This window comes from Myotis myotis, unplaced genomic scaffold, assembly GCF_014108235.1.
Source record: "Myotis myotis isolate mMyoMyo1 unplaced genomic scaffold, mMyoMyo1.p scaffold_m19_p_8, whole genome shotgun sequence".
In the NCBI taxonomy this organism is placed as follows: Eukaryota; Metazoa; Chordata; class Mammalia; order Chiroptera; family Vespertilionidae; genus Myotis; species Myotis myotis.
Genome location: NW_023416390.1, coordinates 12,914,872 through 13,203,229, shown reverse-complemented (window position 1 = coordinate 13,203,229; position 288,358 = coordinate 12,914,872). Strand labels below are relative to the sequence as shown.

Here is a 288,358-nt window from a genome sequence, read left to right as displayed (position 1 = left end):
GCACCAACCATGTTCCCTTGGAGGTCACCTAAATTCAGTTGCCTACATGCTCTGTCTGGGCTTCCCGTCTTTTCCTGCCTCAGGGCATTCTCTATCCCTGGGGTTTTGTTCAGCCTACAACCAGGCAGCCAGAAATGCTGGGGACTCCACTCCCCAAAAGTGATCCTCAACAGCGAGGAACAGGAGCTGATGTATAAATACCCCAGCTTCTGCTCCCCAGGGGGAGACAACCTGAGGGGTGTCCCACACAGTCTCTCAGAGGGTCCCAATGGGATGGAGCCTCAGTTTCCCACAGCAGTCATGTGGCCACGAGTCTATACTTTCCTCCTTTTCTCTCTCCATCCTCTTCTTCACATTGCTTCCTGGGAATCACCTTCCAAATAAAATGCTTCCTCCCAAATGCTTCATGGCCTACTTTTGGGAGACCTAAGTTAAGACATCCAGTTGGATTCTCACTAGTACCACCGCTAGGGAAAAAATGGTCCTGATAACAGTCCTGTGAGACCATATCCAACGGGGAGGAAATGACTGTCCCAAAAGAATTTTGGTGCCTTTAGGAAGGTGTCTTAGGGGAGACTTCAAAACAAATATCCGCTACACTAGCCCACCGACCTCTTGATTTCATACATGGGAGTATGGAGTGCTTTTTGACATCTGTGTTTATTATAGAGCTTACTAATTTATTTTCAACCTGCCTGATAAATCTCTTGTTTTTGCAGTCCTCACCTGGGCCAGAGCCTATTTATTTTCTGCAGTAGGCCTTGTCTTTCTCTCCCTTGGGTACCTTGAAGTTCATCCAGACAACATGGCCTGCCCAGCTAAAGACATTCCCCACCTTCTTTGCAATTAGATGTGGCCAGGGGACTCTGTTTGAATCAATGGGAGTAAGTTAAAGTGATGATGTGACTTCAAGAGCATTTCCTTTCAAAAGAAATTACATGTCCTTCTTTCTCTCACCATAGGTTCATGTAATTATAGTATTCATAATCCTTCATTGATCCATGCATGGCCATCCATCCAACTATATTCATTATTTTTGTTTTTAATCCTTGGCCAAGGATATGTTTTTATTGATTTTTAGAGAGAGAGGAAAGGAGAGAAAAAGAGAAAAAGACATCGATTGGCTGTCTCCTGTACATGCCCCGACCAGGGATTGAACCTATAACCTAGGTATGTGTCCTGACTGGGAATCGAACCCACAGCCTTTTTGGTGTATGGGATGACACTCCAACCAACTGAGTCACCCAGCTAGAGCTATATTTATTTAATATAGCCAGGCAGCCTTCTCTGATTTCCCTCCCCAAATCTTGATGAATGGTCAGTTCCTCCTATTAGCTACCAAGGATCCTTCATCTCTCTCATCATAACAGTTACTAAGTCATATAGTGATTTATTCCCAACTAGACTGTAAAATCCATCAGGACAAAGACCATATTTGTCTTGTTTACCATTGTATCCTTGGTCCCCAACCCCAGTGTCTGGCACTCGGTAATGTTCAGCAAATACTTGCTGATGGACTAGCTCAGTGGTCGGCAAACTGCAGCTGGCGAGCCACATGCGGCTTTGTGGCCCCTTGAGTGTGGCTCTTCCACAAAATACCACGTGCGGGTACGCACGTACAGTGCGATTGAAACTTCATGGCCCATGCGCAGAAGTCGGTATTTTGTGGAAGAGCCATACTCAAGGGGCCAAAGAGCCGCATGTGGCTTGCGAGCCGCAGTTTGCCGACCACTGGACTAGCTGAATGTATTACCCAATGTTCTATAGGACTTGGAACTCCTTTGCAGGGATGAGCCAGGGGGAAGAATGCGAAGAGCTCTATTTGCGGTCTCTTATTATTTTTAAAGCCCACTTGTGGCCTCTGATTGTTTTTAAGCCCCGGAGCACTGGAATTAATGGACCTCGATGGTTAGCTCCAGATGCGCCCAGACCAAGACATGTGCACATGGGGAACTCCATCAGAATGGGAGGCAGATGGTGCCAGCTGACGGAGGCACAAAGGCAGGAGGGTGGGTGGCAGTGCAGAGGGGTGAGCTGCCCAGAGCGCGGCGGGTTCTGCTCTTGGTTAAAAAAGATTCTAACTTAACTGGGTTGGGTCTCATCTGGGACCACAATAATAGAGTCAGAGAGGTTAGCCGGAAACTCCCCAGTCCTCCTGGAGAGATGTTCTTGGAGTGTGGTCCAGGTTCCCTGGTGGTCCCCAGGCTGCTCTCCTGCGGGGGGAATGCTAATGTGAAGCCTTTGTTGCTGGCGTGAATTAGTCATTACTCATGTTGGTCCTCGCTTGGTGCCTCAGTTGAAGCAGAGCCATTCTTCTCCTGAATTCTGTGTGTGTGTGTTTTTTTCAGGACAGTGAGCAGGTGCTGCTGGGATGTGTCTTTGTCCACTGAAGTGTATTGTGAGTGGGGAATTGGAGAACCGTGGCTCTAAAGGTGACTTAGACAGCAAAAGGACAGACGCCAGGAACCGGCCTCGCGGTCTCTTGGCTGCCCTGCATCATTCTCTGCGGGGCAGCTGCTAGTCTCCAGCTTCGAGCTGCCTGGGGTGAAAATTGTAGGCGGAGAAACGGAATTACCCAGAAAGTGTGTTTTTTCTGAGGCTGCTCCACTGCAGCCAGCATTAGGTCAGCAGGAAGTCGCTGTTGATGATAATGGTGATGATAAGGGTAAATGAATGCTTAGGCCCATTTGAGCAATTGGAGATTAGGCTAATAGCAGCAGCGGCTGAGTTACTGCTTCCCACCCTTTCTGCTCTGGAAAATGCATGCGTTTATTCCTCAGTCACCAACGGCTTTTGAGCAACTTTCCGATGGTAAGCATGGTGCTAGACTCTGAGCTAACACCAGTAAAGGAGAGACATTCGTCCCCTGACTTCATGGAGCTTACAGTCTATCGGGGAAGAGGTACATTTTAAACAGGTGCGCACTTCACTGCTTCATCACAAATTGCGATGTGTGCGATAAAGCGACATACCAGGTGTGTTGAGAGAATATGGGGCAACGTAATTTAGATTGAGGGGCCAGGGAAGGTTTCTCTGAGGAAGGCAAAGAGGGGAGGGAAGAGCATCTCAGGCAGTGAAATGTGCACAGGAAAAAGCTTCAAGGTCACTGAGAAGGTCAATGCAACTGGAAAAAGAGAGCGAGGAAGAGATGTGGAGCGAGATGGTGGTGAAGCAATAGGCGAAGGCCGGTGATCCAGCACCTTGAACAGCGGTTCTCAACCTGTGGGTCACGACCCCTTTGGCGGTCGAACAACCCTTTCACAGGGGTCGCCTAAGACCATCCTGCATATCAGATATTTACATTATGATTCATAACAGTAGCAACGTTACAGTTATGCAGTAGCAACGAAAATAATGTTATGCACAACATGAGGAACTGTATTTAAAGGGCCAGAAGGTTGAGAACCACTGCCGAAGGTCATGTTAAAAAATTTTGTGCTTTGTCCTAAGTACGAAGAACAGACGCTGAGAAGTTTTAAACAAGAGAATACTATGTTTTTAAAAGATTTCTTTGGCATCTTTGTGAAAATCAATAGGAGGCAAGAGTAAAAGCAGTGAGTGAAGTACCAATACATGTGGCAACGTGGATGAACCACGAAGACATTAGCTAAACAAAGGGTCACATATTGTATGATTTCATTTACATGAAATGTCCAGAATAGGTAACTCTATAGACAGAAAACAGATTAAGGGCAGCCTGGGACTTGGGGAAGGGAGGATGAGAGCGACTGCTGAATGGATATAAGGTTTCCTTTTGAGGTGATGAAACTGTTCTGGAACCAGAGAGTGGTGATGGATGCATAACATTGTGAATGCACTAAATTGTACACTTAACCATGGTTAAAATGGTGAATTATGTTATAGGTCCTCTACCACAAAGCAGATAAAAAACAGTGATAGCAAGGAGACCCCTTTGTAATCTATTGCTGTTGTCTTTGTGAGACTAAGGGTGGCCTGGACTGTGGAGTGGACACAGGAGGGAAGTGAGTGGGTTAGGGATATATACTTTACATAGTTCTCTTAGTTAATCTTAACAAGAACTGTGTAACATTCTCACTTACAAATAAGGAAACTGAGGCACAGAGGAGTTGGACTTACCCAAGGCCACACAGCTAGTAAGCAGGTCTCACACCTGCTTCTCACTGGTTCCAGAGCTCTCTCTACACCCAATCACTACCCTTGAAGTCTTGACTCTTGGAACAACAGGTGAGAATGGAGGTGTATTAGAGCTTGTATTGGAGGTTTCATCTTTCCAGTGAATAAAAGCAAGTCTTTGTCTTCCCAATAAATCCCAACCACGCTCTGCCAACCACGAGTCCTGACATTCCAGCTGGGGCAGCAACTTCTCAGCGGGATTCCATAATTTTTCACTCACTTACACTTATTAGAACACTCTCATTCTGGTTGTTGGCATTTACTCTCACTCATTTTGCAATTTCAACTTCAACCTCAGATTCCATCCAACGCTCTGTGTGCCCTCCCCGCACCGGGTGTGTTGATGGCCCCAGTGGCTGGGAGAGGTGGTGAAGCTGCAGCTGGCTTTCTTGTACACCCTCCCTTCCCTGTGCTCTTCCCGTGGTGAGAAGTAGGACTGAAGGGGAGGGCAAAGGCTCTTCCTAGCCGACTGCCAGCCAGGAGCTTGCTTGTTTTCTCTCAGGAGGTCATTACATGGCACAGCTGCTGGACCTAGAGTTTGGTATGGAAAAGTGGGAACCCCAGCAACCTCCCCCCCCACCCCCCCAGGGCCTGTTGAAGGAAACTTGGCAGCTGCTAAGCGTTGTGAGCCTGGACCACATTTTTCAGCAGCTGGTAGCCCAGTGCCACACTCCCCTGAGGTCTCCCCAGTCTGGCCCTGGCCTCTGAGGTGTTGGCTGAGCCTGCAGTGAGTCTCTACACTCCATGGCCTCATTGCTGGGCCTACAGGTAGAAGTAGATCCATCTTTAGTTCCTCTGGAAGCTGGCACTTTCTGGCCTTCTGTCCTCAGTTCTTGCCACCTGGGCTAAGAACTGAACAACCGGAACACCAGCCGCCCTTTCTTACAGATACCCCTGAAGGTGATGGGTGAGTCTGAGGGCTTTTGTCTGTCTTCCTGGCCTTCCTGGCCTGGAGAGGGCACTGTCTCTCTTCTACCAGCACCCTCTCTGTTTCTTATGCCTTCTCTTCCATCTCTTCATGACGACGACCTGCAGGCCACTTCTGTGGCTCTGGCCCCAGCACTGAAGGCTTCTTTGAATCCGGCCCTGGAAGATGAGGAAAGTTCTCTTGCATCAGGGATTGCAAAGTCACATTCTCAATAATCAAACTGGTATTATTTTTCATTTTCTTTTACATCTACTCTGCAGAGTTTCCATCAAAGCTACAAAAAACAAAAACAAAAACAACAACAACAAGATGGAATCTGGCCTCTATTTGCAAAGGGAATTTAATATGTGTAAAATGCTGAACTGTGGAAAAGTCCCAAAGAGTTGCTCAGTAGTAGACTATATAAGGACCTATGGTATTTTTAAAATAAAATATTAATTTTAAAAACTCTCCTGGAAACCTTACACCCATATGATAAAGGTTACAGATGCTAAGGTCATAGAAGCCAGACTGCAATTCAGCCGCCCTGGAAAGGGCTTTAGGACTGGGCCTGAGATGCAATGTTTTCAGTGGAAAGCAGGTAAAGATGAGCCTGCTTTGGTCTGTGGATTACATACCGGAAACATTGCAAGAGAATATCCTTAAAAACTCTTGTATTTGCAGCCCTTCCCCCCCTTCCAGTCTCCCGCCCCCCCTATTTTATTTAAGGCATAGATTGGACTGTTCTATCTCCCTGGTCCTTCCTTTAGAAGTCAGTTTTGTGTGTATACTAGGATGAAATGGAAAGCTTGCCAGAGGAACTACGTGTCAGAATTGTGCCAAGTTCAGCTATATAATCATAAGGACTAGATTCATCAAAACCATAAAGAGCTTCAGCCATGTGCTATCATTTTAGAGATTTTTAAGAGGCACCATCTGTGTGGCTGCATATTTAATCAAAGTTTATTATTCAACCTTGAGCGCACCCTTTTTCTTCAGATTGGTTTAAAATCATTTCCATCTCATAATAGATCTTTCCTTTCCTGAACTCAGAAGGCTTAGCAACAACCTACTTCTAAGTTATACTTTCTACTACTGCAGTGGATCCTAATACCCATAACCACTTCGGCTGTCAGCATCTTCTATTCGGCAACCTTGCTGAACTTGTTATTAGTCTGAATAGTTTTAAATGGATTCTTTGGGCTTTTCAATATACAAGACCATACCAGCTGTAATTAGAGTTTTACTTCTTCCATTCCAACCTGGATGCCTTTAATCCCTTTAATGTCAGCCCTAATTGCTTAGCTAGAACCTCCAGTCTGTTGTTGAATAGTCATGGCAAGATCGGATATTCTTGTTTTGTTCCTAATCCTAATGGGAAAGTATTCAATCTTTTATCATTGAGTATGATGTTAGTTGTAGTTGTTCATAAATACTTTCATCAGGTTGCAGAAGTTCCCTTCTAGTCCTAATATGCTGTGTGTTTTTTAGCATGAAAGGCTCTTGGGTTTTGTCAAATGATTTTTCTGCATCTATTGAGATGATTGTGTGGATTTTGTTTTTTATTCTATTAATATGGTATATCACATTGACTGACTTTCAGATGTTAAATTCCAGTTGGTCATGGTATATAATTATTTTTATATGTTGCTGCATTTGGTGAGGAATTTCGCATCTATAATTATAAGGGATATTGGTTTGTAGTTTTATTTTTTGTGTGATATTTTTGTCTGATTTTGATATCAGGTTAATACTGGCCTCATAGAATGAGTTGGAAAGGGTTCCCTACTTTGATATTTTTTGGAAGCGTTTGTGAAGAATTGCATTAATTATTTAAATGTTTGGTAGAATTCACCAGTAAAGCCATCTAGGCTGGGCTTTCCTTTGTGGACAGTTTTATTTTCTTACTAGAGGCCTGGTGTTCCCTGGGGGATCGGGCCTAAGCTGGCAGTCAGACATCCCTCTGGCAGCCCAGGAGGCCTTGGGGGATGTCCACCAGGGAGCGGGCCTAAGCTGTTAGTTGGACATCCTTAGTGCTGCCGTGGAGGTGGGAGAGGCTCCCGCCACCACTGCTGTGCTGGTCAGCCGTGAGCTGGCTTCTGGCGGAGTGGTGCTCCCCCTATGGAAGCGCACTGACCACCAGGGGGAGGCTCCTGCATTGAGCGCCTGCCCCCTGGTGGTCAGTGTGCATCATAGCGACTGGTCATTCCAGTCTTTCCACCATTAGGGTCAATTTGCATATTACCCTTTTATTATATAGGATCTTCTGGTCTGACATGTAAAGAGCTTGGAAGTCATTACTGACAACCTCACAAAAGCAAACAAGCTGAACAAACTGAAACCAACAACTCCTCTTACATCCATTAGAGAATTGAAGTCATAGGGGAAACCACTGCCTCCCAAAACTGAAGAGAGAGGCAGCAACCAGCAGAAGCAGCCCTGGAGCGGAAGTTAGCTACTGGAGCCCGTGCTGGTAGGAAAAGCTAAACTGTTTGATGAATTGCTGTGGGCGTTGTGTGGACTAGGTTAAGAGTTAAACACTCTGAGGGCCCCATCATAGGGAGATTCCCACACTTTTATGAGTTTGACTGATAGGAACCTTACTAGTTTCTCAAGGTGAATATTGGAGCTTCTCCTTGTGCTTCTAGCTGGGATGGGGCTGTGTGGAGAGGTAAGGTGGGGGATTAACCATTTTGAAATATGCTCAGAGCATTCTATTCTTTTCTCCTTAACAAAAGACTGCCTTACAAAGAAACTTTTTATTTTTTTAAATCTTCACCTGAGAATATGTTTTTATTTATTTTCAGAGACAGAGGAAGGGGGGGGGGGAGAGAGAGAGAGAGAGAGAGAGAGAGAGAGAGAGAGAGAGCAAAACATTGATGTGAGAGTGAAACATTGATTGGTTGCCTCCCGTAAGTGCCCCAATTAGGGATCAAACTCAACCTTTTTGGTGTATGATGCTCCAACCAACTGAGCCACCCAGACAAGGACCAAAGAAACATTCTGCCTTCCTCTCCCCCAGAGTCTAGCAAACCTGGGAAAGGAGGAAAAGCTCAACTCCCTCTAGCCCTCGATGTTGGGAAAGGGCAATGGCTAACTCCAGCCCCACTAGACTGCATGTCCCCTATGGGGGTGGGGGGAATCTGAGATGCTCTTGTGAAGATCACAGACCGGGGCACAGACTCACTAATCATAGGGCTATAAAATGCTTTCCTATACACCACCTCTATATCAATCAGGCTCCTGTATAATAACATTGGATTATAGGTGAAAGAACTGCAAGGCTCAGACTCTATTTAATAAGAAGTATACAGAAAAACCCAAAGACAGAAGGGGAATAAAAACCAGGACACTAAAGAAAATTTTAGACTTTTATAGCAAACAATATACACAGCCTAACTCCTAGCTAGGTAAACCATATAGTTGACACAATATAGTTGAATCTGTTTTTTTTCCAGTCTGACAATCTCACTTAAAAAAAAAAATCTCTGCCTTTTGGATAGATTGCATAGTCTATTCATAGTGTCTCTATAGATATGGTTAGATTTATGTTTAACATTATGTTTTCCCCCCTATAATCACACATCTTTTTCTTCCTCTGTTCCTTCTTTGCTGCTTGCTTTTGCATTAATTGAATATTTTCTAAAGTAACATTTTAATTACTTTAATTATTTTTAACTACAAGTTTTTTGAATTATTTTGTTAGTGGTTGTTCTAGGGCGTACAAGATATAGAGGGTGGGGCAAAAGTAGATTTATAGTTGCGAGTATGCAAAACACAGAGTTCATTCTTATATTTTTATTTATTAATTGTTGTATTATTTTCCCTATGAATAACTATGGACCTACTTTTGCCCCACCATATATATTATCTTATATTAAGATTTAGTAAATTTTCTTAAATAAATGCTTATCCATTTGATGCATGTCCTTAGGAAAAATTTCAAAGACTTTAAAAGGTTGTTCTTTTATAATTTTCAGTAGTTAAATTGTATTCACCTGGAGAGAGGGCCTTTGGCACGCCTCACATTGCCATGCCACATTCAGTCCATATTACTTTTAAAATCTGTTTCATGCAGCAACATCCAAGCTGGGAACATCTTGGGTACAATTTGAACTAATTCATGTCTAGGAAAATACCAGAAAAGTTAAGTCATTTATTGTTGCACACAGCTGAGTCTCTCTTTATCTTGTGCCAGCCACTTCAAACAAAAAGTTTAGAACTACGGCCAAAACGACATGGTGATGGATGGATCTGATGACTCCTTTATGATCACAGCTCTCCAATGGTACCTGTGCTTACATTGAGAGGCTCACTAATTCGGTTCTGCTTTGATCTTTGAAATTCACTTTAAAGAACATTCTGTGTCTACTCCTTGCAGTGTTTAGAGAGCCTTTGTCCAATTGCATTAGAGTTTAGATCCATGGCAAAATTCACATGCAAGGAACAATTAGTGAACAATTAAGAACAAAAGTAGGCTCCCAGCCATTGTGGCTTAGCCTTTGAGCATCAACCTATGAACCAGGAGGTCGCGGTTTAATTCCTGGTCAGGGCACGTGCCCAGGTTGTGGGTTTGATCCCCAGTAGGGGGCGTTCAGGAGTCAGCCAATCAGTGTATCTCTCTCATCATTGATGTTTCTATCTCTTTCTCCATCTCCCTTCCTCTCTGAAATCAATAAAAATATATATATATTTTTAAAAAAGAACAAAAGTAGGCAACCCTGTGTTGAAGTACCATAGAAGTTCAGATAAGAGAGAGGTTAGTGTAGGTTGGAAGATCTGGTTGAGGCTTCAGAGGAACTCAAAGCAGGCATTGAAGGATGAGTTGGAATAGATCAGCAGGGAGCAAGAGGGATAAACATCTACGCCTGAAGGACCACAGATTCTTCTTACTTGGGAAATTCATTTCCAATTAACATTCATTGTTGACTTGATTGAAGAGAAAGCAACTCCCAAAGCCAGTGCCTTACTCAAAGTGTAATCTGGAGACCAACAGCATCAGCATGACACGATAGTCAAAAATACAACTTCTTTTTAGAAGTGCAGATTCCCAAATCTCACCCCAGACTTACTGAATCAGAATCTTCCGGGGTGGGCCTGACCATGTGTGCTTTTATCAAGCTTACCAGATGATCATTATGCATGCTAAAGACCGAGAATGCTGCTTTCAAGTGTTTTTCCTGGCGCTTCTTGGCATCCAGGGCGTATTTGAAATGAAATAGCCAGGGCCAGTGTCTAGGACCTCTAAGCATGGACCAAGGCTGGGCAGGCACGGATGCCCAGTTAGCAGATCATGGAAATGGAAAACTGTGTGTTTGCACCCAGGCCAACAGAGTAGTTAAATAAATAAATAGAAGGCTGCCTGACTCTGGTCTCCCACAGCTGCCTCACATTTTTCAACCCCAGGCACTGGGCAGCAGAAGTAGCGGGGGTGGTGCTGGCTCCCTGGCATGAGGCAGTCTGGCTCTCTGGGGAGAGGGAGCAGCTCACTTAAAGTGCCCTCATGAAAATAACTCACTCTCAGCAAGCTTGTTACTGAGAGCTCGTTCCCATGACAGCAAAGCAGAACTACAACCAAGACTCCCAGTCATCTTGTCAACCTCATTTCATACTTTCCCTCTATTCTTTTCATTAACATTAGTTTGGGGGAAATTTTCCTGATTCATTGAATCTCCAAGCTCACAAATCATTGCGTCTTTGCTCCCACTCTAGACAGGATCTGGAGAGTGTGATGAGAACCACTCATGTATTTTCAAAACAGTCTCTTTTAGCACAATAATGCTAAGAGGGGCTGAGAGGGGAGGGTCTCTAGGGGAGGTCAGAGTCCCTTAGAAAATGGGCTGCCCAGATGGATGGGCTGGCTTTCCAAAGCCCAGCAGTTTGGTTTCCAATGGCGGTTGGATTCAGCTGCCAAGAACCCAAATTAGGGAAGGTTTTGTTGACAGCTCATAAGAGGACACTCTGAAAGACTGATGGAAGGTCATTGCCAACCCTCGACAATAGACATATATACAACCCAGAGAAAGAGCATGTGCAAATATATATGTGTAAATGTATATATGTTGCTGTGTGTTACTAAAATAAATGTGTTTCTCACAGCCTTTGCCATGGATGAAATGATCAAAACCAGCTGCACCGTGCAGTTCTTCCCTGGAAGGAGTAGCGGGGCGGAGCCAGCGGTTCGGGAGATTCTGCAGGCACACTTCAGCATCAGGCTGGCTCGCCACTTCTCTGGAAATGGTTAACGTGCCTGGCTCACACCAGCCATCATGTGAATGTGACGTGCCTCTGAGCAGTTCTGTAGATGACAGGTATTTACTTTACCCCCAAATCTGGGCAGCACAGGGTCACATCACAGGGGAAGGCAGCTTGCTTCTGAGCTAGTTCATTTGCATTTCTCATGATTCCAGGCTAGACCCTGTTGCAAGTCTCTACCATAATCTATTTAAAAACAGTTCAAACATTTTACTTTGTTTTGGTTGAGTTTACTCTAATGTGGTTTCTGCAGAGCTCTCTCTTTTATGGTAATCAAATGTTCTGCCAACATTTCTCCTGCTATGTGCACCAGCTAAGGAAACCAGATGCTTGGGTTGGTCTTTTCAATGCGTCTGAGTGTTGTTTTTGTTTAGAATTTCAGAGGTTTGGCGAAAGAGTGTTGTTTTATAAATCTGACCCTCGATGCACCCCATTTCCCAACCTACTAATAGTTTTGGCTACTGTTCACATCTTGATTTGAAATTGCTCCCCATCACCATGCAGATTAGCATGTGAAAAGACAAGCTCATTTAATTCATCTTGTTTGATTTGCTTAATTTTCCTCTTCATCATTTATTCCATTTTGTAGGTTAAAGAGGATGGGTAGAAGAGCTAAACAGCTAACCCAGAACCACACCCTGCATTGTCTCTCAACCAATCACAGACCCGAGAGGGACTGTTCTTTGATGTGTGGGGTATTTTTCCCCTTCTCACACCATCAGTGTGGGAAGGAAGCAGGCCAGCTCTCATGGGAGTGTTGGCTTATAATGCAGACTGAAAGCGTTTCAGAAAAGTAACTTGGCATTGAATCAAAGTAGTAAGTGGAACTGCTTGTCTGTATGGATTGAAAAGAGACTTTTTAGGGCTTCAAGAGTTTGTGGGAAAGAGAAGAGGAGAGGGCTTAGGTGAACTCTGTCAGAGGGAGATTTCTAAAATATGGGCTGAAGTCACCTTATAAGGAACAGTCCCTTGCAAATGGGGAGACTGAAAAGGAAAACACTCTGGGAATTTTAGCCCTCTCTACCCTCGTTCTACCATCTTGTTTAGTTAATAAGATTCTCTGGTCTGAAGATAGGGGTGGGGAAACTAGGAATTAATGACCAGATTTAGTAATTGAAAAAAACATAAGAGGATCAAGTGGTCCCCCAAGACTGGGCACTGGATACCTGAAAGTATATAGATGGAAGCAGTGTTGGTGGTTAATAGTGGCTGAGCCATGGAGAACAGAAAGGGCAGAGGGCTAGCCTTAGGCTAAACAAAATCAGTGGAATGAGGGGTCCTCTCTTTAAGGATCATCATGTTTGGCCCCAAGGCCTGGACGTTGAGGCTCTAAAAGATGAGAAAAGTGTAAAGGGAACCAAAGTTCCAAAAAAAAGGAACAAAGGCAACTGTTAATGGATTTAAGTTAGTTTAAGGCTATGAATCTAAACGAATTTAAAGAAAAGGCACCAGACATTGGTTTTTCAAGAACAATAGCTGTAACTAACTCATACAAACTACTCATACAAACCCAAACTCTGAAATCTCCAGGGAAAAGTGTTCAGAGTCTTAGCATTTATTCCAGATGTTCGAAAGACTGTAGTTTTCCATTATAAATGTGTGCTTTTGTGAAGTCCACTGACAAAGGGGTAATCCATTTGAAATGGGTCCCATACCACCATAAAGAGTAAGTACTTAAGTTCCAACATGTGCCAATCCATGTGGGGAAGCTTGGCGAAGAGAAGAGTGGTGGGGACCAAGCCTTTGCCCGCTGGAAATGGGCTTAAGAAGAGATAGGATGTTTTTGGCAGAACAGCAAGCAAAGGTTGAGCATAAATGGCAAATTCATTAAAAATGGTTCAATTTTTAGCCCCAAAATAGGACATCGTACATCAACTATAGGTTTTAGTTCTACAAATTATTGACTGAGTTTTGATCTTTTTGTAATTTTCAAACCTACTTTTGAAAATCTATGTACATTTTATTTTACTCATGGGCTCCAATGAATTTAACATAGGGAAAACTATCTTGCTTGAGGAGAGATGATTAATTTTGTCGGTAGCTATATCAAGAAAATCAGGATTCATAAATTTTCCAACAATTATGTATGTTTATTATAAGTAGTCAGAGATGCATATACAACATGAGTGAAAAGATTGAAGATGTTAATATGTCATTTTCAGAGTTTTCCAGGATTTGGCTCAATGAAAAGAAATAGATAAACTGGATTTCAACTATTACATCATTTAATTTTGTTTTTCCCTTTCTTTCTTTTCCATCTAAAAAAAATTCTGCTATTAATTCTCTTCCACTTTTAATGTTTAAGATGGGGTACACCAACCTGTATGTATATGTATGTATCTATATATATGTTTGTGTAGGGACATGATCAGGAGCAGAGATTTTTAAAAAGCCAACAGAATCAAAGTGACACTCACAGAAGGGGAATTTAGGTCTCCATTCAAAATGACTTGTAGAAAGTGATGGGTCCCTAGAAATGTGGAGGTTTGTAAGGGAGTAATTTCAAGAGCCTAGGCAGTATGTGATACAGAGGAAAAAGATTCAGGTACTGCTGAAATTTTGAAGTAGGCTGATGGTTTTAAAGTTCTAAGCTTAGGAAACTTAGTATCTTGAAATGTAGATAGTACTGCCAACAAGGCCAACAGAAATGGCTAGCTTTCTCTTTGCTTGGCCTTAGATGCTGGCAGGACATTTATGCCAAAGTGTTGTGATAGACTGACTGGGAAAATGGCAGATGCATAAACACAGCCAGCTGAGATCAATCAAGTCAGGCCCACATCATAAAACTCCCCAGTGCATTTCATACACTCACAAGCAATAAAAATTGGTGAGTGCTTTAATCCATGAAGTTTTAAGGTGGTTTGTTATGCAATTTTATTGTGACAATGGATAACTGACACATATATCTTGGACAGAATTTGTGCTGGAGGTCATACATACAGTTGATAGGAAAACACATCATTAGAGAAACCACTTATTGGAAATGCTTTATGGAGAAGAATGAGAAGGAATGGTTATTGGACAGGAAAATAAGTAAGAATCTGTCAAGGAGTTATTCAAAAGGCTGTAGGTGATATACTATGTGGATACATCTTTGAGGTTTAGACATAAACTCTCACAACACTAGAGAAAGTGATGAGAAGGACACACATTTGTAAAAGGATTTGTGTATAGGGGAATTTTTTTTTAAATCCTCACTGGAGGATATTTTTCCATTTATTTTTTAGGAGATAGGGGAAGACAGAGAGAAACATCGATGTGAGAGAGACACATCCATTGGCCTCCTGCATGAGCCCCAACCAGGACCTTGGCTGGGGAGGAGCCTGCAACCAAAGTATGTTCCCTTGATGAGAATCGAACCTGGAACCCTCTGGTCCACAGGCTGACACTCTATCCACTGAGCAAAACCAGCCAGGGCTATAGGGAAAATATTAAGTTTGACCCAAAACCATATAGGGTGATGGACAGAAACCAGATTATAAGGTGTTAAGAAGGGAGGAAGGAGAGACAAGTCAAAGTCAACAAAATTTCCTATGTTTTTGAGAGGAAAGATGTAGTAAGGGCTCTACTGGGTGGTGGACAGAGAGACGGCCTTCTAGGAGCAGAGGGATGCATGTGTTCTTAAACACAGAGAGGACAGACCAGGCAGAAGAGAGTGATGGCTCAGGAGAGTGGGTAAGGGTGCCGGGGCTATTAACAGCTTCTCTGTAACGATAATACCCTGAAGTCAACATTCAACCCGGGCCCTTTGCATTAATTCCGTGAAATTCTCTATGAGATTCCGTTACACATTCAAAGTTGGGAGCAGCCCAAGAGCCAAAAATAACAGGGCTCTCATATTGTTTTACTCATGTTACAGATGAGTAACGTTAGATATCAAGTAGTTAAATAACTTGTCCAAAGTCAAACAGGAAGCCGGTTATTGAGTTGCTGAAAGACTCCAGCTCTGCAAATAAACTTCTGGTCCACTAGCTTTTCACCAAGCGAGTTAGTTAGAAGTCAGATTAAGTTCATTTATTTATGGATCCATTGAATTAATGGGGGGAAAAGCATATATATTTCTTATGGGAGGTCCTAAGTATGAGAATTTCCTTGCATCTGATGTGGTGCTTACGTTTCCATCTTTTTATTTAATTTCACTTATTTTTGTACTCTTTACACACCTTTTACCTTTCACACAGACACTTTTGGCTTCTCTTTGTGGTTTAAGATAACACATGCGGTCTGAGTAACAGTAGCCAGCTTTTTTCTGATCTACCTTGATGTTCTATAGGCCACAGAAAACACTTAAGGGCATTTCTTAGGTTCTAGAGTCTAAGATTCTTAACTTTTTTGCGGAAATCTCTTTGATCTGCTGGTGAGTCTAGGATGTGAAAAGATGATCACCCTCTTTGCAAGATACACTTAGGTGAATTCACCTGCGAAGGTTATAATTATGCTTATCACTTTGAGGCTTTCACTGTCTCCCCTAAGATCACTTCTCAGCTTTGTTGATTACCCCTCTCCTGGGTTGGTCCAAGGCAATTATCAACCATCCCAGAGCGTTCCGACCTCCAGGTTCTCTATAGACTGAGAGCTCTTTTTCATTTTTAGAAGGAGAGTTTTAGACTTCAAACGTACAGTCTGCTGATCAACCAGTCTGACACATGAAAAGGTAGCAGGTTTTTTTTTTTTTCTATTTTTACTGGAGATTAAGGAAACTAATGAATATTAATGACCATATGTACTCACCTATGGAATAACATTGCATATGAGATGCATTCCAGTTCCCAAGGCAAATTGGAGAAGTGAGAAACTGAGGAGAGTCAAAATGGCAGAAAAGAGAGAGATGCAAGCTAGGAATGAAAAGTGGACAGGAATTTGGCAAGAGGGAAAAAGCAGGTAGGAAAAAGAGAAGCAATGTGAAGTGTAGAAAGCAAAGGAATGGAGAGAAATGCAAGACATGGAGGAGGTATATTGATTTTCGCATTTCAGAACACTGAAGAAGTTGCATTTCATATGCGAGTGGATGTATATAGGTATATATGTGTATGTACATGCTGTTTTCATTACATTAATAATTAAACTTAACCGCAAAGGTTTAAGATATACCATGAAGATACTAATTCAATTAATTCTTTCCTGCAACTGTGAAACAAATTTGCCAATTTCTGTCCACTGGGGGAAACTGAGGCAGAAGCAGTGCCTCACTTAGGACATGGGTGAAGCTGGCAGGAGCCCTGACAATCGAAATGGTGCCAACCTGCTTTTCCAATCGGATCTGTCCCAATCCGAGGGTAAGGCCACGTGTACTTGGCGTTTTAATAATAATTCACGGTATGTTATTTTCAGTTGCAATGGTTTTATGTATTTTAATTAGTGTTTCCACGTATTTCACTTGTGCCCCAGAGAACATAATTGAGAGAAACAAACACCCCAAACCAGAAATGCACAGAACTGAGTGAATGAACGTGGAAGACAGCTCCTGGGAGTTCCTGGCTTGTGTTCTGACCATTGGCTGCTGCTGCCTTTCTCAAGCTACCCCTCCACAACCTCCCTCCCAGTTCACAGCCTTTCTTTGCCCCGGGCTGCCTGGCGTTCCTCCTGCACTCTGGTTGCTTACACGGTTCCTGTGCCTTCCATCTCAGATACGCCACAGCAAGGAGCAACCGCGTCTTTTCTGTTTCCTTTCTTTGGGAATCTGTTTCAAAGTCCCCCCCACGGCCAACGTGTGTTGCTAGTGTGTTTGTTGTTGGCCTTTGCCACCCCAGCCCGCTCCCCTCTCCACCCCCACAATCTGCTGCTCTTTTCGCTTGTTCGTTGCAGTCCCCAATCCAATTCTTCCCCACAGGCCTCTGTGGCCTCGCCTCCCTTTCAAGTCCAAGTTGGAATCTTTTCATCACACTGCCTTAGCCTGAAAAGGTGCCTATTTTCTTTTTGCTCCTACCATTAGATTTATGGCCCTTGTCAGGCCTTCTCGCCTGGCCTCTGACAGCCCCTGCCTTTCCCAACATCAGATTCATTGCCGTTCCTGAGGTCCTTTAAGATTTTAATGCTAAGTCTATAAATTTCGCTTCCTTTCTGCTTTAACCTTTCTGTAGACCTTCCCATTGTCTGATGGGATGTCCCCCAGGCGTTGATTTGCAGCTCCTTCCTGAACTCCGGGGTGAGCTGGAGGAGGAGGGGGCTGGTTGGAGCCAGAGGAGGGGGACGTGGGGAAACGAACGGATAAATTTAGATTTCCATCAACTCCAACAATTCTTTGGGGTTTGATAGGGATTGACATTTTCCTTCAAAGCTGAGGACTGTGGCTTTTCATTAAAATAGTATCTGAGAGGGGGGAAAAAAAGAAAAAAAGAGGGTTGGCTGAACAGACACCCAACCTTCCCTGACAAATACATCTGAGCTTGCATTTTCCTCTCTGATGTATCAGCTGGGGACGCGCCTCCATCTCCTTCGCACATGGCACCGCTTAAATCACTCTGGTTTTTCTCCCAGGCAGACTTCTGCGGAGGAAACTTTTCTCACCTTAAGATAATAAAGCCCCCAGTCGAGAGAGAGGTGGAAATGGAAACGGGCTTGAAATTTCAGGGGAGAAGACGGGGTCGTTGCGGAGAAAGAGAGCGCCTGCCCGCCCAGCGTCGCACCGTGAGTCCTTCGGAAGGACAAGGACGCTGATTGAACTCAGTTCGGTTTCGGAGGTGTGAACAGCATCGTCGCCCAGCTTTGCCGTCCGCCCTCCCGCTCGGGGCGGCTGCAGTGAGGGAGAGGCCGGCGAGGGAGACGGAGTGAAGGAGAGGAAAGACGTCTGTGTCCAAATCACTTCGATGACATTGCTATTTAGTCTTTAATGTATTCGGCTGATGGTAAAATCTAGGGAGCAAGCGTGAATGGGACAGTGAGACAGGCCACATCCAGCAAGTCTGGTTTCCGCAGGCCGGACTTGAGTGAAGTCCAGGCTTTCGACATTTGCGGGTCCAGGGTCCCCCCGCAATCTGAAAGCAGAGCGGGCCCAATCTTTCGTAAGCTGAAATGGCGCCAAGTGAAGAAGCGGTTGCTCCTGGGGTAGATGGAAACATCCTCGAGTGCTCCAGACCCAAAAGTAACCTGCCTCCCGCCATTCCAAATAACGCATACAACCGGAAGGAGCACCAACACATGCTGAAAGCAGCCACACGCTCGCTCTGTGGGTGTCACTGCAAAACAGATGCTGAACCCACCATTTTTTTTTTTTTTTGTGGTGGTGGTGGTGGTGGTGGGGGGGGAGTTATCTTTTTGTTGTTGTTGTAAAAGTGAAAATACTCTTTGGATTTCTTATGATTAGTAAAAACAGGTAGTACTAATTTGAGTCTTTGGTAAAAGCCAAGCGGTGCTATGTGAGCTTCGGGAAAGCGGAGAGACCTGTATTTGTCTGGAGCGCTCACTCTGTTCACCTTTAAGCTCAGTTGGCAGGATGTCTCTGGCTATTGTCTTCTCTTCCTTCGCACGTGCAGCTTTCTTAGGGCCCAGAACAGAACAAAAGGTGGCGGTGGCAGCCCCTCCGTGAAGGTGGTGACCAGGGGAAGCGTCCCTGGGCGTCTGCATCCACAGCTGAATAAAACCAGGCACGTTTCTTACTCATTCTGCACCCCCGTCTTCTCACCAGTAGAACGGAGACACCAGAACCCACCACAGGGCGTGTTGTGAGGATTTAAGGAGCTGATATTTGAAGCACTTAGAACAGGGCCTGGCACAGAGCAAACCCCAGGTAAATGTTTGTTACCTGAGTTTTTAAACGTCTTGCTTAAGGGGTCCACGGTGTGGAGGTGGCTGGCTTGATTCGGCCTTGCTTCCTGACTCGGTCCTCTTCACTGTTAAGCTGCTTTCATGGCCTTCCTGAGGCTTCCCAGCCCCAGGCGATGTGGGAGCCTGTCTTTTCCTTCCGGCCCTTTTGTGCTGCAGAACAAGTCTTGTGTTATTTTCTTCCTCCTCCAACTCAGCTTGAGTCAAGGTGGTAGGCTCTTCTCTGTGGGTCTTAGTTTCTCCCCACCTCATCCATTATGTAGTCTGTTTAGAGAATTACATGGAAAAAAACAAACGGTTCATCCCCACTTTTCCCATTCATTCCCTTTTAAAAAAATGTCAGTTTAGCCCTGGCCGGTGTGGCTCAGTTGGTTGGAGTGTTGTCCCATTCACTAAAGGGTCTCAGGTTTGATTCCTGGTCAGGGAGCATGTAGGAGACAGCTGATAGCTCTCTCTCTCTCTCTTTTTCTCTCCCTTTCTCCCTCCCTCTCTCTTTCCATCTCTCTCTCTCTTCCTCGCTCTAAAATCAGTAAAAAATTTGTCAAAGTTTAATACAGCTGCTTTACTTTCCTATCAATGTTGGCATCTGATAACGGCACTTTGCCAACTAATTTATGGAAGGTGAGCCTGGAGGTGAATTATTTATTTTCCCCATGTGAAGGATTAACTATTTGTACTTTCTAAGTTTAATGGATTTTGTTGCAGTGTTTAGGTACCTTTAGATGGATTGAAAAGTTCTCTGACCTCTAATATCCTATCACACAAAACTATTTGCAAATCACATTAAAAGTCTGAATTTAAACCATTGAAAGCAAAGAAATGAAGAGTTATAATATCGAGTCTGTGACCCAAGGGATTTTTCTTAATTTATATTATAGTGTCTCAAAAAGAATACATAGATATAAGAACAGGTCCATACCCATTTGTTCATTGAGCAAGCCGATACAGGTGTCCAACTTCCTAGGCAGTTACCCACGTCAAAGGCTGTGTCCTCCCACAGTGGGTTGGGGATTAGCCTGAAGGCTAGGGAACAGATGTACAAGATGCTGAATTGCCAGGGTACCGACTTTACCTATAGAACATGGGCGGGTGAATGTGCTCCTTAGATGGTCATAAGACCAGGTTTTCTTTTAATGTGAAAGAAAGGTGGGTCTATCTCTCTATCTCCCTACCTTGAGTACACAATTACAAGTTTCATAGTAAAACTAGAGGCCCAATGCACGGAATTCATGAAAGAGTAGGCTTTCCTTTCCCCAGCTGCTGGCACCAGCTTCCCTCTAGCACCCGGGACTCGGACTTCCCTCGCAGCCCTGGCTTCGTCCAGAAGGACATCCGGTCTAATTAGCATATTACACTTTTATTATTATAGATGTTTTCAGGCCTTGCCTTCCCTCCTTCATCTGCCTAATTCTCTGTTTCTTGCCTTGGCAATCATTCCTCTTAGTTTCCTCCATATTCTTCCAGAGTTTCTTTTCTTTTTTTTTTTTTTTTTTTTTTTTTTTTTTTAATTTTTTTTTTTTTTATTGATTAAGATATTACATATGTGTCCTTGTCCCCACGTTGCCCTCTACCCCCCACCCCCCCCACCCCCGCTCATGCCCTCACCCCCCCCGTTGTCCATGTCCATTGATTAGGCCTATATGCTTGCATATAAGTCCTTTGGTTGATCTTTCCCCCTTACCCCCACCCTCCCCTACCTTCCCTCCAAGTCCCGACAGTCCAATCAATGCCTCTCCGTCTCTGGATCAGTCCTTGTTCATCAGCTTATGTTGTTCATTATATTCCACAAATGAGTGAAATCCTGTGGTATTTATCCGCTCTCAAGTTCCATCCCTGCTGTGGCAAATGGTAAGAGTTCCTTTTTCTTCTTCCTCTTCTTAAAGAATACCTTTCAGCATTTCATATAATGCTGGTTTGGTGGTGATGAACTCCTTTAGCTTTTTCTTATCCGTGAAGCTCTTTATCTGACCTTCTATTCTGAATGATAGCTTTGCTGGATAAAGTAATCTTGGTTGCAGGTTCTTGCTATTCATCACTTTGAATATTTCTTGCCAGTCTCTTCTGGCCTGCATGGTTTCTGTTGAGAAATCAGCTGACAGTCGTATGGGTACTCCCTTGTAGGTAACTGACTGTCTTTCTCTTGCTGCTTTTAAGATTCTCTCTTTATCTTTTGCTCTTGGCATTTTAATTATGATGTGTCTTGGTGTGGTCCTCCTTGGATTCCTTTTGTTTGGGGTTCTCTGCGCTTCCTGGACTTGTAAGTCCATTTCTTTCACCAGGTGGGGGAAGTTTTCTGTCATTATTTCTTCAAAAAGGTTTTCAATATCTTGCCCTCTCTCTCCTTCTGGTACCCCTATAATTCTGATGTTGGTACGCTTGAAGTTGTCCCAGAGGTTCCTTACACTATCTTCATATTTTTGGAATCTCTTTTCTTTTTTCTTTTTCGGTTGGGTATTTTTTGTTTCTTTGTATTTCAAATCTTTGACTTGATTCTTGGGATCCTCTTTTCTGCTGCTGGATCTCTGTAAATTATTCTTTATTTCAGTCAGTGTATGCTTAATTTCTAGTTGGTCCTTTTTCATGTCCTCCATGGTCTCCCTATACTTATTGAGGGATTCATTAAATTTATCGGCGGTTTCCATAAAATTCTTGAAAAACCTTATAACCGTGGCCTTAAACTCTATATCCAATCGTTTGCTTTCCTCCATTTCTGCCATTTGTGACCTGTTTCTTTGTCTCCGCATTTTGGCAGCTTCCCTGTGTTGATAGAGTGGCCCTGTGCGCCAGGTGTCCTGTAGGGCCCAGTAGCTCAGCCTCCCCAGTTACCTGGGGTGGACACTCTTGGTGCACTCTTGGTGCCTTGGTTGTTGTAGAATCACTGGGAGGAATTGACCTCCAGGCCAATTGGCTGTGAGAATCAGCTGTGTCTAAAGTGGGGGAACTTCTGTGCTGAAGACACCCTTCTGGGGCAAGACTTGCTTCAGTGGGGCTTTGGTGCTCACTGAGTCTGCTCCCTGAGTGTGTCCCTTATGGATCTGAGGAGTTGCAGTCTGGTACCCTCTGACCACTGGGTACAGTGGCTCCTGGTTCTAAGGAGGTGCTAATTCAGCCTCTGCCTGAGGCCACACAGCAGGAGCCACGAAGAGGCTCAGCTGTGAAGCAATGCAAGCCGCTGCGGGGCCTTGAGCCTTCTCTTGGAAGTTCCTGGTCTGCCTGGTTCGGCTGCCGTTAGGTACATTCACATGCAAAAGCCTCTGCCGCAGCCTGGGTGGGGCGGGGTCTCAGGGAGTCAGAGGGCGGAGAAAGCAGCCATGGCCGATTCTCCGCCCGGAGTCCCGCGTCTCAGTGTTCCGGTAACGGCTGCAAGCACCTCTGAGTGAAAGCCGCCCTCAAGTTCGCTCGCTGCCGGACAGACCAGCTTCTCCCCGTATGAGACCTGGGTCCCCAGAGACTTCCCGGAACCGGAGTTCAGAGCAGTCGGGAGTTGGTGATTCAAAAAGTCCGCCGCGTCCTCAGGCACCACCCCCTTTCCGCGCGCGCGAGCCGCCGTACCTCTGCACTTCACCTCCGCAGCGCCTCTGGCTCTCAGCGTGCTTTTCTTTCCTTCTAGTTGTGGAATTTACACTCAGCCAGCCTTTCTGTTGTTCTGGGTGATGTTTGCTCAGTCCTTCGCGGTAATTTTCAATTGTTGTGAGAGGCGGCGAATTCCCGGTGTTTACCTATGCCGCCATCTTAGTTGCTCCTCCTTCTTTTCTTTTTTTTTAAAAAAATATATTTTTATTAATTTCAGAGAGGAAGGAAGAGGGAGAGAGAGACAGAAACATCGATGATAAGAGAGAATCACTGATCGGCTGCCTCCTGCACGCTCCCCACTGGGGATCGAGCCCACAACCTGGGCATGTGCCCTTGACCAGAATCGAACCTGGGACCCTTCAGTCTGCAGGTCGATGTTCTATCCACTGAGCCAAACCGGCTAGGGCTCTTCCAGAGTTTCTTAATGTGAAACAAATGCAAGTGCCTATCCTCATCTCCTGCCACTTGTATGCAAAATTGGAAAAGCCTCTCACACTATTTTTCTGTGCCTTATGTTTTTCAAAGCTTAGCAATATATCTTGGAGATCTTACTGTTAAAGTACCCAGAAAGCTTCCTCATATAAAATTTATTCATTGCTGTATAGTATTCAAATTCAACACGGTATCGAGGTTTATCTGATGGGCTCCCTATCGATGGACACTGGGTTTGTTTTCATTTTCTCCTTTCAAACATCTGCAATGAAATGCCTTATACCTGTTGCATAGCTCATGGGTGAGAATTAATCTGCAGGATAAATTCTCCAGTGTGACCTGCTGGATTGACAGGCATTTGTGTTTGTAATTTTGAAAGCTGTGTCCAGATTGCCCTCTGAAGTTTTTTGTCTGCTGCTTACACGCCCAACAAGAGACCATGTTCTCTAATTGCGTGTGAGAGAGAGGTGTGGCTTACATTGCCTGAAAGGTGTGACAGTATTTAAATAGGAGAGGTGGAGTAAGAGAGGCCTTTCTTGGTTCCTAGAGTATGAATATGAAGCAACAGTGACTCTAGATAATAATACTAACAGCTAATATTTATATTGCACTTACTGTGTGTTTGCACTAAGTGTTTTATCATATTCACTCAGATCACACATGGCTCCTTTTAATTTTCTTTTCTTTCTTTTTAAAAAACAAGTATTGAGTATTTACTAAGTGCCAGACACTCTGCAAATGTTGGCTGATGTAATTTTTGTTGACAGAGGTCCTGCCAAATGTCAACAGAGAGGGAGTTTTGGGGACAAGCTCTTACACCAACCAAGATTCTACAGAAAATACCAACAGCGATCGTGTTTCAGGTGCTATGTAATGGCTCCCGAAGGATGTTTGCTGCAACACTGGAAGCTGCAACAGGAGGCAAAGTGTGTGGCTGGCTCACCTGCTGTGCACTAAACACCCAATAGTTGCTTAACTACACACGTGCACTGATGCTCTGCTTTGGTCCAGGTCTCTGTTTAATGATTACAGTTCGGTCTTGGAGGAGTTGGAAAGAAGGGAGGAAGAATTTGATTGTGTGTGTGTGTGTTGTAATACTAAACTAAGAAACAAATCCACTTCAACTACATATTAGATGTAATCAATAACTGGCAGTTATTATTAGTACATGGAATGTATTTCTGCAGCGGAATACTGAGAAGGAAAAAAAAAATCTGACTGTATATAAATGGAAAATATTTTCCAGACCTGCAGGCATATATACTGGTGCTGGGCGGCAAAAACAAACCAAAAACACTGGGAGCCAGTGCCTTCCATTATTTTCTAGTTTTTCTCACTTTCTTTTTTTCTGCCCTAGGTCATCTTCATGATTACAGCAGTGAACTCTGCTGTCTTCACTCCTGCCACTGACTTCCAAAAACTGTCCCTTCGCCTCAGCTGGCCCACCTCCCTGGTTCCTGACCTCATCTGTGTTACAGTGCTAGAAAGTGGTCAGCCTTTGTTCCTCTGCTAGTTATTCTTACACCACATAATACCAGTGGTGCGGGTATGAATTTGCATAATGGAGGGAGTTTTGGGGTGGTTAGAGTGTTAGACATTTAAAAATGGATTTAGGGACAGTAGTAAAGGTAGGTAAAGTGTTTGGAGTAAAAGAAAGTCTTTTGGAGTATCAATGTTATTTGGAAAGAGAAAAATAGAGGATCTTAATAGGAAAAGGAATTAATAGTACTTGAAGACTGTTTCCAAGTCAGAAGCAGAGAACTGGTTCTGACTCTAGAAATCTCGGTTAAATGCCGTTTCAGTCAAGGTCCGTTAGGTTAATGTAAACCACAGTAGTTATTTCAGATGGTGGGGCATTTAATAGAGGGACATGGATTCGGGTACTGTGTCTGGGGATGACTCGCCTGGGCTTTGAATCACTTGACCCCTTGGGACAGGACCTGGCTCTGCTCTGTGCCACAGCTCCTGCTGGGCACATTGACTGATTAGACTGGCCAGGCCCCTCTCTCTATTGTAGAGGAGGTTGTACCAAGAGAATCAAGACATGTTTCTTGGTTGAAAGCATTTCACCTTGTTGATATTTTATAGGCAGACTCTCACTCCTTTTTTGGTAACCACTGCTGGGTGGCTCCCTGGGTTTTTAGACCTATACTTTACACTCCCTAAGAACAGGTCCAAGGTCCTCTATTATTCTCAGGCCAGATTCTTCCCTAAGACATCCCATCACACAATGATTTCAACTACACAAGAACTACTTCATGCCTCCAGCCCAGGCTTCTATCTTGAGCTCCAGGCCTCATGGATGCCTCAAAGAGACCCCATTTAACACATGTGAGACTGTGATGTCCCTACGAAATCTCATCTGCTCCCAGGGCGACACTACTATCTGTTCAGTGGCTCAAGTCAGGAAGCTGGAAGTCATCTATGACCCTCTGCCCTTTCCTCATATCCAATTCATTGTCAAGCCCTCTTGATTTGACCTCCTAAATACCTCTTGAATCTTTTTGTCTCTGTCACTCTAGTCTAAGCTACCATCAACTCCCTCCCGAATTATCAAAATTGCCTTGTAACTGTTATGTCTGCGTCTATTTTGACTTCCCTCAAGTTCATTTTCCAATGGACTGTAGGGTGCTCTTTTCAAAGGCATATTTCATGCGAACATATTTTTCCTGTGGGAATGCTTTCTCTGCCCTTCACATCACTTATCATGGTGGCAATTTCACAGTTCTGAGTGCGGTTCTTCAATTGCTGTCTGCCTTTCCCTGTAGACTGTCAGCTCTTGGAGGGGGTGGGGATAAAGGCTCTATCTGTTTTTGCTTATTTTTCTCACACCCACAGCCCTCAGGGTGATATATAGCACATAGTAGGCAATTAGAAAATACTTCCAATAATTGCAGTTTTGTACTTAGCCAGTGCTCAATAAAAATGACACATTTTTATTTATTTTTATTTATTTATTTATTTTAAAATATATTTTATTGATTTTTCACAGAGAGGAAGGGAGAGAGATAGAAAGTTAGAAACATCGATGAGAGAGAAACATCGATCAGCTGCCTCCTGCACATCTCCTACTGGGGATGTGCCCGCAACCCAGGTACATGCCCTTGACCGGAATCGAACCTGGGACCTTTCAGCCCGCAGGCCGACGCTCTATCCACTGAGCCAAACCGGTTTCGGCATATTTTTAAATACTACATGCCAATTGAGTAAACTGACATTGAATTTTGAAAATGGATTAATAATCAGTTAATCAACTTATCATAAAGTACAAAAGGAAGTCTGTGAACCTCTGTCTTTCATGGACAATGGAGCAATACCTGCCAGGATTTTTACCTGCAAGCGGCAGCAGCTGAGTCCTACTGATTGTGCAGAGAAGGAGCTTGTTAAAAGGGAATAGAGGAGCTCATGCGGGCATTGAGAGGGCCAAGAACCAGGCTAGAGACTCAGCTGTTAGCGGCACGCCACAACTGTGCTGTCACACTGGTCTGATGGGGGGCCCTACTGCCCCCACCAGGAACTTGACACTAGAATTTGCTCTGCTGCAACTTCTGCATCTGGAACTAGGCTTGCTGCTCCCACCAGTGCATCTGATTGGCAGAGTCCAGGCCACATGTCTGCATTGCAGGTGCAAGGGAGATGCATTAGACGCATAGCTAAAAGATGTCAGGCAGCCACCAACATGACGGATGTCTCTGCACCTGGACAGCCATTTGTAAAGTCTTCACTTGCTCCTAGCTCATAATTGTGCATCTAGATATTAGCATGTACCCATAAGCATAGTTATGTAGATAAATGGTAAGAGCTGGACTCAGAGGACTCTAAACTCCTTTCCTACCTTGGCTGCTGATGTTGCACTTCACCGTTAGATGCTTTAGTTTAACCATCTAGAAAATTAATGTAATGCTAGCTACCAAACGCTGAGAATCAGCAGTAATAGTAATGTGTTTTAAAATCCTTGGATAAAAAGCACTGCGAAGATTTGCTGTATCATTATTTAAAATAGACGATTTCTAATGAAAATGCTAAGTTCAAAGGGCTGGATGGCTTCTCGGGATGCAAAATGGGCAATGCCTGGTATATTAGCTTAATAAACCAGTCCCGAAGATGTTTGCCTAACTCTCCTTCTCACTCCTCTGTGGGCATTAGAAGGCAGAAATATGCAGGAATAGTAATGGGTGTAATCAGTCACAACGTGTGAGCTTATTACTTTGGCTGCTTGCACAGTGGGAGCCTTCTGAAGCTAATCACAGCCCTTTTGCAAAGTTCTTGGGTTGGACTTTCTAATCCATCCTCCTCCCAGGTAGGCTGAGAGGCAGAGAAACTCCTGAGGAGGCCCCTGGGCGCACCATTTACCCACGTGTGTGATTCATTGTGAGAGAATCGCACGTTAAAGACACAAATCTCTTTTCTCTTTTTAGTCGTGGGATCTGTAATCTTTTCCAATAGGGTCATATCAGCAATAGCTTTCCTCTCGCAGGCTCCTCTATTTTCTTTTCTAGTTTTATTTGTTTTTAAGCTTGGTAGTCTTAGCTCCTTTCTGCCCTAAGCCTGCCAGTCAGGTCTATCCCTGATTCTTCTGTGAAGAATGGCAACCGTAGCCTCTTTAAAAAAAAAAAAAATCCCTCTTATTCTCTTGCAGCCTATGTCTTCTTTGGTGCATTGCTCTCCACCCAGAAATGCCTTCACCGATCCTCACTCTTAGCCCTCTTTCCTTCTTTCCCCATTCTTCTGTCCGCCAATTTCCAAGACAAGGATATGAGGCGTCTACATGTCTCTTCTCTTTCCGGTCTGCAGCCAACCCTGGTCATGTTCTTGTTCTCCCTTTCTCTCATCAGCTGGGACAGGAGTGCTGGTTTCTCTGTAGGAGGCCACGGTTCTGCCGGCAAACTGGGTCTCACCGTGTTGCCGCCATGAGGGGCTTTACGTGGACGGTGGCAGGTTCTCGTTGCCTGTCAATAAAATGGGCACCTGGAAGGGCAGGCATATCAGGCTCCCGCATCACATCACCCCAGCCGAGCTGGTCTCAGCCTCGGAAGGAGTTAGATTCTACTCACCCAGGACACTCGAGCTTGTTTGGTGGTAAGTTCATTTGGAGGGAAAAGCATGAGGTTCCTTTCTTGGAGCAGGCCCTAGATGCAGGTGCTGAGAAAGGCCGTTTGAGCTGAATCTGGCCCCGAATCAGTCAGTGATTGACTGTGACAACAGAGGGACAGGCACAAAAGCCTCTGGAGCCGCATACAGATTACAGTGAGGTGGCCTTACACTGAGCGGATGTTGGAGGGAGATGGAGTATTTATTAAAATATCTTTCGTCGGCCAGATTTATTTTCATCTTCCTTCATAAGATGTGATAGTTTTGCATCAGCACATCTAAATGAAATAATTTGCTAAAGGTCAAATGCAATTCCCTCCAGCCAGCTTTCATTTACCTTCTAATTAATAACTAAATGTTCACACATACATTAGCCTAAGGCTCATGTATAAAATAATAACTACCATTTATTGAACACCTATTATGTCCCAGGCGTTTGGAATACATTATTTCTGATTCTCACAAACCCAGAAGGTAGAAATGCCCCTTTAATAGAGGAGGAAAATGATGCCTAGATAGCAAAAGAAATTTGCTGTTGGTCATGCAAATTAGCGTCTGAAGCCAAATGCTCCGTGCATTCTCATACGGTGCCATAGGGCAGCGGCTTCCTGCAAGGGTCTGATGCCTGTGCCATCTGTTGTTACTGAAGAATGGGGAGATGAGAGATGGGTATGAGGACTGACTTTCTGAGTCAAACACATCCCCACTGGAGGAAGTTGCATTGCCCAAAGCTTGCACTCCTTGGGAAACTGAGGTTGGGACGTTGGAGAGGGCTGAATGTCTCTAAGAAAGGATATGTCTTAGGATATCTCGGCTTGTATTACTTCTCTGAGTGAGCGAGTGCCTTGATGGGTTATTTCATACATAGATCTTCTTCTGCAGAACCCAGGTTGGAAGCCATTCTTCCTAGTTTTCTACTGACCTGTGTTAGCACAGGAATGTCACAAAGGGAAAGTACAAAGGTTCCTGGTATAAGGGACACACTGCTACATGGATCTCTCATATGGGAGAGAGAGACAAAGAGAGAGAGAGAGAGAGAGAGAGAGAGAGAGAGAGAGAGAGGGAGAAGGACGCGTGTGCGTATGTGGGAGGGGGTTCAGTGCAGGGTTCCTTTTCATTCAATTCCATTTGCTTCCCAGGTCCTCTAATTGAGGGAGGGCTTGCAATTAAATCAGAAGAACATGCTTTGAACTGGTGAGGCAGACGCGGACATGCCTTACCTGGAGAGGTAAGTGAATTGGGCAAAACGGAGATTTGCAACCAAACAGTGACTTCTTAATGCAGGCATCCGTCAACAAATTAGTTTGAAGTTTGTTAATAGTTCATGAAAAATAGGTAAAACAGGTTTCTGTAGCTCTTCAACCTCCCTCCTGAGTCCTGTGTCCATGGGCCCTGGACTCTGAAACTTTGCAATAAATTAGCCATTATACAAATACACTGCTTCCCCAACCCCCCCAATATTTTTGGTATTGAATTTGTAAAAATTATTCAAACCTCTTTTCATTCACTTAATGTTTTAAACTTGAATAAACCAAGGAAGGTTTGAAACATTTATGGAGTAGTTATTTGACGACATCACATTTACATGACAAAATTGCTACCCTCTGACCTCTCAGAGTTCTCCTTCTCATTATGCCTGTAATTTTGATAAATTTCCATCTGGTGGTAATTCCTTGCTCCAGCTGCACGGATCCAGGACATTACCTGGTACATAAATCATAAGAGTAGCTTCTCAAGAGTGAGATGTGAATTTCTTGCATCAAATTACCCAGGATCTATTACCTTCCCCTTGTTAAAACAGATTCCTGAGCCACAACCCTACATCCACCTAATTAGACTCTTCGGTGATTCTGATGCAGATGAATGTTGAGGATCACTCATTTTGAGAAAAAGAGAAATGAAAATTATAAAATCTAAATATAACTCAAAGTTGTAAGGACAGTATAGAAAGCGATACCTAACTTAGAAAAACATACAAAGACCTACTGTACAAAAATCAATATTCAGGTTGAGTGCTTTGTCCCACTAGGCTTTGGTTATGATAGATCATTGTCCACCCATAATTCTACTTTTCCTTTTTATCCTTTAAGCAGAACATCCTGATTTTCAATTACTCTTAGCATGTTAGACCTACCCCTTGGTCTCTCCTCACAAACTACATTCAGACTTTCTCATTCTGTAGTTTTCACTGGAAACCTGTGGTACCTTTTAAAAAATATATATTTTATTGATTTTTTACAGAGAGGAAGGGAGAGGGATAGAGAGTTAGAAACACCAATGAGAGAGAAACATCGATCAGCTGCCTCCTGCACATCCCCTACTGGGGATGTGCCCGCAACCAAGGTACATGCCCTTGACTAGAATCGAACCTGGGACCCTACAGTCCGCAGGCCGACGCTCTATCCACTGAGCCAAACCAGTTACGGCAGTGGTCGGCAAACTGTGGCTCGCGAGCCACACGTGGCTCTTTGGCCCCTTGAGTGTGGCTCTTCCACAAAATACCGACTTCTGTGCATAGGCCACGAAGTTTCAATCGCACTGTATGTGCGCGCCCGCACGTGGTATTTTATGGAAGAGCCACACTCAAGGGGCCACAGAGCCGCATGTGGCTCGCGAGCCGCAGTTTGCCGACCACTGAGTTAGGGCAACTGTGGTGCTTTGGCCTCCTTGTGCTGTCTCATCACTTGGCCAAGGTCAGCTAGTCTTTTTTCCAAGAAAGCCTGGCTTTATTAGTCTCATAAATGCCCCCAAACCACCTTCTGGCTTCCTGGTGTATCATCAGTCTGAGTCAGAAAATAAAATAAAATACAATAAAAGGGATAAGCCTGCATGGCAGTTTGCAAAAATTAAAAATTTTTTCCAATAAGGAAAATGTCCTTTTGACAACCAAGCCACTCCCCGCTACAACTGCCTCCTCCAGATGTGGCAGAGGAATTATTTTTGCTTAGATGGATGATTATTCAACTCGATTAGCAGCTACATAAACCCCAGCTGTCTTTATTTCCTTCCATACTTCTTTGGGTATTGAACTTATAAAAATCAGCCGACCCTCTTTTCTCTTTCCTAATGTTTTAAATTTGAACAAGCCAAACTAGCTTTAAAGCATTTATTGAGTAGTTACTTGATGGCATCACGCAAATACATTTAGGCATTCAAGGGCAATATGTTAAGCTGATCTGCAAAATGTTCCTCTTTAACTGTGTTCAAGACATTTTGTTTTCACTTTCAAATTCTTGCCAAGGAAATTGGATATTGGTTCTTTTTCATCTCCAGTCTCTGCCTACTGGGAATAGAGTTCTAGCAATTATCTCAAAGTGTCAATAGAATAAGAAACATTTGAATATTTCATGGGGTGACTGCAGGGAGGGGTTAGATTGTCATAATGAGATATTACTTGTATAACATGACCATTAAGGATTATGACAGTAATCAATTGACTCATGAGTCATTCATTCATTCATTCATTCATTATTGCAATAAACATATACCAAGGACCTATCTTGTGCTTTGTCATATTTTAAGTGCTGGGAAAGAAAAATATATCTGAGATTGGCTTTTCCATCAGAGTCACCACAGTTTAGTAGGGGATAAATGCAAGACAGTATAGATGGTACAAATATATATACAGTTCTCTTACGTAGATACATGTGCCTAGTGTCTTAGGCAATTCAGAAGGGGGAAATTTCCCAAGGGAACAATGGGGTTTGGTTCAACCTTCATAGCATTTCTACAGCCCGTTTGAATTGAGTCCTGGAGTCTTCTTTTCCTCAGGTAAGCAATGCCACCATCTACCGCTGATCTTGACCTTCTGTGACTGAATTATTTTGTTGATTTACTTTTACTCTTAGAAGTCATTCCCCATCACTTTCTCAACTGCCTCAACCTCTTACATTATGTGGAAGCTTGGGGTAAGTCTTGAGAGAGTTGTCCACAAGAGTTGTAAAGTTGTCAGATTTAAGAAATGTTTTCAGGGAAAGAGGGTGTGGGGCCAGACTGAACTTAATATTGGCTTCAGACAATGGTGACCCCAGCGTTCACCTGACTTGGTGGAATAAAAGAATTCATAGCCACATCTACCTGAAAAATAGTAGGCAGCCTTGACTTCCCAATGAGCCCTATTGTGTTCTGGATAGAAGAAGATTCTGTTGAGTGGAACAGCTGAGATGATTACATTTTAGTTCGATATTATGTAGATTGTTTACACCAAAATCGGGACCTCCCTCCTCTGTGGTTAATGGTTCAGAGCATGAGTTTTGAAGCCAGGATGTCTTTGCTCCAATCTGGCTTCATCCTTTACTCACAGGATAATGTCTGGAAAGTTACTTTTCCTCTTTGGACTTTAGGTTCCTTATCTCTAGAATGAGAAAAATAGTAGAACCTGCCTTGCGGGAATCATGGGGATCAAATGAATAGTTCAGCTAGCACATTGTAGATACCCAATAGATGCAAGTTGTTATGAGTATTTGTCATTAGGAGCATCTTATGTTCTGCTCCCATTTCTCCGGGATGCATGCCCCCCCCCGCCCCCGCACCCGACACATGAATGTGTCTTTGTAGTTAAACTTGAAACTTCTTGTTATGACTGATTATTACTGTTATTACAGATACATTCACCCAACCTACACATGTAATAAGATTTGGAGTCCCCTTGTTCACAAGTGTAGCACTTATTAACCTACAGAGCAGCCATGAAAGTAGGCACTGGCCCCTGTGCCAGAAACCTGGCAAAGCCCAGAGGTGGAGGAGAACCTTCCAGAGATCACAGCAAGATGACATTTTCAGTTTCATTGGGCTTCCTGGAAATATAAGTCTAGTGGTGAGCAGGTGAGTGTAAGAAAGAGGACATTTGTGGCATTAGTCATTACAGTCTGTTCTCTGAGCTTCTTCCTGCCCCCAGGACCTCCATGTGGTGACATGTAGCCACTGAGAAGTGGGAATGGGAGCCCACGTATTGCTTAGGGTCAACATGGGGTTTTCTAGAGCTCTGAGGATTTTTTCTTAATTATTTTATTTTTTTAAAATTAGGTAACTCACCCACATGGCTCAAACATTAAAAAATATAAATAGGTGTATAGTGGCTATTCTTCTCCCTCCCCTCCTCCTTCCTTTTAGTTCTCACCCCACCCCAAATAGGTAAACCTGACTATTTATTTCCTATTTAACATTTCAGGTTTATGGTATGGCAGCAAACTAGCAGGACTGGCTTTGTGGGTGTCGAAGTACAGTCACACAGAACCCATGTACAGGAGGGCCCTGCACTGGTCTTAATGCTCTGCCATTGCTGTTGTGAAATTCTTAACAACTTTGCCCCCTGCCCCCAATCAATTTTATTCTGTACTAGACCCCACAACTTACACAGCTTGCCATGCATGCCAGACACGGCTCTTCACTTGGCTTTTTTGCTTAGCTCTACATCTTAAAGATCTTTCCATATCCTATATAATAAAAGGCTAATATGCAAATTGACCAAATGGCAGAATGACCGGCCGCTATGATGTACACTGACCACAGGGGGAGCGCTGCTCAGCCAGAAGCCAGGCTCATGGCTGCTGAGCACAGTGGTGGTGGTGGGAGCCTCTCCCATCACCGCGGCAGCACTAAGGATGTCCAACTCCTTGCGGACCTAAATCAATCAGACATCCCCTGAGGGCTCCCAGACTGCGAGAGGGTGCAGGCTGGGCTGAGGGGCTCACCACCCCCGAGTGCATGAATTTCGTGCACCAGGCCTCTAGTATATATAAAAAGAACTTTCTCATTATAGTTTTTACAGCTGCTCCATAGTTTATCTTTGAGGATTTAAAAATCTATATACATAGCTACTTTAGGAGCCCCCTTAGGGACCCCTGTCCCAATTTTCTAGTCCTTCAAAGCTTCCAAACTTGGGAGAGAGAAGAGAAGTTGGAGAGAGAAGCAGCAGAAAATCCTCCTTCTAGTTGAATCCCTCCTTTTGCCTGCCTGGTTTTAGAAGCAACTCTCGTTGCTTCCTGACTCGCAATGTCCCCACTCCCCGTGGCTCATTTCTGCCACCCCACCCTGCTTCACCTTTCAACTCCCCGCTACTGAAATGCTTGACAAGGAACCACCAGGGCTCCATCAGTCACAGGGCAAACTAATTTTGTCTTTGCCTCCGTGTGGAGACAAATACTTTGGGCTGAAGGTCATAGTGGCCACCAGAGACCCACTTTTAAACCTCCCCTTCCATTGCTTCTGTAGTCCCACCAATCATCATTTCTGGATAAATCTATGGTCGTGGCACAGCAGTTTATGTGCGTTTGAGAAGATAGCCTAGGTCCTCCCTCCTCTGGGATCTCCCAAGGTCCTAAAGCCCATAACTCATTTTGAAGCAGCCAGTAGCTCTAACTTCATTACAGACTTATGTCCCTGAAGCCCCCTCTTAGAGTTAGAGCCGACCCCTCACTCAATCAGGGACAGGTCTGCATGGCACTGCATGGTGCACTGTACCGTGGCTGCTCCGACCTTGGAAAGGACAGAGCTTCACACGAAGCCCACATTCCCTGAGAGGCTGGTGCTGTGGGCTTGTCCATGAGCACATGTTCTGCCTGTCACCTCTCCTCTGGCCACGGCTTGAGGACATGGATGTGGATTGTTGGGTTAGACTGACTTGCTCCGCTGTAAATACATGGCGACTGAGATGGCAGCCCTCCAGCCAAACCCAGAGGTGCTGGCAGCCGGAGGCACGTGGCTGCCACTTGGCCTTGGCTGGCCCAGCGACTGGACGGTGCACCCGCTGGCGTGTGTGCGTGCAGTGTAGACACGGACGCGACCAGTGCAGCAGGTGGATGGGAGGACGTCCTCAGCCTTGTTGTGTTACTGCCTCTGCTCCTTACCAGGCAGGAGAAACCACAAACCACTCGATGGCTCACTGCTCCTTCTTTCAATCAAGCCATGCCCTTGGCACCTGCAAGGAAGATTAACTAGAAGCTGGGAGCAAGAGCTTGGCATCCATTCCCACTGCCAGGGAGAGCTTCCAGGTACCTGAGACTCCGCCGGGAGACAGCAAGGCTCCGGTTCCAATTAAACACTGTATTGAGTAGCCTGGTCTCAGTGCACTCTGTTTGTTTAGTTTATTTGACTATTTGATAAGAGAAGTGCTGGGGTGGCAAAAAATTAATTAAAATAAGAAAGAACGATCTTAAGAGAAAAGGGAAAAAATGCTAAGAAGCCAAGAGATGGCTTCTCCCCACACCTGCCAGCAATTAATTAATCACTAATCCGTTTATTATTTCCAACTTATGAATCTGTGTCCCCTGGACAAAACAACAAGGTTATTATTTTTTAAATGTCTAATTAAAACACGCTGAAAGACGTTCTCTAAAATGGGTTTGGCCGGAGCTGATCCCATTGGCGTCGGCAAAGTGGCTGGGAGCTGCCGAAGGGCGGCCAGGGGCTTTCTGGAATGGGAGAAATCTTTCTCATCCAAATGCTAAGCCTTCCTCACAGTCACCACAGTGGGCAAGGACAGGACCAGACTGACAACAATGATCTCCTCCGTCTTCCTGCAGAGGGTGGGGGTGGGGGAGGAGGATTCCCACCGCAGCCGTCATGGGCTGCCGGTTGGAATATATAAAACAGCGTTATTGAGACATAAATCACACACTCTCCAGCTCAGCCAGGATTATGTATATATTTTTCAACCTGGATTATATTTTAACCCAGGAAAGGGCTGTACCTCGCTGGGTGGAGGAGAGATGCCAGGAGTTCTAGGAGGAGTTCTATGCCTGACCATCCAGGGCCGAGGCTACCACCTGGTCCATCGCAGAGCTGGCGGCCCGCACCGCGGTGACCCCACCTCCCCCTTGTTTTTCTGTTACCTACTCGCCCTTCTCCATCGAGCCGCTGAGAATCTTTATGGGAAGTGATGTACGCTGTGCGTGTCAGGGCGGGTCTGACCCTGGCCGAGCCCCTTATCTCCCTCTGTGTTCTCCTGGCCGACAGCCTCCCTCCAGGTATCAGTCAGCGCATCCGCTCCCCACTCCTGGGTGAGCCAGGGGCCGGCAGGGATGCATTCTGACTGTCACCTTCATCTGAACTGCCACTTGCCCCTCATGGCTTCAAAGGTCGTTTTAAGGCTTCCAGAGAAGAGGAGGTCACACTCCATTCCCAGCCAACCTGCCGTGGCTTGGGGAGATGCCATGTGTTTTGGGCAAATTTGGGGGATATGGTTTCTAAAGGCAGCACAAGAGACATTACCTTGCATCAGCTGTTCAATCCCTGGGGGTCATGACAGCTGCATATGGCAACCTCTCTTCCCTCCAGTGAAACTCCACCGGATGTCTTCTTAGCAGGGGCTGCTGAGCTTTGTGAGTTTCTAAGGCTGATGCTTTAGAGAAGGGGTGGGGAACCATTTTTCTGCCAACGGCCATTTGGGCATTTATAACATCATTCGGGGCCATACAAAATTATCAACTTAAAAATTAGCCTGCTCTATTTGGTCCAACATTTAATTAACTCACCCCTAATGCCTTGGCAGGGCCAGACCAAATGGTTTCCCAGGCCTTATATGGCCCGGGGGCCGGACATTCCCCACTCTTGCTTTAGAAGAAGGCAAGTGAGGACCGTACAGCAGAGAGGAGACATAAAGATGCCAGTGAACACGGGGATGGGGGTGGTGGAGGGGCAGCCCCTGAAGACTCCACGGGAGATGAAAACGCCGGGGCTGGGAGCCGGAACACAGCAGCCGCCTAAGCCCGGCTTTTGAATCGGCCCCAAACGCAATGACATTTTCTTTTTTGGCTGCTTTGAAAAAGGAGAGGAGAAAAATGTAGACACTGACATTAAAGATGGATGGGGCTTAGACAAATCGCAGTTTTGAAGGTTTTCCCAGTGCTGGGAAGGCCGAGGGCACGTCTCCATGGTGTGCTTCTGCGGGAGCCGCCCTCTCTCTTCCCCAAGCCCAGAGAAAGCTGCATAATGAGACGGCAGCTCTCAGCCCAGCCGGCTGCTGGGAGGTTTCACATTTAACACCCTATTGGCTTCCATCGAGCTGGGGTTTGCTCATCCACTTTAGGCTGACATTTGCAACAGGAAGTGGACCACAGCCTCTCAGTGGTGAGATGCTGGGCTCAAGGGCGAGGCCAAAGTACTGAGCTTTCCAGTTTCCAGGGGAAGGCACCTGTGGAGAGCCCCTTCTGGGCAGAGCCCTCCTGCCCTGGGCCTGGCTCTGCACCTGACTTTAAAAGCAGATTGGGCTGGCCGGCCCCTGTGCATGTGCATGGCAGCTGGAAGGAGCGGGAATCTCATTAAGGGAAGAACTATTGACCCGTCTGACTGCGTCCTGTTGACTCTGCTAACCTTCCATTTGTGGCCTGTGATTCTTTAATGTGGGGAGTGGTAATTGGAGAAGAGAGATTATAAAGAGGAATGAGACCATGGCTGCATGTCACACTAAATAGCAAGGACCTGAAGCCCACTTGGTCTATACCCGTGGTTGGCAAACTGCAGCTCTCGAGCCACATGCGGCTCTTTGGCTCCTTGAGTGTGGCTCTTCCTAAGCCTTAGGTGTACCCTAATTAAGTTAACACCAATGTACCTACTTATATAGTTTAAGTTTAAAAAATTTGGCTCTCAAAAGAAATTTCAGTCGTTGTACTGTTGATATTTGGCTCTGTTGACTAATGAGTTTGCCGACCACTGGTCTATACCATCCTCCTGGCCACCACAAAATGAGACTTTCTGTTCCTAGCCCCCCAGGGTTTGGTCCAAAGCAGGTCCAAATCCAGCCTGTGTGACTCATCCTAGTGGCTCTGAAGTCTCCAGCACTGGTGCTCTGCTGGCACCTCCTACCTTCACGTCTGTGTCGATGTCAGGAAAGGTTAGAAGTCCAAGGTTAACCTGGGGACTGACAGGGACGAGGGCCACGCACAACTACAGGGAAACACACACACCCAGGATGGAAGGCAAATGACAGGTGGCTTAGAAAGACTCGCCCTGGTTCAATGCCATCGGTAGGTGCTGGACTCCAGGGGCCATGGCTGATGCAAGCGGAGCAGAAAGCATTTCAGGTGGCAGGCGGGTCACGTCTGCTTCCGTGGGTGCTGGCTGCCACGTGACCCTCTTTCTGATGAGTATAGTTGAATTAACTCCCCTCTCCCACCGCCTTTGGGCTTTTGCTCCCACCATGCAACACAAATTGAAGTACAGGGGTGGCAGGCGGTGGCAGTGGGGCTGTGCAGGGGAGGGGACCGCAGAGACCTTCCATCTTGTTAATGTAACGCTTCCTTATGTGATGGGAGCTGAGCACGCCGGTAATGAATTTCTCCCCTGGTAATCCTTCACCAGCGCATTGTGACCTGTGTGTTTTTGCTGTGCTACTCATTTCCAGACTTTCGCTGTGACTTGTCAGCACCCAGTAAAAATGAATTGGACACGACCCATCTCTTCTCGAGAAGCCCTCCCCAGCTGCCTTTCGTCTCGGTTGAGAGAAGGAGTAGGTGGGACCACCTGGAACGGCAGCCACAGACTCCTCGGCTGTGGTCCGATTCCAGGCCCATCGCGCAGGCAGATGGACACAGGCGTGCCAAGTCTGCGGGCGCTCTTGTTACACGGAGCCATGTTCCTTGGTCCAAATGGTTCCAAAGTGGCCTTTGCCTTGTGCACCTGTTGTTTCTTGCTGTACGATGAGCTGTGCAGGCAGTTTCTTTCATGGAGAAGACATGGGTGCACATGGTGGTGCAATTAGGCATCTGGGCACCCCATGGGTTCTTACCAACTCTGGTGTGAAGATGCATTGATGGCGGGCGACGAGGCTATCGTCTGAGTCACACGCATGAGTGTCGCCATCTGCAACTGTAATTCTAGCCACGTGGTCAATTGTAAGAAGGGGTTTATAACCAGCTTTTACTGCATTTGTGGATCGTGATGATTAAACAACAGATGGGAAACCCAACCAAGATTTCTAATCTTTACCTCTTCACTGATAGAGGAAGCGAGGGCTGAGGGATCGCGGTGTGGTCTCTGTCTAGGGTTGAGTCTATAATTAGAGAGGCACCCCCTGATTTTCTGCGTCTGTCTTGTATACTCATTCTTATCAGACAACAAACACTGATTTTTGGCTTTAAAAGGATGGTTCTTGAATCCTGGGAAGGTTCTAAGATTAAGAGAAAGTCCTTAATTTAAGGTTGCCAGATAAAATACAGGATACAATTTCAGATAAACAATAAATAAACCTTAAGTTTAGGTATGTCCTAAGTATTACACAGGACTATATTTTTAAGAAAAAATGCTTAATATTTTTTTCTATCAAAATGCTTTTTAAAATTGTGGTAAAATATACATAACATAAAATTTACCATTTTAACCATTTTTAAGTGTACAATTCAGTGGATCTAAGTTCTTTCACAATGCTGTGCAACCATTACCACTATCAATTTCCAGAACTTTTTCCACAGTGGCTGCATGGGATATTTTTATTTGTTAATTCCAGCAACCCTCAACTTTTCAACAGCTTTTAGATCTGAATATATTTGATCTAAATTATTATATATCATCTATACTAATAAAAGGGTAATATGCAAATTGGTTGGGATGCTCTCACGCAATGACCAAACAGCAGGCTGCATGGGGTGACCAGGCTGGTGGGGGAGTGGGGGGAGAGGACAGTGAGGGGTGACCAAATGATGAAATAGCAGGCTATGTGGGGCAACCAGGCTGGCAGGGGGGGAGCAGTAAGGGGTGACCAGGTTGGCAGGGGGGGATGAGGGGTGACCAGGCCAACGAGAAGGGGCAGTTAGGGGTGACCAGGTTGGCAGGGGGGGGGGCAGTTAGGGGCTATCAGGCCAGCAGGCAGAGGCAGTTAGGGGTGATCAGGCTGGCGGGGGGGGGGGGGGGCAGTTAGGAGGATCAGGCAGGCAGGCAGGTGAGCGGTTAGGAGCCAGTGGTCCCGGATTGTGAGAGCAATGTCTGACTGCTGGTTTAGGCTCGATACCTTGGATCAGGCTTAACCCGGCAGTTGGGCAACCCCTAAGGGGTCCCAGATTGGAGAGGGTGCAGGCTGGGCTGAGGCCTCCCCGCCCTTACTGTGCACGAATTTCATGCACTGTGCTTCTAGTCTCTCTCTCTATATATATACATACATATACATACTAGAGGCCCGGTGCACAAAAATTTGTGCACTGGCGGGGGGTGGGGGTGGGGGTGGTGTCCCTCAGTCCCACTTGTGCCCTCTCACAGTCTGGGACCCCTTGGGAGATAACGACCTGCTGGCTTAGGCCTGCTCCCGGGTGGCAGAGGGCAGGCCCAATCCCTAGGTGCAGCCTCTGGTCGGGCTCAGAGCAGGGTGGATCAGGAGGTTGCGATGCCACCCCCAGTCACTCTCAGGGTAGGGCCGATTGGGGGGTTGGGGCACCACCCCCTGTCACACTCAAGGCAGGGTCGATAGGGAGGTTGCGGCGCCACCCCCGTCACGCACAGAGCAGGGCCAATCAGAGGGTTGGGGTGCTGCCCCCTGTCACGCACAGAGCAGGGCCCATCAGGGGGGTTGGGGCTCCATACCCTGTCACACACAGAGCAGGGCCATTCAGGGGGTTGAGGAGCTCCCCCCTGTCACACACAGAGTAGGGCCGATAGGGGAGTTGGGGCACTGCCCCCTGTCACACACAGAGCAGGGCGGATCAGGGGGTTGGGGCACCTTCCCCTGTCATGAACAGAGCAGGGCCGATAGGGAGGTTGTGGCCCTGCCCCCTGTCACACACAGAGCTGCAGGGTGATCAGGGGGTTTGGGCACTGCCCCCCTGTCACGCTGCTCCAGGGGCCAGGAGGCCTCACGGCTCCACTGATCCCAGTGCTGGGAGGCCTCATGGCTCTGCTTGACACCGGGGCAGTGAGGCCTCGCTGCTTAGCCTTATCCTGGTGCTAGGAGGCCTCGCTGCTCCGCTGATCCCAGTGCTGGGAGGCCTCGCCGCTCCGCTCGACACAGGGGCAGCGAGGCCTCGCTGCTCCATTGATCCCGGTGCTGGGAGGCTCCGCTGATCCTGGTGCTGGGAGGCATATTACCCTTTTACTATATAGGATAGAGGCCTGGTGCACAGGTGGGGGCCGGCTGGTTTGCCCTGAAGGGTGTCCTGGATCAAGATGGGGGTACTGCTTGGGTGCCTGGCCAGCCTGGATGAGGGGATGATGGCTGTTTGCAGCTGGTCACACTCCCTTCAGGGTGGGGGTCCCCACTGGGGTGCCTGGCCAGTCTGGGTGAGGGGCTGAGGGCTGTTTTCAGGCTGGCGGGTGACTGAAGCTCCCAGCCTCTCCTTTTTTTCTTTTTTTTTAATTCTGGGATTTATTTACCTTCTATGGCTGTCACTGGAACTGAGAGCCGGCTTTAGCTCTGAGGTTCAGCTCCAGCTCTGAGACCTCGGCTGCTGAAAGCAATTATCTGGTTTGTTTGGGTTCTATAATTGAAACTCTGTTGCAACTCCAGCTCGGCTGGCTGGCTGAAAGCATGGGGCTTGTTTAGCTTCTATACTTGCAACATTGTTTCTTAGAGTGCAGCTCAGAGGTCAGCAGCTGCAGGCAGGGAACGTTGGCTTCCTCCATCACTGGAGCAAGCAAGCCTCCTGTTCACTTCACTGCCTGGCTGCCGGTCGCCATCTTGGTTGGCAGTTAATTTGCATATCGCCCTGATTAGCCAATGGGAAGCGTGTCGGAGGTACGGTTAATTACCATGTTTGTCTATTATTAGATAGGATATATATATATATATAGCCAGTGACCATAATGGCATCACAACCATAATGAATGTTAGACCAGAACCACCATGGCCCCTGGCTGAGCTGGCCCCACCTTCCAGGGAGCGGTTAGGGGCACTCCTAGGCAACATGATAGGTTTCGAGTTTGATGGGGGAAAATCAAAGAAATAGGGGGGGAAGGTCTTAAGGGTCTGTGGGGTTGGGGTGATCTATCCGGAGTAGGTTTGGAGTGTGCTGGGGAAGGAAGAGAAAGATCTGATTAGACAACGGCATCACTGCCGGTCTCAACCCTGAAATGGCGCTGTTGGCTGAGCACCTGCTGAAGCTGCTGCCCGTGGACAAGCAGATTGACACAGGGCCCTTCCTGAAGGCAATGATCCACCTGCTGCCCTTCTTTTTGTAAATTAATTAATTAATTAATTAATTAATTAAAAAAAATTTATTTATTAATTTATTTTTTAAAATATAGTTTATTGATTTTTTACAGAGAGGAAGGGAGTGGGATAGAGAGTTAGAAACATTGATGAGAGAGAAACATCGATCAGCTGCCTCCTGCATACTCCCCACTGGGGATGTGCCTGCAACCAAGGTACATGCCCTTGACCAGAATTGAACCTGGGACCCTTGAGTCCACAGGCTGACGCTCTATCCACTGAGCCAAACTGGTCAGGGCCTGCCGCCCTTCTTTGATTGCTTTGGGTCCCCAGTGTTTATGCCCATCAAGGCAGACGTAAGTGGTAACATCACGAAAATCAAAGCCGTGTACAACACCCACCCGGCCAAGTTCCGGACCCTGCAGAACATCCTGGAGGCAGAGAAGGAAATGTATGGAGCAGAGTGGTCCAACGTGGGGGCCACACTGGTGCTGATGTGGCTGAAAAAGGGCTTCCACTGCCGGGAGCCGGTCCATCCTTGCTATTTCAAGGGACCTGGCATATATGGCATACTGTTCTTAATATGTTTGCTCACCTTCTTGGCACTATGTGTTTTAACCAAGGTCTCCTCTCTGAGAAAGGTTGTTTCCCCAGGTAGGGATTTTCCCCTGAAGTTAGGGAGGGAATAAAACCCCTCAACTAAGTGCCAGGCGGGTAATTAATCACTTTAACTATGAACAATCATGCTTAAGCTACATAATCTTTACTCCCTGGAATGGAGATAAGAAACGCCCTAACCTTTGTAATAGAGATTGATAGGATTGAATCAACTGGTATAAATACAGATGTAACAAGACAGCGAGAGACAGAACTTACAAGACAGAACCTACACAGCACCTAGAGACAGAAGAACTTCGCTGGAGAGAACATGGCAAAAGATCCTGGACTGAACCTGACTACAGAAATTGGCAAGAGAACCTGACTAGAACCTGGTGACTGAACCTGGCTGGAGAACCTGGACAGAACCTGGCTGGAGAACCTAGCGAGGGAACATGGCTACAGAACCTGGCTGGAGATCCTAACCAGAACTTCGCTGGAGATCCAGAGCAGAACCTCTCTGGAGATCCAGACCAGAACTTGGCTGGAGAACCTGGCTGGAGAACCTAGCAAGAGAACATGGACACAGAACTTCGCTGGAGATCCAGACCAGAACTTGGCTGGAGATCCTGGTTAGAGATCCTGGCTAGGCTGCTGATCAACTGAACGCTGTCTCTGCGTCATTCCTTCTTCGCCGACTCCATCCACACCTTTGGGGACCCCTGGACCCGCTGGGGTTGGACCCCAGCATTCCACTTCATCTAGGTCTTCCTGTAGAGCATCTGCGATGGGGAGTGGGATGAGAGCCACCCCAACCTCATGCGTGTCAACGCCACCGAGGCCTACGGGATGGTGCTCAAGAAGTACCACAGCTGGATCGTGCAGAAGATCTTCCAGGCAGCGCTCTATGCTGCGCCCTACAAGTCTGACTTCCTGAAAGCACTCTCTAAGGGCCAGAACATGATGGAGGGGGAGTGCCTGAAGAAGGTCCGCCAGTTACTGGTCAACTACACGGCCACCATTGACGTCATCTAGGAGATGTACACCAAGATGAGCACCGAGCTCAACTACAAGGTGTAGGCATGCCCAGTGGCCGGCACTCCCAGAAACAGACAAGCCAGAATCACTGCGAAGCAAGCTGGCAGGCCGCCTTGGCCTGCGTCCCCCAGAGCAGTCCAGAGTCTGGCTGGGGTTGCAGGGGACAGCCCTGGCTTCTGAAAAGTCATTTTTGGGGTCTATCCTAACAGAGCAATAAATAACCACCCTACTTCTCAATCACCTTTTAATTTCATGGCAGCACAGACTGACTGCCTTCATTTCAGTGTGATAAAAATCAGTTAATGTTGCTAATAAGTCAAGTCCTAGGGTTTTCTGTCCTTATCCCCCCACGTGGTATGTGATCCTGGGGAAGTCCTGTCATACACCTCATTTTAAAAATGAGGATCTGTGCAGTGATGTTTCAGGTTGTGTACAGACCATGAGGAGTCTGATTTGAAATTATACAGGATTTTTTTAAAAGCAGACTGCTGTGTGCTCTCCTGTGGTTGCACAGCCCAGCGTCACAGTGCTGTCATTATAGACCCCGCTCTTTCCTTCTGTCTTTTTCCAGACAGTTTTTTATAGTTGAAAACAACCAGCAAGCCTTTGATGACCTTGACCAAGGGGACTTTATTTTAAAGCTGTCAGGTATGAGTAACTGACCACAGATGATTGAATTTGCATTCTTCTGCATAAGTATTTTCTTTAGGGACAGCCTACACCACCTAAGAAACTACCTACATGTGTATTCTCTCAGAGGGGAGACCACAAGCCCTCCAGATGCTGAGACCCAAGGAAACACCTCGCTGCCTTAACTGTCCCTCCTGGCACTAACAAGAGCTGTATTTTTTAAAATATATTTTTATTGATTTCAGAGAGGTAGGAAGAGGGAGAGAGAGATAGAAATACCAATGATGAGAGAGAATCATTGATCAACTGCCTCTTGCATGCCTCCCACTGGGGATTGAGCCTGCAACCCAGGCATGTGCCCTTGACCAGAATCAAACCTGGGACCCTTCAAGAGCTGTATTTTGAAAGTGTTGGGGTGAATAGAGGGACTCCCAAAGAATTCATGTGTGTTAAAAACCCAGTGAGGAACAACTGGTGATTTTTATGCAAGCACTAAATAATTCTTAATAAATAAATCTCTATTTTGCAAACACACACACACACACACACACACACACACACACACACACACACACACAACTTTGGAGATAGTGAAAGGCAGTTTGTCTACTGTTGAGAGCTCAGAATTAGAGTTTAATTGGGATAGAAATCCTGCTAATAGCACCTGATGCCTGAAATCTGAGCACTCTACTTTTAGGCTTTCCAGTTCAAGTTTTTGGAGACTGCCCATTAAAACATTCCTGGTTGGAAAGTGTTTGTATAGAAGCCCATAAGTATTAAGTATTTGCTGTGTTTACCATGCTTAGCTCTCTGTAAGGAATATGGAATAATATTAAATGCCTCATGTTCTCAAGAAGCTTGAATTTTAAAATAAAAATAAAGAAGAAATGTAAATATTAAAAATAAAAAAATAAGAAGCTTGAGTTTTAGGAGCAAAATCAGGCAGGCAGGCAAGCGGTTAGGAGCCAGCAGTCCCAGATTGCGAGAGGGATGTCCGTGTGATCAGGCCTAATCTGGCAGTCAGACATCCCCCGGTAGGTCCCAGATTGCGAGAGGGTGCAGGCTGGGCTGAGGGACCCACCCCCCTTCTGTGCACAAATTTCATGCACTAGACCTCTAGTTTATCATAAAATTATAATTTTACACAGAAACGAATAAAACCCATCTCCATGTTGGAACTTGTGGGCATACTTTCTCAGTTCAGACTCTAGGAGATTTCCACATGTTTCACTATAGGGAAGCACAGGTAGTGATTAGGAAGAACTAACACTATTACCTTTTAGTTTGTACAAACTGGGCAGCTTAATACTATAAAGAAGGGGAATTTAGATGTCATTCATTCATTCAACTAATGTTTATGTGCTTGCCCAGTAAATGCCAGTTATGCATTGGGGGCTCCTATACAATAGTGAATGAGGTGCTTGTCCTTAACCCCCACTTTTGCTGCTGCCAGGTTTCCCTCTACCTCCAATCCTTGCATGTGCTGCCCTTTCTGTCCACCATGCTCTCCCTCCTGCCTGTCCCAGTCATCTGACTCACCCTGAGGTTTCAGCTCCATTGGACATGATGCTCAGTGGTGGCTAGCCCAATCCGCTCCCGCACTCACAGCTCTCTACTCTTCACTTTATGGCTCCCGCCGTGATGGTTATGACAGAGTTGTGCGGTTATTGGACTCACCAAAGTCTCTTCTCTCTAGATTGTAAGCTCTCTGAAGGCAGGGACCACATCTGTTACGCTTATTGTTTCCTAGTATCTAGCAAGGCACATAGTAGGCATTTAATGTAAAATATGTTGAGGATATGAATGAAATCATGCATACATTCTTCCCTCAAGAGCTAGTAGGAGATAGACAAATAAGCACATCAATATCTATGTAAATAGCTATGAGTGCTGAGAGAGAGAGCTTGGATTTGGGCCCGCTCCCCCATAGAATCAAGCCCAAGGGTGTGCTCCTGGCTTCTCTGCAGAAGGGAGCCCGAGAGAACTCGGGACCAGGAGCTTTCCCTCCCTGAGTGTCTGACACAGATTCAGACAACCAAGCAGAACTACTGCAGCAGCTGAGCTGTCTGAGCTCAGGGCTCAAAATTGATTTAGCCCAATGCCCACTGTAGAGGTGGGAAAGCCAAGATGTGCACAACCTTCCCAAGGTCACAGAACAAGAGGCAGAACCGAGAACCCTGGTTCCCCCAAGCTCTGGGACTAGGGCTCTCCCACCTCCTCAGCATGTTCAAGTTCAAGGGCAAAGGAGCATTGGTGGGTTTCAAAACCCTCACAAGCTTTCTTTGAACTTCCACAAGATTTAAAAGCAGTTGGCTGGGAATAGAAATGTAACTGCTCAAGAAGAGGTGAGATGAGGAGGCCGGAGGAGAAAAACAGGGAAGAGAGAAAGCCGGTCCAGAAAGGCCGCCTGCCTGGCTCTGGAGTCAAGCCCACAGGGTGGTTATGTGTGGGGCTTGGCAGTGCAGCCGGGCAGCCAGCGGGCACTCAGGACGCGGTGCTCAGGTCCCAGCGGAGGCAGTCTGGGCTGCAGGATGGAGATTTATTAGCAGAGCTGTGCTCCAAGCCGCGGCAACCTGGCTCTGCTGCTGATTCCCAGAGGCCTGGGGTGGAGGGAGCAGGGTTTGGGAGTGGGGGGGAGGGGGGCAGGCTCTTGAGGTCGTTTGAATTGGGCTAGAGGAGGGTTCATACCTGACCACAGCTCTCGGGCCTGCTGTTATGGTGAGGAGCCCAGAACCGAGCACCCAAGTCCCTGGCCCGGGCTGTACTTCTCTGCTGGTGCAGGGCTGTGCTGGGTGCCTCTGTGTGTACAAGGGCTGGCCCTCAGGTCAGGGCTTTACATCTGTGTGGGCCTGCTCAGGCTGGATCCTCTGCGGAGAGAGGGCCCCGCTCACCTGGGGCCAGCGGGCAGGTGGAGTGCTGAGGACAGGCTAGAGCAGCTGAAGGTCTTTCTCTCATAGCACCAACAGCGGGCCTGCGCGCAGTTGTCCTATGGGGTTTGCAGGCAGGGGAGAGAGGATCAGGCGTCATTCGCTGGATAGGCTGCAAGAATGACTTGGCTCAGGGCTCCCTAGTGGTCTCTCACCCTGGTGTTCAGGCATGTCCTTCCTCCAAGAGCTCCTCTCAAGGTCGCCAAGAAAATGAAGGACTGAGGAGGACCAGCCTTTGCCGGTAGGGAGCTGGCTTTGGGGCTTGGGAATTCTGAGAGATGGGAATTCAAGGGCAAGCGAGCCTCTGCCTCAGTCCTTACACTTCTTAGAAACCTTCCTGTTTTGCTGATGGGAACGGGCATTAAAGGTACCATGACGGTCCTGGCGGGTGTAGCTCAGTAGTTGGAACACTGGCTCAAGCACTGAAAGGTCATGGGTTCTGTTCCCAGTCAAGGGCACATGCCTGGGTTGCAGGTTCGATTCCTGGCCCGGGTAGGAGGCATGTGGGAGAGGCAACCAATTGATGTTTCTCTCTCTCCCCCTACCACTCCCTTCCACTCTCCCTAGAAATCAGTGTAAAACATATCCTCCGATGAGGATTTAAAAAATTGTACAAATGTGTAGTGCTCAAAGGCACACACGCCCCATTAAAAAAAAAAGTTTCTGTGAAGTCCAGAGGTGGACAGAGGGAGCTCTGAGGTAGGTAGCATTTCATATTTTGATCATCACCCCCTCATCTCACACCCTATCCCCCGGGGGAAATATTTTCCCCAGGAGTTTTATTTAGCTCAGCCTGGGGTTAGAGGCTGAAGCTTGGGAGAATGGGAACACACTCATCTTTCCATTGCCTCTTCACGCTCCCCTCCCGGGCTCCATCACCGCCACCAGCGTTGCGGGGGCAAAGGCACCGTGGCACCCAGATGGGCCCTGTTTCCCTCAAGGATGGGCCTATTTCAACTTCATTTCACTGCCTCCCCTGAGCATTGAATAAACATTTCCAGAAGGATACAGATAAGGAAAGAAAAAAAAAGAGAGAGAGAGATCTTATGTAAACACTAGAGGGCTAGAGACCAGGAGATATTATTAGTTTACTAGGGCTTTAAAAATACCCCAAAGCTCAACTAAAGGAAAGTAGAATTTGCTTTTCATTTTACCCTCTGTTATTGTTGCGAGGGTCAGGAATACAATAGAAGCAGGGATCTCAGGAGACGCGTGATATTACAAAGATCACAGCGAGGGCAGAGAGGGAAGTTGCAGAAATCTGACTCTGGTGACCTTCTGGGCCAGTGAGGAACAGGGATGGGAAGTGGGGAGCTGTTCTCTGCATACATTAAGGAAGGCCAGGGAGTGATGCAGATCAAACAGAGCCTTCTCCCTGTGCCTTGCAAGAGCTTATCTGGTCCCCGCCTCTGTGTTCCCAGGAGCACAGCAGATGTCCCCACAGCAGCCTCTCTGTATGCTGTTCCTTCCACGTGAAAGCTTTTCCCAGGCACTTTGCTTAGCTGACTCCTCATCCCTTCCGGTTTCAGCTTAACTATCACCTGCATAGCGAGGCCTTTCCTGGTCTACCGTTGAGAGGTCTGTTTGTAGGGATAACAGTCTTGGAAATCGACCAGGCAAGCCTTTGAGTTAAAATAACCCTATTGGACAGGTAGCCCATTACCCATCTCCATCATATTTTTATTTTATAAAAGCCAACCAATCACCCTATTAATTCCCCATGAAAATGTTGAGAAACATTGTCCCAGGAGAGTGACCAAGCATCCTGGTTTGCTGAGGTGGAGGGATTTTGGGAACACGGGACTTTTAGGAAAGTCTTGGGCAAGCTGGGATGATTTGGTCACCCCAAGTCTCTTTGTCTCCAGTAAAAAACACTCAACAAAATATCTCTGGTATAATGTTTATTTAAATAGTAATCTTAAAAAGGCTTTATACAAATCATATAAACACAGTTTGACATTGTTGTTTGTTTAATTTTTACATTGAAGAATCACAGTAAAAGCTCTCAAGTTCCCGTGATCTGGCTCAGCCAGCAAATGGTCAAATACCTTTAACTGCAAACCCTGGAAAAGTTAACCTGTGTGATGGCTTAACTTCTCCCCTTGTTTTCTTGCCATTCATGCTCATTCCTTGGACCCTCATCCCTGTCAACTCCTCATTCCCACCTAAGAGAGAAAGCAACCTTGGCCCTGTGGCCCGTCTAGTCCGGGAGAGCGTGGAGGTAATGTGTCAGTCAGTACAAGGCAAAAAAGGAGATCAATACTGTGAGTTGGGTTTCCCAAAGGGAATGACTTAAGGAGACGGGTCAGCCAGCCCACCTGCCGATGGAGACGACAAATGCACCAGGGTGCCCTCTGGCCAAGTTATAATCAGGGCCCACTATCTTTCTGTCTCGCCAGAGACCAGCCTCCAGCATTGGTGAGGTATCTACACGCAGCCCTGGGGAGCCTGCTTTTGTTCAGCATTCAGGGCCCGCCTGGGGCTTCACGGAGAACATGGATACAGAGGGATGCAGGCTGAGTTGTACGTAACTTAGAGGTGAACTGCAGGCTGGAGACAGGGCTGGTCTTTGGGGAGCTGTAACACGGTCCATTGGGCATGAGACAGCCAGACCCCCAGAGAAGACGTCTGAACTTCTCTTTTTCGGTAGGCTGCTCCTGGAAATCCCCAGGACTTGCTAGCTTCCTGAACACGGAGCTACACGGGAAGGCGAAGAGGAGGGTAGGCTACTTAAACACTTGCTTCTGCTCTGCGCCCAGCTCAGGGTGGGCCTAAAGCTAAGCCCTCGGGCTTGACGGCTTTACTTTTCACCTCTAACTACCACGGTGCCAGCGAGTGCTGAGATCAGCAGTTAACTCAGGCCCTCGGTCAGAGTCAAAGTCACAACAACACCACTGAGTCCCACGTGACCATTCACATACACAGTAGATACAGAGAACTCAAAGGCGGCACAGACACACACACGTAGGAATAAATAGCTGTTGGCATGAGTCTCCCTCTCTGCACACAAAACATGGTGACGTTCCCATGTGAACCAGCATTTCCATGAGTTAACACAGGAAACTGCCAGCCCCATTCACCCTCCCCCTTTCACCTGGGCACGAGACACATGAGATTGGGGTGACCATAGCAGCAAAAATGGTCGGACAGTTTATGCGATAGGCTGGGCACGCTGGTAGAGTTTCAACCAGCACACAGGTAAACCTTAGGCATCACTACAAAATCAGATTTGGATCTTGACGCGGACAATCCTATCCTTCACACAGGTTCATCCATTCCTGATGCGGCCCCTTTGGAGCAGTTGAGAGTCATCTGGGCAATGACGACCACTTGGGCAGCGGGCTCATTCCATTAGTAGGTCAGCGGTGAGGTGGGGGAGCTGGGCGGGGAGCCCCTGGGGTTAGGGAAGGAGGAATGCCTTAACTTGTATGATATTCACTGATTTCGACATAGAGGGAAAATACATTTTTCTTCACTTTTTCAAGGCACTTAATAAAAAAAACACATAAATTGGTGCGTGTATGTGTGTGAGAGAACATCAGTCTCTCTGGGGTTCAGACAGGGTTGCCAGCGTTTTGGTTCACAGTGCTTGCAGACTTCCGGCGAGACACCCTGACCTCCTGGCCCCCTCTCCTGAAAGGTGGAGGTGGTGGCCGTAACCCCAAGGAGAGATCAATGTTTACTCCTGGAGAGGCTGACTCATCAAGATTCTCTGTACGGTCTGCTCAGCCTTTGCCATCACACCATCAGGGGCTGGACTTTTTTTCCCCCTTCACTGCCCCTTTTCCACCTGGTGTGCACCAGGCACCTGGCACCGACAGAGAAAACAGCCTGTGTCTCCCCACCCCACCTTTGAGACTATCAAACGAGGCCTTTCCTGGGGCTTAGAGACAAATGTGGGGGTGTGTGCATGAATGTGTGTGCATGTATCCATGTCTTAGGAGAACAAGGAGGGGGGCGGGAAGCAGAACCACCCCCAGAGGCCCCGCAAGGAGCCCCACAGCCATAAGTCCTGGTCCGAATGGCTCCTATTCAAAACTCCTTAAGGCTCGTCCACGTCTCACATGGAGGTGCTTCCGCGGATTTTGACGTGTGAAGTTTCCTTTCTGGTTTGTTTTAAATCACATGTAGGAAAGAACTGTTCGTGCTGACCCTAAAATGGCAATTTTCCCCTGGATAAAAAAAGCTAAAGGCAACGACATCCCATGTAAATGCTAGGACTGGGCACGGCAGCGCGCAGGGTCGGCGGCAGGGCCTTCGCCACCGCAGATCCCATAAGTCAGGAGAAGATCAGGAGACGGGATAAGCTGCACGGCTTGTATTGTGAGTTTTTTCCCCTAAAGGTGGAAAGTGTGAAAAGACCCTTTGCTTTTCAAGTGTTGATTAGAAACAGAAAGCAGAGAATAACGACCCCCTCTGCTTCTACGGTAGAAAAGTCATTCTCTTCTGCCCTTCGAGTTGCTCACAGACCAAAGAAATAAAATATAATAATAATTAATAATAATAACAAACTCACAAACGAAAGAGAACTGTGACCCCAAAGAGATGAGCTCCCGTCTTTGTCCCAGCAATGACTCGGTCCCCCCGCGGTGCTAGGTGGGTCGTGACACCCCTCCCCCGCAAGGAGGCTGCATCTCCCTCCTCCCTCCACTTGCCCGCCTGTCCTGCCCACGCCTTCGGTAATTCTGGATCAGTTTGATCGAGATTATGGCATTCAGTTTCCAAAGGGGAGAAAAATTGTAATCTTCACTAGCCCCTCTCGCTGGAATGAAACGTCAGATGCGATTTGGGTGCAATCCGTCATGCCTCGGAGCAGCACTTCTGGTGGTTCATCTTGACCTTGTGCTTGAGGCCGTCGTAGAGCTCGAAGTTGTAGTTCTCCAGCGTGGTGCAGCTGCGGGAGCTCAGGCCCGAGTAGGAGCAGGTGCAGTAGAGCAGCAGCCCGGCGCATGTGGCCCCCAGGAGGACGCCCAGCGAGCTCATGGCAATGATGGTGATGAGGATGGGATCCAGCGTGTAGAGCCAGCTCTTCTCTTTGTCGGCCGAAGGGGTGCTGGACCCTGAGGTCGAGGAAGAAGCGTTGCTCCAGTCCACTTCGTACTCATCTAGGACAGAAAGCACAGGACAGATGGCAGGCAATGCTTCTTGCGGGGCGAAATACCTGAGCCTCCCCAGAGGTTCTTCAGAGCGTGGGTTGGAAGCCGGGACTTAACACTGCTTGGCTTCAAAGCCCAGCCCTGCCACAGCCTCGCTGTGTAACTTTGGGAAAGTTATTTAACCTCGCTTTGCCTCAGTTCTCTCATCTGTAAAATGGGGATATTAATAAAGTCTACCTCACTTGGTTGCTAGGTGAACTACATGAATATTGATAAAGTGGTTAGTGCCCAGCACATAGTGAGTATAGTCTTAAGTATTTGAGACTTAAATAGTTTCACTAATGCTAAGTAAATACATATTATAACAGGGTGCCTTCAGAGCCCCAGGGATGGCCCTGTGTTTGGGCACCCTTCCTCCTTCTCCTCCTCATCCCTTACTTCCAAGGGGTTCAAGTTAAATCGAAGGACAGGCTGAGGCTATTCTCACAGCAAGAGTTTCTGCATAGCATTCCTGGCCATCCGAGCAGCAGATGTTTTTCAAGCCACCAGACTTCACTTGACATCCATCTTACCTTACTAATGGGTTGAATTATGTCCCTTCCCCAGACTCATATGTTGAAGTCTTAAATCCCAGAACCTCAGAGTGTGACCTTATTTGGAGATAGGAGCTTTACAGAGGTAATCAAGCTGAAATAGGGTGGGCCCTAACTCAGTGTGACTGGTGTTCTTATAAAAAGGGGAAACTTGAGACAGCCAGAGATGGCAGATGGCCATGTGGATACAGGCATGGCCATCGACAAGACAAAGAGAAAGGCTTGTACCAGATTTCCCCTCACAACCCTCAGAAGAAAGCCACACTGTTGACACCTTGATCTTGGACTTCCAGTCTCCAGAATGAGGAGAAATACATTTCTGTTGTTTAAACCACCCAGTGTGGCCAAGGCATGACGATACCCATGGCTCATTTTGTGGGATTTCCTGACAATTCCATGAAGAAAGCAGGGTGATATATATATAGAGGATGAAACCGAGGTTTTAAGGAATTAGGTGACTAAGTAACTCACACAGGGTCCCGGAGTCAGCAAGCAGTTGCACCGGGCCCCGCAGGCTTCCTGCACCCTCCTGCCCTCCTCCTCCCCGTCAGTGCTCCTTGCTTGATCCACTGCAGCCTCTCCGCGGAGGCCAGTTGCGCAGCTTTGCCCATAAAAGGAGCGTTAGGCTGGGTTTGCAGGCAGAGCCTGCGTTCAGTTAACAAGGTGCTGTTTGGATTAGTCACTCTGTTTCTATAACTACACTTGAAGTGTTTGATTAAGGTCGGGTGGAAAGCAGCTGCTCTATAAACTGCTCTTCTTAAATGCATCAATCTTGGTCTCAAAGCTGTTCTCCGAGGGGAACCTTCGTGATCCCTCTTGGAGATCAACTCTGGCACTCAGAGAAGCCCGGGCAGACCTGTGCTGCTCTGAGCCCAGGGAAGAAACGACATCTACATGTTTGCCCAGGGGCCCTTTAGTCGGGATTCTCGCTTCAGCCTCTTGAGTATGTGTTTGAAGTGGGGAAAACAGAGCTTGAAATAAAATGAAAACACGAGATGGGCAGTGTGAGAAAGAAACATGGATCTTGCAGTGAGCCCCAACTTGGAGACTTGGAGAGTGTGAGAAAGGTCCCTACACGCCAGGGAACTGGCAACCACAGCAGGCCTGGGAGGGTATGCACGGTGACGCTCATTCACTCAGGCACTTTTTGGAAGGAGGTTAATGGGTTCAAGCAGTGACTCCTGTAGAGGATCCTGGCCTTCACTTCTCAAGGGTTTCTCCAGATTTGAAGTCCATCAATGTTGAAAGTTGCCCGAAGTAGGGGACCTGTTTCAGATTAGGCAGAAGGGACTTGATACACTTTCTAAACACTAAATTTGACCTTGACAGAGCAATTGGTGGTTTCTGGCCCTCTTCAGTACATCTTTATAACCAAACTTGAATTTCATGATTATCTGCTAAATCATAGTAATACTCACCAACAATTTCATCTTCGTAGCCCTCTCTCCCATGTACTTCTGGGATGTCCACTATAATGAAAAAGGAAACAAACAAATCAAGCTATAACCAGTTCTATCACCATGGCTACAAGGCAGAGACTAGACCTTTCTGAGAATGACTCTTCGGTATGTTGGCAGCTCAAGCATCCCATCTGCTTCTAGATCATGTAACAGGCATATTAATGGAGCCTTTTCCCTCAAAGGATCTGTCTTTACTTCCAGTAACCAGAAGAACAGAAACAATAGGAAAGGTCTTTAGTGCCAAGTAAATCCTTACTTGTGTCTTTACAATGATGGTTATTCATTAGCAATATAGGTCTGAGTTTTGAGGCAACTTCAACGACACTGCATGTCCATCCTCAGTTGTCATGACTGTGTTGTTCATCTAGTATAACATGCTGACCCTCCTTATATGATGATGCATCTAAGTGGACACAAAGTACAAGAGCCTTTCTCCTCTGGATTTCAAATAAATGTATGGAAATTTAAGGAAGTCACGTTTCATCATTATATGCTTCAGTGTAGACGTAGAATTGGAAAGAATGTCATGCCTATTCACCTTCACATATCTGTGCTAATATCTCCCATCTTTCCTTTCACGTCTATTTTTCTATTGGCTTTCTTCAGTTTAGAATAGATCAAACATGGGCATCCAATCTGACTAGCCCAGTCTTGAATACAGCTGAGTTAATTTACTCTGAATTTTCTCTAGCATTATCACTATCTTTTTCTTCTTTTATGATAATATTTTGGGGAAGGGGATAATACAGGTTTCTCTATTCACTATGCTGTCCATCTTATAGAAATCAGAGCCAATAAAATTACATGTCTAAAACGGAAAATCATTAAAAAAGAGAATCAAATATGTGGTGAAGAACAGTGTCTTATCACTTCTTCCAATCTCACAAGTTAATTATGCTTGTTCCTGCTGTCAGCAAAATGGCACCAAGTGAAGGCATGTGGCCCTTTGAGAGTTTTATTCAGCCCAAAGTCAGGTGGACAACCTTGAAGTCAGCACTATAAAATGATATGCAGAAATCAAGGCTTACCACAAAACCCAAATCCTAAACAGCTAAAGTATTAAACAAAAGGATTAAAAGAGCTTCAGACCAGCCTGAACTTCTCCTTGATCAGCACAACATCTCAGGGAAGGTCGACTTGACCATGACCTGAACTGAAGATCCATCCATCACGGCCACACATAAAATTCAGACTTTTCCTGGAGGTGCTAGTTGTAATCATGTTACAACCTCATTCCTGGCAAAAGTGCTAAAGCACATTCTCATCCCCTTGGTGGTCCAGAAGAGATGCACAAAACAATGTGCCAAGACCCCACTTGAAAGGATCGATGCCACTGGCACCAATCCTCCATAAATCCTGCCTGCTCCTGGCATGATTAGAGCACAGCAACTGGTACCTGCAGGCTGTGCCAGCCTCCCCACCTCGGTGCCCACCCCCTGCATTATTCTCCAGGCCTCTACAATGCAGACTGTTTCCCTGGAAAAAAGACGTGGGCACAAATCAACAAGAGGCAGGTGGTGTCTGTCATGGGGATCAAATCAAACTTGTGAAAGTCAGCCTGGAGATTTTTTTTAACCTTATGAAAAATAAAACAAACATGGGAGAAAGGGAGAAAGCCATCACATTTCCAACCATTAATAGTTTTGATGCTCAGAGGTCTTAATACCTTCACGGTTAAAAGATGCAGAACATTGGATGAGACTATGAATGAGCCTAGAACAAAAATTGTGAGTTTTGGGCCAAATCCTGTTCTTTCTTTTAGGTACTTGGTCTTCACAAAGGATGCAATGAGTTCTTAGAGGCTAGTCATCTTGCTCCATCTCACACCCGCAAAGAAGAACTCTGAGGACACTACTGATGATAGTCTGGAAAGGGGTGAATGTTGCCTGGATCTTAAAGAAAAAAGGGTAAGAGGGTGGTAACTATAAGGACGTTTTGTCCCAGGAGATAACAGCTTCTTGTCTCTGGAGGCAGAGGACTGGATGAGATGAACTCCTAAGAATCGATCCATTTCTAAGAAATTGTACCAATGAGATTGGTCTGTGAAATTGATTGCCTAGATGTGGCTGATAGCTCTGCACCTGGAGAATTAAAGGCTACTTAGGGTGAAGAACACATTAGAGGCCTGACTTGGCTTTTGACTGCTTCCAGCAGTTTGGGGGAGTGGGAAGGGGTCGAAAGAGGATAAGTTAATCAGCGTTTTCAAACATGCATCTGTTCACCAAGCCTTAAAGAAAGAATGGCACACTGGGGAAAACCCAAATATAGGGAACATTTGTACAAAAGCAATTTAATTTGATAGCAATTTTCTCTAGGCCCTTCGCTAATATTCTTGATGTCTGGGGTTGATTAAGAGCTTTCTTTCTCAAAATCCTCTTTGACCTTCACAGGCCACCTTCCTTTTCGGTTGAGCCTAGTAGGTAAACCTCAGCCTGTTGGCAGCAAGGAGTGTGGTTCCACCAGGTTCCCGTAGTTCTAGCAAAGAAAAGGCAAGGGTTTGGAGGAGGGAGAAGTAATGAGCAAGGAGCTCAAGGCAGAGAATGGAGGCAGCACTTCCCTGGGAAGGAGACCTAGCTTGAGAAGTGAGGCAGATAGAAAACAAAACAAACAAACAAACAAAAAAACCACAAAAAACAACCCACCCACAAAAACAAAAAAACACAAAAACAAAAAAACAAAAAACATGGGGTCTAGGGACCTGAAATTTTGTTTTTAATTTTTTTTTTAACGAGGAACAACTTGAAGAGAACCTGCCAGGACTCTGCTGTAGGGAGTGGTTATGAGGGTCAGATGGATGAGGGAGAGCAGAATGGGCCACACATTTAGGAGAACAAAGGTCGGGGATGGATCTTACCACCCACATGACTTACACTTTCAACCTTTGTGCTTACATGACCCTATTTCCTTCTGGGCCCCTGTAGGGGTTCAATCTCAGGCCAATCCGACCGCAAAGTCTGAACTCTGATGCTCAGTACTGTATTAGGGCCAGAGGAGAGCCCTCCTCCCCTAGTCTGCTCTCAAGTTCTCTGGGTGTGGGCAGGACACTACAATTGCCTCCACATCATCATTACCCCATCCTAACAGAAATAAAGGTCTTGAATCCTAGTCGCCTGGATACACACCCTCCCGTGGTTTACCTGCATCAATGGCTCACCACCTTGATGGGAACTAATGAAGATCTCTCATGAACGAGAAGATGTGGCAATCTGAAATTTAGGGCTTCACATTTTCTCTGATAGGCGTTACTCAAAGAGGGAAGGCTGCTTTAAATTGTTCTTCATTGACTGGCTAATAACCAATCAACCAACCATCACTTATGAAGAAGGTTTAGTAGGTGCCCAGGAACCATATTGAGGCCTTTGGGAAATGACGATGTATGGGATCAGGTGTCTGTAATCAAGGCCCTGACAGGTTGGGAAGCAAAGACTCAACCCCAACAAAATAGTGTACAAGAAAGGGGGGCATTGTGGAGGGGACTCCTATTGCTGCTGGAGCACAGGGTGGGGATTGGGCAAAGGAGGCTGGGCCAGGGCCAGGAAAGAAACCCAGAAGTGGGGAGGAAGACGCTTCAGAATTAAGCTGCAAAATGGGGGCTGGAGGTTGTAGGAATGGTTTCAAACATGGCACCTGAAGCTTTTTACTCATACACTGAGTTCTTGGTTTGGGGCTCAAATTCATTTTTATCAGATTCTCTTTGAGGAATTCAAAGAGATTGCCTTGCCCCCCACAAATCCTCCATCCTATACTTCCCTACCTGAGAGCCAGGTCTGTCCCCTCTCCCCGCACCCGCTGCTGCAGACCAGAACAGTGAGAGGGAGCAGGGCTCATGGTGACTGGAAGGGATTTTAGTAAAGTTGGAGCAATCAAGTGAGCCTTCTTAAAAAAACACACAAATGAACAAAAACGCAATCCAACAAAACATGGCCATTTTTATATGGACCTTGAACCTCAGACTGAAAGTCCTCTTGCTTCCCCAGGAGTTCTTCCTTTAGCATCACTGAGAGGTGGGTTAGGTACACAGTGATGAGTGACTCAAGGTCTCATCTATCTCCCATTTTCCTGATTTTTCAGAGCAAGAGTCATTAAACATCCACTGGACTGTTTCAGGAACTCTCTCCCCCCTAGGAAAGTCAAATATTCTCCAGTGTCCTTATCAGTAGATCTCAATACTATGGCACGAAGGGTGAACAGCCATACCTAGTTAAGAACCAAACCTAGTCTAAGAGATGTTTACCCCAAGGGGTCTGGAACACTGCCTGGTGGCGTAAGACCACACATGCTGTGCAGAGGAAACACCCCAGACACTCCAACCTGCACCGGGAAATTCCCCACTGAGCGTGACTTAGGCCTCAAACAAGAATGCTTTCTCTCACAGTCCTTTCTCCCCCCACCCCCCTTTCTTTTCTTCCTCATTTTCTTTCTTTCTTTCTTTCTTTCTTTCTTTCTTTCTTTCTTTCTTTCTTTCTTTCTTTCTTTCTTTCTTTTTTCTTTCCTTAAATTAAGATCCTTGGGGTTAGTTTCTTTTTCTGTTATAGAAAAACTGTGACCTTCACTTTCACCACTTCTGCTCTGCTGTGGTCTACTATGAGTGTACTGGTGTTGACATTGTTGTGACCTTCACTTTCACCACTTCTGCTCTGCTGTGGTCTACTATGAGTGTACTGGTGTTGACAGTGTTCTGTGTACTTTCTGTGTGGTACAGGGAGCTTCAGAGGGTTGCTAAGAGAGTTAGTAGACAAACCACTGGCTACTTTTATATAAATGATGTAAGACAGTCCGTCCCCGGGTCCCTTGTGCACAGATCATTTCAGGACACCGACATACACAGGTTCTCTAGAGCAGTGGTTGCCAACCTTTCAGACCTCATGGGCCACCAGTGGTCCACAGACCACCAGTTGGCGACCACTGCTCTAGAGAGTCCCTTCCATGCCTGCTCTGAGCAGTGGATTGAGAGGCTTGGTTGAAGCCTAGGACAGGCTTGACATTCAGAATGTGTAGCAGAGACACCCAAGGGCCATCCACTCTGTACCTGAAGGGAATATGGAGGAGTAGTGGACTGGGAGCAGCCTGGGAACAGACTACCTGCTTCTTTTTAAAAACTATTTTTATTGATTTCAGAGAGGAAAGGAGAGGGAGAGAGAGATAGAAACATCAATGATGAGAGAACCATTGATCAGTTGCCTCCTGCACGCCCCCTACTGGGGATCGAGCTTGAAACCAGGGCATATGCCCTGACCAGGAATTGAACCGTGACCTCCTGGTTCATAGGTTGACACTCAATCACTGAGTCACCCAGGCTGGGCCAGATGGCCTGCTTCATGCCTGAGTTCTGCTACTGCCCCAGGTGTGAGTGCCTGGACAAGGCATTGACCTCCCTGAAACTCTGTCTGCTCCTCTGTAGAGTAACCACGGACCTACCCTGCTCAACAAATCTATCCTCTTTCTGGACAGAAAATAAGAGAGCTCTGAGGGCCCTTGTGCTGCATGCTTTCTGAACAGGGCTGCTGGCTGAAGGAGATGAGGCGGCTTCTACAGAAAAGGGCTCCATGGCTGCACGCTGCTCTGCCCCCACCTTCACCCAATCTGTCCTCTCCTTAAGTGGCTGCTCCCCGAAGGCATCGATCTTAAGGTGTAAGGTGTGCGTGGAGAGAGAGGACCATGAAAAGGACAGACAAGTGGGAGCCAGGAGCTTCTATGTTTGCAATACTTGCTCATTAGGCTTCGGAACCCGTCCTGCCAACTGGCAATCCGGGAACTGACGATGTGGGTAAGTGTGCCCCAACTTCCAGGCCTCCACCTGGACTGAAGCAGGGCTGATAAAACGTCCCAGGACGCCAGCCGTAACCCCTCCACTTAACCCACCAAACTGCAAGCAGCTTTAAAGCAAGGATCCAAGAGGCTCTTCCACACCGAAAAACCACTGAAACCATTCATTTTCACAGGTACCAAGTGTCATCGCTTCTATGTGAAAGAGGAAGAAATTGAGGAAGGAAGGTAGAAAAATGCAATAAATCGTTGAACCAATCAGCAGTAAAACTGAGAGCAAGCCACACTGTCAACACCTTGTTTTGGGCCTATGATTTGTTTGGGATAAGCTCTTGGCCACTTCGAGCTCTTGTTGAATTTGATTCCAAGTTCCCAACCCCCCTGAGCCAGCTAAATCACTGGACTGTTTAGATGGGGGAGTAGCCTTAAAAAATTCTCTCGGACACTCTGTTTTGATCCCAACAGGAGATACAGCACTCAGACCAAAATAAATGGGAAATAATGAAGGACTAGGAGATATTTCTTGGCCCTCCAAAGTGTTTAATTTAGCACTGGCTAAAGGTGTACCCCCCCTCCCCGCTATGTACTCAATTTCCCTAATTTGGTTTGCTCATCCCCAGCTGCTATAAGAAGCCAAAGGTTCAGAGGTTAATCTAAACTTTGCCAAAGCTGCTCCAGAGTCAGGCTACTTGTGAGCCATTCACCCCTTGCTGGGTTTGGCTTGAGTTTAGAAACACCCCCAGAAGGTCCTTCATCCTGGGTTATTATCTTGTAGGCTAGAGCCAAATCTAATGAAAATCATGGAAAAGAAATGTTTTTTTTGAGTTTTCAAATGGTTTCAAGCTGGGAAAGGAAAGGGGGCTTGGTTTGAGATATTGGAAGAGTCTGAACCTGAATGTAGCCATTATTTTTTATTATTTTTAGTTGAATAACTAGGAGGAAACACTAAAAAGGATTGGAAATAGCAACTGCAATGAGAAGGCTGTAAAATGACCTAATACTGCTTTCAAGTGTGGAGGAAGATGAGCAGCGGAGGCCGGAATGGCTCCACCAAGCCCCAACAATGGCGTGGAAATAAGGAAAGCGCAGTCAGAGAAATGGTTAGCTATGAAGATGGGCTTCACAGCTGTGTGGGCTGGGAAAGCCCAGCCGTGCGGACGGAGGGCAATTCTGGAGCCTCTTCCTTACTCGAGGTCTTTGAAAAATCCGACATTCTCCATTTCTGTGAGAATACATGTCAAAAAGGAGGTCTTCTTACAGATTGCTCCATATGATTCCATAGGTGCTTGAAAAAAAGTCTCTTACACATGCATCTCACCGAGAGAGCTGTTTATACTGAGAAACTGGGCAGCTCTTCTGATCACAAGAATGAATGAATGATTCTGAGATAAGATGGTAGGTGTTCCAGAAAGGTGGAACACCTTTACCTATTCAAGAGGTGATTTGCACAGAAGCTTGCCGGCGAACAATGCAATTGTGTAATAAGCGAATAATAGAATAATTCCTCTGGCTCTAGGTTTGGTCTCCTCGGAGAATGCAACCAGTTGGAGGAACTAAGCAATTAAGCCTTTGTGTGAAGGAATCTGATCCATGCTTTTATGGGAGAAGGTTTTGGTGAGGCGGGCAGGGCAAGTGTGAGGATGTCACAGGAGAGGGACGGGTGCCACCAAGAGGGAGGAGGGTGCAGGCTGGAGATGAACACCTGGTGCAAAGGCAGAGGTGGAGACAGGCCTCCTTGGGGAAAGAGGAGGGGGCGACGGCCCTCTCAGGAGGTGTGAAGCAGATGGCGATTATGGTGTGTGGGCCCAGGGCTTCTCATGACACTACTATTGAGCTCACATTCTTGGTCTGCATTTGGCCAAGGCCTATGAGGCACCCCAGGTCTCCTTTGATGCTCCCATCTCACGCCCATCTAGGTCCTAATGACTGTCTTCCTCCTTCAGTACCAGCTGTCAGGACTGTCCTAGAGAAACAGTGAGGAAGCTGACATGGGCCCCTGAGGTCTTTACATCCCCTTTCCCAGCTCCTTGGTGGCAGTGGAGAATTGCTGAGGGACAAAACAGTTCTTTAACAGTCTGTGCTCAAATAGAGTCTCAAACCAGCAGGCCGGCTGAGAACAAGACTCTGGTCAAGGCCACCTCCGGCTCAAAGCTTTCCCTGCACTCGCATCATTACCAGAGCTGGCTGCTTTCTAACAAGGCACAGAGAACTCTAGTCCACACGTCCTGCTAATGAGTCCTGCTGCCAAGAAAAATTGCTGTGGTCGAAGGCCAAGATGCGGCATACTGTCGTTCCAGCTCCGGATCAGAGCCTTTGCTTGTGGGTATGTTAGTTAATGATACTAAAAGGGTTCAGTTTTGCACAAGTGTACACAGAAGGCAACACAAGGCTTGTGTGCATGGTGACGTCTCTAGCTCACCCACCCCTGGAGCTTATGCTGCTCTCCCCCCTGAGACATCCGGAGAATCTACTCAAGCCCCAGATCCCAGAACCAGCAGTCCTGGGTTTTGGGCCCACACAGCCCATATACGGCCATAGAAACGACCCTTTATGCTCAGACTCAGAGTCCCCTTTGTCTTAGTGCTCAGCAGAAACAGGGTAGTGCTCTTGGAAGAAATTGTGTTTGGAACTAACAGGTCCCTTGTTTTCTCTCCCATTTGCCACTCCTGCCTGGAGCCATTTGGGGCTAGTGGCTTTGCCTGCACATATACACCTCCCGCTAGAAAACAGCCTCGTTGCCTGCTGTCTTTCCTCAGGTCACACCAGCCCGAACCTCCTCTGAAGGAAGCTGGACACCGCCGCTCAGCCCAAGGACTGGAGAATCTGGGTTGGCGTGTAGACCTACTTGTGGCGGCTGGAACATTTTAGTCTGCAGCACAGTCCCGTGCACTGACCTTAAAGGATGGCTTTACATGAATTTTTTAGTAGAAAACATAAATAAATAACAGCAAGGCACAGCACAGCCACTCTTTGAGGAAACCAAGTGGAACGCATTAATCATGAAGAACAGAGCTCTGCCTGCTGAACCCAGGGATGGAATTAACTCGTGGGCCACAGTTGCCTCGGCTCCGGTGAGCTGCCACGTACAGCCAGGCCCACCCTCTCTGCATGTTGGAAGTGGTTTTAGAAAAGTCGCTGGGATTAACATTCCCTTTGGCTAAAGCTACCCAAAGTCTTCTCTTGTAAGCACTCCGCCCACCTTAGAGAAAGGGAGACTGTCACAGAGAGTATGCGGCTTGTGCAAGTGTGACCTGGGGTGCTCTCCGATGTCCACGACCTTGTTGCCCTCTCAAAGGGGGACAGGTCCTTTTAAAAGGAAACCCGCAGCCATCTGAAGCATGTATGAAAACGCAATCAGGCACACCATGGGACCCAGGCATGCTATCGGCGACAAACCCGTGCACAGAGGTGACTTTAAGGATGTTCACTGCAATACTGCTTATAACAGTAAAAACTAAACAAGAAGAAAACTGGACACAACCTGAATGCTCACCAGGAGGGGAGCACTTAATAAACTACGGCGTTTCACACGATACGGAATGCTCTACAGCAGCTCAAGGGCGGGGTACATTTGTCCATGTGAACGGATGAAACCTGGAGACTTTGTCAAGTGAAAACAAGTAAGTTGTCCAACAAAGAGAACAAATGCTGATACCATATATGCAGAATAAAAACAAATCCCAACCAAACCAAACCACAGAATTGGGCACGAAGGTTTTTTGAACTCTTGAAGGTCAGTGACTGAAATAAAACAACCCCCCAAGAAATATTACTTTCTCCAGAAGAGAGGAGAAGGATTCTGGGTTTCCTGCCCACCCACTGATCTTGGGACAAGAATGGTTTTTGCTGGTTTGCCTGAGGTAACCTATTCTCCAAAAACAGCTTTCCATGCTGAAAGGGATTTTGCTCAAACCTCGCCTCTCTTCACTGCTTAGGTCTGGGGCCAAGCAGAGCTCCCCACAGTTAGTACAAATGTGCTCCGGCCGAGGCCTGTGGCCTGACGCCTTCTGAGGGTGCAGGCTTCTGCTTATATCTAACCTCTAGATGCACCCCAGTGTGCGCAGCTGTCAGGCTTCATTAATCCCTACACCTTCCCAGCTTTTAATTTATTTATATAAGGCGATGCCTCTCCCTGCCGACTGTAAGGCCATCAGCTGGCGTCCCCTCCCCTCCATGTTCGATGGTTGGATTTGCTGTGTGTTTTCTTTGGGCCGTCACTAAAGTGGATGAAAGGCAAACTACAGCTGTGAGAAGCCCAGCGACGTGCACAATGAGAGAGAAAATGAGCCGCGTGGACAGGCCTGCGGACTGGCTCAGGTGTGCAGCCCACCACACAGACACATCAAAGCTCAACAATGAAGCCCTCTCCATCAACAGATTAGCAGTGGTTCTCAACCGTCTGGCCCTTTAAATGCAGTTCCTCATGTTGTGACCCAACCATAAAATGATTTCCGTTGCTACTTCATAACTGTCATGTTGCTGCTGTTACGAATCGTCATGTAAATATCTGATATGCAGGATGGTCTTAGGCGACCCATGTGAAAGGGTCGTTCGACCGCCAAAGGGGTCGCGACCCACAGGTTGAGAACCACTGAATTACAGACAGGCCATGATGTTGGTGCAAAACCACCGCAGGGTCAGGGAGGAGGGGCAGTAAATGGGCCACAGCAGACCGGCGGGGCTTTGGTTACATGGGCAGGAGGGCAGGTCTCGCTTCCACAGCAAGAACACACATTTAAACCGTCATAAAGGGCCAGGTAGGAGCCCAAACAGGCCATGCGGGGCCTTGACATCTGGTATTTATGATCCATGGAAACACGATTTCTGCAACATTTATGCTTGAGCGCAGTCTGAAATACCACATTACAGTGCTGTGTGGACACCTAGGATCAGAGTCCTAACAGCCTTTCTCTCCTTTGGGGGCAGAGAAAGGTCCTCAAGAATGAGCTGTGGGGCTAGAACCAAGGCGGGAAGCGCAGGATGGAATTCTCCAAGGGGGCTCCGAAAACAGCAGTGCTAATGGAGCATACCCGATGGCTCATTTAATTTAGTCTGGCAAATCTGGTCTCAGGCCAGCTCAGGAAAATGGTGACCGAGCCTGGGTCTTTGCCTGAAAGAAATACTTTACTAATGGGAACAAATGGCTTTAGAAAGGAAAGCCAAATGTTACTCAGACAAAATGGGCAATCATGCTTGTCATTAGAGGAGCAAACGAGGCTCTCGCCATGGACAGTCTCCTCTGCTCCCCGCCCGGGACCGACGGGGACATCTGTGGAGCCATCTGTACTGTCAGAGCTGCCTCTGAGACCTGACAACCAGAAGCCCGTTTCCTCTGAGCACCACTGGGAGGTTTTATAGCTGTAAGAGCACCTTTCCCTGGACCTAGGTTGAGAGAGGGAAAAAGGAGGACTCGGGCGGAAATTGGGCCTCTTGGATATGTCCCTTTAAGACCTTGAATCATGGTTCTCAGACCCCTGAGGAAGGCTCCTGGGTTGATGAAATGTTCCACCAATAGGGGATAGTGGGAAAATCCTTCCACAACCTCTTCTTGACCACATTCTAGAAACATTCAATAATGGGGAGGTTGCAATTCCTAGATTTTTTTTTCCTCCTAATCCCACCATGATAGAAATATCCTATATAATAAAAGCCCAGCGACCAGAGACCAGAAAGACTACGGCCTCTCACCCCAGCTGGCAGTCCCCCAGCGAGCAGTTAGGGGCGATCAGGGAGGCAGGCAGAGTGGTTAGGGGAGATCAGGCAGGCAGGTGAGCAGTTAGGGGCGATCAGGCAGGCAGGCGAGCAGTTAAGGGCCAGCGGTCCCGGATTGTGAAGGGGATGTCCAACTGCTGGTTTAGGCCCGATATCGCAGATTTCGAGAAGGTACAGGCTGGGCTGAAGGGCCCCCCCACCCCAATGCATGAATCTCGTGCATCGAGCATCTAGTTTTATATAACTAATCACTGACAACCCAAAGAGGAGAACCAAAGAGAATTGCCTGTCAACAAGACATGGCTTTTGGAATAAGTTCCTCCAATCTCTCTCCTCAAAGTTTTAAAGGAATGTTCCTTTCAGAAGCTGTTCCTTTCATAAGAGTTCAGGATCACAGTAATTTATCATTATCTTCACGACTTGCTCCAAAATGAAGTCAGGAATATCTCTGAGCCTTGAACATGCTACAAGTTCCCGTTTTGTCTGCGAAAGTGCCCAGAAATGGGAGCTCCCCCTTGCTCTGGAAGTAATAATTAGGTAGGCGAGGCCCAAGATGCCGCCTCTTCTCCAAAGGAAGTTATCTGTTTCCGTAGAGTTGAGCACACCTTTCAGCCTCCCTGGTCCCATTACCCGCGGGGCCCTTTAAAAGTACAATCCAGTCTCCCGGGGTTTTCCATCAAGAGAAATTTTGTGGAAATCACATCGAGCAATTTAGCACTTAGCAACTTTTGCAAAATCCCACACCAATCATAAAAGTTGGCTCAGCTGCACACATTGGACAAATTCCTAACAAGCAGTAATAAAACTGAAAGGAAGGGAAGCTGGTGTTCAGCCCCAAGGAGCAAACCCACCCACTGCCCACAACAATGCCCTGCAGCTCAGAAGACAGACAACCTGTAGGCTCTGAAAACATCCATTTGTCCAAAGCCTACATTTCCACGTTGTTCTCACAGGCAAAAGGGAAGAAAAAAACTCAGATGTTTGTATAAAAAATATTATCATTTTATTACATTCCACAACAATACATTTTCAAATAGTTTCCAATGTCCACAAGTGATTTTGACACACAGGCAACTGAGCAATGCAAGAGTTGTCACAGCTATAGGGAGAGGGGGTCAGAACAGGAAGTTAAAATGTTTACGTTTTCTTGTCGTTTTGTTTTCTTGTTGTTCTTTGGTAATTTTCGATTATTTAGGTGTTTGCTTGCCTGCTAGTTTCATTTTCAAGACAGGGTCCTTTTCAAGATGGGGTATCAACCTCAGAAACATGACTTAATTTCCTATCCTAATGTGGCTTTAATCCCTAAATTGTGGGACAACGGAAAGGGCAATTTTACTTTATTTTAAGCATCCTGTTTGGTTAATGGCAATGATATGATTTTTTTTTTCTGCCTTTGCCAGCAATTAGGGGATAGCAATTGGCAGCACAATGTCAAGGAAGGGATTTTCACCCAGAGATCAGGGCTTCCTTCCTGGGTCTGTTGATATGAAACCTCTACTAAGGCAAAAACTTTAGCAGCCCGAGCTAGACCTTCAATTCATTCATTCATTCATTTATATTTTCTTAGTTGCTATTACCTCTTTGTTTTCTTTGAAGCAACTCTAAACACATGCACGCATGCAGTCACCTGTCCAATCTATTTTTCTTAGGCGAGAGCGACCCTCCCTCCCTCTATGAAATACAGAATTTTGCTTTTTAAAGCTGCAAGGCATGATTTTGTAGAAGAGCTGCCCTTTTAGCATAGTACCTGGGTAATACTATGAAAGTTGCTGGGGGGGGGGGGGGGGGGAGAGAGAGAGAGAGAGAGAGAGAGAGAGAGAGAGAGAGAGAGAGAAGATGGAATGACAACCCCAGCTGAAGTGCATCATGGGATTCACAAAGATTTGGGCAGCCTCATATCCTCAACTATGGCGTGTACATAATGATGTCTTCTTTTAAAGAAGGGAAATCCTCAAGGGTATATGGTAACTCTGACAGTTGCTACACTGGCTGGATTTTCAGGTGTAATTTCCTGGCACAGCTCCAGGGGGCTCCAACAGGGATGCCAATCATTTCCAGGGAATGCCTGGCCCCAGATGCAGACTGGATGTGGACACCTGCGATAAAAGCCCTTAGTGTCTGGCATGGAAGCCATCACAGGGTATCCTGGGCTCCTGCCCCTCCTCCCTCTCCCTGCTTCTCTCTGCAATCTTCAGCTGGGCTAGGATTCTTCTTGAAATCTCAAGGTGGCTCCTACTCTAGCCTTTCATCTTTCCTTTTCTTGGCAGGGCTGCTGTGGTTGAGACAGAGTCGCTCTTTGAAATAGAATAAGAGTGGGAGAGCACCATTCTTTCAGAAGGATGAAACAAACCAGATGCGAAAGTGAGCGTGTGCTAGAGGGAGTGATGTGGATATCCTGAAAGAATGTCGAAAAGTCTCTCCCAAGCAGCCGAAAATAAAAATAAAAATCTATCATTAGTATTTTGTTCTCAGAAGATCCCTGAAGCTTTGAGCCCAGGCAACCTTCTTTGGAGAGAATGTCATACTTCCCCAGGGGATTCCTAGCAGGAAGGTGAGAAATAAACACCCCAAAGGCGCTCCGGAGCCCCAGTACACTGTGAATCTCGTTAAAATATGCATTTTCTATCAATGAAATTGACTTCATTATTGAATCTATCTTTGTACACACTATCATTAGGCCATTTACCTCCAACATCCCTTTCCCTGTTGCTTAGAGGACAAATGGGCAGCGATGGATTTATCTTCATTACACCTTCTCCTGACCATGGGGCAACATCTGGAAATGCCAGGCCAGCCTAGGATGGTGGACTTGCCAGATGCTACACATGCTTTAAGGGGTAGCACATTGGTACGTTTAAAAAATGATTACTCTTTATTCTCTCATCATATTAAAATAAGTCAGGTGGACAGCCTTATATATTAGTGGCTATAGGTTCAGGCACACATCAACACCATGAAAGAAAGCAAATGATCCCTTTCCCCCATATTTTACAAACACTATTACAGTGGCCGATAGAATACCAAGGGATATGGTTCATAACCACCTTACTCAACTCCCCTTAAGGTTGGGCACAAGGGTTCCTCTCGGGTGAGGCGACTTAAAGAGAACATTTCAGTCCCTCCTTCTTCTGCCTTCTCTCCCCCACCTCCTCCTGCTCTCAACAAGCTACTGCTTTCCCTACATCAGTCTCAGGTCCGTCATTCTCTATGACTTACTCCAAGATTGGACTTAACTGATAACAGCTAAACATTCATTATGAGCTTCTCTTTGTAAGGCAACATGAGACAGATCTGCTTCAGGGCTGGAAGCAGAGGTGGTTCCGCTCGCACCCAATGGCTGTTGTCTTGTTACTTCAAAGACACCAGGAGACATGACAGGGGGTCACATCTGAGTGCACAGGGAACCTTCCTCTCAGGGCAGAGGGGTGGGGAATGGGGTTTTGGGATGGGGATGGGAGGGGCCACATTTCGGTCCATGTGGCCTCTAGGTTTTTAGGTACCCGGAGATGACAATGGTAGCCAACAGAAAGCCAGCCAGAGCTAGATAAGGCAACAAAAAGCTTCAACCTATTCTCCAAGTAAACAAAACTAGGACAGTATATTATTTTCTCATAAAATGTACCCCCCCGGAGAAGTAACACAATAGTTAAAGGGGGCCCTCTCTGAACACACCCACACACTCCCCCCACCTCCCCACCCCGACAATGAACCGGTCTCTCTCACACCCACACACACACAGAGCTACTCACACGCGCAGAATGTATACTATGTACAAACACAGATCCAGGGCTCCCCTCCGGTCCACCAGGAGGGGGAGGGGGTAAGGCAAGGGGACGTCAGGGAACCGGTCTCTGGAAGAAAACCAGCTGAGCCTTGAGCTGTGAAGTGCTTAGGGGTGTATCTCTTCTCCAGTCCAAGTGCAACATTAGAGTTGGGGTTGGTTGGTTGGTTGGATTGGAATCAACAAAAGGACCAAAAAACAAAAACAAAAACAAAAGCAGAACTGAAGAATAATGGTCAGGATGGATAAGAGTGCACAGGGTTTGGGCCCCAAGAGAGAGATGTCTGAGGGTTCACACAGAGACTAGGCGAGGAGAAAAAAGTGCAAAATCGAGGCAACGTGTTTGCAGTCTTTCTTGTTTGTTTTGGGTGCTGTCCTTGCTTCGGCCTCAGCAGTGCGAGGGGCGGTCTTGCTCTAGCTTAATGGTTAGGGTGGGCTCCACCGCCAGAGGGGCCCCGTTGGTGTAGTGGGAGGTTTTGTAGGTGATGGAGTGATCGGTCTTCTTGGCCGCATAGCGGAACCGGTGGTAGTGGAGCACCAGGGCCAGCGCGACGGAGACCAGCACCAGCACGGCACCCCCGGCGGCCATAACGTAATACCAGTAGGCTGGGATGGGCTGCACGGGCACCGTGTCCACTGTGGGCTCGGTCCCTGGTAGGAGGGTGCCCCCTGGTGGAGAGACACAGAAGAGTGTTGCTAGGCTGAGAGCATGCAGACTAATAAAAAAATTAATTTAAAAAAAAGGAAACACACACATGCTTTGGAGTGGATAGGGAAGGGAACAGGGGAATAAGATGACACCAAGTATCTAGTTCATAACAAGTACTTCTATTCACAACCTTCGAGGTAGGTACTGTCACACCCATTTTACAGATGAGGAAATAGAGGCCCAGAGAGGTTACACCAATAGTGGTTATGCAGCAAGTAGGTAGTAAGTATGGCATTCAACCAAGATCTGTACGATTAGAAAGCTCTTCTCTTCTTTCTGTTATATCACAATTACACTATAATACAGAGAAGCGGTATAATTTACACACACACACACACACACACACACACACACATAAATGATGTTGAAATGACTTCTGGGATTCCGTAAGGCTGGTTCCCTGAATGGGTGGAAATACAGTATTTGGTCTGGCTGGCTAGCATTTTCAAACAATGTATTAATTAGGCTGGCTAGACTTGAAGGTAAATTCCACTTTGGATTGCCAAGGCTTCCAGGCCCACTGAAATCAGCCTGGTCTTGTCTAAACAGGTCAATTACCACTGTCAAGCAATGACTAACGATTCATTTTTTTTAAAAAAAAACTGTACAGAGGATTTTAAAATCTGATTGGAAGGATGTTGCAACAAAAAATGTGGCCACAAAATGATAGTGGGTGTGTGAGAGCGAGAGTGGGTGAGGGCAAAGGGAGGGAGATCATTCTTAATCACGGGGAAGACGGGGAGGGAAGGGAAGCTAGCAGAGGATTTAGAAGGCAACCGCATTTGCTGGCCGGCCTCTGGTTGCCATGGAGATGATGTAGTAGATTTAAGTCCAGGGTAACTCTGGGGAATGACTGGCTGGAGTCCCACTTGATGCAAAACAGCACTACAACGTGTTTCTCCCAGAGATTTACATCAGATGAGAAGCTGGCCCGGGATGGGACTAGGAGCTTCTGAGCTTGCCAAAACCAGACATGATCTTTACTTCTGAAAAATGATATATGCTTAACCTCTGAAAATTCCTCCCTCGCTGCTTACATCAGATGCGGGTGGTTAGAAGGAGGTATCTTCTCTATCCATGGGCTACCCAGTGGGGGGCCGTGGCCATGCTGGGGCCTTCTCCGTACCTCGCTGGTCCTACTCTGTGGGTGTTTCTCTGCTCAGGACACAGACAGAGCTCATCTGTAGCTTCAGGCCTCCCCCGTGGGACCCAGAGCTGCTCAAGAATGAGCGCTCATCTTGGTCCCCCCCCCCCCCCCCCCCCGGTATGTGCAGAGAAGGCACCCAGTAAATGCTTGTGATTAAAAGACTGAACAGAAGCAAGGACTTCTACTTCTGAGTCCGTGTTCGCCCACGCCTGCAGCTCAAACACCAGAGCCCCTCTCTTTGATTGGGGGATCGCCCAGGGGCGGGTCAGACCTTCTGATGTCTGCTCAGAGTGGCAGAAAATGAGAACATTTTTCTTGGACAAAATTTCAGAGCCTGCCCACCTTCCCAGATCTTCACCGTTGCTCCCTCTAGTCCTAGGATCCCTTCTACTACGGTGCAGGGCTCGCCGATGCCTTTCAGGCTATCACAAGTGCCACAGTACTGGAGGAGCTTTGACAAGGATGCATCACAGGGCACATGCCCTGGCAGCCGCGTCCACAGCCCCGGGGGTGGAAAGGGTCCCAGAATCCCAGGATGCCCTCTCCGTGCCCCTGCCTACGCTGTCATCTTCATCATCACCTGGCCTGCTTTTCTCGCCACTTTATCTTTTAATAGTCTCATCACTGTAGCTGAGAAAGTGCCTCCCCCTCTTTGACCATATTAAAAATTATGCATAGAAACAGCAAAGGAAAGCAAGGCGCTGAAAAGAGCCACACCGGACTGGTATCAACTCATTATTCAGGACACCAGAGTTTCCGCTGCCTGGCAACCATCCTGCCGCTGGATTTTCCTGTGGGCTCGGAAGAATGCAGGAGAAACAACAAAGTGCGCAGGGACGGCCCCAAGTTCCTCAGCGCCCAAAGGGCGTCCTTGGGTTTGCCTCTGATTTCGATTTCGCTGCACAGTGAGGGCTGTTATCTAATGAGGCGGCAGCTCACCTGTGAGAGGAAAGGAAGGCGATACATCTGCAGGGATTAGCTCCCCATGGGGAGCACCTGACCAGACCACAACGGCAGGAGTACACATTTTTGTCCAGCGGAAAACGGTCACAGCTGCCCACATTCCCTCCATCACCATCTAGTCCAGTGGTTCTCAGCCTTGGCTGCACATTAGAATCACCTGGGAGTCTTTTTAAAATCCTGATTTCTGGGCCTCATCCTCCTTGGTAACAAAGAAACAGAATTTCCAGAGGATGAGGCCCAGAAATCAGGATTTTAAAAAGACTCCCAGGTGATTCTAATGTGCAGCCAAGGTTGAGAATCACTGATCTAGTTTCAGTTCAAAGGTTTTGCTTTCCTCCCGCAAAGATCCTGGTTTTCAATGTTAAATGCACCACCCAGGGCTCAGAGTGCTGGGGCTGAGGAAGGATGTGGCCTTCCTGCTACGCCTGAAATGTTTCTTATGATAGACACGAAGTCAGGCACACAGGGCGGATCTAGGGCGCCCCCTGGAGGAAGGTAGAATTACAACACATGGATTACCCAGTTAGAATCAGTGATGGACTCTGGCCTCAGCGCTCTCTGCTCAGGAAGACAAACTCCACTTTGGGTCTAAGACCCCTTTCCTTTTGCAAGTAAGACTCCCCTCCCCCAAAGGATCAACATGTGGGAACTTTGGGTGACCAAAGCCATGTGGGGGACATTGAATTGCCTACTTAAAACGTTTTCCTTAAACACTGGTTTGGAGAAATGAGGAAACATGCTACATGCCTTTGTGCTTTTAATGTTAAGGGAGTTAGAAAGGAGAAGATACACCTCATAACCCTTCCCTCATCTCCCACAGGCAATCTTGGGGTGACCTGCAGTTGGGGGCCAGAGGTGTTCAGAACGTTCTCCAGCTAAAGGGACTCAACGCCCCCAGGCGGGTGGATGGCTGGGCTGGAGTCCGGCTCTGTGGCAGCCTTCAGGGCGCTATGCTGATGAGGCTGCGGTTTGCCAGGAAAGGAAGGTAATAGATCAATAGGGTTAGAGCGCCTTCCCAGACAACAGCAGCAATCCAACAGCATCAGAGCGGTGGAGGGATGCATGGATGGGGGAATGTACTCTGGACTAAAATTCAGATGCCCTGGAACGGGGTAATGGCCGGCACTTCGCCTCACAGTCATTCTTAAGAAGTGCTGGAGGGTCTGCGAGCTCATACAGTGCCTCTACGTACAATCGCAATAAAGGTGCCCCCTGCAGGCGGACTGTACCTGCGCCAGGTGCCAAGGCTGGTGAGTGGCTGGGCTTTACAATGAAGACGCCTGGGCTTGGTCCCCAACGTGGGAGGAAAGAGTGCAGGTGCGGCTTCAGCCTGGCCTAGAGCCGGCCGGCGCTGACCTGAACGCCCCCGTTGGTAGCTCCCACTTGTACCGCTTACTCACGTGCGTCTTTTTCCCCAATGGGAAAATCAATGCCTGAACTATTTTTTATTAATCTCTCTCCCCCCCACCCCTATTCTCCACAGAGCTGTCTCCTTCTGTGAGATAATGAGAAACATATTTAAAGGGGCAGTAATTGCAAGTGTATTTGCCAGGCTGATCGGGCCTTCATCGGTACAGGCTCTGAGCCGCCGGGAGAGGGGGCGACATGAACGCACAGCATTTGAATCTGGAGAAACAATAAATGCAAAGAAGCCACGCGTGGGGGGAAAGCGAGGAGAGCGGTTACATAGAGCGCGGCGCTCCGGCCCTTCCTGCCTGCAGATAGGTTAACATGTAACTGGGAAAGTGGCCGGAACAGCCCCTGCGCGGAGTGGGCGTCTCGTGTGTGGTGGGCCCTGGGCTATGGGCTTCCTGTGAATTATCCTGGTGACTTCTCAAGACTCGCAGGTAGGAGACCTGAGCATCTGAGAGCGTAAGTGATTTCCTCCTGTTTTTCCCTGGAGGAAAGGGGAGGAGGAGGGCAGAGCAACACAGCGAAACCCTAGAGATGCCACGGGTCAGAGGCAGGGCCAGGACCGAAGTGCGTGCTGGTGGCACCGGCCCAGCCCTGATGTTGAGTTGCACATGTAGGACACGGTCCCCGCATGCGTGCCCACACTGCTCCTGGCTCTCTGTGTTATGGGGCGGGGCTGAGCACTCGCCAGTCTCATAGAGCCCCACAGTCACTGCCTGGCCCTGCACAGAGAGTGTGCAGACCCTGTTCTTGGACAGGACGCGGCCCCTCCCTCCCTGAGGACCGTCCCCGCCAGGCAGGTCCTCCCGGAGTCACAGCGAAGTTTACGGCCGTCCTCCCGGACCCGGGGAGCCCAGGTTTCCTAAAGCAATGTTTTGAAAGACAACAACGGTGAATCGTCTCAGAATGGAAAAACAAGGCTCAATGCAAGTAAGAACTGTTTGGGCCGGCCTGTCTGGGCAGTCCTTTTTGGATAGGTTGAAAATAAAGTGTTGGTGAAGGGGCATTTCAGATAAAAGGCTTACTTAATTTGGGAGATGAAACAAGCCAAAAAAAAAAAAAAAAAGTTGGCTCCTCTAGAAAAGTTTACAGAAGATAGGGGGAGAATGTGGTGTGTTTGGAAAAAGAATGAAGGCGTATGAAACACCCCTGAGAAACGGCTCTTTGCATTTGCCTCTTGAGCAGGGCGTGGAGGGTCAGCGGAGGGTTTGTGCTGAGCTGGCAGGCACCATGTGGACCCCCGCCTATCGAAAATGTGTTTTGTTTTTTTTACATAGGATATGGACTTATAGAAAAAGAAGCTTCTATGTTGCTGTTCTAATTTTGCTTAAAGATTTAAATCCAGGGGATTCCATGCTTAATGGGTGAATGTAGATTAAAAAAAAACACAAAACCAAACCCTGCAAAATTTGCATAAAGATGTAAAGTGCTAAAAATGTTTTTGTTTCCTTCCCTCTTTTTAAAAAAATATTTTTATTGATTTTTAGAGAGAGAGGAAGGAAGAGGGAGAGATAGAAACGTCAATGATGAGAGAGAATCATTCATTGGCTGCCTCCTGCACAGCCCCCACTGGGAATCGAGCCCGCAACCCGGGCATGAACCTTGACCGGAATTGAACCCAGGACCCTTCAGTCCGCAGGCTGACACTCTATCCACTGAGCCAAAACAGCTAGGGCTCCTTCCCTCTTTTAACAAAACCACCTGAACTGTACCCTATACTAGAGTTGTTTGAATAAAAGTTGTATTAGTTGCATCAAAAAAAAATAACTAAGTGCAATGCCTCTCAATTCAGGTCTGTGGTTGGCCGGCTGAAGTCTCCGGCACTTCCTATCCCTTCGGGGGCACATATGTGACTGTCTAGCAACCATGGCGTGTCCTTTCTGCACTTGGAGGAAGAGTCCACGAAAGAATGTTCTCCTCCCCTGAGAGAGTCGGCCGCTGGCCCCTGCTCAGATGGAAAGTGAACCTGCAGGAGGGGATGCGCCAGCCTTGTGCCAGGAGAGGTGACGTGCACAAGCGACCCTCACAGAGAATGCCTCAGTGTCCTCTCGGGCAGGCGCGGCAGCACACATCTGATCTGCAGGCTCCCTGGCTCAGCCACACCTAGGCTGCATCTGGCAGCCGGAGCTGGAGGGTGGGGGAGCCGGGAAGGAGCCATACAGCACAGCTGCCTATCTGTAGCCCTGGCAGGGCTTAGGAACACTTCTCTGCCTTTCATCGGAGGATTACGTGCATGAACACCATTTAACCCTCCCTGCGTCTCACAAGTGCTCCCAGCAGAGAGAGAGAGAGAGAGAGAGAGAGAGAGAGAGAGAGAGAGAGAGAGAGAGAGAGAACAGTGGGAGGGAAGAAGCCAAGGAGAGCGGGACGTTGAGGCCAGCCCCAGGTCCCGTGCCCTGGGATGGGGGCCCTGCTGCCGGTGGGCAAGGCCTCTGGGAGGCAGCCAACGGGGAAGGAGAGTGGGGATGGGAAGGGAGAGAGGGGCCTTAAAACCTGACGCACAGAGTCGAACCCCCGCCGGCTCTGTCTCTACCCCACATGGCTCTCTCCCCTGACTGCTCCCCTCCCTGCCCACGAGAGATGCCCCAATGTTCACTTTCTGCTGGTTATTCCGGGTGAAAACGGTGAGGACTTCTAGAAGGTGAAACCCAAGAGATGGGCCCCAGGGCCCTCAGACCTGGTCTGAGACATGTAACCCACATTCGCTGTCATTAACAGGAGACACTGACGCTCCTTTTAGCATCCGTCAGTGGCGACATTCTTTCCCCAACAACCACCGCGCACAAGGGCACCCAGCCTGGGAGTGCCATGGGTCTCTCTCGGGGCGGGCACCAGACCCAGGCCCCGGGGTCTTCAAAGCCCACAGCCTCCAATGTGAACCCCGCCTCCCGCCTCCACTGTGAGCTGCTAAGAATAGCCACCTGGCCACCAACCACGGAACGCTGATTATGGGCTTTATATATTTTTACTGGCTTCTTTATTATTTCTTTTATTGAAAAAAGAAAGGATTGGTGAAGAGGAAACAGTCCATCACCTTAATTACACCCCTTCCACCCCCCCTTCTTCTTTACACACAGATTTTCATTTGTTAAAGCTCAAATTCTAGAAAAAGATACACGACGGTAGTATGTTTATAGCCAGCGCCTAAAACAGGAAAGAGAGAAGAGAAAAAAATAGCGCACACCCAGCTACATTGTTTAAAACGTGACTCATAACAACAGCAAAAAAAGTCTTTCTGAAAACCACGTGACAACTCGGCTTGTTCCTTCTCTCTCCTTGTCCCTTCCCACACGTTACTCTCTCCCCCGATGGCGTGTCCCTCCTCATTACTGACTCACCCCCCGCAGCACAATGACGGGGTACACACTAAGCAGGAAGCACTAGGCGACTTATAGAAAAAGAACATGTTTCGTGGCAAGAAACGAGTAAGAGGCGGAAAATGAAAACAGACTTCAAAATAGGGAAGATCAAGAGTAGCTAATAAGCCCAGGTCCAGAGGCCACTTTTACTGCATTTCCTTCAAGATTTACCCAGCACGTTGGTCTCCCCTGTAAGGAATGAGAATGCTGCCGTCTCATGGTTAATTTATAATGGAAAAGAAGAACAACTCACATTCGAGAACACCTACCGACAATGTAAATGCCTGCTGTTAGCGGTGCGTTAGCATCCACTGTCCGTATCCTGCCTGCCCAAACCCGGTTTCTCTCTCTCGGTGGAAAGGCTGGTTTCATCCCCAGGCACCGTGCCCCCACCAGGTCTGCCCTGCCTGGACCAGGAGAGGAGCCGAATGCTGGTCGCTAGGTTCCACGGGGCAAACGGCCCTCTCTCCACTCCCAAAGGGAAAGCTTTGCTAGAATCCAGAGTTGCATACTGAGGTCCCCTGGGCCTCAGCCCCAAAGAAGGCTCTGGCCCTGGGTTCACTGGCTACCAGTTCGGAGCTCCGTGTCCAACTTGTCCATGGGATTGTCACTACCCATTCTCCATTCTGGGCCTGCTCTCGGCCAGAGGAATAGAGTCTCTGCTCCCCGAGACTTGGTTTCTTCCCTCCAAAGATGCTCTTTATCTCCCAAGACAGCAGCCAGGGGCCAACCCATGCCACCCGTGTCTGCCTTTGCTCAACCCCTAAACCAGCCCGTCGGGAGCTCTGGAAATGCTTACCTTCAAGTCACTAAGATCTGTGTTTATTTTGGCTAAATGAGTGGCATGGCTCTGATGAGATTTCATTATATATATATATATATATATATATATATATATATATATATATATTTTTTTTTTTTTTACAAGGGAACACGACTGGACGGTGAAGCTCCCTGGTAAACACAGCCTCAAGGAGCCCACATGTGCCTGGTTTGTTTATTCTCCTACGGAAGCCAACCACTCCGCCACGGCCACGGGCCTGTCCGTCACAGACCTGGCCTGCGCGTGCGCGCAGAGCACTGTCCCCGGCAGCGGCTGGATGCCTTTGCCCAGCCTCCCTGGGAGCTTCCAGTCTCAACCACCCATGAGAGTCCAGGGAAACAACAGAAGCAGGTTCCACGCGCCAGCACCAATTTACCTTGGGTCCTGAAGGTTAGACCTTGAATTCAACGGTACCCACGCCCATCGCGAGTGAATTCCTCCCCACACTTAAATTCGCATGAACATACATCTCACATCCAAAAAGCACCAATGCAGGCATGGGAATGCTCTTAATAACTTCAAAATGTGCAATGGGGGTGGGGATGGGGCTCAGGGGGGAACGAAGGTGAGAAAGAAAGAGAAGACAGTATGTGTGGGCCTGTCCTTCCCTGTTTGGCTCCCCCCCACCCCTTCCTGTCTTAGGCTGTGGGGGGTGAGTGGCAAATTCGGCGAGCTGATTTCGAGCCAGAGAGCACATTTAGGTGACAAACCGGGAATTCATCTCTTTGCAGCTACGAGCTGGACAGATTAATGGGAGTGAAGATAATGAGTCTAGACTCAGATAGAAAACTGACTTCCCTTATCTCTGAAGTGCTGTCACCTACGGGGTGAGCCCAGCCAGCACAAACAGGGCCCAGCACCCTCACGGCTGTCTGCACAGAGCAGGTTCTGAGAAACCCGTCCCTGGGTGCGGGTGAGGGCCTCTGAGGGTGCTTCTACACCAGGCCCATGAACTGGAGCGCTTCCAGTGGCTTCTAAATGCTCAGCACTGGGACCTGGGTGGGCACTTCAGCAGCGCCAGCCAGCTGGATTGCCAAGAGCCCCACATGTGAGATCCGCCGCGTTATAAAAGCCCAGGCCTAAAGAATGAGAATGCAGCCGTCTCATGCATGGTCAGTCGCCCCAGCATGGGGCCCCCTCACCCCCCCATGAGGCAAACATCCCAAATTCTTCTCTCTTTGACCCGCTCTTATGTACTTTATTAGGAAGAAAATGTCCGTTTCTGGGTTCCAGTCCTCTAAGTGCTCAAATCCCAGCCATCGAATGTGCCTTCCGATTCCCCTCATTAGACGCCAGCTCCTGAATTCTGCAGCTTCTCCTCTTTAGGATGGATAGTCCCTCCTTGAACTGTCCTCCCAACCACACTGCCCGCCCCTGTCGCTAGCCGGAGGTTGAGACCGCTGCCTGGGTACCCTGGAGTTGGGACTGGGAAGAACCTGTCTTCAGGCTAAAATAAATCATTGCCACATCATTTCACTGTTAATTCACTCCCCATTTTTTTTTTTTTTTTTTTGTTGCTGTTCAGTCTGCTCACAGCTTCTCCTTTCTCACCACTCATGCATTTTCTGCCTCATTGCTCCCCGTCGGACAATGCGAGGCTGAAAGGCTTATCTGTAACCTATTTGTCTCTATTAGAGGTTTCTAAACTTTAATTAAACAGGAGACAGGGAGGATCTCAATCCCCCTTTCCCAGCTTCTCCAGGCGTTGCTGGTGCCATCTAGCGGCGGGAAGGGGTGGCGTCTATGTTCTCTTAGGAGACTCGTTACACTTGGAGGTTTATTCTCTCCATCCAATTCACATCACATGAGGGGAAGGAAAAGGCATGCAAAAAAAAAAATTTTTTTTTTACCTTTAAAATTCTCACCTGCAAAAGCTGAGATGGGTTCTGGAAAAAACAAACAGAAAACATTTTGAGTTAGATAGGGGAAGAAAGAATCGGGCGAACACAGGGCATGGCGTAGGTGACTTCCACGGACTGAGTTTGTTTATAATGCCCCTTGGAGAGCGTCCCACGTCCTCCGCATGCCCCAGACTGTCTCACACACCATCATCATGGGGGCCGGGTGGGTGGGGAGAGCTTCGCAAGGTTGCTTTGGAACAAAAAGCCCTTTATGGAGTAACGGGTCCCAGAAGCATTGTAATCAGCCACTTACCGCTGATTACTTTCTCAGAGTCTGGCTGACTCTGAGATGCCCGGGCCTGAGAGCTGCCTGAAGGGACTGGGGGTCCCAGGTGCTCCTGACATCATCACGCGCACACGCCCGGGACCCATGTGCCAAGAAAAGCACTTGGCGAGTTACTACAGTCACCCTGCCGGCTGAAGGCGGGTTCCCTTCCTTTTTGGGATTCCCTCTGGCTTTTAGGAACGTCTGCGGCTGAAGGAAGATGACCAGGGTGCCCTGGGGTGCATATGGGAGGTGGGCTGGCTGCGCTGTGCTTCTGCTTAAGGGGACTGTCATGGTCCCTTCCCATACTGGCCACCTGGTGTGTCATGCTTCATCTTATGATAATTCTGGGAGCTTGGCCATTAGAGGCATTCGCTTCAAAGCAAAATCTAAAATGTTACTTCACATGCCATAGTTTGCCCTGCAATTCATTCATGCAAAAGAACTGCCGGGTAATTATGCTATCACTCTGATATGGCACAGGTACTATTTTTGCTCACCACTGAAGGCTCCCATTAAATCCATCAAACCCCTCCAGCATGTAATTCTGACTGGCAGTTGTTCTCGTCCTCCAGCATTTTCTTTGCTGAAAGCGGGAGTCTGATGATGGGGTCCCGGCACCCCCCAATCTCCATATACTCAGCGCATGTCTATTTCTCAATGGGAACAGGGCTTGAAGGCGTCCCCTCATCAGACATCCCTTCCTAAGACACAGCTACACGCACACCTCCCCTCCGGCACAGGCTGCCGCTGCCTCACCCACAGGGGAGCAACTGTGTCTGAGATGGCGTGCTGCCTCTTCTCGTCTATCCCAGCTCTTGGCGTCCCGTTTGGAAGAACTGCAAAGAGACGGATCGCCACGTACCCATGCAGTTCTCCAGCGGGACGTCGGTGCTTATCCGGATGTCATCGATGGCGATTTCTCCGGAACGTCCTTTTCCGATGACGCCCTCGAACACAATCTGGAAGCCAGAAGAACAGAGGCATGGTTAGCTGAGCTCCCTGGGCCACCCAGTGCCAGGATTCCCAGCTTTCTGTGATTGGTTCAAGTCAAATGCATCTTTGAAGGGATTGAAATATGTATTACAAGGTGATGGACACTGTTGTCTAGTAACTGGAATGTAGTGATGAAAAGAAACACGTTCAGAGTATGTTTAAAGAAGGGTGAAATGTTCCCTAGCATTTTTGAGGTTCCTTCCTCATAAGGCCCAACCCAGAGGTATTTGGAAACTCAGGAGACCTGAGCAGGTGGGGGTAAGGTGAGAAATATACAGTGTACAGGTTTGGATTGCCTTGGGGGTAACACTGTCTTACGGCTCCATTATGACAACTAGCAGGGAAATAGTTTACTGCACACCTACTGTGTGCCAGGCACAAGGATAGCTACAAAACCTAATAGACAAGCCCCTTTGAGAATCTCACAGGTGAGACAAAAATGCAAACAGCTACTGACAATACATTGCATTGATGTTTATCAGCGGGAATGTGGTTGGGGTGGGGAGGAACTCGGGACCCCTCACAACACATAGGCGCCCCTCTGCTCCCTGGCCTTCCCCGCCCCTCCCCCTCCCCCTCCCCAGGTTCTCTCTGCACACTAGCACATGTCCTCTGGCAAGCGAAGCGAGCAGTTGGCTGCCTCACCAGCCATCTGTTGCTGCTTCTCGTCTGGGGAGGAGCAGGTTAATGCTTTGGCTGGTTCTTAGTCACCTCTTCCACAGTGTGTCACCTCTACCCAAGCTTCAGCCACAGCTGCGCATACCCATCTGTGCCTCAGTCTCTCGCTCTGTGGGGCTGAGATAATGGAACTCAACTCCTGGAGCCTCGGGGAGAGAAACCACTCGTTTAGTTTAGAGCCGGGTCTCTCTGGTCTGCTGGCCACGAAGCACACACAGCAACCCGTCCCCTTCCTGTGCTCGCACTGGGGCTGGGACAGGCCTGGGATTGCTCCACTCGCCCCCCCCCGCCCCCCCACCCCGGAGGAGTCTGAGCGGCTCCACAGGCCTCTTCCCTGGGCGTGGAGGGTTTGTTTGTGTTTATTTCCCTGGCTTGTGTGTCCCTTTGTCAGCCTACCGGATAGCAATCTAAACTAAAATGGAGAGAAGAAACATTTGCTGGAGAAGATTTCAGCAATATAAAAGGCAATAGGAGGAACAAAGAACCAAGTCTGGGTGTAGAGATAGGCACACTCTGAATAACAAATAAGAGTGTCATTTAGTTGCCATGGCAACGTGAGAAACACAATGAAAACAGCAGCTTAACCACGTTCCCTAATGATGAATGGGCGCAGACAGCCCTTTGAAATATTGAAATACAGATCACAAGGACACCCGCGGAGGCCCGCACCGGCTCCCGCCACCACCCCACCTGATACTCCATGTCGTAGCTGGGCAAGATGATGCGCCCGTGCTTCCACTCGCTGCCCTGGTCCTCGCGGATGACCCAGAGGAGCTTGCTCTCCTGGCTGGCTTCGCGCACCACCTGCAGCGCCACCCCGCGGCCGCCCGTGGCCTGGTACTGGAACTCCATGCACACCGGGCTTTGGGGCAGGTGCACGGGCGGGCTGATGAGCCGCGCGTACTGGCCCTCTCTCCGCCCGTCGCTCTGCAGCCGCAAGAAGTTCCTGTCATCTGGGGGGGAACAAACCAAACAGGGGTTCCTGGTAAACGCCTGGGAAAGACACCCGCTTGCAGCTGCTGCCCCTCCCGCGAACAGCTGGGGCCCGAGTTGGAGTGTCTTGTTTTTTCAAGTCCTGGCTCTCCAGGCCCCACCTCCCTTCCTATGGCTCCTTCAGAGCCTTGATTCAGATACTGGGCCCTCTTGAGGCCCTTGAGTCTTTCTGTCTCTAGCCAGTCCCTCCTGCCTATTCCTGGGCATCACTGTCTTTGAGCCACTTTTACGGAGGGTACCTGGCAGGGCTGGCCCGATGTCTCGGCTGGTCGTGTCTACTTGTCTTCTCTCTCTAGACCAGGGGTGGGCAAACTTTTTGACTCGAGGGCCACAATGGGTTCTTAAACTGGACCGGAGGGCCGGAACAAAAGCATGGATGGAGTGTTTGTGTGAACTAATATAAATTCAAAGTAAACATCATTACCTAAAAGGGTACGGTTTTTTTTTTTTTTTAGTTTTATTCATTTCAAACGGGCCGGATCCGGCCTGAGGGGCCGTAGTTTGCCCATGGCTGCTCTAGACCCTAAGAGGCCAGATCCGCATCTCCTTCATCACTGGCTTACCCAAGGGGTCGACGCAGTCTACTGTGCCGCGTTGCAAGGGGGTGAGGTGGCTCTGGACTAGAGCCTGGCGCTGGCCAGGTGGTGTATGCTCTGAGCCTTTATCATCTTGGCTGGGCACTGTCCAAATGCAAAACATTTAAAACCTTCTGTCTCCGCCAGCGTTGCTCGACGGTGCCTGGGTGACCGTCAATCAGAAGCCTAGTGTCAGTTTCGAGAGAACAGGGGATGATGGGTGAGTGGGGGTGATTCTCGGGCTCCACCCCCTTCCCTGCCCGGCCTCGGGAGGCCTGAACTTGGCCTTTCGCACACACTACTAGGCCAACACTGCTCCCATCATCACGGACGAAGGCTATGTGTTTAGTAGAGGACATACACATGTTGGAAAGTTAAGGTTTCTCCCATCCAAACGTTCAGAGGACGGGCCTTTTAGCTGATGAGTTTTCAAATACATCAGACACGATGTGAAAGACCGAGTTCCTCTCCCCCTTTGCAGACCTCAGGCCCTGCAGACACAGGTATGGGACCTGCACCTGCAAATCCAGCTCGTGCGGGGGGAGGGGGTTCTGGCCACGCGTACAGAGAGCGAGGTGGCCCCTGAGGAGAACCCTCACTGGCTCCTGCTGGCCCTGAAACCGCTCGGGCTGGTCACTTCCGCAGGAGGGCAGGGATCCTCGCCGCACGCACCCCGCACGTCAGCCACCTCGGGGTCCTGCTAATGGGAGACGTGCACGGACTTTCTCAGCAGGGTCTGTGAGCACCTGGGGCTTGTTGGGGAAGGACAGGCCAGGACTTCAGAGCTCAGAAACCACTGGTTTTGTTACTCCTGCTGACATCATGTTTCTCGTGAGAGCTGAGCCTGCGACAGTCCCACCATCAGAAACAGCCCCTGCCTCCCCTCCTCCAGTCACCTCGCGTCTCTTCTCTAAGCCCCTCTGGGTAGAGCCTCTGGATTACGGCTCTAGAAGCTCCCCCGCCCTGAATCAAAAGAGAGCCGCTTAGGATGCATAGTTGGGATTCCACTTTGTGTCTCCTTAACCAGGGAAAGCCATGTCTGTCTAACACCCCACACCATGAGACCTCTCCAAGGCCAAAGTCAGCACAGAGACCCAGGCAGCTGCCTGCAGCCGAGATTGTTGATGACGGTGATCTGTGGAGGGAGGAGACACCCGTGCCACAGCCAGACACGCAGTGCGCTGCTAACCTATGCTTCTCCCATCAGATCTCATTACCGCCGCTGTTAATGATAATAATTATGTCGCATCTGCATAATGCTGTACAGGTTACAAAGCATGTTTGCACGCGCTATTCCATTTAATCCTTGCCACATGCGCGTGAGCTCGGTTCGCTTCATCTTACTTTGCACAGGATGAAAGAACTGAGGCTCGGAAAGGCTCAGGGGACTTGTCCAAGGCAGAGAGGCCACTGACTATAGAGCCGGAAGGTGCTCCCACCTTCACACAGCACCAGGGACCCTGCCCCAAGCCCGGCAATCAGTCACACCCTATGCAAGGCGCTTCCCACGGGGCCTGGTCCCCTTCCTCCTCTTCCCCGTATCGCCTCCCTCCCTGCCCAATCCGAAGAGCCCACCTGTTAGACTAGTCTTTCCCCTAACCCTCCTGGCACGTTTCAACATTAATACCTCCCTCCCCTGAACAACTCGAGCATTTACAGACCGTACTACTCCTTGTACCTTGTGTGTAAAAAGACTGGAGGCCGTTTTTTCCCCCCATGCATTTCAGCACATAAACACCGGCTGCTATACTTATACTAAAATTTAACTGTTTCTTGTGTGATTTTATTATCTCCCCCGTTAGATAAACAGGTCCTGGTATCACACACATAAGGCTTAACAGGGCTTCTTCTCACCGGCCCCTAGATAGTGACATGTCTACGCCACTATTAAAAATAAATGTTGTTCCCATGAATGGCTGAATGACACACACATGGGTGAGGAATGATAGGAGGCTATGCATTGGAACTAAGAACAGAGAATCAGCTAGCCTCTGGCGTTCCCTCAGACTCATGAAATATCTTCACCATACCTCCCCCCACCCCCGCCCCCGCCCGGGCCAACAGCCCTTTTCAAAAGTGAGGTGAACTAACAACAGCAGGGGGACCTGTGGACATCCCAGCCCCGGAGCTACAGGTGAGAACCCCCCAAAGGCTCCCCCCGCTGCAGTCCTTTCCAAGCCCTGACTGTTTCCACCTGATACAAAGGCAGCCAGCTTTCTGAGACTTATTATTCAGCCTTCCTCCTTCACAGTTTCACAAATAAGACCCCCTTGCTGCCTGAAAATTGCTTGGCAGAGATACTGTCACTTGTGTGAATTTACATTAAGCGGGCCGGGGAATCCTGGCATAATGGGTAGGATTTAGGAAGTAAAATGTGCGAGGAGGTGTAAAGAGCAGGGCTGGCTGGGTGTTATCTGGGTCTGTTGCACTTACCCATCCTGTTGCTAAAACTTCGACACAATGAGGCCAAAGGTTTCACAGACTGCTTCTCCCCCGCCCCGAGCTCAGCCCCTTCCTACCCGCCCCCCCGCCCCACCCCCTCACAATAAGATGATAGTCGCTATGCATGATTTAAAGGGCCACTGGAAGACCAGGGAGTTAATGCTGGTGGCGTGCTAAGCACGAGCAGCTGAGGGATCATAATTCAGTGCTGACATCTGAGCTAATCCACTAGTTTGCAGAATCTCGAGACAAGCAGGCCTCTGAATTTCACTGAGTTAAATCGTTTGTGCCCCACTTGTCTGTTAAGTGCTATGAGCTCGAGGGGAGAAAGATGATATGTAAATTTAGGGAATTAGCAGTAGACATCAGTCAGAGGGACGCTGGGCTGCAGAATGTCCATGCCTGCCTGTCACTGAGAGACCTGATTAGAACCAGGACATCATGCAGGAATGGCCGAGACCAGGAAGATCCGGGGAGGGGGAGAGGAGAAGCAGGGGGAAGGGAGCGGATGTTAACTGAGCACCTACTATATGTCAGCTATTACACTGGAGGCTTCATCTGCCTATCTTATGGAATCCTCCCTGCGAAATAAGGATCATTTTCTTCATTTTTTACCAACAAAAGAAAGCGAGGCTCAGAGAACTGAAGTGGTGTGCCTCAGACCCCAGCTACAGAGTGATAGAAGTAAGCTATGGGCCCTGATCAGTCTGAGTAAAATCACCTGAGCATGGCCTCGCACCTGGGCTGGAACCCTAGCCTAATCCTCACTCATCTGCTAAAGCCTCAGTCTTCCCATCTGTAAAATGGGTGTAACAACATCATTACTGCCTAGGGTTTGAGGAGGAACTGGAACAAGCCGTGCACAATGCTTTGCACAGGAACAGGGACATGGTAAGAGCTCGATATAAATTATGGCCTTTTATCACGACTACTATGGCTATCGACACTGCCTCCTATGCTTGCCTTTTTGGTTTTTTTTTAGAAAGAAAAATGGTTGGAAGAGCACCAATAACTTGGGAAGACCAATCCAAGACTCAAAGGGAAGGATGGTTTGGCCTGAGGACAGTAAAAACGTTTTTAGGAATAAGACAGTTCCCAGATCCATCATCCTAATCCCCAAAACTGGGCAGCCCCAGATTGTGCATCATGCACGATTTACCACGTATCTGTGTGTGAACCTGTGCTAGATGAAATAAAGTAACACATGATCCTGGAACTCGAGGGGGCCTCATGAGACGGCTTACAGCAGGCCAGCCCTGCTGTCCAGAGGAACGAGGCCGAAACATCCAGAACAGCTGTCCACCCTTTGCTTTAAACTTCCCAGGGAAGGAGTTCCCACAGGCCATGTGGACAATGTGTTTCCTGGGTCGCAACCCTAACTGTCAGGAGCTTCTTAAATTCAGTTTTACATTTTCCTGCTGTCACTTTAGACACATGTCCTCCTTCCATCCCTGAGGGAGCACAGCCCAAGATCTGTCTTCTGACTTAGAAACACTGTCACTCGTGAAGAACGGGAGACCCTTAGTCTTTGCTTCCTCAGGAAACACAACCCTTGTTCCTTTAAACATCCACTTTGCAGGCCTTCAGGTACAGGGTGGGTCCCCACTGACTCTTCTCTTAGCGAAGTGTCTCTGTTCCTTTAAGTCAGGGCACCCACTTCAGTGCTACAGTGAGGCACACGTGTGAAAGTGAAGTCTGTTCCCAAACACAGAGGGACTGCTAGGTACACACTGGCTGCTGATGACCAGATAGAGCAAAGGGTTGGCATGGCATGACATGGGGGTGTGTGTGTGTGGGGGGGGCTACCTTAGTGATTTCCTTGGACTTTAAGGATGAGCCCTTTGAATTGCTGACAATTAACTAGCTGAGAACCACCTGTGACTGGCGGCTGTCTTCTTGTTCTCCGACCTGGTGGCAGTGATGCCGGCAATGGATAGCTTCCCACAGAAAGACAACGGGAAGGAAATAGGTTCAGTTGTTGAAAGAGAATGTAGAAATAATGTCCCCGAGATACAATCCCTCTTCTCCCAGACCTGACACGCTTGGGAGGCGTTTGCGGAGGGTCCCTGACTCCAAGCATCTGCTGTTGCCCTCGACGCAGGGAAAACCCCCACGTGGGAATGAACAACGGGAGTTCGAAAGGGCAGGGAGGAAGCGCAGAGGACAGGGTCCTCAGGCGTCTTAACCTGCGGCCGCCTCTACAAGGGCCTCCTGATACTTCACCTGGCGATTTACGGCCACATCTGGCTTCAGCTGCGCGAGTGCGTTGTGAGCCCGTGACAGCATCTGGCCCAGCAGCCACGGAACCACGGCGTCCCCACCTCACCAAACCCTGAAATAAACCACCAGGCGGGTCCTCCTGGTGATCACAAAGCCAAGCACGCCATCTGTCCATTGCGTGCCTCTCCTGGCTAGCTTTGCGCCCTCCTGCTAGAGCCACCATCTGAAGGAATATTTAGTGCTGCAGGAGACGCAGGCGCTTTGTACAGGTCATGCTTAAAACATGAGTCAGCCCCTCGGCTGGCCTCCCAAGGTCAATCTGTCTCGCTGAGGTCCTCAGATTAACAACCAGCGACAGGAAACACTGACGTTGGATGAACTCAGCGGGATGTTCTCAAGGTTTACAGCTGACCGTTTTGTGGACAGTCTGGGATGTCAGGCCCGGTCCTTGCAGGAGCCTCCCTGAAGCTGTTTTGGTATGTCGGCGTTCAGGAAGGTTTTGCAATGGAGGCGGTCTTGCTATCACCCCACCCCTGTGTTATTTATTCACACACTGCTGGGGACTCAAGCAATGATGCCTTAAAAAAAAAAAAAAAAAAGAGTAATTGCTTCTCCTCTCTACTGCTGTCTTTTCCGCAAAGCCGAAGAAGTGTTTCCACCTCCTTAATGAAGGACCTCTATGCTTCTTTTTCCAGTTGAAGTTATTGCTTGAATATTGGCTTTCTTTTAGCCAAGCTGTTCCTGGTCTTTAATTATCTGCCATGATTTAAGCCTGAGAAGTTCCTGTCTCGGTATCTGCAGTGGCTGCAGAGCCGCAGCCAAGCCACAGCAGCCTCTTTCTCAGGACAAGTCAAGCGAAAGCCAATCCCGTGTCTGCTACCGTTGGCCCCATCTCTGGGGAAGGTCCTTCGAGCTCAGAGAGTTGCTTTTTAATTCATGGAGTCACCAGTAGTTTTCTGACAAAGATCATGCCCATCACAAGCCAGTTCATGCATCAGTTATTCCCTTTGATTTCTCTGCACCCATCGCCCACCATCCTGGCCCACACTTCATCTTCTCATGCGTGTCCCACGGTTTTGGTCTTCCATTCTAATGGAGTTCACTCAATGGCCCGGTCTGCACCAACAGCCCATGTCTACCACGTGCTTTTGGTGGGATAGCCACCAGGTGTAAAATTCAAACATTGCCGAACATGGTATCCCTGATTCGCTCTCACTTGAGATTGTTTTTGAACCCAGAGGAAAGGTCCTGTTCTCTCAACCCAATAAACATGAACGTAAGCCAACCAACGCTGTCCTTTCCCACTGGCAGACCATTCCATGTAGGCTTTGCCCGTTCTCTTTATATCACATCCACGATTTGAACTTACTGAAATGAAGTCACACTGTACCCACCCTTCACGAGGTCAACAAGCGTGTACAAGAGCACACACACCTGCGGGTACTGAAGCTGACCTGGCATCGTACCTGTGCCTCCAGTTGTTTTGTCTCATTCCTGACAACAATAATAACAACAACAAAAACAATCAGTATTCTTCCTATTATGGGTATGGCTTCGGATTGATTTAGGATGCTCTTTCTGATTGAATGAAATAGCCCCTACCCTATCCAATGCTATGTTACTTGCTTACTGTATGAAGGTTGTACACGGAGGTAAAACGAAACAATGAGCCAGATACCAGCCACGGACCACTCCCATCAAGGGATAATATGGATGGCACATCCCCCTCATCACTTGCTTCTTGCTTTGCACCAAACCAAGGAGCAACAGCAGCAGCAGCGAGGGTCCCAGAGGTCACCCTCAGGTCAACGCCTGATGGCGCTGGAGCAGCAGTCGCCAGGGCAGCGTGATGACGAGCAGGCCCTATACCTGCACTGTCCCAGGCAGCATGGCTCTCGTGCCCCTGAACCATGGCTGGGTGAAGAAGGAACCAGAGTTTTAGCTGTATTTCATTTTAATTAAATTAAAATAGCCACACGTGGCTAGTGGCTGCCCTGTTGACAAAGGGCCATCTCAAGGACTTTTTGGCCTTGTTCTCTAAAGACCTCAATCTGATCTTCCTCAAAACTCCCACTAGGGGACACTTTCTGTGTTCTCGTAGCTACAGAGAAAAGGCAGAGTGGCTTCGGGCGACCATGGGACGGGCTCCTCTGTAACCAGCAGGGGTCAGCGAATTGGGAACAGGGTCCCCAGGGACAGGCTTCCCAGGGACGGGTGTGAACACACTCCGGGCTTCTGAGCACAAGCAAAGAGCTAAAAAAAGAAATTCCAAGCGGCTTGAAAGACTATCTTGAAAAACAAAAACAGTGGAATGGAACCAGTGGGTGTCCTGTCAGCCTTAAGCAACCACCAGCGCTGGCCAAAAGAACAGAACTAATTGCTTACTTAAAAGGAAAAGAAAAAAAAAACAAAACAAGAAAAAACACACAAAACAAAACATGAGAAAAGAACTAAATCAGAAAATATCTAAGGAATGTAAGTCGTTTCCACAGACACTTCTAACCAAATGGCCTGTGTATGCGATTTCAACATGGCTATTTTCTTTCCTGCCTTCTTTTTTCTCCCGACTCGACGGAGACACCTCCTTTCTTAAATGTAATTACTTGTGTTTACCCATCGAATGAGGGGATAAAACATATGGCGCACTTCTCTTAAGAGTGGGGTGGGCTCCTCTCTGTGCAGTGGTGACCTGTGGGGGACACAGCCACTTTCAGGTCTGACTTGGAAGGTCTGGCCACTCTGATCCCATTAGCATTTACCCTGCCCCTAACCAAGCACAGCTGTTTCCTCTCTCCCAACTGCTCCCCTCCGGGCCCCTTTTTTTTTTTTTTTTTTTTTTGAAGGAGAAGAAGAAGAAAGGAAGGACCACCCTGAACAGAAAGGGCTTTCTCTCCTCTCCTACTTAAAGCCTGAGACCCAGTTTTGCCAGGAGAAGGAACATGGGAAATACAGCACATGCTTTTGTAAGTCATCAGCGGGCAGGAGGAAGGGCTCTGAAGACAATATTATGATTCTGTTTTCTGGAGGCAAGTTACAAGTGCCACTTTTCCAAACTTCAGGGCTTCCTCTGGAGGAGGAAAATAATTATTTTCTTTCTCAATATCTTAGGGGAAAAACACCACTAGATCGAGTAGTTCCTTATGGCCCTAATTTTCCTTCCGTCCCCATCCAGCCAGCCACAGGTTGGAATCCTGCCCGCTTTGCAAGCTTGCTCCAAAGAGCCCTACCAACCGCAGGCTGCAATGCATCGGCCGAGTGAGGATAAGGACTAGAATTCCCAACCAGTAACCAGGGCACTCAGGGACGGGGCAAGGGCTGGGCCAGGGGGAGGCAGAAATGAGCAAGCAATGGGCAGGGGTAAAGGCCAGAGTCAAAGGGAGTCACTGAAGCTCTCCCTGAAGTGTCCCTTCCTAATTGGTGGCCTTGCAGCCTGGCCTGGGAAGGCCTCAGACATTCTTAGAGAACATCTGCTCAGAAGAGTGCAGGGAAGAGGCTGAATTATTGGACAGGACCTGAAGATGAATGCTGGGTAAGAGCCAGGAAAGGTCTCCATGCTGTATCAGCCATGTCCCTTTATTCAAACTGCCTCTGCCAAGCTCCCCTCTTACGCACACATGCGTGCCTATAAACCACAACCACACACACAGATCTATAGACACAGGCACAGAGATTCATGCACAAAACACACGCACAGGCATACACATATTTATCCATACATCTACATCTATACAGAAAAACACATGATATATGCACGTACACACATACACAAAACAAACACCTTGAGAAAGAAACATACGTACACATATGTACCCACAAATACACACATGTAAACACGAGGCATACACACACACAAACACTCAGACACATACCCTACAAATCTTTAAGATAAAAAGTGGGGGTTAGGAGAACAACCAATTAATTGGGCCAAGTCTCAAAGGAGAGGAAATAAAATGAAAAATCCAGGCTGGGTTATAAAAATAAGTTTTTTTTTTTTCCAGCGTGCAGGAGGCTCATTATATTAATTAAACATTATTGCAGTGAAGGAGAGGAGGGAGGGTGATTAAGGCTGGGACAGGGTAAGTGCTCTCTCCCGTTGCCCGCGGCTGCGCCGATCCTCAGATATTAATCTCTCCGAGCACTCGAACGCTGAAGAGATAAACACTTGAAATATGAAAATGTTTTTCTCTAGAGCAGACGCTGTGACCCTCTGGGAAAGCAAGTGCAGGCCGTGTCAGGAGGCGGCCGCAGCGCCCTCCCGGCGTCTGTCCTACTGCCTCCCCTGGGGACAGGGGACACTGCCAGTTCTTGCAGTGAGGGGCAGGGGGCAGCTCCGGGGGACCCTGCAGAAGGGGCGGTCCCTTCTCCCTTTATTCTCTAGCCAGGCAACATTTAATCTGCTAATTTCCAGAGTGAATCCCTTTCCTCTCGAATGCTGGGGGGCGGGCGGGGGTGAGGTGGAGGGGGTGGCGCAGGGGTGGGGGGACCTACGGCCCAGGCCAGGGGTGTGGGAATTGAAAGCGAATGCCCGGTGTTTGTGACGACCTGTTGTTAAATTATCTGGGATTTTGCAAGCCGGTTGTTAAACGCAAGCACTATTAAAAATTAAATGATAGAAAGTTACAAGTAAATAAATGAGATTACAAACTCAAGATAATAAATTCCTTAAAACTCAACACTTCCTAATTATTTTAATATGATTTACCGGTACCTATGCTCCCAAGGTTATTTGCATGTATCACATCTACCTGAGGGGGAAACTACGGGGTGCTGTGTTCCCCCCCCAAGCCCCCCTCCCCGCCCGCCCACTGATGGCTGGTGGCTTGAGTTCAGCTACAGCAGGAGAAACTGCAACCCTGAAGGTGGCCCTCAGCGCAAAGCAGGCCTTTTCATCCTCGGAGAGCTGCTTGGAAGCATGCACCAGAACACCCCTGTAGCCGCGTGCAGCCCCGGACATGGCAGATGACCTGCTTCTATCTATTCCAGTGATGGCGAACCTTTTGAGCTCGGCGTGCCAGCATTTTGAAAAACCCTAACTTAACTCTGGTGCCGTGTCACCTATAGAAATTTTTTGATCTTTGTAACCATAGTAAAACAAAGACTTATATTTTTGATATTTATTTTACATATTTAAATGCTATTTAACAAAGAAAAATCAACCAAAAAAATGAGTGTCATAGGTTCGCCATCACTGAAAGGGCCCAGGCAACGTCCAGGGGCCAGAGGCTTTCGGACTCGGACTCTGCAGGACAGCGCCAGGCGGCTCTCCTAGACACCGGTGGGCATGGCAGCATTCAGGCCCTCGACGGGGCTCGCCGCAGAAGCCATGCCACCCTGGGAGAAGGTAAGGCCGACTCTCGGCCCGCGGCTTCCTGACGGGCCACTTTAGGAACAATACCCAGCCTGACAAGAGGCTCTGTGATGCTGGCAGCGAGGACCGGCCGGGAACAAGGGGACATTGACTCATGGCATCTCCTAGACCTCCCCACGGCCCTTCCTTCCTTCCTCTTCTTTTATCTTGGCCTCTCTCCCTCCCGCCCAGCTCCCAGTCCGTCCTGTAATCACAGGCGAGGGCAGGAACCACCAACCCGCTACTCTGTGGGGTGACGTCGTGAGCGAAGACCGTGGTGGTTTGCGGGCAAAGGGCAGAGGGTTGCTCTGTGCTGGGAAGTTAGGAAGCCTGCCCGAGGGTCTGAGCGGAGAGCGTGGGGAAGGCGAGCATGAACGCTCTCCTCTCTGCACTCGCAGCCGGCTTACCTGGGAACGTGCGGTCATTGGGGCTGGTGCTGCTGGCCCAGGTGCTCCGGAGCCACTTGGCGTGGTCGTAGATCCAGCCGCAGGCCTCCTCGGGGAAATCGAAGTTGCAGTTGAATCCTGAAGGGAGCTGAAAATCTTTGTCTAAAAGAAGAGAGAGAGAAAAAAATAACCCAAAGGAACGCCAGTGAAATGGGTTCAGAGAACAGCCACCGTGGTGCTATTTCAATGGCTGGCAAGGCCTGAGTGCAGAGCAGAGAAAGAAGGCTCCTTTTCGCTCATTCATGTCACTCCTCTTGGCGGTCGCTGGCTTTCGGGTCAGCCTTTGGTCTCATCCTTCCCAGGCACGAAAGCCAAGTCTGCCCGCGGTTCCCATTGTGAGCGATCACAAAGGAGGCCACCGAGTGGCTTCGGGCTCTCCCTGGCCTCTCTGTCCACCTCGGAGAGCAGACCAATGTGAAAATCGCTGCTCCCTACACGCCAGAGAAGAATGCTCCCCAGGGCCTCGGTGGAAGGCTGGCCCCTACCCACCTGGCTCTCGGGAGTGATGGGCAGCCCGGTAGCATCCAGAGAGGCGGGAGGGAATGAAGGACAGGGAGGAGAAAGTGGACACCGAGACAAGGCCGGCTTGTTTGCGCCCCTTCCCCTCCTGCGGTAGGTCTCTCGTTTCAGAAGACCGGGCCATTTCCACATCCCGGGGGAGGCGCTGCCAGGTGGCATGGTAGGGCAAAGTGAGGGAACCGGACCAGCCGGCCGCCCACTTGGCGCTGACCCGGAGGAAAAGGGATTGCACAGAAGGCTGGGTCCAAGGTCAGTAGAGGGTGCATCCTCCTGGGAGTCCTGGAAGCGGCCACCCATGGCTCGCCCTGGCTGCTCAGTTGTTCTCGGGCCTGAGCTAGAAGCCTGAACCTGACGCGTCGTTTTGAGGGTCCACTCGGCTCTAAAAACCAAGACTGAGCTGGTGCTACATGGGTGATGAAGTGGGGGTGGGTGGAGGTGGGCGAAAAGAGGAAATGGGACAAATATGGACGCTTGCGCTTGCCAGAAGGGCCTGTGGAGATGGCAGGAAGGTGTGGCCAGTGCTGGCAGCAGAGAGGAAGTGGGGTCCCTGGCCTTTCCACTTCCCTTCTCAGGGTTCCCAGGGAGGAATTTCCGCGGAAGGCCTCAGACGTGGGCTAGGAGGTCTGAAGTGAGTAACAGGCTGGAAACAGATGGCTCCCACCACGGAGGGGAGGAGGGCACGCCTCTGGGGGCGAGGGCAGGGCTGGCCTCCGCGCAGAGGGCCACCGGGCGCTACCGGGCCCTGCTCATGCCTCTCCTTCCCAAGAGGGAACGTGGAATGTTTGCCCACCGTGGGCCAAAGTCAGCTCGAGTAGAGAAGAAACACATGGAATCTATTACAGCATCAACCTGTGGCTTGGAAAAGTCAGCTCTTAGCCCTCACCATCCCCTTCTCCCGGCCATTTCTGAATTTCTATTTTTCCGTTCAAAAAATATGGAGTAATTCAATATACCGTAATTCCTCTCTCATGTTTACATGCATCCTGTATCTCGGGAACCAAATTCCACAAAGGGGTCTTGTGCAGAAGAAGAGGGAAGGGAGGAACCACCAAAGAAACCTCAAAGGAAACAAACCGCTACCAACAGGAAAATTATATGAGACTTCTGAACGTTTGCAGAACCCTCACATTTTCCTTTGGGCTGCCATTGAACTAGAAGCCCCGCCCCCGCCCCCGCCCAGCCAACCCTGCTAACCCGACACCATATATTCGCTCCCTATGCATTCTACTTTTGGCCCTCAAACTATCTTAAACATGTCTTGGAAGATTCTCCAAGTCTCCTTCTCCTCTTGATAAAACAAAACAAGTTCATTAAAATGTCAGGATTCTGTATTCCACTCACCCCGACCAACAGTGTCCCTCCACCCACACAATGCACAAAAGCACATTCCTAAAAGCATATGCATTAAATTATCATTTTTCAGTCACACAACTTCAGCATTTATTTTTGGCTTCCCTCCCATTCTTCTTCGCAGCCTTTTTTTTTTTTTTTTTTTTTTTGAGTTGGCCACTCCATCAGCGCAGTCCCTCCGACTGTCAGGCCGCTGAGTGTGCGGGTCCGGCAGACTCCACCGTCCACCTATGGAATCGGCGTTGCGTCTCTTATGTCTCTATCACTTCCCAAGTCTCTTCACCAATTTTCCCTCATTTTGTTTAATGAACATTTAATAATGGTCAGTAATTTACTGTAAATGGAGGCTGTCAAGCATGAACTTCCAGCCAAAAATGCCAGGTGTTCCAAAATTTGTGGTTTGTTAGGAATGTCCTCAGACTCCGCTCCTTAGCGGTATGATTTAAAACCTGTCACACTTTTGGTCTCTGCCAATTGTTTCCATCGAATGTGGGTATGTTTAGGAGACGGGATGAGAGGAGTCCAGATTTCCCGCGTGACGAGGAGGGGCCCTGTGACTGGGAGGAACTGAGGTGCCTTTTGACACGTCCGCTTTTGTCACTGACCTGCACTCACACCCCACGGAGGACTCGCGATCCCATGGAGTCATAATGATGACACTTTTGCAATCAGTGGTGGTGAGGACAGGGAAATGCAATTAAGGAATGGTTAACTGCTGAGTTAACCTTGACTATGGGGCTCCCTGAACCATGTCACCTCCAGATTTTCACCTGACTGTATTGTGAAGACACGGCTTAGCAGGAACAAGGATCATAGATGTGGATTCTAACCACGTGAAGTGAAGGCTAGAGAAGAGGACTTCTTGGAGGAGGAGTCCTCTTTAAATGGACCCTTATGCCTGGCTGTGGTGGCTCAGTGGTTGAACACTGACTATGAACCAGAAGGTCACAGTTCGATTCCTGGTCAGGGCACATGCCCGGGTTGTGTGCTTGATCCCTAGTGTGGGGCTTGCAGGAGGCAGCTGATCAATGATTCTCTCTCATCACTGATGTTTCTCTCTCTGTCTCTCCCTCCCTTCCTCTCTGAAATCAATAAATATATATATATATATTTTAAAAAATGGACCCTTATCTCAGCTGATGATCACTGAGTTTGTGCCCATAGGGCTGTACAGGTAGTTCCAATACTGATTGGTTGGAAATGGCCATTGCCCCAAGCCCCTGAGTACCTGCACTTCCCTGACCTCTGACCCAGCGACCCCCAGGTCCTTGCCCAGTCACAGGTCAGCCTCCATCCCCACTGGTCAGCACCCCTGCCTTCCCGGATGAATGCGACGCTGACCCCAACCCTCACCGTCCTCAAAGCTGCAGTTCTCCCCGCACTCCGTGGCCTCCTCGTCAATGGGATACGGGGTGGTGGTCTCTTCGCTCCTCACGGTGGGTCCCAGTGTCTCCACGGTGGGCTTGGCATCTGCGTGAAGGCAAAGGAAGGGGCGTGAATGCTGCATTCAGCAGCCAGCACTGAAACGCAGCAGGAGGGAGAGGCCCCACACCAGGTTTCCTGTCTGAGTGTGGGCCCTCAGAGAAGGAGAAGAAAGGCGGGACACAGGCACCCTGAGGCCACCCCTGTGTGCCGGCAATGATGTCGGGGCGTTGTCTGAGCTGAACGAAAATGGGCTCAAGCTGCAGAAACAGCCCGGACAGAGGCCCCGATACAAGCCCCTGCTAAGGCCTTCCTGCCCAGCAGAGGCCCTGAGGCCAGCATGAAGGCCACGCGAGACAGGGCCACACGAGACAAGAATGAATGTGGGCGACGCTGACCCAGAGGCAGGGCTAAGCCACACTCCGGGTGGTCCGTTAAGACGGAAATGTGGGTGAGCAAACACACAAAATGAATGACGCTCATCAAAACCAGTTTGCATGCATCTTGCTGAATGACCTGAGCTTCGGTTCAGAGGAAACCTAGCGCCTACCTGTGCCCCTCCCCTTGGGTGGCAGCCGACATGCCTTCCAGCCTCACCCCTGCTTTTGCGTGAACACAGAACTTTGGGAACCAGAGCTCACCCCACCTGGGCGGCACAGTCACCAAAGCCGTAAGCAAGGCCGGTGCCTGGGGGGTGTGATCCCCGACACTGCTGTTCACGTTTGCACAAAAGCAACGGAAAGGACTGCGGATTCGAAGGGACTCAGACTTCCCTTGGTGGGAATCATGTGGGGCTGAGCCTTCAGGAGCTGAACCTGCTCCTTGGCGCCATGTGTGTGACTAGGCGTCTTTGTGAGGCCCCTTCAGGAGACCATGTAATAAACAATAAGGCGTGGCAGAGTCAAAAGCTTCCTAAATTCAATAGCTGCTGCCAGGCAGGCTGGGGGTTGGGGAGAGTCAAGGATGGGACAGAAGGTGGTGCAGGGGACCTTGCCTGCCTGATTTAAGGGGCCACCAGGACTGGCTCCAGCTGATTGAGGCCCTGAGGGATGGGGGTGAGGAAGAGCGGAGAGGTGGCCAAGTGTGGCCAGATCTTGCAAAAAAAAAAAAAAAGAAATCCCCCCACCCCCAAATCCAAGAATCCCCATGGAAAACCTCCAGACTTATCCATGTTGGCAACTTATTCAAAATATTATAATAACTAGAATGCAACAAAACCGGGCTGGGCCCAACCTGGCTGCAGGCAGTCAGTTCTGACCTGGTGATTCATTCACCTCTCCATTCACTTGTTTATTTGCGCACCCCAGTCATTCATTCAGCAACCGTTTGTGAAATGAATTAAACCGTGAGTCAGGCCCTTGGTGGGGCAAAAAGGAGTGCTGGTGACTGGTGTTCAAACCCATGTGTCGTGGGGCGGGGTCTTTGTCCCAGAGCTGTGCTCCCACGAAACTCCCCGAGTCCGCCCAGGCGTGGTTCCTCCCATTTCTGTACCTGCTCCTTGGCGCCATTGTGTGTGATCAGGCGTCTCTGTCAGGTCCCCTTCAGGATACCGTTTAATAAAGCCAGGAGCTGAAGGAACTCGCTAAATATGCTGAAACCCTTTTTCACGGTTGATTTCCCATCTTTCTGCTATTAAGTACTACGCACCTAACCTTTCAGACTTCCCTTCGCCGTGTCTGCCTCTTGCTCACAGTCAACAGCAAATACCCTCGAAGCGTCCTAATTTGTAAGTTCGAATTTGTCACTGTGTCACGGAATCTCAAACTCAATTGTACAGCAAACTCCAGGCAGCAAGGCAAGAAGTAATCATTGGAAACACACACTGACTAACAGGTGAAGCAGCCCTGTCACATTATTTAGCGGCAGGGACCCGGCCCGGCCCATCCTTTTCCCTGGGATCTTTCTGGGGTAGGAATGGAAGGCATGAACCAAGGATGAGTCACACAAACGGGTAGGCATGTGACAAGCCAGAGAGCCACGTGCCCTGGCAGAGCAGTTTCTGGAAATGTGAGGTAGCAAGATGGGTCAGCGGATCGGTGGAGATGAGGCTAAGTGCAGGGGCACAGCGGGCCGGGGAGGCCACAGAGGGCAGGGCGTGTGGCTGACAGCGAGGAAACAGCAGCGGCCTCTGTGTCCACAGTGTTTGTACTGGGCGCTCCGAGGCAAGTGCCTGTTAAACTGCAATTGAAACCAGATGTCCGAGACTTCAAAGGGAGGGAGGCTGGGCAGAGGGTAACGAGCCCCAACTCTGCTGTTCCGAGGAATGGCCGGGCAGGACTTTGAAATGAGAAACCTGTTGCTGACCGTCACCAGTGTCATTTGGGCCAGGTTGGGGTCGGGATGCAATACGTGGAAAAAGCCATTTGCCACTGTCCGGCCGGTCAGAGAGCAGGGCCAGCCGGGAAAGGCCCGGCCCAGGGGCCCGTGGACAGGACGGAAGTATGAGCAAGCCCCCAGCGGGCTGAGCGACCTCTGCCACTGGCTTCCTCTCTCTGGGACTCAGTTTCTTTATCTGTGAAAGAGGCGCTGGCTTTGATTTGTGATTTTCCCCCCAAACTGTATGTCACATGCATTAGTAGGTTGTGGAATCAATTTAATGGGTCGTGACCAGCATTTTAAATATAGCAGCGATAACACTTCAGCACGCACGCACGTGGTGAGGATGAGCACTGCTTTGGGAACCTTTTGTCTCAGTCGTACTTACTTATCCTAACAGGTTTATTAGATGCCGGGCAGCAGTCTATGTCCTTGATATCCATTATTTTGTGGAATCCTCATAATAACCCTAGTGGGTGTAGCTATACCACGATCACCCCCGTTTTTCAGCTAAGATACCTGAGATGTTGAGGGCTAAGTAACATGTCTGACTTACACTTGGCAATCTGTGGCCAGAGTCTAGGCCAGGGGTCCTCAAACTACGGCCCGCGGGCCACATGCAAATACAAATATTGTATTTGTTCCCGTTTTGTTTTGTTTACTTCAAAATAAGATATGTGCAGTGTGTATAGGAATTTGTTCATAGTTTTTTTTTTTTTTTAAAACTATAGTCCGGCCCTCCAACGGTCTGAGGGACAGTGAACTGGCCCCCTGTTTAAAAAGTTTGAGGACCCCTGGTCTAGGCACTCAGTGGCACACTGTTCCCCATAGGCACACACGTGTGTGCTTATGTGTGTGTATGTGTGTGTGTGTGTGTGTGTGCATACGTGCACTTGTAAATCTGGTGGGTCGTTTTATAAATTTATTTTAACTTGTGGAATGTGGTTAAAACCACTTGAAAGCCACTGGCTTAGAAGCTGCCGTTTTCAGCGCCTCAAATGGGCAGGTGACCCACATTCCTCGGAGACCTGGCCCTAGTCCTACCTAATGGGGAGTAAGTGTCTCCCCGCTAGATGTGCTCATGAGGACTGCCTGCACTCCGAGGGGGAGGGAGGCCGGTCTGGGCCCGATTCCCACCTGCGTGCCGCCATGGGCCCCCTCCTCTGCGCCATCGCAGTGGGCATGCCGGAGGCACTTTTCTCCCTGGGAGCTGAGAGCACTCCTCCGACATGCCCTTATCAATCCTCCACGATCCCCTGCTGGTGACAGGCACAGCAGGAGAATGGAGATACCTGGGCCCTGGTGGAGGGGGCCGGGGGCTCAGCCAGCCTGCCGCTCCACTCCTGCTGGCCTGGGGCTCTGGCTGCCCCATCTCTTTGGCAGCAGTGAGTGCGCTCCGGGGGTCTGTGGGGGGAGGAGGGCTGGTGGCCAGGGGACAGGTGGGGCTGACTCAGAAGAGCAGGGCGCTTCCCAGCAAAGGGTGGGCATGCTCAGGGGCCCCCTCCTTGTGAAGGAGAATTAAGAGGCGCTCCCAGGACCGGCTGCCTGGCGAGGGCGGGAATGAGCCATCTCCTGCCACACACTGGGAAGAGGTCCCAGCAACCGGGTCCCTCCTGAGCAAATGAATGCCTTTTACAGATGTGGCTTCGAAATGAAAACGAAGTCTCATAGCCGCTGACATCTGGAGGCCAGACTCATGCATAAACCGATTACTTGATTATCATGAGGGGTTGTTTTTTCTCTCCCTTCCCTAAATCAACAGCCAAGCTCCCTGGCCTGAGGAGTCAGGATCTAATTGAATTTGGGTGGGTGGTGTGTGGTTGTGATTTGTTTTTGAGAGACTCGGGCTGGAGAGCTGAAACGATCCTTTAAACATGACAAAGTACCTCCCTTGAGAAACCCCCAAGACCAGAGGCTGAGCGCCCATGGTCTGAGGCAGGAGAACATGGCAGGGCCCAGGGTGAGCAGGGCTACAGCATTTCGGTGGAGAGGGATTCAGCTAGGGAGGGGTGGCCCCTCTGCCCCATCCACGTCATGGTCTGACCCCCACCTCCCCCCCCGCCCCTCACCCAGGGCATCCTGAGGAGCCAGGGTCTTACCTGTCCAGTCACAGCCAAGCACCTCCAGCCGCATCCCGATTCCTGCTGGCGACCACCTCTCGGGGTACACCCGCACGTACTGCGCAGGGACGGGGTCGAACCTTCGGATGTCAGGGGTGTCGTAGTGCATGTTCCCTTCAAACAGCTGCAGGGGAGATAGGCTTCTCAGCCCTTCTTATGGGGGACCCCTCCTCCATCATCCCGTCTTCCCTTTCCTCCCCCTTCTCCTTCCCACCCTTCGCATCCAACAGAAGGCAGCGTTCTAGCTGCCTCGTGGTCGCTGGACATGATGGTCTCTGGGAGCTCCATTCTCAGGCCAAGGTTCGTATTCATTCGGAAGATGGTTAGAGGCCCAGACCATGGGAAGGAAGCGGGAGCAGGTCTGAGTGTCATTGCCAGGTCCCGCCTTCTATCCTGGGACTGAACTGAGCCCTCAGAAAAGAACTCGGCTCCGAATGAGTCTCACGCTGGACTTAGCCCCAGAGAGAAGAGAAGGGAGCTCAGGCTGCCTTGCCTGTTCTGAACTTTTCAGTTTATTAGGAATCAGACGTTCTAACCTAGTCCTTTTTCTAATGCTTGAAAGTCTAGATGTAGAAAGTCCCAGTTGACTGATGGTCCAAGTTCACGGAGAGGCAGAAGGGAAAGTGACCTTCGCAACACCTGGTCACACACTGATAGTCAGAGACTATTCCCCAAACCTTTGCTTAGTGGAGGCAATTCTATCAAAAGAAAACTTGCCTAGAGCCCCAGTACATAAAACGGAGGACAGAGAGGCCGCCCCGGTTGAAGTCGGGGGGAGGGGGGGGGGTGGTGACCCAGAGCACACCTGGGAGCCACTGGCTTAGGGGAAGGTGGGGTGGGGACAGTCAGGGGCTGTGGTGATCAGCATGGGGAATGCTGCAGGGTGTCTGTGTCCACAGCTCCCAAAGGGGCGCTGTCCCGTGGAGGGTGGGCTCTGCCCCTGGCAAAGACCCTCTCTTTTCCCAGCACCGTGCCCCCCTCCACCCCCCCAGTGGTTAAGAAGAACCAGGATCCAACTTCTCCACCCACCAAAGGTTCCCGTAACCGAGCCCTGAGCCTTTCCAGCCCCTGGAATGGCGAGCTGGGAGCTGACATCAGTATTGTAAACCTCCAGCCCAGCCCTTGCCTCAGTGTCAAGAATGAGCACACTTGCTTAGTAAAGGGGCTGAGTAGGGACATGGGCTACCCCTTCCTTGTTAGGGGCTCTGCTCTTCGGAGGAAAACCAGGGGAAACTTAGACATGAGGTTGGGAAGGCCTGGCTAGCCGGGAAATTGACCTGGAAAAGAGAAACGATGTCTTCCCCCTCCTGGGGCTGCTCGGGGCCTGGAAGGCCGGCCTTCACGCCCCTGACGGCAGGGGCTGTCCTCCCTGCCTCGCCCGGCCGCAGCACCAGGCAGGAAAGATCTAACAGTCCAGACTCGGGAACTACAAAGGAGGGCGGCCACATTCAGGAAAGCACAGTTGTTTTTGGAAGTAAAGTCCCCGTTTCTACAGTTTAGTCTCCAAAAACCACATCTCCTTTGGATGTCTGGCCAATTGGAAGGAAACTTTATCTGGGAGAGCGTACAAAAGGCGTTGAACTTGACCGTAAGGCGTTTGGGCTCTGGAGGCAGGCTCACGATGGGGTCTGAACCATGGAACCACCACAGGGACCCTGTGGGACCCTGGGCGTGCCATCGAGCCTCAGTTTGCCATCGCTAAAATGGGAGTGACAAAGGGTCTACCTTCTAAACCTGTTGGAAGGATTGAAATAATAATAAGGATTAAAATAAGGCAGTTAGCACAGTGCCTGGCACAAAGTAATCTCTTAATGAGTATTCCTCATACTGGATTGTAGGGATTTGGTGATCACTGTCTAGATGGGAAACCAGCACCCGCGACTTAAGGTTAGAGTCCTCCAGGCACCCCTACCTTTGGCTGCTGGGTCCTGGGGTCCTGGATGTATTCCCAGTCCTTGCCGTTCAGGCTGTAAGAGACTTTGAACTTGCGCACAAACGCCCTGGCCTCCACCGCAGTGATGCTGTCTCCTCCTCGCGCCCCCTGGACGATGACGCCTTTCACTGTCTTGGGCGCTCCCAGGTCCACCTGCAGCCACTCCTCACCCGGCTGGGCCTGAGGGATCCGGGGGAACCAGCCCGAGCGGCTGCTGACCAGGCGGGCAGCGCTGGGGCTCCAGAGGTACTCGCGGGTGGAGGAGGCGGAGATCTGTGCGTCCGTGATGAGGCCGGAGAGCATGCCCAGCATGTTGGAGCAGGGGGCGTCTGTGGGGAGGGGAGGAAGATGCAGGAGGTCAGGGCTGACACCACAGTCACTGGGGACACCCTATTAGTAGGGAGCTGTAAAAAAACCCAACTGGTATCGAACACTTTAAGTCAGCACTGATTTCTTTGCACTTCAAGGTAGAATAGTGCCGAGAGCCAAGACTGGGAGCCAGGCTGCCGGGGTTCATGTTTGCTCCGCCACTACCTAGCTGCATGACCTCAGACAAATGACTGAATTGCCCCATGCCTCAGTTTCCCCAGGTCTAAAGGAGGACTAACAGCAGTACTCACCTCTTGAGGGTTGCTGCGAGGGTCCCATTAGTTACTGTACAAAAGCTCACAGCCCAGAGCCTGACGTGCCGAAGCATCTAATGCTGTTCGCCAAGGACTCTCAGATCTTTGTTGGTGACACCAGCTCCTGCTGCCCCAAAGGCTCTTCCCCCTGTCACCACCGGGCTAACCTTTCCTCACCCCCTAAAGGTACAGGTCACAGCCTCGGAAAGGCTGTCCCCAAACTTTCAACCAAGTTAATGAAGTCCTTCTAGTCCCTCTTGCTTGGAGCTCCTGTTCTTTTTCTCCAGACACCCATCTTCGTTTCGAATGGTCCAGCACTTGTCTTTGCTAATTACCTATCTTGCCCACTAGCCCGAAAGCTCCCTGATGTCAGAGGCCCCATCTGCTTAGCTCACTTCTCAGGCCCCAGCTCCCAGCATGGGGCCTGCACACAGCAGGCCTTCGATAAATATTTCTGGAGCACATGAGCGCGTGGAGAAGGCGGGCCCTCTGTCAGTGCGCTTCAGGTGCCTGGACACTGAATTACAGACCCTCCAGGTGGTCCCAACTCTTCAAATCCACTGGTTCTCTCTTTTCAATTTTCCAGAAAATGAGTTTTCACTGAGTCCTCGCTGGGCGCCTTGTGCAATGTGAAGGGACAGAAAACTGTCCCCTAGGTGGTTAGGATGCACACTCCCCTTAGGCAGTGGTTCTCAACCTGTGGGTCGCGACCCCTTTAGGGGTCGAATGACCCTTTCACAGGGATCGCCTAAGACCATCGGAGAACACATATATAATTACATATTGTTTTTGTGATTAATCACTATGCTTTAATTATGTTCAATTTGTAACAATGAAAATACATCGTACATATCAGATATTTACATTACGATTCATAACAGTAGCAAAATTACAGTTATGAAGTAGCAGCGGAAATAATTTTATGGTTGGGGGTCACCACAACATGAGGAACTGTATTAAAGGGTCACGGCATTAGGAAGGTTGAGAACCACTGATCTAATCCATCCTCCACATTGTACCCCTGGGGTCTCGGCCCACATTCCCTGCCCGCCCTCTCACTTTCTCTCTTGGTCCCTCTGGCCCCTGTGCCGTTGCGCAAACGGTGACCCACTCCCTGTGGCCTTTCCCTCTAGTCTGTAAGGCCTGTGTGGTTTACCACCCTGAACACACCCCATCTTGTCTGGTCTCGGAAGTGAAGCAGGGTCGGGCCTGGCTAGTACTTGGATGGGAGGCCTGTGTGCCCATTGCCCTCAGCTCAGCCACCACTTCCTCAAGGAAGTCCTCCTCCCTGACCTCCAAGACTGGGGCAGGTCCCCTACAGTGTGTTCTTTATCATGGTTTTATTTACCTTTATTTGTGCATTTGTTGGTTTATAACTATGTCTCCCCAACTTGTCTAGCTGTGCCCCCCGAGCTGGGTCTGTTGTGCTCATCCCTGTATCCATAATGCCTTGCATAGCTCTTGGCCCCCAGTTGAGGCAGCAGAAAGTGTTGTTTGTTTTGTTTGTTTGTTTGTTTGTTTTTTGTTAATCCTCACATTTTTCCATTGATTTTTAAAGAGAGTGGAAGAGAAAGACAGAGAGAAACATTGATGTGGAAGAAACACATCAATTGGTTGCCTCCTGTACAAGCCCTGACCAGCGCCGGGGCCGTGGAGGGGTCTGTAACCAAGGTATGTGCCCTTGACCGGAATCCAACCTGGGACCCTTTGGTCCGCAGGCCACTGCTCTATCCACTGAGCCAAACCAGCTAGGACCAGAAAATGTTATTTGAGAGCCGGGCTCTTTCAAACTGCCTTGTTTCAAATCCTGGCTCTACCGCATAGTGCTGAGGGGGGGGGTGGGGGGACGGGGCGGGAGGACCTAAATCTCCAAGTCTTATCTCCTCATCTGTAAAATGGAGAGACTAGGAACACCAGCCTCATAGAGCACTTCTGAAGGTTATGGAAGATAACATACCCAAGTGCTTGGCATGGAGCCTGGCGCCTCAGCATTCGATAGATGTTAGCTAGTGGAGACAGTAGATGTTTAATAAACACCCCCTGAATGAAGAGAGGGGGGCTGCTGGGACCTGAGTCCCCGAGCCCACTCCTTCTCGGAAGGTCACGTGGTGCAATCATGGGCCGAGAGACAGCAGAGCCAGGACACAGTCTGCTCCCAACCTCCCCGGGGCGCCACCTCACCTGTGACCCGGCAGCCGAAGAGCTCCAGCCGGAGGGCGATGCCCGCGTGCCACGTCTGAGGGCGGACCCTGACGAACCTCGTGAGCAGCGGCGTGTGCAGCCTGTTCAAAACCACCTCCGTGGGGTCGCTGTTGCCCTGGAACACCTGTGACAGAGGACACGGAACCACGTGAGTCACATCCCCACGTGCAGCGAGGCCCCGCGCGCGGCCCTTGAAGCGGGTGGGAAAGTTCTGTTGAACGTTATTCCCCTCCGGTTTACAAATAATCAGTGGGCTTGTGGTTGGGGGCTTTTTGAGCAGCGCCATGAAGAACAACGTTAATGTCCCACAGAGCTCTGACTTGAAAACAATCAGGGGTCTTCGCACACACTTTGGGAGGCAAAGAAAATGTTGCCCCTGGGCTGAGAGCGAGCCGAGGAAGGCGCCTGGAAAAGGAAAACATGTCAGAAGCCGAGGGAGAGGGGAAAGAGTGGGATTTCCTTTAAAGATGGAGCAGAAATGTCTGTCCTCTTTTAGGGCCAACGGACCTCACCCGCTAGCTTGAACTTGACTCTCCCCTTTCCTCGTGTTGCAGGCGTCTGGCGCTATTTGCAGGGTGTTTAATGATGATCTGCTGTTTTCCTTAGTTACTTAGAGGCCTCCTTGTGCCACGAACGGGTGAAAGGGTGGGGGGCCCCGTCTAGCCCCGTGCCCCTGTGTCAATCAGCATGTTCTGGGTTCTCCTGGCCTTTGTTGTGCGGTCAGGGTTGCAGACGGTCCCCTCGGAGCCCTGCCCCGGCTTCCTCTCACTGTGGTCCCCGCCCTGTAATGAAATCCATCCCTGTCCCCATCTGACCAAGGCGCCTCTGATGGGAGGAAAGGCTTTTTGGAAGCGCTTCTAACCCAACATGGTGGGAGCGAGTCCTGGCCTAGCAGATGGCCCGAATCAATAGCGGCCATATGGACCTGATGCTTTGTGGGTGTGCGCTCCACAGAAAACAAAGTAGCTGGGGCAAGTCTGTGCGAGTTCCTCTCGGTTTCCTGGATAAGGGTGGAGGGAACGGCCAACTAACCAACCACCACTTTTAAGTCATGCCTGTCACGGCTGTCACAACCATGTGAGTGCAAATCCACTCACAGCCGACTCTGCAGCAGCGAGCAATTTCTCCTGGGTGGGGGTCGGGGATAGATGCTTCAGCTCCTGATACCTGGGCCGTGCCAGGGGGTCACTGACAGGCCGGGACACTGGTACATCTGAATATGAACACCTTCGAGCCAGACACTCTGTAAAGACAATTACGCCCACAACACCCCGGGGTCAGGTATTTCTAGTCCCACTTTACTGATGAGGAAACTGAGGCTAGGAGAGGTCTGCCTGGACCCGAAGGCCTTGCCATGTTTTTAGGCCGCGGTCTATTAGGTGGACTCGCATCTCTTTGGACACGTGTGCGGTGTTTATGTTGGTGGCTAGGAGTCCTGGAGCCTGAAGGTCTCCAAGCGCGGATTCGCTGAGGCGGAGCGGCTGTTACCAGTGTGTTTATAATCCCAACTGAGAATGCTCTGGGTAACAGCAAGGAGCGGCCAGAAGCTCAGAGCCAATGAACAGCCTGGAAGTGTACATAGGAGCCCTGCCGTCAGGCAACCTGGACCCCGCCGTATTTCCTGCTTGCTCAGGTCCAAGGTGAGAGCCACTTAATACACAGCTCCCCACTGATGGCAAGGGTGAAGGGCTAAGAGACGTCACACCTTCTGCAACCAAATGAGAAGTGGCTTGCTTAAGACAAACAGAGGAAAGGAGAGGAAGAAAGGTTTCACCAGCCCAACACATTCTGTTTAAATCTCTTGTTCTGGGTGCTGAGCCCACGGACCCCTGGGAGTCTCCCTCCGTCCTGGTCCTAAGGTGGCTAGTCTCCCCCTCAACTGCCTTGCGGGTCACAGGAAGCCCAGAGGCAGGACTGCTGGACACTCACATAGCCCAGGTTCACTCTGGCTGCTTGATGCTTCGTGATTGAGGATAAAGAGGGGGGAGAAGAGACAAAGAAGGGCCAGGGAAACCCACGGAAAGAGGGGGAGAGCCAGGCAGCTGGGAGAAGTTCAGAGAGAGGTGGAGAGAGAGGCCGTGGCTCTTCATCTCAGAGCGGGATGGCAGGAAGGAGGGACTAGGGCCCAGGAAGGTCTGGCCTCCCCAGGCCCTTTCCTTGGCCTCCTGGGTGCTGATAGAGGGCTCCGTGGTTCCGAGGAAAGGGACAGGTGAACAGGGCGCATTCGGGGGAGATCCATCAGTTTTCCTAGGCTTCTGCGGGCGGCAGAGGCTGGTTGCCTTGTGTGTTGTTTGGCAAGGAGAAGCGAGGGCAGCACTCTGCTGATCTCGGTGGGTGCTGTGGGCAGTGGGGGCCTCCACTGGCCAGCTCCCTGAGGGCGGTGACAATGACTGTGTGTGGCCTCCGTCAGGAGATGCTATAGAGGTGGAGGGGAGGGGCTTGATGGCCATGTGAATGCATAATTGGGGTGTGGAGTGGATTCAAACTTTAAGCCAGCTGCAATCCATGGTACCCACACGCTGGTCCTGTTTAGAAACACAACATGTTGCATATGTTCTGAATATCTGACCCCGTCATTGCTCAGTTTGGGCAGATAATACCAAGGAACCTTTCTTCCCTCCCCCTCAGGAATGGTTGTGTCTCTGGACTGCCTTTGGGAGGCTGGTGTGTGCGTGAGTGTGGCTGCATGTGTGTGCACTCGCGTGTGTGCATGTCCCGGGAGAAGGCTGGTTTTCCCATGACGCATGTGCTCACAGGCTTGGAGGGAGCACCGCCAGGTCTCTGCCCACAGTGACATCAGCCAGGGGGAGGCACACGCTTGGTTTACCTGCCCCAGGCCATCACCCTGGCTGCTCACATTGAACGTCCCTCTGCCGCTCCATTTGCCCAGTGTCTCCCTCCCCGGGACCAAATGAGGCTCTTCCCACGTGGCCTCAAATGACCCTTCACGTTTCTGAGCCCAGTCCCTTCTTGGATTTTTGTTTGCTCTTGACCTTGTGCTTATATTTGCCCCCTGCAATTTGGACCCTTTGCTGAAGGAATACCATATTAGTTTATGAAAGTATTCATATACTATCCACTCTGAATGTGGCATAGTAGGGGGGGAAATCCCAAAACACCCAACCATTACTGAACTGGGATTCAGGAGACAGATTCTACTGCTAATTAGCTCAAAAGTGTGGGCCCCAACGTCCTCTTCTATTAAATGAGGGGATTGTGTGAGTTGATTTGTAAGGTCCTTTCTGGCTTCCTTCACAAGAGTTTTCCTATCCAGCACTGCCTTGGGAGTGTCCACTTTGTAACAGGGCACCATAGTTATCCTGTGTTCCCTGGAGGCTCAGAGCTTTTGTGGACAAGTGCAGTGGGTTTTCATACACTTACAGGGCTGCCAGAACACACGTGGTGAGCACCCCACTCACAGGGAGAGTCCACCTCGTTGATGTTTTGGTTCAATAACAGTTCGAATTATTAATAACGAAGAGTAATAAATAACCACACCTTGCTCCTTACATATTGTCTTTTGCCCAAAGCTATCCAAGTGCCATTTATGAAAATCCATTTTTAATGACATATTAAGCACTTTCTCTTCCTCCTGACCCAATGGATTTACAAGGTCTCTATTTTTCTCCCTGCCTCTCCCTATTTATAGCTGGTAAATGTGATCATATATTATACATCTTTATGACTTTCTCAATGCTTCTGTGGTTTCCGAATCACCCGTCATCTGTTTTCTGATCAAATTCTCTGAGATGGATTCTTGGCTTCCAGTCTAGGCATTGCAAGGTAAGGAGTTGTGTGCACCGGAAATGCTGCCAGGAAATTGGTTTTATTCCCTATTCCCTGCCGACTCACTGAATCACTATAGGCAAATCAATAAACCTTAGATACCTTGGTTTCTCCTTCAGGAAAATGAAGTCACTAACAGGCTTGCAGATAGATGCTGCTAAGTCTACCAGCCCTCCTGCCGGCTCCATTGCCTGCACTACACCCAGGGCAGATGTCAGAGTGGAAGCTGCGTCACAAGTAGCAAGCGGGTCTTTGTTAAATCGGAAGAGTTCCAGTTCTGAAAGCCATCGACTCCCAAGTGGAACCTCGAGGCCAGAAATTTTCAAACCATCACTTCGCAGCGAGATGTCCCCAAGGCTGAGGGAGCTCTGTGGGTTGTCAGCATGCGGTACACCCATCGAGGCCTGTATCCAATGCGATGATCAAACGATAACATCTGCTTTAAAAGCTGGATGTCACAGATGGTACACACTTTTGTCAATTTTAAAAGAAAAATGCTGGTATGGTTGCCTTACTACCCAAAGGAAAACCAGAAATAGGCTCAAGGTGACCCTCGCTTCCTGAAGAAGTGGGAATAGAAACAAACAAACAAACCTATATAGGATATAGCTATAAAAGCTCTGTTGAGCATAAAGATTTCTTCAAATGTATCTCTGTAAAACCAAGTCTGAAAAACAATTCAGGGCACAAAGTGGTTTGGATAATCCATTTGGTGCCTCGCTGAATGCTGAACATAATCCAACACTTTCCAATTGATTCTTGAGACCTTTGGTTTATTTTCCGTGAGAGAGAATCTGAAACCAGCAGCACCTCGTGGATTTTCTGATTTGCACCTCTGGGGGAGGGGGCACCTGCCAATTACGCTGGCTGCTATCCAACACCCCAGTTGTATTATTATCTATACTGTGCCCCGTCCAAACCGGGAAAAGAAAATCAACATGTTTGACCATGCCTGAGAGCTCACAGGCATGAACTGTGATACTATGTAAAATAAAGGGCATTATCTATATAGAAATATTGCCCCAGAAAGCGTCACTCTACTGCAGTGACTTTGGCTGAGAACAGTGAGTGTTTCCGCCTGCCTACCTCGGAGGCCTCTGGGCTGGGGGATTTCCTGCCGGCCTCAGTCCCTTTCTTTTTCTTTTTTAAAATATATTTTTATTGATTTCAGAGAGGAAGGGAGAAGGAGAGAGAGATAGAAACATCAATGATGAGAGAGAATCATTGATTGGTGTCTCCTGCATGCCCCCTACTGGGGATTGAGTCCACAACCCAGACATGTGCCTTTGTTTGGAATCTAACCCAGGACCCTTCAGTCTGCAGGCCGACACGCCATCCACTGAGCCAAACTGGCTAGGGCCGCAGTCCCTGTCTTACAGCCATTAGTGTCTGCCATCAACATCCAGGTGCCCAGGACGGTGGAGATGCCCCGTCCACCAAGGCCTTGGGGTGAAGGCTCACGGTGTTACCTGGCTGTTCCCCTGGCTCAGCGAGCAGGCCCTGGCGGAAGATGCAGGCTCTGGGTGTGGCCACAGCCTCCCCTTCGCACAGGGCTTCGGTATTCAGTCTGCGCACGCCTCTCTCTTCATTACCTGTGGTGCGACCTACAGTTTGTTTCTACTTTGCTGTAAATATCTGAACGCAGCCCGCTCCAGGGACTGCAGAGAAAGCAGGGAATTTTTCAAAGCCAGCACAGCGCTGGGGCCCTGAGGTAGAAAGTGTGCAGGAGACATTCTTCCACTTTTTTCTTTAACAAAATAAAAAATATTCCTCTCCACTAATAAATGTTTCATTGCGCCCAAACTTCTCCTTTTCAATCTACTTGGCACAGACACCGAGGAGGAGGAGGACGAGGCAGGCGGAAAGAGGGGAGGTGGGAATGAAGGGCAGAAACGGGGGAAACCAGGAGCAGCTCCTGTTAAAAATTCGTCTCAGAAACAACTGTACCGACGCATCCTCAGCCCGGGGCCCGTCTTCGCTCTCCACCCCCTCCCCCTGCACTTCCTCTAAAACCAGCTATCGAATCCCTGTGTACAAATAAATTGTTAGCCCGGCCGACGTGGCTCAGTAGTTGAGCGTTGACTTACGAACCAGGAGATCATGGTTCCATTCCCAGTTGGGGCATACGCCCAGGTTGTGGGCTCAATCCCCAGTGTGGGGCGTGCAGGAGGCAGCTGATCAATGATTCTCTCACATCATTGATGTTTCTCTCTCTCTCTCCCTCTCCCTTCCTCTCTGAAATCAATAAATATATATTTTAAAAAATAAATAACTACATTGTTAATCAATGAATGCCATCCTGTTTAGTTAATTTGTTGGGCAAGGGGCGGTGGGTGTGTGCGTGCGTGGGGGGCAGGGGGGCTGTTGCACTCAGGGAAAATGATGTTAAGTAATGGACATTCCCCCCCCCCCTTTTTTTTTGGAAATCATGGTCCTGACATTTCTCTCTTAAAACTCTTCCTTAAAGACGATAAAATTTGGTTTAAGCTGCTTTCATTCTAGTGGATGTGGGAACCCAGCCAGATGCAGAGTCAGAAGGGACGTCAGTGAAGGTAAGGGTGGGGGTGGGGCGACGACGCTCCCTCACCACCAAATGCTCACTATGACCACGATGCCCTCCTGTCTCCTCCTCCTTCACTTTAGGGCTGTTTTTGTCATCAAGCGGTTTTGCTGATGTGAAGGAGGAGACAGAGAGGCAGGAGCGTGTCACAGGGTGTGGGGCGGGGCCGCCGGGGGTGGGGGGGTGTCCTGCCTGGGGGTGGGGGGGGCGGTGGGGAGAATATGTGCATCCCCATCTGTGTGTGCCTGGTGGGGCTGCTAGATTTACTGCAGGATTATGTTACCCCCATGGAGACACTGAGCCCTGGAACATACATACTAACAGGATTAGGGTTTCAGGATTTGAGACAGGAAAGCATCAGGAGGAGAGGAGTGGAGGGCCGCTCAGGGATTTGGGGCTGGAGGAGATGGGGTGGGGGAGAGGGAGCATCAGAGCAATGCAGGGCTGGAGGCGATGGCCAACATCCTCTTGCAAAGCGGGGGAGAAACTGACCTTCTAACTGCGAAGGGCCCTCCATACGGAAAACCTCCTAAAACAGGCATTGCCACTTTTTAAAGTATTTTTATTGACTCTGGAGAGAAAGGGAGAGGGAGAGGGAGAAACATCAATGATGAGAGAGAATCACTGATCGGCTGCCTCCTGCACACCCCACTCTGGGGAACGAGCCTGAAACCCGGGCATATGCCCTGACAGGGAATCGAACACTGACCTCCTGGTTCCTAGGCTGACGCTCAACCACTGAGCACGCCAGCCGGGCATTGCCGCTTTTTTTAACTTGCAGGTGGGCAGACGAGAAAGCAAAGGGTACAGGGAGGGAGGCCCTGAGCCTATCTGACTCCTTCATTTCTCTTCCAGGGGAATCTCAGCAAACGGGAGAAGGAAAACAGTGAGAGCAAAGAACCCCACAATCCACCAGATGAGGTGTTGGCTCTGGTGCTCATTAGAAACCCCAGGGTCAGGGCCCCCAAGCAAAATGATGACGCCCGTCCACACCCCTTGCTTAGGTGCTCTGTCCCTCTGGCCCTGTGCACAGCAGTGGCCTGGGAAATGTGGGGAATTTAGCATCGGGGCTGAAAGCGCCAGGGTGGCTGGTCTCAGCTCCCGGAGACAATTCCGCACCCGTGGGAGCTGAGTGAAGCCAGCCATGGGAGCCTGAGAGAGAAAAGGTTCCAAGCTTATGTATAATGAAATTTTCCCTTGAGCTTCCTAAGTAGAGAGGCTAAAGGTCTGAGCTCATCCCAGGGCGAATGGATAAGGGACAAACTTAATTACCCAGGGCCCTGGATTCTTCTCTGTTGTCATTGAGGGGGGCAGAGACACGGGGGGACTTGAATTTGGAAAGGGCACCAGCCCTCTTCTGAATACACATAGCCCTGGTGAGACGACGCAATCAGAGCCATGACTCTGGAGGCTGATGCCATGGCTGGCTGACGGTTTGAGTCACTGCCCTAATCTTATACACAACAAACACAATTACAACACTGAAAGGATAAGGGGAAGCCAGTCATCCACTAGGAGGTTTAGCAAAAAGGTGTTTTTGGAGAATTCAAAGTTATTAATTGGAGGAATTGATTGCACCCTAAGAGGAGAATGAGGCTAAGCGGGTTACCATCTCAGGCCCCATCGGATGCAGGGAGAGGTCTGGATGGCTTATCAGGCCCCGCCCAGACCTCGGATTTTAAAAGAGGCAGATAAATATCCCATGGGGCCTTGTTACTTTTTAAATGGATAACTTGCTTCTGCTCACGAAGAGCTTTGTGGGTCTAATACATTAATTATGTCGGCAGAGAGCCTTCCATCTGCGGATCCCAAGGTGCTGGGCCAGCAGTAGCCGGGGCACCATTCCATCTGGGCGGATGGAAACACTGAGGCACAGAGCTGCTCAGGGAGATCTGCAAGGTCACCTGGCGCATCAAGGTCACCATGTGGTCCCACCTGTGAGCCGACTGATTTGGGGAGTCTGGTTTCCCAACACCACTCCCCTCCCCAGTCTCTGATCGTTTCGCAGAGGTTTTCAAATTCCCCAACGGTTTTCCAAGTGATTTGTTTTAATTTAGAAAACAAATCTAGGACAGAGGATTTTTGAAGTGGGGGTGTTTGTTTTCGAGGGATGCGGCCAAATCAAACGCAAAGCAACTTCTTTCTACTCTACATCCTCAGGCTTCTAGGACGGGGCCCAAACTCTGCAGCGCCGAGCCTGGCCCGCCGAGCCACGCAGTCCAGACGCGACCTGCCTTCAGATCTCCCTACCAGGCTCTCCAGGAAAAGGCACCCCTCCTGACCTCTAGACGAAGTTCCCTCTGCATGCAAGACGGTGAGCAAGGCATGGGCCAGACTGTGAGAACACCTGCCGGGGATCAGAGCCCGGTGACCAGGTGCCTTCGGCAGGGACCGCCCGGTTCCCCAAGTCTCAGGGGGCAAATGACTCGTCTCAGCATTTCAGGTCCACAGTCTTTGAAACCCTGTTAAGTTCTGAAGTAAGTCGGTGCCTGAGGGTTCTCAGAGCCCCTTGGAGGTCATCATTACATTAATATGTCAAGCGTAGGGCGGGTATTTCTGCCACTCACCAGGGGGCCATTCTAAACACTCTCGGACCCAAACCTTTCCTCATCCCAGTCTCACCCACCCATCCTCAGTGTGGTCATCAGGATCTATTTAACCCCCTTGGCTTTCTCTTTTAGCAAGAACTTCTTCGAAATACATCAGAATAGCCCAGCAGCACTGTGACCAAGAGGAAGGTACCCAGAGCCATGTCAACAGGGGAGTTGCCCACATTTACCGAATAAGGGGGGCCTGGAGGCCGGGGCTTTTGCTTAGACATATACGGGCAACGGCCTCTGTCCCCCTGTCGGGACACCAGTCCTGGCCTCATTCCCTCCAGTGCAGACTCTGAACTGGCATCTCCAAGGTGAGCAGGAGCTCGGCCAAGGCCTCCTGCCTTCCAGCGCCTCCCTCTCTCTCCACGCCTCTCCCTGGCTGTATGTGTGCACCACTGCGCCTGTAATTATAGACACACCCGCGAACCGTCCACTGTTGTATTTACAACACTCTGCCTATGTTTGGGGTGTTATTAATACAGCTGGGGAAACCAAAAGCAGCCGTTTTCTGCTTGTGGTTTCTGAGGAAATCTATGGGAAGCAATTTGTGTAATCTAAGGGAGCACATGGGCTGGGTATGGGCTCCAGCAGGCGGCCGAGCTCCCAGCCTTGTGGTTACGCCATAAATGTGCATAAGGAGGACCCGCCCTGTAGGAAAATCATAGGTTCCATGTTTATGGCCTGTGGGACGGAGAAGGACTGGGGAATGTGCTGTGCATATGGCCTGCATAACCGTGCCACGTATTGAAGGGGGATGCTTGCCCTACCCATGGCTACAGTGTCATGCCTTTCTCTCAGGCAACCTCACCACTACCTGTTGGATGGAAAGCGACGAAGAAGAGGCTGCTCTGGGCTGGGGGAGGCTGGAAAGAGTCCTTGAGTTTTCCTCACTTCCTTCCCCCACAGGCCCAGTCCTCGCCTTAGCCCAGCCTGGGTCTAATTTTTAAACAGTGTTTTGCAAGGAAATAGCACGGCCATCCCCCATCACCTTGAGGCTCATTAATCTTGTTTTTCTCCAGTTTCCCCAATTCCCTGGTCTTTGGTCCATTGTATTGGTGTGCAGGGGATAAAATCAGGTTTCCACATTTCTGCCCCAAACACCACCCCGCCTCCCCCTTCACACCCAGTGCACTGGTCTGCATCTGCGAGCCCTCCCCCTGCCCACAGAGCAGAGCCGGCTGCCGCCTCCATCTCGGCGACGCTTTGCTCACAGGTCCTGCTGTCTGAATTTGGCTTTCCAGCTACTACTTAGCACAGTGAGCTTGGCACGGCGCCCACCATCCAGCAGCTACAAAGAAAGGCTCAGTGGTAGCGCCCGGCATAGACGAAGCCGCTCCCTCCACTGCCCCCAAGTCCCCTCCTCACCCCGCCTCCCTGTCGTGGCATCAAATCAGACTGCAGCAGACTTGACAAATCTATTTGGCATGGTCCCCTCAGCGATTTCACCCCGCACAGCCCAGCGAGCCGTGAGGCTCCTGAACGGTATGGAATCTGCACGTTAAATACCGTCGTCTGGGAGGTGGATCTGCTAATGAAGGAGCAGGGAGATCACCCGTGGAGGGAGGGCCCAGCAGGTCTCCCCTGTCGCCTGCCACACCTCAGGGGCGAGGGGGCGTGAGGGTGAGGGAGGGGGCAATGTGCAATTGACAGACTTTGCATCCTCCTGCCTCCTTGTAGGTACCAAGAGGATGAATTTCTAAGGGAGTAGACATGCTACTCCTCTGCCCCAGTGCCTTTATGTGGGCAGGACTGACTCACTAAAAAACAGACAATAACAAAACAAAAACAAATTATCCCTTGGCTACTGGGGGGAAATTTTAGCCAAGGGTAGGAAGAGGAGGAGGGAGAGGAGGAGGAGGAGGAGGAGGAGGAGGAGGAGGAGGAGGAGGAGGAGAGACAGAGAGAGGGGGAGATCCAATATGAAAAAGTTGAGGAGAATGATTCTAAAGGCGCCCAGAAAGCAAAATTCAATTCGCAGGAACATCTCCCCTGCAGCACGAATACCGGGGGTAAAGCCAGGGAGGACAGCATTCTATCAAAATGTGCAGCGCTAAGGTATTTCCAAAAGCAGAGTCCCTACAAATGGTGTTTTAAATAGCATCCAGTCCATCTGCATGCTCTTAAAATCAGCTTATGCTACAGGATCCCTCTGGCTCGCGCTGCTTAGTCACTGAGCCTGGACAGGGCGGCGGTCAGGTGAGCCTCCTCGTCCCTCCCCCTCACCCCCCCTCCCCCGACACGCCGCTACCCAGCTGCCGGTCCTCATCTACCTGGCGAAACCCTGGGTTCTACCAGTTTCTTACTGAAAAGGGTGGGTAGAGAAAGAAGGCATGAAAATGAGTGGGGTGGGAGGGAGACTCGGTGCACAGCACTCCCAGCCCCCAGTGCCCACCCAGGCTGGCCATTTCCAAGGGATATTTGACAACTCTTTCCGCAACAGACAAGTCAGTGAGAAACCAGACCTGGCCCCACGTGTCAGGGCGAGGGCGTCTTTCGCGCGCCCCCTTTATCTGTGAAGTGGGGAATTCCTGTGTCTGTGTGCATTGATGCCTAGTAATATTGAGAAGCCACGGTTTTCAGATGAATGGTGCCATGTTACTATGGCAATTTTGATGTAAAAAAAAAAAATCCACTCTTTTAAAATCTCACATTTCCCGAGTGAAACGGTGCCACCAACATTATAGCTCAGGGTTTTCTGGGCCCAAGGTTTCCAGCTGCACGGCAAGAGCCAGCTGCCTGGGGTCAGTGACCAGTGGAGGGCGCTGCTGGGAAAGGTCTTTGGCTTCTCTAGGTCTGTGTCCCATTCGACCCTTCACAACTCGAAGGACCAGGGCTCTGGTGGAACAATAGCCCTAGAGAGGGGACCCCTTTCCCTCTGTCCCCAGTCCCCTCCAGAGAAGGGTGAGCATGCTCCTTCCGGGCCTTGGGCCAGTCAGTGATACCAGAGCTCCCCCACCCAGGTGAGCCCACCAGCCAGTAAGGCCCCAGGCCCGGAGCGCACAGCCACAATGCCAGCGCCAGAATGCCACGTGTCTTCAGAACTCTGAGCGCCAGACATCCGTCCGTATGTCCAACAAAAGCCCCACATCACCCGCCCGGCCACACCTCTGTGAGCCCTCGATGCTGAAGGCCCAGCCGAGAGAGAGAGAGAGAGAGAGAGAGAGAGAGAGAGAGAGAGAGAGAGAGAGAGAGAATTCACTGCTCTGTGCCAAGCAGGGCTGCCTGTTCAGATGCCATTCCGACACATGGATTTCTCCTCGCTATTTATTGTCCCCTTTCTTCTTTGGGACATTGTGATCCCTCTCAGGATTTGTGCCCTTTCATTGCCAGACCTCGGTAACTCCTGAACTGCCGGTTCCTGTGGTTTTGTGATTGTTAACCCAGCATGTGGAAGGGACTCTGGCCATAAATGCTCAATGAGTCCTGTGTGGGGAGACTAGGACTGGGAACAGATTTTCTCCTTCATTTGCAGTCAGAGAGCACTCTGCAAGCCCTCTCTCTCTCTCTCTCTCTCTCTCTCTCTCTCTCTCTCTCTCTCTGCTCTGCAGGATGCAACAGCAGCCAGGTTGTTGGAGAAATGGTATTTTCCAATCACTTTAGCATAAGGAAGAGTATTTTCTGGGCCAGCATCTCCCATGTCTCCATCAGTTATTTGAGCTGCACTGAACAAGACTCCTTCCCCGCGTGGAGCTGGCGTGGAAGCTCCTCTCTCCCCGCCTGGCCTGCTCCGTCCCAGCATGCCCGTGAGGTGGGGAAACGGGTTTACCTTGTGGTTTTTGCCATGCCGGTACACCATCCAGTCTTCACCATTAGTACTGACTTCTAGCTTGTAGGATTTGACATAATAGCCATTCTGGGTCTCCCTGGAAATCGCCCCCTGCGTTGCAATGGCCGTGAGCACGGTGAGAAAGCGCAGGTCCACCTGAGGAAGAGAGGCGGGGACGTAAGGGGGGCAGTGTCTTGCTTTATCTTCGAAGTACACAATGGTCATACGCAGCTCACAACCTGTGTCTGTGATCACTCAGACGTATCAGTGATTAAGGGCCAATTTGCAATTGCACTAGACCAGTGATGGCAAACCTATGACATGTGTGTCAGAGGTGACACGCGAACTCATTTTTTTGGTCGATTTCTCTTTGTTAAATGGCATTTAAATATATAAAATAGATATCAAAAATATAAGTCTTTGTTCTACTATGGTTGCAAATATCAAAAAATTTCTATATGTGACACGGCACCAGAGTTAAAGTTAGGGTTTTTCAAAATGCTGAAACGCCGAGCTCAAAAGGTTCGCCATCACTGCACTAGACAGTGAAACTCAACTTATTTGACACTAAATAGGACACCTTTGAAATCGTAACGATTATCTCTCTCTTTTTGCAAATCTGAATGGACAGCATTAAGTTTAATCTTAAGGGAATCGTTGAATGTCTAGAAGCATGACCCCTTCTTACTAAACAGCAGCCTGCCTTGGATAGCCCAAGCAGATTCTGCTTTAAAGGAACAATGGCTAAATCCAATCCAATCCACTCCAATCCAGTGCAATTCAATCCAATTCACTTACGATGCCCGAGTTGCAAAATCTCAGCTCAGGTCTGTCTCCCCTCCCCTCAGTCCCTCACTCGATTGTGTATTTAGTTGCTCAGGTCAGTCAGGGGTCAAAGGGCATGCAGAGTCTGCCCAAGCAATTAGGCTTGTGCACCAAGACCTGACCTTTGCTCCATGAGGAGGATGGCCAACATTTCGAGGCACCTCCCCTCCTACAACACCAAACCCATTTGGAAATCGCTGGATGTCATTCTTTTGCTGGCCACAGCGTTTCTTTTCATTTTGTTTGTTTGTTAATCCCCACCCGAGGATATTTTTTCATTGATTTTGGAAGGGACGGGAGAGAGAAACGTCGCTGTAAGAGAGACGCATTGACTGGTTGCCTCCCTCACATGTCCCAACCAGGGCTGGGGACTGAGCCTGCAGCCGAGGTATGTGCCCTTGACCAGAATCGAACCTTCAGTCCACGGGCCGATGCTGTACCCACTGAGCCAAACCAGCTAGGGCCACAGCGATTCTTAATGGTCATCTCCAAGTGATCAAAATTTAGCCAGCACACACTGGTAAAATTTGACCCAGCAAGCCTTTACTGGCTACTTCACATGCGCTCAGCACTAGAAAGCATTCAACAGAAGCAGCCAGTGCGGTATCGGTGCATGATAAACAGGTGGTTGGCAGTAAGAGAAAGCATGTGATTAAGGACCAGAACTCAAGGTATGATCAATGGGATGCCCATTATAAGGGAGAACTTTCTGGAAGCTTTGCAGGATGAGGAAGGTTTTTGGAGGGCAGACAGTGGCAAATGGCCTTCGGGTTGTGCCGTGAGTGCCTCCCTGAAAGTCTCTCAGTGGTCTTTCTCCCTTCCCCATTGTGTGCGCTGCCATGTCCTTCTCAGAGCAGAAGTCACCGTGTGGCACCCGAGCGAAGACAGGCTTGCCAACGGGTCACACGGCTGCCTGCTGTGAGTCACAGGGCCTTGCTCAAGCAGGGAGCTAGCAGCTTGCTCTTCCCTGGGGATGAGAACTGGACACGCCTGTCATGCAAGGGAGGATTACTTAACGTGACGGCAAGTCTTATTCGGAAGGGAAGCAAACTAGTCTGAGAAGATGCTGCAGAGCAGCCAGGCAATCGGAGTGCCATTCCTGGTGTTGACATTCCCCAGGTGCTCTTCTGAGAGCTATGTGCAAACCCTGCCTGGCAGGGCTCCTCCGAACAGCAAGGATCATGGGAAGCTGCCCTGCTCAGCTAGCGACTCACAAGCGTGACCTTAGAAAGACGCCCACCACCCCCTCCCCCCATCACATTTCTGATGCCTCCCTGTGGCAAGGATGAGGAAGACCTCAACTGCTCATAGACGGTTCCTTGGATGTCTATAGCGACAGGGCAAACAGCATCTCAGCCAAACAGCGTCCCCAAGGCCTGGTAAGCTTCACAGGAGCAGGGCAGTGTCCATCTTACTCGTCATTTAGCCCAGCACTCAGCACGGTGCCTGCACAGCCTATTCATGCCGGCACATGTGTCTGTTCGGATGGATGGATGAGTGAATGGTGTTCTCAAGGATACTGTGTTTATTTTCTTTGTGCCCTTTGTCCACTCTAGACGAGGAGCCACCCCCCTTGCCCACCAACACACACACACCCTGCACACCCTCTGACAGCTGAGCAAGTACCTGGAGATACTCCTTGTTGGAATCCAAGTTGGGTGTCCAGCCGTTGTCATCACCGTGGAGCCGGCTTTGCTGAGGTCTCCACCTCCCGTCAGAGTAGGTAGAGGAGGCACTGATCTGCTCGTTAGCAATCCTGCCAGACTCCATTCCCAGAGGGACATTGCACTGAAAGTCTGGGGAGCAGAGATGGTCAAGCACAGAGTTAGGTATCTCAATCTCATACCCTTGGGACTCGCAAAACACACCTCCCTTCTTGGGACAAGTCCTTGCAGGCACTCTCTCATCTTAAAGACCTAATTATACACTCCCATGTTAAAAAAAAACACACACACAAAAACAAAAACTACACCAAGTCCTAGAGCTTGACAACCCCTCTGGGTCTGAAAGAAACTAAATTGGACCTAAAAGAAATCAGGCTGTGGATAAATAAGAATCATCACACAAATTAAAAATACAATCCAAAGCACAAGAACTGTTAGTGCTGCAGGCTACAGAGGCTCAGACGCCAGATGCACCATGATTGAAATACAGGTACATGTGTGATAGACTGTGGCAATTTGGGTGGGCTGATACATCGTGGGAAGCCTACTTCATTAATAAACACCCAGAAGGCATCTTTTGCTTCTTCGTTTCTTTCACTCCAGTGTCTCATGAGTTCTAGCACAGAAGACAGACATTACAAAGCAACAGGTACCTGTCTTCAGGAGACCTCTCTGTAAGCATGTGCATGTCACTCTCCCTTCCCCCGAACCACCTGTCTGGGCAGATGGACCCTGAAGTCCCTTCCTCTGACCTTGTGCCATCAGTTCAATTCTTGCCCTTCCCATGGATACTGCAGACACTGGTCAATATTTGTGAGTGCATGTGTCTGATAAGGACCAGCAAGCTTTTCAGGTTTCAGACCTATTTAGTTTTACGACGGCTCTGGCCATTTGCAGACTTTGGTGCAATCTGCAATATTACTTTCTTGTCACTCAATATTCATGAGCCCTTTGAAGAAAAAAAAAAAATCCCAGAATAAAACCCATCGACTTTGCAGCAGGCCAGGCCGCCGTGCCTGTAGGTAAGCATGGGGTATGTGTCTACAACCATGGCGGACTTCCCCTGCTCTAACCATCCTTCAAGTGCTCCTCCAGTCCTTAGGTTATCATCGGGGTTTCTAACGGGAAACGGGAGCGCAGTTGAAGCACATCTCAGGAGGAGCGGACATGAAGATGGAGCTCAGGGCAGGAGGCTGAAGGCCCAGATAGCAAGTCCACAGCACTGGGCTCAGAGCTGCATGTTGTGCTGTGCCTGGCACGTAGCGGGAGCTCAGAAGGCTGCGGGTCCTGGAAGTGTGAAGGGAAGTGTCGGATAAGCTCTACCCGGGGCCGGAGATGTTTAATGTCAAAATATATAGAGAGAGATTTAAATGGCTGCTTCTGACAATGGTCACCGAGGCTTGGAGAGGAAGAAAAAGGTCCCACACTCAATGTTAGCACAGGGGAAATGTTATGTAGATATCCTAACTAACCTCCCTTTTATTTATAGATGAGAAAACGTGAGATGCTCCCGTAACTTTCCCTGGGAATAACTGATTCTTGGTACACATACTATTTGTTTCCTTTAAAGAAATGAGCACCCGGATGGACATGTGTTCTGTTTTCATTCATCTTTGCCCAACAAGAGGACACAGCTCCCATTCTCTGAACTCAGATGCCAATGCAAGTTCTGCAGAATGCCCGCCAGGCCCCTGGTCTTGGGGAGGTCAGCACGCCCTCCCTCCTCTGAGGAAGGGACAGGACAGAGGTTCCCAACCGGCCAACTCACTCTCTAGCGGTTCTTGGTGGACCAGGTAGTAGCGGGCAGAGAAGCCATCCTTGGCCACCGCCATGTCCGTGTGAAAGGTCAGAGAGAGGATTCCTGTCGACGAACGTAGTTCAGAGGGTGTCTTGGTCCCGCAGTACTTGCCGATCAGGGGACCCACTGGATATGCAGAACAAAGAGAGGGCAACAGATACGGAAATGTCAAACTCCATTTTCAGTATGTCCTCCTTCCCCACAAACGCAAGTCATTCAATGGGGCCTCACTCTGTATGCCTTGGCGTAAAAGAACAACCAAAGATATGTTTTAAGAACGATGTCTAATATCTCGCCTGCACCGTAAAGGGTCCCTTCACTGACCCGCCCATTCTGTTCTCACAGCCCTGGGAGATGGGCAGGAGAGGTACCATTATAACGCCTGCTCTATAGAAGAAAGAATCGAGGCTCCCAGAGGTCACGTGACTTTTCGTTGTTCAGACAGCAAGGAAATAACAGAGCTCCAAACCAAGTTTTATGACTAAATCTTGTATTTTTCTCAGGAAATGAAACTGCTTAGCTGTCGAGTTTCCGTTATGGGGCAGAACACTTAGAATGACTACCAAAGCGAAAGGCAGCTTCCTCGCTGATACAGACTATTCCCAAGCCTTATGCTGATCTCCTGCCGAGAAGTACAGGTTCCTGGTTCCTCTTGGCCTGGGTGATGTGCCCTTTTGACATCTATGACTAAATTAATAATAATGGAATTATAGTAATAATAATGATGACAACAGCAGCTTATTTATACAGATATGACAGATAGGTTGCTTGTGCAAGGTTGCAGAGCCACTATTAAGCAGAACGGGATTTACACCTCATCAATCTGGCTTGGGAGTCCTATCTGGGCACAGAGGGTAGCCACTGAGTCATTTTCTATGGAATCCTGACAACATGAAGGAGAAAAGAGCATCGCCGATAGCTTTTCTCATCCTCACCCCAGTGTCTCCTCCGTCTCCTCCTATCCTTCTCCAAACCAGTGTCCCCAAGAAAGGATTGCCCTTCTGCAATCTCTGAAACCACCTTGGTGTAGGATAGGACAAGACAGTCACGGTGGGTCAGAGACAAACCCGAAGGAGGTTTGAAGTCTCGCTCTCTCTTTTTGTTGTTCCTAAAGCCATTAGCAGGCCCAGCAGAGGCTCCTGAGCAGTGCCTGGTGGCAGCGACAGCACTCACCATGCGGGATGCCGTCCCAGATGTCCAGCCAGTCGTACTTGCAGTCTCCCTCTCCCACCTGCAAGGGGTCGTGCTCCAGGTCAAAGGTCAGAAATTGCAGGACGATCTCCATCTTGGGCTTGGCCAGGATGGTGAAGGTGCAGTCCAAGTTGTGTGGGTACTTCTCGGGGAAGCCGGGGGACTCGATGGTCCCGTTGGGGCTTGTGAAGTTTTTCGAACAATCTTCGGAGCCTGTATGTCAAAGGGGACCGTAGCATTAGAAAGGAGGAGACGCCTGTCTGAGCTGCCTCTGTTGCAGGAGTTCCTTAAATGCCTGGCCCTAAATCCCTGCTCCTGGGTGTTTGTTTCCACTGGAGTGGCCCTTGAAGCAACATATCTTCCCATTCACGTGTCAAGCCCGTGAGCGGGACCCTCTTTAAGAGAGAAATTAAGGAGGCGAGATGGTTTGCTCTGCATGTAAGAGTAAGAATAGTAATTGAGGAATTGGGGGGGGGTGTGTGTGTGTGTGGAGAGGGAGAGAGAGAGAGAGAGAGAGAGAGAGAGAGAGAGAGAGAGAGAGATTGATTCTCTTGAAAAGAGGAACAGGGACTTCTTTCTCAATTACTCAGCTGCTTGCTCCAGAAATGTAAGTTATTTCAATCCTTAAGGAAGGCTTGCTGATTGCCAGCAGGGCAAACAATGTTACCCCTTATTTATCGCTGACCTCAACACAGCCCCTATTGTACCAGCGCCAACCGAGTGCCCCCTTCTCCCTCCAAGATCCAAGGTGCCCCAGGGGAGGGGCAAAGGGGAGCTCGGGTCTCATTCATGTCATGACTATATTAAAACGAGCTGCTCTGTAGCGGCCAGACAATGAACAATCGACGTTTGTAGCCGGTGGATCACAGCGGGGCGCTGGGGCTGTGAAAGGCCGCTCGGCAGCAAGTCTCGAAAAATGCGGCCCTGTGCTGCCACTGGGGAGGCTTCTGGCCCCTTTCTGTGGGGTGGCCTTTGCTGTGCTGCTAAGCGCTCGTGTCTGCTTTCTCGGGACTCAGGGAGGCGTCCTTGTTACATGTGGCACACACTGCACCCCGGGGCGGGCTTGGCGGGCGGCGGGAGCTGTGACAGGACTACAGCCACCCTACCCCTAAAGCCTCTAGGTGGAGTCACATTCACAGAACACTGTGACCCAGCCTCCCTCTGCCAGGGGAGGCCCAGAGACGGCCCAGGACATGCAGCCCAGCCCGCTGGATGTGACATGCACGGGGCGCCCTCTGAGACAAGTTAATGCCGCGTGGGTACTGCCGGATAAGTAGAATGGGTTTCATGACGTTCTGATTTTAAAATAAATTAAAAAAAAAAAAGAAGCAGGATTTATGAGGAGGATAAATAGGCCCTCAAAGCATGAAGAAAAAACACACCCAAATCCTCAATAAAGCAGGTGTTTACTGGCAGGAAGTGTCCCCTGGGAGCCCAGAGAAATGCAACTATGCGATGTCAATATTCGGATCTCGGCCTGGGGCGATGTCTTTATCCGCAGCTCCTGCAGAGGCCCCTCCGTGAGTCTCTTTATTGATGATGACTGTCTGGAAAGCAGCAAAGTCTGACTTGGAAAAGGTATCATGCAGATGAGCAGGGGGTGGTGGCATCAGGCAGAAAATTCCAACATCTCCAGCACTGAGCTTTGGCAGCTGGGCCCAGACCCTGGGACGGGCGAGAGCCAGCCTCTTCAGGATTTGTTGGGGGGAGGGGGGTGCTCTCTGTGGGCCACATCTCAGCAGCTCTGCACCCCATCATTCCGGGGCAGGGCAGCCCAATGGGCAGCCAGGGCCAGCGGGAGGAGCTGGATGGCACCCCAGTTTCCTAGCAAGTCCCTGGCTTTGGTTACCATCTAGCCCTCAGCTCCCAGGCCTCCTCAATGGCCAGATGAGGCAGTTTGGCGAGGCCAAGCCAGCTGGCAGGACTTGGGGCCGAAGGGACCTTTGAGAAGGTTAGCGTTGTGCGGCCTGCTTCATGCGGGCCACTCAGCCAGAGGAAAGAGCTTTTCTTCACAGCACGCATCCAGAGCTGGGAGGGGCATGGACCTTCATTCCAGAGGTGGCTCTACCATCTCTCCCTTCCAAGGCGAAGGGAGTCCCCATCCCCGGGAGTGGGGAATTCATAGTGGAATCTTTCTTTGGTTCCTCCCCACAGTGGGAGAGGCTTCCATAAAGGACACCCAGTAAGCCTAAGGGAGGCCGGGAGAATGTGAGCTTCTAAAGACCCCATGGCCTCCAGGTTCCACGGCATTTGATGGCACAGAATTTTTCAATCTGATGTTCTTTAAAAAAAAAGAAAAAAGTGTGTATCTATCTCTGACATGTGTCTATACATGGGTATATCCCCTGCTTTATTTGGAATGAGGTAGGTACACAGTTTTATCCTTTTTATGCAGGAAAAATCAAACTTATCCATTATCATCGTGACTTTGTCCGTTAGAGTGCCATCTCGTTATTTAAACGCGGTCACAGTGTTGGAGAGCAGGCGCGGCTGAGAATCAAATGTGGAGAAGAGATCTCAGAACAGGGTGACGATCCCTGACACAAAAGCTGAGCCTTGCAGATAACTACCTAACCCGAAGTCCCTTTTCTGTGATGTGTTACAGGGTTCGAGGTGACAGAAACATATCTCCGTCCACAGATACTCAAGTTCCCTCGGTGCGGAGACTGTCCCCAGGAGCCGGGGGGTTTCAGCTGTAGGGCATGGTTTCAGACCAAAGGACTCCGCTATGAAAAATGCCCACTCCGTGGTTTCCCACTGTAAATTTTACAGTTACCTGGCAAGCGGAAGAAGAGTCTGTACGCACAAAGCTATTACAACATGTGGGATTTATCCGCAGCTGAGCTTGGCCTGATGGCAGAAGGTGAATCTAGTTCCTCAGTTCGGGGAGTGGGGGGAGGGGGTCCTCCAGGTTTTCTCTGCCTGTGAGTGCCCCCAGAGATTTCAGTTCCCAAAACGTCCCCCAGCACCAGGAAAGAAAACTTGATCTTGAACGTTGGTCCAAGGAGCACCAGAAAAACAAACAAAACCCCCCACATTTTCCAGTGATTTAAGTCTCCAGTGCTGTATTTGAAGTTATTTTAAAATTCCTTTCTCTGTTCTGCCCAGGATTTGGGGACTGGAGAGCCTTGGAGTTTACGAGTTGTTTTGGTTTGCCCCTTTACATGTGGAGAGTCTGGTAATGTACAGACTTCTTTATAAGCCACCTCGTTCAGGGCAGACATGCGCCTCCCACTCCAGCCACAGGGCCCCTGCCTGCACCCAAGTGGTGGGTGTGCGTCTGTCAGTCTCCTTTCGCAGCCGTCTCGCCAGGGCGATGTGCTGGCGAAGGCTTCCAGAGCCCTCTGTGTGGGTATGTGTGTCTGTGTTTACGGTTCCCGCTTCTTTCTCTATGAATCTGACCAGCAAACATAGCTGTGTGTGTTTAGATTTCTTTAGAACGTGCATGCGCTTCTTTCATCTTCTGCAGATGATGTAAATGGTGTGTTTTCTCTCGAGACTCCAGCGGTGGGTGCAGGGCACGGCGCCTGGAAGAATGTTGACGTTTGCACCCCCACACATGTATGTGCTTTATACCGAGTGGCCGTTCATGTGCAGAGCTGCTCTTTGGAATGGACATGATGGCGGGTTGCAGTGGCTCCGAGAAACCACTGGGCTCTTGTCTTCTTTCTTACATTTCCCAGATGCATGGCCGTTGTGGGTGGGGATACCTCCCACTGTAGTCACATCCTTCCTCCCGTACACACAACGGCGGTCCTGAAAGCGGGCTGCCCATGTCTCCACGCCCAAGCCACCTCTCTCGGCTGGCACTCCTGTTCCTAAGAAGTATGCAGACTCGCTGCCTCATGCAAAGATCCTACCTCAGCCTGTCCTCAAAACAGCAATGCTGAGTATAATACCCTCCTGTGTTTTTAACTTTTTAAAAAAATATTTTATTGATTTTTTATAGAGAAGAAGGGAGAGGGACAGAGAGTTAGAAACATTGATGAGAGATCGATCAGCTGCCTCCTGCACGCCCACTACTGGGGATGTGCCCGCAACCCAGGTACATGCCCTTGACCGGAATCGAACCTGGGACCCTTCAGTCCACAGGCCAATGCTCTATCCACTGAGCCAAACCGGTTCGGCTGTTTTTAACTTTTAACATCGTCCCCTTAAACTGAAGAGCGTTAACGTCCACTTTTCTGTGGCTTTCTGGAGAATGTGGCAGTGTCGCTGTGAACTGCTGAGTCAGGAGGCATGACACGGAGGTGAGCTTGAACGGTCCTGCTCATTTTGTGGCGACGGCCCCATGGCCAGCTCCCTGGAGACCTTGCTTGAAGCTGTTTCCCTCCCGCGGCCAGCACAGTGGAGCCGAGGGACAGCTGAGCCCTGGGGACCCTGCTATCGAATAGACTTCCCAGGTTCTCCGCTTGCCAAGCCACCCGATGGAGCCCTCATTTCCACAACCACAGCGTGTCAGTCACACCTTTCCTGAGCGCTTACTCATTCTGCCCCAGATTATAGTTCTTCCTTCCATTTACATGTCTACTTACATCCATCCATCCAACGACGTCTACTGTGCCTCTGGGACGCGCTGAGGGTCGGCACACCTGTCTCCCTCGCGAGAGGAGGGCGAACACTCTTTGATTCCCTGGTCGGCCCTCTCACCCCACTGCTCCCAGCAGAAATGCCACAATGAGCGTTTCATCAGTGATCTAAGCTTGCACAGGACTCGGGAACTGTGGGTCAAGCGATTCAGGGGCTGCCCACCAGCCTGGAGCCACTGGACACGGACTGTCCCCGTGACCTCGTGGAGTCAGGCGGGTGGTGACCCACAGCAGATGGACCTTCTCGGGACTTGTGCCTGCGAGAGTCCAGGCTCCCACTCCGGCTTGACACAGTTCCCGTGGCCCCACCCCTTCGTCAGACTCTACGTTCCTGTTCTCAGGCAAATTTAACAAATATTTAGACAGAGTGGATATAAAAAGTGCTTTCAGCAGCTACCACTTCCTTTCAAGAACTGTTTAGTGAAAAAGAAAATATAGATGAATAGCTCCCCTCACACTGAACTCAACAGGCGCCGGACTTGGGCCTCTCGATGACAAGGCCTCCCCTTTCACCAGCTCCATCCACGAGCTGCAAAACTTAGGCTGGTGACGGGAACACGCTCCTTCGATGGGGCGGGAGCCTCTTAGGTGGCAGAGAGGCCGAGGGACGGGAGAATTGTGGGATGAACTTCACTCGGCCTCAAGATCATGAGCTCACATATCGGAGGGCAGGGCACGCTGCGGGGAGAGCAGAAATGGGGATGCTGAGCCAGCATCTTGTGAATGAAAGTTGGCTCTACCCAGGTATGGGCATAAGCACTGGCCCATGCTCTCAGCAATCTGAGGGGGAGCTAGTCGAAAGCGAGCAGTCTGCTTGATGTGCACGTTCTCTGCCTCTTTTTTTTATTATTGCTTTTTCGAGGTCAGCTTCGTTGGCATTTAGGAAGTGGGGTTCGATGGGTAGAAGTGGTAAAGTGGATCAGCGAGGGGAATTTCTAGGAGCCATAACTGAATTTCAAAGCTACTGTCTGACCCCGTGGGAGGGCGTAGGCCACACTGAGATCTTTAGAGACTCCACACAATACAAAGATTATGTCCTCCTGCTCCGTGTAATTCCAAATAAAGGCAACATTAAACCGTGAAGTAATTAGGAGGAAGGTCCACCGAGTTTCGCTTTTTCCCATGAAGAGTGTAGTGATTTTAAAAAACACAAGAATCAGATTCGCCCCAACAGTGGTTTTCTATTTAATTGGGGCCCCTTCTCGTCGGGCCTCACCCAGCACATCGCCCTCGCCAGTTGGATGATGACATGACTGGCTTTCCGTCTTGGTCTGTCTCCCGGTCCGCCTGAACCTCTCTTCCCTCCCTCAACCTGCCTATGAGCCCAGGACTCTGACACAGTTCCCGTAGGCAGTGCCCCACAGCCTGACACAGAGGGTGGCGCCCCATCTTCTCTTAGAGGCCCGGGTCCCGGCTTTCCACCCAGGACCGCACTGACCTGTCTTGAAGATCTCGTAGCGCAGGGAGAAGCCGGCACCTTGCCGGGCGTAGTCGGAGGTGAACTTGATGTAGAGCACGGAGCCCGAGGAGATGATGGTGGGCGGAGCAATGTTCCCGCAGTGCTTCCCCAGGAGGTCTGCAGACTCACTGTCCCCATCCCGGATCTCGATGAAGTCATACCTAGGTGAGGAGGGGCGAAGGGGCACAGGTGAGAAAAGACCACTTTAAGGTGATGAGAAGGACCCCTTGTCTCACTCCAGCGCATGTGCGCTCTCTCCATTCATTTCTAGACACTTAGGTGTTTCGGATTGCTCAAGCAAAGTCACTGTGTTTGCTTGCAGAGTATCAAACACACACAGAGGGAGTGTGTTTTATTGCTTTATTAAAGCCACAGAGAATGAGCACCTTGGCCGATGGCTAGATTTTTAAGGCCTTATCTCTTGCCCACATACGAGCAGTAGCATCAGTCTATCAAATATCTCAAAAAAACATTTTTTTTTTCACTTTCTTCTTCCTTCTGTAGAACCATTTTTATTTCCATTATGATCTTTCTGCATCTTGGTCGTTGCCTCTTAGCTCTGTGTCACTGCAAGTTGCTTAACCCATTTGAGCATCCATTTCTTCATCTGGAAGATGGGGATAAAAATACCCACTTCGGGGGGTTGGGAGAGAGATGGAATGAAAAAATCATATGCAAGGTGCTAGGCACCGAGCCAGGCGCACTGGGGCTCTTTCAGAGAAATTTTTATTATCCTGCTCCCTCCCCCACCTTTAGGTTTTCTCCTGGGTCCTCCCTCTTCTCTTTACTTATTCATGACGAAGACTCCCCAAACATGGGCCACCTCCCTCCCTGAGATGACTCTGCAAAGTTCACATCAGCATCGTCTGGCCAACAACATAGTTTTAAAAGGAATCAGCATCACGTTAGATAAGGCAATAAAAACCTTTCTCCCAAGGCAGGGGGTGAGTCCCCAGGGACCAGCATCTCTGAGCACATAACTCCTAGCCTCAGCAGGAGGCAGGGGGGCCGCCCTCCCTACACCACCAAGGCCTGCGCTCATGTCAAACAATCCAACTGCCCGGCGGGGAAAGACCCCTCAAAGACCCCTCAACCCGCAGGTTGAGAACCGCTGCCTTAAGCAGACATTGGCTGGGCTGTGGGACGGCTCACAGCCTGCGACGCTTTCTCTGCACAGACACATGCCTTCGGCTTTGCTGTGCGCTCTGGGGAATTGTCACTGTGCCCTGACTGGGTTCCTCCTCTGGGGTCCCAATGCTGAGGTGGGACATTTCCCTACCAGCTCCCTTCCCACCATTATTTACCGAAAACCATCATCTCCCTCTCCATCCCTGTGTATTTACTTGGCATCAACCTGCTAAACCAGCGGTTCTCAACCTGTGGGTCGCGACCCGTTGGGCGGTCAAACGACCCTTTCACAGGAGTCGCCTAAGACCATCCTGCATATCAGATATTTACATTACGATTCAGAACAGTAGCAACATGACAGTTATGAAGTAGCAACGAAAATAATTTTATGGTTGGGTCACAACATGAGGAACTGTATTTCAAGGGCCAGAAGGTTGAGAACCACTGTACTAAAACCAACACGGGAGAAATCTCTTTCCGTTAAAAAGAGGGTCTGGCCTGGCCAGTGTGGCTCAGTGGTTGAGCGTTGACTCAGGAGCTAAGAGGTTTGATTCCCAGGCAGGGCACATGCTGGTGTCGTGGGCTCAATCCCCGGATCCCTCTCCTTCCTCTCTCTCTAAAAGTCAATAAAAATTTATTTAAAAAATAGAAAAAGAGGGTCTGGAAAGGCTACCCTACCTGGGTGGTGCCTGCCACACACCCAGGGTCTGTGGGAGCAGGCTGCCTGCAGAAGTGGCTTCTTTGAGCCAAAGTGGCCCAAAGCCCCACTCCAGCCCCTGAGAGCCGCATTTCAGGTTGCCCACACATTCAGGTGGCTCAGGTTGCTGGGCTACTTCCAAACCAATAGGCCCGAGAAGGAAGTGGGAGGTGCGGTCCAGGATTCGTTCATTCCCTGATCCCAGAGCCCTGGAATCCCGCAGTGAAGACTCACAGAAGCCGTTAGAGTCTGGGGAAGGTGGCAGGGTTTCGCCAGGAGGTGTGGAGAGATAGATGGCCACAGTCAGGGAAGGCAGTGGCGGTGAGAATTGTGTAGGCCTGTGATTTCACTGCGGGAGATGGTGCTAACTTTGAAAACATGCTTCCTCTCCTCTGAAACAAAAGTGAAAAGACAGTTGATTCTCAGAGGAAATTCCCCAAACCTTCTGGAAAATCCCTCCTTACTATTTCCACACGAGGTAAGTTGCTGCGGGCCAGCCACACCCAGTGAGTAATGGGGATGCCCGCCAGCACGCTCGGTGGTGGAGAAGCCACGGGGACTCCTTAAACCAGTGGTTCTCAACCTTCCTAATGCCGCGACCCTTTAATACTGTTCCTCATGTTGTGGTGACCCCAACCATAAAATTATTTTTGTTGCTACTTCATAACTGTAATGTTGCTACTGTTCTGAATCGTAATGTAAATATCTGATATGCAGGATGCATTTTCATTGTTACAAATTGAATATAATTAAACCATAGTGATTAATCACAAAAACAATATGTAATTATATATGTTTTCCGATGGTCTTAGGCGACCCCTGTGAAAGGGTCATTCAAACCCCAAAGGGGTCGCGGCCCACAGGTTGAGAACCGTTGGTATGTGTTTTCCGATGGTCTTAGGCGACCCCTGTGAAAGGGTTGTTCAACCCCCAAAGGGGTCTCGACCCACAGGTTGGCGACCCACAGGCTGAGAACCGCTGCCTTAAGCAGACATTACCTGGCCACGTGGGCTAGCAAAAGCGTGGCTCCTGGAGAAAGAGCCCTCCCCACATCCCAGAAGTGACACAACTCAACCTAATTAACGGGGTGGCCTCAGGCAAGTCACTTAACCCCCTGAGCCTCAGAAACAGGGAAAATAAAACTAAAATAGGGACAGCAGAACCTTTCTCCAGGGGTTGCTGTGAGATTTCAATGGCCAACATGACCCATACACAGTGTCACTACGCAGCCTGGCAGTCAGTAGGTGCTTAATAAATGCTAACTGTGACCTGCTGTCCTCACGCCCATTTCAGAGGTGAAGAGGCCGAGGCTGGAGCGGGGGCGACTTTCCCTGAGAGACAGAGCGAGGAAAGACAGGGCAGTAGAAGCAGGAAGGCACATCTGTTCACACATTTTGGAGGGCATCTTGGCAAAAATGTGACAAAAGGTAATATGTGCATACCCTTTACTCCAGCAATCCCACGGCTGGGAATTTTTCCTGAGAAAATAACCAGACAACTGTGCAAAGATGTATATGAATCTGTGTGGGTGGACATCTAAGCAGCAGCACATAAGAAGGGGAAAGATGATCTGTTTATAACAGCATCCTGTCGGAATGCCTGCATGCACAGGTCCATCCGTGTGGGCATATGATAAAATGGAATACCCCGCTGCTCTAGTAGATAGCTCTGCAGGCCTGCCTATATGCTTTTGTTTATGGAAGAGTCTTTGTTAAGTCGAAAACATAGGTATTTTTACAAGCATGTTTTAAAACATATATGTGCATGTTTACATATACACATATATATATATTTTGCACAAACATGCAGACAAAAAGTCCAAAACAGTGCATACTAAAATATTAACAGTGGGGAGACAGATGAGTGGTGGGATAATTTTTACTTTCTTCTTTGTTCTCTTCTATCAGGGGTCCTCAAACTTTGTAAACAGGGGGCCAGTTCACTGTCCCTCACACCGTTGGAGGGCCGGACTATAGTTTAAAAAAAAAACTATGAACAAATTCCTATGCACACAGCAGCGGCAAAAGCACCCGGCGGGCCGGATAAATGTTTTCGGCGGGCCGCATGTGGCCCGCGGGCCATAGTTTGAGGACCTCTGTATCTGAATTGTTTACAATGAGTCTACATTCCTCTAATAAGCCTACATTTCTCTATAAGCCACAAAGATATAAAATAAAACTACTTCCATTAAGAGTGGTTTTCAAAGTAGAAGAGCTGGAAAACATAAGCCAGCTTTCATAATTTAGCAGATAAAAAATAAATATCACCATCGTCACCATCACCATCCATCTCACAGACTCCCTGTGAGGACTGACTAAGACACAGCCTGTGGGGGCATCTGCCATAGAGCCAGGGTCAGGGCCCACACTCAACAAATACTTACAAATATTTCTGTGAAGTCCAGCAGGTAGCTCAGTGGCTGTGGCGCCACTTTCCCCAGGAAGGACAAAGAGAGGCCCTGACATCCACCAGCTCCTCCGTCAGAAGGCGGAGGGTTTTATCTGGTTGCCTGATCACCCCTGGATCAATTGAGGGGATCAGCAGAATCAGGGGTGAAGCAGGGCTGCCCAACAAATGCCACAGCTACCTGCTGGCCTCGATGTCCCCAATGGGTATACGGCCCCAAACCCTCCTGTGTAACACTGACAGCTGCAAACACATCCTTACATCCCTCCATGCACACAGATGAAGAGATGCGCTTTTGGAAAAAGTTTTCCTGTCACTCCATCGCATTATACGTTTTCTCTCTGAGCTGGTTATTTAAAGGAGCCCTCTGCGGAATCCTTTTGTGAAGCAAATAATCAGCCCTGACTCGAACTTCGTGGAAAAGCTGGCCTTTCCCGTCAGGTTTGCTTGCGAGGAAAGCTACCTAGCGTTGTACTGTGTGGGAGACTCTCACTCTCTCCGAGGTCCAGGTTCTGCCCTGCGGACAAGCCCCAGTCAGCCACCAGGGCCGTGGCTGGGCTTTCTGTAGACAAGACCCACTCCAAATGACACGCCGACATCACACGGAATGTCTCAGTTGCCTCCTGGGGGACTGACTCATTTGGGGAAATTTTTTATTAGGGATTTGCCACAGCTGGAGTAAATCTCAGAAATTTCGTGTTGTCAGGTTCGTGTGAAGAAGCTCACAGAAGCTGGGGATGTCTGTGGCCTTGGAATATATATGACTCAGCGTCCAGCATCTAGGATCCAGCATTTGTTTGGTGAAGGAATCTGGGTACAAGCGTGGGGTTTAACCCCCCAAACAGTCCAGTAGGGGCATAGGAATCTTGACCGTGGAATTAATTTTTTTTGTTAATCCTTACCAAAAGATATTTTTCCATTGATTTTTAGAGAGAGTAGAAAGGAGGGAGAGAGACACAGAGAGAGAGAAACATTGATATGAGAGAGACACATTGATTGGTTGCCTCCCACAGGCGCCCCAACCGGGGCCAGGGATTGCACCTACAACTGAGGTACACACCCTTGACTGAATTGAACCCAGGACCCTGCAGTCTACAGGCAGACACTCTATCTAGGAGCCAAACCGGCCAGGATGGCAGTGGAATTAATTTAAGAGTCCACGGGGGAGACATGGAAAAGCAACAGTCTCGTCTCTTCCTCACCTCACTTGGGCAACATGAGGAAGGCTCTCTAGTCTCCATGACCCTGTCCACGCTCGACACTTCCTGGCAGGCCACCAAAGGCTGGGTAGCAGGATGACGTCCAGCCCCTTCCGGAGTCTACCTTTGTGAGGGGATTTCTATATCACAGTGAGTACCTGGGGGCTCCGAGGGAAAATGCTGTGCCCATCCTCTGGGACTAAGGTCTACACTTCGGCACAAGTCCTGAAGCCATAACCTTTGCTTCCCAGGCAATGCCTCCTCTTTCACGCTGCTTGTATCATCAAACGTTTAAGACATCACACTTGGTACATGACATGCTTGTTCCAGCCTTGGGGGCCTTTGCACTTGTTTTTCCCTCTGCCTGCAATACCATTAGCTTTCTCTATTGGCTGGTACCTTCTCATCCTTCGAAGTGCAAAAGTCACCTCTTCCGGGAAGCCTGCCCTGACCACCCTGTTTCAGAGGACAGGCCCTTATTCTCTACCTCTCCACCCTCTTATTGCCTGCACAGCTATCATTGCTGCGGGAGAGGAGAGGGGCCTATCTCCCCAGAATGCGATGGGAGTGGGAAAGGTCTTGTCAATATATTTGTTTGTTTGTTTGTTTAGAATCTGTGTCCTGCACCAGGCAGTTGGCACCCGGAGGGCAAGGGCCTTGCCTTTTCGCTGCTGCGTTTGTAATACTCGTTTGGTGCATTGCACACAGGAGGGCTCCCTAACCTACTGTTGAGTGAATAAATGAGGGGCTTGAGGGTGGCGCTCCATGTTCGGAAGAATGAACTCTGTGATGACACCTTCCGAGGAATTTAGTATGTTTGGTCCATCTTACCCTGTTTCCTTTGTGTTCTGACACAATCCCTGAGCTATTCTGATTGTATCTGGGAACCAGAATGCTGCCTTGTGACTCAAAAACACGAAATACAACATTTTGAGTGGAAGAAACATCTCAAATCATGCTGACAGCACGTTCACTATTAGCGGCAAACAAATCAGCTATAATTAAAATGCTGTCAAAGTGATTTGAGGTTTTCTCACACTTTCAAAGTTCCATATTTCATGAGTAGATTATCCAGACCAGAGGATTTGTCACCTCCTGGAGTGCCTCTCTTCCAGGAAGCTCAGAGACACCTACCAGCACTGTCTTATTCATCCTTACGTTAAATCCTGCAGGGAAGCCTGGCCTGTGTCACTCAGTGATTGAACATCAGCCTATGAACCAGGAGGTCACAGTTTCATTCCTGGTCAGAGCATATGCCCAGGTTGTGGGATTGATCCCCAGTAGGGAGCGTGCAGGAGGCAGCTAATCAATGATTCTCTCTCATCATTGATGTTTCTATCTCTCTCTCTCTCTCCCTCTCTGAAATATATCTATAATAATAAAAGCGTAATATGTTATTTAGACCGGACAAATGACCTTCCGGACCCCATTCCGGACAACCTTCCAGATGAAGCCATGAGGGCCTCCATGGCAGGTGGGAGCCGAGGCAGAGGGTTAGGGGCGATCAGGCAGACAGGTGAGTGGTTAAGGGTGATCAGGCAGGCAGGCAAGCAGTTAGGGGCTATCAGGCAGGCAGGCAGAGTGGTTAGGGGTGATCTGGCAGGCAGGCAGGTGAGCAGTTAGTTTAGGTCCGATCCCGCAGGGATTCAGACATCCCTTGAGGGGTCCCAGATTGTAAGAGGATGCAGGCCAGGCTGAGGGACCCACCCTCCCCTGTGCATGAATTTTGTGCACCAGGCCTCTAATGTGTATGTGTATGTGTGTGTGTGTGTGTGTGTGTGTGTGTGTGTGTGTGTGTTTGTGTGTGTGTGTATCCTGCAGGGAAGAGGAGGAAAAAAACTGTCCTGTACAACTTTACAAAGAAGCAGCTGCCGAGACGCAGAGGCTGTGGGGCAGGTCTGCACAGTGTGCAGTCTCTGGTTACCGCAGGCCCAAAGCCAGGCGCTGGCTTCTCAGGTCAGTAGGGACATCCCGCCTTTAGGAAGAAACCAGCTTGCCATCAGGCGGGGTTTTTAAAGGAAGCACATCTCCTTTCCTCTACTGTCTCCCTTTCATTGGTCCCGCCCATGAGATGGGAAGAGCTCCTATTTACTGAGCACTTACTATGGGCGAGGCCCTGCGTTTAGGTACTATTTCATTTGAACTCATTTAATAGACACACCATGCCCTGTCCCAATCACCATCCATTTGCAGATGCTGACACTGAGGCTCAGAGAGTTTAAGTGACCTGCCCAAAGTCACGTGACAAGGAAAGGTCAGAGGCAGGCTTTGAACCCAGGCAGCCTCACTCCAGGGCACAGACCTTGCTCCCCCCCCCCCCCCCCCCCCGCTTTTGCCTTGCTGTTGAATGAATATCTGAGAGCAGAGGGAATGCCAGATTGCTAAAGCACAAGAATATTAGGAGGCACCAGGGGTAAAGAAACAGCTTGGTCTCAGTTAGAGACTTAACAGAATCTTGCTCTTTTTATTTAGCTGTTTTGTTTAAACAAAGCCTATAGGACTTGCCAAAATTAATAGACAAATCACCAATGGAGGCAGTGAGCAAGCAGCTTTCCTATTCATGGTTTCAAGACTCAACCCAGTAGAAATCTAGCATGTAAGTGTTCAGATGGGATAACATATTAATCTTTGAAAGTGAAGTATTTTTATATGCACATACACACCCACCCGTATGTGAACATATGGCCCATCGAGTGAGCAGATAGTATCCTGTGTATTTATAAGCTCTTGAAGTATGATCTAGAGCACATAATCTGAAGCCCATGGATTTTCAGTGGGGTCCACGGATGAGTTTCCGTAGGTTGGGAACCCCTATAAACATATGCAGAAATTTTGTGTTTGTGTATATGCACATTTTCATAGAAAAGGGATCTGTGACAAAAGAAATTCTTAAATTACTCCTTCATGGAAACATATCTGTCCATAAAGCTGTGTGCACATGGGCTCTGTAGACGTGTGGTAGGCAGCTAGACAGAGCAAGGACCACGGGCCAGGCACCGGAGGTCAGCAGGGTGGAAAGCCCTGGGTGCCTAGCAATGGACAATCATTGTAGGGTGGGACCTCGCCCCAGGGTGACCTCTCCCCAGGGTGACCTCTCCGCCCAGCATATCGCTGGTCCTGCAGTTTGGACCCCCTGACCTTTCCTCCCTGGAGATAACATCTAGGCCTCAGTTGTATTTCAGCTCCAGGCCCAGAAAAGCAACAAAACCAGCCACAGCTGATATCAGGACCAGCTGCATTGAATACTGACCCCTGCCCTGGTGCCGGCCAATCCATCGGTGGAGACCCAGGGACCCTGAATGGACACACCTGGAAAAGTACTGAATATCCTACTAAGATCTTCCTCTGGGACCTCCCCCCAAATCTCCACCCTTAAAACCCTTAGGACAGAGGACCCAGTGCACTCTCCCTCCCAGGAGCATGCTGGCTTCTGCCCCTCCCCCCCCCACCCCTCCACCCTCTCCCCAGGCATGTTACCATTAGCTTCTCCGTAATGTAACTCGTTGTTTCCTAAGCCCATGTCTTCTACCTCTGTGATTTACTGAATAAATGTTCTCTGACAGTTTGGGTCTTGGCTCTGAATTCTTTCCTAGCCAGAACCCAAGCACCAAGGTTGCTGAACCCAGGTCTGGTCTGACCCCACTCGTCAGACACCTGGTGCCTTTATCACCCAATGCCTACAACAGACAAACCCATCTAGTTTCTGGCTCCCATTAGAGACAGGACTGCAGGCAATGCATTTATTTTGCCTGAGTCTCAGTTTTGTCATCTATACAATGGGAATAATAACAGCCCCCCCCCCCAATTGTTGGAAGGTGTGCAAAGATATATACACGCCCAACACAATGCTAGATGCCTTACAAGATGCCTGGGAGACACTGACTGTTTTATTATTACCCGTGTTTTACACAGCAGGACGATGGACTTGGGGGGCACAGAGTTACGTACACACAATGCTTTGGAAACCAAACATGTGATGATGAAATGAAAAATCATAAAGCTGGAGTCTCAATGCCCCACAACTTAGGTGCTGGGAGGGTGGTTTCTTAAAATTCCTCCTCCTGAATAAATCCGTCAACGGTGCTTCAGCCACTTGAGTTTCTGAGATTTCATCTCAACCTCCTGTTCTGGGCCCAGGCTCTGGAACCAGCCTGCAAGGCTGGGTTCAAAACCACCCGTTCCCCCGTTTGCTGGGTTCAGAAAGCAAGCACTCAGCTTCCCTCAATCTGGAGAGTTAACGCACATTGACAGCTCGGCACAGTGCCTGGCCCGTAGTAGGTGCTCAATAAATTGATGTCAGTTGTTAATTGCTCCTGCTGCTATTATTATTATTACTATTATTCGTTTTCTAACTTATGATTATCATTTGTTATCTAACTCCAAGGGCTCAGACAGTGCCAAGACTCTACGTTTGCACTGGTGCCAGTTGCTGTTATAATAGTGGCCGTTCGCAGTTCCATTTTCTTCCCTCATTTCTCCCCACCACACATCTCCGATATTTTGAGCGTTTTCACAGTGCCCTCCCAGCCAGGGTCACCACGGCGCGAGAAGGGAGGAAATCTGACCCCCCAGCAAAGGAAGTGTGCAAAGAGAATAACCCAAAACAAATTGAAGGAATTATTCCAAAAAACCTTGAAGGCAAGAATATGGAAACGACAAATAACATCTATTTATAATTGCGGGTTGTTTTTCCGCAGAGGCCCCGGGATGATGGAGAGGGCCCCGCCGACCTCATTGTTCCTGATGAGCACGCTGCCAAGAACGCCTCACAACGCGAGGAAGGAGGCCGCTCCAGACAGGGTGTCTGATAAGTGTCACTGCTGATGAACTTGCAGGGAACTGAGGGCACACAACAAAGCCTCCCCCACGCTCCCCTGACCCTCTGGCTGCTTCCCCCACTGACCTGGCTCCCCAGCACGACATTCCTGAGGCCACGTGGCCACAAACCTGCTCCACTCCTGGACCAGCAGGCCCTCAGGAGGCTGCAGGCAGGACGTGTTTGCTTACATAAGAAACGGTTCCCTAGGCAGCTGGTGCCAATGGGAGGTTTAAGGCTTTGGGGGAGAACGTTTGCAAGGTGGCTGCTGGCTCTCTCTTTTTTCTGTCTGCTGTGCACGGCTAGAAAGTCCTCGCCCTCTGCAGGTAGCCTGCCCAGCCCCTGGCCAGTCCTCTGTGATGACACCAGAGCGGTAAGCAGGTCAGAACAGCCCACAGTTTATGTTCATTCACCAGCAAGCTGGCGCTCAACTCAAAGGTGAAACCCAGCAGGGCCAGAGACTCCCTACACTGCCCCAGCTGGCCTGGGTCAACCAAACTCACCTGCCTCAGTTTACCTGCCCTCATAAATGGGAACAGGGATCATGGCTCTGTGCCCCTGGGGGAGAACGGAAGGAGCAGAAAGTGATTGGTATCCAAGGAGGGGAAATCGGAGCACTATATCTGGCCTGGGGTCCTGGTAGCCCCCTGCACTTGGCCGGGTGAATGGTTCCCTCCGGGACAGGCGCTCACTACCCCTCCTCCCAGAGGGTCTAATAATTGCAAGAGCGAATCAGAACCTGCCCATCTGTCTGAGAAGTGGGAGCCTGCGGGGAACGCGGTGTGCGGGGCCTGAGGGAAACAACCAGGGCATCGGAGAAGTCCTTGATGGTTTTCCCGGGCTTTAGGCTCCCAGTCTTGTTTCTTTCCGCCATTGCTGGCATCCAGGCTCCCTGACAAAGCATGGGAAATATGGCACTTAGGTCTGAAAGACGTGCCGTGCAGAAAGCCAAGCAGGGGACAATTTGGGAGTAGGTGGCAGGTGTGCTGGGCCCTGTCCTTGCATTTCATTCACTCGGAGCTCAGGTTACAGAGCTCAGAGCCTCTCCTGGCTTCAGGGGCAACGTTGTCATGACGGTGCAAAGGCACCACGGGCGGGGTGTGGAAGTGACGGGCCCGCTGTGATGTCCAGCAGGAAGGGCTGCTGCCACGCCAGGGTGGAGATTCTGAATACAGCACTCAGTGGCCAGCCAGCTGGAACCGCTTCCGCCTCTCACACAGCCACTCGATCACTGCGGTTTCTTCCATGGCCGTGTTCTGCAGGCACCTGGCTGAGCTGGGAGCAGAAGCAGCCCTGTCCACCCAGTGCATGCTAAAGCACTCGCCTCTGCCAATGAAAAAACTGGGTGGGACCCAGACAGTGTGGCTCAATGGTTGAGGTCCCAGTGCGATTCCCGGTTGGAGCACATGCCGGGGTTGCGGACGCAGTCCCCAGTAGGGGCCTGCAGGAGGTGGGCGATCAATGCTTCTCTCTCTCTCATTGATGTTTCTCTCTCTCTATCCCTCTTCCTTCCTCTTCTCTCAGTAAGAACATTGGGGGGAGTGGGAGAGGAAAGAGAGAACTGGGTGGAAGCAGCGAATGTTCTGAATGTTGGATGCTCCTGGCTGGAGGCTCCATAAGACCAGGAGGAAATATGTCCAGAAAGGACACCAGCTTCTACAAGAAAGGGAACCGGATTGCAGGAAGTCTCCTCGCAGGATGGGACCCGTGTGAGTCAGGCCTTGGAGGGCCTTTCTTTATCCCACAGCCACAGTGTGCTGTTAGCTTTGTGAACAGAACTGCTGGCTGGCTGGCCGGCCACAGGAGTTCAGGGTCCTGATGGGCAGTAGAGACCGCCCCCCTGCTCAAGAGGAGTCAGTACCCCCACACTTAGCCCAGCAGCCTGCCCTGAGGCTTGGTCTAGAGCAGCCGTGGGCAAACTATGGCCCGCGGACCGGATCCGGCCCGTTTGAAATGAATAAAACTAAAAAAAAAAAAAAAGACCGTACCCTTTTATGTAATGATGTTTACTTTGAATTTATATTAGTTCACACAAACACTCCATCCATGCTTTTGTTCCGGCCCTCCGGTCCAGTTTAAGAACCCATTGTGGCCCTCGAGTCAAAAAGTTTGCCCACCCCTGGTCTAGATCCTGTGTCTGCTTGCCTCTCAGTTTCCCAGCAGATAAGAAAAAAATAAGAATACTCTCTTACCCTCCTACCACTCTCAAAGGGATGACACATCGACAAATCACTTTGAACTTTCAGATGAAAGGTGCTCTATAAACCTGAGGCCTCATCAACTGTAATTGTTACGGTAATTATTTTAATGATAATAATGATGATAATGGGCGAAGGGGGTGGGGCGGGGAGGAAGCCTCCTGCCTTGAGACAAAGAAAAACTCTTCCATGGAAACCCACCTCAGGATTCCTCCAGCTCCCAGCACTCAACCATCTCGTTCGCACTGCCCATTCCTGGGCTGAGGTATTATTTACTCTTTCCCTTCCAATAAAACAATGATTTGTTCCACCGTTTCCCATCTCGCTCACGCCGGTGCGCCTGGCTTCGCCCTGACAGCTCAGCCACGGACTGTTTACACGTCTCGCTCACCCTCCAACACTCTGGTTCGGCTCCGCTGACACTGAAGGCAGGAGAATTCTCTCTGTGTGAGGAATCAATTACTTCTGCTGACACTCTATTAGGAGCCCGCACATCTCCAGATTCTAGATGGAGAGTGGGGGGTGGGAGGTGGGGGGCAGAGGATGGCAGGGAATTTGAAGAGGGCGGTGAGGGGGGCTGGAGACAGGGGAGCAGGAGGTGGATGACGGGGGCAGACAGAGATTATTGACTGAGAGCCAGGCCCCTGGCTTGTCTTTAACGACAGAAAGATCTCTCTCTCCTTGACTGCCCTGCTGGCATCCGGAGGTGACCACATGGCAGGAAGAGGCAAAGAAAAGGAATAAAAAAGAGAAAAGGAAAAGACTTGTCAAGAATGGCTAAGGAAATCAGAGAGGCCCCGAATAGCTAAGCTTTGGGATAGCGGATGACAGCTCCAGGTACACGGACACAGGTGTACGTAGGCAGCTCTGGGTGGCGGGCTTCACACCCCAGTCCTACCATTACGATCTGTGCAACCTCTCAGGGCCTCAGTAGCCCCATCTGTTAAATGGGAAGAACAGTAGTACCAGACCCATAGGCTGGCTCTTGAAGTAAAATAATGGAAAGTTCTTTGTGTAGTAGCGTCTGATGCCTGTAGAGAGTGCAATCAATGTTTGCTGTTCTTGTCTAACTGACAGTCCCTCCAACCACCTACAAACATACAGTGGAGGCAGAGCAGACAAACACATGTACACCATTAGACTGCCAAGGTGCTTGGCTGTAAGGCTAGAAAAAAAACAAAAAACCAGCATCAAAAATCATGTGGATTTTCCTTGCTCAAGCTTTACTGCCCTCTAAACCTAGGCCTAACTCAATTCATTTTTTTCTTCTTCTTTTTTTTTTCTTTCAAGTTTTATTTCAACCAGCTAACATTTTTTAGGGCTTTTTCTCCGTCTGCTCTGCAATCACCTGAGTCGAAGCACTAGGCCTCCTAACGAAGGACAATTACGAAGGCTCTTTTCTAGAAGGAAGGACAAGGGCAGCTGATATATTTTTCCCGAGATGATTTATCCAGGCAGAAGCAGAAGCAGAAGCATGGAATTAAATTATCTGTTGAGTTTCTCTTAACTCAAAGGTTTCAAGCCCCCTTGACATTAAAAAGGACAAAACAAAAGAAAAAAAAAAATTTTTTTCCCGTAAGTAGGACTCATGACTACAGGAAAACACACAAATCCCTTTTTTAGAAAGATCCCATTTTTCACTGGGTCTATTTCCTTTTCCTCTTCATCCCCTCCACCCAGAGCTCCCACTGAATGTCTGCAGACACTCTCACCGGTGTAATTGGATGGGAGAATTACACGGAGTTACGTGGGGTGAGATGCAGGCCTTCTGGGACCTCTGGGTTCAGAGGAGGTGCCCGGGCTGCCAGCCAGAACAAGTGGGATTGTGTATTAGAAAACCTCAAGTGATTTTTCTCAATCGGGATGAAGAGCATCGTTAGGAAGGACGTCCACAGTGAAGCTTGCACTTGAAGAGGTGCGATTGCAACATCGCCTGTTTAAAAACAAACTGCCCAAAATAGCGGTGGGACCCAACTGCCCTTTAACCTTTGTAGGAGGGGAAGGACAATCTGCGGTGCCTTTTCTCACTCCTGCGGCGAGCTCGGTGCTGGGTGGGGTCCTTGGTCGGGGTTGGAGAGCGTGGGGTCAGCAGCCAGCTGAGCTTGAGTCAGCAGGGCTGTGCCTGCTTGTTGCACCACATACCGGGAGGGGGATCTGTTTCTGTTATTAGCAGGGTTGTTGCAATACAGAGAAGTCGTGCTGCTCATTGGCTCCTCGGGGGAATCAGAATATTTCTGTGGCTGAGCAGGCAGTCAATCTGGAACGATGCCCGGAGCAATCACCTGAGGGTCTCTCCTGAGGTGAACCACAGAGAACTCTCACTCCGCTCTGGTTTCTAGAAGCCCAGGTGGATACCAGCTGAAGCCACACCTCCAGTCGGACATGTGGCCTCCTACCATCTACCTATTCATACGGGAAGGAGACAGAGGCGGTCCTGTGTAGGAGGAAACCGACAAGCCCAGCCTAATCCTGGACTTTCCCAGGCAACCCCACTTTCAGGCCTTAAACGGGGGTTCCTGGACATAGGGGATGAGACCCAGAGACCCTGACCAGGGAGGGTGGGGGTAGCACAGGACCTCCATAATCTTAGTCTTTCCTGCTTCCTGACCACAGCCCGTCTCTGAGATGGTGGAAGTTGCCTGGCCAGGAAATAAGATTAAATAACAACACTCAGGCACCTCTTTACCAAGAAGAGGGATTGTATCATCAAGTCACAAGGATGGCTTTTCAGTTTTTGTGGTTTCTGTAGTTATTAAATTCTCTCCCCTTCTTATCGTTGACATGTTGCTCTCTACCTGGACCACCAGCCATACACACACTCCCTTTGCCTGGCTAACTTATTCAGGATCAATATGGACCTCACCTCCTCCAGGGAGTCTCCCCTGATCTCCCCAACCTAGACCTGATCTCAGTGCTCTGGGCTCACATAACATGTCCATATCATGTCCCCAGTCAGAATGCATGGTGTAGGGGGAGGCAGTAGAGCATACGAGTAAAGAACACAGGTTGCAAAGTAGGGTATTCCGGCTTAAAACCCTTCTCTGCCACATGGGTCAGTTGCTTCACTTCTCTGAGCCCATTTCTCCATCTACAGCAGGGGTCCTTATACTAAGGCCCGCAGGCCACATGCAAATACAAATATTGTATTTGTTCCCGTTTTGTTTTTTTACTTCAAAATAAGATATGTGCAGTGTGCATAGGAATTTGTTCATAGTTTTTTTAAAAATTATAGTCCAGCCCTCCAACGGTCTGAGGGACAGTGAACTGGCCCCCTGTTTAAAAGTTTGAGGACCCCTGATCTACACAATGGAAAGAGTAGCAATGACCTCCCAGGTTTTTTTTGTTTCGTTTTTAATATATTTTTATTGATTTCAGAGAGGAAGAGGGAGAAATATCAATGATGAGAGAGAATCATTGAGGGGCTGCCTCCTGTACGCCCCCTAGGGTCGAGCCAGCAACCTGGGCATGTACCCTTGGCTGGAATCGAACCTGGGACAACCCTTCCATCTGCAGCCAACACTCTATCTACTGAGCCAAACGGCGAGGGCTGACCTCCCAGGTTTTGTTGCAAGAATCAACGAGATGCTGTCTGTGGAGTGCTTTGGAGCTGCTCCACATGTGGCAGCTTTACCATCAGTTACCGTGTGTTTTCACTTGCTTCCTCCTCCCAGACTCTAAGCTCCATGAGGGCAAAGAGTGCAATGTGGTCATCACTGCATTCCCGATGCCATGGTCATGCTTGGCACATACTAGGTTCTTAAGCATTTTTGGATGAATGCATAACAGTCTATTGACATTTTGTGGGTGAGAGACCAAGTCCTCGAGAGCTTAGAGACATCCACAGCCTGTGTCTGATCCTCCTGCTGTCACCCTGTCATATCACAAGATGGACAGGCACAGAAGACAGCTCTGTCAGCCTTCCAATGCAGGCACGTGCCATGCTGACTCATGTCCTGGCATCTCAAATGTAAAATATCACCAACACCACCAACCACCTGCACCCACCTACTTAGCCTTCTCCAGGACTGGGTGCCCCAGGGATAGAGACATGAACTGTATGGTCCATGTCCTTAGAGAACTTACATGCTCAGGACACCAGGTGGCCACACATGAACCAAAGGCACATGAGCAAGTCAAGGTGATATGCAAAGCTCTGAGTTCAGAGTCGGGGTCCATAAGAGAGCCCTGGAGGAATCCAGCAAACTGGGGGGAGGCAGAGGGGAGCGTGCAGCGGGACACCGTAGGGGGAGGGGTAGGAGTGTGAGCACTGGGCGCTCACAGGGTCTCATGCAGCCTTCAGGTTGTATTTGGTTGTGTGAAATCAAGGGTGTTTACTGAGCACAGGAAATCAATGGTGGGGAGGGGCCAGGTTATTGAGGTCTAGTCTGTTTCCACTGTTTACTGTAGTCAATTTATCAACTGCTACCTTTCTAGGATATCACTCCCTATTTTGGGAGAAAGAGACATTTTGGATTTGTGGATGAGGGCTCCTCTGGCTATAAATCAACACAGGAACATCTTGTTTATCCAGGACACTGGGCTAGAGGCCAAATATCCCAAACCTCTAATATCCAGAACATGGGGGAAGGGGCGAGGGATGGTTTCAGAGGGAAAGATCATGAGCAGCTCAATGCCAAGGACTCCACGCACTGATGCCCTTAGACCATGTTCCCTTCCTCACTCTGCTGTGAGCTTGGCTGTCTGGAGCAAGCGGACGAGCAGGCCTGGGTTGCACTGGCTTGGGGCAAAGCTTAGACCTAAGGACCAAAACTTCCCAAGAAAGCAGGGGTTTTCAACCTTTTTGATCTCATCACATAAATTAATTACTAAAATTCTGTGGCACACCAAAAAAAATATATATTTTGCTGATTTGACAAAAAAATAGGTATCATTTTGATTCATTCACACCAGAAGGCTGTTGTTGTTGTGTTCGCTGCTGTCATTTTTTTATTTGACAGTCTAAGGCAGCGGTTCCCAACCTGTGGGTCGCGACCCTTTTGGGGGTCGAACGACCCTTTCACAGGGATCGCCTAAGACCATCGGAAAACACATATATAATTACATATTGTTTTTGTGATTAATCACTATGCTTGAATTATGTTCAATTTGTAACAATGAAAATACATCCTGCATATCAGATATTTACATGATGATTCATAACAGTAGCAAAATTACAGTTATGAAGTAGCAACGAAAATAGTTTTATGGTTGGGGGCCACCACAACATGAGGAGCTGTATTAAAGGGCCGCGGCATTAGGAAGGTTGAGAACCACTGGTCTAAGGGAAAAGAGGTCAGTGACCCTGACTAGTCAGGTATTGCATATTTTAAATATTCGTGCGGCCCACCGCTTGAAAATAGCTGCAAGAGACAGCAAGACCTCCTAAAGCAAAGTCCATACCCAGTATGAAAGGGCCAAAACAGTTCAGAAGAAGGCTCCAGGTTACTCAGAACAGGAAGTAAGAGTGAGAGCAACGATAGAAAAGTCCCAAACGTCTCTGTGACCAAACCCAAAGATGCTAACACAGCTGCCAATGTATTGTGCATCTACAATAACAAGTAGTTATCATCATCATCATCATCATCATCACAGTTTTGCAGAGGTGGAAGCTGAGGCCTGGGAAGTTTTCAAAGGTCAACAAAAACTCCGAATATAACATTACACAGCCAGCCTGTCACAAAAAGTGACGTTTACCGGGGCGGGGGGGGGGGGGGGGGGGGGGGGGTAGTTGACTCGCCTTAGGTTTTGTTTTGTTTCGGAAGACAGGGAAGTGTGGCCCAGGTTCCAGAAGGCCCTTTATCAGCTAACCTTTGTAGAAAGAACTGGAACTCTGAGGGGGCATGTCTCAGTAGCTGGAGATTTCACTTGGATGGAGCGCTATTCTGCAACGCCCCCCAAGGTGAATCAGATACTGCCGCGCTGCACACACATGTAAAGTCGTTAGTGCAGGCTTCTGTGTGGGTTCTTGGCCGAAAAATGTTCTGTCAAGTCTTCTTAGCGGTTTTTGCACTTTGTAAAACACGTTTTTCTCCCCATACCCATCTGGAAATGACCAATTCTTAAAAGAACGCAGGCTCTCGAATTTGGTATAATTGGGTGGTATAATGGGCTGGGCTGAGCTGGGCTGCTGTCCCTGCCTCCGTGGGAAGGACTCATGAATAAGCCGTGTCTCATATGCAGTGGGTGTTTTTCAAAGGCATAGATTTTAGATTTCAGAAGTGGAGAAAGATTCAGTCTTATTGCGTATGTTTCTAAAACCCTTGCGTGCAGCCTGTTGGCTGATGACTCAGGTGAAAGGCAGCAGGCAGTGGCCTCTCCCCACCATAGAAGTGGCTTCTCCCTGTTTGCTCAGGTGGCCCCGAGTCCTGCCCTTTTGTCCCTGGGCCACACCAACCTGGCCGGGCGACAAGGCCTCTGGTTGCTGCCCACAGCCGGTGACTAGGCCCCAGAGCAGCCTTTGGGTGCTGGGGGCCTGGATTCCTGAGAAGGGCCAGGCGATGGGGCTGTGAGTGAAAGTTTCCAAGCAGACGGAACAAAATTCACAGCAAAGGTTAGGGGGAAAGGTCTCTGTCTGGAGTTTAGTCAGTCATCGCCTAGACCAGTGATTTTCAATTGGTGTGCTGCAAGGATTTTATTTCTTACTGATCTTAGAGAGAAGAAGGAGAGAGAGGGAGGAAGTGGGGGGGAGGGGGAAGAGAGAGAGAGATAGAGAGAAACAGCAATGTGGGGGAGAAACACTGCTTGGTTGCCCTCCACATGCACTCCGACTGGGATCGAACCCGAAACCTGGGTCAGGTGCCCTGAACTGGGAACGGCAACCTCAATATCTTGGTGTATGGGTTGACTCTCCGACCAACTGTGCCGCACCAGCCAGGGCTGCCGCCAGGATTTCTCAAACATGCCATACCTGACTATTTAGTCAGGGCACCGCTCTTTCCCCTTCGGCTGTCAAATAAAACAATGACTGCAGCCAGCACAACAGCCATCCAGTGTGAATGAATCAAAACTCTATCGATATTTTTGGGTCAGATCGGCAAAAAATACACTTTTTGGATGGCTGACGACGTTTAGTGATTAGTCTGTGTGTGCCAGGAGCTGGAGAGGTTGGAACTTGCTGGCCTAGCCCTTTGGGCTGATTTCAAGGCACAGAGGGCCAACTGCCTGGCCAGGCCAGACCTCTCCATCGGGGCCCATTTCCGGGTCACGGGGCAGTCTTTGCAGACCATCCCGCACAGAGGAAGAAGTGCAGGAGGAGCACTGGGGGGTGGGGGTGGGGGGTGGGAGCTGGCTGCTTTTCTGAATTCCTTACTCATCCCCCCTTTCACGGAGGTGTTAACTGCTGCGTTCTCATCAGAAGGATGGTGCAGGCAGTTCCTCTTGGTAAGCACCGCCCGCTGGGCTGCCAGAGCCGCATCCACTTGGAAACAGGCCCCGGAATCAGAGGAGAAAGGGGGCTAGGCTCCTATGCTGGTACGTGCTTTCCAAACCCAGGAGCTCCCTCGGAACAGAAACGAGAGGGGGAAATGAGGAGGCACCGGGCAGAACTTCCGGGACTTCCATTAGATTAACTTCTTTTTGCAAGTGAGCCAGGGCGGTGGGGGAGAAGCCCATCGATTCTGAATGCAAATGGCCGGGGAAGAATGTCAAAAATACCTTGCAGAGCGAGAGGTTGAGAGGACCGGATGTGTCTCTCTAAATACAAAAATTCATCAGGGTGAGAGAGACATGGGGAGTGGAAGGGACACGGGGGAGGGGGGAGAAATGAAGGACGAGGTTAAGTAGCAGGGGCTTGACCCCAACAGACCCTTTCTGATAATTTGGCACTGGGGGAGAGAGGCCCCAGAAAGGGTTTTCTCTGACTCTCCTGACCTTTCCGGTTCCAGCCAGCAGCATAGAATGGGGGAGTTGGGAAGGCAAACAGGAAGCTACTTAGTGAAGATGATAAGCTGGAGGATAACCTGTCCCGCGCCTGCTCCAGCTCAGCATGAAAGGACTCTGCCCTCTTCCCGGAGGGCTGCAGCAATCTGAGTTCTCCCGACCCTGGAGCTGGGTCTTGGAAGGGGAAGGGGCTCCCTGCAGCCCCAAACAGGGCGGGAGCGTGTCTTCCTGGCCTTTCACACTTCCGAACGTGTTTAAAGCCATGCTCACCAGCTCCTGAATGTTTCCTCCCAAAGCCGTGCCTTCTCCCTCTGCCGCTATGAATATACATAGGATGACCTCTTAGCAATTTCCCTGGGAGGTTTGCTGGCATAAGCATAACAGAATTTGGCCCTCAGTGGAGAGAGGTGCTTAGTCAAATTTCTCTGAGCTCAGACCCAAGCTTCTCGGTGCATTACGATTCAGTCCGTGCCAACCTCCTGCAGCCCGGCCAGAGGCTCCAAGAGCAAAAACACCTCATAAAGAAGCCCTTCTCACAGAAATTCTTGGTGAGGTTCACTGGCAGGGAATGGGCAGCCTTGCGACTCTGTGCAAGCGTGTCCAAGGGTGTGCACTGAACTTAGACAAAGAGGAACTGGGCAGCTACCCTGTGTCCTTCAATGAGTCAAGAGACGATCTGCGATTAGAAGCTTGGCCTTATGATTCTTTGTCACATGAGGCTTCTATCCAGGAAACCCTGGGATTCGCAACAAAGACTAACTCTTGTTAGGGGAAAACCATTGCGTAGGTGAAAAGCAGTCCTCGGAGGGTAGCAATGACATTGATGCACGGGTTCACAGTGAAAGCCATGTTAACACGAGGGCCCTATAAATCAAGGTGCGGGAGCAGGCAACATTGTCATGCCAAGAATGTGAATGTGCTTTGTACCATCTAGTGGGCTCTGTCTTACAGTGTTTCCAGAGGGTTTTGCCTGGTTACAGAGGGTTCTGTGTTCTGCCTGGTTACAGAGGGTCCTGAATCTATGAGTAAGCGCTGGCTGGTCCAGGTCCGAGTCCTGCACCTTTCCCATCAGCTGGCCCTTGATGAATTTTTCATCACTTGCATTGCCTTGGTCACAAGAAAGGCTCAGACTATTTATCAACCATAAGGGGGCACTGGACACCTACTGGAGCAGGGGCACCTTGTAGGCGCTTCTCTGGAGCCAGACATGACCTTCTGCACAGAAAACTTTCCCTTTTGTTTCAAGGAGGAAGCACTGTATTCACATTCTGGACATGACAGTGCTGTCTGCTCCCCCACCTTGATTTATAGGGCCTCCGTGTTAACATGGCATTTCTGAAGCACTCCCAGATGTCTACATGTCCACGTGGTGTCTCCTGAGCCACGCACCTCCACAGTGACAGGACCGAGGTGGTGAGACCAGCGGAGTCACCGCGGGTGACTGACTTAGGTTCCCTGGGCTTTGGCTGTTCTCCTTGGCCACATGGAGGTGGTAAGGACCCCCCTTTCCCAGGGCCCTTGTGAGAGAGGAGTGGGCTGATATTTACAAAGCAATTAGGAGAGTGCTTATTAGATAAATCCAGCCTTGAGACTCTAACCTGGGCAGCACAGACACCAAGAAGCAATGCACATCTTAGATCTACCTGTGGAGACACTGATGTTTAACTGCAAGGAAACCAGCTGCCACTTGCCACCACAACAGCCCGAGTGTCCATGGCTGGGTGCAGAGGGAGTCTCCACGTGGGACTGGGCTACTATTTTATCAAGGAAGCCGGTGGGGTTCCTACGTGTGGTTGTAGTGGAAACGGGGAGATCTCCAAGGGGGAGGCAAGTCCCAAAGTCAAGAGCTGCTGTTTTGTAGTTCACCTCCCACCACGCCCCCACAGGGAACTCCCCCCACTGCCAGCTTTTGAAGATAAGATGCTATTCCTTACACATTCACTCAAGAAGACTCTTTCCTCCATACTATGGGACCAACTGTCCTTTATTTCCCCCTGAAAGAGAATGCCATCTTGGGTTCCCCTGGGACCCAGGTCCAGCACTGTTTAGCAGGCCAGGTGTTTAGCAGACCCAGTGTTTCGAGTGTGGCCATTAGGTGGCGCTGCGGTCGGAGCCGGGGCTGGAGGGAGGGAGGAAGGAAGGGTGTCTCAAGGATGCACAGTGGGCAGGAGGGTGCTTACTTGCAGTCATGCTTCTCGATTTCAAAGTGCGGGTTGAAGTTGAGGACAATCTTCTGGTTGGGTTCGGGCGCATAAACAATCCACTCGCAGTTCTGGTGGGACGGGTAGTCCTGGGGGTAACCTGGCGAGGTGATGTAGCCAGCATCTTTGGAATTCAAACGACCGCCACAGGGTGGGTCTGAAAGAGAAGGCAAACAACCCAAGGAACTTCAAATATGTTCCAGTGTTTTTTTTTCCTCCTCTCCTTGTTTCTCTCCTCTACCAGTGGCCTGAAAGGGTTTTACAGACCTTTTATGGCAGTCCAGGAAGCTAACCTACTTACTCATTCAGTGGAAGAGGTTATTTCAGCCCATCTCCCCCCTCATCACCCGGCTGAGCACGCACACTCTCACACACACACACACACACGCGCGCGCGCACACGCACACGCACACACACGCTCCCCAATGAAAATATTTCAGAAAGTGGTCGCCAATGTTCCCGATCACGTGCTCTGGGATTAAAAAAGAACAAGAAAGCTGCAAAGTTAACATGCCTCCCTGCCTTTTCCTGTCTCCTGGCCGTGGCCCATCTTCTTCTGCGCTCGCTCAGCCTCGCCTCTATCTTTACCTCATAAATCCTTCATGCTCTCGGGCCTCCCAGCCCAGCCCAGGCCAGGCCGCCAGAAGTAACGGCTCCGGGAACTGACAAGAGCGGTTTTGTGGTGCCGACCCACAAGCCTGGTAACAATTACATGTGATGCGGAAGACGCGTTTTCAGCTTTGGGCCAGATCAGGCCCTGGAGGGTGATTTCAGCCTTTTTTTTTTTTTTTGAAAGAAAGCAAAAGCAAAACTCCCAAACACTTAATTCCACATCCACCACAAATTTGATTTATGATTTCATTATGCACGGAGTGGAAAATCTGCATAGGAGACTCCACCGCCTCTGACCTCAGAGTCTCGACAAAGAGCGCTTTGTGCTGAGTGGACGGCTGGCTTTGCCCGAGCTTTCTGCCCACTGTCCCTCCTGCCTGGGCGCCACCAGCAGAGTGTGCTGCTGCTTTGTCCCCGGTCAGCAGCCCTCTGGCAGGGGCTGGGGGAGCCATCCCCCGCCCTCCCCACAGTGCCTGGCTGGAGGGAACAGATGCACCCGTGCCAGGAGGGAAGGGGCCATCTTTAAAGGCAGAAAAGGTGGGCGATGACATTTGAAGAACCTCACATATTTGGGAGTGAAGATCTTCCATCCCCAGGAGGGGTTCCTGGGCAATGGGGGGTTTCGCTTAAGATGACCTGAGAAGAGAGGACAAGCAGACACAAGAGACCTGGAAACATCCAGAAGCCTCCGGGAGACCTTCCTGAGAGCCGTGCCGCTCTTAGCATCAATCACGATTTAATATCGCCATCTGCATGGAGCAGCGTGGGCCCGTGAATTATGCATTAGGGCTCAGCAGCCGCCCTCCAGGACGGGTCTCTCTCCTGCGTTCACTCTTTGAGGAAGAGGTCATGCATTTTTTAACTCTACAGGTGCACTTCCCTATTCCCCGCGCCTGTTGGCATTGCTGTCTCCCAGAACTCTGCTTTAGATTACCGGCGGGCGGGCTTTAAATGCATAAAAGATGGGCACAGTGGTGGTGGGGGACACACAAATCCACACAAGTGGCCTTTAGGCATCAGCGCCTCCAAGAGCTCAAACTGTGCCCTGTTGCCCTGCCCAGAACCAAATGGATTCAGGTTCCATTTCCTCCTGGGTAGAAAACAAAAGCAGGCCGTTTCCTCAGGCCAACAGAGACCACATCATCGTCTAGCTCAGCGGTTCTCAACCTGTGGGTCGCGACCTCTTTGGCGGTCGAACGACCCTTTCACAGGGGTCGCCTAAGACCATCCTGCATGTCAGATATTTACATTACAATTCAGAACAGTAGAAACATTACAGTTATGAAGTAGCAACGAAAATAATTTCATGGTTGGGTCACAACATGAGGAACTGTATTTAAAGGGCCAGAAGGTTGAGAACCACTGCTCTAACTCATGACCCTGCACCCTCTCGAGGCCAGAAGGACAATGGGCCCAGCCCCCCTGCCCAGATGAAGGGGAGGCCAGCAGCCGGGCCTGGTGCCACCGCTTCCTCTGCAGCCAGTACCCGAAGGCTGGCCAGGTGCCCACACCACTCACCCAAGCTGGGCACCTAACCTCTTGTAGCAAGTCAGATTGTGGCCCTTTGGTCCTGGCTCATGCATGTGAAATAGGACCACGAGTGGCCCTCTGAGAAGGCGGGGAGGGGGGAGGGGACTTAGATCACCAGCGGTCTTACAGCTCGGAGGAGAGGAAATTGCCTATGGACTTTTCTATGGAAAGAAGAACTTGACTTCCTCAATGCCCCCACGGCGCCCAGATTGCGCTTTGAGTAATCAGAGCAGGCACACGTGATCATCAGGAAAGACAGGAAACTTCCTCATAGGAAGGTTTCATTTCTGAGCCACACCAGGAGTCATCACTTCCCCACTGAAGAAAAAAGTTAAACTACGTGTGCATGTCCCGTAGCTGCCTGCCTGCCTGTTCTCCTGGTAAAAACTTACTTCACTCAAAGGAAAAGGAGTAACTCTTTTTTGTTTTCTGTCCTCTCTTTATCAGGAAAATCGAGGCACTCATTAAAATATTTGAGAACTCATTGAAACATCTGCTTTGCTTGTGTGTGGTTAGCCGTTCCAATATCCAAACATTTATAAACCCGCATTCTTTTTTTAAAATGTATGTTTATTTTTTTAATGTTTTTATTGATTTTAGAGAGAGAGGAAGGGTGAGGGATAGAGAGATAGAAACATGGATGACAGAGTTGGCTGCCTCCTGAACGCCCCCTACTGGGGATTGAGCCCACAACCCAGGCGTGTGCCCTAACCAGGAATCGAACCGGGGACCTCTTGGTTCATGGGTTGATGCTCAACCACTGAGCAACACCAGCCAGGCACAAGCTCACATTCTTGTCTGGATGGCACTCACACTGAGAAACACACACCTGGATACCAAACATACATCAGGCACACATACACTTTAGAAATTAACACTTTGGCCCTTGCTGGTTTGGCTCAGTGGATAGAGCATCAGCTTGGGGACTGAAGGGTCCCGGGTTCAATTCCATTCAAGAGCACATGCCTGGGTTGCGGGCTTGGTCCCCAGTAGGGGTGTGTAGGAGGCAGCCGATCAACGATTCTCATCATTAATGTTTCAATCCTTCTGTCTCTCGTCCTTCCTTTCTGAAATATATATATATATATATATATGAAATTAACACTTTAGTCCGGTACAAACTTTCATGCCTTCTCACACAAGATCAGACATCATTTGCACAGACAGGTCCATCAAGTTAAATACTAGAATTTTCGTCTCTGTGTTCCTTGGAGAAAACTGAATTCTTGAAATCTATCAGTAAAAACTGTACAGAAGACACACTGAATCCATCCATGCCTCCTTTCGATAATTGATCTTTCATGCCCAGGTTTGAGGACCCTCCATTTCTAAAATGCAAACACACTCCCAAGAGGAACGACCCAGGTTTGCTTCTGAAGAGCAACACTATCCACACCCCCGGAGGCCTTTCCTGGGTCCAAGTGGAACAGCACACTGGCTCTCTCCAGGAGTCCCGGCCATCCAGTCCAGCCGAAAGAAAGGTGAACTCAAGGGCAAATGCCTCTAGGCCAATATGCATACGCAGAAGAGAAGCTGACCTGCTAAAATCTGTGCTACTGAGTCTGTTTGGTGAGTTGACCAGGGATTTCTTTCTCCCTTGCTTTTGTAACTACCTTTTTACCTGGGGCACATTTCCCAAAGGGGAGCAGGCAAACCCAGGCCTGATCTGCTCAGAGAAGTTTTCTCCTGCAACTGAGATGGGCCAGGTACTCAGGGGCCCAAGGATAAAAGCATTAAAGTGATAGCTCTAGGGCTAGGCAACAGTATGGAGATTAGGAGGGGGGAAGAGGGGTACGGGAGGATGAGGAGGGTAAAGAGGATCAAATACAGGGTGACACAAGAAGACTAGACTTTGGGTGGTGGGCACACAGTGAAATATACAAACGATGTATCATAGAACTGTACACCTGAAACTCATATGTTATTTACCAATGTTGCCCCAATAAATTTAATTTTTAAAAGTAAGTTGAAATAAAGAGAATACTATGTTCTGGAGTCCCAAAGGTCTGACACCCCCCGTCCCCCCATAAGGACTACTTAGGGTTCTTATTTGATATAAAATGTCAGATTATTTCTGACATTTTTCTCCCCTCCCTCCCTGCCTCCCTCCCATACCCTTGCTTTGCTGATGGCCTAAGCACCATCCGATGCTGCTCTGGGGTTACCAGGCCATGGGTCAGGTGAAGAAATGTTGTACCGGTCCACCTACAATTCTCAGGTGCTCTGCCAGCTTCAGAGGGGACTCACCCTCCCACAGAACCCAGTTTCAGGCAAGTCATTGGTTCCTAGTAAGAGCAGATTTTTAGTAAGAAGGACTAAAAGAAGATCTTTTTAAAAATCTGGTCTGCCTTCTAAGGGAACTCAACTGGAGCTGTTTTAAAGGATCACTGTAGAGCCTGAACTTGACAATAGTTGTTCAACACTGAAGCCTGAGGATAGTGAGACTTTTAAATGATCAGAATCACAAGGGGGTGACACCAAGTGACACTAGGCAACCGCCTGCAGACAGTCCCATAATAACAATCAGGTCCCTTGATTTAGCTGAACTGAGGGGAAAGGTCCTTGGCAAAAAACAGGGGAATTTAGGGCTGGCTGGATGTGGGATTGGAGAGTCAGGGTGTTACTGATGGAGGGTCTAGGGCAGTGGTTCTCAACCTGTGGGTCGCGACCCCTTTGGAGGTCGAACGACCCTTCCACAGGGGTTGCCTAAGACCATCGGAAAACACATATATAATTACATATTGTTTTTGTGATTCATCACTATGCTTTAATTACGTTCAATTTGTAACAATGAAATTGGGGGTCACCACAACATGAGGAACTGTATGAAAGGGTCGCGGCATTAGGAGGGTTGAGAACCACTGGTCTAGGGTAAGGGGACCAGGTTACTGGGAAGGGGAGGGGGTACTGATATTACCGAGAAGAAGTGGCACCTGGATTCCTAACTCAGTGACCTGCCTCGATCTCAGCTTCCTAAACTGTGATGCAATGAGTGGACTGAATTAGGTGCGTAGTTTTCAGAATTCTTGTTAGAAGTGTTTGTTTGTTCTTTCCTTGAACAAAACTCTACCCTGAGCTCCAACGTGCAGAGCAGCTGAAAGCGGAGCCCCTCTTAGGCGTGGGAACAGAAGGTGGCAGAATCGGAGTCGTGTCCAGGCCTCGAAGTCCCTCCCTCATCTCCGTTAAGAACATCAGGCCTTCCTGGAATAGGGTTTAAAACCCACAGAGCCAGAGCTCTGTGCCCTTGCTATTTTAAATGCCACGGAAAAGAGAGTAAGGCGAGAGTACACCTACTTCTACCTCTATTCTCCACACCTGGGGACACTTAGTGGAGAAAAGTACTCGGTCCCATTTCCATTAAAACGACACTTTATAATTCATCCTTTATCGACAGCATAATCCCGTCCTGTTCCTATTTGCACAGCATTGTTTCATTGACTTACCAGTAGCAAGGCGATGAGGCTTTCTCCTACTTAAAAAGAGAACGTGGCCACCTTGCCGCTTAGCCAGCAAGAAGTCTTGTATGGTCTTACCACTCGCAAGCTGTGTGACCTTGGGTAAGTTAGTCAACCACTCTGAGCCTTCGTTTTCTCCTCTATAAAATGAGGGCAGGGAGTCTAAAGTTCAGTTCCAGTTCCAAATTCAAAGCCTGTACAATGAGGCGGGGGAAAGATCCTATAGCCCAGAGAGGAACCAAAATGTAAAGGTTCTCTCCCCTCCCAGATAAGCAGATTAGTTACTCAACGTGTTGCTCCTGTTTTATCTGCTCCAGGTGAGCCTCCAACAAAACTCCAGGATTCTTCAGAAGAACTCGTCTGTCTTGCATTATGGAGAGTTCAAATGTCTCTTTTAATCACATTAGCTCTACTGACGTGAGTTTCCTTTCTTAACTGGGTCTGCGGCTGCATATTTATAAATATTATGGATACGCAGTTCTGTGTGTGAGCCTGTCAGCAACAGTGATGCATAAAAAGAAAGACCAAAAAGTGTTTCTTAAAATCCCTCACCGCCATCACCGAAGTCCTCTCTCTGCTCAGGGTCTTAACCAAATTTTGCTCGCTGACCCTGGACGAGCTGCTTTTTAAGAGTTTTCCTTTTCTGTGAGCTGAGGCTGGGTTTTGTTTTATTCAAAGCGACGTTAGCCTGTCTCAAGACAGTCTCATAAAATCTGTATCTTGGCTTAAGCGGGGAAGAAATGAGCCAATCCATCAGCCCAGGAATGCGGCTGTTTGACCACTTCCTAAGGCAACGGGGAAGGGACGCAATCTATTCAATTTATGGGGCAGTGGCAGTGAGTGATGCACTCCTGAAGGCACGGCAAATGGAAACCCCTGCGAACTTTTGCAGTGATAAAGTTCAAAATCGGAATGAAAGAATCTTCGGGCCGGCAGGGGGGAGGGGGTTAGGGAGGGGGAGAGGAAGCCCGCATGGAAAGAGGAGAAGGGAAGGGGGGAACACCCCCTCTTCTAGAACAACTCCAAAGGTTCCCCATGGGGAGAACTGGAAACTGGGTCTGGAAATAGAGCTTTGGAAAGTCTCTTCCCCTCAATCTGGATTCTAAAAATGAAGCCCGGTTTAATCATTAAAATGTAAGTTTGATGTGATTACCTCCCTGACCTCGAATCATGCCACCTGTGGTAACCTTGTTATTTGTCATCTTATATCATAAACAAATGCAATTCCAATAGGGCAGCCGATATAATAGCATTAGTTTATATTTATGTCCACTCTTTTCCAGCCTTCATTGCAAATGTAATTTTGATGCCATTGATGAGAGATCTGGGATTACAATTCCTGACCATTTCAACAGGCATTTGGGGAAGGAAACAGAAGAAGAATAATTTTGAGGTCCCTCCAAAAACCCAAGGAGGGAGAAAAAAAGTAATATAATAGTTTTCTTCATTTATTTTGATTAACTGAGGGCTTATGTTGAAACATCTATGGCTCCCCATTGGTTAGTAAATGAAATCTAAACCCCTTGGCCTAGCAATTTGGGCCTTGCATTTAGCCCGAGCTACTATTTCCAACCTTGTTTGCAATCATTTCCCTCCACACTGAAGCTTCTGAATATCACCTCCAACAAACCCAGTGTCCAATTCTCCATTCCCACCTCCCCCTTCCCTTAGGCCTTTCCCAGTCCTAAATCCCATCTATGCCCTCAGCCAGGCTCAGGGCACCCTCCCCCACCCCTGGCCACCCAAACCTGGGCCTCCGAAGCTCTTCAGTATCTTCTAAGGCAGCGAGTTTCAACCCTTTTTATCTCATGGAGCACGTAAGCTAATTACTAAACTATATTATGTTTTTGCCAACCTGACAAATAAAAAAGTTTAATTTTGATTCATGCACACTGATGGCTATTGCATTGGCTGTTGTCATTTTATTATTTGACAATCTAAGGCAGTGGTTCTCAACCTGTGGGTCGCGACCCCTTTGGAGGTCGAATGACCCTTTCACAGGGGTCGCCTAAGACCATCGGAAAACACATATATAATTACATATTGTTTTTGTGATTCATCACTATGCTTTAATTATGTTCAGTTTGTAACAATGAAATTGGGGGTCACCACAACACGAGGAACTGTGTTGAAAGGGTCGCGGCATTAGGAAGGTTGATAACCACTGATCTAAGGGAAAGAGGTCAGTGCTCCTGACTCAATAGGCAGGTATTGCATGTTTTACACATTCTTGTAGCACAGTGGTTGACAATCGCTGCTCCAAGGTGTGTGAGAGCTCGGAACAGCCTTATCCCTTCTGATGGACCACTTCAACTCGAGGGTATGAGTGGCTCCATTCTGATTCATCTTTGGAGAACTTTATAGGATCAAACCCAGAGCTTTTCCCAAGAGTCAGTGTCAATGAGGTTTGATAAATTAATAAATTGCTAGTTGCCTAAAGCAACACCAAAGGTATCAGTAGGTGCCACAAATGCTAAGAAAGCCTAATCACAAATTGTTGTGCTTCTCCAGTTCCAACGAGTCCTACCCAGCCCACAGCTGATACTAATGGTAAATTTAGTGGTGAACTGGGTGTTTAAACGATTTGTTTGGGATACCAGCACCTAGTCATAAGTCAAGGTAGAGTGAGTGTGAACCATGTATCTGAAGACACCCGAACCTCAGATAATAATGAGGACGTTCAAATGACACTTATATTTTAATTCTAATAATAATAAAAATAATTTATTGGAATGTTTTCTTGCCCCCTCACTCCAGCCCCCCACCCTCCCAAAGGCAAGTTCTAGATATTTGTTGTCAGTAGCACCAGAAAGATGCAAACTATTACTTCATCACTAAACCTGTGCTGGGAATGGATTGGCTCTTGCTGGGTTTTAGTTCATTTCTCTCTACCCATCTTTCTTCCCCTGGCCCCCAACATGCCTTTGGGGCACATCTGTTTTATTTTCCCTTTTTATCACAACAATTATTATTACCACTCAGTCCGATAATTTGCAATTCCCTTTATCTTTTTCTCTGAAAGACTGGCCAGATCACTGGCTATCACAGGATCTCTGGAGGGTCACACTGGACATTGCATTAAGCTGGCCTGCAGCCCCGTCCACTGCACACCACGGGGAGAGCTTTCCTTTTGTGTGTCCCAGGCCCCGCCCTTTCCTTCTGGATTAGATCATGACTCTTTTATGAAGACCCAGAGGGAAATGGGATTATTAAGAGTCTTGCTGGGTAAAAGCTATTTTGTCTTTATGATGACTTTTTTGAGTTCAGCTGCTGAAGGGCCTTGATGCCACAGTAGAAGTTATTACACATTCGGGGGGAGGGAGGGTAACTTCAGCACTGGGATCCCTGCTGAGCACATTCTCTTGATGAAGCACAGAAGAGAGGAAAAGGAAAAGAGGAGAGATTTTTAAAAAAATCAGTAGAGGTGAGAACACTGAGCGTGGAGAAAAAAGAAGCAAAGAGGAGAAGTATATCTAAGATGAGAACCTAGCAGGGAATACCGGTCTCTAAAGGACAGAGTGTGGAGAGATAATTCCCATGCTTATAAAACACAGGTAAAGGGTTAGTGGAGTAAGAACTGGGAAGGAATAATTATTTACTTATTAAAAAGCTCATAAAATAATGTAAATTGACCACAATGTTTATACTGTGCTTTCTGTGATACAGTAAACTCCACTGAGGCTGTTTTAAAGATGACATGATTTCCGAATAGGCAGGTAATAATACCTATGAGGTGGGCTATATCATTCTCAAACCCATCTGACAGACCAGGAAACGGCGGCACAGAGGGAAACTGAGGCACGGGAGATTCAGTATTCTGGATCGCAGGGCGCGGCTGGGTTTTAAACCCAGGCTGTCTGGCTCCAAAGCTTCAGAAGCTGGAAAGCCCAATGAAGGTCTTCCCCAAACTTCTCTGTGACAAGCTCATTTAGCGGCATTAGGGAAGACAAACATTTTGCCTGGTGGAAACTCCTTTTTCTCTTCCTGTGCCAGCAGTCTGTCCGTGTGGACAATGCGAGATGTGTTCAGGCTGGGGTGTGAGAGGGCTGGAAGCATTTAACACCTTCTCCACGCCCTGCTCCCACAGGCGCCCTGCTCCTGGTCCCCCTGGCCCTCTTTCCTGTGTACTGAAAACCAGGGCATGTGTTTGGGGGGGGGGGGGCAGGGGGGTAGGTAGGATGCTCAGGCCTGAAACTATGCCTTACAACATCGGAAGGTTTTTTCTTGGCAACGCCCGCACCCCCCCCCCCGCCCCCCTTTCCCCTTTCTTCTCAACCCTGCTGCTCATCTGTGCTAAATGCCAGGTTGTTATTGTTCTACTGGATAGGAGCAGCGTTTTCAGAAATGGGGGATTTATTTTTATAGCACAGCTGGTCTGCCAAAGGTCACATAATTTGGCAACCTTCCCAGTGGTTAAAAATTAATTTCTCCTTATTAATACAACCAAGGTCCCATAGGATCAGAGCTCAGCCTTATCTAAACTTGACAGCTTCCTAAACCTTTAGAAGATGCCTTCTCCTGGAGGGCCAGCCACACTACAAGGCCACAGTATCCAGGAATCCAACCCCACTGAATCCTGCTCGGTGAGGAAACCATTAGGTCCCTCAATCACTTCTTATCGTGGCAGATAAGGCTGTGAAAAATGCCGTAGGCTCTCTAGGCCGAGCTGCCACAGTAGCATCCAGGAATGGGTTAAAAAAAAATTTTTTTTTTAAGTGAGTTCCTTTCCTGGAAGGAACAGAACAAAGACTAACTTTTGGGATCAAACACATCTCTGCTACTCCAGGAGGGTGCCTTCACGACGTCCAATGGCAAATGATGGACAGATGATCCCATACATCAAGTATATTAATGATATTACAAACGACTTCCCAGACGTCACCTTTCGCATCCTGTCCCGTCAGTGTAAGAAGTCAAGATGGTATTACGCTTCTGCTCCATCCTTTTAGGAAAGGAAAGTCACATCTCTATTTCCTAACGTCTTCCCAAACTGGACTTTCACAGAATATGTTCTGAAAACTCTTTACCAATGAATCTAGCTCTGAATTCTGTCAGCCCAGAATTGTCCCACACTTGGGTTACCCAAAGTCAGCTCATTGCCTTGGTTGCTTCAATGAGCAGCTGCGTGAAAACACCAGGCAGGTAACTCAGAAATCATCTAGTCCAAGGTGCCTCTCCCCATGACCCCACCTCCACCCCAGGCCCTTCCCTGACTGTTATTTGCATTCATGCCTCTCAACTCAATGCAGGTAGAAACTGGCCTTTCATTGCCCCAGTGTGGACTTTACATTCAATAGCAGGGGCTGAAGCCACTTGGTAGACAGCAGGAGTCCTGTTCCATAGCCTGGGGTTCCGGTCCCTGCAGCCTTCCAACCTTCCATGTTGTCAGCAGGGAGCTCTGTGGCCTAATGGACGGTTGCCCCAGAAAGTCAAACCTGCGGTGCTGCCTGAGCAGTCACAATTCTGCCGGCACATCTTGGACAAGAAGGAGCTTGCCGAGGCGCCCCCCCACCCCACCCCCAGTGCTGTTCCCACTGCTTTGCACTGTGTGCTCTGTTGGCAAGAGGCCGCAGTTTCACTACCTCCAGCGGCAGTTTATGGGGTAAAGTTTACTGGGCACCCATGGAATGCGGGCATGAGACCAGTCCCCGGAGCCTAGAGCAGACTGTCTGTGTAGAATCTAGGAGTTTATCGTTTTGTTGCACGTTATTATGCTTGCTCATAATTATCCCGCATTTGGAGAGAGACAGGCTAAAAGAGAAATCCTCCTCGGACCCTTATCCTGAGCCTAGCCAGCCCCTCAGTGCGTCTCTTTCAGGATTAGTTTGACCCCAGGCCTGTCTCCCACCGCCAATTTACACCTCTTATCTGATCATTTCAGACAGAAGGTTGAATTGACCGCGTCCGCCCGTGTCCGTGGCAGTAAAACCCCAGCGCGATCAAAGCTCTCCGGGCGGAGGCGGGTGTTTGGAGATGAGAGGGTGTGGGTTCTTTTGGCCCGAAGCGCTGTGGACCCTGGGGCTGGGAGTTGCCACCATCTGAAGAAACCCATTGTCAGGGCCTGAATGATTTCCTGAGCGTAACCTAGTCCCCTGCGGACCACGATTAACTCTAGCAAAGGGGAGTTTCGTGGCAAGGCGCTGAGAGCGAATGGCTAGCGCCAGGGGGCTCTCCTCTCTGTCTGAAACCGAAAGGAAGGAAGGGAGGGAGGGCGGGGGAGGCAAGCAGTGAGCACACGCCAAGAAACCAGAGCGCGCATTCCCTCTCCTTCCAGACAGATCAGCCGGAGCCGCAGAAGCTGCGACACGGAGGAGCCGGATTCCCTGAGCTTGCCCTGGAAAGCTGATCCCCACTCCCGCAGCACTCCCTGATTCCCAGGGGTCACCAGGTTCTTTCCGCCACCGTCCCTCGCCAGCCCTAGGGCGTTAGCTCTGCGGCCTGTGCGCCCCCCCCCCGCCCCCCTCTCCAAGCAGCCCCGCGCCCCAGCCCTAGACCTGGGGGGGAAAGCTGCGGTGCAGTCAGCCCCAGGCGCAGGGTGGGGGCAGCCGCTGAATCACAGCTCGCCGCGCCTCCATTAACTTGTGTTGATATGAAAAAGAAATCAATCAGTGGAAATGAAGCATCGGCAGTGACTATTTCCTTTTCTCACGTGGAAAAGCAAAGAGCGCGGCGGCGGCGGGGAGGGGAGGGAGGCTCGCCAACCCTGCAGAGGTTTCTCCCGAGCAGGGAGCGGCAGCCGAGACTTTCTGGCACTGGACAGGGCGGAGGAAAAGCCGCGAGCTTCTGCCCGGCGCTGTCCTCAGTCGGGAGGAGGAGGGGCAAGGCTGGGGGAGTTGGAGTCCGCCAACTTTGCCCAGGCTTGAGCCTCGGTTTTGCTTTCACTGGGGATATTTTTGCCTAATAGAATGTTTATGGATCGCTGGGCTCTGTTTCTGCTGCGTAGCCCAAACAAATCGATGCGTCGTGAGAGATGGCGCTGGGGGTGGGGTGCGCTGGGGGCCACGGCGTCCCCACCACGTGGGCGCCCGCGCCGCGTGCTCTTCACCTGTCTCGGCGCCCGGCGAGCGCTCGGCGCGCAGCGCGGCTAGAGGCGGTGCAGGCGGCGCGCAGCCCCGCGGCTCCATCCAGCTGGCTCCTGTCCGCCTCCGCCCTCGGCTCGGAAAGCCCACCCCGGCGTCCCGCCACCCAGCTCGGCCCGCGCTCGGATCCCCCTGCCCCGCCGGCCGGGCCCTCCAGGGATGGGGTGGGGGTGGGGGATGAGGGGTGAGAGGGGGTAATGCAGCGCCTGGGACGCGCGAGGCAGAGGGGGCGCTCGGGGAGGGTCCGCCGAGCGGTCCTGAGCCCCAAGCCCGAGCGGAAGGGAGGCCGAGAGGCGGCGGTGCTGGGATCGGCCCAGCGGCGTGCGGAGAAGTGGGGGCGCCGAGGCTGCACGCCGCCGAGGGGTTATTTGCTCAATCGCCCTCCCGCTTTCACCTTCCGCCCTCCTTCCCCACACCCCCCCCCCCCCCCACACCCCCGACTCCTCGGAATGGGTTCCCGCCGCCGCCGCTGTCCCCGTCCCCTCCAGGCCGGCGCGCACCGGGTGAGTCAGAGGTCTAGCTGGGCCTCGCCCTTTGCCACCGCCGCCAGCTGCCAGGGTGCCGGTGGGCTGCTCGGACGGAAATCCTGAGCAGCTCCGCGTCCCACCGAGAGGGCGACCTGCCCGCGCTCTGCGCCTCTGGCTTCTCTAGAAATGACGCAGGGCGGCGAGGGGCCGGGGAGGGGGCGCGCTGCGGAGAGCGCGGAGGCAGGTGGCGGAGCGGGAGTGGGTCCCGTCCTCTGTCGCACACACGTACTCACTCCATCCACACGGCGCCGGGCGGGGGGAGGAGGGGACATTTGTGCGAACATCTGGGGTAGAAGATGGCCCCTGAGTCTTCACGACCCCTCCCGCTCTGCACAGCACACAGAATCTGAAGTTGTGTGTGTGCGCGCGCGTGTGAGTGTGTGCCGGGGTGCGCACCAGTGTCCGCGCACTCGCACACCGGGGTCTACCAGCGACCGTGCCGGAATACACAATATACCGTGGGCATCCTCACCGCGCGCGGGAGCGTGCGCACACACACACACACACACACACACACACACACACACACACACAGCGAATCACACAAACATACATAATTTATGCAGCCTTCAGGTCTGTGGGAGGTAATTTCATTTCACATCAAACTGGGAATTTGGAAGCAAGGCAAGAAGGAATGGGGAGGCACAGGAGACCTCCCCAAGTGGGACCTGACTCATCTCTTTGATAGGGTTTGCAGCTGCCCTGAGATCAGTCATGGCAGAGCAGGCGCAGCAAACATGAGGGTTTGGATAAGAAGGGCAATGCCGAATCTTCTTCCCCCTCAAATAAACAGCCGAGCTTAAAGGGGGGCGTGTGCATGTGTTAGGAGGCGATAACCAACTTCCCCATCCGTCAAAGCAGGCCCCACGCTGGCCCCACCAGCCCTGGTGATGGGAGGAGGTGCCCAGGAGCCTGCCAGAGGTGAGCCCGGCACTGCAGCCAGAGCCTTGGAAGTGCCGCTGGGTGAGGGCACGCCAGGAAGGCTTTTCCTCTGTCCCCATAGATGGTTTCCTCATTCTCAATCACCTGTAGCAGCTCCAAGAGTTCAGTCAGATCCCAGACACTGTTCTCAGAGGGGAGAGAGGCTCACCCTGGAGAGTGGTGTGAGGGAGGAAGAACAAGCCCCACCATATTCCCTGACTCCAGAGATCCCTGCTCAGGGAGTGTACCCCTTGACCCCTTACCAAACCCCCCTCCACACACACACTGGCCCCAGACCTTCGGGCCTTCGGGTGCTTATCTCTGCTCTCAGTCTACACACCCTTTTTGGCAGTGGTTTTGAGAACAAATTCCACTCAAAAGTTTCTAACCACTTCACAAGAGAGACCTTGGAGGGCCACGCAGTTTGTTTTTTATCTAATAATATTTTTTAAAAGAACAGGATTTACTTTCCCAGATAACACGTGGATGCAGGAAGGAGAGGAGGGTGGATGGACCACCTGGCTGGGCCAGCAGCACCCAGCCCCAAGCCCCTGGCTCTGCGGAAAGCCCCATCGGCCGAGCCCTGCGATTTTGAGGCGGATCCGCACATTCTGCAAAGAACCCACAGCACTGGGAAACAACTAGATTCTTGCCTTTCCCAAGCCCTTCAGTTAACATTGCTCAACGCAGCTCCGTGGAGGGAATGCACATGATTTATATTCCGCTGGCTAGGTTGAAGAAACTCCAGGGAGATGTGCTCTGCTTCAAGAAAGGGGAAAAAAATCCCAAAAACTGTAATGCAGAAAGGCTTTGTAGTATTTTTAAACCTTTGATTCAGTCCATATGTGACATCTGAACACCGCCAAATTCTGTCTATGTTTCAACACACACACACACACACACACACACACACACACTCCTCGCAGGAGAATGAAGTTGGGTTTTAGCAGTGGTGGTGGTGGTGATGGTGGTGTAAGGTAGGGAGGGCCGACTGGGATGGCTCTTTAAATTATTCAGTATTAAGGATGCCTCCTTCTATGCCATTCCTTGTGCCCCCCTCCCTGCCTTAGCAGTTACTTTTAAAGGGAAAGTATGTTGAGATGAATAGAAAAAAAAAACTTTCAGGGGCTTACCTGGTTGGCCTCTCACTCCGCGTCCTGAAAAGTAGAGAGCTAAGAAAACCCAGGTGAGAGGAAACATATCCATTTTGGAGAAAGAGGCTCTCTCCAGGGCTGGATGTGTGGGTTTCTTGTATAACTGTAAGTCTTTGTGTTTTTTCTCGCTCTTGTCTTCCTCACAGTGTCTTCTGCAGAGGATTCTAATGGTCAGCGTCTCCCTCCTGGGCCCCGGCGGCCCGTCTTCACCTTTATCCTTGCTGGATCCCCACCTCACCGGGAGGAGGGTCGGTCGCTCTTGAAAACAGCCAAGAGGGAGCAAGCCGGGAAGAGGGGACTGTTCTCTTCTCTTAAACACAAAACGGATCTATGTCCTCTCCAGTTCCTCAAAGTATCAATTCCTTTATCCTACAACATCACGAATATTTCCCGAAAGCCAAGCGTAAAAAAAAAAATTATAATAAAAATAAAAGCCAAGACTTGCCTTAGGCATCACACGGCCCCAGGCAGCTGTGTGATCTCAGAGGCGTAAACGGACACACATCCCCCGGCACCCGGGACCCACGAGAGGGCGGAGGCACCCACCGCCGGACAGCCCGGGTGGGAGGCGGCCGCCCGGCTCCAGCCCTTGCCGGGCTCCCCTAGCGGGATCCTCCCCCAACGGCTACACCCGCTCGGCCAGCCTCACGAGGGGAGTCTGAGGAAGGAAGCTGCCGGAGTCGGTGCCGTTGCCGGAGCTGCTGGCGGTGCGGCGGAGGCGGCTCGGATCGCCTGGGAGCGAGCGAGCCCCTCTCCGAGTTCGCTCGCGCCCGCCTTCACCTCCACCTCGCCCAGCGCCTCGCCGAGTGTCTGCGCGTCTGAGGATGTGCTGGGGGCGGGCTGCGGGCTGCTGCCTCGCTCGCGATCTCTGCTTCCCCTCGGGCTCCCCCCTGCCTTTTCAGGCAGAGCAGCATGTGGATGTCAGAGCCGCGGCACAGCTATCCGATTACGCGCCGGCTCAGGGCCCGCCCCTTCTGTGTTCCTGATTAAAGAGGCAGCCGCGGAAACGCGCGGCGCAGAGGCGAGCGCCGCGGCACCCAGCTCGGGCGGGGCGGCGGCGGCGGCTTCCCCCGGGCCGCGGCCGGATCAAAGTTAAGGCAGCTCCCACCCCGCCGCCCCTCTCCCACCCGGCATCTCCCGCCCACCCCGGGCTCCTCCGCTTCAGGCTGCGCCGAGCCGCCCGTGCGCAATGCCCCGGAGAAGGAGCGCCCCCGGGCACCTCCAGGGCGTGCTGTCCTTGGCCGTGTCGATGCCGCCCGAGGGAGACTCCGCGGGAAACGGGGGAAATCCTGGTTCCCCCCAATTCCCTCACCGCGATGCCACACACGTAGAACCCAACACAATGCCACGCGCAATGGCGTTGGTGGCGCACGGTGTTTGGAGTAGGGAGCGAGGCGGCAGCTCAGCCATGCGTTTGAACAGGCAGCCGTGCGTGGCGGCGACACACACGCACAGGCCCGGCTGAATAAAATCCCAAACACCCTGCGTTTACTACTGAGATCCTTTGTTATGTCCCAAACACACTCCTCTTCACTCTGGGTGATGATTCACTTTTCTCTACGCCCCTAAACTTGAAACTACCAGAAGAGGAAAGACTTCAAAGAATTTGTTCAGGCCATTGAACTGGATTCCCCCAACCTCTCCCCCCCTCCCCCCCAACATGTACAGGTACATGAAGGTTTCTACTTAATATACATACACATTTCTCCCCTTGGAAATGTGGCCACAGTTTGGGGTGAAAGAAAAGGTATGAGAACTGTTTAGAGGGAGCTGCAAGCTAACAGTTGGGGAAACACTTGTATCTTTGTTTCTGAGGATGGCTTTGTGGATTCTAAACGGTCTTGTTTCACGGGGCACCTATTACTCCACTATCATACAGACTCCAACAGGAACAGTCTAAATAACACCCCGCATGTACTTTCCTGCCACTCTGCAGATGAAGAAAAATAAAGTTTTGGTGACAAGAAACACACACATCTGACTATCTCATTTATTTCTTTGCTTGTACTTGTGGATTCTTCTGGGTGGTTTTCCTCCTTATCTGGATTTGCCATTAGCTTTGTTTATCACTTTTAGTGTTTGAAAAATCTGTGACTCCCACTTAACTGTTATTTACACGGAGATAACCAAAACAAAATTGAATCAGAAGTGATTTGCAAATAGTGGAGCCAAGCCGTGGAGGGGTTTGAAGGTGCTGTGTGAATCCACAGGCTGCCTATCGCACTGTGGATCTTAGATGCCGGGTCTGAAAGGGCATTTAGCAGAGGCCTGGTGATTTCTCCCAGCAAGCATACCTCCAGGGGGGACTACCTTTCATCCCCCCCCTCCCCCTTCCTTTCTTTCCCTCCTTCCTTCCTTGGCTGGAGAGCACATCCACAATATTAAAAACTCCAGGTTTACTTTATCCCCTGTTTAAATGTCAGTTATAAAGAAAGACGGCCACTCCCCGATATTCAATGGAGTAAAGAAGCAGTGTGGAGTTTGAATCTTCAGCAGAGACCCCCGCTTCTACTATGGCCAAGATGCTAACCTAGGGACAAAGAGCACTATCTACAGTGACAGTGCCTAGAGGGTCATTTAGTATCACCTCCCCTGACCACTTACCAGGCTGGCCAGACCATTCTCGCAAGTGTCCAGCCTGGAAGAATCCTGTTTCTGAGAACCTTGTAGCCAGAGCTTAGGGGCAGGGCCAGGGGAAAGAGGACAGAGAGAAAAAAGTACTAAGCTGAAGCCCATTGGGAAACCATGAGAATGACAACTCTGACTTCTGAGCTTGGGGCCTGGGGTTGAGGGGAAGGCCTGATATCCTGAAGTGGGATAGAGGTCTGGTGAGACTGGTGAGTCTGGTTCAGAGCCCTCAGGACTCCATTTTTTTAATCCTCTAGGGGGCAGCACTCAATAAATAATGGTCATAACTACCTGTGGTAGCACTTCTGTTGGTGCTTTTATTTCTAGAAGCTCAAAGCCCTTTATCAGACCAGGCGAGAGGCAGAGTGAGACCAGTTCCCCTCCAGCCCTCTCTGAACAAGACTCCACGGGCCCAGGGAGGACGGAAAATTGCTTTAATCTAGGACTTCCAAGGACTCTTGGGAACTAAACACAAATCCCACATGTGCCCAATGGAAAATGAACCTTTAGGGGAATTCTCCAGACTGGGGCTGGCTCAGACCTGCCAAGCCCCAGCTTTTGTCTAGACTGGAATCTCAGGGGTTTGGCTGCAATTGGTTCGGTTACCACCAGAGGTGCAGGGGTGAGGATCCAGGCACCGTCCTTTTCCTTTTCATTATTTTGTGAATTTACGTCCCTGACCCATGGAGATGCTTGCCTACTAAAAGGCTGGTTGCGTCAACAGAAACAATGGGCTTGTGAACATAAATACCGAACCGACTAGAGGCTGAGATTTCTGGAAGCATCCCTGACTCACCTCGGACGTTTTACATCATTATCCTTAATTGTGAAATAATAATAGGTAATCTCACCCTACATTCCATTCCTTTGACAGGAAGGGATATGGGAAACATAAAAGATTTGTGAATGATGCTGAGGGAAGCTGTAACCTGGCCGCACCCAGTGGAAACCCAGGCGTTCCCAGCGGGGCAGTCCCAAACCAAGAGAGCTCATCCGAATCACCAAGGGCAACGATGTTCAACAAGGGTGCTGCACGAATGTTTAAAACATGCAATACCTGACTCTCTAGTCAGGGGCACTGACCTCTTTCCCCTTAAATTGTCAAAAAAAAAAAAAAAAAAAAAAGAAAATAAATAACAGCAGCTAACACAACAGTAGCCGTATGGTGTGAATGAATCAAAATTATACCTATTTTTTTTTTTTTTTTGGCAGACTGGCAAAAAAAAAAAAAAAATTGTGTGCCACAGAATTTTCCCAATTAGCTTATGTGTGCCATGAGATGAAACAGGTTGAGAATCGCTGACCTAGGGTGAGTGCTAACAATGCAGGTTGGGTTTCTTGGATCTGGGGTGGTCTACAGATCTGAATCTTAATGCACATTTTAGGCGATGCTTAATAGGCCAAGCAATGGGCAGCTTCTGTCCTGGGGGTATTTTATTTACACACAGCCTTCGATGTTGGCACTTTCATTGAAGGACACCTGGATCCCTGTTTTTTTCCACATTTCCTCTCCAGGCACTTTTCAAATGGGGGGCACATATGTCAAGATTCTGAGAAAAGCCACCAAAAACATGGCCCTTAAAATGCCGGCAGGATGGTGGCGGGGGTGGGGGGGGTGGGGGGGGGGGGGGGGGAGGTTACCAGCTCTACCTCATGACCTTTATTTAGCAGCAACAGCAAAGAACCGATTTGAATATAGGAAAAGCTGGGCTCCAGGGTGGGAGGGTTGCAGGAACAAGTTCAAGGTGCCCGCTGACGGGGTTTATGGAGCTGGATCCAGCCCTTTCACCACCAACCCATTCAACCACTGGTTGTTACTAGAGGTCTGTTTCAGGTACGGCTCTCCATCTGCGTTCATCACAATGTACTCATTAGATGCTCATGGAAGCATGACTGTGCAGGAGGTGCGTGAGCGAGTAAGACATTTGGGTCTTGCCTCCTGGGAACACAGGATTTGAAAGCTCCAGAAGCTTCGTGCTTCCACAATAGATGGCACCTGTCACAGGGTGCTTCCCCTTATCTCAGCCCTGACATCGACAAGCTCTCACCCTGAAAGGGGCAGGTCTGAGGCCTAATTGCATCTTAATCTGTAATTTACTACACGGCTTTAGTTAATATTTAGCCGCATCTGTCTCAGAGGCAAAAACTTCAGTTAAAATGTAAAAGCTCCTCATTTTGTATTCTTTTGTTTGAAGCTAAAGTCCAGGTTTCTGGTCAATAGGGGTTTCCTTCCTCACCCTTTAAACAATCAACATTTTTCTTTCTTTTCAACACATTTGAACACTGCCTGGCAGTTTCTATCTGATATTACCTTTGGTGGGTTCCCAGAATTCTTACAGATTTCCATAAAGTATTGAAATCTCCTGTACTCTAGACTGTGTGTGTCTCATCTCTTTCTCAGACACAGACACTGGATCAGGTAGGAGGGAACCTTATGAATGAAAATAAGGGGGGAAAAGGAGTGAAATGTGCAAAATTCATTCAAACATTCCTGGAATCCTTGCAAAGGAAAGTCATGTTGCTCTCTCTGCTCTGCTTGTCTTGTCGTAAGCATGAAGCTCATCTCCCGCTGCTACACTAATTTTTATGCATTTGAGGTATTGGTGCTTCATGAAGGACCTAGTCAATGCCTCCCCTGAGAGCAGCAGTGCAGCTCCCTGTCCTGTTGGAGAGATCTGCATTCTTAAATGGCTACTGGGCATTTGAGATGTGCCTGGTCTGACTGAGTCACTATCATTTTATTAAATACAATTTCCTAGCCTCTCAAAATTATACAGATTCCACATGTGTTTAACAGCTACCATATTGGGCAACTCAGCTTTCGATACTCACCAGAGTATGACATTCCCCATCGAAGCCCAGAGAAATTCAGACCCTTATGAGCATCTGAGGCTACCTCATCTGTTCACCAAAGAATGAGCGCCAATATCAGCAGAAGCATCATTTGAAAATGTTTGGTGTCTATTTGGTGCGGAAGAGAAGGGCTGGCTCATACCATTGTCCATCATCCTGTGCCCCTTCTGTGCGCTCTTGGATGACTTTCCGGAGCGCTCACCAGGAATCGGGGGCTCCATAGTGCTCCCAGGCTCTTGACCTCAGCCTCAGTCCTCACCAGAGAGAAGCAGGTTGGGGTGGCCGAAACCTGAGGTCAGGGCAGATGGACCTTAGGTCTCCACTGCCCTTGAGCGTCCTTGAAAAAGTCTCTTAACCAATTTGGGACCAGCTTTCTCACCCACAGAAGGAAGAGGTTGGTTTGAATGACTACTGATCCTTTTCAGGTTTGTGTTTTGGCTGGGCTCTTTTCTGACTCCATCCTCATTCATAAATTTGAAACTGGATGTAGTCCTAATTTCACAGCTACCCTAAGTAATTGAAATTAATAATCATTTATGTAAATGCACTGGTGGGGCTGGATGGGATGTTCCATTATCATAGTATTTATATTAGGTGTCTTTTCTCAAAACGTATGGCAGGCAACTTGGCGGAGCTTTTAGAGGAGATATTTTCAGACAAATTTTCCCAGTCCCTCAAAATTTTTTACGTATTCCACTTCACAATCAGACACAAAGGCCAAGAACTTATTTGTAATCTCACAGCATTTATAGGAGATATGATTGGAAATTTTAGAATGACGGTCTGGAATTATTTACTATTCAGCGATATCTTATTTTGAACGGAATAGTCCCATTCTCTCACTAAACCAGTTTTCTCTCATAGATCAGTGTTCTTGGAAACTTGAATCTTCCATCACGAGTGCCCATTGTTTTTCTTTCGTTCGCATGCGTACATACCCAGCAAGCCCCACAGATTTATAAGGGAATAAGGGGCTTTTTTTGGTGTGGCTATTGCTATTTTCAAATTTGTAACTTGTGACTTATGGTACCTTAATTAGACATCGACATGTCAAGTGATTGTTACATTATGATGGCAATAGATGCTAATTTGAGCATGAAAGTCGTGATGGAAAGGCGAGAGTCAGGGAGCTGACCTTTTGCTATTGAGGAGACTCCAGGGTGGGTTAATTCACACCCACCGTAGTCATTAGTTCCCACACTCCCCCTTCATATGCACTCCTCCGCAGTCTACTGAGCTGCCAATCAGCCGGCAGGATCTGGACGAGAGCCCTGGCTGGGAGGGCTCAGGAGGATGCGTGCTTCCCGCGGGGATCACGAAACCATGTGTGAAGGCAGTTTCCTTCTGCAACTCCAGACGTGGATTCTATTTCTTTTTAAAATTAAAAAAGAGGGAGAATAAGTGGTATATGGACATTGTTTAAAAGAATTAAAAAACACATAAAAGGTATTCAGTGAAGACTTACGCTTCCCTCCGACCCTGTCCCCCAGTTTCCCAGTTCACCTCTCCAGGTCACTTCTCCATTGACGCAGGATTGGGGTGCCCTCCCAGAGATATCGAGACGATCTATGTTCAAGTTAAAAGCAAACATACATTTTATGTTTTCCCCAGCTCCCTTTCTCTAGCCCTTTCCCTCCCTCCCTCCTTCTCTCTCCTCAGTGCCTGAAGCGGTAATGATCTTGAAAACCATTAGGGGGCAGCTGGGACCAGAAAAGGAAACAGCAGGAGAAAATGCAGAACTAAAATCCAAGAGGGTGAGAAGCGACAGGAAATCAAAAGAATGCTGGGACAAAGATCAGGAAAAAAAGGGAAAAATGAAAGAGAAAGCAGAAGCAAACAAATGCAAAGCAGTACAAAATAAGAGGAAACAGAGAATGAAATACTAATATCAAAAAGCGAAAGGACGTGCATCTGTTAAGAAAGGGGGGGATTTACAGAAGGAAGGCCAGAGATGCTTTTGCTTTTTGTTTTGTCTTAGGCAAACCTGTAGAACCCCAATGGGCTCAGTGTTGGCAGAGAGTGAGAGGTTATCTTTGTTCTGAACTGGAAGGCGTGTATCGTGCTGGACTTGACATTCTGAGGACCTGGCCCAAACGGAAGGGTTTAGAGTGTCCTAGGTCCATTTGGACTTGGTGTGAGGGGTGGGGATGGAGAGGAGCAGCCCCCCTCCCTTACAGCCTCAGCATGCTTACGAATGCTTTCAGCCCTCAGCAAGGCGGCGAAATTAGCCTGAATATAAAGGTGCAATTCTATTTCTCAATGCAGCAGAGCTCAGAAAGGGGGGAACGGGCTTCTTTTGAAGCTGATGCCATAATCAAAGTGCTTTCAGGTGTAGTGCAGGCGAACCTCCCCTGGTTTCAGCGGGTTAACTTCATTAAAGCTCCGAGCTACTGCTTTCATGTTTTCTAGGCTTCCCACCCCCTGGGTACATTAGGCAGAAACAAGCCCTCATGGGAGTTCTGTACCCTGACGTTTGGCATTGTGAATGGAACGTGGGGGCAACATTTATGCTTGGATAAGAGGACAAGGAAAACTGCTTCTAGGGCACGATTAATATGATCAGTGGTAGTTCGGTCATCTTTTCTCTTTCTCTTCCAAATGTCCCCTCCCCAACTTTAAAAAAGATAGCAAAAACTTGAGGAGACCATGGTCTAAGGCAGTGGTCGGCAAACTCATTAGTCAATAGAGCCAAATATCAACAGTACAACGATTGAAGTTTCTTTTGAGAGCCAAATTTTTTAAACTTAAACTATATAGGTAGGTACATTGTTATTAACTTAATTAGGGTACTCCTAAGGCGTAGGAAGAGCCACACTCAAGGGGCCAAAGAGCCGCATGTGGCTCGCGAGCCACAGTTTGCCGACCATGGGCTTAGGTAACTAGATGAAACATGGAGTGCCTGGGCACCCTGTATGTATTAGTTGCTAAATCTGTTTCAGAAGATGGAGTACGCTCAGGCTGCCCCAAACTCGGTACCCAAGGTCATTCATCAAAATCCAGTGGAAATTTTCACTTCAGGCAAAAAGGTACATGTTCTCAGTCACCCATTGAGGTTAGACTCATGTGATTTACAGAAGACCCAGGATGGGTAGGGTTCTTAAACAAAGGTTGAGGTGCACTGGCTGTAGGGTACCCCTAAACCCTGTATCAGATGCAGCTGGGCTGTCTCAAGGGGGCCCTGGAGTTTTGAGGAATTGGGGTAAGTTGCAACAAGAGTTCTTTCAAACAATGGCCATTTTTGCAGAATTTGGGCTTTTCCCTGTAGCTCAAAGTCAAAGGTTCTCTTCAGTCCTCTCTCCCTCTTTCTCATTCTCTTTTTCTTTGACTCAGAGTCCCGGAATTTAATTTCTAAGAAGTTTTAAAAGTCATACTGGAAACTTGGCCACACAAAAACCTCTCTGACCAGAAGCAATTTGCTTCCCTGTAAACAAGTCCCCTAGCGTTAAATGACAAAGCATGTTTGTTAGAATTTGTCTAGGATCTCGGATGAGAAAACAACTCCCATTTTGACTTGATCATCATTTAGAAGTGAGTGTAATTTTTGCCCTTTCAACACATCTGGAAGTGTCCCTCCCTGTTGCCATAGCAGACTGACTGCATCACATGGACTGTGGTTGCCTGAACACTGGGGTCCTCCAGCCTTTAGAAAATAGACAAGTCGTTTCTCTGTAGGGGTGAAGAGTGTTCTGGGCTAAGTCAGCCTAATAACATTAATCATTAGGTGAACAATGTAAGATGACAGACATATCAGAGGGAACTCAGGGCCCTCAACCAGGGTCAGGAGACCAAGGTTCTGGTTCTAGCTTTTTCATTGATGCTGTGTGCCTTGTGTCAAATCTTTTCATCTCTTTTTGATTCTGTTTCCTCACTCCTAAAAGGCACATTGTTATTCCAAAACGATGGCCTTACCAAACGATTCAGGTGAATCTACACTGGTTATAAAGCAGGGCCCATTTAGAGTCCTCATTGATTCAAAAAACATTTCTTGAGCACCTGGTAGGTTCCAAGCTCAGCATGGGTGGAATAAGAGTGCCTACATGAGTAAAAACGGCTGTTCTCAAGATTTACTTCCTTCCTAGTGGGGGAGATAGATAACACCCAAGTCAACAATGAGCAGGATCATTTCAGATGGTGATCGTGAGTTCTTAAGAAGAAAACAAAATAAGATAATGTGATAGAGATCAGTAAACCAGGAGATAGGGAATCTGGGTTAGCCCTCCCATTAACTAAGGCTCTGCTGAGTAAGTAAACTAGCTCAGGCGCAATCTCTCATCTTTAAGATAAGGGTTTGTGCTGCATTGGTGTTTTTCAACCACCAATTGGAGATCCATTAGTAGGTTATTAAATCAACTTAGAAGTTTGTGATCTATATTTTTAAAAAATGCAGTAGATCAGAATAAAATGAATGTATATTACTTTATGAAATTTGTTTTCATTTATGTATATGTATTTTATATACACATAAACACACGGAAATATTCTGGATCATATATAGAATATAGTTCTGTGGGTTGCAGTGGATCAGATGAGCTTCAATATTTGTAGGCGCTCAGATTCTATGATTCTATTAAACTTTTATAGCTGGGGCCCAATTGAGCATGGTTCTTGCTTGATTTTACTTATTATTGAATAAATAGTAGCATTGCTTATCAGAAAATCCTACTGTTTAACCCAGCTTCTGGCACATTATTGGTGTTTGATAAATGTTTATTTATTTATTTATTTATTTATTTATTTATTTTTATTCCTTAAAATATTACAAAGGGTATTACATATGTGTCCATTTTATCCCCCCGCCCTAGACAGTCCCCTAGCCTCCCCTATCCCCCAGTGGCTTATGTCCATTGGTTATGCTTATGATAAATGTTTTTTTTAAATTAATGGAGACATGATATTTATGCATTAAGTCTTAAAATAAATTGAGCCACCTAAATAAATTGCCAAATAACTTACCAAAGTATCAAAATGATCCTATCTAATAATAGACAAACACAGTAATTGACCATACCTTCCTATGTCTCCCATGGGCTAAACAGCGTGATATGCAAATTAACCATCAACAAAGATGGCGGCTAATTTGCATACTGCAGGCAGGGTGGGCCAGCGCAAGCCGCCATCTGGGCCCCCGTGTGCTGCCTAAGCCCCGCCCCCAGCCAGGACCCTTGTGTGCGGCCATGCACATGGCGGGGCTTGGCGGCGAGATTGGTCTGAGGAAACCCTATTTGTGCAGGAATATTCCTGCAATGGGCTTCTAGTGTATTGTATTTTCCCAAACGCTAACCTTACACACCAAATTTAAAATTATATTGCCCTTGTGATGCTAGGAACTGACTTTCCTTAGAATTCTTAAAATTTTCTCAGAATTTATAAAAAGATAGAGAATGAAAGAGCTTAACATGTTCTCTCAAGTAGGGCAAACTGCCTTCTTCACGCTTATAACAGTAATTCAATAAGCCTGTAGAATGTTTTAGAAAAGGAAGAATTAGTGGGAAAATTTTTCTATTTCTTGTCCTTGGGGATCCAGATAATTCTGTCTTTTTAAAACTGGCCTTGTGAGTTTTCATTTGTTAAGTCACCTTTTTCAAAGCAGCAGTAATCTGACTTTAACAAAGATTTTTTTCCTTAGTTATGGCTTAGAAGTAGGCTTCTCAGTCTCAGAATAATTCTTTTAAATTATGCATTTGATTAGAAATAGATGACCCAAGTCCTCCATCCTTTCTTGCCTGGAACGCTTGTTGACTTCCATTGGGATGGGGGTACCAGACTGAGGCCATATCATTGAGGAATCAATGAAACATCATCCTTAAGAAAGGCAAGAGTCAACGGACCCTGCTCAGGGCCTAACGCACATGCCCATGAATTAATTTTCAAGTCCATTTCCTTAATTGCCAGAAAATCCATGGCCAGGCAAATAGACTCAGAGTTAGGATTGCTACGCCCAACCTTCTGTATCCATCCCCTCCTACCTTCCCCAAAGCAGAGCAGACCACATATAGGAACCAAGAAGAAAGATCAGCTCTCTGGCATCCCAGTCACATTGCAACTGCTTACCCAGTGGGGCCAACACAATGGCCACAGGTTCGTTTTTGTTATGGGGCACCTTGGTTCATGCAAAAATGTGCTCTCGAGCTTTAACATAGGAAATCACAGGTGTTTTGTTTTTAAGTATATTTTATTGATTTTTCACAGAGAGGAAGGGAGAGGGATAGAGAGTTAGAAACATCGATGAGAGAGAAACATAGATCAGCTGCCTCCTGCACACCTCCTACTGGGGATGTGCCTGCAACCAAGGTACATGCCCTTGGCCAGAATCAAACCTGGGACCTTTCAGTCCACAGGCCAACGCTCTATCCACTGAGCCAAACCGGTTAGGGCAACAGTTTTGTGAATCAAAGTCTATTATAAATAACCCAAAAGGGGGCTCTGTTTTAAGGAAGTCCATATTTTTAAAGCAAATAAGGATCTCAGAGTTGATCAGCCCAGTAAGTTCAGGTTGATCTGGAACTAACCAATGCATATTTGCTGAGAATTAGTTCTGAAACTACTGCTTAGTAATGTAGTAAAATGTGTAAAAATCGTGAAAGGCTTTTGCGTCATTTTATGGGCTATTTATATTGTTATTGTTATTATCGCTGCCTTTACTAATGATTTCCCCAGTCAGAGAAATTCAATATATTCATTTTTCTTTCTTTAAAAAAAATTTTTTTTTTTTGCCAAATATAAGTCATATCAAATGCATACACATCCATGAATTTCTCTAAGTAATTCCAGTCTTTGTGGATTTTCTTCTTGCAGGATATCTCATAGAATCATTTTGACAATGACACGCTGGTGAAAATATGCTAAGACTCATAATTTTTTTCTGGGAGCTGAAGTTAACGCACTCATCATTTTGAGACATGACACCCAACCGTCACCAAAATGGCAGCTTTCAGTTAAACAAATGCAAAGCTGTATTTAGGCTCTTTTGCAACATTGTGATGGGAGGAAATCAAGGCCTTTTCTGCTGCTATTTTTAAAATGCTCACCAGAGCAATTCCATCAGAAATATTGTTACGATAGCTTTTTGGTATTTTGATTTTTTTTCTGTTCAAGGCTAATGTGTTCATAGAAACCCCAGATCCACTGAAAACTATTTATTTTATTTTATTTTTTTTGAAAACTATTTTAAAACGTCAATTTGAACAAATGCTGCTGCGATATTTATGATTTAATGATAAAAAAAAATTCTCAGACTCTCCTAAAATGTGGTTGTGGAAGGACTGTTTAAAGAGGAGGGAACCACATGCAGTCAGTGGAAGGAGTGACAGGCCTGGGGCCCTCACTAAATGTTTCAGCGGACACCCTTTACCTTCTGCTAATTGCACAATAAGCAGACCTCCCTGCTCCAGAGTCCTGGAGACAGTCTTTCTCCTACGGGCACCGGGATGTCAGTTTATGTATCACCAAAGAGTTGTTGGCTGAGCAGGAAATTAAACTCTAAACTTCTGACACTGAGTTCTGAACTTTCACCACAGGGCAATGTTCGGACTCCAAACCCCAGCTCTCCCCAGCTCTCTCCACACGGTCTGTTTACTCACACGCCTACCAAAGGACTTAGTAAGAGATTCCAAAAGAAATCTTGCAACATACCACAAATCAGCATCAGCTGGCCAAACTGAGCTCTGTCACCAAGATGTTGATGTTTAAAAAAAAACAGTTATCACCATTGTAGTAAAAACATGTCACCCTACAATAGCATTTCCTAAGCACCTAATTGCTCCTGGGGAGCGGGTTGGGACCACACAAAGAGATAGCTCCTCCTTCAGCAGATCCGTGAGAGCATCTGAGTTAGATGGTGTGTGAGCAAGAGAGGGAAAGGCGAAGGCACGCCTTGCAGGGCTAGGGGGATACCCCCTCCCCCACTGATGACTTGTCTAGTGCTGGTGTGTTAGCTCCAGGAACAAGCAGACAGGACTATTTCTACTCGTTCCAATGGAAACTGAGTTAAATAAACTCACTCCCATCTACATGGGGACAAGTTGCCATTACTTGTCATGTAACAGTCTCAGAAGTAGAAATATCTCACATATCTTCTTGTTGGTTTGTTGTTGCTGAAAAAATTACTGTGCTTCGCCCAAGGGCATGGGGAAGCAGAAAGAGTGTTGCTGTGAGAGATAAGAAGTCTACCTTCTGTCATTACCAGCCTTGCAGGCAAGTTATATTCAACAATCTAGGTTTCTGTTTCTTCCTCTATAAAATGCGGGGGTTGGAATAGACTGGGATCCCCCCCAAGATTCCGGGGTCTATGAAGCGGGAGCTCCCTGGCCATTTTTATCAGCAACCCTCTCTCAATGTGTGTTTTTTTCAGGAGGTGGGTTAGCTTTACATGATTTCAAATGGTCACACTTGACAAGAAAGAGCCTGGCAATTGATAGGTTAGCACCCTTTGTCCCAAAGCAGTGGGATTAGGCACAAGGGTGGAATGCAAACACCACGAGGGTCAAAGGTCATGGCCTTTCTGGATGGAAACCAAGGCAACTGCATACCTGATTGATCTGGGCTGGTCTCAAGGTCCCTCTCCACTGGAGGATGCTGGGAGTCACAGATTGGAGGGTGCAAACAGAGTTCAGGCTGTAGTCCTTTAAGTGATGATAGAAAGACAATTTGGCAAACGTAAAGTCCTGTCATCTGTGTGTTGTTTTGGAGACGATTTAGAAGTGTCGGTGTGTGTAGCTACCATGTCAGGCTGTTTCCCTGAAATATGTGGGAGCTTAAGCGATGGTGTGAGGTCACAGGCCAATGATGGGGGTAGCGAGATGCTGGGAGGAGTACACGTGGATGCAGGACTTTGAAAATGCTCATCTGTACCTGCACCTGGGCAGGAGGGGGTCCTGCAGAATATCAAGGAACAGTGGCATCTCCGGCAGAGATGAGACAATGTGGCGGGTGGGGGTGACATGGTCCCACAGATGGGGGGGCACCCCGCAGCGGGCTCCCTTTTGGTGGAGTGGCAGGACTGATTTCACTCACCACTGAAAACAAATGAACAGAAAAAACAAAGAAAGGAACACACACATGCACACACACTTAGAAATGTTAAAAGTGCGAGGATTGAGTATGTCTCTCAAGGATAAGTTGACAGAAAAGTAATTTGCCTGTAACCAAAGGTTGTGAAGGGGACAGATATCCTCTCAGCCCAAAAAAGTACAAAAGCTTTGCTGGCAGGGAGAATGCGAGTCTCATCTGTAAACTCAGGGAAAGCCATTGGTAGGAGATGAACTCATCTATAAACTCAGGGAAAGCCATGGGCAGTAGATAAACTCTTGTAGTATGAGGCATCTGATTTATTTAAAATATGGCCATCACTAAAGAAATAGAGAGGGGAGAGAGAGAGAGAGTATGAATGACAGCATGCTGACTCCCAAAGTCAAGCTCACACTATGTATTTCTTTTCTTCTTTTACCATAAGGACTTGAGGCTTTCCTCTTTCCTCACCCAGGAAGTAGGACCAGGCAAGAACATCTGTGCCTCGTACCTGTAAGAGTGTGCCAGGTACAAGCCAAGGCTTGGGGAGGACTACAGCCTGGGAATGAAGGGGAGGCTGGGAATTCGGGAGAGTAAAGAAGACCCAGGCGCTGTGTGTGTGAGGGCTGAGGAGGGAGGTAAAGAGTGAAGAGTGTGGCATAAAAAGGGAAAAGAGCCCTAACCGGTTTGGCTCAGTGGATAGAGCATCGGCCTGTGGACTGAATGGTCCCAGGTTCGATTCCGGCCAAGGGCATGTACCTTGGTTGCAGGCACATCCCCGGTGGAGGGTGTGCAGGAGGCAGCTGATCGATGTTTCTAACTCTCTATCCCTCTCCCTTCCTCCCTGTAAAAAATCAATAAAAAAAAAAAATAAAAATAAAACAAGGGGAAAGGAAATTCTGTGAAGGACACTCCGTGTTGAAGAATCGCAGTGAGCTGATCCCCCCCCGCCCCCCCCCTCCCCCCGACACACACTCCAATCTAAACAGTAAAATTTCATGATACTTTATAGTTGGAACAAATAAGTTAGCTTCTCTGTGGGAGCATTTCTTAGACTTCCATGTCACCAGGTGAAACAGATTGTATAATTCTTCACTTCATTCACTGCACTCCTTTGACATCAGTCTTGGCTGTATAATGTGCTTTGGCCATTGGAATGTGAGTAGAAGTGACATAAGTCACCTGTTGGCAGCCACCCAGAGAGCCGTCGTGGGGTTTGGCCATTGTCCATGGCCTCTGCTGTGAGAATGGCATGTGCCAGCCCAGGCCGTCAGCTGGATCCCAGCATGAAGAAGACACAAGAGCAGACGCGGGCTGCAGGTGAGCCAGGTTGGTGTGTGCAGACATTTGCTCTGCGAGTCCCTGAGACCTGGGGGTACAACAGCATAATCTAGTGGACATGGAATATGCACACCCACTGTACAATGTGTAGGGGTGTCCTTGCCAGAAAGAGGTGTCCCTGGCGTCCACAGAGTGGGTAGGGAGATCAGGAGACACCTCTGGCAACCAGCTGACCAGCTAAACTGCCAGGTCAGTGTTACTGCCCACATTTTCCCAGCCTCAAAGGAGAGCTATCATACTCCCCACTTCTCCCCCCGCCCCGCGGGGCCAAGAGGAAGACCAAGTGCATTATTCATAATTACCAAGTCTTCAAAGCAGAAATAACCGGGGAACGGACCCAGTAAAGGGGAAGTTTGGGACAGGGAGATTCTCCGAGTCCAGGAAATTCCACTGAATCAGAGTGTGGGTGACAATGAGATGAGCAGTCTTCATCTGGAAGTGGGTGTCGGAGGCGGTAGAACTCGGGTTCAGAGAGCAAAGACTCTTGCTTTTTCCGGGGACCTTAATAAGGAGAAAAACTGACAGGGAAGCTAGAAAAGCCCCAGGTACTGCTTATTGTGAGAAAACATTCTATCACAAGACAGAGGCAGTAGGAAATGACCTGGGTTGCTTGTGACACAGTCTTCCCTGAGAGACTCAACTTCTCTTCCCTCCCTGGGAAATTCACCAAGCTTCATGTCATAAACACGGGCCTCTCATGGGCCACTGCATGGGAAGGGGTTTGTGCAGTTGCTTAGTATCTGCTACAGAGCCCAGGTAGGAATATTAGGAATCTCTCTCATGTCACTAATCAGGATGTCGTAGAAGCTGTGTTGGGTGGGAGGTAGGACGAGATGACCTGTCAAACTCTTTCAACTCAAATAGATTAATATTTATATTTTAAGGCTATAATTTATGACATTAAAATGTCAAAATTGACTTAATTAGGGCAGGCAAGTAGGATTACATCTAAAATGCAAACCTACAATTTTATCATCTTTATCCCTGTAAGCCTCATCAACTTATTTATAGGAATAACGTGGGGTACACATAAGTGAATGGATGAATAGAATGCCATGTTGCAACCTAATGCCGTATTCAGACTAATAGGCGTGAGCGGTGGCAAGTTTTGAGAGGTGAAGGACATGGAAAAGGAAACTTGGGTCGTGGGGAAACGTCTCATAAACCTGGACGAGGAGGGAAAAGGACTGAGGGCGTGTAGGGTTCACGAGCTGCGACACTTCTACAAAAGGCTGGACGTGATTCAAGGGAAAAAGGAACCATTAGGTGGTTCCCAGCAGGCACGGGCGCGTTCCAACGAGACATGTGCCATTGCTATGGCTTTACATTAATTTCTTTTTCATCCCAAATGTTCATTTGAGTCTCCAGAGAGGATTTTCCCCTTAGTGTGACAAATTTTCCAATTTTGTAATGGGAGCCAAGAGAAAATGGAATTCTCTTCATAGAAATCCATTTTGTAGCCAACTTTCTTGAGATGCATATATCCCTGAAAGCAATTTTCCTCACCCGGTAGAGGCAGCGGAGGTGTTTAGGGCCGGCTAAGTGGATGGCTGACGACTTGCTTCCAGAGCTTGTGGGAGATTGAACAGCGAGACCTTGGGGCTGTCCTCCCCAGGCCTGCGCTGGCTGGGCTGAGCTCTGTTTTCAGAGCAGCGATTTCCAAGGGAGGGAGCAGCCAGGACATGGGGGCAGCAGAGCATCCGAAAGTACCAGGCCAGCCATCCTCATATGGCAGACACGAGGGACGACTTCTATGTCGCCAGCAGCTCTAGAATTTGGCTGGCAAGCCCGCACCCTCACCGGCAGGGTAAACAGAAGAGAAGTCAAGAGGTAATGGTGTCCCAAGTTATGTCCCTGTCACAGATCAGAGTGGCCACTGAGGATCTGTAGGAAAGTGGAAGGAGTTTTCTAGCGAGGACCAGAGCGCACGTCTGGCTGGCGCCCTGCCGTGGCTTTGCATGCTGGCGTGGCCTCTTTGGGGGCGCATTTGTGACTATGTAATGGCAAAACACGGCGTTGGGTAGTAAGTGAATCAGTCTGATACTATGTGGGTGACTCGCAGGCAGCGCACACCGCCAGGCTCTGATGCATGCAGACATGGGAAACGCGCTTGAAGCATGACAACTGGCTCCTGTCCATCTGTTCCTGTTCCCCGTTTGACTCATCCTGCTCGGCAAGGACTCTCTGACTTGTTAGCAAGTTGAACAAATTTCAAAGCTCTGTGATCAGAGCGCACGAAGGTCAGGAGGTACCTTGTGGGAGGCCTCCGAGGGCTCACGAGCTTGCCTTCGCAGGAGGATCGTTTCATCTGTCTGACACGCGGCGACCACTGCCTTTCTCACGCGAGCACGGAGACGCAAATGCAGAGCAGATGAGGGCGAGTGAGGAGGGAAACGGGGGAAAAGTAAAAGTTTATGCCCCAGAATAGAGTGAAGACCTACCACTGGGATGTGATAAGGAAAAATCATTGTTTGTGAGGGTAACAAGCTGGATAAAAACACTGACAGGCACAAACAGGAGATTCTTAACTGAATTAAATGACTTTTCACTAAAGCTTGATGGGCTTCCTCAGTCTCCCTCATTGGCTTCCATAACTTTCTCAGGACGCCATCTGTGCCTTGCCCGGGTGGGGACACGCCATCGAAGGCTTTCCCCTTTCCCGCACAGGCCACCTGCTGCCCGACCCCGCGGGACAGTGATCCCGTGTGGAGAAGCAGGCACCTGATTTCACAGGCAAAACAATCAGAACAACTAGAAAGTGCCCCTGGTGCAGTAGAGAGGAACTGGCGAGTCCCAGGTGAATGAGACCGCAGGCCAGGTCTCACTCTTCATACACTAGCTTACACTTATTGTTTGCTATGATCCAGGCAATGTTTTCACTCATCTACTGGCGCAAATCAATGCAATTTTCACAGTAATGGGATAGGTTTATCTTTTTGCCCCCTTTTACAGAGGAGAATGAGACACAGAGATGCAATAATTAACCCAAAGTCACACACATGTCAGGATTTAACTAAGGCTATCTGGAACCTAACTAAGGGATGGAACTTGTGACCAGAAACTCTAGTATAAACATATCCCAATCCAGTCAACAAAAATCCTACAAGTGAGAACTAACTCTCTCTCTCTCTCTCTCTCTCTCTCTCTCTCTCTCTCTCTCTCTCTTTCTCTCTCTCATAAATGGTTTGATTGGCCTAACCAATCAGATTCATCTGAGAATAAGAAATTCAGTCTTTTGTGCCTTAGCTTTGCCCTGAAATCTAGTGAGCAGTATGTCACAGCCAATACCACTTTAGTAAACGCAAACTCCCATATATACCAGGCAGTGTGCTCAGGTTTCAGGGGCTCCAAACTTTTCCCCAAAGAGCTTTCAATTTACTCACGGGATGGCATCTAACCTTATTAAGAATAATATGATGCCGACGGCAGAGGAATGAGATGAAAATGAAGACTTCTGATGGGGTAGGAGCAGAAGAGAGGGGGAAGCCCCAACAGAGAAATGAATATCAGGAGACTATTTGCTGTTGACCATATGAATTAAATTTTAAGAAGCAGCTAGAGAGACTGGACTCCAAACTTATAATGAGGCCCAACTGACTTGTGGGGAGGCCAACTCCATTCTCTTTAAAAAAACAGGGTTATTTCAAATCATCTTTGCTATCTACTTTATAGGTACTGTGAAAAGAGTCACAGAGCAACTGCTTCATCCAATCATGGATGTTGAACTTATGTGGCTCACCTTCTCCCACTGGTGAACTGATTAGTATTGTCTATTCTTCATTGGTAAGTTCATGCCTAAATTAGTCAAAATTTTACCATGACAAGAAACAGGTATTTAACCCAAATTAGCTTAAGCAAAATGGGATTCACTGGCTCATATACTCAGGAAATCAGGGATCTAGACACAGCGAGATCCAGATACCCAAACAAGAATGTCAAGTCATTAAGTCTTGGTCCCATAGTGCACCCATGCCCCAAATAATCAGTCATCGCTCTCCTGCCTTGGTTTGTCCTGATTGATGACATTCATAAGCAGGCTTTGTTCAAGTGTCAGGGAACCCACATCCTCCCAGCTTTAGCAACATCAATGGAAATTGGACTTCCCTCTCCCAGCATCTGAACATCAATCACTGAGAAGACTCCAACTGGCCATGGTTCAGTTGATGCCCATCTCTTAGGCCAGAGGATGGTGTCAACCTGGTCATGTGCTCACCCTCACAGGGGATGTGGAAGACATGCCATTCATGAAAGCCCCATCATGACCACAGTGTTGGGGGAGTGGGGGAATCTTAGGACACTAGGAGGCGGAGGTGGGGTGCGGGGTGAGGGAGTGGGAAAGAAGCTAGAGCAACAGAACCATAACTGCTACAATCCATCGGATAAGGCCTAAGAATTTCAAAGTCTTAGAGCTCTTTAATTTCCCTTACCAGTGCTGCTTAGCATGGATTACACCTAGCAGTGGCTACATACCTCAGTATGACTTATGACATGAACAAGTCTGTCTTCCTATAGCTGCAGGGTTCTTATGATGACTGCCTCCTGCTATTAGAAGCTACTTCCACTCGTGTAGCTTTCATGGCTTACCAAGCACTCCTACACAGAAGTGATCTTAGCCCATCTACCCAACAACATGAAAAGTACTCGGGCAGCTGTTATGATTCCCACTCCATGGATGAGGAAATGGGGTCTCAGGGAGGTTCGTGGCTTGTTCTGGGCAACATGACTGGTAGGTGGTCAGTCCAACTAGGACCAACTAGGAACCTGGGCCTCCCAGCTCCCAGATGAGCACAGGAGAAATGGGAAGCTTTGTGTGAGCTTAGGGAACGTTTTTGAGGTCACACAGTGACTCAAACCCTGAGATAGGATTAAAGTTAGAAAATCATGATTTTCCTTCCAGGTTTTGATGACTAGAATGCTGGCCTCCTAAGGAAATTCCTGTCTTAAAACCTGCTCAGAACCGATGCCAAGAAGTTCAGTTTCAAAACGCATTTGGGGAGGACTCTGCGGGGCCGATTTGTCTCCAGCACACACTGGAATGCGACACATGCTCACTTGATCTCCAGGTTCCTTTCAAAGGGAGCCAAGACAAGAGATTTGTGCTTATGAATTACTGCACTTGTAATGAAAAAAGAATTACAATCCATGCTCGAGATGCTCAGATGTTAGGCGAGCGTGGAGTTTCTAGATTGCGAATAGGGCATCCAACTGCCCAGCCTGCTAATAACCCCATTAAAATGTTTACCAAAGGTAAGCCAGCTTAGTTTAGGGTGTGCATGGTGGCAGAGGGATGCAGCCTGTTTCTGGAATTACAGAAGCTCAGACGTAGACTAGAAGGCGGAGTCGGAACACTAACTCCTTACAGTGGCTAATTGGGCTCTTTTCTGACAAGCGCATTATTACATTACAGGGGAGAAAGGAAAATAAAACAAGCAGCCCAGGCAATTAGGGGCCAAGCGAAATTAAACAAGTCCTTATGGCCATAGGTCTCAGGCACTGTGCTTTGCCTGCATTGCTCGAAACTCATGCATTATGAAGCACTTAGGGATGCTCGCTAATGGGGCCTCTCTGCCTCCTGGAGGGTGACTTGAACATTAGCCGGTGACTCAGGTGTTGAAACTCGGCTGTATTAGCCAGGGCAGGAGGATGCTTTCCTCCCTCACAGGGGTGCAGCGAGGCTTAATTAATTGTCAGGGAAGCACTCGGAGATTCTGGGACGAAAGGCACTATAGAATGAGAATAATTTGCATCGACAAGGTACATTTCTTCGGTGCAATTCCAAGCCCTTCACACACATTAATTAATCCTCATAACACCCTGGCGAGGCAGGTAAGTTTTCCCAGTTTGCGTTCAACAAACCCACCGTGTTCTGAGTAGGAGGGAGGCTACTGCCATGAGCTCACTTGATTATTTATTCTCGGTGGGAACTTCCAGAAAGGCTGATGCAGACCCTGCTTCGCATTAGTCCCAACCATTTGCCATTCGCTTTTGATTACCCACGGATATCGGATTCTGCTGGAGAGCTAATCATTCTGCTGGGGGGACACGTGTCCCGAGCAAAGCGAGTCATAAACAGCTGTCATTCCAATGGATATTAATGCCTATTGTTTCTCACTGTGGAGCTCCGCGCCTCCCTGACGCGCAGGATGGCGGAGGAGCGGGTGACATCTGTTTTAAAGACGGTCTGCAGCCACGCTGCGGAGCGTGCACCTGGCTTCCACTCTCCAACCCGTGTTGCCGGTGGCTTCCTGGCCTTTCTGTGGCACTAGCGCATTTTGTATTGCATGTTCTGGTTTTCCACCTCCGTGCAGCCCGGCGAAATGGAGCTGAGGGGCTGGTGGGGGAGGGAGTTCGGAGTTGCATGTAGACAGGGCAACCAGTGTTTCCAGAATCAAGGGTCTGGTATAAATCAGCAGTGCAGAAGCAGCTCAAGTGTCAGGACCCAAACAGCCCCCCAAACCCCAACCAGCCGCAACTGAAATAAACCTAAAGGGGGAAAGCAATCGCAAGTCAGACAAATGACTTCAACATGCTGAGCGGTTGACTTGGTCTTGAGTGGCTCGCTGATTGTACCTCTGGTCCCCGACTCCTGGCTTCAGTTCTGCACAGTCACTGCCCGCAGGGTTCCTGACGGAGAAGGAAAAGAAACAGCAAAGGAACTGCTCGCTGGCCATCCGCACAGGCGTGCGCACTTTTTAACCAGTTGCCTCCAGGCCAGCCTCCTGGGCTGCAGGCAGAGGGTGGGGCTGATGCATCAGATGCCATCCAGGGGCATAGAGGGAGCTGCCCTGACAAGAGGCACCTGATCAAAGGGAGAGTAAGCGCCTCCTGGACAGGTATTTGATTTTGTCCAAAGGCAACCCAGATACTGACCTGGCACACTCTTTGAGTGAGTCACCCCACCTCCACAGGGTCCGTTTTCTCTATGAAATGAAGGAATTAGAACAGACCATTCTCCTAAGAGGCCCCTTTACCTCTCACAATCTATGGTGGGATGACTTGGTAACTTTCCCTGCCCCCTTGCTCTTCCCACAAAGCCCCCAACCGGTGTGCCTTGAAAGGGACACCGTGTGCGTAGGTGCTGATCCCCTCAGCCCCCCGTTGGTTGAAGATGAAATCACCTGCCCTTATTAGTTTACTCTGGAATGCTTGACAAATATTTTACTTTTCTCTATGCTCCATGACATTAAGCAATGGGGGAGGGCTGCTCTACTTATTGGTCCACAGATGAATGCATTGAGACAAGGAATGCTCAAGTGACGTGCCCATTGTCATATATACTCACTAGCTGACTCCAAAGGCTGGGCTCTTACCCGAGACACCAAGAGTTCCCAGTCCTGGCATCCCATTCATACCAGAGCAGGGCTTTTAAAAATACCTATGTCTGGCCTTAGAGATTCTGACTTCACTAGTCAGGGTGGGATCTAGTCTTTGTTATTTTCCTAAGTACCTCCAAGGGTCTCTCAGGTGCAGCCAGCCCTGAGAGACACCGAGCCAGACAGGATGGCCTCTGCTGAGGCAGTTGTAACCCAGGGCGTGTAGTCTGCCCTTGAGAAGTCAGTGAGTAGCTGAGAGTCACCGACGTGATGTAGGAGAGGCAGTGTTCTATTTTCATTCCCATTTAATGAGAACTGAAAAGTTGTTTGAAAATAAAATGTCCAAAAACGCCGTAGGCTTTCATATTATAATGTCCAGAGAGCTAAACAGTGGAAAATCCTGAAATATGTCCTAGATAATTTGGTAGGTGACTGAGAAGCTCCTGCTTCCCGGAGTGGGGGCTGGAGGTTGCTCTGGACTGCTTCGGTTGCCCTTATCCTTGGGGTGGGGAAGCAGTAGAGCCCAGTGGTACCCCCATTTCCCAGGCACTGGGACTTTCTCTATCACATCAAACAAGAAGGTCCCATAGCCCTTTGATCTTCAAATTTCCTTCAGTGCCTGGATAGGTGTCTGGAACCACAGCGAAGGAAAGGGCCAGGTACAGCCTTGGTACCTGCCCCTGTTCTCACATGACAGTGAAGTTCTCTAGGCTGCTGCCAATGCCTGTGGCTACGAGACCCTGGTTGCGGGGGTGGAGGGAGGGAGGAACGGTGTTGGCACCTAATGAATAGGAGGGGAGTTGGGGCAGGATCAATGTTGCTCTCAGGAAGGAAGTAATCTTCAGTGCCTGCAATAGGATAGTGGCTCTTAGAGAGATCAAGGAGGAGGACTGGACTGGGCTTCTTAGGGAGAAGGTAGCGTGCCCCCACCCCCCCATAGCTCTGCTCCAACAGTCAGCCTCAGACAGCTGCTGGGGGAAGCCAGCTCTGTCTCCCCATTGTGGTATGCCACCAACCCCATCTACCAGTGGAGAAGTCATTACAGGGCAGGTTTTGTCACCTCCATTTTAGAGGTGAAGTAACAGAAGCCCAAACGGGGAAGAGATTGGTGCAGGTTGCACAGTTGGTAAAAAGTGAAAGAGCTAAGGCTTAAGTCGGGGCTTTTGGCTCCAACTTCGTGCTCTCATTTCTGTAATTCAGCATGGTGGTTTGGAAAGGGCATGGGGTTGGGATTCCTCCACTTTAATATCTGTATGACCTTGGGCAAGGCACTTGAGGTTATAGTAGAGATTGCATGAAGTGATATAGGTGGAAGTGGCTACCACAGCCCTAGCAATAACCGGTGCACAATAAAAGTGCTAGGCATGGAGGGGTGGGAGTTGGGGGTGGGGGGAGATAAAAACAGGAGTAAGACTGCATTTCGTCCCTTAGGAAGTTCACTGTTATGAGGGACAAGATAGCATAGCAATTAGGCTCATGGATTTTGGAGCCACACCACCTGAGTTTGAAGGCCGGCTCGTCTTCTTCCTAGCTGTGTCACTTTGGGTAAGTGACTTATCCTTCAGGGATTCAGTTTCATCATCTGTAGACTGAGCATCATGCTAGTATATACTTCAAAAGGTTATTGTGCAGATGAAACGCTTTGGACAGTGCCTGTTAGTTGTCAGTACTATTATGTAACTACGTAAAAATGTAAGTAAAAGATTTGGGTAACAGTCAACAAAAACAATGCTAGACATGGCACAAAGGAAAAAATGGAAACTTTTCAAATATGCTCCAAGGAATAAATTTCCTGCTATGTCTGGAAGCACCTGCAGATACAATTCGTGACCAGACAGCAAGTGATCTCATTCTTAGCTGCTCATGAAACAGAGTCCAGAAGATGATGCAAATCTTTCTTTTAAAAAAATAGTCTTCTTGTGATTTTTTTCTCAACTTGTGCTATGGTTCTCTGTGGGCATCTTGCTGCAAGGTCAAGACCTCTGAACTTTCCAGGTTCCATTGGGGAAAGTCTTTGGTACAGAGCATTGTATTATTTTCCTGTTGTTATGAAAACAACGTAGCATCATATTGCTGGCTTAAAGCAACACAAATATATTATCCTACAGTTCTGGAAGTAAGAAGTCTAAATGAACATGTATTCCTTTTAGACATTTCAGGGGAGAATCTGTTCCCAGCTCCTAAAGTCTGCCTACCTCCCTTGGCTTGCGGTTCCTTCCTCCATCTTCAAAGCCAGAAATGCAACATCTCCTCTTTCTGATCCCCTGCTCCCTCTTATAAAGATCCTTGTGATTACCCTGGTTCCACCAGGATGGTCTCTCCATCTCAAATTCCTTAATGTAATCACATCTGCCATCAAAGGCAGCGGTTCTCAACCTGTGGGTCGCGACCCCTTTGGGGGTCGAACAACCCTTTCACAGGGGTCGCCTAAGACGATCAGAAAACACATATATAATTATGTATTGTTTTTGTGATTAATCACTATGCTTTAATTGTGTTCAATTTGTAACAATGAAATTGAGGGTCACCACAACATGAGGAACTGTCTTGAAGGGTCGCGGCATTAGGAAGGTTGAGAACCACTGATCTAAGGTAACATAGGCACAGGTTCTGGAGATTGGATGTGGACACTTTTAGGAGCCTCTATTCAGCTTATCCCAAGTGTCTAGAAATCAAACACATCTTTCTCTTGCTAATATGGGCAGCCTTGCTTAGGATAGCTAACATGAGTTATTATGCAAATTCACCACCCTACCATGGGTAGGAAGGGGAAAATGCCAATTGGTGAGTGGGAGTGAGAACCTTGCCCTACCACTTATCCATATAATAATTGCTATGAAAATTTTGGTGGGGGCAGCAAGATAGGGAAGGTTTTTGCTGGAACTAAAAATGTTAAAATAACTTGAGTAAGGAGCAGGCCCAAAATATAACTTATTTATTTGTCAAAATACTTTTATAGCCCAGCTGGTATGGTTCAGTGGTTGAGTGTCAACCTATGAACCAGGAGGTTGAGGTTCTATTTCCAATTCCCATCCAGGTCAAGCACATGCCCAGGTTGCGGCCAGATCCCCAGTGGAGGGCATGCAGGAGGCAGCTGATCAATGATTCTCTCATCATTGATGTTTCTCTCTCTCCCTCTCCCTTCCTCTCTGAAATCAATACAAACAAACAAACAAAACACTTTTATAGAACTTGATGTATGCCAGCACTGTTCTAAACACTTCATAAACAGCCATTCAATTCTTCTAACAACCCCATGAGGTCCATTCTATTAGCATCATTCCCATTTTACAGATGAGGAGACGGAGACACATCCAAGGTTAAGTTAGTGCCCAATGTCACACAACTGGAAGTGGTGGCTCCTTTTGAGATGGTATCAGACGTTCTTGAACAGCAGAACCCCTGGTTCCTGCCCCCTTGAGCATTTTCCACCAATGGCTTCATGTGTCCTCAAATTTACATTTTTCCAGTGTCCCTCAGGGTGGCCTTGGTTAGATGGTACAGTATGAACATGCGGAGAAGTAGTTTTTATCTAATGTAATGCCTTTATCACCTCTAGAATGAATGAGGGCCCCAGGAAAGCAGGGAGGAGGAACTTTTAAAAAAATATATTTATTTTATTGATTTTTTACAGAGAGGAAGGGAGAGGGACAGGGGGCTAGAAACATTGATGAGAGAGAAACATCGATCAGCTGCCTCCTGCACACCCCCCACTGGGGATATGCCCGCAACCAAGGTACATGCCCTTGACCAGAATTGAACCTGGGACCCTTGAGTCCGCAGGCCAACACTCTATCCACTGAGCCAAACCGATCAGGGCAGGGAGGAGGTACTTTTGAATGCAAGAGTTTGGAACAGACTTTAATGATCATTCTGATTATCAAGGTTTCCAAAACTTCTGTCCCTGGGGGCAAAGCAAAATGGCTGAACTGGTGGTGGTGGTGGTGGTGGTGGGGAAGGCCCAAGTACTTTGCCTAAATCTCCTGCCTCAAAAAAGAAAATGCCTTTCAAATCTCAAGTTCTAGTTTAAAAATAATCGAAGCATTTTGCATTCTCAACTAGCAATGTCTGTTAATGAACTGTTTTTCCATAAAATGAGTCTTTGAATAAAATGATCAGAACATTGTGCAATGTGTATCTGGTGATTTTGAGTTTCCCCAGACCCATCTCTGAGCTGAACACTCAATCCCCACAGCTATTTAGAAACATAGACTTTAGCCCTACCCACTCATAAGTCTAAGCACCAAACTTATCAAATGATGTTTAAACTCTTGGACACACTCCACTGAGAAGCAGGAAGGGACCTAAAGCCTGCTCATGAAATGTACAAGGTGATGTTGTCAATGTAAGTTTTATGAAAAAATATTTTTATTGATTTCAGAGAGGAAAGGAGAGGGAGAGAAAGATAGAAACATTAATGCTGAGAGAGAATCATTGATCGACTGCCTCCTGCACACCCGCTACTACCAGGAATTGAAATGTGACCTCTTGGCTCATAGGTCAGTGCTCAACCACTGAGCAACACCCACTGGGTCAATCTAAGTCTTGGAGCTAAGGGCTGAGTTCTTACTCTTGCTTCTGGAGTTCCCTCATGTCAGATTATCCAAGCTGGTGTGAGGGAAGAGGCAATTGCAGTAGGTGGGGACATTGGGACCCGCCCTTGGCTTTAGGCCTGGCTGGGTTCCTGGGGATTGAATGGCTGTCTTTGATGGAGAAGCAGAAATGGGTGATGACATGGGCAGAGAGCAATAGTGCTGAGTCCCCATAGGATTGGGGGTGTTTTCTTAGTTTGTATTAGAAGCAAGTAGCCACTGTTGTGAGGCAAGGGAGAGACACTCATTCAGCTCAAGGTCAGTGGGTTTTCCCAAGCAGAGATTGAAAGGGCTAGATTTAAGGTAGAGGGGAGAGGTGTGGTGGGGAGGTGGTGGTGGGGGACAAATACACTGAATAAGGCAAGAGTCTGTATTGCAGTCTCTGGTTGGCCCATGAAGCAACTGGTAAATTCCTCTTAGTGATTACCTACCTACCTTCAAGTCTCAGTTTGCCAAACAGGTCAGAAATCTGTTGTTTAAGATTCCAGCAGGCCTGAGGTCATTCAGTGGACAGCTCGTATGGGTCATCCTCAAAGCTTCACCAGATTCTAGTAATTCTTGGTCCAGGCAGATGCAGGCTAAGGTCTAGGCCAGTGATGGCAAACCTATGACACGCGTGTCAGAGGTGACATGCGAACTCATTTTTTTGGTTGATTTTTCTTTGTTAAATGGCATTTAAATATATAAAATAAATATCAAAAATATAAGTCTTTGTTTGACTATGGTTGCAAATATCAAAAAATTTCTATATGTGACACGGCACCAGAGTTAAGTTAGGGTTTTTCAAAATGCTGACACGCCGAGCTCAAAAGGTTCGCCATCACTGGTTTAGGCAGAGGTTTCTGCCCAGCGATAGCATCTCTCACTCAGGAAAACAAGATGGTGAGGAGGCGGGAGGCAGAAACGCTGGCTCCTATTGGGCTCTGATAGGACTGACCACACCACAAAAGTTGAAAGGTCCGTAAACTATGCAAGTTTATCTCAATCTCAACTTAAAACCAGATTTTAAGAAAAAGCACCAGGTGGCTTTAGCATGACTCTCAAGATCAGGATGGGGAAATGGCCCCTTTGCCATTCTGCTTGCTGCTCAGAGCCTCATTTGCAATCTTTTAGGAATATGGTTCTAATCAGGAATGAAATCATAGAGGAAGAGGATTAGAGGGAGAAATCCAGGAGCTGTGCCAGGGGCCTCTCGGTTTCAAGACCGAGCCCACTGGGAGCTCCAAGACAGAGCGTTTCAGCTGGTGCTGTTAACAGGGGTCCTCAACAGAGCACGGGGGCTCAGAACTGTGGGCGAGCCTTCCTTTGAAGCCTTTGTTTCTGCAGGAGACACAATAATGGAAGGGTCCAAAAAGAGCAGGAACTTTTGCAGCAGATGGGCGTTCCTCTGCACAGAGGATGACTCCACCCTAGAGGTAAAACCTGAGGACAGGGGCGCTCCTTTTCCTCGCTGCCCACCTTGCCCTCCCTGGGGAGCTGCCGCAGACTGGCAATCAGGCTGGGCTGTGGCACTTTGAAGTTTCTTCTTCATTGAGGTCCTGGTGGAGGGCTAATGAGTGGATGAAAGGCCTCTTTAGCTGGGGCCGTGAATAGCTAGTTCCAGATGAATGGGCACTAGCCACACAGGGCAGCCTGGGGGGCCTGTTCAGGAGGCGGAGAGGGGAACAGAGCAGGCCTTTGGACAGAGTTCCCCCCCAGCGCTAGCCCTGGAAACAATTAGTGAGGGAGGAGAGCAGAGGGGAAGCAAGGACGGAAGGACAGTCCTCCCAGACTGGTGACTCATTCCACTCGCCTCTCCTTGGGCATGTGAATGGACTGAGGACAGTAGAGGGTGTGAGCTTGTAGAACAAGGCAGATTCTGGCAGAAACTCCCTCTTTTCTAGATGGGAGCCTTTTCATCCTATATTTATGGACCACGGGCTATCATACCCCCATTTGGGGCCACAAAGCAATCTCTCAGATGCCCTGGCCTTGGGGTCCCTGTAAGATCCTGTCTTCCGGTTCTGGTTCCGGGGCCCTGGGCCCCTCCTCTTATTGTTGAAGAGCTCTCCCTCTCTCTCCTCTGCCCTTCCCTGAGAGGAAAAATGCCTTTGGGCTTGGTTTCCATTATCCCTGAAACCCTTCTCTCCCCAGCCATTATATGGTTTCTATAAAATAGGCCACAAGCCCCGCAGCCCTCAGGTGGGCTGTGAGAGGCTGAATCTGTGTCATCATTTAACTATCAGGAAATTTCCCTGCACATAAGCTGGTACTAACTGTAGCCTTCACCATCTGAACCACAGGATGTTCCAAAACAATGCTAATTCTAGCATTAGCCCTGCAATTGGCTGGAACTCCATGGAGGCTGTTGTATTTAGTCTTTGAAAGGGGCATGGGTGCTCCCGTGGTCTAGGCACGATCTCCGCCCCCACCCCATCTTCTTCCAGACCCTACACCCGCCTGCTGCTATTCTTGACCATATATGCTTGTGTGTCTCCCATACCCACACCATATCCAGGGGTGGGCAAACTTTTTGACTCGAGGGCCACAATGGGTTCTTAAATGGACCGGAGGGCCGGAACAAAAGCATGGATGGAGTGTTTGTGTGAACTAATATAAATTCAAAGTAAACATCCTATCTAATAAAAGAGAAACATGGTAATTAGCATATGACCGCTACCCTTCCCATTGGCTAATCAGGGCAATATGCAAATTAACTGCCAGCCAAGATGGCAGCCGGCAGCCAGGCAGCTTAAAGCGAACATGAGGCTTGCTTGCTTCAGTGACGGAGGACTCCAACGTTCCCCGCCTGCTGCTGCAGGCCTCTGAGCTGCAACTCTAAGAAACTATGTTACAAATATAGAAGCTAAACAAAACCCCAGAAACCTGCTTTAGTCTGCTGGGCTTCAGCCAGCAGGATCGCAACATTGTTTCAAATACAGAAGGTAAACAAAGGCCAGAAACCTGCTTTCAGCAGCGGAGGCCTAAGAGCTGGAGCCAAGCCTCAAAGCTAAAGCTGGCCCAGAATAAAAAAAAAGAAAAGAAAAAAAGGAGCGGTTGGGAGCTTCAGTCACCCGTCAGCCTGAAAACAGCCCTCAGCCCCTCACCCAGACTGGCCAGGCACCCAAGCAGGACCCCCACCCTGATCCAGGACACCCTTCAGGGCAAACCAGCCAGCCCCACCCATGCACCAGGCCTCTATCCTATATAGTAAAAGGGTAATATGCCTCCCAGCACCGGGATCAGCAGAGCCAAGAGGCCTCCCAGCACCGGGATCAGTGTGACAGGGGGCAGCGCCCCAACCCCCTGATCAGCCCTGTTCTGTGTGTGACAGGGATCAGTGCCCCAACCCCCTGATCGCCCTGCGGCTCTGTGTGTGACAGGGTGCAGCACCCCAACCCCCTGATCGGCCCTGCTCTGTGTGTGATGGGGTAGAGCCATAACCTCCCCATCAGCCCTGCCCTGAGTGTGACAGTGGCGGCGCCCCAACCCCCTGATCCGCCCTGCTCTGTGTGTGACAGGGGGCGGTGCCCGAACTCCCCTATTGGCCCTACTCTGTGAGTGACAGGGGGGAGCTCCTCAACCCTCTGATGGGCCCTGCTCTGTGCGTGACAGGGTACGGAGCCCCAACCCCCTGATTGGCCCTGCTCTGTGCGTGACAGGGGGTGGCACCGCAACCTCCCCATCGACCCTGCCTTGAGTGTGACAGGGGGTGGTGCCCCAACCCCCCAATCAGCCCTACCCTGAGTGTGACTGAGGGTGGCATCGCAACCCCCCAATCCACCCTGCTCTGTGCATGACAGGGGGCAGCGCCCCAACTCCCCAATCGGCCCTGCTATGAGCCCAACCAGGGGCTGCACCTAGGGATTGGGCCTGCCCTCTGCCACCCGGGAGCAGGCCTAAGCCAGCAGGGCATTATCTCCTGAGGGGTCGCAGACTGCGAGAGGGCACAGGCCGGGCTGAGGGATATCTCTCTCACTCTCACCCATGGCCCCTGTATGTGCAGCTTCTGCCCACCCAACGATGTCCCTGCATGCATAGTTTCTCAGTGCTACCCATGGGCTGGAGTCCTCCCTGGGAAAGCTGGTGCAAATTTTTGTGCACCAGGCCTCTAGTCATTACATAAAAGGGTACGGTCTTTTTTTTCAATAGTTTTATTCATTTCAAACGGGCTGGATCCGGCCCGTGGGCCGTAGTTTGCCCACGGCTGCCATAAGCATTTGAGTTTGTGGGCCCCAGATGAGGTTGAGGAGGGAGAACCTCATCTCTCCCCTTTGGTGTTTCTCTGTAGAGACAGTTTTGAGTGACACTCCTGTCCTCTCTCCTTCTTCTGATTTGGTGAGTTTGGAAGAAGGACCCAGGAAGGCCCATCTCAGATTTGCCTGCCGATAGGAACGTCCCTAACAGCTCTGTTGTGACCCAGAAAAGGGGGCTTTCTCTATAGAAGACCACCAAGGTTGTTCATCACTGTCTGCCCCCAGGAGGTCACATTGGATTAATTTGGGGGTTAAATGTTAGCAAGTCAACTTGACTGCAGTTTTGTTCATCAATTGGCTCTGTCAGTGACCAGCTGACATTTCTATCATGTATCCTGATACTTGGTTCAGAATAGGTGAGAGCTGTGGTTCAGATAGTGAAGCTAAAGTTAGTACCAGCATATGTGCTTCTGTGCATTTAGGTTGGGATCAGCAAACTTCTTACCCCCAAGATTCCCCAGGCCTCATGGAAGTGAGTACACCCTTGGGCCACAGGATTTAGTGACCCAGTTTTTCTGACCCACGCTCCTTTACCTATACGGTGAGGACTCTAGCCCTTGCAAAATCCCCCTCCATGAGAGTCAGAGAGACCTCCAGGGATATCTCTCTCACTCTCACCCATGGCCCCTGTATGTGCAGCTTCTGCCCACCCAACGATGTCCCTGCATGCATAGTTTCTCAGTGCTACCCATGGGCTGGAGTCCTCCCTGGGAAAGCTGGTATCTGTCCTGGCAGTACCCTCTCAGGGTGCTCCTCAAGTTCCATCCTTGTGATGTCCAAGTCAGTTGGGTTCTCTTCGGGCCTCGCTGTGCAAGCACAATTTTGTGTTCTGTACGGAAGTGTCAGGAAGACTCTTCCTCTCATTCTGGGTCAAGCTTTGTGTTTCCCCAAAGTAGCTGTGTGTGTGTGTGTGTGTGTGTGTGTATGTGTGCGCATGTGTCTTCACATTCCATCGCTGGTGCATCTTCTTGCTCCACGACCTCCATGGAGTTGACTGAGGGGCTGTAATACAGATACTTGGCTGCCCTCCCCATCCCAGGGTCCCCTACCCTCCTACCCCAGGCTCCCTCAAAACTCCCCTCTCTACCAAAATTCCTCAGAAACTTCTACTCATGCAAGTTGACTTTTCAATGGCCAACCCAACTGTCCTGTCCAGACAAACTGAATGACAAAAGCCAACATCGATTGAACCACACACCTCTCTAACCACTTTACGTGAAGTGAACCATAGAAGCCTCCCAACAGCTCTGTGAGATAATGCTCCTATTATTATATTTTATGGACATGGACACTGGTTCAAAGGGCCTCAGAGATTTGCTCCAGATCATGCACCAGGTCAGATAGAGAGATCCTCTTTAGATACAGGTGGTCTGGATTCAAGGTCAAACCTCTTAGCCCCCACTAGGACTGAATCTGTGATGTAGGCCAGAGAGGAGGAAAAAAGGAAGGGAAATTTTAAGAAAAGTTGGAGATAGGCAGAGAAGTCATTAAAAGGGAGAAAAAAGAAAAATAAGCAGGTGTGCCAGCTCCCGACGTTTGCATGAGAAATGACTCCATCACACTGTATTATAAAGAGCTTGAAGGGACCTCAGAGAATCCACCCTCCTCATTTCATCAAAGAGAACGCTAAGGCCCAGAGCGGCGAGAAACTTGCCCAAGATGAAAATGTGTGCATTTTGAGAGAAGAAAAAGTAAAATACAAATTTAAAGGGCTTCTAAAATGGAGATGGTGCAAATCTTTGTTTTGCTTTATAAATGGAATATTAAGGCCCAGAGGGATGAAATGACTTGCCCAAGATTAAAATATATGTATTTCAAAGGGGCTAAGGAAAAGGGAACCAAAAAAAAAAAAAGGTGAGAAACTAGCCTGAATGAACATCTAAAATGGAGATTATTCCATTTTTGTGTGTGCTATAAATGGGAAGAAAAATTACTTTCTATTAAAAAGAGGAGTATATTAAATGTACTCTTTATACTTCTATTGAGTAATGGCGAAAATGAAAGGTATGCCTATTGATCCCTTTGTGCATCATGTAAAAGCAAGCCATTTGCCAGCTGGAATAGACTAGAATTGGGGGCCAGATGCTCTCACATTTCACTAATTAAAAAGGCTTTTTTGGGGGTATTTCACGTGTGTTTGAGGGGAGGCACATAAATTCATGGCGGTATGAGAGGCATGATGAGGAAGGTGTGCGTGGCGTTGGCTTGTGCGAGGTCCCTCTGTGTTTAGGCGTCAGGATAGATCAATGACTAGGAAGCACTAAGCATTGCAAACACTGGGCATATGTTTAAACATGAATCACTGCAAAGAGGCTGAGGTTAATGTGAGTACCTTTCAATTCCCTAATAGAAAATCGAGCCAGCCCACGCCTCTGCCCACAGACTCGGCGATGCCCGTGTGGTTTCCATGTGGTCAGAAGCATTAGTCAGGGTCTTGTCCATATCTATTAAGAGGAGGAAGCCCATTTAGCAAATTAAAATTGTTTTTATTTCTCTAGCTAATTGTTTTCTAATTGTTTAAGTAAAAGGTTTTGGTCTTGATTAGAGGCTTTTAGTAAATTAAATGTGTTCACATTTTACAAGTCTAATATTTAGATCTTAGAGAGTCAGTAATGGCTAGTGAGGTTTGCTATGACAGGGGTTTCAAAATATAAATGTTGATGCTGAACAGGCCTCAGAGATTCTCTGTTTCAATGATCATCCTACTAGTGAAGGAAGGGAGGCCCAGAGAGGGTAATGGATTTGTCAAAGGCCACACAGCTTGAGAGTGGGAGAATCTAGGCCAGAGCTGCTAAGGGCTATATCCCAGGCCAAGCAAACATTTAAAAAATGAACGCCTCTGGTTAATACAAAGGCTTTAATTAAATATTAACCTCGAAAATAGCCTTACATAGAATAAATGGGGCATGCAGAAATGCCAATTAATGTGTTTTATACCTGAATGTAAATTACGTGTTTCACGTTGTAATGTAAACTGGTCAGTTGATATTTAATCGAGTAGTTGTTATAGGAAAATTTAACACACTGTTGTGAAAATTTGAGCTAAGTAACCTAAAGGTAGACATCTAGTCCTAGCCGGTTTGGCTCAGTGGATAGAGCATAGGCCTGTAGACTGAAGGGTCCCAGGTTTGATTCCTGTCAAGGGCAGGTACCTTGGTTGTGGGCACATCTTCAGTAGGGGGTGTGCAGGAGGCAGCTGATAGATGTTTCTAACTTCCTCTCACTCTCCTTTTCCCTTCCTCTCTGTAAAAAATGAATAAAATATATTTTTTAAAAAAGGTAGACATCTAAGTGTGTACACACTCCTTACAATAAAATCTATATACTCCATTATTAACTTTGGAACAAATGTGAAAAAATTATGTTAATATGATGCAGGATTTTCCAAAGTGTGTTCCTTGGAACCTCACACAATGCCATGTAATGATAACAGATCCTGTGGGGGTTGGGGGAGTGATTTTGTTGCCTAATAAAGTTAGAAAACACAGGCTATGCAAGGTTAAACAGATTTTTTTCTCTTTATTTTCCTCCTCTGCTCCTCTCTTTCCCTCCCTCCCTCCCTTATTTCCTTATTTGTCTCCATTCTTTCTTGCCCTCTCTTTAATTAGCATCAGGAGACTTGAGCATTGGGAAACCCTGGGGGCAAGGGGGTGGGAGGGGAGACTCAGCTTGGGACAGCCCCTCTTAGTTTCCAGGCAGGATCTGGGGAAGGCTGGCTCGAATGACACCAGTTATGTCTTTCTGTCCAGAGGTCTGTCCTGGCTCACCTGGGCTTACTCGCCCCTCAGCCCAAGAAGCCTCAGCCTTTCGCTCAAATTTGAACCTCTCCCTCCATCCTGGTCTCACGTTCAGCTCTCTAGCCTGGCTGCCCTCGCCTCAACCCTTCCTCTTGTTTCCACGCCAAGCTCCTTCCTTAGCCATCAGGGTGGCTTTCAAACAGGAGGGCCATCCAGGCTCTGCTAGAAAAGAGAGAGGCACCTCTGTTTGCATGCGACAGTTCACAGGGACCTGTTTTCATGGACATGCTGATGGAGCCCAGCCCCAGGCTGGCTATGAATCCCAGGAAAACAAGCTCTCCCATCTCCAGGACGAATCTGCGAGGGGGGCCAACGGTAGACACAAACTTTCCCTGACTTGTCCAGTCGCTTTGGTTATTAACAACCTTGTAGAAATAAGCTTCTCTGTCTTGAAATATGGAATGACTGGGAATACAGCCCCGGGATTTATGGCTCCACACGGCATGTAGATATAATTTTTACTTTGCTGCTATGATGACAAGATTCAGTAAGCATTAGGCAAGTGAGTCTGAATTACTTGGCTAAAATATGGGCCGTCCCTGGACATTCAGCCCCTCAGAGAGGATACTGGTTAGCCTTGGGCCCTCTGGGGGCAGAGATTCTTGGAATCTAAATTCCACTTGGCTGGCTTGGAAAGGTGGGGATCATTTTGGCTGAGCCTCTCTCTTGGGATTTTTGGAGGAAGGTGGGGAAAAAAGAAGACTGGCCACAGAGCTGCCACTCAGGGTGGGTCACTCAGATTTCAGATAAGCTCTTCTTTTATTGCCCTCCTCACTTAACCTCTGCCTCCTTGTTCTTTCTGTCCCCTCTGGGGATCCGGGAAGGGCAGAGAGGGAGGAAGGGGAAAGAGTACTTTCTTTTGAAGCCCGTAACCACTTTGGTTCAAGTCTCTAAATAAAGGTTAAACGGCGAGGGAGCCCCGAGTTAGCACAATAAATGCCCACTTGAGCTCTTCGGGAGCTGTCCCCCACTGGCCAGCCTCCTGGGGCCCCCCTGGAAGAGGCAGCTGCAAAGATCAAACCCTTGAGCTATTTGGTCTTCTGAATCCAATTTGATTTGGCCCCACTGTCACCCACTGACATTTGAAATGCGTCTATTTAAAAAGGAAAAGAGAAAAGAGCCCCAATGGGAGGGAAAGAAGTATGCCGGAGATGTCATATCCTGCTAGGCAAGAAAAGAAATGTCCGGCTTTGCCGAGACTGAAGTCTGTGTGTGTGTGGTATTGGTTGTTGTTTTTTCTTTTTGTCTTGGTCTTTTCCTGTGTTTCTGCCCTCACACTGTCACATTTACTAAGATGAAGATAAGGATGACTTAAGCTGAGTTTTTCCAGAAGGAGGGGGCTTAGGAAATGAATGGTCTGAACCTCCCTCTTGATTAGTCACAGGGCCATGCTTTGAAGAGTGTCCTTATGATCCGGGTCCCTGGCTGGCTGGGTGAGGGAGGCTCTTAGAGGAAGTTAGCTGGCCTGAGACAAAGACAACAAATGCAGGAAGGATGTCCTTGACCTGGCTCCCAAATTCAAGACCAAGGGACAGGGTCCTGCAGGCTTGCCTTCTGGTGGTCAAGCAGCGTTAGATGTGCCCTCTGAGAACCGGCCCACAGGAGATGCTGAGAAGGGGCTGCCTGGGAAGTTTCTAACTGGGGCCCGGCCATTCCATTCTGGTGCCTGTAGGTTCTGGTCCAGTGCTTCTGAGTCCCGTTCAGTGGAGGCTCTGAGTCAGTCGGTCTGGAGTGGGGTCTGAGATTCTGCATTTCTAACAAGCTCCGGGTAGCAAGGGTGTTGCTGGTCATGGACCACACTTTGGAGAGCAAATGTGCTGGGCACAAATGTGAGGTGAGGACGTGAGGAAGGGTTGGGCCTGAGGCCACAGCAGTGAGGACAAGTTTTGTTCAGAAGTGTTAAACATGGGTTTGGGGACAGGCCACGGTAGCACTTGGTTTCCCCTCACTTACCCATGCTTGATACCTTGGGCATGTTGTAACCTTAGAAAGACTTCTTCTCAACAAGGAGTGACGCATAGCATCGTGTCCTCAAAGTGTTGTCCCTGGACCGACTGACCTACTAGTAGAGTTTCCTTGAGAGCTTGTGAGAACTGTGGATTCTTTAATTTTTTTAAAAAATATTTTTAAATTGATTTCAGAGAGAGGAAGGGAGAAAGAGAGAGAGAGAGAGTTAGAAACATCAATGATGAGAGATAATCATTGGTCAGCTGCCTCCTGCACTCTCCCTACAGGGATCAAGCCTGCAACCTGGGCATGTGCTCAGACTGGGAACCAAAATGTGACCTCCTGGTTCATGGGTTGATGCTCAACCACTGAGCCACACCGGCTGGCTGGGCAACTTTTTTTTTTTTCAAACTCTATTACATATTGGAAACTTCTCTTCAGGCAAATACATTTCTCCAGTATACATTTTAATTATGTGCCATTGGATTTTTCTCTTTAAAATCCATTGTCGGTAAGTGATCTCTTTATCAACATTGCTTCCCTGAACAAAGGGAAATATATATTTTTTTCTTCCTCCCTCCCTTTCTTTTTAAAAGTTCCCTTTATAAATCAGGTATAAGCCAGGAGTGAGAGTTTGAGTCCCACTCATGAGATATTTCCAGAGTTACTTGAAGAGAAAATGTGTAAATCTCTTTGGAATCCTGAGTGAGAGAGTGATAAACACACACACACACACACACACACACACCACCAACAACTAAGCCACTATTGTTATTTCTGTAGTACTTATCACTGAATTCCCAGCTGTTGGCTTGTAAAATCATTTAAAAAAAATAAGCTGCTTTAAACGTAAAGTCAGAATATCCTTTTGTCTTCATTTCTACAAAAGATACATTTCTCATTTTTCCTGTTAGACATTAACATGACATTAGCTGCAAAGGGGCAGGGGACACAGAGGGTCTATTTACAAGTCATTTAATTATGGTAATTCTACTTTGAATTCAGTTTCTATAACATGGACCAGGTAAAGAGCTGTATCAGTCAGGTACAATCAGATAAGCAAAGTCAGTAGGGGCTGACAGGTAGGTAGGTTGGTAGGTAGTAGACAGACAACAAGTCATATTTATATATATATATATATATATATATATATATATATATATATATGTTTTGATTTTGATATATGGAATATACATGTATGCATATTTATGTGTGAAGTGAATGTGTGTATATACGTATGTATCTAGATATAGATATATACAGAGATTTAGTATAAGTGACTGGCTTACAGAATGGGGGATGACTCAGCAAGTCTAAAGTCTACAGAGAAGACTGCCAGGAAGGGAAGATACAAGTCAGCTAGAGCTCCACGGGCCCTGGCTGAAGCTGTTGTCCACAGGCAGGAATCTCTTCTTTTTCTAAAGATGGCCTCGGCCTGCTTTTAAGGCCTTCAACTGATTAGGCCCACCAGAACAATCTCTTTAATTTAAGGTCAACTGACAGGGACTTTAGATTTGCCAAATCCCTGCACAGCAGCACCTGGATTGGTGTTTGATTAAATAAGTGGGGGCGGTAGCCTGGTCAAGTTGACACATTAAAAAGCGATCACAGTCCAGTTCTTGTCAACTTGACACCCGTGCACATCTCCTTCAGCCACATTTAACCTCCAAATGATGACAATAAGTCATACTTTTACTCAACACAATGCAACTATCTAGCATACATCTGGAAACAGTTGTGGAATTTGCACACCCCCACTCACACTCCTCTAGGATATTTTGAAGGTCCCTGTAAGGGCGATGGTTCTTCCAGGGTGGTCTATAGACATCTATATTAGAATTACCTTCTGTACATGTTAAAAATGCAGGTCCCTGGGCCCAACCCCAAACCTAGTGAAACTGCTTCTTTAGAGACAGGGCGAGGATCCAACAGTTTTAACAAGTTTCTTAGCTAGTTATTTATTTATTTATTTTAGCATTCTGTAGTTGGAGCAACCCTAATGGAGGGAGTGAAGAAAAGTATTTTTTTTCTTTTTTAAAAAATATATTTTTCTTGATTTCAGAGATAAGGGAGAGGCAGAGAGAGATAGAAACATTAATGCGGAGAGAGACTCCTTGACCAGCTGCCTCCTGCACACCCCACACTGGGGATTAAGCCTTCAACGCATTCCATGACCTGACCTCCTGGCTCATAGGTTGACAATCAAGCCTAGCCACGCCGGCTAGGCTAAAGGAAAGTATTTTCAAAGATGGACCATCTCGGCTGTTGGTAGGTTTCAATTATTCATTTTGTTGAAAAGGAGCATTGTCAAATATTGAGTATGGCCTCCTAGTGAGTTGGGAAGCTTCCCATTGCTTGAATAGGTTATGCTAATGAGGGAAGTGTGTACTTCATGCAGGAGAATTTCCCACTTTCCCTAGAGGCTGGAGGCATGGGTTCCTGCCAATGCCACATATCACACGCTCAGAGGACCAATCTCATCACATATATCAGTTGTCCCAACAGATTCAGACACAACCATGAAATGCTGTTATTACTATTCCCAGTGTGATAGAGTCAATATTGGATGGATGGACAACTCAAATTACATTGCAATTTTTGGTAACAAATATATACACCAGAGATTTATAAGACCTCTTCATTACCCTGGTTTTGCAGATAAAGGCAAGGGTGGGGGAGGAAAGGAGGCCAGAGGGACTCTGAAAGGCATATGATTAAAAAAGAGAAGGGGAGAGGGGGCGGCTTATTCTCATTCCCAAGCCAGATCAATCATTATTCCAAAGTGATCTCTAATCAAAATCCAGCATATGGTTTTTATTAATTTGGGGGCAATTCCCCTACCATCTAGTGCAATAAAAAAGGATGTTGATCTCATAAAAGATTATAGCATCCCTTATCAAGCTAGCAAACAAGAAGTGTAAAATCCAAGATAATGAAGTAAGTTGAATTGCTTCACCCTTCCCTCCCTGGTTTTATTATTATTATTTTATTGCTGAAAGTTCTGAGGGGAAGAGATTCGGAGCTGGCTTATGAATAGATTATAAATCAGGTTCATTTCTAGTATGAAGTTGGTACCAAGGGCCCAAACTTCTCCTCAACAGCCTCACTGGGGAGAAAGCAAAGTTCTACCTTTAAGCTCTAATTTGCAGGAATGATTCACTCATATTCGACTTTGTGTGTTCTGAAGAGAGAAAAACCTGAGCTTCTGAGTTTTGTTGTTGTTGTCAGTTGGTTTGACCAACTCTTGTTCCCTTTGGTACAGTATAGGTTCATGCACTTTCTCCCCAGATCGATGGGGACAAGTAGTTCCCGTATGAAAGCCCCACCATGCACATTAGGTTCTTCCTCAGGGGATGCTGTCTACCATGAACTTGGAAAAATAGCCTCCGACTTGGACCCGTATAGACACAGCCAGCGGGAGAGTGAGGGCTTAATACAGAGATGACATTCCATCTCTGGGAGCTGCTGGTCCGTTCTGAGAGAGGCCAGGAGGGAGGGGCAGTGGTCTAGGTGCTGTTTACCCAGGTTTCTTATTCATCGTCTCCACCATCCTGTGAGGCAGTAGTTATGACCACCCCCTCAGAAATGCAGACACTGTGTCGCTCAGAGGTTAGATAATCCACTCGAGGTCACACAATTAACTGGTGGTGGAACAGAGATGCCAACCCAGGCCTGTGTGAGTGAGAAGTGCAGCCTTTCCCCACCCATGGGTGCCTCTAAAGTGATTCCCTCCAGCCACGAGGTGGTGGTGGGGGGCAGCCAGGAGGCCCCGGGGAGAAATGAAAGGAGTCTTTCTGCTCCGTGTTCCTGCCCCCAGTTCTTGGTGCAGCCAGGTTTGGGGAGTGCAGGAGGCACTCTGAGTTGGCTGTCTCTCTCGGGGCAGCTTGAAAATGGCTTTCCCACGAGGAAAGCAGGTTAGTGTGGAGCTCGCCAAGCGGGATGATGCCTCTTTGTGAGCCGGCTCTGGGCTCGGGAGACAGATTTGACCCATGCAATTTTTTTTTTTTTTAAACCAAACTGCGCTCTGCAGATTTGATAAGATCCTGCAGAAGGCCACAGCACGAGTGTTCAAAGAAGTTACTGCGGATGGGTAACTTCTCAAAGAAGAAATGACTCTGCCGCATTCTGTGGATGAGGGGGCGTCTTGGTCAGCTCCGGCTGCTAGAACAAAATGCCGCAGCCTGGTGGCTCAGACAACAGAGACCGATGTCCCACAGTTGTGAGGCTGGAAGCCAAGGTCAAGGTGCTGGCAGATTAGGTTCCCGATGAGGTCCCTCTTCCTGGCTGGCAGACGGCTACTCTCTCGCCGTGTCCTCACATGGCAGAGAGAGCCAGTGGGAGCAAGCAAGCTCCGGTCTGTCTTCCCTTTCTTATAGGGACACTAATGCCATGATGAGGGTCCTACCTTCATGACCTCATGGAACCTAATTACCTCCCACAGGCCTTCCCTCCAATACCACCAGGCTGGGCGTCAGAGCTGCCACATGTGAATTTGGGGGTGGGGTGGGGTGGGGGGGGCACAAACATTCAGTCTACAACAGGGCACTTCCTGTTGTCTGCTCTGATCCATGGAGACCGGGCACGGAGGGGTCTGGCTTTGAAGGATCAGGGCTGTGGGCCAGGCAGGCAGGGGCAGGGCCTCGCCTACCGATGCTGCTCTGAATGCTGGGAAGCCGGCAGGCCTGGCAGAGGGCTCTCCAGTGAGCTCTCGGGAGGCTCCCGGGGCTATTTCTCAGCTGAAGGAATTGCTGGTTCAGGCTTTGGTAACCGGGCACATAAACCTTTTCCTGTCATCCTTAAGTCATTTTTCCAACCTTGATGCCCGGAAGAGAAGAATTTCCTTGCAACCTCAGCATTCTGCTGCTAAAAGCAGAGAAGCACCTCAGGATAGTTCATGGGATGCCCTGTGTGATGTGTGGCTCCGGAGAGAAATTTAACTCCGACGGAAAATCCCTCAGATTAAACGGCAAGAGCACTGCTCAGAGAGACGCTGAGACCAGAGAGAGAGTTTGGCAGACCAGAGCTTTCTCACTCACAGGGCCCACGATGCCGGAGAATGTCATCAATTGCAATATCAGTTTACTTTCCATCTAATGAATTTTAGTGGCAGCTTTCCCCATTACCTCCAGTAATCCATAAGGAACAGAAAAACCCGCCTGGTAGTCCCTAACGCAAGATCTCTGGCATTATCTCAGCTCCCTTTCCAAACCACATTATTTCCTCACCAAACGTTTTAAATATAGCACAAGGAAGATCCCTCGCATCGCATGTCCTCACTGTGCGCTGAGCCCAGACTCGCTTTGAGCAGTCTTATTTTCCTTGCATATCTTATTCTGTTATTCAAATGATGAAGCATATTTTGCATGAAGTTACACCTTTTCAGAGGCAGATTTTGTTCTGGAAAATTGGTGCAGCATTTCCATTTCTCACATCTTTACAGAGCTGGTTCCTTGTCAGCAGATGTAACTATGTTTGACAAGAAAGCCCTGTAATCTGTACCCTGCAGGGAGTGGGCCCTCGTGCATTTCTGAATCTCTAATTAGGAGGCTATCCCTTCCCCAGGAAGGAGGGGAACACGGACAGGTGTTTCTCCAGCTCTTAAATAGTTCATTCACCTGATTTTTCTTCAAAATACGGACCCTGGTAACCTGAGAGTCAACTTTGTCCTCAAGTTAACCTTCAGGTTTCAACCTGACTGGCTTCCTAACAAGGTGTGTGTCTCATTAGCCATGACGGAGAGCCACTGGGCCACACAGGCCGGCACTGACCCGCTCACCTGGCTGCGCAGGCTGAGCGGAGAGGAGGCAATCCCAAAGCGTCCCTTTCTGCTCTCTTTTGAAATGGAGTTTTTGACATTACCAGGTGGCATTTGGCACTCATTATCAAATACCAACATCACTGGACTGCAAGCGAGCGCTTTTCAGATCGGCTGGCTGTACGGCATCTCGCACAGACATTGCCCTGTTTATCCCTGGCCCACTAAGCTCTGGCCCCCATTCTCGCTGTGATCCCCCACTAGCAGGCCATTGCACCGCACACCTCTGGGGGGCACTGTCTACATTATACACCCCAGCGGTTATCGGAGTGGTACCCCCTGAGTTGTATATCAGGGGAGCCCTCCAGGCTGCACGAAAACAAAGTCAATCACATCATCAGGCCGGAGAACTTCATACCCGGAGTCTTGGTGATTCCATTTCAGGGTAGCATTCTTACTGGCCTGGGAAGCTGCCAGGCAGCTTTTTCTCTAGAGCCTTTAAGCTAACCCTCTGGATGCTGCCTGCAATTCCCTTAGTTTTGTATTAGTCTTCAATTGCTGCTACAACAAATGATCACAAACTCAGTGGCATAATGTAAACTTATCTTACAGTCCCATAGAGCAGAAATCCACTGTGAGACTTACCAGGCCCAGATCTAGGTGCTGGCAGGCTGTGTTCCTCCTGTCGGCTCTGGGGCAGAATCCGTGTCCTTGCTCACTCAGGTGTTGGCCGCATTCAACACCTGAATGGGGTTATAGGACTGAGACCTCCGGTTCCTCACTGGCTGTCCACTCCTGGAGGCCTCTGTGCAGTCCTTGCATGTAGACTCACACTTCAGGGCAGCAGCAGCAGATCGAGTCCTTCCCACATGGCCACCCTGGCCTTCCGGAAGAACTTTCCTCAGGTTCTCTGCTTTAAGGTCTCATGTGATTGGGTTGAACCCACCTGGAGAATCCCAAATAATCTCCCCATCTTAACCACATTGGCAAAGTCCCTTTTGCCGAGTCCCATAACATGCTCACAGGTTCCTGGGGTTAGGGTGGGGATGTCCTTGGGAGGCCCTTCTTCTGCCTACGACATTATTGATCCAATGATTTTAACTCTTTGAATGGGTAAGCGTTAAAACTAATTATTTATTGAGAACCTTTATTGAGAATTCTGTTTCAGGGAACATTAACTGATTGTCATTGTTTTCTCCATCCACAGACATGTATTTTCTCATTTAATCCCTTTGATGACCCTAGGAGGTGATATCCGTGTCAGCCTACAATGCAATCAGCTGCAAGTAACATAAAGCCCAGCCAATGCTGGTTTCTTATTTTAAAATAAAAGGAACTATATAGCAGCTCAATGATGTCATCAGAACCTCCAGACTCTGTCATTTCTGAGAGGGAGAATGCTATAGCTGTTAATAGCATGGGCCCTGCAGCCCATTGTGTAGGTTTGTACATGTTTCATCCTCTGCAAATAAAGGTCATAATATACTCAGCCTATAGGGTTGATGGAGTGAGTTAATACATTGAATGTACCCAGAAGCATGCCTGGTATATAGTAAATGCTCAATAACTGTAGGCTATCCTGTATAATAAAGAGGTAATATGCAAATTAACCCTCACACCCTCACAAAGATGGCTGCCTATGACTAGGCCAGCAGGGGGGTTAGTGAGGGATGACCAAATGACTGAACAGCAGGCTGCACGGGGCAAAACAGGCCAGCGGGGGGGGGGGGGGGGGGCGGATTAGGGGCGACCAGGCCAGCAGGAGGGACAGTTGGGGGTGACCAGGTCAGCAAGGGGGGGGCAGTTGGGGGCAACCAGGCCAGCGGGGGTGGGGTGCAGTTGGGGGTGACCAGTCTGGTAGAGGGGGCAGTTGGGGGTGATTAGGCTGGCAGGGAGGAATGAGGGGCAATTAGGCCAGCAAGGGGGGGGCAGTTAGGAGCAACCAGGCTGGCAGGGAAGGGGCAGTTGGGGGTGACCAGGACAGCAGGGGGGACACTTAGGGGTGACCAGGCAGACAGGCAGGTGAGTGATTAGGAGCCAGTGAGAGGGATGTCTGACTGCCGGTTTAGGCCCGATACCCAGGATCAGGTCTAAATTGGTAGTTGGACATCCCCTGAGGGATTGGAGAGGGTGCAGGCTGGGCTGAGGAGATCCCCCCCCCCCCCGCCCCCGCCCCATGCACAAATTTCATGCACCAGGCCTGTAGTTTTAAATATTATTCCTGAGTCACCATCCTTAGCATGTTGGATTTTGATGTCATATTTTCATGCTCATCACCTCATAGTTACAAAATGGCTGCTGGGCTTCTAGCTATCACAGCTAAGTCCCAGGCAGGAAAGAGAAGGGACAAGCAAGGGAGAAGGAGGCAGGTTTGCTATTTGTGTCAGGAAGTCAAACACCTCCCAGAAATCTCTAGCTACTTCTGCTCGCTTTTCATTGGCAGAACAGTGACCCATAACCTTCCCTATGTGGAAGGAGAGTCTGGGAAAGCAAGTTTTTTGTCGGTTTGTTTTCATATAATGAAGACGCTGGATGGGCAGAAATACATCATCCCTATCTCATTGACTTTTCTCCAGTCCCAAGAAAATGGTGATCTTGTCAGTAAAGAAGGGGAGAACATGAAACATGGAAAGGCACTAACAGGATATGCACAGTCAGTCACTGGTACTTGAGTGTGTGTGAGTCTTAGCCACACACAGGGCAAAGATTTTGACGGGAGAATGGTGGGAGGTGGGGAGAGCCTCTGGACATTGGGTAGTGTTTTGGGTTGAATTGTACCTCCCCCCAAAACATGTTCAAGTCCTAAATTCCTCTATCTGTGGACGGAACTTTATTTGGAAATAGGGTCTTTGCAGATAGAATCAAGTTAAAATGAGATCATTAAGGATTGGCGTGGGCCCTAATCCCACATTTGGCATCTTTATAAGAGAAAAATTTGGATACAAAGGCCCACAGGTCGGACACCATGTAACCACAGAGGCAGAGATTGAGGCCTGCTGTAATAAAGATGGACTTACAAAATTTAGGGAAAAGAAGAGCTTCTACTTGGTGCTTTTAATACTAGGGTGCAGTCTGGTTTGTCTCTGGCTCTAGCAAGAGAACCAGCCACATGCTCCTGCAGTCATTGCTGCTGACAGGGCAGGTGAGAGAAAAAAAGACCCAGCCAAGAGCAAGGAGAGGCTGGGGGTCAAGTGAGGTCCTGTTGGGGAAAACCAACCTGGTCAGCACAATCTCTGCCTCAGAATGCTCTGACCTCATTTCATTCCTCTGTAGCTTACCCTGGAGTCCTAAGATTCAGCCAAACAGTGCACATCCTCCAGAAGTTATCCTACCTTCAGCGGCCCCAGCAACCTGGCGCACCTTCCAACTGGCTTAGTGCAGTGTTTCTAAACTTCATTTTTTTTTTTTTTACCATTCTGTGACTAAAATAACAAATAGATGTATATGTATTTGTTAATCTTCACCCGAGGATATTTTTTTCCCGTTGATTTTTTAGAGAGAGTGGAGGGGCGGGGGGGGGGGGAGAGCGAGAGAGAGAGAGAGAGAGAGAGACATCGATGTGAGAAAGACACATTGATTGGTTGCCTCCTGTATGCACCCAGACCAGGACTGAAGATGGAACATGCAACCCAGATATGTGCCCTCGACCGGGAATTGAACACGTGACCCTTCAGTGCACGGGCTAATGCTCTAACCACTGAGTGACACTGGCCAGGGTTAAATATTTTTATTTTTAATGGTAACTTACTTCACTACTATAAGTAGAAAAAAGCCAGGATCATTTTGTATTAAACGGAAGACAATTATACAGTTAATACAATGAAAGCAAAGCAAAGGTCTTCCATGCAAGCTCGAGCCTGCAGAAGTCTGAGGCCTTCTCTCTGTTTGCAAGTGATCAGCAAATTGTGGAGGTGTGTTGGGGACATGCTAGCACCTGGCCACGTTAGACCAGCGGCTGAGGATAAGAGGTGGTCAGCACCTAGATGAGCCACCCAGCTTGTCAGTGCAGGAGCCACTCGTCACCCCCTACCCAGCGCCTGACTCTCCTGGCGACCTGGAGGAGGGAGGGGAGTGCCTCTGCCACTCACTGTGCCTCAGCCTTGGCCCAACATGACTGTGTATCACCCCACTCCAACGAGCTCGCTCAGGCAGGGTGATGGCGGGAGCCCAGTGGCAGAGCAGCAACGTGGAGCAATAGTCCCAGAGGGAGCTGGGCACACCTCCAGGGAAGGATGGAGGTGTCCTACTGCCAGGTCCCTCGGAACGACCTCACTGCTTCTCAACAGAGATTGCTGGCATCTACAGCCGAGAACCCGCTAGCTTGCCCACCCCCAGCATTACGGGCACAAGCCTGGTTTGTGTGTTGGGGGAGTGGGGTGATCCATCAGTAGAGGCAACGTTTCATGTTCTGGGACAAAGCTGGATTTCTCTCTCTCTCTCTCTCTCTCTCTCTCTCTCTCTCTCTCTCTCACACACACACACACACACACACACACACACACGCATGCACGCAGCCCCTATGAGACAGTCAGCTCACCTGCAGACTCCCACGTGCCCATCACTCTATTGTGTTCTCTTCAGGGAGCCTGCATCCTGTTGCTTGGTTTTGTAGAGCTCAGCCCAGAGAGCATGGCCTCTGAAAGTGGCCCCAGAGCAGTGTGACCCCCCCTCTCTGAGGCTTCCCCTTTCAGGCCTGGGTGGAAAAAATCACCGCGAAGAGGCATAGCCCCAGGCCAACCCTGTCACACTGCGAAGGTCAAGAGAGGGTCAGGAGAAAAGCGGATATTGGAAGGCCACCTGGAGAGCAGGCTCCGCCCCGCCCCCCCCAGCCCCCACCTGGGGGTCAGGAGGCAGGCTGGCAGCGGAGGGTACAAGGCAAAGGCCCCACTTTCTAATCACCGAGTGCTGCTTATCAAAGGGATTCTGACTCCTAGGTGGTGGAGCTCTTGGGAGCTGGGACTGGGGAGGTATAATATGACTAAAAGCTGCTTTAATAAAGCACAGGGCTGGGTTTAAGCTGCACTCTCTATAAATCAAAGGGCGACATCGCCATTCTCTCTGAAGAGAGCAGCAAGACCACGCGTTGTGGGGCTGGGGCAGCTCTTAAATCTCACCCACAGCCCTTTGAGCACAAACACAGCCGTGACTGGAGGACAGAGGTGGCTGCAGGCTGCACAGTGTCCCGGGGAGCACGCGCATTCCCCCGGCGATAAGAATGCTGAATGGTTCTGAGCCGGGAAGCCTTGGAAAACAATTAGGCAGAGAAGCAAGATAACCTGTTGAAATTATGGGCCTGCACTTTACTGCTCTTCATAAATTTTCCAGCAGCCTCTCTCCAACTCAGGGGCCTGGTCTGCTTCTACCTTTAATAGTTGGGGGAATTAAGTCATCAAAGTTTCATCTACCTGTCTGACTTCAGCCAGAAGGACAACTTATTTGCTTGGATACCTTTCAAAACTGCTGTCTACATAGATTATAATTTAATATATGGTGCAAGTAACACAGGCTGCCCGTTTCTTGAGTCTAAAATGTCAAAATCTGCATTTACACGTTCTAAATTTTCTTCAACATTGCCCTCACTCTAAATAGTAATCACAGCACAAGCGATGAAGAATTAAAAGAAATTGCACTGAGATTTACTTCCAATAAAGTAAGCAGCAGTGTCGACTCAGAGCTGGGTCTCAGATCAGAGCTGCCACTGTATAGCTACCGCTGGTTCTTATTCTCTTAGAGCCTCAGTTTTCTCATCTGCAAAATGGGGATAATGCCCACCTTAGCTGATGTGAAGAGAAAATGAGGCAAATTCAGGGGGAAGCTACTAGCATTGCGCCTGTACACTCAGTAAATATTAGGTCTCCCCTCTTTAGTAAGGGCTCATGATTTGATGGATTTTTCTAGTGCAACCCACACAATGCTTTCACCTGGGCCAGCTTGCTTTATTTAAATGCCCATCTGTGTGAGCGATTCTCCCAAGTACCTCAGTCCCTGGAGTCCCTAAATAACTTTTATTCTTGTTGGGTCTGAAATTCCAAGGCCAAGTTCCTTAGTTCATTTAAAGCTCTGTTTCCTCATTATTATAGGATTCAACGGGATAAATCATGAAAAATATTTAGGCCAGTATCTGGCACTTACTAAGCACTTAATAGTATCAGCTGTTATTCTTATTAAGCACAACCCTCCCTCTCCCATCACACATCCTGTCCTCCCCTCCGCCCCGGGTCATATGTATTCGGAGGTGCTCTGTGCAGATGCTTGTGTTCTGTTCTTTCTCTGGAAAGCCCTTACCCTTCTTTGTGTGGCCTGCTTACATTCTTCCCGTTCCTGAAGCGTGTTTCAGATGTCACATCCTCCATAAGACCGACCCTGATCCTGTCTCTGCCCGAAGTCAAAAGTCAGGCTTCCGGGCCAGTGTCCACCGCCGCCAGGCACTCACCACGTTCAGCACTGAGTCTTGGTTCTTTGTTTACTTGTTTGTCACTCCTACTCAACTCACTAGTGTTTGAGGACAGAATCCAAGGCTCTTCCATGTTTGGGATCCTGGGTAGCATTTACCAGTGTCTGCCAGGAAGTGTCTGTTGGGCTATCACCGAATCTCATTTTACTTTAGCACTTCTTCTTAGCTGGACTAGGCAGAAGACACACAAAGTCAAGGGTTGTTAGGGTCCAAGTACACGGCTTTTTATGCAGCCAACCTTGGTATTTGGGATTGTGTGGGGAGGGTCAGTGACAACCAGCCAGGTGAAGGTTCAAGTCAAAGGCATGATAGTGAAATGCTAAATGTTGACAGCTAAAGCATCCCCCCATCTCTTCCAGGGGGCATGACCACCCTTAACCATGACAGGTGACCTCTGAGTGTCCAGTGATGACGAGGCAGGTACGGGGATGATGCACGCTGGCCACATGCCGAGGGTAGCACTTCTAGTGTGAGCTGCCCACCCAACCTGGAGAGAGCCCCCTCAGCAGCTAGCACAGTGTTCCAGGAACGTAGCAGATTCTCCAAACATACATATTAAATAAAGGAAGTTTGGCTTTTCTTCTCCTGGATGGCCCTGCATTACCGGGTTGGCTTCTTCATGCCTCATTTTCTTCAGCTGTAAGATAAGTATGAACCTGGTGTTCTTTGACTATATGACAATCAAGCATTTGCTGGGATCATGAAAGAGTCAGCATGGAGTGTAAACAATGATTACTGAGGATAAACATGGCTGCTGGAAGAGACAGCTCAATTGTCAAGACACTTACAAAACCATCTCTGGTTTCTCTGGATATGCCTAAATAGCGTTCATTAAATCTTTATCTCAGTACCATCGTCAGCAGGACTCAGTTTCCTTATGGAAAGTCAGGGAGCCATCCATCGGCTCACCGCCGACAGCTGTTGAAAGGAGCAAGTAATGCGAGTGATTGCAAAGCACGGGCCTCAAATCTGAGGAATTATACAATAATAATAGTAATCATCTGTCACTAAAAGTATTTCCATCTTAGTAGGTTGTAAGTAATACATTTTCTCTCTGCTTAAGTCTCTCTTTACTCTCTAAATAATGCATTACCCATTGCATTTACAAGCTCCCAGCCTGCTTCATGTTTTAAATTGAAATCTGGCCTGCCCACGTGAGCTAACACCATTCACCTCGAGAATAATACCAGGCGATCTTTAACAACAGGGCTTTGAGATTTATGGTTTGAGCTGTGAGATGGAACGTCAGCAGTGCAGCAATTCAGAAAAAGAATCCTCACACCTCATTTCTTCATTCAAATGAATTCAGCAAATATGTCTTGAGCACAGAGTCAGAGCCAGGCAATGTGTTGCAAATCCGATACTCCGTAGCAGGCCACACAGACGTGGAAACTAATCACTGTAATCGAGGCAGTAAAAGTTTTATGAAGGACCTGCAGAAAGTATCTTGGTAACATACTGGATGGAATTACCAAGTGGGTCTCGGGAGGAGGGCTGTGGAAGGTGTCTTGGTGGGTTCAGTTGCAGATAACTGAGTCCCTTCTAGCTGATTTAAACAGAGAGGGATTTAATGTGGTGAATAAGGCATTTGTAAAATTTAGGGCTGGAGGAGCAGGCTCTAGGCAGGGCTTCCAGGAATAAATCTCAGAACAACAATATGGCTCACTGATGTTGGTATCCTTCGGAGATCAGAAAGTCAGGCCCTCAGAAGCCAGTGCCGCAACTATCGGCAACAGAATCACTTTGCCTTGGCTGTGATCCATGCTAACATGACCCTCACACGGCCTTGGGGTCCCCAGGAGGTTAGACTGGACATTGTGCAGTAAAACCAACACCTCGGCTACTGTGTTTGCCAGCAGATGCCACACCTTCCCTCTCTCAAGGTGTTTGGCTGATTGGTAGAGGTGGGCCTGGTGAACTCAAGCTGCAAGGAACTCTGGGAAGTGTGGTCTCCAGCTTTAGCACCTCTGGCCCATAGTAACTCTTGCTGTGAGAGGGTGGGATGGATACAAGGGAGCCAGCTCCAATTTCTGCCTTTAGGTCTTTCATGGGGAAAGAACTACTTTATCTGGGACCTGCAGGATGATTGTGGAGCCACAGGCCACAGGGCATTGGAGCAGGGGCAGCTACTAGTATGTTACTGTGTGTTGTCATGGTATGGAGCTATGAAATGCATGCCTGGTTCAAAGAAATAGAAGTAATTTGAAATAACAGTAACACAAGATATAAAACTAGGAGCAACAAGACATGAGGAGGGAGAGTCACAGTGGACTGATTTATCAGGGCTTTGGATTTTAGGCTTTAAGCTGAAAGTAGTAGGGACATCCAGAAGGGTTTAAAGGAGTGAGTGTGTGTGTGTCAAAAAGATGAGAGAGAGAGAGAGAGAGAGAGAGAGAGAGAGATTATATACAGTGGTGTGCTGGTAAATGTTTAACAATTGGGCTCTCCAGAGTGGAGAAGTCCTGATTTGTAGAGTATGCCAATTTCTGTGTTGTAAATGCTTCCAACACAGGGATGGTCTCTTTCAAGCTGCCGATGTGACATCACTGAACATGGGGGTGGGAAGAGATATTGACAGCAGGTTCTTGGGAGCTGGTTCAAACTGCCTCCAGAACTCCTATTTTTGTGACGTGAATACATTCTCAAAATAGTTTCATAAGATCTATAGTTCCATTTCACAAATGCTGAAACTGAAGCCTAGAGAGGTAAGTATTTTACCCCAGGTCATGCAACTAATTAATGGTGGAATCTTGTTTTAGGTCCAGGTCTGCCTGTTCTCAAAGCTGGTGTCCTTTCAACAAGACTGTGCTGCCTCTGGAGAGAGAGATGGTCAGGTCTCCATGTCAGAAAAATTCCTCCGGCAGTGCCGAGCAGAGGTTGAAGTTGTAGTGTGAGAGAGTTCTAGGCAATATATAAGTGAATGGGAGTGCTGGTGTTTCAATAACATGTTATTTACCAAAGCATGCGGTGGGTCTGTATAGTATAGAGGTGGGTCAGAAGGAAGCACAGTCAGAGAGAGGAGCCACATAAAGGTCACTGAAGAGGCTAAGTGAGAGGTGATGAGGCTGAGCCAAGTGTGGTAGGGTGTCAGGAAGCATGGGCACATTGGACAGAGCTGCAGGACGCAATTGCTGGCCTTGCATCACATCAGAGGGGAGGGGCTGGGGGGAGGGGCAGAGTTATAAATGGAAGGCGAGGATAATTTCCAGGTCTGGTTTGTAACTGTGAACAGGGTGGTGCCAATGGCCAGGATAGGGTCATATGACACAGGTTTCTTTATAAGCTTATGTTCCAGTGCGGGCATGTTGAGTTCAAGGGCCTGTGGAAAGTCCAGGTGGGGATGTCCAGTAGGAAAGGGGAGACCCAAGAGCTCAGGAGACATGTCTGAGTTGGCGATGGTGAGCAAATAGGTCTAGAGACGTAGTGGAAACCTAGTCTATAGATGAACATGCAAGAGAGAGTGTGGGGAGGCCTGAGAATAAGCCAATAAAGGGATGGTCTCAAGGAGAATCAACTCAGAATCATGCTTCTGTAGACAAGGAAAGAGTGTGTCCAGCATGAGAATTCAACAGCGTTGGGTGTTGTCGTGGATGCTTTGATGTACTCCCTGACCCCATTTCAGCAACAGATGACTATTCTACCAATCGCTGTGAATACCTCCCAAAGATGACCTCCTGCTGTCAGCCCTCTTTGGGGATTGCCTCACCTGGTCCTGGGTCTCACCTCCTTCCAGGGGTGGCCCATATCCACTGACCAACACAGTGGGATAAAGGCCTAGCTCCCTTGTCCCACTTGGGACAACTCTACAGGGCCACCGTAGCTCCAAATTTCCCTGTGGCTGAGGCCCAAGTTGGAGTGCATTGCAGTTCAGCTTCTCCCTCTGCCCCATCCAGCTTCCTCCCCCTGCCTCCTGTAGACACTGAATCCAAGTGTGCTCCCAAATAGACATCCTGCTGACTCACCTTCATTTCAGCATCTGTTTCTCGGGGAGCCCAGCATGTGACAGAACTTTATTCCTTGTGTCTTCTGCCCTGTGACATTGCTGTTCAAGGGTAAGCAGGACCAGACCAACCCATTCATTCATCAGATCCTAAAACCGGTGGTGGGTGAAAACCAAGACTCTGACATCTTACTGACTGAATAAAGCTTTATTTTAATGCAAAATAAAACAAGAAAATTTTGTATATTCATCTATAACAACATCCAAAATGTTTTCCGTGGTACAAATGGATTCGTTTTAAAAAGTCTGCAAAGAATTTATTCTCCACCCTCATATGCCAAAATATGATTCACATATTTTATATTCAGAACAGACTTGGTATCACAGAAGCACAGGAAAACACTAGAAAAAGTGACTGCACCAACAGCAGGTTTTGTTTTTATGTTCCAGTAGTAAACGGCACTGCAGTCAGCATAGATGGAACAGAACTCTCTCAAAGAGCTGAGTCAGGACAGTCTGGGGTTAGTTCACGCTCACTCGGCTTGGTAGTTAAGCCCATCTTTGTAAGTCAGGCGGTGAGTGATTCTATTACTATTTTAGGACAGGAGAGAGAAAGAGTTTCACTTAGAAGTCGTAGCTGCGTGTGAGAGTCTAGGCTTACTTTAGATATCTAACTTTTATTCTCCTTTTTATCGGAAAGGTGACTTTGTAGGGGTATCTTATGGAGAATCCTCTTTGTGGTCTCATTGTGGCATCATTTCTACCTAAGTCAGTGCGAACTGGGAGTGTAGAGAAATAGTTCTGTAGGCTGTTTCTGAACCCAACTCCCTCCTTCCTAATTGTACTAAATCTGGACTTTCTGTTGTGCTTGGACTCAGAAAGCAGTAGGTGTCCGCCCGAGTTGCACCAATTTGAAGGCCATTCTTTGTGGATTTCAGAGTTTAATGCTGACGGGGATTTTAAAGACACACATTCGTCTCCACACCAAATTCTCCAGATCTCTTTACCCCCCTGAAATGCTAGGATGTTCCTCCGAAGGAAATACATGTGGTGGTTACAGGTTAGGAGGATAAATGCTCTTGAGGGCTTGATCTCTACACCTACGAACCCTAGGCATGACAACTCCAAAAGTTGCTAGCTAGACTTCCTTCAAAAAATAGGTTTACTGCAAGCAGTTCATGAATCTTTGGAAAAAATAATGAGCCATGTTTTACTTTTATTGAGTTTGGTGGCAAAAATAAAGCTACAGTGAAGTCTCAAATCTCTTCTATCAGGCAGTTGTGACCGTGGGTCTGTGGATCTCACCATGCTCTTGATTATAGGATCTTTGCTCCATGATGTCCTCTGCGGGGAGGTGGGGGGGGGGGGGGGTGTTTAATGCATACACACCAAAAAGTCCAAGAATAATGAGCTTCACAGTAATTTTTTTCCAATTTTTGTTCGTTACTCAATTGTGATTTAAGTAAATGTTCCTTTGAGCTTGCCTTTCATCTACTGATTTGATATAGTGGGGGAGCAATTATTGTACCAAGAGTGATACTACCACAGCCAATGACACGACAGGCTAATGAAATATTGTGTTTCTCTCCCTGGCAGAGGACTAAATTCTCCTGCATCTAAAATTTTTCAGTGGTTTTCTCCCTTTCATCTCTCTACTCCTGTAAAAAGGGACAAAAACAGAGCCCTTTCAAATATCTAGTGACTTGAAGCCAAAAGCATCATTTTCAAGGCATAAATGACCCAGCAGTCAGATCACGAGTCAGGTGGGTGTATGTCGATGGATTTGCAGCTCCCTGTGCCATCATTCCTGGGGGCGCTGTGTGTGTGTGTGTGTGTGTGTGTGTGTGTGTGTGTGTGTGTGTGTGTGTGTTTGATGGTATTAGCATTCTGAGATACAAAGAGACACGTGGTTGAGTTTCTCCAAGGCCCTAAACTGGGAACTATTTTCTGCTACTGGGTACCTACTGATTATAGCCTGGTCTTCTAAATACTCTAAACAACCTGTTCCCTTAAATACTGGAGAGTTCTGTAACCTCGGGTGGTGAGGGTTGGTACAAAGGCATTTATAAACCTTACATTCAAGCTGCTCTTAATTGTTGCTTGGCTTGACGGGACCTCTGTCGTACACATAATGTTGGGTTCTTTCGGGCAGGGTCAACGGGGCATGTTCTATGCTTCAGGCAAGAAGAGAAAACTGCTATAATCATTTTGTGGTTCACCTTAATAGTACCTTCACATCATTGGCTGCCTCTAGGATTAGCAGCTGTTTTACTGTGTATACAACACAAAACCATGCTTGGAGCAACTTACCCTGAGCCTGCCTGCAGGGGGTATTGTGCTCACAAGGCTGCAACGGGGTGAAAATATGGGCTTTCTTCCTACAAGGACCGCTCCTCCAATGCACAGAGAATTTCTCTTCATGCTGCTTCCCTTGGGCGACCTCTTGTGAGTCTTGGCCTTAGTCCAGAAGCCGCCTTCTGGCTGGTCTATCTCCAGTAGTCCACAGACATTTGGTTAAACTATGGGACACACTGAAGAGCTGATTTTCAATGCTTCAAATCAGGTTGCATTATCATCACCTTATCACTTTCTTCTTGGAGGTTTATTTAGATTGAGGGGAAGGCAGCATTCAGCATGTGGGCAGGGAAGCCCTATAGCTCACCTGCACTCCAGGTAAGCAGGGCTGGAGATCCTCAACCTCTTTGCACAAATTGCAAAGGATCTAAAGGCTTAAGAGAGATGAGAGAGGGAAAAAAAATCTTGGAGGTCTATTCTCAAGAGGGCCATAAGTAATTGTAGTTTAGAAAACGATACCTCTTAAAGTCCAGTAAGTAACACCATTTAAATCTAAAACCAGCAGTCACATCATTCTTGGTAACATAACTCTATTTTAAATTAAAAAAAATAAGACTAAATTGGGCTAGATGGATACTCTATATATTCAATAATACTATAATTTATTAAATCCTATCAGTCAGAGATATTCTAATATATCAACCGAAATACCTCTAAATTGAACTCAAGACATTTTTATTTTGGGGAGGGAATAAAGAAGGAATGTGAAAATGCCTAAAGTATGTCTCCCGCTCCAGGTTTGACTGTTGCTCAGTCTTTTGTTTGCATTCTCATTTGGGTCAAGTTGTAAGTTTTAGATGTTCTATTGAAAAAAAATGGAAAAATAGCTGCAAAGCTCAAAAGCAATTGGGATGGGTCTTGGAGGTGGGGTTCAGCTTTTCAAAAACATAGACCTTCATTTCCCAATTGGCCATCCTGGTCTTGGTCTTGTCCTGACTTTTGTGAATGAAATACAGCAGATACAGAATGACCTCGTTTTATGTGTCTTCTCCCTTCCCATACCTTCTGTTTTCTTTTTCCCCCCTTTATTATTCCCTTACCCATCAAATTTTCCAGAAAGCATTTTTATCTTTTATTCTCCATACTGCTAATCACACACGCACGCACACACACATGAGTCAGCCACCACCATCCACTACCTGCTGGTTCTCAATCTCCGAAGGCCACAGTCAGCCTACCCTGTCCCCGGGGTCCAGATGGCATTGTTTGGCACTGGGTCTAGAATTGGCACCTCCAGGGCATTGCTTCCCCTGTGGCCTAGTCCATGGGCCCTCTTTTTCTCAAGTACATTCTAGTCCTCCAATGGGAGGCTTAAAGCAGAGGCCCCAGTTCTAATAATTACAGGCAGCAGACCTGCGGGTGACTCTGAAACCACGTGTCCCCATGCCATTGTGCTTGGGACATGGGAGGAAGAAAGGTGAGGATCACGGGAATTTCAACCTGGTCACTGTGGTCCTTGGTATAGATTCCTTCTGGAAGTTCTGACTAGCTTTGCACATTCTCCCAGGACACTAATACTGCATTCGCATCTTATTTTTATACAAAAGTGAGGAAAAGTGAAACACTTATACCACATGAATGGTATCAGGAACCTGAGAAATTCTACAAGTAAAGAGATGCAGTTTTCCTCTGGGTAGAAAACGTTCTAAGGAGATCACAAGTCAAGCTTGCTGTTTCCTTTCTCATTGAAAAACTACTCACTTAAGACGCCCATGTTTGCAGCCACTACTCCGACTTAATACAGTGGTTGGAGCTTAGCTCCTGAATGGAGACGATCCAGGGCAGCGGCTGCTCCACGCTGCTAACGCTGAGGGTATCTTCTTTGTGATTTGCTTGTTCAAATGCCACTCATGGACGTTAACTGTTCTAAACGTACTTCAAATATCAGGCAGTATTGTTTTTATGGCCCATCCTTCCTCTTTCTCCCAACATTTCCCCTCCAAAAACTCCTGTTTCTTCTTTTTCCCTCTAATTAGCAGTCAGGTGTTACATTCTCAATCAAAAAACCTAATCTGTACGCAGGACAAGTCTTAACAGGAAGAAGGCCTCGAGGAAGGGCGATGTTAGCTGTCTTCCTTTCTGGGCTGCGCTGGGCTTGATGGTGTTGGGCTACACGGCTGCAGTCATGGGGTTCTTCTGCCGGGGGTCCTGGGTCCGGTAGGGGTACTGGTCTGGGCTGCCCCCTCGGGGGCCTGGCCTGCCCATTTCCTGATAGGCTGGCACTCTGTGGTGCTGAGGGGGTGAGGGCGGGACATCTTGGCGGAAGGGTCCTTTGTGCTGGGGGGCTGGTGGGGGTGGGTAGTACTGGGGATACCGGAGATCTGCGACCCTCAGGTCCGGGGGGCGGGAGTAGCTCCCTTTGGGCGGATGCATGGGATGAGGCCCTGGGTAGTATGGGAGCTCCCTCTCCTTGTAGAGCCCTCGGGGTGCTGCTGTCAGATAGTCTGCGGGATCAGCGGGTCCTCCCCTGGGAAGAGAAGAGCAGACACATGTCAGTAGTTACTTGGCTGGCTCCCCTGCTGAAGACACGTTCCCCACGTGTGCACCATAGAGGTCCCAACAAGCCAAGCGGCAATGAAGAGCCCCTTGAATGTAAGCTTTAGACAAGCCTGTGTACCAGCCCCCCACTGTCACCACCCCGAGGCCAAGAACTTCCCCCACGATTTAGGAGAACAGGTGGGTGTGGCAATGGGAGGTGCGCAGAAATGACTGCGCCCTTAAACAGAAGAGAGGGAACCTTCCTCTTCCCTGTCTCCTTCCTGGTGGCCATTGGAGTGGCCATTGCAGACCACAAGGTGAAAGCCATGGGCTGAGGAAGGCAGGAGCCTGGCTCTCTGACACCTCGGAGCCATCAGATCAACCAGGACTGCATACACTTAGATTGGTACATGAGAGAGAAATATGCTTCTACTTGTTTAACTCCTCTTAGGCTGGCTTTGATCCTAGTGGCCAACTAGTTTCCTAAACAAGGCAGAGCTGGGCTCTCTAAGGCTGTGAACATTCCACCCTCTCCTTCTCTGCCTGCTTGAAGCCAGTCCCACGTATGATGGCAGAAACATCCAGGTTCCTCGGCGCCGTCAGGCTCCCATGGCTCACCCTCGCTTCTCTCCTGGGTCTTTGGTGCTCTTCACATGGCCACCGTCTTGGTCTTCCTCTTGGGTCTTCTGCCACCTCCCGGTGGGGATTAGTGTGCCCTCCCCTCTCTCCAGTTCCTAGAAGAGGTCCTAACCCAGAGCTGGGACCTGCTCCCCTGGAACCTTGATGAAAGCCATCCTCCAGCAAAGCCGAGAAGCGCCAGGCCGGTAGCAGCGCGGGAAAAGCCAAACCAGCTGTAGGTTACACAGCATAACCGGGAGGCACGCAGGAAGGTCCGGGGCGAGAACAAACGCTAACAGAAAGCGACCCCGCTTGGATCCTCCGCTAAGACAACAGCTTCTTCTGATCCACTTGCCATCCCAGAAGCAACCCGTCTCCAAACACATGACCACATCTTACCCAGCCCGGGGCTAAACAGATGCCTTCTGTTTGCGGCTCTTAACTCCCACAAACCTTCCATGGGCGTGTACACCACCATCGCCCCAGATCCTCCTCACTTTTCCCCCTCCCCCCTTTTAACATATTTTTAAAGGAAAACAGCAACAATCATAATGAATGAAAAGCTCTCCAACATCAGCGTACAGGCTGGTCGAACCCTTGCAAGCAATGGCGTCGCTGTGAGAACAGTCTGTGGCTAACCAAACGCCGTCATGCGGGTCAGGATCACCCTGTCATGTGCAGGCTGATGCGAACCCAGCTCTGCAAGCCCCTCAGATCCACGCAGGCTTGACCAGCGCCGGCTCCGAGCAGGTGCCAAGCAGCACGTGAGCGCATTTATAAAGATGAACAATAGGATTCTCTCTCCACTTCTTGGCGTCTTAATTTGGCTATGTATAACAATGACAGATAGGCCTTCGAGCACGGGGTAATTTAGTCCGTGAGAGTTTTCAGATAAAAAAATTAAATTGTTTACGTACAAGTTATTATAACGTCAATGGCGATGATTCAGTGTCGTGCGCTTCGCTCTATTTTAAATCGCCCGTGACAAATTGGGCACGATCGCGCCTGTCACCCCAGCCAGGGGAAATGAGGGACCAGGATTTCTCCCCTCTCCCTGAGAATTTTATTTCTGATTTAGGAAACTTCCAGCATTCATTTTGTCTTTTATCATAAAATATTTTGAAGGCCCTCACCGCCCCCCCCCCCCCCCCGCACTCATTTCTATTTCCTGGGGTTCATGTTGGAGATTTCTGAAAAACTTAAAAAAAAATCCTTAACCTGTGCCTTCCCTCCAAACCTACTGGAGCTTTTCTCCGCATGAAGTGAAACATGTGGTTTTGCTGCACTCATTTTAAGCCCGTGGGATAAATCACTGACATTTGCAACACACAAACATTATCTGCTTTAAAATGAACACACAGTCGGCGCTCCCTGCGGGCCCTCTTAGCCTGGATGCTTCCTGTTTAAAATGGAAAGAGAGAAAGGAGGAATTCCAGGCCTCGGACTTTTAGGGTCCTGTTCTCTCCCTGGAGGTTCCTCTCTTAAAACAGAACATTATAAAAGACAGGCACGCCTTGTTTTTTACTTTTACTTTTTTTTACTTTTGGAGAGAAAACCCAGATCAAGTGGCGACAGGGTAGAAGCCACCCCGAGAGCCACCAGGGCAGTGCCCATGGGGACAGTGGCTATCTCTTTCCCCACACCTCGCTCCTGCTGCTTCTCCACCTCTCAGGGCAAGGGGGGGGGTCCCCCTGGGCAGAGGGGCAGAGCTCAAGATGCTGTTCCTCCAAGCGCAGGCTCTATGCCTGGGAGCGTGCTCACATGGAGGCTCTATGCCTGGGAGCGTGCTCACATGGAGGCTCTATGCCTGGGAGCGTGCTCACATGGAGGCTCTATGCCTGGGAGCGTGCTCACATGGAGGCTCTATGCCTGGGAGCGTGCTCACATGGAGGCTCTATGCCTGGGAGCGTGCTCACATGGAGGCTCTATGCCTGGGAGCGTGCTCACATGGAGGCTCTATGCCTGGGAGCGTGCTCACATGGAGGCTCTATGCCTGGGAGCGTGCTCACATGGAGGCTCTATGCCTGGGCGTGTGCTCACATGGAGGCTCTATGCCTGGGAGCGTGCTCACATGGAGGCTCTATGCCTGGGCGTGTGCTCACATGGAGGCTCTATGCCTGGGCGTGTGCTCACATGGACGCTCTATGCCTGGGAGCGTGCTCACATGGAGGCTCTATGCCTGGGAGCGTGCTCACATGGAGGCTCTATGCCTGGGCGTGTGCTCCCATGGAGGCTCTATGCCTGGGAGCGTGCTCACATGGAGGCTCTATGCCTGGGAGCGTGCTCACATGGAGGCTCTATGCCTGGGAGCGTGCTCACATGGAGGCTCTATGCCTGGGCGTGTGCTCACATGGAGGCTCTATGCCTGGGAGCGTGCTCACATGGAGGCTCTATGCCTGGGAGCATGCTCACATGGAGGCTCTATGCCTGGGAGCGTGCTCACATGGAGGCTCTATGCCTGGGAGCGTGCTCACATGGAGGCTCTATGCCTGGGAGCGTGCTCACATGGAGGCTCTATGCCTGGGCGTGTGCTCACATGGAGGCTCTATGCCTGGGAGCGTGCTCACATGGAGGCTCTATGCCTGGGAGCATGCTCACATGGAGGCTCTATGCCTGGGAGCGTGCTCACATGGAGGCTCTATGCCTGGGCGTGTGCTCACATGGAGGCTCTATGCCTGGGCGTGTGCTCACATGGAGGCTCTATGCCTGGACGTGTGCTCACATGGAGGCTCTATGCCTGGGAGCGTGCTCACATGGAGGCTCTATGCCTGGGAGCGTGCTCACATGGAGGCTCTATGCCTGGGAGCGTGCTCACATGGAGGCTCTATGCCTGGGCGTGTGCTCACATGGAGGTTCTTTGCCTGGGCGTGTGCTCACATGGAGGCTCTATGCCTGGGCGCGTGCTCACATGGAGGTTCTTTGCCTGGGCGTGTGCTCACATGTGGCAGAGACCGAGTAATGTAGCTGTTCTTTGTCAAGAAATGAAATCGTGGAAAGCGTCTTACTCTGTAGAACTCATCACAACAGTTATGGCTTTACATTTTTCAGAGAGAAGGAAAACAATGAGCTGGCCTATAAAAACACCGTTTAAGGTTCAAAGGGAGCTAGGAGGATTTGTCTTTTTTTATTGGGGGGAGGGGAGTGGCTGTTGTTGATAATAACTTTTTGCTCAAAAGCAAGCATTTTCTACAGACTTTCTCCAGAACAACAGAGAAGTGCTTCTGAATAATGCACACACACACACACACACACACACACACACACGCACGCACGCATGCACGTATATGTGTGAATGATTTTTAAACAGAAAAAAAAAAGCCCTCCTCATTAACAAGGAATTTGAAAGGAAAAGGATAGAAGAAAACGGAGCTGAAATTTTAGCCTTGTTAATCTTGAGTTTCCCTTTTCATCGTGTCTTTATTTGGGTGAAATTTTGTATTTGCAGGAAAGCACAGAAACCAACCCATTCTAAGGCCTAAGAAATGCATATCCCAGTGACCAGTGCTCTGAGTCGACTCTGAGGAACTCAGCCGCAGCTTCCTCTGAAGATGCTGATGCAAAAAAGGGTCCAAACAGAAGATGTACCAGAACTTCCAGGCCCCTCATTTTTCATGTGACCTCCTGAGTTTCATCTGTGGGTGTTATTGTTTTTCTTAAAATCAATTTCCCACTGAAAATCTCACCCAGGAATCATATTTACTTAAGGGAAGAGAAACAAGCCTATGTTTGCTTTCTTTATAATACAATTCTTTGGAGAAGTTGCCATGAAAATATCTATATTTTTAAATTTCCACTATTTACTTTTTTATTTTAGTTTTGCTTAGGCTCATTGTTGAGGCCAAAAGGATTCAGATTTTGCTGTGAAAACTCACAGGAACTATCTCAGACATATGGTTGTCAATCACATAGATGCATGCAATAATGAAAGTTGACCTTTAAGTCTAAATGTGAGAAAGCTGTATGATACAGACATGTGAAGAAACAATAAGGATCACTTTTTTTATATGAGATTTTCCTCCTTTTGCCATTTTGGTATGTCACTACTTTTCATTAAACAAAGAAGGGGCTGAATCTCAGAGGCTACGTGGGTCAGAGAGCCAGCCCCTGGGTACCAACAGTCTTAAATTTATGGCAGGATGGAAGGTATGCTCCCATATTTGGTAAGACAATCCTATACTGGGAAAGGGCTCAGTATTGGGTGAACTGAGTCACTGGAAAAGCATTTTAGTGAGGGATGAGATGACCATACTTACTATACTTACTGGAATAGATGAAGGGGCATGAGCTATTTTGAATCGCCCCATTTCTCCTTGCATTTCACCTCCTCTTCCCCCTCAAATGCAAAGAACACCTCTTTCTTCTGAACTTACTACAGCCAATGATTCTCACCTCATCATCTTCCCTCTCCCTGTGGCTAGTTTATCTATTGGCCTGGAGCACAAGCATCCTGAGGGAAGGAACTGAGCCTCTTACATCTAGTATCTACCACAGAGCTTGGCACTGGCCTTTGTGCATCATAAGAGCTCCATAAAGGTCTAGTGAATGTGTTCAAGGGAGTTTAACATAAAGAGAAAACCCACTAACATCTCCAATAACCACAGAGGGTCAGGTGTGTTTAGGGGTTGTGAGTGGGTAGCTGGGTGGAGGAATAAAAAGAGAAAGTGTACTCTCATTGAGATCCAGCGACTACAATGGCTGAGGTAAGACTACTCCCTAATTTTTCAAAAAGGAGACATGGAGGGGGGAGGGCAGTGGGCTGAAAAAAAAAAAAGTTGGATTGTGTCCAACACAGAATGACTGTAAACTTGATCAGGGCACAGATTATTATGTTTGTCTTCTTTGCCAAGAACAAAAGTATACTGTCTTATCTCTCTTGTCTTGCACGGTACTTGAAACATAGTAGGTGCTTAGTAAATCTTGGACTCGGATTTAATTGCCTTGACTTACCAGTAAGTTTAACCTGACTAATTGGTGATTCAAGAATCATTTAAGGATTATTTCTATGATGGTCTAGCAAAGACATTTTCTTTATTACTGTCAGAACACAACAATCTAGGAACATCTTACTGTAAACGTTTAAAAACTACAGTACCCATGGTCTCAAATAAAAGGTCTTAGGGAGACAATGTCAAAGGTGAAAACCAGGTGCAAGCACCACAGTTTCAAGTACCTGGGCTTGAGGATAGATAAACACCTTCCAGAGATAGAGGTCATGGCCAGTTCCCCTCTGTCACAGAGCTTCCCATCTTTTCTCCACCAGAACACACATGATGGGTGACCTTCATATGAACCACAACAGAGGCAGAGGCTAGGATTATGTGAACTTCTCTACGTCCTGCTGGAACTGAATGCCCTTCCCTTCCACTCAACAAAACGAAACAAAAACACAAGGACATTCAAGTGAGTGGGGGCAACATTATCAAAAGTGACAAATCTTTGCAATAAATAGCCGATCGTGATTCACCTATGTGTATCAGGCCCATGTTTAAGAACTGCTGCTTCATCCATCCAATGAGCTCCCTTTAGGAGGAAGGACAGGGGAAGTTGAAGAGTGACAGGGGAGAAACATCTAGGGCCGAGCCGGAGTGTAGCAGGTGTGACAATAAGATACACAGCAGAAAGTGTGAAAGCCACGAGGAAAAACTCCCAAAGGGCAGAATCCTGTTGCTCTGAATTTCTGTAAAATACCACCCACGTGAATCATTGCAAAACAAAGGTAGCCTGTATGGATTTCCTTTTGTGGTAATAATTGACTGTGACCAAATTTGAGGTTCAAATGAAAGGAAGTAACATTATGTAAAACTGCTGGTGATAAGAGAGGTCCTGCCGTAACCGGTTTGGCTCAGTGGATAGAGCGTCAGCCTGCGGACTGAAAGGTCCCAGGTTTGATTCCGGTCAAGGGCATGTACCTTGGTTATGGGCACATCTCCAGTGGGGAGTGTGCAGGAGGCAGCTGATCGATGTTTCTCTCTCATCGATGTTTCTAACTCTCTCTCTTCCTCTCTGTAAAAAATCAATAAAATATATTAAAAAAAAAAAGAGAGAGGTCCTTGTACCCCTTGGCAGAAAGTCCACGTGTAGGTTTCTTAGTGGGGAGCTGATGTTGGTGCCTTCCTCTCTGATTCTTCCACAAATGTGGCAAAGCTAAAAAAAGACCAGCACAAACAGTATTCTTGTAGGCGCGTGAGTCCCCCACGCTATGTGGCCAGAGATGCTTTCAGTCTGTTTGGAAATTCCTTCCCTGTCAGATTTCCAGTTACAGGCGTTCCTCCTCCACCAGGCGTGAATGTGGCTGCCAGGATTAGCAGAGCCCTCTGCACTGTACGCGACACAGCTATGATTTCTGCAGATTTTACAGAATCGTAAAATACAGTGATCATTTGATGGCCTATGTGGCAGAGATGATTTCAGAAAGAAAAGCCGCGTTCATCACTCACATATCCCAGGGTGTTATGAGGACTGGACTCTCGCTCTTTGCTAAGAACGGGAGTGGGAAGAGATTTATCAGCAGATGCCTTTGGCCCTTGTTAGCACCGAGGAAATGTTTGCAAAGAAAATGTAAGAGGGATGAGAGTGACTGCGTGCTCAAAGGACATTTCTGAGGCAGTTTAAGACAGTTTTAGAATTTTGGTCATTCACATTTAATTTCTTCTGTCATGTTTTACAGCAGTAACCACAAATAAGAATTCAATTATTAACAGACTTCATGTGTAATTAGTATGAGACCCTAGATAACCCGTTAGCAAATATTACCTGGAAAATGGCCCTTAAGAAGGTTTCATCCTATCAGACAGTGGGAGGTATTCCCTTAAAATAGTCCTGCTAAAATAATTTTCTTTATGAGGGGGAGTGAGATTTTTAAAGTGGGTGCTGAGGAGAACTAAAAGGGGTAACATGAGAATATATAGAGAGAAGGAATCTTAGAAAGCTCAAACTGCTGTGAGTGGCCCCCCAAAAGCCCCGAAATCCATTGAGTGATACTGCATGTACTTATCCCATGGTCTTTTTAACCTCAGAAGATACTTTATTTAAAAAGAATGGCAACACCCTATCTGGTTTGGCTCAGTGGATAGAGTGTCAGGCTGTGGACCCAAAGGTCCCAGGTTTGATTTCAGTCAAAGGCACATACTTCAGTTGTAGGCTCTTCCCCGTCCCTGACCCTGGCCGGGGTGTGTGCAGGAGGCAACCAATTGATGTGTTTCTCTCACATGGATATTGCCCTCTGTTTTTCACTCTCTCTGGAAATCAATGAAAAAATATCCTCGGGTGAGAATTAAAAAAAATAAAATAAAATAAGAGAATGGCAACCAAAGTAACAAATCATCATAACTTGTTAGGCCACTAAAATCCTCTCTCTCTCTCTCTCTCTCTCTCTCTCTCTCTCTCTCTCTCTCTCCAGTAGTCCTGGAATTTCAATTCTAAACACTGAAGATTTTATCGAATTGTCATGCAATGCCGGAGTCCAACCCCAGCAGGTCCAGGGGTTCCCAAAGGCGTAGACGGAGTTGGCGAAGAAGGAAGGACACGGAGACAGCGTTCAGTTGATCAGCAGCCTAGCCAGGATCTCTAGCCAGGATCTCCAGCCAAGTTCTGGTCTGGATCTCCAGCGAAGTCCTGCTTAGGATCTCCAGCCAGGTTCTGTGTCCATGTTCTCTTGCTAGGTTCTCCAGGTTCTAGTCAGGTTCTCTTGCCCATTTCTGTAGTCAGGTTCAGTCCAGGATCTTTTGCCATGTTCTCTCCAGCGAAGTTCTTCTGTCTCTAGTTCTGTGTAGGTTCTGTCTTCTTAGTTCTGTGTGTAGGTTCTGTCTTCTGTTGTCTTGTTCTCTTGCTAGGTTCTCCAGCCAGGTTCTGTAGCCATGTTCCCTCACTAGGTTCTCCAGCCAGGTTCAGTCACCAGGTTCTAGTCAGGTTCTCTTGCCAATTTCTGTAGTCAGGTTCAATCCAGGATCTTTTGCCATGTTCCCTCCAGCGAAGTTCTTCTGTCTCTAGAGAACGTTCTGTGTAGGTTCTGTGCCTCGGTTCTGTCTCTCTTGGTTCCGTATTCTAAGTTCTGTGTTCTAAGTTCTGTGTCCTAAGTTCTGTGTTCTAAGTTCTGTCTCTTGCTGTCTTATTACATCTGTATTTATACCAGTTGATTCAATCCTATCAATCTCTATTACAAAGGTTAGGGCGTTTCTTATCTTCATTCCAGGGAGTAAAGATTATGTAGCTTAAGCATGATTGTTCGTAGTTAAAGTGATTAATTACCCACCTGGCACTAGTTAAGAGGTTTTATTCCCTCCCTAACTTCAGGGGAAAATCCCTACCTGGGGAAACAACCTTTCTCAGAGACCTTGGTTAAAACACATAGTGCCAAGAAGGTGAGCAAACATATTAAGAACAGTATGCCATATATGCCAGGTCCTTTGAAACAGCAAGGATGGACCGGCTCCCGGCAATGCAAGAGATGACAGTTCAACTTCAAGGTCACACTTGGAGAACCAACAGGTTCAAGAGCGTAGGGTCCTGAATTCTAAAGATGGTTTGCCTGCTCCTTAGAAGCCCTGCACAGTTGCCTGCCCAGGTCACTGCCTGCAGACAGGGCATTCTAGGAGAAAACACACTGTTCATGAGGGCTGTTTTTCCCTGATGAATTTAGGCTTTATTTGTTCTTAGAGTAATACATACAATTGATGGGTAAGATATGCCTATGTCTTATTCAAAGGTATTCAGATATCATAGAGCGGCCACATCTTTACCTGCCCCCGTTCCTCTGCCATTAATTTCTATGCCTGGGCAATCGGAGGATTTTGATATAAATACCTATGGTATTAGATCATCAGAACCCCTCTTCATGGAGGGAAAGCACCGCAATGAACGAGTCTTACATATATGCCCACCTGTGTGTGTGTGTGTGTGTGTGTGGGGAGGGCTTTCACACCATAATTTCATTAAGACCTGAGTGCACGCTACCATGGCAGTTCTCTTTCTCTGTAATTCAGAAGCAGAAATAGCCATGCTGGGAAGAGTTCTGCTACTCTACCTGATGTGCTCAGGCACAAACCTCTAAAGCTGGACTTAGACTTGCCAAGGTTTGACGGTTGCCACGCACAGCGGCTCTTTCCCGAGGGCCCACAGTAGCCAGTTCCATCCTAAGCATTTTCTCCACAGTACCATGCTTGTTCCTCACAACAGCGGCACAAGAGAGGCACTATGATCATCCCAGGTGTGCAGATGAGAAAGACAGGGAGATGAAGTAAGGTGACCAAGGTCACTCAGGAAGTAGCAGGGCCCAGAATCAAGCCCAGGCCAACCGACTGGGAGGTCACACACACGGCCACTAAGCTCGACCATGCAGCCTCTGATCTCTCTTGCTTGTCACCTGCTCGCAATGTGCCTGTCGGCAGCAAGTGGGGGAGTCAGGATGTGATGTTTATGCAGTAGGATCTGGAGCAGGAGAGCGACGTGAATGACCTCCCTGTGGGGATGGCTCCGCACGGAGGTTCTGCAAGCACCTGAAACCGCACAGGAACAAAATGAAACCACCATCCCTCCCCAGAGCTGCTGCCCTACCAGCATGACACACTCCACATGAGCCAAACCAGCAATCTAGGCTCCCTCTGTCACCCCCACTCCAGCCAGAAACTGGGTTCCAGAAAACGCTCTCTTAAATATTCTTGGCTGTCCACCCTCACTGCCGTGGCCTAACGGCCCTCAAATCCCTCTTCAACTGGACAGGCAAGAGCAGACCAGGGCTAGCGGACAGGCAGGCCGCGCGGGGGGCCAGCTTCACGAGACAGCAATTTGACAACGCCAGGCTGAAGGCAGTTGAATTCTGTAACCGTCAAGCCCGTGGCCACCAACTCGGAAGCAATTTCGAGCACATTGCACTTACTCTCAAATGAAAACGTGGCACAGTTTGTAAAGCCAGGGGAGCTCAGTTATCTTTTGGGGACTGTGTGAGCGTTTTCTTTTTTGGGGGGGATATGATACTCTCGAATGTAAATCCTGACAACCGGCAAGTTTTTTGCTGTGTCTGAATATGAGATCTTGCCGAAACCGGTTTGGCTCAGTGGATAGAGCCTCGGCCTGAGGACTGAAAGGTCCCAGGTTCGATTCCGGTCAAGGGCATGTACCTGGGTTGCGGGCACATCCCCAGTAGGAGATGTGCAGGAGGCAGCTGATCGATGTTTCTCTCTCATCAATGTTTCTAACTCTTTATCTCTCTCCCTTCCTCTCTGTAAAAAATCAATAAAATATATTTAAAAAAAATGAATATGAGATCTGCCATAAACCTTTTTATTTTTATTATCATCAGGTAACCTTTTCTCCCAAACTTATAAGACTAGATGAGGTTGATATCACAAACTTCTGGGTTTACTTGCTGCCTTAAGAAATGAGCATGCTGGTATTAGTATTTAATTTACAAGGGAGCCAAAAGAGAAATGGACGGGGACCAATGTGAAAATGGGTGCTGGGTTTCCAGACTTTTGGGTGGGAAGGGTTTTGATGCCAGCACCTCAGATACTGACTTGATTTCATCTCCAAGCAGGTTTCCTGTGGAAAGAACCTTCCTCATCCTTCTCTCAATAGTGGCATGAGCTTCCTGTCCCGCCCTCAATGGGAGGGGGCACACTGAAGGAGGCACAGTGGCTGTTGATAATTGCTTCAGCCACACTCATGGTGGGTGTGTTTTGGAGGTCTCTACTCTAACAACCTCCCTGATACCCAGCGCCAAGACAATGAATGGGTCCAGTCTCCATTTCCACCACCTAATACAAGAAGGAAGAGGGAGAGAGAGAAATGATGAGGGAGAATCATTGATTGGCTGCCTCCTGCACATCCCACACTGGGGATCGAGCTCGCAACTCAGGCATGTGCCCTGACCAGGAATCTAACCGTGACCTCCTGGTTCATAGGTCGATGCTTAACCACTGAGCCATGCCAGCGGGGCTCTGTATTGCTTTTGATGTAGAACTGAAGCACCTCATGATAATGTTCACCAAAGTCTGGAGAGTAATTCCTGGACCTCATCTCCTGTCTGTGCTGAGCAGGTCCCAAAGGCCCAGGCTGGTGCTGGTGGGCACACAAGGCTCAGCTGCTGGCCCCACTCAGCCCTTCTACCCAGAATCCCTCTCATTATTCGGCAGAACCCTTTGGAGACAGCATCAGCAGGACGGACTCTGAAAACCATCACATTCTATTCAGCTTTCATTCTCTGCCGACGAAATGGGGTTATAGCACCAAGGTGACTGAACTATATTGTGGAAGTGATTTTCAACAAATAATAAAAGTTATTAAGAGCGTCTTAGGTACTGAGCTGCCCGTTCGTGCCTTGGTCTCTTCATCCTGTGGCTGCTCATTACACGGCTGGTAAAGGCTGGTTATTAACATCATTACAAACCTGTTACTTTCCAATCTCCTTTTATGGAAATTAGAGCATTCTTTGTCCTTTCTCCTTCTGTTGTAATATAGCCCGACTGTCAGCCCAGCCTCCCCGGGTTCCATCTTGCCTTTGATGCTGGTAAAATTGAGCAGTTAGCAAATCAAGGCTTGTTATAGCTCAAACTGATTGGCACTATGAAATGCCTCTCATCATTCCTTCTTCTTCTCTTTGTCCCCAATGTTCTTGTACAGTCACCCCCTCCTATGCCCCCACCTCCACTCCCTTTAGCAAACGAATGTGTGGGTCCGGAGCCACTGATAAGTGCTTTTAAAAAAGATGCAGCAAGACAAGCTGTTGTTATGAGCGAGCTCCTTCAGATGTTATTCCATCCTCCATTTTTTTCTCTAATTCACTGATTTATTGACTTATTCCTTGAGCAATTCAGAGAGCACTGCACAGCCACGCTCGCTTCTGTTTCTGAGTGTTGCCTTGCTCTCGGTCATGTTTGGTGCTGGCATGTGTACCAATAATGAGATGGTTTTCCCATTTTATCCATGAATTCTATTATCAGCACAGCGGAATCTTGATTCTTAAAATCAGTCACGTAGCTGAAGCTTTAATAATTTAAATAAAAGCTTATCATAGAAAAGCAAATATTTATAAGTGGGAGGCATCTAATTTAAAGGGATTAATTAAAAGTAAATGCTGAAGTGATTTAAAATGAAGGAGCCATTTTTCTATATAAAACCCTAATATGCAAATAGACCGAACAGCGGACCAACTGAACAATCTAACTGAACAACCGGTAGCTATGACATATGCTGACCACCAGGGGGCAGGCATGGAACATGGTAGGCATCGGCCGCGGCGGGATGGTGGAGCAGGTGAGCAGGGGCACCAGACCAAGGTGGGGCGCTGGTCGCTGTCATAAGGGTGAGCCTCTGGTGGTTACTGAAAATTCTTTGCTCCTGTGTTCTGCAGTATTGCCTGGTGCTCACACCTGCTGCAGGCACCGGCCCTGCTCGCACCTGCTACCAGCGCCGGAGCCACTGCCAGAACCGCTGCTAGCACCCACTGCTGGCGCCCAGCGCTGGCCCCGATTGCTTGGCACTGTCAGGGGATGCAAGTGGTGACTGCTGGCCCTGATCACCCCTGAGGACTTCTCCACCTCCCCCTGCTCTTGAGGGGCAATCGGGGCAGCAGCTGCAGCTTGCACTCACTGCTGGCACTGGCTCCAATCACTCTGAGACATCAGCAGGTGGGAGTGGGGCTGGCTCTGTCAGTGCATGGGAGTGGTGGCAGCAGGAGAGGGGCTGCCAGCAGGCAAGGGACCAGGGGCCATGGCGGGAGGGGCCCGGCTGGGCACGGAGGATGGTCTGAGACCTGCTCCTGGGTCCACTGCAGCCTTGCAGCCCACAGTTCCTTTCAAGGTGCACAAATTCATGCACTGGGCCCCTAATTACTAAATAAAACGTATTTACCATTTGCCCCATGCCAGCATGCCCTTGAACTTCAGGAGAGATGCGGCCTAGGCTTCCCTGAGGACCTCAAGGTGCTCTAGGGTTTCCGGTCTTGAGGGATCTTGGGGTGCACCTCTGCATAGTGGGGGGAGTGTGAGGCTCAGAGGCACTAGACTGGGCTTGAACTGAATAAGGCATTTCATTGACTTATGATCCAGGTGATCTAACTCTTTCTGAGCCTCAGTAACCTCATCTGTAAAATGGGGATATTACTCCTGCCTTTCCTCCCCTTGCAGGGTTGTGATGAGAACTGACTAAGAAACAGCAATAAACAAACAAAAAGACCAACTTCACAAAACTCTTCAATACTTGTTGAATTTGAAGCCACAATCACTTAAAAAAATAATACTGTATATTTTATATAGAGTTTAAGGTGATTGTCCAAAGATCTAGAATGAGCAAGTAAACAAATCTGTAAACAAATTCAAAATTTATGACCGAGAGCCATGACCCCTACCTATTCGTCCCACTCCACATCAGTGGGTGTCAGTGCGGAAAATCCTCTAACAGAGGTTGCAACATGTAGGCCCCTCTGGATATACACACATAGAGTCACCGTATAGGCTTACGTGGTGTTTAACATTTCTTTCAGGTAGTTGCTGACATTTAGGCTTTCACATAAAAAATGCAGCTTTTTTGTTTTCCTTTAAACGCAGGCCTTACCTTCATTTAAGGTGGTAACAGTGGGAGCTGCCCTCCCCCACCCCCTGGAGGCAGGGACATAGCCCTCCTTAGGTTGTCCCTCTGCCTGCTTCTCTCCTGACAGCCCTGACCTGCCCCCATAGCCACTTAGGGGTGCAGCCCCTGCCCCATGGGAATAAATGTCACCCGCTAGATTTCTGCATCATTGTACTCCGTTTACATCCTTACATCCTCTACGTATAGATGCATGCTATCCAAACCGCTCACTTTGAAGAGGGAACGTGCCCTGGGAAATGACTGAAATTTCTACCACTATCCCTGATCACCTTTACATCTTAAAAAAATGAAGTCTCTGTAAATGGCTCTGTGTTAGGGAGAGCTGCAGAATGGAGAAGGGACCCCGTCCTTGGGGGGTTTCAGACAAGTCATTTCACTGTCTCAGGCCTTATCTTCAACCCTGGAAAATGAATAGGTTTCCCCAGTGAGTCACTGGGGTGGGGGTTACGATTTCAAGTCCAGGAAACCACACAGGCTCTAGTCCACATGGACCTCAGGTCACACTGCTGCGTTTCAGCCTGACCTCTGCCAGGTCACCAGGCTGGACTTCTTTACTTATCTGTGCCTTGGTTTCTCCATCTGTAAAGTAATATGTGCTTTTCTTCTCATAAGAGAGAAGGCCATGGTATGGGTGAAAGTGCACTAGAGGAAAAGTAGGGTAAGAAGATCCTAAGATCTTATATTACTCCCATGACTCAAAGGTTGCAATTATGAAGGGAAACTTGCCTTCCCTAATGGGATTTCTGGATGTGACCTTGCTCTCCCCACTGAGAGGCATTATGTAGATACCTTCCCTACCAACAAGGTGATACTGTGCAAGCTTAATCCAGCCCACGGCAGAGTAATGCCAGACCTCAGTTCAAGGGTACGTGTGTCCCACTTCAGAAAAACTGGATCCTAATTTGCCTCCCTGCCCCATGCATTTTATGAGGAATGTATGTAGTTAACTGTTATCAGGTGGTTAAGCAATTTGATGAGGTGTGAACTAGCCCCTTAATCGTTTTATTTACAACATACTTATCCTCCCCTAACATCCCATTGGGGAATTCTCTACTTAGTTGATTAAGTGAAGTTTAGTGAAGTACAATTTGGCAAAACCAGAAGCTGAAAAATACTCCTCAGAGTTTTAACAATCTTAGAGTCATTTGTAAGCGTGCAACACACTGAGCTGAGGTTTAAAAACAGTGGCAACAACAACAACAAAAATGGATTAAACTGTTAATTACCTTTTATCCCCACCACTTAGAAAAATAATAACACAGAGAATCAAGATGGGGAACATAACTACAGTTAGATGCACTTGTTCTTCTCTGGGTGCTGCTTCCAGTAGAAAGAAATGGCTTCAGGGAACCATTCACTTGTTGGGGATAGATAATCAGAACTGCTTTTAGAAGCTGCTAAATGCTTACTTAAAAATAATCCTCTTATCTTTCCTCTATACTGTAGCTTAAATCTGGATGGATGCAACTCCTAATGTTGACCTAGCCTAGAGGGCCACCTCACTCCTTGGTTGGGGCCTCTGCTAAATGATCCCCGAAATATCAAGCACTTATGAAAAGGTAGGCACCCCAATGCCTACCCCAAAGACTTACCACCTAGCCTGATAGACAAAAAAGGCGATGCCAAACAAGCCAGGGAACATATGCTCAGTGCTAAGTGATTCCTGCTCGAGGTAAGCGTTTGGATGAGGGAAGTCAACAGTGAAGCAGTAATAGTCCTTCCACACAGTCTTCAACAGTAAGAAAGTGTTGAAGGAAGAGTTGGAGATGGGCAAGTGGAGAGAAGGGGATGGTGAGAGATGATGACCCTATACACGAGGCAGTTGAAAAACGGCAGGGTACTGGGTAGAAAAGCTCAGAGGCCAAGAAAGGTTCTTCCTGGTCCCTATTTCTGAGTCAGATGCCCTTCTTATGAACCTACTGAGCAATGTCAGTAACATTCGAAGATCAAGTCATAATTGGTTTAAATTTATATGGTGAAATTATATAAGATCATGGAAAATCTTTCATGAAGTGCAGACGTTATACTTGCTTAGGGAAAAGCTCTGCCTCTGAGGAGCTGCTGACCACTGTCTTTAATTGTCTGTTTCCTCATGTGTCCCTCAGTCAACTATGAGCTTCGCAATGGAAGGACTGTTACTGCTTCACTGTTGACTTCCCGGTGCTTGGCACATGGAAGGCACTTGAAATCATACTTATGAAATGAATGCTAGATCCCTGGTGGGAACAGGAGTCCTCTTTTCTTTAAACTGAGTGGGACTTACACTTGCCAACTGAGGAAAACACACACAACTTCTCATTTGAGTTCTAGCCACGGACCTTTCTCCCCCACCAACTGGCATCGTTCTTGTTGCCTAGTGACCACGCTCCCATCTCGGACACCAGCTCCAGTTGATGAGTTTCTGTTGTCATGGTTGGCTCAGCTGCACTATGGTAAACAGGAGTCCTAGGCTTGGGGTCAAAACTCCTGGGTTTAAGTTCTGGCTTTGCCACTGGCTTTGAGTAAGAAATTTTCATGTTCACTTTCTTCACTCAAATGTGGGGAATATAATGCCAAACTCATAGGGTTGTTGGGAGAAGATTGTGTGGAAACGCACTGTGTAACTGACAAAGCCTTCCTCTATTATAAGGTAGTATTAGCATTACCTCTCCACTTTCTCCAGGCCTGAGCTTCTGCCCTACCCATTAAACTCCTTCAAGGAAATGAAGTCCTAGCCCTGAATCTTAATACCCAAGGCTGGGTGTCTTCATTTGCTGCCGGACCTTCCTGGTGCTAATAGAACCTCTTTGTCTTTAGTCTTTGACAAGAAGCTGTGTTCCTCTCTGCCCGTTGGGATCCTGGGTTTTTGTTCAAACTGGATGGACTTCTTTGTCTCTGAAGACCTCAACATCAGATCTCTTATCTGCTTCTGCGGGGGCCTCTCCTGCTCCCCTTTTCTACTTCTGGATGTGCCTGTATTTAGGTCTCAGCCAACTTTGAGCAGAGCAGCAATCTTAACCATCAGTACAGACCCCACTACAAACATTAAGAAGTGAGATGAAATAGCAGCGGAATTAGGCGCAAACAGTTCTTGGCTTCCATTTAATGGACCCGTGACTTAGGAAAGCTGCTGTCCTCTATAATATAGACTCAGTTTCCTCATCGGTAAAATTGGGAGAGTAACGCTTACCTGCCTCACTGAGTAGTTAGGAGGGTTAAATTAGAACATCTGTAACTCACTTAGTGCAGTGGCTGCCTGGGCATGATAAGTGTTTGATCAAGACTGGCTATCATTATTGTTATTGTTTTTCTTCCTGCTCCAAACTTTTATTGCTTATTCCCGATTCCATAATGTATTACTTGCTTTTCTCAGTCTTACAAATATTCAAGTATGTCCAGAGGCCCTTTTCTATTCTAAAAGTCTGCTTCCTCCAGATGGGTATGAGGCAAGTTATTACCACTTTCCCAATATTTATAGACTATGTTCATAAAAAAAAACTGTACAAGATATACTAACATGTACACTCTGTTTTTGGTGCAGCTCAGTTACATTCTTTAAGACTAATTGCTATTTATTAGTGTGTCCACTGTGATGCCACCTCCTGGGAATTGTGGAGGAATCACTGGAAGATTGTTCACGTTCTCAGAGAAAGACAAACACAACTGTGTGTGTAGCTATGAAGGGAGCATGATGCATACATCCAAACCCATTGGAAGTTGGGGAGCAGCCAAAAGACCATGACGCATAATCTCAAAAGAGACATATTATCCCCATCTCTAGTCTTTCTCTTTTATGTGGAACTATCTGGACGAATCAAGCACTGCATTGCATTTACTGGAGGAAACATTCTCGAAGCCTGTGGGTCAGATGACAATCAGACCCAGAAATAGAAAGCAGTTTTGGAGCGTTCGTCTGACAGATCATTTTTTAGGGTTTGGCACTCATTCTGCCTTTTATGAGTGTTCAATAAGATCTTCACTTTCCCCTTCGTCCATGATTCTATCTTTCTCCTTCTTTCCTTGTCATCAGGGCTGGGGCAGAGGAAAGGTGCTGTTCTTTCTGCCTAGCATCTGCCCCATCTTTCCCAGGTGTACTATCCTATTCTTTGGGGATTCAGTCCACGTTGGAATGATTCCACTCTCAGTTCATGTCATTCAGCTGAAGTGACTCTACCCATGACTCCACAGGTGGAATGTGACCCGGGCCTATCCATCAGAACCTTCCACCCTTTTCTCCTCCCCCATCCCAGGCACAGTGATTATTTATGCCTAAGTATACAACCCCATCACAGCGGCCTGAGATAATTCTAGGACTTTTGTTGGACCCGTTGAAATGAGAGAAGGCGTCTTTTGCTCAAGTGGCTAAAAAGATAGGAGAAAGGCCTGGTGCTGTGGGCACCCATCTCAACCCCAGGGCAGGAGAGTTCGCCCGAGAATGGGGCCAATACACTAGAGTCAAGAGATGGTGAGAAGGGAGCCAAGTCCTAATGGCTTCCCCTAATGGTTGCTAGGGAGCTGAGCCTGAAGATAAGTCTACCCTGGGACTTTTTTTCAGTTATGTTTGCCAGGAGATTTTTGCCCTGTATTTGATATACCTCACTATGTGAATAATGTAGAGGGAGGCCAATTATGCTTACCTATCGTTAGTGTGTGGAGCAGCAAACCTGATGGTATAAACACAGGTTCCAGAGGATAACATTCTCAGAAAGGACAGATGGCCATCCACTTTAGAAACCACCTGGGGAGAGAGGAGCTTCAAGGCAGCTCAGTTGCCACAGCTTGGCCCAGGTTCCAACATCTCCAGGCTGGAGAAGGCGAAAAGCAAAAGGCCAAGAATAATTCCCTCTTTGAACTGAGACAAGAGGACAGTGGGTGGGGAAAGAGAAGAGGCTGGAGCATGGGAGGGTACCCAATGGATTTTTAGTCCTTGAGAAACTTCCTTGAGGCCTAGCTGCCTGTGCCAATAACTAACTTTCATAACTACATATGCAATTATGTTAATCTATTTCCAAAAAAAGTGAATAATTCCACACCCTGGTCCTCTAGCAATTATCCAACAGGTGACAACAATGAGAGTTTGCAAATAAGTAGTAATTAGTTGCATAAATATAAAGCCTGCCGGGAAAGTTCCTGCCTGCTTAGACCTCAAGGGCGTAAATCAAAGAGAAGACACCAGTGACTTCCTGTCTCTTTCAGCCTGCGCCTCTCCCTTCCAGCCACAGACACATGCAGCCTCTACTATCCTCATCTCTGCCTGTGTGTCTGTTCACATAGCGCATTGGAGATGGGCCTGGGTCTGGAGCTGCTTTGAGAAAGAGGTCTGGAGAGCCTGCCTTTTATGAGACAGTAACCTCATCCTGCGGCACACTGATTTCATAAAAGGAGTAATGAGGCTCATGGTGTTTATTTGAATGGCAAACAGACTGTTCCATGGCCTAAGAACATGGAAACCTGTTTTTCCTGGAGCAGCACAAGGCAGCCAGACTTGCTTGGGTTCTCCCCTGCACTTCTGAAAGTGCAGTGAGCACGAGCCAGGGCATCCAGGGCTCTCAGGGAGCTGGAGTTCACCAGGGACCATGAAGGGATTGAAGATTTCTGGAGCGTTCAAGCTCTGCCAGGACGTGGCCTGGAAGTAAAGCCCAGATAAAAATGGGCCTCTCCTCTCTCCTCTTCCTCCTCCTCCTCCTCCTCCCCCTCCTCCTCCTCCTCCTTTTCCTTCTTCTTCTTCAAAATTTACTAAGGTATAATTTACATGCATGAAATGTGTCCATTGGAAGTATTTAGTTCCACGAGGTTTTACACATGTACACATCTGAGCCACCACCAGAATCAAGGCTACGGGTGACTCTTTTTACTCTGTCCCATTCTCCTTTTTCTTTACCAGCTCTTAAACTGAGCATGCCCTGGCTCCACAGAAGACACAAAAGAAAATCCCACACTTACAAAATGCATTACTTGTCTGGAAAAACTCCAATCACTAATGCTTGAAAAAAAATGCTGAATGCATCTAAAAAATTAAGGTCTGGATGGATAACAAAAATAAAAAATTTGAGTTTTGGAAATAATTTTCTGGGAGAGATATACAAACTATTCAAAACTGAAATTTTGAAAAACATGCCAAGTCATCTCAACGATTGTGCATTGAGAAATGCTTTATGCAGAAATCCTTTTTCCAAATGACAGAAATATAAAAAAAGAATAGAACGAAAAAAAATTTGCTTTCAATGAAAGAATTCTCACAACTGAATTAGAAAACCAACAAAATTTAATACAAACCAAACCCCATCTGATTTAATACAAACCAAACCCCATCTGATCCACTCAAACCCCATCTGACTGAAAGTAGAAAACTGTCCTTCCTGCACTTGCACCGTGGAATGTCTGCACTTTCCCTCCTCAGCTGGCCGCATATTCCTTCCTGGGTTTTGCCTTCCTTTCTTTTTCTGCCTTAAAATTTAGTTGAATGCCTACTATGTGCCACGTGCTAGGCAAGGCTGAGGATACAGTGGCGGCAAGACAAGACCCTGCTTCTTAAGGAGCCTATGGCCGTTGCTTTCCATCTCTTAAGTCCACTTCCATTCTCATCCCACTCCTAGTGGGTCTGTTGCTCTTTGCAAAGCTTGGCTATAAATGGAAGGCTGGAAAAGAGAGAGGAAGAGAAATCAGGAAAAGAAACGTAGCAGAGTAAATATTTCCCATTTGATAAAGACTAGCAATTCTGTTTATTTTCCCACCATTTGTCCTGGCTAGGGTCTATGGCAGAAAAAGATTCTAACAATCCAAATCAATGAAAAGCAAAAACCCAACAGGAATAGCCCAGTCCGGAGTGCTCATCTAAAACAGAAGTCTCCCTCAGCAGCTCTCTCTACAGCCACGCACCAAATAACGACAGTTCAGTCAACGGCAGCTTGCATATACTACAGTGGTCCCATACGATTATAATGCAGCTGAAAAATTCCTATCACCTAGTGACATTGTAGCCACTGCGATGCCGTAGCACACGCATTATTCATGTGTCTGTGACAATGTTGGTGTAAACAAACGTACTCTGTTACCAGTCCTATAAAAGTATAGCACATACAATTATGGATAGTACAGAATGCTTCATAATGGTAATACATGACTATGGCTTATGCATTTACTAAACTATTCTTTTCATCAAAATTCCAGAGTGTGTTCTTTCTACTTATATAAAAAATGTTTGCTATAAAATAGGATGCTGGCAGCAGCCTCATACATCTGGTTACTGCATCTCTGGACCACATAATTTTTTCTTGTGCTTGGCTGACTCTTGTGTTGTTTTGCACAGTAACATGCTGTACAGGCTTGTAGCCTAGGAGCCATAGTCTATACCACACAGCCTAGGTGTACAGTAGGCTACACCATCTAGGTTGCTGTGAGTGCACTCTATGATGTTCGCACACTGACAAAATTCCTAATTGCCTAGAATGTATCCCTGTCGTTCAGGGGCACTCAACAGTACATTAGAAAAGGAGAAACCCACAGAGAGAAATTAAAGTCAATGCCAATACAACAAGGTGCCAGGAGCTCCCAATAATTAAAGGATTTCTTACATGTCAGAAATTTAGAGAAGAGGATAAACTATTTCTGATGGCTGTGGTATTATTATTCAGAACATTGGACTAAATATAGACAGCGTGATATCAACCACCAAATATAAGTCGCATCTATTCTAGTGCTGATTGTGAATTCTTTTCAATTAAGTACCCTTTTCATGAAAACACTAAATAAAACAAAATCTATACCCCAGATATAATTGTGGTTTATAAAGAAATGAAAACAATTAGAAAGAAGAAACATCTTCTTCTTGACAAGTGACTTCTATGATTTTTCATGATGCAGTGACTCATTTGAAAACCACCACTGACTCTTTGAGACCTCTGATTTCTATATCAGCATCTTAGACTAGACCCCACAAGATACTAGTGTGAGTCTTCTGGTCAACTGTGGTTGTGAATGTAGGACTTTCTTCTTGAGACCACAGGATGGAAGTAGCTGTGTTGGTGTAGAAGCTCACGGCTCTGGGCTTCTTGGAGGAACGGCTTAAGAAATTTACAACGCAGATCGTACTCAGACGTTTGAAATAGACAAAGAGCTTCGCCTTACAACAGGCACCGTGTACTTGGTTCTTATTTAGGATTTCCATCTCTCTGCTTACATTGCCCATCTGTTCTTGTGTGCTCTCTACTTTATTCACTGAAGCCCTTAGCATATTATCATAGTTGTTTTAAATTCCTGGTCTGATAATTCCAACATCCCTGCCTTGTATGGTTCTAATGTTTGCTCCATCTTTCCAATCGTTTTCTTTTAATATGCTTTCTTGCTTTTTCTTGATAGGTAGACATAATGTACTGGGTAAATAACTGCTTTAAATAGGCATTTGGTCATGGGGGCGGGGGGTGGGGCATGATGGCGAAGCACTGCACAGTCCTGTGACCAGGTCTCAGTCTTTCAGGGAGTCTGTGCCTCTGAAATGTGAGCCACACAATGTTCACACAAGTTTTCTCTCCCCACACAGAGGGGACAGATGGCAGAGTGGGCTGGAGTCTGGTCCTTCCCTCTCCCATATGGAAGGCCAGAGCCAGTTGGAGTGGGTGTTTCCCTTCCCCAGGCCATTTAGGCCCTGGTAAAGCCCCCAGCAGGTTAGGCTGGTTAGCTAGTTCCCTGAGGGCAGGCCTTGCTAAGAACAGTGCTCTGGTTCAAGTTCAAGTTCAAGATGGCCCCTTTTCTCTCCTGTGCTGGAAGCTCAAGGGCATTTTCTCAGTATTTTCTGTGAGAATCTGTTTGAGCTCCTGGAGGTCAATGTCCTAAGACTGTGGGAGCGCCCATGACTGGGTCCCCCTAGAGCAGTGGTTCTCAACCTTCTGGCCCTTTAAATACAGTTCCTCATGTTGTGACCCAACCATAAAATTGTTTTCGTTGCTACTGCATAACTGTAATGTTGCTACTGCTAAGAATCGTAATGTAAATATCTGATATGCAGGATGGTCTTAGGCAACCCCTGTGAAAGGGTTGTTCGACCGCCAAAGGGGTTGCGACCCACAGGTTGAGAACCACTGCCCTAGAGTCTTTAATTCAGCGTTGTCCCCACTGAGCCTCCAGCAATCCATGACTACACACAGGGTCTCCTCCCCTAGAGCTGGTCCCACAGGGGTTCTGCCATAGTCTCTGCTCGGGTGACCCCAGACCAGCTCTCCTGTCTCGGGGACAGCGGCTTGCTGTGTCCTCACCTCTCTATGGGACCGAGAACACTTGCTGATTTTCAGTCTGTTCAGCTTTTCACTTGTTAGCTCCTTCCATGAAGAATGGGAAACTGGAAATCTCCATCATGTATGTGGTGTCAACGTTTACAACTTGTGAAAAACATTTAAAAAATAATCAAGTGCAGGGACACCTGGCCCAGACTGAAAACCTGCAAATCCCTCCGAACAACAGAAAACTCCCACTCCAGGCTAGTCCCCTCCAGTGCCAATCTGTCTCCAGTTACTGGGCAGCGAGTAACAGGCAAGGAGGCAAGGAGAGGGAAATTTTGACTTTAAGTTTATAAAATTGTAAAATCTAAATCATTGTTTGTGCTTACACCAAACACCTAAAAAAATATATTTTCATGAATATCTCCAGTCTATGTATAAAGGTTACTAATAGGAAACAGAATATTTTCCACTGTGCCTTTAAAAAGAAGAAAGAAAGAAAGAAAGAAAGAAAGAAAGAAAGAAAGAAAGAAAGGAAGGAAGGAAGAAAAAGAAAGAAAGAAAGGAAAGAAAGAAAGAAAGAAAGAAAGAAAGAAAGAAAGAAAGAGGAATCATATGAGCTGAAATACTGTAGGTGAAGAAAATTCTTCAGTAATCTCTCATCAACCCTCCTTGGCTATTAGGCACCAACAGAGAAAAGCATAATGGAGAATTGCCTTCCAGATAAAGGAACTGTAGTAAGTTGACATGAGGGTGAGCCGCAGTCCAGTCAAGATGGAAGAAGCTCAGAGCTGAGCCCGTCACGGAGGTTATAAAAGAGGACAATCAATGTGTGTTTTTAAACTGTCTTCCCCGTATTCTGCTGCAATAACTTGAACTGGGAATTGGCTCTTTGTGGAGATTTATGACAATAGCGTTGCCATTCAAGAATAGGCAGCTCTCGTCGTAAATAAAGAGCAGACACAAAGGGACGTGAAGATCCAAGACAGAGGATTTGTCAAGGCGGGTAAATCATGAACTCACTTATATTGCAAATAAACACACACGACGAAAGCAGCCGCTCGTTTGGAGAGAACCCTTTTCCTGTCCCGGAAAAAATGGGTCCAGCTTCTGCAGTTTGAATTTCCCCACCTCGTCCAAGGAGCCTTCCTAGAGCTCAGAAACCAATGCCGGGCCCTCTGTTTCACCCACACGGGCTGCTGATGAAGAAACGGTGTGGATTCACTTAAGCACTGAAATCTACTGTGGCCTGAAGGTTGGTACTTCTGATCAACAGTGCTGATTAGGCTTGCTTTCTGCAAGAGACCCCCACACTACTGAATACCCCACCCCTGAAATACCAGGGGAGAGAGAACGCAGACTTCTTACTTCCCGTACTAAAGGTTGAAGAGGCAGGGCCCCGGTGTCTCCCCACTTTTCTTGTGGACACTGGAATCCGTGTAAGGAAGCGTGTTTCCATGTCCAGCCTTGTTGTTGCAGCTGTTAGGAGAGCTGGGCTATCAATTACTCCCGCCTGCAGATGCTGACCCGCCCGACAGCTCCAGGCTTCGAGGCTGGCCTCGCTCCCCCCTACCTGCCCCCCCCCCCATTTCAATAAATGCCTGGGGAGTCTTCCTGAGGCTACCACTCTGGCCTTGGCATCCCCACTAAATGATTCATTAGGTTGGATTAACCCCTTAAACACGACTATTTACCAAAGGGTCCCCGGGGATTCTCACACACTCCATCATTTTTAGCCATTATAAACAGGCGGTCCCAGCAGGGCGGAATCCACTTTAAGGCTACGCAGGTTGACAATGTGGGTTTTGTTAGCCCCAATTTACTTAAAAGCCCAAGACAGCATTCACGGTGTGCAATGGGGCACGCACATTTTCATCTCTCAGCCTGTGCATTCCAACTATGCCTCTCGCCATAAACACCTACGTGGGCATTCCACGGAAAAGGCCGAAAGGAAGGCGGGATCGCACCAAGGCGGCGGGGTTACCTGGGATCTATTTTCATGCCGCTGCTCTCCAGGCCTCCTTTTTGGTTGTTGCCATTTTCTGCCCATAATCAGCTGTGTGCACAACGAGTGGTGCCTGCCAAATGGCCATTTGTGGGCGCAATTAGACACCTGTGCCTTCAAACAAGTTGCAAGCACCTAATTGTGCCTGCATGTAGCCACTTGTGGGTGCAATTATCCAGAAATCCAGGTGTGCCTGGTATTATGCACAATTTAAGGGGCAACAAAAAGAGAGTGTTTTCCAAAAAAGAAGGCTCAGGTTGAGCGCGAGCCCTTGCCTTAACCAGGGTGGTGCCGCCGACGCGTCCACCACTGTGTGTGTGTGCAGCCTCTTCGTTTTAAAAAATAACGAAAGTCACCGATTTCATTACAATTGTTCTAGTAGCCACATTAAAAAGCAAAAGGGAATAGGTGAAACTGAATTTAACAACTTATATTATTTATTTATTATAAAATATGTTTTCATTGGTTTCAGAGAGGAAGGGAGAGGGATAGAAATATCAATAATGAGAGAGAATCATTGACCAGCTGCCTCCTGCATGCCCCCTACTGTGGATTGAGCCCACAACCTGGGCATGTGCCCTGATCAGGAATTGAACCAGTGAATCTTGGTTCATAGGTCAATGCTCAACCATTGAGCACCACCGGCCAGACATAATTTGTATTATTTAATCTAATATATATAAAATATCTGTTCAACATGTTAGCAATATAAAAGTAACAAACGAGATTTTTCACATTTTCAGAGGTGGTTATACTAAATCCTTGAAGCCCACTGTGTATTTTACACTTAAAGCACATTCTCATTCGGGCCAGTCACTTTTTAAGTGATTGACAATATCATGTGATAGGAGCTACCATATTGGAAAGTGTAGGTCAACAAAGAATTGCTTTCCATTGTGGTTCTGCTGAAATTTCTTGCCTTTAAGCACTTTCCTGAATATTTGCAAAATCAGATTTCAAAGAAAAACATGTAAAAATGCCATTTAGTGTCCTAGGGTTGCCATCGGTTAACATGATTCTTCATAATAAGAATTGCCAGTTAAGTAAAGAGAATGTTGAAAATCTGCCTCTAACTCTTTGTTATGGTGTATGAGGAGCATGCTGGGCTAGGTTTGGAAGTGACAGGCACAAGGTGTGTAGACAGGGCTAGAAGAGGGGTAGCTAGCATTGAAGGGCAGGTGAAAATGGGGCCCTGAGGGCAGGAAAAGGGAGTGGATGCAAGACGATGGCAGACCTCTGTTTTTATTCCAGATGACTGTGGCTTTAAGATAATTTTAACAGAAAGTATGACTCATCTTGGTTGCATATGGTAATCACTGAATTAAAATTTGGCAAGATATTCAATAAGTTATTTTAATTTCACTATAAAGTAGAGAAACAATAGTACCGAGGTGACACACTTATGGTGAGGATTAAATGGAGTTAATCCCTGTAAAACACTTAGAACAGTGCCTAGCACAGAACAAGCCATCAATGCATATCAGTTGCTACTGTCCTCCTCCTCACTCCCACCATCATCATGACTTTTATCATGATATTTATTTTCAAATCATCCCAGAATAGTATGCATATACATACACTTGTGTGTACATACGTATGTATACATATACATACACATATATATACATAGTGCTTTGGAGGAGGGAGAGGACTAACTTCTTCTTTGCCTAATGTCTCCTAATTCCTTCAGTCATCATTGCTAGGCACTCAGAGAAGTTCTCCGAGTGTAGCCATCTCATATGAATATCTCTGATTCCCCCAACATTCCCAGTAGACTTCAAGCTCATGACACAGGCATTACCTGAGAATTGGTTAAACAAAGGCTCAAAGCCAGTTGTAATGCTCTACCTTTCACGTCACAGAAAGAGTCCATGGAGAACATGGAGAGTGCCCTTTCTCCGAATCAAGAACAGCCAATCACACACACTTTTATGTAACAAGTATATTTTTATACAGTTAGGTTATATATTTCACACCTACATTCACGGCCCACACCCCCTGCCCCCTATAAACAATGGCCCACTTTTTATTCCTTTCCTGACTACTCTGAGAATAGTCAGTTCGACAATCCACCTGTCCTGGGTCTGTGCCTCCTGCACCAGTTGTCACAAGAAACTGCTGGCTACAATATTTCTTCCTCCGGCCTTCTCTTTTGTTTTCTCCTGCGTCAGTCAGCAAGAGAACTGAGCATGCTCAGTGTTCCTCTGGGTGTCAATACTAAACACCCCGGTTAATTCCATCAGAGGCAACACCATCACCACTTTCTTTAACAGACCCCTACCTCTTCCTCCTCCCTCCCACACCTCCCCAGACCCCTCAAGAAAAACAGCCTTTGTTTCTTGTAGCTATACTTGCTCTTTGTTCCATTGCCAAAAACACTTGAGGAAAAGACACTAATCTAGACTACGCTACAGAATTTTTCAGGACAAAAAATATACCAAAGGAAGCAAAGCCATCCACCTGGAAAGGGGCCAGCTGCCTCTCTCAGAACCTCAACAACAGCTTCCAGCTACGTCCTCATCTTTCTCTGATCGAACCTGCTTTTTCTCAAGCGCAATTATTAACATAGACAACACAGGGCTTCTTATTCAATTTTATATGTTTCTGCTTTAATTACCAGCACTGTAATGGTATTCTTCAAAGCAATGTTTCTTCATCCTGTTCTCGTCTGTGACTTCTCATTTTTGTGCTCAGACTCCAGTGTACTAGCTACCCCAGGAGGCAAGGCATTGTGAGTTAGCTGAGAAAGTGTCAAATGCCCCAGAGCAACAATATTTAAAAATGGTTTTCATGTGGACAGCACTCAGTTGTGTAATGGGATAAGCAGGTTTCGAAGTTGCTAGCTTGGCAGCCTGCTCACGGGACAGAACATCCTTTGTATGAGAAATGCACTCCAGGTTCCAGGACACAGCTCGTTTGAGCCTGGGGCCTGGCTGTATGAGGGATGGACTTGAGCAGCCTCACCCATGTCTCCATCTTTAGTTGTTTCCAAGTGGCAACCAGAAATGAAGACAGCAGGACCAGGTTCCACATCTGGGGACTGGGACACAGCCAGGCTTACATGAGCTCCATACCCAGTTCACCATAGATAACTTTTATGTGCCTGATAAAGGGAATTATGACTTCTTCCAACCATCTTTTCATTCTACGAAAATCAAATTTTTAGACGGTTCAAGTGTCTTTAATAGAAAGTATTAGTTAATTCTCAACCCTGTGCAAATGCTTGCAATATGAGCATTTTCTCAATTTAACATACATATTTCCAAAAGTATCCAGGCATTTTATACTCAGACTAGTGACCCGGTGCATGGATTCATGCACACTGAAAGGAAATTAATTAGAAGGTGGCTGGCAGGGCAGGATTGAGCGACATGGGCCAGACATGCCCTGGAGCCAACCTCCTGCAGTCTCTCCCTGACATCTGCGGAGTGAGCGGGGGTCCCTCCGGCAGGTGGGGTCCCTTGGCCTGTCCAAAACCAGCTCTCCGACATCCCCTGAGGGGACCCTGCTTGCGAGAGGGCACTCTGCAAAGTTGCTGTCGTACAAGGTGTGGAACGCAAATGGAAGTGTGCAGTAAACCAGATCTGGGGCTCACAGTGCCCCAGCAACAACATAACCCATGGCCAAAGGTGGAATCGTGCAGCCCTGCGAGGAATTGGGCTCCCTCCTCTCTGGTTTTGGGGTGCATCACCTAAGAACCTCTGCTGCAAGTCACTGTAGCTCGGCAGCTGCTGCGTTGAGCATCTGCCCCCTGGTAGTTAGTGCACGTCATAGCGACCGGTCAGACGCGTGGAGGGACACTTAGCATATTAGCCTTTTATACATATAGATTGCAATCAGTTACTTATAAGTAACTTTCAGTATGAAATAGAATAGAGTTGAACTTATGATAATTCTAAAGAAGTGTACTATAATTATTGTTGCATCCGAGTAACTTTTTTTCCCCAAGAGATTTTACTGTCCTCTGCCTTCCCATGATTCAAAAATGAAAAATGAAGCAGTTATCTGGAATGGTTGAAAAATAGGAAGGTTTTAAATCTTTCTTACATGACCATCATTAGTAGAACCATTTACGCTTCAAAGTCCCATTCTTTGTGATTAATTCTTTCACCAACTCTGATCATGTAGAGTGAGACAGTTAAAGCCCCCTTTTTTCAGACACCGAAACGTATTCCTTGAATTTATGGATAATTAAAACATAGGCGTTAGCATAGCTTTGGGTACCAAATCTGAGACGGACGTCACTGCTGCATGTTCTCAGTCCACCCTCCGGCCGCGGACCTGAAGTCCCCGCCGGGAACAAACACCAGCGCGCCCTCTGCGACAGTGGCCTTCCCATTATTACAGATGTCCAGGAAAAGACGGGCGCAGGCTGTTTGATTACGGCCGTGGCCGTGAGTGACAGTGAGACAGAGCCTTCCAGGGCGCTCTGATAAAACGGGCGATTCAGAGATGCTGCGCCTCCTACTTGAAAAGAAGATCTAAATTTATTACGTTTAATGTTGAAGATAAATCACCAAACCCGACTATGTTATAAAAATGAGCTAAAATGCTGCTTAACAGACATTATTAAAGACTCTTAAGTGTGGAGCCAATTCTAATTGGTAAAAGTTCACAGATGAACACATCTTGCAAGTACTCAAGTTTAAGGACAATTTCACCCAGTAAGAAGGGCTTTATTTCAGGGTGAGCTATAATCTAGGGGACACGTCTCTTTACGAAAGCGTCATCTTCAAGTTCACAGGAGGAATCTCAGTGGAATCCACAATTTACATCTTATTCCCCACTTATTTTATCATGAGGCCAAATCAAGGTTAAAAATAATTAAGAATACAACTGGTAAACAGTCTAGGTTTTATGTTGAGTAAAGCTTCTGCTATATGAGGTAACAAAGCAGCTATTAATAGTCTAAAAACACACACAAAAACCAAAACCCAGAAGAACGGGGCAGAAAATTATCTGTGCTGTTGTCATCATCTTGATGAAAGGATGTAAACATGGGTAATTTGAAATTAATCTGTGGAAGAATCTGCTGTCATTTCAATTAAAGGAAAAGGAATCATTCCTTAGCTGTCCCCCCTGTAGCAAAGGCACCGACCTAAACCGGGGAAGTTTGGCCTCCACAAGGGGATAAGCGCAGTAAACCAATTTTCCGCCATAAAACGTGATCGGTGAAATTGGTTTGAAGTGGTGCTGGCTAGGTACCACCTCTGCTGGGGAGTGAAGGCAAAACTGTTACCCATTCACACAAAGTCCCCAACAACTTGGCAGCCTCTGGTGTGTGCTGGTTCCCAACCATGGCTGCCTTCCCTATGGCACCAGGACACCCCTTTCGGGGCTCTGCCCCTTCCACTTGTTTCTAGAATTCTCCAACTGCTCATGGAAGGTACTCGGGTTACCAGGGAGACTTGCTCTCAGGGGAGGGGACAAGAGGCACCAGGAAAAGCTATGGGCCACCAGCTTTCTTACATGGGTCACTTCAACTTTTTCTCTGCCTCTCCATTCCCCTGCCACATCCCCCGCACCCAATGTAGTTTCCGAACAACTGGATATAAGAATAACCACTTCCATTTCTGTTTTGAAAAGAGAATTCAGGACCTGCAAAAATAAAGGATTAGAATGCTAGGAAGAGAATATGTTTTCTTACAGCTTCAAAAATCTCAGTGTTTTGTGGAACACCAAGATTTGTAAAAATGTTACAGTTTTACATTTTATTTAGTTGATCATGTTACTTAGAGCAGATAAACATTATTTTAACATAGCTCATTATAATCAATTTGAAATACAAAGCCACAAATATTAAGTGGGGCAAATGTAGGCTTACAGTTGCGAGTATGAGAAACACAGAGTTTATTCTTGTATTATAACTTATTAATTATTGTACTCGTTTCCATATGAAGAACCGTAAACCTACGTTTGCCACACCATGTATTTATCACGTACCTATGATCTAGCTGCTACTGCAGAGGATACAGCAAAGTTCAAGACACAGTCCTTACCTTCAAAAAGCTAACACTTTCCTAGTTGGGCAGATGAGCTAAAAACGCTCCCCCAAATAATAATTTGAGAGGCTTTGTCAATTCAAGAATCCATGCAAAATGATACAGATTTGGACTTACTACAAAGTTAAATCACTTAATTGTTATATAACAATACAATCTGGGCGTAAACATGGCCCCCTTAAAAGGTGGACTCTGGGACTCTGGGCCACTCCATTTGACACCACCATGTCATACTTTTTTCCTTATGATTCTGCTTTTATCCTCCATTCCTGGGATTCTGGTTTATATTATTCAGTCTGTCTTATGGGGGTATAGGCCTTATGTTTTATAGTAGACGTATCTTCATCCGCTGATGTCCTTTGCCAATAACTGAACTGCAGCTTTCTGCACAGGTGCCGGGGTGAGTAAAGGATTGTAGATGTGCCTGTCCCAATTTTTTGGATGTCACAAACTCATGCAAGAGAAGAGTCTTGCCTTTGGGGAGATCTTGCTCTTTGAATGCACACGGTTATCAAGTCGACAAGGAAGTTGAAACTCTTGCTTTGAATGACATGGTACTAATGAAACTCTAAATAGTGAGCACATGGTCATTGAGGGAGAACAATCCGGTGAGACGGCCCCTGAATTTGTACCACCAAAGCTGAAAGGTAATATGTCTGCCTGCAGCCCGACTGCTTCCTATCAGAATTATTCTAATCAATGTTTAGGAATAAATGCCAAAGAAGAGCCCATAAAGTAATCATCTTTTTTTTTTTCAAAGCAATAGGTGGCTCTGAACCAACCCACAAGATAGGTCAGATACCCGGGAAGTTACCTGGGTACCTGCAAAACCAACTGCATTAAAACATTTGCCCAGCATAGAAAAATCTGAGCACTTGGAGATGCTGCTAACATAGTAAAGATCCTACTAAAAGAAATATTAATTTTCATTGTGCTTGTGGTCTCAGGGGAACAACAACAACAACTAAAACCTTCACAAACATTATCTTTAAGCTAGTCTCATCAAATATTCAAATATATGTTACTTGCTTTACCTTGTTCTCTTTCATACTTTTTTCCTTCCTTCTTCCCTTCCTTCCTTCCTTCCTTCCTTCCTTCCTTCCTTCCTTCCTTCCTTCCTTCCTTCCTTCCTTAACTTCTTTCTTCTTTCTTTCTCTTCTTTCTTTTCTTTCTTTCTTTCTTTCTTTCTTTCTTTCTTTCTTTCTTTCTTTCTTTCTTTCTTTCTTTCTTTCTTTCTTTCTTTCTTTCTTTCTTTCTTTCTTTCTTTCTTTCTTTCTTTCTGCAATTTGGCCCCAATGGGATTAAAATATAAAATCCATGTACGTTGGCTTTGTTCTTAAAAAATTTACTTATCACCCACACTACGTTAAATCCTCTGAATTAGTACCTCCTTACATTATTTTCCTATTTCCTTGCCCCATCTCAAGCCTAAAAGTCAGAAAAACATTTTCTTCAAAGAATCATTTTTCTTGGCTTTGACTGACATTTGCAAATAGGCCACTCAAACATGTATCCTGATGTGGAGCATGCCTTGCTCTCGCTAGAGCCCGAGAACAGTTAAAGAGGCAGCCTGTGGCTTTCCCTTTCCCATAATATGGGCCACTGACAAAAGACAGATGTGCCCTTCTTTTTGGACAGATGAAGCCACAGCTCTATTTTTAAGTCTGTAAATGCTAACTCTGGTATGCCATCTCTGCGTTTTACTCCTCAGTGGCTTCTGTCCACTTACAGCTCCTACGGGTCCCAATGCTTCCCTGGCTTCTAGCTCCCTCTCCTTGTCCACATAGAAAAGAATAAGATATTATCACATGCATCTTGGCCTAGGAATTCCCATTTTTAAACTCAATAATGTAACTGTGACAGGAAAGGTTTTGTGTCCTGTTCAAGTTTCAGGCAAACATGTCAAACTGATGTGACATGGCCCGAAGTTAGAGCATTAAGTCAATGAGTCTATATTGACTCCAGTCTATACTGGAAAGTGAGGTCTTTACTACCCAGAATGACTAGTGTGTCTCTCTGAGAAGAACAGATGACTGTTGCTATAGGTGTTTTTGGAATTATTCTAGAGGAACAACTGTCTACTGGAGTGGAACATGTGACTAACAATGACAAGACTCAAATGGAACTTTGGGATAGTTCATGGCCATCCACCTGGAAGCCTCTTCCTGGAACCATAACACAACTGGCACCACGACGACACCTTGCCTTGCAAAAAACATTGAGTGACATGTTTAGTCCTGTTTGTTGTCTGCCGTTGCTAAGTTCTCTCCAGGCAACCCATGAACTCTCCACCCTTTTAATTTGATGCTTTTCACATTCCTGAAGAATGTGGTTCTCATCACGCAGTTGCCACAAGGGTTACTGGTTTAGTAAACTTTGATGTGAATTTTCTTTCTAAAAATGACTTTGGTGCACATAGTATAACATCGCAACTGTGGTTTCTGAAATTCTGAAATAAGTGTTTTATCTTTAAGGACATTTTTGCTATTCTGTGGTGAAGTTGTCAACACCTTCTAATGTATGAGAATTTCTCCTTTCTCCCCCAATATATAATTTCTTCCATATTTTCAGATACTTACATCATCTAAGCCAATTTGTTGGCACATTTCACCCCATACTATAGAGAGAAACCACAGTATAGATTTTAAGTGCTGACAGAGAAAGAACTGTTAATTTGCCTAGTCTGCAACCTGTGCAATTTTCTACTTCTTACATAGAGTATAAATTTCCTGATAGTTATATTGATGTTTTATTAACTGTGGATGTGCTGGGTGAAAAAAGAAGGTGTCTTTCTCAGAGATGATTTTTTTCTCATTTGATACTTTCCCATCACCTGAATATTGGTAATAGTGAGCAATAATATAGTCTGAGTTTGGAGACATCTATATCTTTGAAATCCCCTCCTCTGCAGACAAACTAAGCAAAACAAAATAATACTGTTTAGGGATTCAATTTGTACTTTTGGAATTAGGCAGCTTCATAGACCTGCTTTCTCTTGGTGTAAACTTCTCAGCTCTCATTAGGTGATTCACATGGGTGGCTCTAGTTCTCTATGTGCCATCCCAACATGTTTCTCAGGCTCTTCCATGAAACCTTGCATCCCTCCTTCATCACCTACTAAAGAGAATGGCACCTACATCCACCCAGTTGCCCAAGCTCTGGACTCCAGACTTATTCGTATTACCTTTTCCCTCACGGACCACACATCTAACCAGCCACCAAGACATATCAAGGTGAATCTTCTTAACAGTACCCGCCTTTCTTCCCTTCCTGGCATTGCCCACTGTGACAGCCTCAGGTCAGGCCTAAGGCTTTTCTACAGGAATTACATCAATAGCTTCCCATTGTCTTTCCTGATTCTAGCCTCATCCTTAAAATTTATTCTCCATAGAATTATCAGGGGGCTTTTTCCAGAATGCCAACCTGATCAAACCATCCCCTGGTTTTAAATGCCTCCAGTGGCTGAGAGCTATTGAGTAGTCAAACTTCTTGGCATGCTGCGTCAGGTGCTTCACAACTACGTGTCTTGCCTCTTCCTCACCTCAGATTCAACATGTGCATATAAAATGTGTAGCACTTGATATTCTGTATTGAAATCTCTATTGATTTGTCTCTCTTTCACTCCTTACCCAAGCCACCAGCCTAGACTGTAAAGCAATAGAGCTAAAGGCGGTGTTTCAGTAAGGAATATTTTCTCAACGCCTAGCTCAGTGACAGCTACACAGGATTGTCCAACTAAAAGTTTACTGAATGGATGAATGAATCAATCAACAAAGTGTCAACTCTCGCTACCATCATGATCTTATCCAACGATAGAACACTAGATTAAATGTCCCTCACAATCCAACTTCTCAAGTTTCCTACGCTCCTCTCAGCTGTCACAAGAACACAAGGACAGGTTTACTTCCTTCCATCAGATGCCAGCCTGTCTCCATCTTTTCTGGGCTCAGCTTCAGCCAGATTCCCTACCACTTTCCTCCCACACATAAAGCGTACTAAGTCAAACTCTCATCTTCTTCAAGACTTAATGTGCCTCCCTAAATGACTAATTTACTACTAGAGAGACACTTAGGCACTGGGGAGAATCTGGCTCATTATTTAATAGCCAATAAGGCCAGCTGTTTCATTTCAAGAAATTAATGGTCTTTAAAACCTTTCCATATTGTACCAACTGTGCTTCTCAACGAAGAGCCAAGTGACTTTTATTAGTAGGGTTGATAAAAGCCAAACCCTGTTAGTCTATGCTAGTTTTCTTCATAATACCAAGAGAGTCTTCGGGGATATCTGGTTATTTTTGCTTTACTCTCCCTGTGGATTCTTTGAAATATTTTCTCTGCTGAATTTTCTTTGTCGGTCCCTTGGAGACTGCAAAAGGTGGTCCGACAGCTGTACTCCATGGCCTGATGGCTTGATCCTCTGCCTTCTTGACATCTTAAGGAATGCCTTTCAGCATTTAGCCCAGTTTGGCTGAGACAGTGAGCAGTTTGTTAGTTCCAGGTTAGCTCATTCAATCTTTAGCCACTTGAAATTACTCTTGTGTAAAAAAAAAAAATTCACATTCAGAGGATGTTTTATGAAACCATCTTTCTCTTATTCATATTCCGTCATTAGGCAAAAAGGTCAAGAAAAGGCTAGATGAAGCCACAAATCCATATTATGAGACAAAAGATAGAGCAGCCCTTAAATTTTTAGCTCTTGATCAGTACTCGAGGACACTCAGCTTTTAAGAACAAGACTGAGTAAAATACATTTGCCGTCTACCAGCAGCTAATGTCTCTATTCTTTTTAAATATCAACTGTTGCCAGTGGCACGTGAACAGCTGTAGTACCATACCCTACATACATAAAACGGATTATTTATCTAAGTTATATATGGCAAGGGTGGCTATGGCTTAATGTTAATATTGTACTTTCTTTGGGTTTCCTGTGGTTTTATGCTGCTATAATTTAAAGTGGGATTGATGTAGTATTTTTTGTTCCAAAAAAGGTTGCTGTCTACTCAGACTCTTGAGAGCTCCCCCTCCCTCTTTACTTTCTGGGGGTGGGAACAGAATGTTAGTTTCAGATGCAGGGAAGGCAGCCTTGGTGATCACACAAGAGTGGCCTCTGACACTCAAGTAGGCCAGCACTGGAGGATGTGATGAGGGGAGGGGAGTGAGGGCACAGAGGCAGGAGCTTGCTTTCTGGGATTGATATGCTGGGAAGGTTTTGTCCTCTCTAGAAGCAGGCAGGGAGGCTGGGTGTGGAACAGAAGGACACATGCACACTATGATGTGTGTGACTGAGAGGCAGGAGGCCACAATGAGGCTTCTCGCTAAAACTCTCACATCCACTCTGATATTGAAGGTACGTCAGCACAGTAAGTTAGTGTTTGGGTATTTTCTCATAAACTTTATAAATTAAATCTTCTCTGTGAATCCATTATCATCTTATTGAAAAAAACGACACAAAAACGCCCAACACTTGCTAGTCACATAAGAATCATAATATGAGGATTTTTATGAACGACTCCTTTAAGAGTTTACAGTCAATCCTTCTAATTCCGTAAATCTTACTGAGTCACAAAACTCTCTCACTCACACCTTCCTTCAGAAATGTGAAAGTACATTGCTGCTTGGGATGACATGTGTGTTCAAAGATTTCCCACAGTAGAACAAATAAATGAAAACTAAATAAAATAATAAATAACTAGAAGAAAATATGGGCAAATACATGGCCTCATGATGGGAGACAATGTTTTGTATATAAAGCAGATGAATAAGCCATAAGGCAAAAGATCAAAGATTTAACTATAAAAATGACAATTCCTATTAACTATAAATTTAAAGTTAAATAATGTTAACATATGACATGTTAATGTTCTTAATACTATTTGACGAGATCTAGTAAGTCAAGAAGTAAAAGTTGAATACAAATGATAAATTACAACAGACTGAAAAAAATGCAAATTCCAATAAACACATGAGAAAAGTTCAAACTTACTAAGAGTAAAGAAATTACAAATTAAAACAGTTTGTGATCACCTGGCTGGTTTGCTCAGTGGTTAGAGTGTTGGCCAGTGGACTGAAGGGTCTCTGGTTCAATTTCCAGTCAAGGGCATGTATCTCGGTTGCAAATTCCATCCCTGTCCCCGGTTGTGGCACCAGCAAGGGGCAACCAATCCAATCGAAGTGTCTCTCTCACACCAATGTTTCTCTCTCTCTCCCCCTTCCCTTTCTCTCTTCCACTCTCTCTAAAAATCAATGGAAAAAATATCCTCACTTCTCAGGTGAGGATTGGAAAAAAAAAAAACCAGTTTGTGGTCATAACTGTTATTTTTAACCTATTAAATTGATAATGCTGGTGAGGGTGCAAGTTGGTACAGCTTTTATAGAGATCGGTGAGGCAATATATATCAAGAACTTTTAAAATATTCACACATTAGGAATTTATCCTGTTGCCTGCGTGTCTTATGACAAGTACTTTTTGTTTTCAGGAAGATGAGCTTAAGCATCTTTATAGAACTGGATGTAACTGATCCAGTCTTACAGGTTTCCTACATTTAACACTGGTATCTTAGCAAGAAGTCTAACGCTAAGGTGAGATTATAGAGGCCACATGTGTGGCATGACCAGGGCTATAGGACTATCCTTGCATTTGGGCAAATTTTTGTTATTCTTAATTTGAGCATAGGCGTCATGTTGAAATCCATGCAGAACTTTACCTGGTATGTGTTTACAGCACGATCCTAAGTCACGTCACTGGCGTCATTCATTGCATGCAGGAGTTAGGCACCTTAGTGCCAGTTTTCATTTGCTGAGGCTTTCTACAATCTCAGGGGTATTCCCAGAGGTGCTACTGTACTTCAGTGACATTCTGAGCACGGGCTCAGCAGAAAATGAACTTGTCAAAGACTTTACAGCATGCTGATGGACTGTACATTTGAGTGAAACAAAGAGAAACCAGAATTCCGTTCTTCTGGGGTGATGTTCTTGGGCTGCTCTGTCCATGCTATGGTTGTCCATTGAGTACCACATAAGACAACCAACTCACAGAATTCCTCCAAAAATAAAATGCAGGCGTCAAGACTGCCTGGGGCTACTGAATAATTACTTAATTTTCTCTCATCAAAGGCAACCAGGACTGATGCACTTGCCCCCTGAGACCGCACACTCGCTAGTGGAGCTTGCTGCCGTGCCTCACCCCTATCTCGCCGTCACTTCCGGTCTACTAGAGGACTTCCTCTAAGTATCCGTGCTTCATGGCTGGGGCTTCCTCTCACCAGTGCACGGGGTGGGCAGAAGCTGGCTCCCTTAGGAACTACTATTAGCCAATGAGGAATAGGACTTGGAAGACACACAGCGCAATATCCTCGCTCTTCCGAGGGGCAGGGTGTGAGTCCGCCCGCACCATGTCCAGAGGCCCCAGCAGAACTGATCCATTGCCTGCAGCAGTGACCTGCTTATCAATGCGCTCCATCCTGGCATTCTTGCCTTCCTCCCCTCGCTCCCCTTCCAGTGCTTCCTGGGAACGCTTCCCAAATAAAATCACTTGCTCCAAAGCCTTTATCCCAGGGTCTGCTTTTGGGGCAAACCTAGCCCAAGGCTCCAAAATGAGGGCATTTTTTTTTTTTTACTTTTGAGTTTGAACTCGAAAAGTATGGGAGCTTCCACTCACTGTTCCTTGTTTTTTGTTGTTGTGCTATTGCCACAACAATACAAGGAACTCAATATGTCCATTAGCCAGGTACACCAAATCCTTGTGTTTTCCCCATTTACTTTATCACTGATTCTCCCTCCCCCCTTTCTCCTCTTCCCAACCCCTCCTTCTCTCCATATGCAACATGGACACACATACACATATTAGTATACATCCCTATTATTATTTCCTGAACCATTTGAGAATAATTTGGAGACATATGCCTCTTTATCCCTAGATATTTCAGTGCATATTTTGGAAGAATAAGGATATTCTGTTTTCTAAGCACAACAGAGTTCCTCAAATGATTTCTTCTCACCCTCATGCCTATGCTTCATGGGGTCAGAGCTGTGCTTAGTCACAGACTGCCATTAAGTCACCAGTTCTTCCTATATGAGAAAAATGTAATTTCCAGAATGAAATTACACAGACAGTGAGAGATAAGACTTTGCTGTCCACATAAGCAGTGAAGACATGTCACAACCACAGACCGGCAGCCAGGCCTGTGCGATTTGCCCTGATCATCTGCCTCTTTCTGAACTTTTGGAGTAAAAGACTCCACATTTCTGGGGCTTCTTCTGGAAGTCTGAAGGGCACCTCAAATCTAACACCTCTCAAACCATGCTCACGAGCCTCTCTCCAAACCTAGTCCTCTGCCAGCATTGCCTTCCTTGGGGAAGGGTACCACCACCCAGCTGTTGTGTGTGCGTTCATTCTTGACACCTGGCTTTCCTTATCCCCTACACCGCCACATGCAACCCATCATCACTGTCAGTTCTCTCCACCATCTCTTTCCATCTCTACTATCATCACCGTCACCCTTGTACACCCTACCAACATCTCTCACAGGAAGGACAGCAATGATCTCTGAACTGGTGGGCACCCACTCCAGCCTCCCTCCACTCTATTCTCCAGCCTGCAGCTACAAAAAAATAACTGAAACACAATCTGACCATGACATTATTCTGCTTAAAAGCCATATGGTTTCTAGTAGTGTTGGAATATACATAAACATCCTTCACTTACCCACCCATGACCTGCCTTCCACCTACCTCTCCCGCTCTACCCTCGCGGTCTCTGTCCCAGCCACACAGCCTTCTCTCAGCCTCCCGTTCACCACGCTCTCTCCACCACAGGGCCTGTGCATGTGCTCTCTGTTTGGAATATTAATTATTTCTTTTTTCTAACCTCCATTAGACCATAGCTCAAGTCTTACTCCCTGCCTTGATTTAGTTCAATTTCCCATATTTTCTTGAATGACATATCTCTCCTTTTTCATAATGGGCAGAGTTGCAATTTTATGTTTACTTTGTGACTGACTGTACAATGACTATACCTTCCACTACATATAAGACCCACAGTAGAGAGCTTTGTCTTGTGGGCTTATTATTGTATCCTCAAGGCCTACAGAGTATATTGAACTTGGTAGGCAGTCAGTGAAGAGTTGCTGAATGAAGAAAGTAGAAAAGATATGCGATTTTTCTAGCTCATCTGTTCAGGCTAATAAAGTTGCCCAATTTACTCTGAACCATTCAGGACTGACCTGAATAAAAAAAAAAATCAGATAGGAAAGGACTGACCAGAAAAAGGACAAACTGACGAATTCAAGCTATTGATAAGGTGATAACATAAGTGACCTGTCTATACGTAACCTGCAGAAGGCAGCCGTCACTTTGTCGTGGCTACATTACACATTCATGCATCTGGAAATTACTCACACAAAACATCGTCTGGAAGCTCTGTCTTGTATAGGGACCTGATTCTGATGTTGGAGAAAACTGTAAGAGGGTATTGCACAGTGTTGCCATCCAGTATATATTATCAAAGGCACCAACAGAACAGTAGAAAGTGACCCAGCACAAATTCTAATCCTGATTTTATAGGATTGTTTCCAGCAGGAAAAGTTCACGGTGGCGAGTTCCTTCTCAAAATAGCCCGGCATGCTTATTTTCCATCTTAAGCCTCTGCTGCAACAATTAAGCTCTTTCCAGTACCCTGCACAAACCAGGCTGCCAGACACTATCATTTCTGAAAACGGGTCTGCATTTGCCTCGGCTACACGCAAGCAATTAGTGGGCAGAGACCTTATCTGAGCAGCCAACGCCCCGTCTTCACTTTCAAGCAATGGCCAAGTTCAAACGCTGCTAATGATGCCCCAGAGCGTATTGTTGGTGGAGAGTGGCCAATGGGAATTGCCAGGTTCCCACCTATTTAACATGCCATTCCGTGTCCAGCCATGAGGGTCAGTCTTGCTAATTGTGGAGCGGCACAACCCTCTGTTAGGACCAACCCCAACCACTTCTATCCAGGCTTAATTGAAGACTTGGAATGTAGGCAGGAACACATTCTGGATGTGGTTCTATTTGTACCACCCCTTCCCACATTTGTACCGCAAATGTTTGCCTTTGCGAGAAATAATGGAGCTGGACCAAGGTGTTTCCTGGCACAAGGACGGAGGTCATGGGGCCCATGTCACATGAAATCCAGGGCACAGATGGGCTCAGATGGCACCTCCATGGTCACTGACTGCCAAAGCTCTCTTCTCTGGTCTTGAAGCAACAGAGTCTATAAAAGCCATCCCTCCACAGTTTTCTGGCACGTACATCCCAGCCACGTCCCCCGAGGATCTGCCAGGGACTATATGTGAACGGAGCAACAATACTTTCCTGGCTACAAAAATTGCTGAAGTGGAACCGACGGCTATATATTTTTTAAACACCAGCATAACAAAGAGGCAGTCTTTAAAAAGAGCACTGTTTAAAAGATATTTCGGCTGGAAGGAAGTGGGTGTTTACTAGTACATGTGTTCAGGGGAGCTCTGTGGTTCTTAGTAATTTTGAATGCCTGTTAGGGGTTTTTGCATTTTAATGTCCTGCAGTTACATATTGCAGAGATGTGTGTGTGTGTGTGTGTGTGTGTGCGCGCACATGCAGGGGTTGGGGGGTGGACACAGCGAGAGCTGCTGCAGTACAGGATGGTCACTGAGTACTTTTACCTGATTACAGCCAACCTAGCACAAGACAACCTGATTCACGGAGATTCTGCAGGTTTCCGGATTGGAAAGAGCTGGACTGAATTCAAAGTGCCCCTTATTACTCTGTGTGCGGTCTTGACCATAACATTTTGCATCTCTCAGCCTCAGTTTCTTCATCCATAATATAGGGATAATAATACCCAGGATTGTTACTAGAAATGAGGTGACATATTTAAAGGACCCACCGGAGTTCTTGGAGCATAATTAGATACCAAACAAGTGTTAGTGGCTGCCTGCATGCCCCATTGCAAGTGTTTCTGTGGAAGGATAGTGCAGAGTGCAACCCTCAAAGAAATTAGGTGCAGTACATCCCGGAGCCATGCACACGGGGGTGTAACGGTTATGCCTGCAAAGCCCTAGGCAGAGCCATGTACATCCTCTTAGTCGTGAGGAAAATGTGGCCATCTTGTTTTCACTTAGGGAAAGCATCTTATAGTGATATAAGAATAAAAATGGCAAACTTCTAGAGTATTTTTCTTTTCCTCCATGACTTCCCTACTGTTCTCTTCATTGTATTTTATTACTTTTTCACCACCTCTAGGTTGGAACATTTTTCATGTTCTTTGAGCTCTAAAAGACAATGAACACAGATGTGTTTTTAACATGGTCTAAGCTGTCTTTCTTCCCATGAACTCATGCTTCTCGAGAAAAAGCTGATGTAGTTCAGCCTCTCCCTAAACTGTCTGTGTTCAGGGCAGCACACAGTGAAATAAAACTCATAGAGAACTGAGTTTGAATTCTTGTTTGGGTGCCACTTGGAGGATGGATATTTTTCTTTTGTGAATGACAGCCGTCATAATGACCGCTATGCAGTTAGAGGGTGAGGATCAATGAGGCGATGCACGTAACATACCTAGCCCATGGGAGGGTACTCAGTGCATTTACAATACTCCTCTTACTTCTGTTGCCCTAATTGTTCGTAGCTTGATTTTCTCTTCAAGTATAATTGGACAGTTTAGGAGTAAACATGACATCTTTGAAACCATCTACATGCAGATTTGGGTTCATAAAAATGGAAACTCCACCCAGTGATTTTACTCTTAAATATTCTTGTTGAATAACATCATGTGTTCACGCATTTGGGGATGCACTTGCTTTTCATCCAAGATGCCTGTCTGTTTTAGTGATGAAATGGCATTTTATATAATCATATAACACCAGCCTCATAAACACATACACACCAGAGAATATCATGAGTTAATGCATTCGGTTTATTCAGCATCTCTGCCTGCAGTTGGTTGGCCTGAGGACAAATCTGGGGACAGCAAATCCAGGAACATGAGTCATGGGACAGGCACAAAGGGCTGGGGAGATGGAGACAGAGGAGGTGGGTGCAGCATGAAGGGTGGGCCATGCAAACAGTGCAGCCCAGTCCAGAAACTCACAGCAGTGACCCTTGTGTACGAGCTTTTGGAGGCAGAAAGGGCAGGATGAGGATACACCAGGAAAACTTCCAGAATAGCCAAAGAGCATGAGAAATTAGGTGCAGAGCAACCCTCAAATCTGAGCAGTTGCCTAGGCACAAAGCAGCCTTTCCTCTGGGCCGGAGAAGTGGGAAATAAATGCTAAAGCTCCTGAAATGTGTGCAGGAGGGAAAGCATGGAAGTCAGCCACCGAATGTAACACGTTTCAAGTTCAAGGTAGTGTCAGATCTGGCGTTCTTAAAATAGCAGGCACACACTCTGCCTCTAAAAGAGTACTTAACAAGCAAACATGTAGTAGTTTAGAATTTTCTATGGAAAATGAGGGAAAAGTAAGAATGTATGGAATTTAACATATGTGGTCTATCAAAGTTCAGTTAAAATTATTTTGGGGACATCAGTCCTGTAATGGGTCTTAACATGTTTTAAATCACTAATATTCTAGCTAAACTCATAATGGAGGCCTTCAATTGAATAATTAATATCAAATATTCTAACTGGCATCAAGGATATATTGCCTAGGAGGAAATGATGAAAAGTGTTATTAAAATGGACTTTTATCAGAGGAACTAAGTGACATAAAAACGACATGGCAGCAGCATTAACCCCCTGATCTCAGCTGTTTGGCATCTGAAGGCACTATTACACGAGAGGGCTTTTTGCATTTTTCAGGAAGTTTGAGTTGACAATGGAGACATCTTAATCTCACAAAGAATTCAATCGCTGCTAATTCATCATCGTGCCCTCCGCACTAAGAGGGAGGTGGTGTCAGAGAGGCCAGTCCAGCAGGCAGCTGACTCCACAGGGCAGGGAAGCAGGGACGAGATTTCCAATACGGGAGCCCGAGGAGCAAGGAGGAGAAGCTGGCTCTGGTGGGCGAAGAGTGTCACTGAACTTCAAGAGGCATTAAACTCTGTCACATGCAGATGCGGGAGATGCGATCTAGACAAGCTCTTCAGCTGCCTTCACATTCCTGCAAAGTCAGAGCAGCAGCCGCAGCCCTGAGCTCTGAAAGGTGGCTTTTCACGGCAAGAAAGGGCCGTTCAGATAAAGTTGTGCCACCCGGAAGTTGTCAGAGAGACTGGCCACGATTCGCTGTATCAGATGAAGGGTGACAGGCCCCTGTCTGGAGACGTGGGGACAAGGACTACTTTTAGCTGCAGTGACCTCAAATCCAGCCTTGACTGCAAGGAGCGGTCCGCATGTTCGCATGAAGCACCTTACTTGTCACACTGGCCTTGTGGCAGAGAGAAGCACTCAATTAGGCAGTGTGGGGACTTTGTCAGCTTCTCCGGGCCCAGATGGCCAAACCCTGCCCACACCTGACACACACACAGACGCCCAGTGTGCTGACTGCTCAAGTTCTCATCGAAGTCATTTTATCACTGTCTAGGTTCGCTTCAGCCAAGGCCAGGCCTGGGCACTGGTGGATATCTTTGCAGAACTCGAATGTCACTGCCACCTGCTTAGCAAGTGTCATAAAAACAATGCCAAGTTGGCCATGGAAAACGCAACAGCCATGAGCAGAGCGGAGGCTAAATGGAGAAAAGAATGCGATGAACGAGAGAGGGCGAGTGTCTTGGAGCAGCGAGGCAATGACAACCAAGGACGCAGAGGGGACCCAGACAAGATGTTCTCAAGGAGGAGGTGCTGTGCACGCTGCGAACTCCAAAGTCAGCTGCACACGTGGGCCTGGAGTCCTCCTGGGGCTGGGCAAGAGCATATGTAGGGAAGAAAGCTGAAACCGACAACACGAACCAACGGAAACGTTACAGCAGAAGCACATTCTTACGGCTCGTTCCTCTGATCTGAACACCATCCCACCCAATATCACAACACTGGGAACGCGCTTAGAAAGCTAGTGTATTTTAGGTTCTTAGGCAGCAAGCATACGCTGTCTGCTCCTTCTAAAGTTGCTCTTTCTACCAGAAATCAGTTCTGGGATGCCGCTTCTCATGATACAGCCAAGTTAAGGCTGCGTCAGAAGTTCAAGTAACTACGTAACACGGGTGAGAGTGACGCCAGGACGGGAAGCCACACAGCCTGCGCGGGCCTCCGTCTCACATCAGTCTGGGAGAGAGCGTCTCTCACCCCGGTGGGTGTCATGAAGGTTTCCACCAGAAAATTTATCATCATTTTGTTTCTTCCTGGTAGAGATTATTCCTAATCTTAAAGAACCAAAGCACCAATTTGCAGATACTGCGTTCTCATCTCTCGGGAGTGTTCTAACAAAACAGGAGTCTCTTTTTGGTAGGCAAAGTATATTGCTTAATGTTCATCTAGCAATTACACATTAAACTGTTCATATTTCAAGGGAAGGACTCGAGGGAATGGGAAAGAATTGATTTTATGACAGCATTACAGAGACGGTGGAAAGGCATTACCTAACCTGTATATTAGTAATGTCTGTGTCATATACAAAGATGAATAAGACACAGCCCCTGTCCTCAAAAGCACTTACAGTTTAGTGAGAAAGACAGAGGAGGAGTATGAAATGAAGGGAGTGTGATAATCGCAGAGTTTGGATCTGACTCAGAGCTGGATAACCTTAGTCTCAGAGGTTAAATGTACAAACCTGCAGCCGGACTGCTTGGGTTCAAATCCCAGCTCTACTGTTTCTAGCTGTTGAACTTGGGCAATTTTACTTCCTTTCCCTATGTCTGTGTTCTTGCATATGAAATGGGGACAATGACAGGGTTGCTACTGAGTCATAGCATTGCTGTGAGCATAAGGTCAGTCAGTAGATATAAAGCATTTAGAACAGTGCCTGGTATATAATGAGGGTGCACTAAAACTTTTATTGATCCTAGGGGGAAAAATATGTCCTCATGAAAAATCAATACTAATATTGAAAAACAGTGCCCTGAAATAGTCAAGAAAGCTTGGGAGGAATTCTTTCCTATAACTTACTTATATAAAGACAAATCTATCCTCATCTGTAAACCAATGTATTAAAAACCTACTGTTATTATGTCCATGGTCTTAGTTTAGGTCCTGGTGCTGGGTGTAAAAACTGATGGGTACAAAAGACAATCCTTATTTCCAGGGATTTATAATCCAATGGGGTGGAAGGGACAGTGAAGAATCATAATCTAATTCAGGGTATTTTCAGTGACACAGGAAAGGTGCCAGCAGACATTATGGAAGTTAAAATGAAGCGGAGCTGAGGGAGGCTCAGCTTTGCATGGGGGCTTTCAAGTATCTTGGAAGGAAAGGGATGGATAGGCCAAGCAGACAGTTGTAACTGGGACCACAGGAAGAGTGAGACAGAAGGTTAGCCGGGTTCATTTTGCAACATCATGGTGATGAGAACTGAATCTGTAGGAATGGAGGAGGCTGCCCAGAAAGAGTCTACATAAAGGAAAGGGCTGGAGGTGGGATCAGCGGGAAGCATCACTGGCAGGCAGAAGCCTGGGGCAAGAGAGAGAGTGTCCGTGGGTGGTGAGGAAATAGAGCCGACAGGCATAGGCCACTTTTCCCTAAAGTAGGAAACGTGGGAATGAAGGAGAAAGGGAGGTTGAGGGAGGGTCTTCGTTTTCTCTGATGGACTGGATCAAGTTCATGGGGTGAGTCTGCCCCCCGAGCCCTGCGTGGCTATGAGGCATTAGAGCAGCATGGTTGGTGCTGCCCAATCCTGAGCCAACAGGAGGATCTTAGCAGCGTCTCAGCACTTCCTCCCACCAGTAAACAGAGTGCTTCTCCCACACCATATGTGTCCTGGGAACTAGCACGTCCCGTTCGGCCCTCCTGGCTAACTCGCACTGGATATGGTCTCCACACCGGGGACATTCTAAGCCTGAACTGAATCTTGTTGGACAGGCCATGACCTCTTGCCTAGACCTGAGTCCACATCCTGTACCCATTATAGGAACTTTCATCTAAAAGAAGTGCTGTCTCCTAGCGTGTCCATAGCACAGCATGTTCAGATCGTCTCAGCTTGACATGTCCTCTTGCCCCTGACCATCTGGACTACTGGTCCTTTCTCAGAGTTGGCTAATCCTTCAGCCTAAGTTACACCTCGCACAGTTATTAGCTCTCTCCTTCTCCACGCCGTGGGATTCTCAGCAAACTGTGCGGCTGAGCCTCTGCATGCACAGTAGTAGACAGGGGCAGTAAAGCAATGGCCAAGGGGCTTGAAGATGTAGGCAAGAGGGGTAGCTGTTGGTACAGGGTCCCCGAGAAGCCAGTGAGAATGAGCTCTGCTGTATGGGTTTGACGCCTTAAGGAAAGGAACACATCTTCCCCAGAGATAAAATGAAAGAGAGCTAACAATATTAAAGCAAGTCCTAAAATACGGCAGGCAGGCTCTTCACTGAGGGTTCTGCTTATATTATTGTACTTAACACTCACACCAGCACTACACAGAGGCCCTAAGGTCATCCCCAGTTCACAGATGGAAAAACTGAGCCTGGAGCAGTTAGATCTGAGCCAAGGTCACACAGGTGAGAGTGATGGCTGGGGCTGTAACTATGGCCTGACTCCAAGTCCTGTCGTCATCGTCTCTGCTCAGGGCCTGCGTGTTAATGAAGACACTGGGAATCTGCAGTGCAGGACGCAGCAGTTGAGAAGCTAATGTTGACTATTTCAAGGTCATAAAGAAAAGGAAGTGAGGTCATCTCTAGAGATTGGGCTCGGGGGCCTTGGTCATCTCCACAGGAGTTAACGGGAGCAGCCACTGTGGGACCGTCAGGGAGTCGACAGCACGGCTAAAGGGCCCTGGCCGGCAGCAGGGGCCCAGCTGGGGCTGGGTACTGTGGGTCTTGTAGTGAAGTCCATGAACACAGTTTTATGAGTTTCTCCAGCAACCTTTCACTGCCCACGTGGATAGGACCACAGAAGAGATGTGGTGCCTTTTGGCTCAGTCCTTAGGGCTGAGCACTCGGTGACAAGCCCAGAAGTGCAGTGTCACAGGCTGATGCACTGGGCCATCTGCAGAGGAGGGATAATGGGGTCCCGTGGGGCCGGCGATGGGCCAGGTGGGAATGACGGAGGCTAGGGGTGGGAGAGTAGAGTTCCCTGCCGAGGGACTGGCCAGGAGGAAGCCTGTGCAATCAGAATGGGGCCAGGAGATCCGAGAGGGGCTGGGAGGCTGCCATGAAAAAGAAGCTGTTTGCAAAAATACATACATTAATGCTCGCCTGTTATTGCAGCCTGGGAAACAGCCCTTCCCCACTCACCCAAGGTGAGTAATAACTTGTGTCAGGCAAAGATAAGGGGATGCTTTCTTCATGCTGTTTACTTCCATAAAAAACTGGGGGCTGGACAGGATAGTAAAACACGGACCCTGGTAAAAGCCCGTGTTTGCTAACGAGGCTGTATTACAACCATGCTCTGCTTTCCAAAGCAACACCCCCAGGAGAAAAGAAATAAAGCCATTTTTCTTCCAAGGCAGAAGGCTTAACATTGCTTAACAATAACACTTAACATCGCTTAGCCCTTAGCCTCAGGCAACCTCATAACTACTATGCGAGGACTTGTCTTTTTCCTGGACTGGCCAGGGCTCTGGCTTAATTTTGTGAAGTGCCATTTAGCCTGGCAGCGGCTGCACGGGCCTCCTTTAACGTGACAGCTCCATGAAAGCATAGTGGGGTGCCCCTTCACCTGGGCTCCCCCCCCATATGTCCACTGGGAAGCATTGTCTCTGTGTCGACGGCTCCACATTTGACATATAAATCAACATTATGGAGTTTATCTCCAAAGCTCCCATGAAAACCATCCACAAACAACACAGGAACCAAACCCAGCAGTAGCATATTAACAGTGGTCGGCAAACTGCGGCTCCGCAATCTGAGGCTCGCGAACCACACGCGGCTCTTTGGCCCCTTGAGTGTGGCTCTTCCACAAAATACTGACTTCTGCGCATGGGCCACGAAGTTTCAATCGCACTGTACGTGTGTGCCCGCATGTGGTATTTTGTGGAAGAGCCACACTTAAGGGGCCAAAGAGCCTCATGTGGCTCCCGAGCCGTGGTTTGCCAACCACTGCCCTATAAGGTTGGCCACTGACTTCCTATTGATAGAATCATTCCTACTTTTATTTAAAGATTTAACTCCATAAATATGTCAAAGCTTCCTGCTGCTGTGACAAAGAGGGGATCCGATGCTACAAGGAGGTGCTCTCCAAACTCTGCCCGCAAAAGGGAGAGCCGTGGGGCTGGTGGGACCCCATTAGTGGACAGTGACATGTCCAGGGCCCGGGAGACCAGGAAACCAGGGGAAATGTTGCGGGCACTCAGCGGAATCTCCACTTTCTCAGAAGCCGGCAGGGCAGCCGCTGCCTCTGCATTCTGCTGCTTGTTGGGTAAATAAGGAGCTTCCCCCCCCCCCGCCCCCCCCCCCCCCCCCCGCCACCCAAGGATTAGAGCATCTTCCTTTTAGATATTGAGATGGCATCTTGAGTTTGAGCCGTCCTCCCATTTAGAAACCAGGGAGAGGGATCTCGTGCGTTTGAGCCTTATTCATTCTCCATCACAGCAACCTGGTTGCCAGGTAGCTACAGAGGTCTGCTTGCTCAGGCAGCTGATCGCCCACCCTGGTGCTTGTGGCGAGTGGACCGTTGGCCCATTTGTTTTCCGCCTACGATGCTCGCATCCAGCCATAGTGATACTCTCGGGGCAGGCGGGATTTTATCAATTCCTACATGTGTGATGGCTCCAGAGCCACCCACAACATGAATGCATCGCCTTCGTCAGAAAACGCCCTCCGCAGTGTGCCATCCTGAAATAGACGTGTGTTGATTCAGCCGTGATGGAGTACAGTGGGGCCTTGACTTACGAGTTTAATTCCTTCCATACCCGAGCTCGTAACTTAAATTACTTGTATGTCAAATCATTAAAGTGAGTGAGTGAGACATGTGATGCTGGGCTGATGTTGTGGCGTTCACTGTGACGTTGGCTGAGCCAACTAGCGGTGGGGTATCTGAAGGTGGCTCGTAACCCGAATTTTAGCTCGCAACTCAAAGCAAAAAATCGGCTGAGAGATGGCTCATATCTCGAAAAACTCGTTAGTCGGGACACTTGTAAGTCAAGGCCCCACTGTACTTCAGGGTTTATTAGTAACAATACTTAGAAGTTGGAGATTCAGAGGACTTTATGTTCATCATGAGGAATCTGGGCATTGGTAGCACCGGCATGAAAAGTGATTTGCTGCTTCCCGTCCTAGACTGGAAGGACTCACTAAGGATGGACTCACTGTGTCTCCAGTCTGCATGTTCTCAGGGCTGATACTGAATAGAGGAGCCAGAGGTAGGTGGGGAATGAAAGAGTGACTGAAATTTATAGGCTTTTCAATGTTCTTCCGGTTTTTGATTTGTACCCAAAACTCCATTGCCTCAGTCTGAGTTCAGGTTGGCCAGGAAGAGGTTAAACTGCTTCCAGTTTTCCCCTTTTTTCTTCCCTCTCACAAGAACATACTACTTTCCATCTGCCTTAACCACAATTTCCATACACTTCAACACTGAAAGCCAGAAATTTTATATTTAAAACAACTTTTGGAGACGACTTCCATCTTTTTTTAAATGAAAACAAGACACGAGGCCAGGGGAAAGTAGGGAGAGGAAGGAAACCAAGGATGGGAAAAACTGTGAGACAAAATATAAAAAAAAGCAAAGCAGGGAGTAAAAAACCTAGCGGCACAGAAGCTTCTAAAATCCTGTATGTGGGGTATCCTGCCTAATCCGTGCCAAAAACTGGTTCTCTGTGTGACTTGAGATTTTATTACGTTTGACAGTCAACATACTATGGATAAGAGCGGACGGCCACTTAGGCTCTGCCTCGTATAACTTTCAGGAGGTTCTTTTTGCTATGAGTTGTTACGAATTTACACGCGGAAGTCTAACCAACGCGCAGCAAAACGGCACCTCCAGTTCTGAGTTAGCACTTTCGCAGCTCGGCCCTGATGGTCAGTTCCACCTGGGGTCCTCCTCTTTTTGCTAAAGGAGACACTGCAGCACGTCAGTTTTCTGGCTGTCCCTGACCTTTCCTGGCTCCCCTCCCCTCCTCCCCCCCCCTCCCCCCCCCCAGCCCCCCAGCTCACGCATTCTCACACTCCCAACTCACTGAACTCCCTGAGTGGCTGCACTGTGATGCCTCTGGAAAGGTTTCCTCTTTGTCATGTGCGCCGAGAGCAGACTAAAATTATTCCTCATCTCACAGATAAGAGCGCCGACCTTTGAGAACTGTATCTCATTTTCAAGGTGTCCAGTTACGGCCTCGGTGGATCGCGTTAGGCTGGAGTCGCTGGACGGACTTTTCCCACGCAGTTCTCGCTCCCGTTCCCGCGCCGCGCCCCTGCCTCTCACAGATATTTGCTTATTGCCTAAAGAACACGGTCAGATTCTAACTCAAGCAAAGGACGCCTTCCCAGGTTCACATTTCTCGCCTGCTTTTTGACACCCACATGGAGCTCCGAGGTAAAGGTCGGCCTGCCCTTCCTCGTGGGGACCTGCGAGCACAGGGATTTACTGTTGTGTTGTCTCTAAGCTGGGTGTAGGGTGTTCAATACCACTTTTATAGCAATGGCTTAGGATTTCCATTCCGCATCCAATATTCTTGCTGACATGTTCCATTGCAATGATATACTATTCTCTTCCCCTAAAAAGTAACCCACAAGTGTTTCAATTATTAGCACAGTTGTGAAGATGGCACTGCGGCTGCAGCAAATGGCAGCGAGGCAAAATTACAACATATTCCCTATCTCAGAGCCAGACTTCTAGCTCGTGTAGACTGAAAGGAAGACTTTACTTGTGGGGGAGTGGGTGACAGAGACCCGCCGCGGAGGTACCTGGGTAAGGATGCGTACTGCCTCTCCATCCCCTCGAAGCGGAGGTTGTGCGCATTCCCATCTGGACCCTTTCCAGACACCTGTGGAGAGAAGAGTAATTAGAGATGAAGATCCATTATACACCCCGGTTACTGACAATGCATCTCAGAATTATAATCAGTGCACAAATGCCTCCGCCGCCTGCCAAAACCCACCCCGGGAAAGCAGCAGGGGCTCGGTGTCGCTGTGCGCACTGACGATCAAGCCGCAAGCTCGGCATTTAACAACAAAGTCACTTCTTTCCAAAAAGGGTCATTGTCAAACTGACTCCTTCCTGTCACCGTGCCAGGGGTAACCTGTAGGCTGTAAGAACACTTTAAAAAGCAAAAAAGAAAACTAGGCTTTCATTTTTATAACAGCTTTAGACATCCAAAAAATTGAGTAGGACAGAGTTCCCATATACCCAGTTTCCCTGTTACTAACACGCCAGATTAAAATACAATTGATGAATCAATACTGATACATTATCGTTAACTACAGCCCACAGCTTGTTCAGATTTTACCTAATGCCTTTTCCTGTTCCAGGATCCCATATTATATTTAGTCATCATGTCTCCTTAGGCTCATATTGGCTGTGACAGGGACTGTATTTTGCAAAGCACCTTGTCAATGACACCCTTCTTTACCAGCAGGTGTTGGTGACAGCCAGCTGTGTGCTCCATGACTTCCATGAAGCCCGCTTCCCTCTCACTTAGTCCCCTCACTTATGAGCAATCAAAGGGAAGCGATGAACTGTTCTCTAGCTAGTGCTGGTCTTTATTGTTTTTCCTCCTTTCCTATGTATTCCTGTGTTCACCTCTCCGGGCCTCTTCTGTCAGCCTCTGAAACTCTGAAGGGCAGGAACTGTGCCAGTAGTTTCTCAATAAAGTGTGTTAGTTCCATGAATCTAAAGACTTTCTATATTCCTTCTGTACCCACTATACCAACTAAAAACAGGATGGACACTTACAGGGATGTCAAAGTACCTGTTGCCCTGGCCAGTGTGGCTCAGTTGATTGGGCGTCATCCTGTGCACTGAAAGGATGCCAGTTTGATTCCCGCCCTACCGGTTCACTTTCACATTGATGTTCGCTCTCTCTTTCTCTCTAAAAATATTAATTTAAAAAAATCTAAAAGTACTTGTTAAGTGGCCAATTCCTCACTTGTTCATGTGGCTTTGTGGGCCACTCATGTGCTTGCCCTTGTGCGAGGTCGCCTTTGCATAATGGGCATGAAAGGGGTAAACAGAAGACCTGGGCTGTTATTTTGGGGGGAAGGGGGAGTTTGCTATGAAACACAGGAAGTGGCAGTGTCCAGGTCAGTAGGAGAACTTTTTCTAGGTGGTACTGCACCTGGAAGCTATTTTCTTCCTATCCAATGCCCTCGCTCTCTATAAACCAGCATCCTAGTGCGGGCTGTGTGTGTAGGGAGGTTTGTTGGGGAGGTGTTGCAAAGCAAGTGTAGACCCTCAGGTGGAGTAGGAAAGACTATTCCTGGTGTTGACTGATTACAGGAGGCCCTTCAGAGTGGATCCTACAAAACCTCTTCATAGTTCGCCAACACCTAGAACAGGAGTGGCTGGACTTACCCGAGAGGACACCCACCCAGCGAGCCCCCTAGATTACAAGAACTGCAGAGAGAGGGTTTAACATGGACCTTTCTAACGAAGGCCAGAGGCAAGGGCAGAGGTGTCGAACAGACAGGGGATAAGTAAATGGCACAGAAAAAGCAGCAAAGGATAGAAGTGTTGTCACCAGCCACTCCCAACTAAGGTTTCCTTTGTTTTCAACTTATTTTTTTTTTTATGGAGGAAGAATTAACATAAATACAAAAACTATGTTAAAGATGATTACTATAATTGCGGTTGTTGGAAAGATTATGCTTATGTCTCCCTAGTGTGGCTGTAGACATTTACAACTGATCTTTTTCTTGGGGCCACAAAATTCCCAGTTGATACTTTCAGCAAAAATGTCTAAAATGGGCCAGCCTGATGATGACAGTCAGCATTCTGGTGTCTCCAGGAGGTATCACCGCCCCCCTGCCCCCCCGCCCCCCAGGCATCTGGTGAGCTACCAGCATACTAGATCCTATAAAGCATAGGGTGATCCATATCCTGAAGGAACTTTCAGTCTTTTTGGGAAAACAAGCATCAGAAATGAAATAATTAAACGACGCTGTAGGACCCTCTATGGTCCAGGCCCATTCAGGATGCTACTAAAAGTAGCAAAAAATGACACTTGAAGGTGTTAGGAAAAAAATCATGAAAGTAGAAGAACATGAGTTAGGCTTCAAAAGATGGATGCCATTCTTTACATAAAAAATTATTGTTCTTTATCAATTGTGTATATATTTAATGTATTTCTCTATTAAAGTCACAACATCTTTAAGGCAATCATTCAGTTAGAGAATACTGAGCACCTACTGCATCCTAAGGCCACGCGAGGCATTATGTTCAAAGCGAGAAGCAGGGGCTGGCTCTCCTTGTTGCTTTGAATGCAGAGGAGACAGGCCTGCGAACGATTACGATACAGTGAGATCACCACTAGCATGTCAGTCAGAGGAAGGAGGCAGCAGGGGTCTGAAGGACCAGACACCAGAGCCCACCTGGGAGAGTTGAAGACAGCTTTCTCGGGTGCTGAAGCCTCCTCTAAACCTTGAATATGAAGGAGGAGGAGTTTTTTAGGGGAGAAGGGTGTAGTAGTAGCAGGAAAAGGCCTTCTAAGTAGCGGGAACAAAAAGTGCAACAACAAGGAGGCTTAAAAAAGAAGCACTGTTTTTTTCTGGGAATGTCATGCTTTTGGTTAAGGAAGAAACAGATGCTATGAGGAAAAGGATGTTAGTCACAGCCAACATTGAGATCTGTGACCCATTTTGAGTTGCTTTTGTGGAAGGTATAGGTCTTTGCGCACATAATTTTATTTATTTTTGCATGAGGCTATCCAGTTGCTCCAGCACCATTTGCCGAAATGACTCTCCTTGCTCTATTGTGTGGCCTTGGCTCCCTTGTCAACGATAATGTGGTGATATTTATGTGGGTCTATTTCTGGATTCTCTGCTTTGTTGATTTCTTTGTCTATTCTTTCACCAATAGCACACAGTCTTGGTTATTGCAGCTTAATAGAAGTCTTGTGTTGGGTAGTGTCAGTCCTCCAACATGGTTTTTCTCTACCAATAGTGTTGGCTATTCTGGGTCTTTTCCCTCTCCACGTAAACTTTACAATAAGTTTGTCTAGATCCACAATAGAACTTGCTGGGATTCTGACTGGGATTGCATTGAATCTGTGGAACAAGTTAGGACTAACTGATACCTTGACAATAATGAATCTTCTTATCCAAGAACATGGACTATTTCTCCCATTTATTTAGTTCATCTTCTATTATTACAATTTAACATTTATTTGGCACTTATTGAGTGTCAAGCACAAGACTAAGTTTATTTATTTATTATTTTTTTGCAGTAGCCCATTCAATGCTCTGTATAACTCACTGGTTGCCCCATTTAGCAGATGAGAAAACTGAGCAGTTGCCCAAGGTCATGCTATGAGTACCTGGAATATCTGAGAGAAGGATCAGGTCTTTTTGTCCTCAGAGTCCAAACTCTGGAGATACAGACAGACCAGGTCTTAAAGGAGCACATGCCATGCCAAGGGACCTGATTTTACATTTAGGTGAGAGTGAAACCTTTGAGAAGTGCAATGTGATAACTAACAGGCCATAGCTATAGGTTAGAGAGGTTATGCTTGCTATAATGTGGAGTTCTAGTGCAGTCTGAGCCAGAGATAATAAAAGCTTAAATTAGGGGATATTCAAAAGGATGGAGAAAAGGGAGTGACATAAGGATGCTAAGGAGGTAAGTTCGATATAACTGACATAGGATTAATGGGAGGCATGTGTGTGGGATGATGCCCAATGAGGTGGGTTTGATAACTGTCACCACGACAAACTAAAGGAAGAACAAATGCAGGGGCCTGAGTGTTCTTACCTTGCTATGGGTTCGGCTGGAAGATTTTTTAAAAAAATATACTTTATTGATTTTTTACAGAGAGGAAGGAAGAAGGATAGAGAGTTAGAAACACCGATGAGAGAGAAACACCGATCAGCTGCCTCCTGCACAACCCCCCACTGGGGATGTGCCCGCAACCAAGGTACATGCCCTTGACCGGAATTGAACTTGGGACCCTTCAGTCCACAGGCCGACACTCCATCCACTGGGCCAAACCAGCTAGGGCTCAGCTGGAAGATTTTTGAAGGCAATACTTAGATATATTGAACTTGAGTTGGGACCTCTGATGGAGAAGTTTGATAGGTTATTGAGTATAAAGTTTGCAACTTAGAAGTCTAGTTTAGAGATGTAGACTTGGGAACCATTTAGCCTATAAATGGTCCCTAGAAGAAAATATATGCAATGAAAATAGAAAATACCAATAATTCTCTTAGAAAAACTATCACTTAAGGGGCAGGCCAAAAAAAGTTGAACACAGGAGGGAGGTTGATAAAGTGTAGTTGGTCTGGATGAGAACTAGGAAAGAGTGTTATCATAGAAATCAAGAGGAAAGAATTCCATGAAGGAGGGAATGGTCCACAGTGAAAAGTATTCAAGAGCTTCTTCAGTAAGACAAGGTCTCTGATGTATATGGCGTGTTGGCGTGCTGTACCAAACCCTCCATCCTTGAAGAGTGTAATCTGAATTGCAGCACCTGGAAAGATAAAGACTACCTTTCCCAGAATCCCCTTGCCATCAGTGTACGGGGCATAATTTAAGTTAGACCATACCATTTGGGAAGTGGAATTGAGGCAGTAGCTACACCACCCTGTTATTCTGGAAGGAGTGACTAAAGGCGTGCTTGGTTGTCCTGTAGTCGTTTTGGCAGATGTACCAAACATCGCTAGTTTCTGGAGTGGAGTGCTAGCTTTGGGGTTGGTGGCACCAAAGGTGTGGCTTCCCGTATGGAGCAGCAGCAGTATGGTTATGTAAGGTGGCTTGGGAAATGATTCCTGAAAGCTTACCCAGGAATTTGTTCCTTTAGCCTTCCTAGTTTTCTGTAAGCCCATTAATATGGTGCAATAAGTTTGTTTCTGCTTAAACTAGCTAGAGTGGATTTTGTTCTTTGCAACTGAACAGTGACTAATAATGTCTGCAACCATGTATGTTGGAATTGGCAATGAAATAGTGATTGGTGCTTTATTGAGAGTGATTTTGGTCTATTGATGGGGCGAGAAGGCCAGACTCTATGGTGCTGAAAATCTTTATTGTTTTCGAAAAAATAAACCACCACTGGTTGTAGTGTCTTATGTTCTCATGCTCAGAAAATGAGATGAATACTTTTAAGTAAATAAATATTTGTTAGTGTCTCCTAAGTAGAGTCACATGCTAAGTCCTATAAGACAGAGAGGAGAGAAAGTCCTTCCTCTCAGGTACACACTGTTAGCTGGTGGAATGATGGGAATAAATTTGTGATCCATTATTTAAAAAACAGATTTAACTGTTTTTTTTTCTCCCTAAATAATTATTATGGAAAACCACCCCAAAATGACCTCTGTTAACTTTTATAGATAGATACATATTTTAATGGTACCTAGAGTTTCCCCCCAACTATGTATAACTGGCATTTTCCTGTGCTATTAGATATATTTCACAAGCATGAATTGTCATGGCTATCTAATATCCCATTGGTGGATAGATCATAATTGATCTAATCCCCTCCAGTACTTTGATCAATGTTAATGCCCCAATCAGAAATGGTGGCGATAAAGATTGTTGTGCTGGGTACAAAGATTCTTGCAAAGAGCTGTGAACGGAGGGTAGGAAAGCACAGGTAGGATGCTGCCTGAGAGGAACGAATTAGGAGTTGTCAGTAGGTCCCAAGGAAACCAGGCCACTTCAGGAGGGAGCGAGGGAGAGAGAACAGGCGCAGGCACTCGCAAGCTCATTCCCCAGCTTGCTCTGTGTGCAACAAGGCTCAGAAATGTTCCTGCTCAAAGAACTCCTTATTAGGTCATTTCCCTCATCACACACACAAAAATAAGGTCAGTGGCTTTGATCCAATTACATTTTTTTTTTAAGAAGCTCTTTATTTCACTTGGTATTGTGCAGTATTTTTTTTTAAATTAATGACCTACATATAACTCTGATAGAAACAATCTTGACTTAAGCCATAACAGAAACCTAGTCTTTTCCACAACACTGTCATGTTAGAACTTAGGCTTGGCTTGAACTTCAGAGAGCTTATTCAGAACAGCTTAGAAAGCTCATGCTGCGGGGTGTGCTTTGCACATAGCAGGCCACCTCCTCTGGCTGGATTAGGACAGCCCGGGACAGCCGAGAGGTGGGTTTGGCGTTTGGGAGGAATGTAGAATTAAGATGCTTTTAGTCCATGGGAGTTCTCCCAATTCCATTCCCTCAATGCCTGCTGTCGTCTGGGGCATTAAGAGGCTTGTTAAAATAAAGCGATTCGTCTTGTTTCTACAAAAGCACGGGACTTGCTGCTTACAGTCAGAGTTTCTTAAATTAGTATGTACTTCTCGCCTGGCATTGCTATAATCAGCAGTTTCACAGAGCAATGTACTAAAGAGGCCACTTAACCCCCCTGTATCCCCCAGTTTCAGATTAATGGCAGAGGGGATGATTTAATACACTTTCAAACATTTTTTCACAATTCACTAAAAATAAAAGAATAAATCACACAAAAATTTCTGTAAATGTCTGATGATAAAAAGTGGAAACAATTCAAAATTAACATGTTTCCCAGTTCCTATGGGTAAGGACACATTTTTGCCAGTGCTATAATTTACGTCCCATAAGTCAATTTTCTCGAGGAAATTTAAAAGCTGCTATGAGGGGAAGGCTGTGCAGCGTTGCAATGCAGCTTATTCACCTACATACAACGTTCTCATTACAAATGTCTTACTCAGACCCATTACAAAATAGGAGTTTCATGCTGCCAGACACATCATAAGATTAAGATGCAAAGCATAAGAATTTAGATGCAGTTTTAGGAAATATGCTTTTCATTTCAAGTTGGTATCCTGACAGATACTTTTGAGCAGTTTCCAGAGGCTTTCTTTTAATTACATTGCTCTTATGTGGCCACAGGTCTGGCTGGAAGATTTTTGAAGGAATCAACATGATGAAAACATCTAAAAAGTTATGAACTTGGCTTTGAGCATCTTCTAATATTAAGACATTCTGCTAGAATGCTACATACTTGGAGGAAAACTAAATTCCATTTGGACAAAAAGAGATGAAAGAAAATGGGTTAATTCTCGTTGGTAATGTGAAGTACATTAGTCCTGAGATGTATTTGCAGATGTGCCACCCAGACCAGCAAAAGTACAAAAGTACACATACTCATTCTCACCATTTTTTTCTTAAGTGTTTGTTTTCTCTAATTTCAGTAATTTTGTCAAATAACTGGGTATTCGGCTTATAGACTAGCTTAGAACATCTGATAGTTTAGAAAATACAGCAAATAAAAATATTTTAAAAATAACTCTTGGGTAAGCCTTCTCACCATTCTGTGTCTGCATTTCTTCCCCTGTAAAATGTTAGAGTTAAAATATTGGAGTTGAGCCCTAACCGGTTTGGCTCAGTGGATAGAGCATCGGCCTGTGGACTCAAGGGTCCCAGGTTCGATTCCGGTCAAGGGCATGTACCTTGGTTGCGGGCATATCCCCAGTAGGGGGTGTGCAGGAGGCAGCTGATCAGTGTTTCTCTCTCATTGATGTTTCTAACTCTCTATCCCTCTCCCTTCCTCTCTTTAAAAAATCAATAAAATATATTTTAAAAAATATTGGAGTTGAAATAAATCCTCAAAGTCCCTTCTGACTTATGCACATTTATAAAAATTACCTTGCATACAATTTCCATATTATGTTAACCACTTACACCTCATTAATATAGTAACTATATATATGTACACAACAATTATTTTAAACCTGAATGACAAAGGTAGCAAAGTAATCTGCAATATTATAAAATTATAAAGGATTTTTTGGAGTTTAAGCATTAAATATTACTCTAGCGCCAATAGCCATATGCACACTGAGTTCTTCACATCTTGATAACCTGAGCTATCTCTCTTCTAATTGTCTTTGGAGAAAATAAAATCAGACATCTCCTGCCCAGCTCTGTTTGTGTCTGGGCCTAAGATACAGTTACCATAGAAACTATGATTGTGGATACAATTTTACAAATTTGGCTTCATCTATCAGATAGATGCGCTTTGTGTGTGTGTTTGTGTGTGTGTGTGTGTGTGTGTACGTGTGCATATGTGTCTTGCCAATAAGCTTGAAGAGCAAACAGGCTCTCCATCTTTAATTAAAGAACCAGACACCATTCCTCATTTCCTTTCCTCAATCTGTCTACCCACAGATAGAGATATTACAACACTGGCTGACATATAAACTCCACTTAATATAAGACAAAGGTCTGATGAAAAGAGGAATAAAAGGCATTAGGAACAGTATCCCTCAGAAATCTTTCTGTTTTCTTGTCCTGTATTTTCCAGAAAAAGTATAAACAGGAATTTTGTGGATTCTTGGTTAACTACGTTAATCACTAGATACTAGTATTCAGTACTTGTTGAATTTGGTATCTAATTGTTTCTTGGATGTCATATGTGAGTTATTTACTCCTCCGCTGTTTTATTGTATTGATTCTGTGACAGTGTCCTTTATTTATCCTGAAAGAAA

At 47.9% G+C, this 288,358-nt stretch overlaps 2 protein-coding genes and 1 pseudogene across 21 annotated transcripts in view; 1 reads left to right on the top strand and 2 right to left on the bottom strand.

Moving 5' to 3' along the window:
• Positions 1-42,166: 42,166 nt before the first annotated feature.
• LOC118661102 lies at positions 42,167-43,922 on the top strand (annotated as a pseudogene).
• Positions 43,923-49,323: 5,401 nt separating this feature from the next.
• Positions 49,324-169,604, bottom strand: NRP2 (neuropilin 2). Of its 17 annotated transcripts, none has more exons than XM_036318963.1 (17): positions 168,623-169,595; positions 153,345-153,522; positions 130,822-131,003; positions 124,777-125,007; positions 123,574-123,729; positions 121,768-121,937; positions 119,317-119,472; positions 106,587-106,731; positions 103,762-104,111; positions 101,829-101,973; positions 97,345-97,461; positions 94,084-94,224; positions 82,790-83,052; positions 81,291-81,387; positions 80,110-80,145; positions 54,545-54,595; positions 49,324-52,542 (listed from the first exon to the last, which is right to left on the bottom strand). In XM_036318963.1, exons 1-17 carry the CDS (start codon positions 168,693-168,695, stop codon positions 52,238-52,240), a joined length of 2,796 nt encoding a protein of 931 aa, XP_036174856.1. In that variant the 5' UTR covers positions 168,696-169,595; the 3' UTR covers positions 49,324-52,237. The 17 variants fall into 17 exon arrangements, 10 of the variants coding, with proteins under 10 accessions (XP_036174856.1, XP_036174857.1, XP_036174861.1 ...); XM_036318964.1 differs by having other exon boundaries at positions 80,125-80,145; XM_036318968.1 differs by having other exon boundaries at positions 49,324-50,831; positions 168,623-169,588.
• A 53,092-nt stretch (positions 169,605-222,696) lies between these two features.
• PARD3B (par-3 family cell polarity regulator beta) overlaps positions 222,697-288,358 on the bottom strand; it is a 916,117-nt gene continuing 850,455 nt past the window's right edge. For 3 of the 4 annotated variants that reach the window (XM_036319101.1, XM_036319103.1, XM_036319102.1), the window contains 2 exons: positions 279,650-279,729; positions 222,697-227,326 (listed from right to left, as the gene is read on the bottom strand). In XM_036319101.1, the coding sequence (XP_036174994.1) occupies positions 226,969-227,326; positions 279,650-279,729 (438 nt within the window). In that variant the 3' untranslated portion in view covers positions 222,697-226,968. Of the gene's footprint in view, positions 227,327-247,931; positions 248,157-279,649; positions 279,730-288,358 lie in introns of those variants that run through there. The other variant, XM_036319104.1, reaches the window with a different exon arrangement.

Excerpts from the sequence above, each read along its gene's own strand:
- NRP2 (XM_036318963.1), bottom strand. The coding sequence starts at position 168,695 with ATGGATATGTTTCCTCTCACCTGGGTTTTCTTAGCTCTCTACTTTTCA. Across the intron at positions 131,004-153,344 it reads ATCGAGAAGCATGACTGCAA|GTATGACTTCATCGAGATCC; the intron begins GTAAGCACCCTC and ends CTCCTCACCTAG. Across the intron at positions 83,053-94,083 it reads CAATGACCGCACGTTCCCAG|ATGACAGGAACTTCTTGCGG; the intron begins GTAAGCCGGCTG and ends GTTCCCCCCCAG.